The following is a 288,358-nucleotide window of genomic DNA, read 5'->3' as shown; positions in this document are numbered from 1 at the left end:
AATACTTGTCTCACAGGAAATGCTCAAAACACCGACTGTAAGAAGAGTCTCTATTCTTGTACTTAAGGCGGCTTTGTGCCTTTTGCATTTAATTCCGATGCGATTTCTGTGTTTCATAGTCAATGTGAAGGTCCAAGGAATACATTGAACTTGCAGTGGTGTATCGGAAACTAATACTGCTCTCAGAGGGAATGCTCAAAGCTCCGACTGTAAGAAGTGTCTCAATTCTTGTTCTTAAGGCGGCATTGTGCCTTTTCTATTTAATTCCGATGCGATTTCTGTGTTTCATAGTCAATGTGAAGGTCCAAGGAATACTATGAACCTGCTGTGGTGTATCGGAAACTAATACTGGTCTCACAGGGATTGCTCAAAGCACCGACTGTAGGAAGAGTATCTATTCTTGTACTTAAGGCGACATTGTGCCTTTTGTATTAAATTCCGATGAGATTTCTGTGTTTCATCGTCAATGTGAAGGTCCAAGGAATACATTGAACCTGCAGTGGTGAATCGGAAACTAATACTGGTCTCACAGGAAATGCTCAAAACACCGACTGTAAGAAGAGTCTCTATTCTTGTACTTAAGGCGGCTTTGTGCCTTTTGCATTTAATTCCGATGCGATTTCTGTGTTTCATAGTCAATGTGAAGGTCCAAGGAATACTTCGATCCTGCATAGGTGTATCGGAAACTAATACTGGTCTGACAGAGAATGCTCAAAGCACCGACTGTAAGAAGAGTATCTTTTCTTGTACTTAAGGCGGCATTGTGCCTTTTGTATTTAATTCCGATGAGAATTCTGTGTTTCATCGTCAATGTGAAGGTCCAAGGAATACATTGAACCTGCAGTGGTGTATCGGAAACTATTACTGGTCTCACAGGGAATGCTCAAAGCACCGACTGTAAGAAGAGTCTCTATTCTTGTAATTAAGGCGGCATTGTGCCTTTTCTATCTAATTCCGATGCGATTTCTGCATTTCATCGTCAATGTGAAGGTCCAAGGAATACATTTAACCTGCAGTGGTGTATCGGAAACTAATACTGGTCTCACAGGAAATGCTCAAAACACCGACTGTAAGAAGAGTCTCTATTCTTGTACTTAAGGCGGCATTGTGCCTTTTGTATTTAATTCCGATGCGATTTCTGTGTTTCATAGACAATAAGAAGGTCCAAGGAATACTTTGAACCTGCAATGGTGTATCGGAAACTAATACTGCTCTCAGAGGGAATGCTCAAAGCACCGACTGTAAGAAGTGTCTCTATTCTTGTACTTAGGGCGGCATTGTGCCTTTTGTATTTAATTCCGATGCGATTTCTGTGTTTCATAGTCAATGTGAAGGTCCAAGGAATAGTTTGAACCTGCAGTGGTGTATCGGAAACTAATACTGGTCTCACAGGGAATGCTCATGGCACCGACTGTAAGAAGAGTCTCTATACTTGTACTTAAGGCGGCATTGTGCCTTTTGTATTTAATTCCGATGCGATTTCTATGTTTCATCGTGAATGTGAACGTCCAAGGAATACATTCAACCAGCAGTGGTGTATGGGAAACTATTACTGGTCTCACAGGGAATACTCCAAGCACAGACTGTAAGACGAGTCTCTATTCTTGTAATTAAGGCGGCCTTGTGACTTTTGTATTTAAGTCCGATGCGATTTCTGTGTTTCATAGTCAATGTGAAGGTCCAAGGAATACCTTGAACCAGCAGTGGTGTATCGGAAACTAATAGTGCTCTCAGAGGGAATGCTCAAATCACCGACTGTAAGAAGTGTCTCTATTCTTGTACTTAAGGCGGCATTGTGCCTTTTGAATTTAATTCCGATGCGATTTCTGTGTTTCATCGTCAATGTGAATGTCTAAGGAATACATGGAAGCTGCGGTGGTGTATCGGAAACTAATACTGGTCTCACAGTTAAAGCTCAAAGCACCGACTGTAAGAATAGTCTCTATTCTTGTAATTAAGGCGACATTGTGCCTTTTGTATTTAATTCCGATGCGATTTCTTTGTGTCATCGTCAATTTGAAGGTCCAAGGAATACATTGAACATGCAGTGGTGTATCGGAGACTAATACTGGTCTCACAGGGAATGCTCAAACCACCGACTATGAGAAGTGTCTCTATTCTTGCACTGAAGGCGGCATTGTGCCTTTTGTATTTAATTCCGATGCGATTTCTGTGTTTCATCGTCAATGTGAAGGTCCAAGGAATACATTGAACCTGCAGTGGTGTATCGGAAACTAATACTGGTCTCACAGGGAGTGCTCAAAGCACCAACTATAAGAAGAGTCTCTATTCTTGCACTTAAGGCGGCACTGTGCCTTTTGTATTTAATTCCGATGCGATTTCTGTGTTTCATAGTCAATGTGAAGGTCCAAGGAATACATTGAACTTGCAGTGGTGTATCGGAAACTAATACTGCTCTCAGAGGGAATGCTCAAAGCTCCGACTGTAAGAAGTGTCTCAATTCTTGTTCTTAAGGCGGCATTGTGCCTTTTCTATTTAATTCCGATGCGATTTCTGTGTTTCATAGTCAATGTGAAGGTCCAAGGAATACTATGAACCTGCTGTGATGTATCGGAAACTAATACTGGTCTCACAGGGAATGCTCAAAGCACCGACTGTAAGGAGAGTCTCTATTCTTGTACTTAAGGCGGCCTTATGCCTTTTGTATTTAATTCCGATGCGATTTCTGTGTTTCATAGTCAGGGTGAAGGTCCAAGGAATATCTTGAACCTGCAGTGGTGTATCGGAAACTAATACTGCTCTCAGAGGCAATGCTCAAAGCACCGACTAAAAGAAGTGTCTCTATTCTTGTACTTAAGGCGGCATTGTGCCTTTTGTATTTAATCCCGATGCGATTTCTGTGCTTCATCGTGAATGTGAAGGTCCAAGGAATACATTGAACCTGCAGTGGTGTATCGGAAACTATTACTGGTCTCACAGGGAATGCTCAAAGCACCAAATGTAAGAAGAGTCTCTATTCTTGTAATTAAGGCGGCATTGTGCCTTTTGTATTTGGTTACGATGCGATTTCTGTGTTTCATCGTCAATGTGAAGGTCCAAGGAATACATTGAACCTGCAGTGGTGTATCGGAAACTAACACTGGACTCACAGGAAATGCTCAAAACACCGACTGTAAGAAGAGTCTCTATTCTTGTACTTAAGGCGGCTTTGTGCCTTTTGCAATTAATTCCGATGCGATTTCTGTGTTTCATAGTCAATGTGAAGGTCCAAGGAATACTTTGAACCTGCAGTGGTGTATCGGAAACTAATACTGGTCTCACAGAGATTGCTCAAAGCACCGACTGTAAGAAGAGTATCTATTCTTGTACTTAAGGCGGCATTGTGCCTCTTGTATTAAATTCCGATGAGATTTCTGTGTTTCATCGTCAATGTGAAGGTCCAAGGAATACATTGAACCTGCAGTGGTGTATCGGAAACTAATACTGGTCTCACAGGAAATGCTCAAAACACCGACTGTAAGAAGAGTCTCTATTCTTGTACTTAAGGCGGCTTTGTGCCTTTTGCATTTAATTCCGATGCGATTTCTGTGTTTCATAGTCAATGTGAAGGTCGAAGGAATACTTCGAACCTGCATAGGTGTATCGGAAACTAATACTGGTCTGACAGAGAATGCTCAAAGCACCGACTGTAAGAAGAGTATGTATTCTTGTACTTAAGGCGGCATTGTGCCTTTTGTATTTAATTTCGATGAGATTTCTGTGTTTCATAGTCAATGTGAAGGTCCAAGGAATAGTTTGAACCTCAAGTGGTGTATCGGAAACTAATACTGGTCTCACAGGGAATGCTCATGGCACCGACTGTAAGAAGAGTCTCTATACTTGTACTTAAGTCTTCCTTGTGCCTTTTGTATTTAATTCCGATGCGATTTCTGTGTTTCATAGTCAATGTGAAGGTCCAAGGAATACCTTGAACCTGCAGTGGTGTATCGGAAACTAATACTGCCCTCAGAGGCAATGCTCAAAGCACCGACTGTAAGAAGTGTCCCTCTTCTTGTACTTAAGGCGGCATTGTGCCTTTTGTATTTAATTCCGATGCGATTTCTATGTTTCATCGTGAATGTGAACGTCCAAGGAATACATTCAACCAGCAGTGGTGTATCGGAAACTATTACTGGTCTCACAGGGATTACTCCAAGCACCGACAGTAAGACGAGTCTCTATTCTTGTAATTAAAGCGACATTGTGCATTTTGTTTTTAATTCCGATGCGATTTATATGTTTCATCGTCAATGTGAAGGTCCAAGGAATACATTGAACCTGCAGTGGTGTAACGGAAACTAATACTGGTCTCACAGGAGAGGATCAAGGCACAGACTCTAAGAAGTCTCACTCTTCTTGGAATTAAGGCGGCATTGTGCCTTTTGTATTTAATTCCGATGCGATTTCTGTGTTTCATCGTCAATGTTAAGGTCCAAGGAATACATTGAACCTGCAGTGGTGTATCGGTAACTAATACTGGTCTCACAGGGAATGCTCAATGCACCGACTGTAAGAAGAGTGTCTATTCTTGTACTTAAGGCGGCATTGTGCCTTTTGTATTTAATTCCGATGCGATTTCTGTGTTTCATAGTCAATGTGAAGGTCCAAGGAATACTTTGAACCTGCAGTGGTGTATCGGAAACTAATACTAGTCTCACAGGGAATGCTCAAAGCACTGACTGTAAGAAGAGTCTCTATTCTTGTACTTAAGGCGGCCTTGTGACTTTTGTATTTAATTCCGATGCGATTTCTGTGTTTCATAGTCAATGTGAAGGTCCAAGGAATACCTTGAACCAGCAGTGGTGTATCGGAAACTAATAGTGCTCTCAGAGGGAATGCTCAAATCACCGACTGTAAGAAGTGTCTGTATTCTTGTACTTAAGGCGGCATTGTGCCTTTTGTATTTAATTCCGATGCGATATCTGTGTTTCATCGTCAATGTGAAGGTCTAAGGAATACATGGAAGCTGCGGTGGTGTATCGGAAACTAATACTGGTCTCACAGGGAAAGCTCAAAGCACCGACTGTAAGAATAGTCTCTATTCTTGTAATTAAGGCGGCATTGTGCCTTATGTATTTAATTCCGATGCGATTTCTTTGTGTCATCGTCAATTTGAAGGTCCAAGGAATACATTGAACATGCAGTGGTGTATCGGAAACTAATACTGGTCTCACAGGAAAGGATCAAAAATGGACTCTAAGAAGTCTCACTCTTCTTGCATTAAGGCGGCATTGTGTCTTTTGTATTTAATTCCGATGTAATTTCAGTATTTCATCGTCAATGTGTATGTCCAAGAAATACATTGAACCTGCAGTGGTGTATCGGAAACTAATACTGGTCTCATAGGGAATGCTCAAAGCACCGACTGTAAGAAGAGCCTCTATTCTTGTACTTAAGGCGGCATTGTGCCTTTTGTATTTAAATCCGATGCGATTTCTGTGTTTCATCGTCAATGTGAAGGTCCAAGGAATACATTGAACCTGCAGTGGTGTATCGGAAACTAATACTGGTCTCACAGGGAATGTTTAAAACACCGACTGTAAGAAGAGTCTCTATTCTTGTACTTAAGGCGGCATTGTGCCTTTTGTGTTTATTCGGATGCAATTTCTGCTTTTTATCGTCAATGTGAGGGTCCAAGGAATACATTGAACCTGCAGTGGTGTATGGGAAACTAATACTGGACTCACAGGAAAGGATCAAAGAATGGACTCTATGAAGTCTCACTCTTATTGCATTAAGGCGACATTGTGTCTTTTGTATTTAATTCCCGATGTAATTTCAGTGTTTCATCGTCATTCTGTATGTCCAAGTAATACATTGCACCTGCAGTGGTGTATCAGAAAGTAATACTGCTCTCACAGGGAATGCTCAATACACCGACTGTAAGAAGAGTCTCTATTCTTGTACTTAAGGCGGCATTGTGCCTTTTGTATTAAATTCCGATGAGATTTCTGTGTTTCATCGTCAATGTGAAGGTCCAAGGAATACATTGAACCTGCAGTGGTGTATCGGAAACTAATACTGGTCTCACAGGAAATGCTCAAAACACCGACTGTAAGAAGAGTCTCTATTTTTGTACTTAAGGCGGCTTTGTGCCTTTTGCATTTAATTCCGATGCGATTTCTGTGTTTCATAGTCAATGTGAAGGTCCAAGGAATACTTCGAACCTGCATAGGTGTATCGGAAACTAATACTGGTCTGACAGAGAATGCTCAAAGCACCGACTGTAAGAAGAGTATGTATTCTTGTACTTAAGGCGGCATTGTGCCTTTTGTATTTAATTCCGATGAGATTTCTGTGTTTCATCGTCAATGTGAAGGTCCAAGGAATACATTGAACCTGCAGTGGTGTATCGGAAACAATTACTGGTCTCACAGGGAATGCTCAAAGCACCGACTGTAAGAAGAGTCTTTATTCTTGTAATTAAGGCGGCATTGTGCCTTTTCTATTTAATTCCGATTCGATTTCTGTATTTCATCGTCAATGTGAAGGTCCAAGGAATACATTTAACCTGCAGTGGTGTATCGGAAACTAATACTGGTCTCACAGGAAATGCTCAAAACACCGACTGTAAGAAGAGTCTCTATTCTTGTACTTAAGGCGGCATTGTGCCTTTTGTATTTAATTCCGATGCGATTTCTGTGTTTCATAGACAATAAGAAGGTCCAAGGAATACTTTGAACCTGCAATGGTGTATCGGAAACTAATACTGTTCTCAGAGGGAATGCTCAAAGCACCGACTGTAAGAAGTGTCTCTATTCTTGTACTTAAGGCGGCATTGTGCCTTTTGTATTTAATTCCGATGCGATTTCTGTGTTTCATAGTCAATGTGAAGGTCCAAGGAATAGTTGAACCTCAAGTGGTGTATCGGAAACTAATACTGGTCTCACAGGAAATGCTCATGGCACCGACTGTAAGAAGAGTCTCTATACTTGTACTTAAGTCTTCCTTGTGCCTTTTGTATTTAATTCCGATGCGATTTCTGTGTTTCATAGTCAATGTGAAGGTCCAAGAAATACCTTGAACCTGCAGTGGTGTATCGGAAACTAATACTGCCCTCAGAGGCAATGCTCAAAGCACCGACTGTAAGAAGTGTCCCTCTTCTTGTACTTAAGGCGGCATTGTGCCTTTTGTATTTAATTCCGATGCGATTTCTATGTTTCATCGTGAATGTGAACGTCCAAGGAATACATTCAACCAGCAGTGGTGTATCGGAAACTATTACTGGTCTCACAGGGAATACTCCAAGCACCGACTGTAAGACGAGTCTCTATTCTTGTAATTAAAGCGACATTGTGCATTTTGTTTTTAATTCCGATGCGATTTATATGTTTCATCGTCAATGTGAAGGTCCAAGGAATACATTGAACCTGCAGTGGTGTAACGGAAACTAATACTGGTCTCACAGGAGAGGATCAAGGCACAGACTCTAAGAAGTCTCACTCTTCTTGGAATTAAGGCGGCATTGTGCCTTTTGAATTTAATTCCGATGCGATTTCTGTGTTTCATCGTCAATGTGAAGGTCCAAGGAATACATTGAACCTGCAGTGGTGTATCGGAAACTAATACTGGTCTCACAGGGAATGCTCAAAGCACCGACTGTAAGAAGAGTCTCTATTCTTGGAATTAAGGCGGCATTGTGCCTTTTGTATTTAATTCCGATGCGATTTCTGTGTTTCATCGTCAATGTTAAGGTCCAAGGAATACATTGAACCTGCAGTGGTGTATCGGTAACTAATACTGGTCTCACAGGGAATGCTCAATGCACCGACTGTAAGAAGAGTCTCTATTCTTGTACTTAAGGCAGCATTGTGCCTTTTGTATTTAATTCCGATGTGATTTCTGTGTTTCATAGTCAATGTGAAGGTCCAAGGAATACTTTGAACCTGCAGTGGTGTATCGGAAACTAATACTAGTCTCACAGGGATTGCTCAAAGCACTGACTGTAAGAAGAGTCTCTATTCTTGTACTTAAGGCGGCCTTGTGACTTTTGTATTTAATTCCGATGCGATTTCTGTGTTTCATAGTCAATGTGAAGGTCCAAGGAATACCTTGAACCAGCAGTGGTGTTTCGGAAACTAATAGTGCTCTCAGAGGGAATGCTCAAATCACCGACTGTAAGAAGTGTCTGTATTCTTGTACTTAAGGCGGCATTGTGCCTTTTGTATTTAATTCCGATGCGATATCTGTGTTTCATCGTCAATGTGAAGGTCTAAGGAATACATGGAACCTGCGGTGGTGTATCGGAAACTAATACTGGTCTCACAGGGAATGCTCAAAGCACCGACTGTAAGAATAGTCTCTATTCTTGTAATTAAGGCGGCATTGTGCCTTTTGTATTTCATTCCGATGCGATTTCTTTGTGTCAACGTCAATTTGAAGGTCCAAGGAATACATTGAACATGCAGTGGTGTATCGGAAACTAATACTGGTCTCACAGGAAAGGATCAAAGAATGGACTCTAAGAAGTCTCACTCTTCTTGCATTAAGGCGGCATTGTGTCTTTTGTATTTAATTCCGATGTAATTTCAGTATTTCATCGTCAATGTGTATGTCCAAGAAATACATTGAACCTGCAGTGGTGTATCGGAAACTATTACTGGTCTCATAGGGAATGCTCAAAGCACCGACTGTAAGAAGAGCCTCTATTCTTGTACTTAAGGCGGCATTGTGCCTTTTGTATTTAAATCCGATGCGATTTCTGTGTTTCATCGTCAATGTGAAGGTCCAAGGAATACATTGAACCTGCAGTGGTGTATCGGAAACTAATACTGGTCTCACAGGGAATGTTTAAAACACCGACTGTAAGAAGAGTCTCTATTCTTGTACTTAAGGCGGCATTGTGCCTTTTGTGTTTAATTCGGATGCAATTTCTGCTTTTTATCGTCAATGTGAGGGTCCAAGGAATACATTGAACCTGCAGTGGTGTATGGGAAACTAATACTGGACTCACAGGAAAGGATCAAAGAATGGACTCTATGAAGTCTCACTCTTCTTGCATTAAGGCGACATTGTGACTTTTGTATTTAATTCCGATGTAATTTCAGTGTTTCATCGTCATTCTGTATGTCCAAGGAATACATTGCACCTGCAGTGGTGTATCAGAAAGTAATACTGCTCTCACAGGGAATGCTCAAAGCACCGACTGTAAGAAGAGTCTCTATTCTTGTACTTAAGGCGGCATTGTGCCTTTTGTATTTAATTCCGATGCGATTTCTGTGTTTCATCGTCAATGTGAAGGTCCAAGGAATACATTGAACCTGCAGTGGTGTATCGGAAACTAATACTGGTCTCACAGGGAATTCTCAAAGCACAGACTGTAAGAAGAGTCTGTGTTCTTGTACTAAAGGCGGCATTGTGCCTCTCGTATTTAATTCCGATGCGATTTCTGTGTTTCATCGTCAATGTGAAGGTCCAAGGAATACATTGAACCTGCAGTGGTGTATCTGAAACTAATACTTCTCTCACAGGAAAGGATCACAGCACTGACTCTAAGAAGTCTCACTTTTCTTGCAATAAAGCGGCATTGTGCCTTTTGTATTTAATTCCAATGTAATTTCAGTGTTTGATCGTCAATGTGAATGTCCAAGGGATACATTGACCCCGCAGCTGTGTATCGGAGACTAATACTGCTCTCAGAGGCTATGCTCAAAGCACCGACTGAAAGAAGTGTCTCTATTCTTGTACTTAAGGCGGCATTGTGCCTTTTGTATTTAATCCCGATGCGATTTCTGTTTTCATCGTGAATTCGAAGGTCCAAGGAATACATTGAACCTGCAGTGGTGTTTCGGAAACTATTACTGGTCTCACAGAGAATGCTCAAAGCACCGACTGTAAGAAGAGTCTCTATTCTTGTAATTAAGGCGGCATTGTGCCTTTTGTATTTAGTTACGATGCGATTTCTGTGTTTCATCGTCAATGTGAAGGTCCAAGGAATACATTGAACCTGCAATGGTGTATCGGAAGCTAGTACTAGTCTCACAGGAAATGCTCAAAACATTGACTGTAAGAAGAGCCTCTATTCTTGTACTTAAGGCGGCTTTGTGCCTTCTGCATTTAATTCCGATGCGATTTCTGTATTTCATCGTCAATGTGAAGGTCCAAGGAATATATTGAACCTGCAGTGGTGTATCGGAAACTAATTCAGGTCTCACAGGAAAGGATCGAGGCACAGACTCTAAGAAGTCTCACTCTTCTAGCACTTAAGGCGGCATTGTGCCTTTTGTATTTAATTCCGATGTAATTTCAGTATTTCATCGTCAATGTGTATGTCCAAGAAATACGTTGAACCTGCAGTGCTGTATCGGAAACCAATACTGGTCTCATAGGGAATGCTCAAAGCACCGACTGTAAGAAGAGACTCTATTCTTGTACTTAAGGCGGCATTATGCCTTTTGTATTTAAATCCGATGCGATTTCTGTGTTTCATCGTCAATGTGAAGGTCCAAGGAATACATTGATCCTGCAGTAGTGTATCGGAAACTAATACTGGTCTCACAGGCAATGTTCAAAACACCGACTGCAAGAAGAGTCTCTATTCTTGTACTTAAGGCGGCATTGTGCCTTTTGTGTTTAATTCGGATGCAATTTCTGTTTTTTATCGTCAATGTGAGGGTCCAAGGAATACATTCAACCTGCAGTTGTGTATGGGAAACTAATACTGGACTCACAGGAAAGGATCACAGAATGGACTGTATGAAGTCTCACTCTTCTTGCATTATGGCGGCATTGTGTCTTTTGTATTTAATTCCGATGTAATTTCAGTGTTTCATCGTCATTGTGTATGTCCAAGGGATACATTGCACCTGCAGTGGTGTATCAGAAAGTAATACTGGTCTCACAGGGATTGCTCAAAGCACCGACTGTAAGAAGAGTCTCTATTCTTGTACTTAAGGCGGCATTGTGCCTTTTGTATTTAATTCCGATGCGATTTCTGTGTCTCATCGTCAATGTGAAGGTCCAAGGAATACATTGAACATGCAGTGGTGTATCGGAAACTAATACTGGTTTCACACGGAATGCTCAAAGCACCATCTGTAAGAAGAGTCTCTATTCTTGTACTTAAGGCGGCTTTGTGCCTTTTGCATTTAATTCCGATGCGATTTCTGTGTTTCATAGTCAATGTGAAGGTCCAAGGAATTCTTTGAACCTGCAGTGGTGTTTGGGAAAGTAATATTGGTCTCACAGGGAATGCTCAAAGCACCGACTGTAAGAAGAGTCTCTATTCTTGTACTTAAGGCGGCATTGTGCCTTTTGTATTAAATTCCGATGAGATTTCTGTGTTTCATCGTCAATGTGAAGGTCCAAGGAATACATTGAACCTGCAGTGGTGTAACGGAAACTATTACTGGTCTCACAGGGAATGCTCAAAGCACCGACTGTAAGAAGAGTCTCTATTCTTGTAATTAAGGCGTCATTGTGCCTTTTGTATTTAATTCCGATGCGATTTCTGTGTTTCATCGTCAATGTGAAGGTCCAAGGAATACATTGAACCTGCAGTGGTGTATCGGAAACTAATTCTGGTCTCACAGGAAAGGATCAAGGCACAGACTCTAAGAAGTCTCACTCTTCTAGCACTTAAAGCTTCAATGTGCCTTTTGTATTTAATTCCGATGTAATTTCAGTATTACATCGTCAGTGTGTATGTCCAAGAAATACATTGAACCTGCATTGGTGTATCGGAAACTAATACTGGTCTCATAGGGAATGCTCAAACACCGACTGTAAGAAGAGCCTCTATTCTTGTACTTAAGGCGGCATTGTGCCTTTTGTATTTAAATCCGATGCGATGTCTGTGTTTCATCGTCAATGTGAAGGTCCAATGAATACATTGAACCTGCAGTGGTGTATCGGAAACTAATACTGGTCTCACAGGGAATGTTCAAAACACCGACTGCAAGAAGATTCTCTATTCTTGTATTTAAGGCGGCATTGTGCCTTTTGTGTTTAATTCGGATGCAATTTCTGTTTTTTATCGTCAATGTGAGGGTCCAAGGAATACATTGAACCTGCAGTGGTGTATGGGAAACTAATACTGGACTCACAGGAAAGGATCAAAGAATGGACTCTATGAAGTCTCACTCTTCTTGCATTAAGGCGGCATTGTGTCTTTTGTATTTAATTCCGATGTAATTTCAGTGTTTCATCGTCATTGTGTATGTCCAAGGAATACATTGAACCTGCAGTGGTGTATCAGAAAGTAATACTGGTCACACAGGGAATGCTCAAAGCACCGACTGTAAGAAGAGTCTCTATTCTTGTACTTAAGGCGGCATTGTGCCCTTTGTATTTAATTCCGATGAGATTTCTGTGTTTCATCGTCAATGTGAAGGTCCAAGGAATACATTGAACCTGCAGTGGTGTATCGGAAACTAATACTGGTTTCACAGGGAATGCTCAAAGCACCATCTGTAAGAAGAGTCTCTATTCTTGTACTTAAGGCGGCATTGTGCCTTTTGTATTTAATTCCGATGCGATATCTGTGTTTCTTCGCAAATGTGAAGGTCCAAGGAATACATTGAACCTGCAGTGGTGTATCGGAAACTAATACTGGTCTCACAGGGAATTCTCAAAGCACAGACTGTAAGAAGAGTCTGTGTTCTTGTACTTAAGGCGGCATTGTGCCTCTCGTATTTAATTCCGATGCGATTTCTGTGTTTCATAGTCAATGTGAAGGTCCAAGGAATACATTGAACCTGCAGTGGTGTATCTGAAACTAATACTGGTCTCACATGAAAGGATCAAAGCACTGACTCTAAGAAGTCTCACTTTTCTTGCAAAAAAGCGGCATTGTGCCTTTTGTATTTAATTCCAATGTAATTTCAGTGTTTGATCATCAATGTGAATGTCCAAGGGATACATTGAACCCGCAGCTGTGTATCGGAAACTAATACTGGTCTCACAGGGAATGCTCAAAGCAACGACTGTAAGAAGAGTCTCCACTCCCTCACTTAATGCGGTTTTGTGCCTTTTGTATTTAATGCCGATGCGATTTCTGTGTTTCATCGTCAATGACAAGCTCCAAGGAATACATTGAATCTGCAGTGGTGTATCGGAAACTAATACTGGTCTCACAGGGAATGCTCCAAGCACCGTCTGTAAGAAGAGTCTCTATTCTTGTACTTAAGGCTCCATTGTGCTTTTTGTATTTAATTCCGATGCGATTTCTGTGATTCATCGTCAATGTGAAGGTCCAAGGAATACATTGAACCTGCAGTGGTGTATCAGAAACTAATACTGGTCTCACAGGAAAGGATCAAAGCACAGACTCTAAGAAGTCTCACTCTTCTTGCAATTAAGGCGGCATTGTGCCCTTTGTATTTAATACCAATGTAATTTCAGTGTTTGATCGTCAATGTGAATGTCCAAGGAATACACTGAACCTGCAGCTGTGTATCGGAAACTAATACTGGTCTCACAGGGAATGCTCATAGCACCGACTGTAAGAAGAGTCTCTACACCCTCACTTAAGGCGGTTTTGTGCCATTTGTTTTTAATTCCGATGTGATTTCTGTGTTTCATCGTCAATGTGGAGCTCCAAGGAATACATTGAATCTGCAGTGGTGTATCGGAATCTAATACTGGTCCCACAGGGAATGCTCCAAGCACCGACTGTAAGAAGAGTCTCTCTTCTTGTACTTAAGGCGCCATTGTGCCTTTTGTATTTAATTCCGATGCGATTTCTGTGATTCATCGTCAATGTGTTGGTCCAAGGAATACATTGAACGTGCAGTGGTGTATCGGAAACTAATACTGGTCTCACAGGAAAAGATCAAAGCACAGACTCTAAGAACTCTCACTCTTCTTGCAATTAAGGCGGCATTGTGCCTTTTGTATATATTTCCTATGTAATTTCAGTGTTTGATCGTCAATGAGAATGTCCAAGGAATATATTGAACGTGCAGCTGTGTATCCGAAACTAATACTGGTCTCACAGGGAAAGCTCATAGCAAAGACTGTAAGAAGAGTCTCTATTCTTATACTTAAGGCGGCATTGTGCCTTTTGTATTTAATTCCAATGCGATTTCTGTGATTCATCGTCAATGTGAAGGTCCAAGGAATACATTGAACTTGCAGTGGTGTATCGGAAACTAACACTGGTCTCACAGGGAATGCTCAAAGCACCGACTGTAAGAAGAGTCAGTATTCTTGTAATTAAGGCGGGATTGTGCGTTTGGTAATTAGTTTCGATGCAATTTCTGTGTTTCATCGTCAATGTGAAGGTCCAAGGAATACATTGAACCTGCAGTGGAGTGTCGGAAACTAATACTGGTCTCACATGAATGCTCAAAGCACCGACTGTAAGAAGAGTCTCTATTCTTGTAATTAATTCGGCATAGTGCCTTTTGTATTTAATTCCGATGCGATTTCTGTGTTTCATAGTCAATGTGAAGGTCCAAGGAATACTTTGAACCTGCAGTGGTGTATCCGACACTAATACTGGTCTCACAGGCATTGCTCAAATCACCGACTGCAAGAAGTGTCTCTATTCTTGTACTTAAGGTGGCATTGTGCCTTTAGTATTTAATTCCGATGTAATTTCAGTATTTCATCGTGAATGTGTATGTCCAAGGAATACATTGAACCTACAGTGGTGTATCGCAATCTAATACTGGTCTCACAAGGAATGCTCAAAGCACCGACTGTAAGAAGAGTCTCTATTCCTGTACTTAAGGTGGCATTGTGCCTTTTGCATTTAATTCCGATGTGATTTCTGTTGTTCATAGTCAATGTGAAGCTCCAAGTAATTCTTTGAACCTGCAGTGGTGTATCGGAATCTAATACTGGTCTCACAGGGATTGCTGAAAGCACCGACTGTAAGACGAGTGTCTTTTCTTGTACTTAAGGCGGCCTTGTGGCTCTTGTATTTAATTCCGATGCGATTTCTGTGACTCATAGTTAATGTGAAGGTCCTAGGAATACTTTGAACCTGCAGTGGTGTACGGAAACTAATACTGCTCTCAGAGGGAATGCTCAATGCACCGACTGTAAGAAGTGTCTCTATTCTTGTACTTAAGGCGGCATTGTGCCTTTTGTATTTAATTCCGATGCGATTTCTGTGTTTCATAGTCAATGTGAAAGTCCTAGGAATACTTTGAACGTGCAGTGGTGTACGGAAACTAATACTGCTGTCAGAGGGAATGCTCAATGCACCGACTGTAAGAAGTGTCTCTATTCTTGTACTTAAGGCGGCATTGTGCCTTTTGTATTTAATTCCGATGCGATTTCTGTGTTTCATAGTCAATGTGAAGGTCCAAGGAACACTTTCAACCTGCAATGGTGTATCGGACACTAATACTGGTCTCACAGGGAATGCTAAGAAGCACCGACTGTAAGAAGAGTCTCTATTCTTGTACTTAGGGCGGCATAGTGCCTTTTGTATTTAATTCCGATGCGATTTCTGTGTTTCATCGTCAATGTGAAGGTCCAAGGAATGCATTGATCCTGCAGTGGTGTATCGGAAAGTAACACTGGTCTCACAGGGAATGCACAAAGCACCGACTGTAAGATGAGTCAGTAATCTTGTAATTAGGGCGGCATTGTGCCTTTGGTATTTAGTTCCGATACGATTTCTGTGTTTCATCGTCGATGTGAATGTCCAAGGAATACATTGAACCTGCAGTGGTGTATCGAAAAATAATACTGGTCTCACAGGAAAGGATCAAGGCACAGACTCTAAGAAGTCTCACTCTTCTAGCACTTAAGGCGGCATTGTGCCCTTTGTATTTTATTCCGATGTAATTTCAGTACTGCATCGTCAATGTATATGTCCAAGGAATACATTGAACCTGCAGTGGTGTATCGGAAACTAATAATGGTCTCACAGGGAATGCTCAAAGCATCGACTTTAAGAAGAGTCTCTATTCTTGTACTTATGGCGGCAGTTTGCCTTTTGTATTTAATTCCGATGCGATTTCTGTGTTTCATCGATCATGTGAACGTCCAAGGAATACATTGAACCTGCAGTGGTGTATCGGAAACTAATACTGGTCTCACAGGAAAGGATCGAAGGATGGACTCTAAGAAGTCTCAATCTTCTTGCATTAAGGCGGCATTCAGTCTTTTGTATTTAATTCCCATGTAATTACAGTGTTTCATCGTCATTGTGTGTATCCAAGGAACACATTGAACCTGCAGTGGTGTATGGGAAACTAATACTGGTCTCACAGGGAATGCTCAAAGCACCGACTGTAAGAAGAGTCTCTATTCTTGTAGTTAAGGCGGCATTGTGCCTTATGTATTCAATACCGATGCAATTTCTGTGTTTCATCGTGAATGTAGACGTCCAAGGAATATATTGAACCTGCAGTGGTGTATAGGAAATTATTACTGGTTTCACAGGGAATGCTGAAAGCAGCAACTGTAAGAAGAGGCTCTATTCTTGTAATTAAGGCGGCATTGTGCCCTTTGTATTTAATTCCGATGCGATTTCTGTGTCTCATAGTCAATGTGAAGGTCCAAGGAAAACATTGAACCTGCAGTGGTGTATCGGAAACTAATATTGCTCTCAGAGGGAATGCTCAAAGCACCGACTGTAATAAGAGTCTCTATTCTTGTACTTAAGGCGGCATTGTGCCTCTTGTATGTAATTACGATGCGATTTCTGTGTTTCATCGTCAATGTGAAGGTCCAAGGAATGCATTGTACCTGCAGTGGTGTATCGGAAACTAATACTGGTTTCACAATGAATGCTCAAAGCACCGACAGTAAGAAGAGTCGCTATTCATGTACTTAAGGCGGCATTGTGCCGTTTGTATTTAATTCCGATGCAATTTCTGTTTTTTATCGTCAATGTGAGGGTCCATATAATACTTTGAACATGGAGTATTGTTTTGGAAACTAATACTGGACTCACAGGAAAGTATCAAAGAATGGACTCTAAGAAGTCTCACTCTTCTTGCATTAAGGCGGCATTGTGTCTTTTATATTTAATTCCGATGTAATGTCAGTGTTTCATCTCATTGTGTATGTCAAAGGAATACATTGTACCTGCAGTGGTGTATCAGAAAGTAACACTGGTCTCACAGGGAATGCTCAAAGCACCGACTGTAGGAGGAGTCTCTATTCTTGTACTTAACGCGGCCTTGTGCCTTTTGTATTTAATTCCGATGCGATTTCTGTGTCTCATAGTCAATGTGAAGGTCCAAGGAAATCCTTGAACCTGCAGTGGTGTATCGGAAACTAATACAGCTCTCAGAGGGAATGCTCAAAGCACCGACTGTAAGAAGAGTCTCTATTCTTGTACTTAAGGCGGCATTGTGCCTTTTGTATGTAATTACGATGCGATTTCTGTGTTTCATCGTCAATGTGAAGGTCCAAAGAATACATTGAACCTGCAGTGGTGTATCGGAAACTAATACTGGTCTCACAGGAAAGGATCATAGAATGGACTCCAAGAAGTCTCAATCTTCTTGCATTAAGGCGGCAATCTGCCTTTTGTATTTAATTCCCATGTAATTTCAGTGTTTCATCGTCATTGTGTATGTCCGAGTAACACATTGTACCTGCAGTGGTGTATCGGAAACTAATACTGGTCTCTCAGGAAAAGATCAAGGCACAGACTTTAGGAAGTCTCACTCTTCTATCACTTAAAGCGGCATTGTGCCTTTTGTATTTAATTCCGAAGTAATTTCAGTATTTCATCGTCAATGTGTATGTCCAAGGAATACATTGAACCTGCAGTGGTGTATCGGAAAATAATACTGGTCTCACAGGGAATGCTCAAAGCACCGACTGTAACAAGAGCCTCTATTGTTGTACTTAAGGCGGCATTGTGCCTTTTGTATTTAATTCCGATGCGATTTCTGTGTTTCATCGTCAATGTGAAGGTCCAAGGAGTACATTGGACCTCCAGTGGTGTATCGGAAACTAATACAGGTCTCACAGGGAATGCTCAAAGCACCGACTGTAAGAAGAGTCTGTATTCTTGTACTTAAGGCGGCTTAGTGCCTTTTGAGTTAAATTCCGATACGATTTCTGTCTTTCATATTCAATGTGATGGTCCAAGGAATACATTGAACGTGCAGTGGTGTATCGGAAACTAATACTGGTCTCACAGGAAAGGATCAAATCACAGACTCTAAGAGCTCTCACTCTTCTTGCAATTAAGGCGGCATTGTGCCTTTTGTATTTAATTCCTATGTCATTTCAGTGTTTGATCGTCAATGTGAATGTCCAAGGAATAAATTGAACGTGCAGCTGTGTATCGGGAACCAATACTGGTCTCACAGGGAAAGCTCATAGCACAGACTGTAAGAAGAGTATCTATTCTTGTACTTAATGCGGCATTGTGCCTTTTGTATTTAATTCCGATGCGATTTCTGTGATTCATCGTCAATGTGAAGGTCCAAGGAATACATTGAACTTGCAGTGGTGTATCGGAAACTAATACTGGTCTCACAGGGAATGCTCATAGCACCGACTGTAAGAAGAGTCTCTATTCTTGTACTGAAGGCGGCATCGTGCCTTTTGTATTTAATTCCGTTGCGATTTCTGTGATTCATCGTCAATGTGAAGCTCCAAGGAATACATTGAACTTGCAGTGGTGTACCGGAAACTAACACTGGTCTCACAGGGAATGCTCAAAGCACCGACTATAAGAAGAGTCAGGTTTCTTGTTTTAAGGCGGCATTGTGCTTTTGGTATTTAGTTCCGATGCGACGTCTGTGTTTCATCGTCTATGTGAATGTCGAAGGAATACATTCAACCTGCAGTGGTGTATCGAAAACTAATACTGGTCTCACAGGAAAGGATCAAGGCACAGACTCTAAGAAGTCTCACTCTACTAGCACTTAAGGCGGCATTGTGCAATTTGTATTTAATTCCGATGTAATTTTAGTATTGCATCGTCAATGTGTATGTCCAAGGAATACATTGAACCTGCAGTGGTGTATCGGAAACTAATAATGGTCTCTTAGGGAAAGCTCTAAGCATCGACTGTAATAAGAGTCTCTATTCGTGTACTTAAGTCGGCATTGTGCATTTTGTAATTAATTCCGATGCGATTTCTGTGTTTCATCGTCAATGTGAAGGTCCAGGGAATACATTGAACCTGCAGTGGTGTATCGGAAACTAATACTGATCTCACAGGGAATGCTCAAAACACCGACTGTAAGAAGAGTCTCTATTCTTGTACTTAATGCGGCATTGTGCCTTTTGCATTTAATTCCGATGCGATCTCTGTGTTTCATAGTCAATGTGAAGGTCCAAGGAATACTTTGAACCTGCAGTGGTGTATCGGAAACTAATACTGGTCTCACAGGGAATGCACAAAGCACCGACTGTAAGAAGAGTCAGTATTCTTGTGATTAAGGCGGCATTGTGCCTTTGGTAATTAGTTTCGATGCAATTTCTGTGTTTCATCGTCAATGTGAAGGTCCAAGGAAAACATTGAACCTGCAGTGGTGTATCGGAAACCAATACTGGTCTCACAGGAAAGGATCAAGGCACAGACTCTAAGAAGTCTCACTCTTCTAGCACTTTAGCCGGCATTGTGCCATTTTGTATTTAATTCCGATGTAATTTCAGTATTTCATCGCGAATGTGTATGTCCAAGGAATACATTGAACCTACAGTGGTGTATCGGAATCTAATACTGGTCTCACAGGGAATGCTCAAAGCACCGACTGTAAGAAGAGTCTGTATTCCTGTACTTAAGGCGGCATTGTGCCTTTTGTATTTAATTCCGATGGGATTTCTGTGTTTCATAGCCAATGTGAAGGTCCAAGTAATACATTGAACCTGCAGTGATGTATCGGAAACTAATACTGGTCTCACAGGGAATGTTCAAAACACCGACTGTAAGAAGAGTCTCTATTCTTGTACTTAAGGTGGCATTGTGCCTTTTGTATTTAATTCCGATGCGATTTCTGTGTTTCATAGTCAATGTGAAGCTCCAAGCAATTCTTTGAACCTGCAGTGGTGTATCGGAAACTAATACTGGTCTCACAGTTATTGCTGAAAGCACCGACTGTAAGACGAGTCTCTTTTCTTGTACTTAAGGCGGCCTTGTGCCTTTTGTATTTAATTCCGATGCGATTTCTGTGTCTCATAGTCAATGTGAAGGTCCTAGGAATACTTTGAACCAGCAGTGGTGTTCGGAAACTAATACTACTCTCAGAGGGTACGCTCAATGCACCGACTGTAAGAAGTGTCTCTATTCTTGTACTTAAGGCGGCATTGTGCCTTTTGTATTTAATTCCGATGCGATTTCTGTGTTTCATAGTCAATGTGAAAGTCCTAGGAATACTTTGAACCTGCAGTGGTGTATGGAAACTAATACTGCTCTCAGAGGGAATGCTTAAAGCACCGACTGTAAGAAGTGTCTCTATTGTTGTACTTAAGGCGGCATTGTGCCTTTTGTATTTAATTCCGATGCGATTTCTGTGTTTCATGGTCAATGTGAGGGTCCAAGGAATACTTTCAACCTGCAATGGTGTATCGGACACTAATACTGGTCTCACAGGGAATGCTCAAAGCACCGACAGCAAGAAGAGTCTCTATTCTTGTACTTAAGGTGGCATTGTGCCTTTAGTATTTAATTCCAATGCGATTTCTGTGTTTCATCATCAACGTGAAGGTCCAAGGAATACATTGAACCTGCAGTGGTGTATCGGAAACTAATACTGGTCTCACAGGGAATGCTCAAAGCACCGACTGTAAGAAGAGCCTCTATTCTTGTACTTAAGGCGGCATTGTGCCATTTGTATTTAATTCCGATGCGATTTCTGTGTTTCATCGTCAATGTGAAGGTCCAAGGAATATATTGAACCTGCAGTGGTGTATCGGAAACTAACACTGGTCTCACAGGGAATGCACAACTCACCGACTGTAAGACGAGTCAGTAATCTTGTAATTAAGGCGGCATTGTGCCTTTGGTATTTAGTTCTGATGAGATTTCTGTGTTTCATCGTCGATGTGAATGTCCAAGGAATACATTGAACCTGCAGTGGTGTATCGAAAAATAATACTGGTCTCACAGGAAAGGATCAAGGCACAGACTCTAGGAAGTCTCACTCTTCTATCATTTAAGGCGGCATTGTGCCCTTTGTATTTAATTCCGATGTAATTTCAGTACTGCATCGTCAATGTGTATGTCCAAGGAATACATTGAACCTGCAGTGGTGTATCGGTAACTAATAATGGTCTCACAGGGAATGCTCAAAGCATCAACTGTAAGAAGAGTCTCTATTCTTGTACTTAAGGCGGCATTTTGCCTTTTGTATTTAATTCCGGTGCGATTTCTGTGTTTCATCGTCAATGTGTAGGTGCAGGGAATACATTGAACCTGCAGTGGTGTATCGGAAACTAATACTGGTCTCACAGGGAATGCTCAAAACACCGACTGTAAGAAGAGTCTCTATTCTTGTACTTAATGCGGCTTTGTGCCTTTTGCATTTAATTCCGATGCGATTTCTGTGTTTCATCGTCAATGTGAAGGTCCAAGGAATACATTGAACCTGCAGTGGTGTATCGGAAACTAATACAGGTCTCACAGGAAAGGATTAAGGCACAGACTCTAAGAAGTCTCACTCTTCTAGCACTTAAGGCGGCATTGTGCCTTTTGTATTTATTTCCGATGTAATTTCAGTATTTCATCGTGAATGTGTATGTCCAAGGAATACATTGAACCTACAGTGGTGTATCGGAAACTAATACTGGTCTCACAGGGAATGCTCAAAGCACCGACTGTAAGAAGAGTCTCTATTCTTGTACTTAAGGCGGCATTGTGCCTTTTGTATTTATTTCTGATGCGATTTCTGTGTTTCATAGTCAATGTGAAGGTCCAAGGAATACTTTGAACCGGCAATGGTGTATCGGAAACCAATACTGCTCTCAGAGCGAATGCTCAAAGCACCGACTGTAAGAAGTGTCTCTATTCTTGTACTTAAGGCGGCATTGTGCCTTTTGTATGTAATTACGATGCGATTTCTGTGTTTCATCGTCAATGTGAAGGTCCAAGGAATGCATTCAACCTGCAGTGCTGTATCGGAAACTAATACTGGTTTCAAAATGAATGCTCAAAGCACCGACAGTAAGAAGAGTCTCTATTCATGTACTTAAGGCGGCATTGTGCCTTTTGTATTTAACTCCGATGCAATTTCTGTTTTTTATCGTCAATGTGAGGGTCCAAGGAATACTTTGAACATGCAGTGGTGTATCGGAAACTAATACTGGTCTCACAGGGAATGCTCTAAACACCGACTGTAAGAAGAGTCTCTATTCTTGTACTTAAGGCGGCATTGTGCCTTTTGCATTTAATTCCGATGCGATTTCTGTATCTCATAGTCAATGTGAAGGTCCAAGGAAAACCTTGTACCTGCAGTGGTGTATCGGAAACTAATACTGCTCTCAGAGGGAATGCTCAAAGCACCACTGTAAGAAGAGTCTCTATTCTTGTACATAAGGCGGCATTGTGCATTTTGTATGTAATTACGATGCGATTTATGTGTTTTATCGTCAATGTGAAGGTACAAGGAATACATGGAACCTGCAGTGGTTTATCGGAAACTAATACTGGTCTCACAGGGAATGCTCAAAGCACCGACTGTTAGAAGAGTCTCTGTTCTCGTAATTAAGGCGGCATTGTGCTTTTTGTATTTAATTCCGAAGCGATTTCTGTGTTTCATCGTCCATGTGAAATTCCAAGGAATACATTGAACCTGCAGTGGTGTATCGGAAACTAATACTGGTCTCACAGGAAAGGATCAAAGGATGGACTCTAAGAAGTCTCAATCTTCTTGCATTAAGGCGGCATTCTGTCTTTTGTATTTAACTGCCATGTAATTTCAGTGTTTCATCGTCATTGTGTATATCCAAAGAACACATTGAATCTGCAGTGGTGTATCGGATACTAATACTGGTCTCACAGGGAATGCTCAAAGCACCGACTGTAAGAAGAGTCTCTATTCTTGTACTTAAGGCGGCATTGTGCCTTTTGTATTTATTTCTGATGCGATTTCTGTGTTTCATAGTCAATGTGAATGTCCAAGGAATACTTTGAACCGGCAATGGTGTATCGGAAACCAATACTGCTCTCAGAGCTAATGCTCAAAGCACCGACTGTAAGAAGTGTCTCTATTCTTGTAATTAAGGCGGCATTGTGCCTTTTGTATGTAATTACGATGCGATTTCTGTGTTTCATCGTCAATGTGAAGGTCCAAGGAATGCATTCAACCAGCAGTGCTGTATCGGAAACTAATACTGGTTTCACAATGAATGCTCAAAGCACCGACAGTAAGAAGAGTCTCTATTCATGTACTTTAGGCGGCATTGTGCCTTTTGTATTTAACTCCGATGCAATTTCTGTTTTTTATCGTCAATGTGAGGGTCCAAGGAATACTTTGAACCTGCAGTGGTGTATCGGAAACTAATACTGGACTCACAGTAAAGTATCAAAGAATGGACTCTAAGAAGTCTCACTCTTCTTGCAATAAGGCGGCATTGTGTCTTTTGGATTTAATTCCGATGTAGTTTCAGTGTTTCATCGTCATTGTGTATGTCAAAGGAATACATTGAACCTGCGGTGGTGTATCAGAAAGTAACACAGGTCTCACAGGGAATGCTCAAAGCACCGACTGTAAGAAGAATCTCTATTCTTGTACTTAAGGCGGCCTTGTGCCTTTTGTATTTAATTCCGATTCGATTTCTGTGTCTCATAGTCAATGTCAAGGTCCAAGGAAAACCTTGATCCTGCAGTGGTGTATCGGAAACTAATACTGCTCTCAGAGGGAATGCTCAAAGCACCGACTGTAAGAAGAGTCTCTATTCTTGTACTCAAGGCGGCATTGTGCCTTTTGTATGTAATTACGATGCAATTTCTGTGTTTCATCGTCAATGTGAAGGTCCAAAAAATACATGGAACCTGCAGTGGTGTATCGGAAACTAATACTGGTCTCACAGGAAAGGATCATAGAATGGACTCTAAGAAGTCTCAATCTTCTTGCATTAAGGCGGCATTCTGCCTTTTGTATTTAATTCCCATGTAATTTCAGTGTTTCATCGTCATTGTCTATGTCCAAGGAACACATTGAACCTGCAGTGGTGTATCGGAAACTAATACTCGTCTCACAGGAAAGGATCAAGGCACAGACTTTAGGAAGTCTCACTCTTCTAGCACTTAAAGCGGCATTGTGCCTTTTGTATTTAATTCCGATGTAATTTCAGTATTTCATCGTCAATGTGTATGTCCAAGGAATACATTGAACCTGCAGTGGTGTATCGGAAACTAATACTGGTCTCACAGGGAATGCTCAAAGCACCGACGGTAAGAAGAGCCTCTATTGTTGTACTTAAGGCGGCATTGTGCCTTTTGTATTTAATTCCGATGCGATTTCTGTGTTTCATCGTCAATGTGAAGGTCCAAGGAATACATTGAACCTGCAGTGGTGTATCGGAAACTAATACTGGTCTCACAGGGAATGCTCTAAACACCGACTGTAAGAAGAGTCTCTATTCTTGTAATTAAGACGGCATTGTGCCCTTTGTATTTAACTCCGGTGCGATTTCTGTGTTTCATCGTCAATGTGAAAGTCCAAGGAATACATTGAAACTGCAGTGGTGTATCGGACACTAATACTGGCCTCACTGGAAATGCTCAATGCACCGACTGTAAGAAGAGTCTCTATTTTTATAATTAGGGTGGCATTGTGCCTTTTGTATTTAATTCCGATGCGATTTCTGTGTTTCATCGTCAATGTGAAGGTCCAAGGAATGCATTGAACATGCAGTGGTGTATCGGAAACTAATACTGGTTTCACAATGAATGCTCAAAGCACCGACAGTAAGAACAGTCTCTATTCTTGTACATAAGGCGGCATTGTGCCTTTTGTATTTAATTCCGATGCAATTTCTGTTTTTTATCGTCAATGTGAGGGTCCAAGGAATACTTTGAACCTGCAGTGGTGTATCGGAAACTAATACTGGACTCACAGGAAAGTATCAAAGAATGGACTCTAAGAAGTCTCACTCTTCTTGCATTAAGGCGGCATTGTGTCTTTTGTATTTAATTCCGATGTAATTTCAGTGTTTCATCGTCATTGTGTATGTCAAAGGAATACATTGAACCGGCAGTGGTGTATCAGAAAGTAATACTGGTCTCACAGGGAATGCTCAAAGCACCGACTGTAAGAAGAGTCTCTATTCTTGTACTTAAGGCGGCCTTCTGCCTTTTGTATTTAATTCCGATGCGATTTCTGTGTCTCATAGTCAATGTGAAGGTCCAAGGAAAACCTTGAACCTGCAGTGTTGTATCGGAAACTTATACTGCTCTCAGAGGGAATGCTCAAAGCACCACTGTAAGAACAGACTCTATTCTTGTACTTAAGGCGGCATTGTGCCTTTTGTATGTAATTACGATGCGATTTCTGTGTTTTATCGTCAATGTGAAAATCCAAGGAATACATGGAACCTGCAGTGGTGTATCGGAAACTAATACTGGTCTCACAGGGAATGTTCAAAGCACCGACAGTTAGAAGAGTCTCTATTCTTGCAATTAAGGCGGCATTGTGCCTTTTGTATTTAATTCCGAAGCGATTTCTGTGTTTCATCGTCCATGTGAAAGTCGAAGGAATACATTGAACCTGCAGTGGTGTATCGGAAACTAATGCTGGTCTCTCAGGAATGGATCAAAGGATGGACTCTAAGAAGTCTTAATCTTCTTGCATTAAGGCGGCATTCTGTCTTTTGTATTTAATTCCCATGTAATTTCAGTGTTTCTTCGTCATTATGTATATCCAAGGCAGACATTGAACCTGCAGTGGTGTATCGGAAACTAATACTGGTCTTACAGGGAATGCTCAAAGCACCGACTGTAAGAAGAGTCTCTATTCTTGTACTCAAGGCGGCATTGTGCCTTTTGTATTTAATTCCGATGCGATTTCTGTGTTTCATCGGCAATGTGAAGGTCCATGGAATACATTGAACCTGCAGTGGTGTATCGGAAACTAATACTGGTCTCACAGGGAATGCTCAAAGCACCGACTGTAAGAAGAGTCTCTATTCTTGTACTTAAGGCGGCATTGTGCCTTTTGTATTTATTTCTGATGCGATTTCTGTGTTTCATAGTCAATGTGAAGGTCCAAGGAATACTTTGAACCTGCAGTGGTGTATCGGAAACTAATACTGCTCTCAGAGGGAATGCTCAAAGCACCGACTGTAAGAAGTGTCTCTATTCTTGTACTTAAGGCGGCATTGTGCCTTTTATATTTAATACCGATGCAATTTCTGTGTTTCATCGTGAATGTAGACGTCCAAGGAATACATTGAACCTGCAGTGGTGTATCGGAAACTATTACTGGTTTCACAGGGAATGCTCAAAGCACCGACTGTAAGAAGAGTCTCTATTCTTGAAATTAAGGTGGCATTGTGCCTTTTGTATTTAATTACGATGCGACTTCTGTGTTTCATCGTCAATGTGAAGGTCCAAGGAATGCATTGAACCTGCAATGGTGTATCGGAAACTAATACTGGTCTCACAGGGAATGCTCAAAGCAGCGACTGTAAGAAGAGTCTCTATTCTAGTAATTAAGGTGGCATTGTGCCTTTTGTATTTAATTCGGATGCGATTTCTGTGTTTCATCGTCAATGTGAAGGTCCAAGGAATGCATTGAACCTGCAATGGTGTATCAGAAACTTATACTGCTCTCACAGGGAATGCTCGAAGCACCGACAGTTAGAAGAGTCTCTATTCTTGTAATTAAGGCGGCATTGTGCCGTTTGTATTTAATTCCGAAGCGATTTCTGTGTTTCATCGTCAATTTGAAAGTCCAAGGAATACATTGAACCTGCAGTGGTGTATCGGAAACTAATACTGGTCTCACAGGGAATGCTCAAAGCACCGACTGTAAGAAGAGCCTCTATTGTTGTACTTAAGGCGGCATTGTGCCTTTTGTATTTGATTCCGATGCGATTTCTGTGTTTCATCGTCAATGTGAAGGTCCAAGGAATACATTGAACCTGCAGTGGTGTATCGGAAACTCATACTAGTCTCACTGGGAATGCTTAAACACCGACTGTAAGAAGAGTCTCTATTCTTGTACTTAAGGCGGCATTGTGCCTTTTGCATTTAAATCCGATGCGATTTCTGTATTTCATAGTCAATGTGGAGCTCCAAGCAATACTTTGAACCTGCAGTGGTGTATCGGAAACTAATACTGGTCTCACAGGGATTGCTGAAAGCACCGACTGTAAGAAGAGTCTCTATTCTAGTACTTAAGGCGGCCTTGTGCCTTTTGTATTTAATTCCGATGCGATTTCTGTGTCTCATAGTCAATGTGAAGGTCCAAGGAAAACCTTGAACCTGCAGTGATGTATCGAAAACTAATACTGCTCTCAGAGGGAATGCTCAAAGCACCGACTGTTAGAAGAGTCTCTATTCTTGTATTTAAGGCGGCATTGTGCTTTTTGTATTTAATTCCGAAGCGATTTCTGTGTTTCATCGTCAATGTGAAAGCGTAAGGAATACATTGAACCTGCAGTGGTGTATCAGAAGCTAATACTGGTCTAACAGGAAAGGATGAAAAGATGGACTCTAAGAAGTCTCAATCTTCTTGCATTAAGGCGGCATTCTGTCTTTTGTATTTAATTCCCATGTAATTTCAGTGATTCATCGTCATTGTGTATATCCAAGGAACACATTGAACCTGCAGTGATGTATCGGAAACTAATACTGGTCTAAAAGGGAATGCTCAAAGCACCGACTGTAAGAAGAGCCTCTATTGTTGTACTTAAGGCGGCATTGTGCCTTTTGTATTTGATTCCGATGCGATTTCTGTGTTTCTTCTACAATGTGAAGGTCCATGGAATACATTGAACCTGCAGTGGTGTGTCGGAAACTAATACTGGTCTCACAGGGAATGCTCAAAGCACCGACAGTAAGAAGAGTCTCTATTCTTGTACTTAAGGCGGCATTGTGCCTTTTGTATTTATTTCTGATGCGATTTCTGTGTTTCATAGTCAGTGTGAAGTTCCAAGGAATACTTTGAACCTGCAGTGGTGTATCGGAAACTAATACTGCTCTCACAGGGAATGCTCAAAGCGCCGACTGTAAGAAGAGTCTCTATTCTTGTAATTAAGGTGGCATTGTGCCTTTTGTATTTAATTCCGATGCGATTTCTGTGTTTCATCGTCAATGTGAAGGTCCAAGGAATGCATTGAACCTGCAATGGTGTATCGGAAACTAATACTGGTCTCACAGGGAATGCTCAAAGCACCGACTGTAAGAAGAGTCTCTATTCTTGTAATTAACCTGGCATTGTGATTTTTGTATTTAATTCCGAAGCGATTTCTGTGTTTCATCGTCAATTTGAAAGTCCAAGGCATACATTGAACCTGCAGTGGTGTATCGGAAACTAATACTGGTCTCACAGGAAAGGATCAATGAATGGACTCTAAGAAGTCTCAATCTTCTTGCACTAAGGCGGCATTCTGCCTTTTGTATTTAATTCCCATGTAATTTCAGTGTTTCATCGTCATTGTGTATGTCCAAGGAACACATTGAACCTGCAGAGGTGAATCGGAAACTAAAACTGGTCTCTCAGGAAAGGATCAAGGCAAAGACTCTAAGAAGTCTCACTCTTCTTGCATTAAGGCGGCATTGTGTCTTTTGTATTTAATTCCGATGTAATTTCAGTGTTTCATCGTCATTGTGTATGTCAAAGGAATACATTGAACTTGCAGTGGTGTATCAGAAAGTAATACTGGTCTCACAGGGAATGCTCAATGCACCGACTGAAAGAAGAGTCTCTATTCTTGTACTTAAGGCGGCCTTGTGCCTATTGAATTAAATTCCGATGCGATTTCTGTGTCTCATACTCAATGAGAAGGTCCAAGGAATACTTTGAACCTGCAGTGGTGTATCGGAAACTAATACTGCTCTCAGAGGGAATGCTCAAAACACCGACTGTAAGAAGTGTCTCTATTCTTGTACTTAAGGTGGCATTGTGCCTTTTGTATTTAATACCGATGCAATTTCTGTGTTTCATCGTGAAAGTGGACGATCAAGGAATACATTGAACCTGCAGTGGTGTATCGGAAACTATTACTGGCCTCACAGGGAATGCTCAAAGCACCGACTGTAAGAAAAGGCTCTATTCTTGTAATTAAGGCGGCATTGTGCCCATTGTATTTAATTCCGATGCGATTTCTGTGTTTCATCGTCAATGTGAAAGTCCAAGGAATACATTGAACCTGCAGTGTTGTATCGGAAACTAATACTGATCTCTCAGGGAAGGATCAAGACACAGACTCTTGGAAGTCTCACTCTTCTAGCACTTAAGGCGGCATTGTGCCTTTTGTATTTAATTCCGATGTAATTTCAGTTTTTCATCGTCAATGTGAATGTCCAAGGAAATCATTGAACCTCCAGTGGTGTATCGGAAACTAATACTGGTCTCACAGGGAATGCTCAAAGCACCGACTGTAAGAAGAGTCTCTATTCTTGTACTTAAGGCGGCATTGTGCGTTTTGGATTTAATTCCTATGCCATTTCTGTGTTTCATCGTCAATGTGAAGGTCCAAGGAATACATTGAACCTGCAGTGGTGTATCGGAAACTAATACTGGTCTCACAGGAAATGCTCAAAGCACCGACTGTAAGAAGAGTCTCTATTCTTGTACTTAAGGCGGCATTGCCATTTCTGTGTTTCATCGTCAATGTGAAGGTCCAAGGAATAAACTGAACCTGCAGAGGTGTAGCGGAAACTAATACTGGTATCACATGGAAGGCTCAAAGCACCGACTGTAAGAAGAGTCTCTATTCTTGTACTTAAGGCGGCATTGTGCCTTTTGTATTTAATTCCGATGTATTTTCAGTGTTTCATCGTCAATGTGTATGTCCAAGCAATAGATTGAACCTGCAGTGGTGTATCGGATACTATTACTGGTCTCACAGGGAATGCTCAGAGCACCGACTGTAAGAAGAGTATCTACTCTTGTACTTAAGGCGGTATTGTGCCTTTTGTATTTGATTCCGATGCGATTTCTGTGTTTCATCGTCAATTTGAAGGTCCATGGAATACATTGAACCTGCAGTGGTGTATCGGAAACTAATACTGGTCTCACAGGGAATGCTCAAAGCACCGACTGTAAGAAGAGTCTCTATTCTTGCACTTAAGGCGGCATTGTGCCTTTTGTATTTAATTCCGATGCCATTTCTGTGCATCATCGTCAATGTGAAGGTCCAAGGAATACATTGAACCTGCAGTGGTGTATCAGAAACTAATACTGGTCTCACTGGGAATGCTCAAAGCACCGACTGTAAGAAGAGTCTCTATTCTTGTACTTAAGGCGGCATTGTGCCTTTTGTATTTGATTCCGATGCGATTTCTGTGTTTCATCGTCAATTTGAAGGTCCATGGAATACATTGAACCTGCAGTGGTGTATCGGAAACTAATACTGGTCTCACAGGGAATGCTCAAAGCACCGACTGTAAGAAGAGTCTCTATTCTTGTACTTAAGGCGGCATTGTGCCTTTTGTATTTAATTCCGATGCCATTTCTGTGTTTCATCGTCAATGTGAAGGTCCAAGGCATAAACTGAACCTGCAGAGGTGTAGCGGAAACTAATACTGGTCTCACAGGGAATGCTCAAAGCACCGACTGTAAGAAGAGTCTCCATTCTTGTACGTAAGGCGGCATTGTGCGTTTTGGATTTAATTCCGAAGCCATTTCTGTGTTTCAACGTCAATGTGTAGGTCCAAGGAATAACCTGAAACTGCAGAGGTGTAGTGGAAACTAATACTAGTCTCACAAGGAGTGCTCAAAGCACCGACGGTAAGAAGAGTCTCTATTCTTGTACTTAAGGCGGCATTGTGCCTTTTGTATTTAATTCCGACGTAATTTCAGTTTTTCAACGTCAATGTGAATGTCCAAGGAATTCATTGAACCTCCAGTGGTGTATCGGAAACTAATACTGGTCTCACAGGGAATGCTCAAATCACCGACTGTAAGAAGAGTCTCTATTCTTGTTCTTAAGGCGGCATTGTGCGTTTTGGATTTAATTCCGATGCCATTTCTGTGTTTCATCGTCAATGTGAAGGTCCAAGGAATACATTGAACCTGCAGTGGTGTATCGGAAACTAATACTGGTCTCACAGGAAATGCTCAAAGCACCGACTGTAAGAAGAGTCTCTATTCTTGTACTTAAGGCGGCATTGTGCCTTTTGTATTTAATTCCGATGCCATTTCTGTGTCTCATCGTCAATGTGAAAGTCCAAGGAATAAACTGAACCTGCAGAGGTGTAGCGGAAACTAATACTGGTCTCACAGGGAATGCTCAAAGCACCGACTGTAAGAAGAGTCTCTATTCTTGTACTTAAGGCGGCATTGTGCCTTTTGTATTTAATTCCGATGTAATTTCAGTGTTTCTTCGTCAATGTGTATGTCCAAGGAATAGATTGAACCTGCAGTGGTGTATCGGATACTATTACTGGTCTCACAGGGAATGCTCAAAGCACCGACAGTAAGAAGAGTATCTATTCTTGTACTTAAGGCGGTATTGTGCCTTTTGTATTTGATTCCGATGCGATTTCTGTGTTTCATCGTCAATTTGAAGGTCCGTGCCATACATTGAACCTGCAGTGGTGTATCGGAAACTAATACTGGTCTCACAGGGAATTCTCAAAACACCGACTGTAAGAAGAGTCTCTATTCTTGCACTTAAGGCGGCATTGTGCCTTTTGTGTTTAATTCCGATGCCATTTCTGTGCATCATCGTCAATGGGAAGGTAAAAGGAATACATTGAACCTGCAGTGGTGTATCGGAAACTAATACTGGTCTCACTGGGAATGCTCAAAGCACCGACTGTAAGAAGAGTCTCTATTCTTGTACTTAAGGGGGCATTGTGCCTTTTGTATTTGATTCCGATGCGATTTCTGTGCTTCATCGTCATTGTGAAGGTCCAAGGAATACATTGTACCTGCAGTGGTGTATCGGAAAATAATACTGGTCTCACAGGGAATCCTCAAATCACCGACTGTAAGTAGAGTCTGTATTCTTGTACTTAAGGCGGCATTGTGCGTTTTGGATTTAATTCCGATGCGATTTCTGTGTTTCGTCGTCAATGTGAAGGTCCAAGGAATACATTGAACCTGCAGTGGTGTATCGGAAACTAATACTGGTCTCACAGGGAATGCTCAAAGCACCGACTGTAAGAAGAGTCTCTATTCTTGTACTTAAGGTGGCGTTGTGCCTTTTGTATTTAACTCCGATGCGATTTCTGTGTATCATCGTCAATTTGAAAGTCCAAGGAATACATTGAACCTGCAGTGTCGTATCGGAAACTAATACTGGTCTCACAGGGAATGCTCAAAGCACCGACTGTAAGAAGAGTCTCTATTCTTGTACTTAAGGCGGCATTGTGCGTTTTGTATTTAATTCCGATGCGATTTCTGTGTTTCATCGTCAATGTGAAGGTCCAAGAAATACATTGAACCTGCAGTGGTGTATCGGAAACTAATACTGGTCTCACAGGGAATGCTTAAAGCACCGACGGTAACACGAGTCTTTATTCTTGTACTTAAGGCGGCATTGTTCCTTTTGTATTTAATTCCGATGTAATTTCAGTGTTTCATCGTCAATGTGTATGTCCAAGGAATAGATTGAACCTGCAGTGGTGTATCGGATACTATTACTGGTCTCACAGGGAATGCTCAAAGCACCGACTGTAAGAAGAGTCTCTATTCTTGTACTTAAGGCCGCATTGTGCCTTTTGTATTTGATTCCGATGCGATTTCTGTGTTTCATCGTCAATGTGAAGGTCCAAGGAATACATTGAACCTGCAGTGGTGTAGCGGAAACTAATACTGGTCTCACAGGGAATGCTCAAAGCACGGACTGTAAGTAGAGTCTGTACTCTTGTACTTAAGGCGGCATTGTGCGTTTTGGATTTAATTCCGATGCGATTACTGTGTTTCATCGTCAATGTGAAGGTCCAAGGAATACATTTATCCTGCAGTGGTGTATCGGAAACTAATACTGGTCTCACAAGAAATGCTCAAAACACGGACTGTAAGAAGAGTCTCTATTCTTGTACATAAGACGGCATTGTGCCTTTTGTATTTAATTCCGATGCCATTTCTGTGTTTCATCGTCAATGTGAAGGTCCAAGGAATAAACTGAACCTGCAGAGGTGTAGCGGAAACTATTACTGGTCTCACAGTGAATGCTCAAAGCACCGACTGTAAGAAGAGTCTCTATTCTTGTACTTAGGGCGGCATTGTGCGTTTTGGATTTAATTCCGATGCGATTTCTGTGTTTCGTCGTCAATGTGAAGGTCCAAGGAATACATTGAACCTGCAGTGGTGTATCGGAAACTAATACTGGTCTCACAGGGAATGCTCAAAACACCGACTGTAAGAAGAGTATCTATTCTTGTACTTATGGCGGCATTGTGCCTTTTGTATTTAGTTCCGATGCCATTTCTGTGTTTCATCGTCAATGTGAAGGTCCAAGGAATAAACTGAACCTGCAGAGGTGTAGCGGAAACTAATACTGGTATCACAGTGAATGCTCAAAGCACCGACTGTAAGAAGAGTCTCTATTCTTGTACTTAAGGCGGCATTGTGCTTTTTGTATTTAATTCCGATGCGATTTCTGTGTTTCATCGTCAATGTGAAGGTCCAAGGAATACATTGAACATGCAGTGGTGTATCGGAAACTAATACTGGTCTCACAGGGATTGCTCAAAGCACCGACTGTACGAAGAGTCTCTATTCTTGTACTTAAGGCGGCGTTGTGCCTTTTGTATTTAATTCCGATGCGATTTCTGTGTATCATCGTCAATTTCAAGGTCCAAGGAATACATTGAACCTGCAGTGTCGTATCGGAAACTAATACTGGTCTCACAGGGAATGCTCAAATCACGGACTGTTAGAAGAGTCTCTATTCTTGTACTTAAGGCGGCATTGTTCCTTTTGTATTTAATTCCGATGCGATTTCTGCGTTTCATCGTCAATGTGAAGGTCCAAGGATAACATTGAACCTGCAGAGGTTTAGCAGAAACTAATACTGGTCTCACAGGGAATGCTCAAAGCACCGACTGTAAGAAGAGTCTCTAATCTTGTACTTCAGGCGGCATTGTGCGTTTTGGTTTTAATTCCGATGCGATTTCTGTGTTTCATCGTTAATGTGAAGGTCCAAGGAATACATTGATCCTGCTGTGGTGTATCGGAAACTAATACTGTTCTCACAGGGAATGCTCAAAGCACCGACTGTAAGAAGAGTCTCTATTCTTGTACTTAAGGCGGCATTGTGCGTTTTGGATTTAATTCCGATGCCATTTCTGTGTTTCATCGTCAATGTGAAGGTCCAAGGAATACATTGAACCTGCAGTGGTGTATCGGAAACTAATACTGGTCTCACAGGAAATGCTCAAAGCACCGACTGTATGAAGAGTCTCTATTCTCGTACTTAAGGCGGCATTGTGCCTTTTGTATTTAATTCCGATGCCATTTCTGTGTTTCATCGTCAATGTGAAGGTCCAAGGAATAAACTGAACCTGCAGAGGTGTAGCGGAAACTAATACTGGTCTCACAGGGAATGCACAAAGCTCCGACTGTAAGAAGAGTCTCTATTCTTGTACTTAAGGCGGCATTGTGCCTTTTGTATTTAATTCCGATGTAATTTCCGTGTTTCATCGTCAATGTGTATGTTCAAGGAATAGATTGAACCTGCAGTGGTGTATCGGATACTATTTCTGGTCTCACAGGGAATGCTCAAAGCACCGACTGTAAGAAGAGTATCTACTCTTGTACTTAAGGCGGTATTGTGACTTTTGTATTTGATTCCGATTCGATTTCTGTGTTTCATCGTCAATTTGAAGGTCCATGGAATAAATTGAACCTGCAGTGGTGTATCGGAAACTAATACTGGTCTCACAGGGAATGCTCAAAGCACCGACTGTAAGAAGAGTCTCTATTCTTGCACTTAAGGCGGCATTGTGCCTTTTGTATTTAATTCCGATGCCATTTCTGTGCCTCATCGTCAATGTGAAGGTCCAAGGAATACATTGAACCTGCAGTGGTGTATCGGAAACTAATACTAGACTCACTGGGAATGCTCAAAGCTCCGACTGTAAGAAGAGTCTCTATTCTTGTACTTAAGGCGGCATTGTGCCTTTTGTATTTAATTCCGATGTACTTTCCGTGTTTCATCGTCAATGTGTATGTTCAAGGAATAGATTGAACCTGCAGTGGTGTATCGGATACTATTACTGGTCTCACAGGGAATGCTCAAAGCACCGACTGTAAGAAGAGTATCTACTCTTGTACTTAAGGCGGTATTGTGACTTTTGTATTTGATTCCGATTCGATTTCTGTGTTTCATCGTCAATTTGAAGGTCCATGGAATAAATTGAACCTGCAGTGGTGTATCGGAAACTAATACTGGTCTCACAGGGAATGCTCAAAGCACCGACGGTAAGACGAGTCTCTTATCTTGTACTTAAGGCGGCATTGTTCCTTTTGTATTTAATTCCGATGTAATTTCAGTGTTTCATCGTCAATGTGTATGTCCAAGGAATAGATTGAACCTGCAGTGGTGTATCGGATACTGTTACTGGTCTCACAGGGAATGCTCAAAGCACCGACTGTAAGAAGAGTCTCTATTCTTGTACTTAAGGCCGCATTGTGCCTTTTGTATTTGATTCCGATGCGATTTCTGTGTTTCATCGTCAATGTGAAGGTCCAAGGAATACATTGAACCTGCAGTGGTGTATAGGAAACTAATACTGGTCACACAGGGAATGCTCAAAGCACCGACTGTAAGTAGAGTCTGTATTCTTGTACTTAAGGCGGCATTCTGCGTTTTGGATTTAATTCCGATGCCATTTCTGTGTTTCATCGTCAATGTGTAGGTCCAAGGAATAAACTGAACCTGCAGAGGTGTAGTGGAGACTAATACTAGTCTCACAAGGAATGCTCAAAACACCGACGGTAAGAAGAGTCTCTATTCATGTACTTAAGGCGGCATTGTGCCTTTTGTATTTAATTCCGATGTAATTTCAGTTTTTCATCGTCAATGTGAATGTCCAAGGAATTCATTGAACCTCCAGTGGTGTATCGGAAACTAATACTGGTCTCACAGGGAATGCTCAAAGCACCGACTGTAAGAAGAGTCTCTATTGTTATACTTAAGGCGGCATTGTGCGTTTTGGATTTAATTCCGATGCCATTTCTGTGTTTCATCGTCAATGTGAAGGTCCAAGGAATACATTGAACCTGAAGTGGTGTATCGGAAACTAATACTGGTCTCACAGGAAATGCTCAAAGCACCGACTGTAAGAAGAGTCTCTATTCTTGTACTTAAGGCGGCATTGTGCCTTTTGTATTTAATTCCGATGCCATTTCTGTGTTTCATCGTCAATGTGAAGGTCCAAGGAATAAACTGAACCTGCAGAGGTGTATCGGAAACTAATACTGGTCTCACAGGGAATGCTCAAAGCACCGACTGTAAGAAGAGTCTCTATTCTTGTACTTAAGGCGGCATTGTGCCTTTTGTATTTAATTCCGATGTAATTTCAGTGTTTCATCGTCAATGTGTATGTCCAAGGAATAGATTGAACCTGCAGTGGTGTATCGGATACTATTACTGGTCTCACAGGGAATGCTCAAAGCACCGACTGTAAAAAGAGTATCTACTCTTGTACTTAAGGCGGCATTGCTCCTTTTGTATTTAGTTCCGATGCGATATCTGCGTTTCATCGTCAATGTGAAGGTCCAAGGATAACATTGAACCTGCAGAGGTGTAGCGGAAACTAATACTGGTCTCACAGGAAATGCTCAAAGCACCGACTGTAAGAAGAGTCTCTATTCTTGTACTTAAGGCGGCATTGTGCGTTTTGGATTTAATTCCGATGCGATTTCTGTGTTTCGTCGTCAATGTGAAGGTCCAAGGAATACATTGAACCTGCAGTGGTGTATCGGAAACTAATACTGGTCTCACAGGGAATGCTCAAAACACCGACTGTAAGAAGAGTATGTATTCTTGTACTTATGGCGGCATTGTGCCTTTTGTATTTAATTCCGATGCCATTTCTGTGTTTCATCGTCAATGTGAAGGTCCAAGGAATAAACTGAACCTGCAGAGGTGTAGCGGAAACTAATACTGGTATCACAGTGAATGCTCAAAGCACCGACTGTAAGAAGAGTCTCTATTCTTGTACTTAAGGCGACATTGTGCCTTTTGTATTTAATTCCGATGCGATTTCTGTGTTTCATCGTCAATGTGAAGGTCCAAGGAATACATTGAACCTGCAGTGGTGTATCGGAAACTAATACTGGTCTCACAGGGAATGCTCAAAGCACCGACTGTACGAAGAGTCTCTATTCTTGTACTTAAGGCGGCGTTGTTCCTTTTGTATTTAATTCCGATGCCATTTCTGTGTTTCATCGTCAATGTGAAGGTCCAAGGAATAAACTGAACCTGCAGAGGTGTAGCGGAAACTAATACTGGTATCACAGTGAATGCTCAAAGCACCGACTGTAAGAAGAGTCTCTATTCTTGTACTTAAGGCGGCATTGTGCCTTTTGTATTTAATTCCGATGCGATTTCTGTGTTTCATCGTCAATGTGAAGGTCCAAGGAATACATTGAACCTGCAGTGGTGTATCGGAAACTAATACTGGACTCACTGGGAATGCTCAAAGCACCGACTGTAAGAAGAGTCTCTATTCTTGTACTTAAGGCGGCATTGTGCCTTTTGTATTTGATTCCGATGCGATTTCTGTGTTTCATCGTCAATGTGAAGGTCCAAGGAATACATTGTACCTGCAGTGGTGTATCGGAAACTAATACTGGTCTCACAGGGAATGCTCAAAGCACCGACTGTAAGTAGAGTCTGTATTCTTGTACTTAAGGCGGCATTGTGCGTTTTGGATTTAATTCCGATGCGATTTCTGAGTTTCGTCGTCAATGTGAAGGTCCAAGGAATACATTGAACCTGCAGTGGTGTATCGGAAATTAATACTGGTCTCACAGGGAATGCTCAAAGCACCGACTGTAAGAACAGTATCTATTCTTGTACTTATGGCGGCATTGTGCCTTTTGTATTTAATTCCGATGCCATTTCTGTGTTTCATCGTCGATGTGAAGGTCCAAGGAATAAACTGAACCTGCAGAGGTGTAGCGGAAACTAATACTGGTATCACAGTGAATGCTCAAAGCACCGACGGTAAGAAGAGTCTCTATTCTTGTACTTAAGGCGGCATTGTGCGTTTTGTATTTAATTCCGATGCGATTTCTGTGTTTCATCGTCAATGTGAAGGTCCAAGAAATACATTGAACCTGCAGTGGTGTATCGGAAACTAAAACTGGTCTCACAGGGAATGCTCAAAGCACCGACGGTAAGACGAGTCTCTATTCTTGTACTTAAGGCGGCATTGTTACTTTTGTATTTAATTCCGATGTAATTTCAGTGTTTCATCGTCAATGTGTATGTCCAAGGAATAGATTGAACCTGCAGTGGTGTATCGGATACTGTTACTGGTCTCACAGGGAATGCTCAAAGCACCGACTGTAAGAAGAGTCTCTATTCTTGTACTTAAGGCCGCATTGTGCCTTTTGTATTTGATTCCGATGCGATTTCTGTGTTTCATCGTCAATGTGAAGGTCCAAGGAATACATTGAACCTGCAGTGGTGTATCGGAAACTAATACTGGTCTCACAGGGAATGCTCAAAGCACCGACTGTAAGTAGATTCTGTATTCTTGTACTTAAGGCGGCATTCTGCGTTTTGGATTTAATTCCGATGCCATTTCTGTGTTTCATCGTCAATGTGTAGGTCCAAGGAATAAACTGAACCTGCAGAGGTGTAGTGGAGACTAATACTAGTCTCACAAGGAATGCTCAAAGCACCGACGGTAAGAAGAGTCTCTATTAATGTACTTAAGGCGGCATTGTGCCTTTTGTATTTAATTCCGATGTAATTTCAGTTTTTCATCGTCAATGTGAATGTCCAAGGAATTCATTGAACCTCCAGTGGTGTATCGGAAACTAATACTGGTCTCACAGGGAATGCTCAAAGCACCGACTGTAAGAAGAGTCTCTATTGTTATACTTAAGGCGGCATTGTGCGTTTTGGATTTAATTCCGATGCCATTTCTGTGTTTCATCGTCAATGTGAAGGTCCAAGGAATACATTGAACCTGAAGTGGTGTATCGGAAACTAATACTGGTCTCACAGGAAATGCTCAAAGCACCGACTGTAAGAAGAGTCTCTATTCTTGTACTTAAGGCGGCATTGTGCCTTTTGTATTTAATTCCGATGCCATTTCTGTGTTTCATCGTCAATGTGAAGGTCCAAGGAATAAACTGAACCTGCAGAGGTGTATCGGAAACTAATACTGGTCTCACAGGGAATGCTCAAAGCACCGACTGTAAGAAGAGTCTCTATTCTTGTACTTAAGGCGGCATTGTGCCTTTTGTATTTAATTCCGATGTAATTTCAGTGTTTCATCGTCAATGTGTATGTCCAAGGAATAGATTGAACCTGCAGTGGTGTATCGGATACTATTACTGGTCTCACAGGGAATGCTCAAAGCACCGACTGTAAAAAGAGTATCTACTCTTGTACTTAAGGCGGCATTGCTCCTTTTGTATTTAGTTCCGATGCGATTTCTGCGTTTCATCGTCAATGTGAAGGTCCAAGGATAACATTGAACCTGCAGAGGTGTAGCGGAAACTAATACTGGTCTCACAGGAAATGCTCAAAGCACCGACTGTAAGAAGAGTCTCTATTCTTGTACTTAAGGCGGCATTGTGCGTTTTGGATTTAATTCCGATGCGATTTCTGTGTTTCGTCGTCAATGTGAAGGTCCAAGGAATACATTGAACCTGCAGTGGTGTATCGGAAACTAATACTGGTCTCACAGGGAATGCTCAAAACACCGACTGTAAGAAGAGTATCTATTCTTGTACTTATGGCGGCATTGTGCCTTTTGTATTTAATTCCGATGCCATTTCTGTGTTTCATCGTCAATGTGAAGGTCCAAGGAATAAACTGAACCTGCAGAGGTGTAGCGGAAACTAATACTGGTATCACAGTGAATGCTCAAAGCACCGACTGTAAGAAGAGTCTCTATTCTTGTACTTAAGGCGGCATTGTGCCTTTTGTATTTAATTCCGATGCGATTTCTGTGTTTCATCGTCAATGTGAAGGTCCAAGGATTACATTGAACCTGCAGTGGTGTATCGGAAACTAATACTAATCTCACAGGGAATGCTCAAATCACCGACTGTACGAAGAGTCTCTATTCTTGTACTTAAGGCGGCGTTGTGCCTTTTGTATTTAATTCCAATGCGATTTCTGTGTATCATCGTCAATTTCAAGGTCCAAGGAATACATTGAACCTGCAGTGTCGTATCGGAAACTAATACTGGTCTCACAGGGAATGCTCAAAGCACCGACTGTAAGAAGAGTCTCTATTCTTGTACTTAAGGCGGCATTGTGCCTTTTGTATTTAATTCTGATGCGATTTCTGCGTTTCATCGTCAATGTGAAGGTCCAAGGATAACATTGAATCTGCAGAGGTTTAGCAGAAACTAATACTGGTCTCACAGGGAATGCTCAAAGCACCGACTGTAAGAAGAGTCTCTATTCTTGTACTTAAGGCGGCATTGTGCGTTTTGGATTTAATTCCGATGCGATTTCTGTGTTTCATCGTCAATGTGAAGGTCCAAGGAATACATTGATCCTGCAGTGGTGTATCGGAAACTAATACTGTTCTCACAGGGAATGCTCAAAGCACCGACTGTAAGAAGAGTCCCTATTCTTGTACTTAAGGCGGCATTGTGCGTTTTCGATTTAATTCCGATGCCATTTCTGTGTTTCATCGTCAATGTGAAGGTCCAAGGAATACATTGAACCTGCAGTGGTGTATCGGAAACTAATACTGGTCTCACAGGAAATGCTCAAAGCACCGACTGTATGAAGAGTCTCTTTTCTTGTACTTAAGGCGGCATTGTGCCTTTTGTATTTAATTCCGATGCCATTTCTTTGTTTCATCGTCAATGTGAAGGTCCAAGGAATAAACTGAACCTGCAGAGGTGTAGCGGAACCTAATACTGGTCTCACAGGGAATGCTCAAAGCACCGATTGTAAGAAGAGTCTCTATTCTTGTACTTAAGGCGGCATTGTGCCTTTTGTATTTAATTCCGATGTAATTTCAGTGTTTCATCGTCAATGTGTATGTCCAAGGAATAGATTTAACCTGCAGTGGTGTATCGGATACTATTACAGGTCTCACAGGGAATGCTCAAAGCACCGACTGTAAGAAGAGTATCTACTCTTGTACTTAAGGCGGTATTGTGACTTTTGTATTTGATTCCGATGCGAAATCTGTGTTTCATCGTCAATTTGAAGGTCCATGGAATACATTGACCCTGCAGTGGTGTATCGGAAACTAATACTGGTCTCACAGGGAATTTCAGTTTTTCATCGTCAATGTGAATGTCCAAGGAATTCATTGAACCTCCAGTGGTGTATCGGAAACTGATACTGGTCTCACAGGGAATGCTCAAAGCACCGACTGTAAGAAGAGTCTCTATTGTTGTACTTAAGGCGGCGTTGTGCGTTTTGGATTTAATTCCGATGCCATTTCTGTGTTTCATCGTCAATGTGAAGGTCCAAGGAATACATTGAATTGAAGTGGTGTAACGGAAACTAATACCGGTCTCACAGGAAATGCTCAAAGCACCGACTGTAAGAAGAGTCTCTATTCTTGTACTTAAGGCGGCATTGTGCCTTTTGTATTTAATTCCGATGCCATTTCTGTGTTTCATCGTCAATGTGAAAGTCCAAGGAATAAACTGAACCTGCAGAGGTGTAGCGGAAACTAATACTGGTCTCACAGGGAATGCTCAAAGCACCGACTGTAAGAAGAGTCTCTATTCTTGTACTTAAGGCGGCATTGTGCCTTTTGTATTTAATTCCGATGTAATTTCAGTGTTTCATCGTCAATGTGTATATCCAAGGAATAGATTGAACCTGCAGTGGTGTATCGGATACTATTACTGGTCTCACAGGGAATGCTCAAAGCACCGACTGTAAGAAGAGTATCTACTCTTGTACTTAGGGCGGTATTGTGCCTTTTGTATTTGATTCCAATGCGATTTCTGTGTTTCATCGTCAATTTGAAGGTCCATGGAATACATTGAACCTTCAGTGGTGTATCGGAAACTAATACTGGTCTCACAGGAAATGCTCAAAGCACCGACTGTAAGAAATGTCTCTATTCTTGCACTTAAGGCGGCATTGTGCCTTTTGTATTTAATCCCGATGCCATTTCTGTGCATCATCGTCAATGTGAAGTTCCAAGGAATACATTGAACCTGCAGTGGTGTATCGGAAACTAATACTGGTCTCACAGGGAATGCTCAAAGCACCGACTGTAAGAAGAGTATCTATTCTTGTACTTATGGCGGCATTGTGCATTTTGTATTTAATTCCGATGCCATTTCTGTGGTTCATCGTCAATGTAAAGGTCCAAGGAATAAACTGAACCTGCAGAGGTGTAGCGGAAACTAATCCTGGTATCACAGTGAATGCTCAACGTACCGACTGTAAGAAGAGTCTCTATTCTTGTACTTAAGGCGGCATTGTGCCTTTTGTATTTAATTCCGATGCCATTTCTGTGTTTCATCGTCAATGTGAAGGTCCAAGGAATAAACCGAACCTGCAGAGGTGTAGCAGAAACTAATACTGGTCTCACAGGGAATGCTCAAAGCACCGACTGTAAGAAGAGTCTCTATTCTTGTACTTAAGGCGGCATTGTGCGTTTTGGATTTAATTGCGATGCCATTTCTGTGTTTCATCGTCAATGTGTAGGTCCAAGGAATAAACTGAACCTGCAGAGGTGTAGTGGAAACTAATACTAGTCTCACAAGGAATGCTCAAAGCACCGACAGTAAGAAGAGTCTCTATTCTTGTACTTAAGGCGGCATTGTGCCTTTTGTATTTAATTCCGATGTAATTTCAGTTTTTCATCGTCAATGTGAATGTCCAAGGAATTCATTGAACCTCCAGTGGTGTATCGGAAACTAATACTGGTCTCACAGGGTATGCTCAAAGCACCGACTGTAAGAAGAGTCTCTATTCTTGTTCTTAAGGCGGCATTGTGCGTTTTGGATTTAATTCCGATGCCATTTATGTGTTTCATCGTCAATGTGAAGGTCCAAGGAATACATTGAACCTGCAGTGGTGTATCGGAAATTAATACTGGTCTCACAGGAAATGCTCAAAGCACCGACTGTAAGAAGAGTCTCTATTCTTGTACTTAAGGCGGCATTGTGCCTTTTGTATTTAATTCCGATGCCATTTCTGTGTTTCATCATCAATGTGAATGTCCAAGGAATAAACTGAACCTGCTGAGGTGTAGCGGAAACTAATACTGGTCTCACAGGGAATGCTCAAAGCACCGACTGTAAGAAGAGTCTCTATTCTTGTACTTAAGGCGGCATTGTGCCTTTTGTATTTAATTCCGATGTAATTTCAGTGTTTCATCGTCAATGTGTATGTCCAAGGAATAGATTGAACCTGCAGTGGTGTATCGGATACTGTTACTGGTCTAACAGGGAATGCTCAAAGCACCGACTGTAAGAAGAGTATCTACTCTTGTACTTAAGGCGGTATTGTGATTTTGTATTTGATTCCGATGCGATTTCTGTGTTTCATCGTCAATTTGAAGGTCCATGGAATACATTGAACCTGCAGTGGTGTATCGGAAACTAATACTGGTCTCACAGGGAATGCTCAAAGTACCGACTGTAAGAAGAGTCTCTATTCTTGCACTTAAGGCGGCATTGTGCCTTTTGTATTTAATTCCGATGCCATTTCTGTGCATCATCGCCAATGTGAAGGTCCAAGGAATACATTGAACCTGCAGTGGTGTATCGGAAACTAATACTGGTCTCACAGGGAATGCTCAAAGCACCGACTGTAAGAAGAGTCTCTATTCTTGTACTTAAGGCTTCGTTGTGCCTTTTGTATTTGATTCCGATGCGATTTCTGTGTTTCATCGTCAATGTGAAGTTCCAAGGAATACATTGTACCTGCAGTGGTGTATCGGAAACTAATACTGGTCTCACAGGGAATGCTCAAATCACCGACTGTAAGTAGAGTCTGTATTCTTGTACTTAAGGCGGCATTGTGCGTTTAGGATTTAATTCCGATGCGATTTCTGTGTTTCGTCGTCAATGTGAAGGTCCAAGGAATACATTGAACCTGCAGTGGTGTATCGGAAACTAATACTGGTCTCACAGGGTAATGCTCAAAGCACCGACTGTAAGAAGAGTATCTATTCTTGTACTTATGGCGGCATTGTGCCTTTTGTATTTAATTCCGATGCCATTTCTGTGTTTCATCGTCAATGTGAAGGTCCAAGGAATAAACTGAACCTGCAGAGGTGTACCGGAAACTAATACTGGTATCACAGTGAATGCTCAAAGCACCGACTGTAAGAAGAGTCTCTATTCTTGTACTTAAGGCGGCATTGTGCCTTTTGTATTTAATTCCGATGCGATTTCTGTGTTTCATCGTCAATGTGAAGGTCCAAGGAATACATTGAACCTGCAGTGGTGCATCGGAAACTAATACTGGTCTCACAGGGAATGCTCAAAGCACCGACTGTAAGTAGAGTCTGTATTCTTGTACTTAAGGCGGCATTGTGCCTTTTGTATTTAATTCCGATGCAATTTCAGTTTTTCATCGTCAATGTGAATGTCCAAGGAATTCATTGAACCTCCAGTGGTGTATCGGAAACTAATACTGGTCTCACAGGGAATGCTCAAAGCACCGACTGTAAGAAGAGTCTCTATTGTTGTACTTAAGGCGGCATTGTGCGTTTTGGATTTAATTCCGATGCCATTTCTGTGTTTCATCGTCAATGTGAAGGTCCAAGGAATACATTGAACCTGAAGTGGTGTATCGGAAACTAATACTGGTCTCACAGGAAAAGCTCAAAGCACCGACTGTAAGAAGAGTCTCTATTCTTGTACTTAAGGCGGCATTGTGCCTTTTGTATTTAATTCCGATGCCATTTCTGTGTTTCATCGTCAATGTGAAGGTCCAAGGAATAAACTGAACCTGCAGAGGTGTAGCGGAAACTAATACTGGTCTCACAGGGAATGCTCAAAGCACCGAATGTAAGAAGAGTCTCTATTCTTGTACTTAAGGCGGCATTGTGCCTTTTGTATTTAATTCCGATGTAATTTCAGTGCTTCATCGTCAATGTGTATGTCCAAGGAATAGATTGAACCTGCAGTGGTGTATTGGATACTATTACTGGTCTCACAGGGAATGCTCAAAGCACCGACTGTAAGAAGAGTATCTACTCTTGTACTTAGGGCGGTATTGTGCCTTTTGTATTTGATTCCGATGCGATTTCTGTGTTTCATCGTCAATTTGAAGGTCCATGGAATACATTGAACATACATTGTTTCATCGTCAATGTGTAGGTCCAAGGAATAAACTGAACCTGCAGAGGTGTAGTGGAAACTAATACTAGTCTCACAAGGAATGCTCAAAGCACCGACGGTAAGAAGAGTCTCTATTCTTGTACTTAAGGCGGCATTGTGCCTTTTGTATTTAATTCCGATGTAATTTCAGTTTTTCATCGTCAATGTGAATGTCCAAGGAATTCATTGAACCTCCAGTGGTGTATCGGAAACTAATACTGGTCTCACAGGGAATGCTCAAAGCACCGACTGTAAGAAGAGTCTCTATTCTTCTCCTTAAGGCGGCATTGTGCGTTTTGGATTTAATTCCGATGCCATTTATGTGTTTCATCGTCAATGTGAAGGTCCAAGGAATACATTGAACCTGCAGTGGTGTATCGGAAACTAATACTGGTCTCACAGGAAATGCTAAAAGCACCGACTGTAAGAAGAGTCTCTATTCTTGTACTTAAGGCGGCATTGTGCCTTTTGTATTTAATTCCGATGCCATTTCTGTGTTTCATCATCAATGTGAAGGTCCAAGGAATAAACTGAACCTGCTGAGGTGTAGCGGAAACTAATACTGGTCTCACAGGGAATGCTCAAAGCACCGACTTTAAGAAGAGTCTCTATTCTTGTACTTAAGGCGGCTTTGTGCCTTTTGTATTTAATTCCGATGTAATTTCAGTGTTTCATCGTCAATGTGTATGTCCAAGGAATAGATTGATCCTGCAGTGGTGTATCGGATACTGTTACTGGTCTCACAGGGAATGCTCAAAGCACCGACTGTAAGAAGAGTATCTACTCTTGTACTTAAGGCGGTATTGTGCCTTTTGTATTTGATTCCGATGCGATTTCTGTGTTTCATCGTCAATTTGAAGGTCCATGGAATACATTGTACCTGCAGTGGTGTATCGGAAACTAATACTGGTCTCACAGGGAATGCTCAAAGCACCCACTGTAAGAAGAGCCTCTATTCTTGTACTTAAGGCGGCGTTGTGCCTTTTGTATTTAATTCCGATGCGATTTCTGTGTATCATCGTCAATTTGAAGGTCCAAGGAATACATTGAACTTGCAGTGTCGTATCGGAAACTAATACTGGCCTCACAGGGAATGCTCAAAGCACCGACTGTAAGAAGAGTCTCTATTCTTGTACTTAAGGCAGCATTGTGCATTTTGTATTTAATTCCGATGCGATTTCTGTGTATCATCGTCAATTTGATGGTCCAAGGAATACATTGAACCTGCAGTGTCGTATCGGAAACTAATACTGGTCTCACAGGGAATGCTCAAAGCACCGACTGTAAGAAGAGTCTCTATTCTTGTACTTAAGGCGGCATTGTGCGTTTTGTATTTAATTCCGATGCGATTTCTGTGTTTCATCTTCAATGTGAAGGTCCAAGAAATACATTGAACCTGCAGTGGTGTATCGGAAACTAATACTGGTCTCACAGGGAATGCTCAAAGCACCGACTGTAAGAAGAGTATCTACTCTTGTACTTAAGGCGGTATTGTGACTTTTGTATTTGATTCCGATGCGAATTCTGTGTTTCATCGTCAATTTGAAGGTCCATGGAATACATTGACCCTGCAGTGGTGTATCGGAAACTAATACTGGTCTCACAGGGAATTTCAGTTTTTCATCGTCAATGTGAATGTCCAAGGAATTCATTGAACCTCCAGTGGTGTATCGGAAACTGATACTGGTCTCACAGGGAATGCTCAAAGCACCGACTGTAAGAAGAGTCTCTATTGTTGTACTTAAGGCGGCGTTGTGCGTTTTGGATTTAATTCCGATGCCATTTCTGTGTTTCATCGTCAATGTGAAGGTCCAAGGAATACATTGAATTGAAGTGGTGTAACGGAAACTAATACTGGTCTCACAGGAAATGCTCAAAGCACCGACTGTAAGAAGAGTCTCTATTCTTGTACTTAAGGCGGCATTGTGCCTTTTGTATTTAATTCCGATGCCATTTCTGTGTTTCATCGTCAATGTGAAAGTCCAAGGAATAAACTGAACCTGCAGAGGTGTAGCGGAAACTAATACTGGTCTCACAGGGAATGCTCAAAGCACCGACTGTAAGAAGAGTCTCTATTCTTGTACTTAAGGCGGCATTGTGCCTTTTGTATTTAATTCCGATGTAATTTCAGTGTTTCATCGTCAATGTGTATATCCAAGGAATAGATTGAACCTGCAGTGGTGTATCGGATACTATTACTGGTCTCACAGGGAATGCTCAAAGCACCGACTGTAAGAAGAGTATCTACTCTTGTACTTAGGGCGGTATTGTGCCTTTTGTATTTGATTCCGATGCGATTTCTGTGTTTCATCGTCAATTTGAAGGTCCATGGAATACATTGAACCTTCAGTGGTGTATCGGAAACTAATACTGGTCTCACAGGAAATGCTCAAAGCACCGACTGTAAGAAATGTCTCTATTCTTGCACTTAAGGCGGCATTGTGCCTTTTGTATTTAATCCCGATGCCATTTCTGTGCATCATCGTCAATGTGAAGTTCCAAGGAATACATTGAACCTGCAGTGGTGTATCGGAAACTAATACTGGTCTCACAGGGAATGCTCAAAGCACCGACTGTAAGAAGAGTATCTATTCTTGTACTTATGGCGGCATTGTGCATTTTGTATTTAATTCCGATGCCATTTCTGTGGTTCATCGTCAATGTAAAGGTCCAAGGAATAAACTGAACCTGCAGAGGTGTAGCGGAAACTAATCCTGGTATCACAGTGAATGCTCAACGTACCGACTGTAAGAAGAGTCTCTATTCTTGTACTTAAGGCGGCATTGTGCCTTTTGTATTTAATTCCGATGCCATTTCTGTGTTTCATCGTCAATGTGAAGGTCCAAGGAATAAACCGAACCTGCAGAGGTGTAGCAGAAACTAATACTGGTCTCACAGGGAATGCTCAAAGCACCGACTGTAAGAAGAGTCTCTATTCTTGTACTTAAGGCGGCATTGTGCGTTTTGGATTTAATTGCGATGCCATTTCTGTGTTTCATCGTCAATGTGTAGGTCCAAGGAATAAACTGAACCTGCAGAGGTGTAGTGGAAACTAATACTAGTCTCACAAGGAATGCTCAAAGCACCGACGGTAAGAAGAGTCTCTATTCTTGTACTTAAGGCGGCATTGTGCCTTTTGTATTTAATTCCGATGTAATTTCAGTTTTTCATCGTCAATGTGAATGTCCAAGGAATTCATTGAACCTCCAGTGGTGTATCGGAAACTAATACTGGTCTCACAGGGTATGCTCAAAGCACCGACTGTAAGAAGAGTCTCTATTCTTGTTCTTAAGGCGGCATTGTGCGTTTTGGATTTAATTCCGATGCCATTTATGTGTTTCATCGTCAATGTGAAGGTCCAAGGAATACATTGAACCTGCAGTGGTGTATCGGAAATTAATACTGGTCTCACAGGAAATGCTCAAAGCACCGACTGTAAGAAGAGTCTCTATTCTTGTACTTAAGGCGGCATTGTGCCTTTTGTATTTAATTCCGATGCCATTTCTGTGTTTCATCATCAATGTGAATGTCCAAGGAATAAACTGAACCTGCTGAGGTGTAGCGGAAACTAATACTGGTCTCACAGGGAATGCTCAAAGCACCGACTGTAAGAAGAGTCTCTATTCTTGTACTTAAGGCGGCATTGTGCCTTTTGTATTTAATTCCGATGTAATTTCAGTGTTTCATCGTCAATGTGTATGTCCAAGGAATAGATTGAACCTGCAGTGGTGTATCGGATACTGTTACTGGTCTAACAGGGAATGCTCAAAGCACCGACTGTAAGAAGAGTATCTACTCTTGTACTTAAGGCGGTATTGTGATTTTGTATTTGATTCCGATGCGATTTCTGTGTTTCATCGTCAATTTGAAGGTCCATGGAATACATTGAACCTGCAGTGGTGTATCGGAAACTAATACTGGTCTCACAGGGAATGCTCAAAGTACCGACTGTAAGAAGAGTCTCTATTCTTGCACTTAAGGCGGCATTGTGCCTTTTGTATTTAATTCCGATGCCATTTCTGTGCATCATCGCCAATGTGAAGGTCCAAGGAATACATTGAACCTGCAGTGGTGTATCGGAAACTAATACTGGTCTCACAGGGAATGCTCAAAGCACCGACTGTAAGAAGAGTCTCTATTCTTGTACTTAAGGCTTCGTTGTGCCTTTTGTATTTGATTCCGATGCGATTTCTGTGTTTCATCGTCAATGTGAAGTTCCAAGGAATACATTGTACCTGCAGTGGTGTATCGGAAACTAATACTGGTCTCACAGGGAATGCTCAAATCACCGACTGTAAGTAGAGTCTGTATTCTTGTACTTAAGGCGGCATTGTGCGTTTAGGATTTAATTCCGATGCGATTTCTGTGTTTCGTCGTCAATGTGAAGGTCCAAGGAATACATTGAACCTGCAGTGGTGTATCGGAAACTAATACTGGTCTCACAGGGTAATGCTCAAAGCACCGACTGTAAGAAGAGTATCTATTCTTGTACTTATGGCGGCATTGTGCCTTTTGTATTTAATTCCGATGCCATTTCTGTGTTTCATCGTCAATGTGAAGGTCCAAGGAATAAACCGAACCTGCAGAGGTGTAGCAGAAACTAATACTGGTCTCACAGGGAATGCTCAAAGCACCGACTGTAAGAAGAGTCTCTATTCTTGTACTTAAGGCGGCATTGTGCGTTTTGGATTTAATTGCGATGCCATTTCTGTGTTTCATCGTCAATGTGTAGGTCCAAGGAATAAACTGAACCTGCAGAGGTGTAGTGGAAACTAATACTAGTCTCACAAGGAATGCTCAAAGCACCGACGGTAAGAAGAGTCTCTATTCTTGTACTTAAGGCGGCATTGTGCCTTTTGTATTTAATTCCGATGTAATTTCAGTTTTTCATCGTCAATGTGAATGTCCAAGGAATTCATTGAACCTCCAGTGGTGTATCGGAAACTAATACTGGTCTCACAGGGTATGCTCAAAGCACCGACTGTAAGAAGAGTCTCTATTCTTGTTCTTAAGGCGGCATTGTGCGTTTTGGATTTAATTCCGATGCCATTTATGTGTTTCATCGTCAATGTGAAGGTCCAAGGAATACATTGAACCTGCAGTGGTGTATCGGAAATTAATACTGGTCTCACAGGAAATGCTCAAAGCACCGACTGTAAGAAGAGTCTCTATTCTTGTACTTAAGGCGGCATTGTGCCTTTTGTATTTAATTCCGATGCCATTTCTGTGTTTCATCATCAATGTGAATGTCCAAGGAATAAACTGAACCTGCTGAGGTGTAGCGGAAACTAATACTGGTCTCACAGGGAATGCTCAAAGCACCGACTGTAAGAAGAGTCTCTATTCTTCTCCTTAAGGCGGCATTGTGCGTTTTGGATTTAATTCCGATGCCATTTATGTGTTTCATCGTCAATGTGAAGGTCCAAGGAATACATTGAACCTGCAGTGGTGTATCGGAAACTAATACTGGTCTCACAGGAAATGCTCAAAGCACCGACTGTAAGAAGAGTCTCTATTCTTGTACTTAAGGCGGCATTGTGCCTTTTGTATTTAATTCCGATGCCATTTCTGTGTTTGATCATCAATGTGAAGGTCCAAGGAATAAACTGAACCTGCTGAGGTGTAGCGGAAACTAATACTGGTCTCACAGGGAATGCTCAAAGCACCGACTTTAAGAAGAGTCTCTATTCTTGTACTTAAGGCGGCTTTGTGCCTTTTGTATTTAATTCCGATGTAATTTCAGTGTTTCATCGTCAATGTGTATGTCCAAGGAATAGATTGATCCTGCAGTGGTGTATCGGATACTGTTACTGGTCTCACAGGGAATGCTCAAAGCACCGACTGTAAGAAGAGTATCTACTCTTGTACTTAAGGCGGTATTGTGCCTTTTGTATTTGATTCCGATGCGATTTCTGTGTTTCATCGTCAATTTGAAGGTCCATGGAATACATTGTACCTGCAGTGGTGTATCGGAAACTAATACTGGTCTCACAGGGAATGCTCAAAGCACCCACTGTAAGAAGAGCCTCTATTCTTGTACTTAAGGCGGCGTTGTGCCTTTTGTATTTAATTCCGATGCGATTTCTGTGTATCATCGTCAATTTGAAGGTCCAAGGAATACATTGAACTTGCAGTGTCGTATCGGAAACTAATACTGGCCTCACAGGGAATGCTCAAAGCACCGACTGTAAGAAGAGTCTCTATTCTTGTACTTAAGGCAGCATTGTGCATTTTGTATTTAATTCCGATGCGATTTCTGTGTATCATCGTCAATTTGATGGTCCAAGGAATACATTGAACCTGCAGTGTCGTATCGGAAACTAATACTGGTCTCACAGGGAATGCTCAAAGCACCGACTGTAAGAAGAGTCTCTATTCTTGTACTTAAGGCGGCATTGTGCGTTTTGTATTTAATTCCGATGCGATTTCTGTGTTTCATCTTCAATGTGAAGGTCCAAGAAATACATTGAACCTGCAGTGGTGTATCGGAAACTAATACTGGTCTCACAGGGAATGCTCAGAGCACCGACGGTAAGACGAGTCTATATTCTTGTACTTAAGGCGGCATTGTTCCTTTTGTATTTAATTCCGAGATAATTTCAGTGTTTTATCGTTAATGTGTATGTCCAAGGAATAGATTGAACCTGCAGTGGTGTATCGGATACTATTACTGGTCTCACAGGGAATGCTCAAAGCACCGACTGTAAGAAGAGTCTCTATTCTTGTACTTAAGGCCGCATTGTGCCTTTTGTATTTGATTCCGATGCGATTTCTGTGTTTCATCGTCAATGTGAAGGTCCAAGGAATACATTGAACCTGCAGTGGTGTATCGGAAACTAATACTGGTCTCACAGGGAATTCTCAAAGCACCGACTGTAAGTAGAGTCTGTATTCTTGTACTAAAGGCGGCGTTGTGCGTTTTGGATTTAATTCCGATGCGATTTCTGTGTTTCATCGTCAATGTGAAGGTCCAAGGAATACATTGATCCTGCAGTGGTGTATCGGAAACTAATACTGGTCTCACAGGGAATGGTCAAAGCACAGACTGTAAGAAGAGTCTCTATTCTTGTACTTAAGGCGGCATTGTGCGTTTTGGATTTAATTCCGATGCGATTTCTGTGTTTCGTCGTCAATGTGAAGGTCCAAGGAATACATTGAACCTGCAGTGGTGTATCGGAAACTAATACTGGTCTCACAGGGAATGCTCAAAGCACCGACTGTAAGAAGAGTATCTATTCTTGTACTTATGGCGGCATTGTGCCTTTTGTATTTATTTCCGATGCCATTTCTGTGTTTCATCGTCAGTGTGAAGGTCCAAGGAATAAACTGAACCTGCAGAGGTGTAGCGGAAACTAATACTGGTATCACAGTGAATGCTCCAAGCACCGACTGTAAGAAGAGTCTCTATTCTTGTACTTAAGGCGGCATTGTGCCTTTTTTATTTAATTCCGATGCGATTTCTGTGTTTCATCGTCAATGTGAAGGCCTAAGGAATACATTGAAACTGCAGTGGTGTATCGGAAACTAATACTGGTCTAACAGGGAATGCTCAAAGCACCCACTGTAAGAAGAGCCTCTATTCTTGTACTTAAGGCGGCGTTGTGCCTTTTGTATTTAATTCCGATGCGATTTCTGTGTATCATCGTCAATTTGAAGGTCCAAGGAATACATTGAACTTGCAGTGTCGTATCGGAAACTAATACTGGCCTTACAGGGAATGCTCAAAGCACCGACTGTAAGAAGAGTCTCTATTCTTGTACTTAAGGCAGCATTGTGCCTTTTGTATTTAATTCCGATGCGATTTCTGCGTTTCATCGTCAATGTGAAGTTCCAAGGACAACATTGAAACTGCAGAGGTTTAGCAGAAACTAATACTGGTCTCACAGGGAATGCTCAAAGCACCGACTGTAAGAAGAGTGTCTATTCTTGTACTTAAGGAGGCATTGTTCCTTTTGTATTTAATTCCGATGTAATTTCAGTGTTTCATCGTCAATGTGTATGTCCAAGGAATAGATTGAACCTGCAGTGGTGTATCGGATACTATTACTGGTCTCACAGGGAATGCTCAAAGCACCGACTGTAAGAAGAGTCTCTATTCTTGTACTTAAGGCGGCATTGTGCATTTTGTATTTACTTCCGATGCGATTTCTGTGTATCATCGTCAATTTGAAGGTCCAAGGATTACATTGATCCTGCAGTGTCGTATCGGAAACTAATACTGGTCTCACAGGGAATGTTCAAAGCACCGACTGTAAAAAGAGTCTCTATTCTTGTACTTAAGGCGGCATTGTTACTTTTGTGTTTAGTTCCGATGCCATTTCTGTGTTTCATCGTCAATGTGAAGGTCCAAGGAATACATTGAACCTGCAGTGGTGTATCGCAAACTAATACTGGTCTCACAGGGGATGCTCAAAGCACCGACTGTAAGAAGAGTCTCTATTCTTGTACTTATGGCGGCATTGTGCCATTTGTATTTAATACCGATGCCATTTCTGTGTTTCATCGTCAATGTGAAGGTACAAGGAGTAAACTGAACCTGCAGAGGTGTAGCGGAAACTAATACTGGTCTCACAGGGAATGCTCAAAGCACCGACTGTAAGAAGAGTCTCTATTCTTGTACTTAAGGCGGCATTGTGCCTTTTGTATTTGATTCCGATGCGATTTCTGTGTATCATCGTCAATGTGAAGGTCCAAGGAAAACATTGAACCTGCAGTGGTGTATCGAAAACTAATACTGGTCTCACAGCAAAGGATCAAAACACAGACTGTAAGAAGAGTCTCTATTCTTGTACTTAAGGCGGCATTGTGCATTTTGTATTTGATTCCGATGCGATTTCTGTGTATCATCGTCAATTTGAAGGTCCAAGGAATACATTGAACCTGGAGTGGTGTATCGGAAAGTAATACTGGTATCACAGGGAATGCTCAAAGCTTCTACTGTAAGAAGAGTCTCTATTCTGAAACTTAAGGCGGCATTGTGCCTTTTGTATTTAATTCCAATGCGATTTCTGTGATTCATCGTCAAAGTGAAGGTCCAAGGAATACATTGAACCTGCAGTGGTGTATCGGAAACTAATACTGGTCTCACAGGGAATGCTCAAAGCACCGACTGTAAGAAGAGTCTCTATTCTTGTACTTAAGGCGGCATTGTGCCTTTTGTATTTAATTCCGATGCGATTTCTGCGTTTCATCTTCAATGTGAAGGTCCATGGATAACATTGAACCTGCTGAGGTTTAGCAGAAACTAATACTGATCTCACAGGGAATGTTCAAAGCACCGACTGTAAGAAGAGTGTCTATTCTTATACTTAAGGCGGCATTGTGCGTTTTGGATTTAATTCCGATGCGATTTCTGTGTTTCATCGTCAATGTTAAGGTCCAAGAAATACATTGAACCTGCAGTGGTGTATCGGAAACTAATACTGGTCTCACAGGGAATGCTCAAAGCACCGACGGTAAGACGAGTCTCTATTCTTGTACTTAAGGAGGCATTGTTCCTTTTGTATTTAATTCCGATGTAATTTCAGTGTTTCATCGTCAATGTGTATGTCCAAGGAATAGATTGAACCTGCAGTGGTGTATCGGATACTATTACTGGTCTCACAGGGAATGCTCAAAGCACCGACTGTAAGAAGAGTCTCTATTCTTGTACTTAAGGCGGCATTGTGCCTTTTGTATTTAATTCCGATGCCATTTCTGTGTTTCATCGTCAATGTGAAGGTCCAAGGAATAAACTGAATCTGCAGAGGTGTAGCGGAAACTAATACTTGTCTCACAGTGAATGCTCAAAGCACCGACTGTAAGAAGAGTCTCTATTATTGTACTTAGGGCGGCATTGTGCCTTTTGTATTTAATTCCGATGCGATTTCTGTGTATCATCGTCAATGTGAAGGTCCAAGGAATACATTGAACCTGCAGAGGTGTAGCGGAAACTAATACTGGTCTCACAGGGTATGCTCAAAGCACCGACTGTTAGAAGAGTCTCTATTCTTGTACTTAAGGCGGCATTGTGCCTTTTGTATTTGATTCCGATGCGATTTCTGTGTATCATCGTCAATTTGAAGGTCCAAGGAATAAACTGAACCTGCAGAGGTGTAGCGGAAACTAATACTGGTCTCACAGGGAATGCTCAAAGCACCGACTGTAAGCAGAGTCTCTATTCTTGTACTTAAGGCGGCATTGGGCATTTTGTATTTAATTCCGATGCCATTTCTGTGTTTCATCGTCAATGTGAAGGTACAAGGAATAAACTGAACCTGCAGAGGTGTATCGGAAACTAATACTGGTCTCACAGGGAATGCTGAAAGCACCGACTGTAAGAAGAGTCTCTATTCTTGTACTTACGGCGGCATTGTGCCTTTTGTATTTGATTCCGATACGATTTCTGTGTATCATCGTCAATGTGAAGGTCCAAGGAATACATTGAACCTGCAGTGGTGTATCGAAAACTAATACTGGTCTCACAGGAAAGGATCAAAACACAGACTGTAAGAAGAGTCTCTATTCTTGTACTTAAGGCGGCATTGTGGCTTTTGTATTTGATTCCGATGCGATTTCTGTGTATCATCGTCAATTTGAAGGTCCAAGGAATACATTGAACCTGCAGTGGCGTATCGGAAACTAATACTGGTCTCACAGGGAATGCTCAAAGCACCTACTGTAAGAAGAGTCTCTATTCTGGTACTTAAGGCGGCATTGTAAGTTTTGTATTTAATTCCGATGCGATTTCTGTGTTTCATCGTCAATGTGAAGGTCCAAGGAATACATTGAACCTGCAGTGGTGTATCGGAAACTAATACTGGTCTCCCAGGGAATGCTCAAAGCAACGACTGTAAGAAGAGTCTATATCCTTGTACTTAAGGCGGCATTGTGCCTTTTGTATTTGATTCCGATGCGATTTCTGTGTATCATCGTCAATGTGAAGGTCCAAGGAATACATTGAACCTGCAGTGGCGTATCTAAAACTTATACAAGTCGCACAGGAAAGGCTCAAAACACAGACTCTAAGAAGTCTCACTCTTCTTGCAGCTATGGCGGCATTGTGCCTTTTGTATTTAATTCCGATGTGATTTCAGTGTTTCATCGTCAATGTGTATGTCCGAGGAATACATTGAACCTGCAGTGGTGTATCAGAAACTAATACTAGTCTCACAGGCAATGCTCAGAGCACCGACTATAAGAAGAGTCTCTATTCTTGTAGTTAAGGCGGCATTGTGCCTTTTGTATTTAATTCCGATGCCATTTCTGTGTTTCATCGTCAATGTGAAGGTCCAAGGAATAAACTGGACCTGCAGAAATGTAACGGAAACTATGACTGGTCTCACAGTGAATGCTCAAAGCACCGACTGTAAGAAGAGTCTCTATTCTTGAACTTAAGGCGGCATTGTGCCTTTTGTATTTAATTCCGATGCGGTTTCTGTGTATCATCGTCAATTTGAAGGTCCAAGGGATACATTGAACCTGTAGTGGCGTATCGGAAACTAATACTGGTCTCACAGGGAATGCTCAAAGCACCGACTGTAAGAAGAATCTCTATTCTTGTACTTAAGACGGCATTGTGCCTTTTGTATTTAATTCCGATGCCATTTCTGTGTTTCATCGTCAATGTGAAAGTCCAAGGAATAAACTGAACCTGCAGAGGTGTATCTGTAACTAATACTGGTCTCACAGGGAATGCTCAATGCACCGACCGTAAGCAGAGTCTCTATTCTTGTACTTAAGGTGGCATTGTGCCTTTTGTATTTAATTCCGATGCCATTTCTGTGTTTCATCGTCAATGTAAAGGTCCAAGGAATAAACTAATCCTGCAGAGGTGTAGCGGAAACAAATACTGGTCTCACAGTTAATGCTCAAAGCACCGACTGTAACAACAGTCTCTATTCTTGTACTTAAGGCGGCATTGTGCCTTTTGTATTTAATTCCGATGCCATTTGTGTGTTTCATCGTCAATGAGAAGGTCCAAGGAATAAACTGAAACTGCAGAGGTGTAGCGGAAACTAATACTTATCTCACAGGGAATGCTCAAAGCACCGACTGTAAGAAGAGTCTCTATTCTTGTACTTAAGGCGGCATTGTGCCTTTTGTATTTAATTCCGATGCCATTTCTGTGTTACATTGTCAACCTGAAGGTCCAAGGAATAAACTGAACCTGAAGAGGTGTAGCGGAAACTAATACTGGTCTCACAGTGAATGCTCAAAGCACCGACTGTAAGCAGAGTCTCTATCCTTGTACTTAAGGCGGCATTGTGCCTTTTGTATTTTTCTTTCCGATGCCATTTCTGTGTTACATCGTCAATGTGAAGGTCCAAGGAATACATTGAACCTCCAGTGGTGTATCGGAAGCTAATACTGGTCTCACAGGGAATGCTCAAAGCACCGACTGTAAGAAGAGTCTCTATTCTTGTACTTAATGCGGCATTGTGCCTTTTGTATTTAATTCCGATGCGATTTCTGTGTTTCATCGTCAATGTGAAGATCCAAGGAATACATTGAACCTGCAGTGGTGTATCGGAAACTAATACTGGTCTCACAGGGAATGCTCAAAGCACCGACTGTAAGAAGAGTCGCTATTCTTGTACTTAAGGCGGCATTGTGCCTTTTGTATTCAATTCCGATGCGATTTCTGTGTATCATCGTCAATTTGAAGGTCCAAAGAAATACATTGAACCTGCAGTGGTGTATCGGAAGCTAATACTGGTCTCACAGGGAATGCTCAAAGCACCGACTGTAAGAAGAGTCTCTATTCTGATACTTAAGGCGGCATTGTGCCTTTTGTATTTAATTCCGATGTGATTTCTGTGTATCATCGTCAATTTGAAGGACCAAGGAATACATTGAACCTGCAGTGGTGTATCGGAAACTAATACTGGTCTCACATGGAATGCTCAAAGCACTGACTGTAAGAAGAGTCTCTATTCTTGTACTTACGGCGGCAATGTGCATTTGTATTTAATTCCGATGCGATTTCTGTGTTTCATCGTCAATGTGAAGGTCCAAGGAATACATTGAACTTGCAGTGGTGTATCAGAAACTAATACTGGTCTCACAGGGAATGCTCAATGCACAGACTGTAAGAAGAGTCTCTATTATTGTACTTAAGGCGTCATTGTGCATTTTGTATTTAATTCCGATGCGATTTCAGCGTTTCATCGTCAATGTGAAGGTCCAAGGAATACATTGAACCTGCAGAGGTGTAGCGGAAACTAATACTGGTCTCACAGGGAATGCTCAAAGCACCGACTGTAAGAAGAGTCTCTACTCTTGTACTTAAGGCGGCATTGTGCCTTTTGTATTTGATTCCGATGCGATTTCTGTGTTTCATCGTCAATGTGAAGGTCCAAGGAATACTTTGAATCTGCAGTGGTGTATTGGAAACTAATACTGGTCTCACAGGGAATGCTCAAAGCACCGACTGTAAGAAGAGTCTCTTTTCTTGTACTTAAGGCGGCATTGTGCCTTTTGTATTTAATTCCGATGTGATTTCTGTGTATCATCGTCAATTTGAAGGACCAAGGAATACATTGAACCTGCAGTGGCGTATCTAAAACTTATACAAGTCGCACAGGAAAGGCTCAAAACACAGACTCTAAGAAGTCTCACTCTTCTTGCAGCTATGGCGGCATTGTGCCTTTTGTATTTAATTCCGATGTGATTTCAGTGTTTCATCGTCAATGTGTATGTCCGAGGAATACATTGAACCTGCAGTGGTGTATCGGAAACTAATACTAGTCTCACAGGCAATGCTCAGAGCACCGACTATAAGAAGAGTCTCTATTCTTGTACTTATGGCGGCATTGTGCCTTTTGTATTTAATTCCGATGCCATTTCTGTGTTTCATCGTCAATGTGAAGGTCCAAGGAATAAACTGGACCTGTAGAAATGTAACGGAAACTATGACTGGTCTCACAGTGAATGCTCAAAGCACCGACTGTAAGAAGAGTCCCTATTCTTGAACTTAAGGCGGCATTGTGCCTTTTGTATTTAATTCCGATGCGGTTTCTGTGTATCATCGTCAATTTGAAGGTCCAAGGGATACATTGAACCTGTAGTGGCGTATCGGAAACTAATACTGGTCTCACAGGGAATGCTCAAAGCACCGACTGTAAGAAGAATCTCTATTCTTGTACTTAAGGCGGCATTGTGCCTTTTGTATTTAATTCCGATGCCATTTCTGTGTTTCATCGTCAATGTGAAAGTCCAAGGAATAAACTGAACCTGCAGAGGTGTATCTGTAACTAATACTGGTCTCACAGGGAATGCTCAATGCACCGACCGTAAGAAGAGTCTCTATTCTTGTACTTAAGGTGGCATTGTGCCTTTTGTATTTAATTCCGATGCCATTTCTGTGTTTCATCGTCAATGTAAAGGTCCAAGGAATAAACTAAACCTGCAGAGGTGTAGCGGAAACAAATACTGGTCTCACAGTTAATGCTCAAAGCACCGACTGTAACAAGAGTCTCTATTCTTGTACTTAAGGCGGCATTGTGCCTTTTGTATTTAATTCCGATGCCATTTGTGTGTTTCATCGTCAATGAGAAGGTCCAAGGAATAAACTGAAACTGCAGAGGTGTAGCGGAAACTAATACTTATCTCACAGGGAATGCTCAAAGCACCGACTGTAAGAAGAGTCTCTATACTTGTACTTAAGGCGGCATTGTGCCTTTTGTATTTAATTCCGATGCCATTTCTGTGTTACATTGTCAACCTGAAGGTCCAAGGAATAAACTGAACCTGAAGAGGTGTAGCGGAAACTAATACTGGTCTCACAGTGAATGCTCAAAGCACCGACTGTAAGCAGAGTCTCTATCCTTGTACTTAAGGCGGCATTGTGCCTTTTGTATTTTTCTTTCCGATGCCATTTCTGTGTTACATCGTCAATGTGAAGGTCCAAGGAATACATTGAACCTCCAGTGGTGTATCGGAAGCTAATACTGGTCTCACAGGGAATGCTCAAAGCACCGACTGTAAGAAGAGTCTCTATTCTTGTACTTAATGCGGCATTGTGCCTTTTGTATTTAATTCCGATGCGATTTCTGTGTTTCATCGTCAATGTGAAGATCCAAGGAATACATTGAACCTGCAGTGGTGTATCGGAAACTAATACTGGTCTCACAGGGAATGCTCAAAGCACCGACTGTAAGAAGAGTCGCTATTCTTGTACTTAAGGCGGCATTGTGCCTTTTGTATTTAATTCCGATGCGATTTCTGTGTATCATCGTCAATTTGAAGGTCCAAAGAAATACATTGAACCTGCAGTGGTGTATCGGAAGCTAATACTGGTCTCACAGGGAATGCTCAAAGCACCGACTGTAAGAAGAGTCTCTATTCTGATACTTAAGGCGGCATTGTGCCTTTTGTATTTAATTCCGATGTGATTTCTGTGTATCATCGTCAATTTGAAGGACCAAGGAATACATTGAACGTGCAGTGGCGTATCGAAAACTAATACAGGTCGCACAGGAAAGGATCAAAACACAGACTCTAAGAAGTCTCACTCTTCTTGCAGTTATGGCGGCATTGTGCCTTTTGTATTTAATTCCGATGTGATTTCAGTGATTCATCGTCAATGTGTATGTCCGTGGAATACATTGAACCTGCAGTGGTGTATCGGAAACTAATACTGGTCTCACAGGGAATGCTCAAAGCACCGACTGTAAGATGAGTCTCTATTCTTGTACTTAAGGCAGCATTGTGCCTTTTGTATTTAAATCCGATGCGATTTCTGCGTTTCATCGTCAATGTGATGGTCCAAGGATAACATTGAACCTGCAGAGGTGTAGCGGAAACTAATACTGGTCTCACAGTGAATGCTCAAAGCACCGACTGTAAGAAGAGTCTCTATTCTTGTTCTTAAGGCGGCATTGTGCCTTTTGTATTTGATTCCGATGCGATTTCTGTGTATCATCGCCAACTTGAAGGTCCAAGGAATAAACTGAACCTGCAGAGGTGTAGCGGAAACTAATACTGGTCTCACAGGGAATGCTCAAAGCACCGACTGTAAGCAGAGTCTCTATTCTTGTACTTAACGCGGCATTGGGCATTTTGTATTTAATTCCGATGCCATTTCTGTGTTTCATCGTCAATGTGAAGGTACAAGGAATAAACTGAACCTGCAGAGGTGTATCGGAAACTATTACTGGTCTCACAGGGAATGCTCAAAGCACCGACTGTAAGAAGATTCTCTATTCTTAGACTTAAGGCGGCATTGTGCCTTTTGTATTTGATTCCGATGCGATTTCTGTGTATCATCGTCAATGTGAAGGTCCAAGGAATACATTGAACCTGCAGTGGTGTATCGAAAACTAATACTGGTCTCACAGGAAAGGATCAAAACACAGACTGTAAGAAGAGTCTCTATTCTTGTACTTAAGGCGGCATTGTGCGTTTTGTATTTGATTCCGATGCGATTTCTGTGTATCATCGTCAATTTGAAGGTCCAAGGAATACATTGAACCTGCAGTGGTGTATCGGAAACTAATATTGGTCTCACAGGGAATGCTCAAAGCACCTACTGTAATTAGAGTCTCTATTCTGGTATTTAAGGCGGCATTGTGCGTTTTGTATTTAATTCCGATGCGATTTCTGTGTTTCATCGTCAATGTGAAGGTCCAAGGAATACATTGAACCTGCAGTGGTGTATCGGAAACTAATACTGGTCTCCCAGGGAATGCTCAAAGCACCGACTGTAAGAAGAGTCTCTATCCTTGTACTTAAGGCGGCATTGTGCCTTTCGTATTTGATTCCGATGCGATTTCTGTGTATCATCGTCAATGTGAAGGTCCAAGGAATACATTGAACCTGCAGTGGTGTATCGGAAACTAATACTGGTCTCACATGGAATGCTCAAAGCACCGACTGTAAGAAGAGTCCCTATTCTTGTACTTACGGCGGCATTGTGCGTTTTGTATTTAATTCCGATGCGATTTCTGTGTTTCATCGTCAATGTGAAGGTCCAAGGAATACATTGAACTTGCAGTGGTGTATCGGAAACTAATACTGGTCTCACAGGGAATGCTCAAAGCACCGACTGTAAGAAGAGTCTCTATTCTTGTACTTAAGGCGTCATTGTGCCTTATGTATTTAATTCCGATGTGATTTCTGTGTATCATCGTCAATTTGAAGGACCAAGGAATACATTGAACCTGCAGTGGCGTATCTAAAACTAATACAGGTCGCACAGGAAAGGCTCAAAACACAGACTCTAAGAAGTCTCACTCTTCTTGCAGTTATGGCGGCATTGTGCCTTTTGTATTTAATTCCGATGTGATTTCAGTGTTTCATCGTCAATGTGTATGTCCGAGGAATACATTGAACCTCCAGTGGTGTATCGGAAACTAATACTGGTCTCACAGGCAATGCTCAAAGCACCGACTATAAGAAGAGTCTCTATTCTTGTACTTAAGGCGGCATTGTGCCTTTTGTATTTAATTCCGATGCCATTTCTGTGTTTCATCGTCAATGTGAAGGTCCAAGGAGTAAACTGAACCTGCAGAAGTGTAACGGAAACTATGTCTGGTCTCACAGTGAATGCTCAAAGCACCGACTGTAAGAAGAGTCTCTATTCTTGTACTTAAGGCGGCATTGTGCCTTTTGTATTTAATTCCGATGCGATTTCTGTGTTTCATCGTCAATGTGAAGTTCCACGGAATTCATTGAACCTGCAGTGGTGTATCGGAAACTATTACTGGTCTCACAGGGAATGCTCAAAACACCGACTGTAAGAAGAGTCTCTATTCTTGTACTAAAGGCGGCATTGTGCCTTTTGTATTTAATTCCGATGCGGTTTCTGTGTATCATCGTCAATTTGAACGTCCAAGGGATACATTGAACGTGCAGTGGCGTATCGGAAATTAATACTGGTCTCACAGGGAATGCTCAAAGCACCGACTGTAAGAAGAGTCTCTATTCTTGTACTTAAGGCGGCATTGTGCCTTTTGTATTTAATTCCGATGCCATTTCTGTGTTTCATCGTCAATGTGAAAGTCCAAGGTATAAACTGAACCTGCAGAGGTGTATCTGTAACTAATACTTTTTCTCACAGGGAATGCTCAAAGCACCGACTGTAAGAAGAGTCTCTATTCATGTACTTAAGGCGGCATTGTGTCTTTTGTATTTGATTACGATGCGATTTCTGTGTTTCATCGTCAATGTAAAGGTCCAAGGAATACATCGAACCTGCAGTGGTGTATCGGAAACTAATACTGGTCTCACAGGGAATGCTCATTGCACCGACTGTAAGAAGAGTCTCTATTCTTGTACTTAAGGTGGCATTGTGCCTTTTGTATTTAATTCCGATGCCATTTCTGTGTTTCATCGTCAATGTAAAGGTCCAAGGAATATACTAAACCTGCAGAGGTGTAGCGGAAACTAATACTGGTCTCACAGTTAATGCTCAAAGCACCGACTGTAAGAAGAGTCTCTATTCTTGTACTTAAGGCCGCATTGTGCCTTTTGTATTTAATTCCGATGCCATTTCTGTGTTTCATCGTCAATGTGAAGGTCCAAGGAATAAACTGAACCTGCAGAGGTGTAGCGGAAACTAATACTTATCTCACAGGGAATGCTCAAAGCACCGACTGTAAGAAGAGTCTCTATTCTTGTACTTAAGGCGGCATTGTGCCTTTTGTATTTAATTCCGATGCCATTTCTGTGTTACATTGTCAATCTGAAGGTCCAAGGAATAAACTGAACCTGAAGAGGTGTAGCGGAAACTAATACTGGTCTCACAGGGAATGCTCAAAGCATCGACTGTAAGCAGAGTCTCTATCCTTGTACTTAAGGCGGCATTGTGCCTTTTGTATTTAATTCCGATGCCATTTCTGTGTTTCATCGTCAATGTGAAGGTCCAAGGAATACATTGAACCTGCAGCGGTGTATCGGAAGCTAATACTGGTCTCACAGGGAATGCTCAAAGCACCGACTGTAAGAAGAGTCTCTATTCTTGTACTTAATGCGGCATTGTGCCTTTTGTATTTAATTCCGATGCGATTTCTGTGTTTCATCGTCAATGTGAAGATCCAAGGAATACATTGAACCTGCTGTGGTGTATCGGAAACTAATACTGGTCTCACAGGGAATGCTCAAAGCACTGACTCTAAGAAGAGTCTCTATTCTTGTACTTAAGGCGGCATTGTGCCTTTTGTATTTACTTCCGATGCGATTTCTGTGTATCATCGTCAATTTGAAGGTCCAAAGAAATACATTGAACCTGCAGTGGTGTATCGGAAGCTAATACTGGTCTCACAGGGAATGCTCAAAGCACCGACTGTAAGAAAAGTCTCTATTCTTGTACTTCAGGCGGCATTGTGGCATTTGTATTTAATTTCGATGCCATTTCTGTGTTTCATGTTCAATTTGAAGGTCAAAGGAATACATTGAACCTGCAGTGGTGTATCGGAAATTAATACTGGTCTCACAGGGAATGCTCAAAGCACCGACTGTAAGAAGAGTCTCTATTCTTGTACTTAAGGCGGCATTGTGTCTTTTGTATTTGATTCCGATGCGATTTCTGTGTTTCATCGTCAATGTAAAGGTCCAAGGAATACATTGAACCTGCAGTGGTGTATCGGAAACTAATACTGGTCTCACAGGGAATGCTCAATGCACCGACTGTAAGAAGAGTCTCTAATCTTGTACTTAAGGCGGCATTGTGCGTTTTGTATTTAATTCCGATGCCATTTCTGTGTTTCATCGTCAATGTAAAGGTCCAAGGAATAAACAAAACATGCAGAGGTGTAGCAGAAACTAATACTGGTCTCACAGGGAATGCTCAAAGCACCGACTGTAAGAAGAGTCTCTATCCTTGTACTTAAGGCGGCATTGTGCTTTTGTATTTAATTCCGATGTAATTTCAGTGTTTCTTCGTCAATGTGAATCTCCAAGGAATTCATTGAACACCCAGTGGTGTATCGGAAACTAATACTGGTCTCACAGGGAATGCTCAAAGCACCGACGGTAAGAAGAGTCTCTATTCTTGTACTTAAGGCGGCATTGTTCCTTTTGTATTTAATTCCGATGTAATTTCAGTGTTTCATCGTCAATGTGTATGTCCAAGGAATAGATTGAACCTGCAGTGGTGTATCGGATACTATTACTGGTCTCACAGGGAATGCTCAATGCACCGACTGTAAGAAGAGTCTCTATTCTTGTACTTAAGGCGGCATTGTTCCTGTTGTATTTAATTCCGATGTAATTTCAGTGTTTCATCGTCAATGTGAATGTCCAAGGAATTCATTGAACCTCCTGTGGTGTATCGGAAATTAATACTGGTCTCACAGGGAATGCTCAAAGCACCGACTGTAAGAAGAGTCTCTATTCTTGTACTTAAGGCGGCATTGTGCCTTTTGCATTTGATTCCGATGCGACTTCTGTGTATCATCGTCAATTTGAAGGTCCAAGGAATACATTGCACCTGCAGTGGTGTATCGGAAACTAATACTGGTCTCACAGAGAATTCTTAAAGCACCGACTGTAAGTAGAGTCTCTATTCTAGTACTTAAGGCGGCATTGTGCGTTTTGTATTTAATTCCGATGCGATTTCTTTGTTTCATCGTGAATGTGAAGGTCCAAGGAATACATTGAACCTGCAGTGGTGTATCGGAAACTAATACTGGCCTCACAGGGAATGCTTAAAGCACCGACTGTAAGAAAAGTCTCTATTCTTGTACTTAAGGCGGCATTGTGCCTTTTGTATTTGATTCCGATGCGACTTCTGTGTATCATCGTCAATTTGAAGGTCCAAGGAATACATTGAACCTGCAGTGGAGTATCGGAAAATAATACTGGTCTCACAGAGAATGCTCAATGCACCGACTGTAAGAAGAGTCTCTATTCTAGTACTTAAGGCGGCATTGTGCGTTTCGTATTTAATTCCGATTCGATTCCTGTGTTTCATCGTCAATGTGAAGGTCCAAGGAATACATTGAACCAGCAGTGGTGTATCGGAAACTAATACTGGTCCCACAGGGAATGCTCAAAGCACCGACTGTAAGAAGAGTCTCTATTCTTGTACTTAAGGCGATATTGTACCTTTTGTATTTAATTCCGATGCCATATCTGTGTTTCATCGTCAATGTGAAGGTCCAAGGAATAATCAGAACCTGCAGAGGTGTAGCGGAAACTAATGCTGGTCTCACAGGGAATGCTGAAAGCACCGACTGTAAGAAGAGTCTCTATTCTTGTACTTAAGGCGGCATTGTGCCTTTTGTATTTGATTCCGATGCGATTTCTGTGTTTCATCGTCAATGTGAAGGTCCAAGGAATACATTGAACCTGCAGTGGTGTATCGAAAACTAATACTGGTCTCACAAGAAAGGATCAAATCACAGACTGTAAGAAGAGTCTCTATTCTTGTACATAAGGCGGCATTGTGCCTTTTGTATATGATTCCGATGCGATTTCTGTGTATCATCGTCAATTTGAAGGTCCAAGGAATACATTGAACCTGCAGTGGTGTATCGGAAACTAATACTGGTCTCACAGGGAATGCTCAAAGCACCGACTGTAAGAAGAGTCTCTATTCTTTTACTTAAGGCGGCATTGTGCGTTTTGTATTTAATTCCGATGCGATTTCTGTGTTTCATCGTCAATGTGAAGGTCCAAGGAATACATTGAAACTGCAGTGGTGTATCGGAAACTAATACTGGTCTCACAGGGAATGCTCAAAGCACCGACTGTAAGAAGAGTCTCTATTCTTGTACCTAAGGCGGCATTGTGCCTTTTGTATTAGATTCCGATGCGATTTCTGTGTATCATCGTCAATGTGAAGGTCCAAGGAATACATTGAACCTGCAGTGGTGTATCGGAAGCTAATACTGGTCTCACAGGGAATGCTCAAAGCACCGACTGTAAGAAGAGTCTCTATTCTTGTACTTAAGGCGGCATTTTGCGTTTTGTATTTAATTCCGATGCGATTTCTGTGTTTCATCGTCAATGTGAAGGTCCAAGGAATACATTGAACCTGCAGTGGTGTATCGGAAACTAATACTGGTCTCACAGGGAAAGCTCAAAGCACCGACTGTAAGAAGAGTCTCTATTCTTGTACATAAGGCGGCATTGTGCCTTTTGTATTTAATTCCGATATGATTTCTGCGATTCATCGTCAATGTGAAGGTCCAAGGAATACATTGAACCTGCAGAGGTGTAGCGGAAACTAATACTGGTCTCACAGGGAATGCTCAAAGCACCGACTGTAAGAAGAGTCTCTATTCTTGTACTTAAGGCGGCATTGTGCCTTTTGTATTTGAATCCGATGCGATTTCTGTGTTTCATCGTCAATGTGAAGGTCCAAGGAAAACATTGAACCTGCAGTGGTGTATCGGAAACTAATACTGGTCTCACAGGGAATGCTCAAAGCACCGACTGTAAGAAGAGTCTCTATTCTTGTACTTAAGGCTGCATTGTACCTTTTGTACTTAATTCCGATGCCATTTCTGTGTTTCATCGTCAATGTGAAGGTCCAAGGAATAAACTGAATCTGCAGAGGTGTAGGGGAAACTAATACTTAACTCACAGGGAATGCTCAAAGCGCCGACTGTAAGAAGAGTCCCTATTCTTGTACTTAAGGCGGTATTGTGCTTTTGTATTTAATTCTGATTCCATTTCTGTGTTACATCGTCAATGTGAAGGTCCAAGGAATAAACTGAACCTGCAGAGGTGTAGCGGAAACTATTACTGGTCTCACAGGGAATGCTCTAAGCACCGACTGTAAGCAGAGTCTCTATTCTTGTACTTAAGGCGGCATTGTGCCTTTTGTATTTAATTCCGATGCCATTTCTGTGTTTCATCGTCAATGTGAAGGTCCAAGGAATAAACTGAACCTGCAGAGGTGTAGCGGAAACTAATACTGGTCTCACAGGGAATGCTCAAAGCACCGACTGTAAGAAGAGTCTTTATTCTTGTACTTAAGGCGGCATTGTGCCTTTTGTATTTAATTCCGATGCGATTTCTGTGTTTCATCGTCAATGTGAAGGTCCAAGGAATACATTGAACCTGCAGTGGTGTATCGGAAACTAATACTGGTCTCACATGGAATGCTCAAAGCACCGACTGTAAGAAGAGTCTCTATTCTTGTACTTAAGGCGGCATTGTGCCTTTTGTATTTAATTCCGATGCGATTTCTGTGTATCATCGTCAATTTGAAGGTCCAAAGAAATACATTGAACCTGCAGTGGTGTATCGGAAACTAATACTGGTCTCACAGGGAATGCACAAAGCACCGACTGTAAGAAGAGTCTCTATTCTTGTACTTAAGGCGGCATTGTGCCTTTTGTATTTAATTCCGATGCCATTTCTGTGTTTCAACGTCAATGTTTAGGTCCAAGGAATAAACTGAACCTGCAGTAGTGTATCGGAAACTAATACTGGTCTCACTGGGAATGCTCACAGCACCGACCGTAAGAAGAGTCTCTACTCTTGTACTTAAGGCGGCATTGTGCCTTTTGTATTTAATTCCGATGCCATTTCTGTGTTTCATCGTCAATTTGAAGGTCCTAGGAATAAACTGAACCTGCAGATGTGTAGCCGAAACTAAAACTGGTCTCACAGGGAATGCTCAAAGAAATGACTTTAAGAAGAGTCTCTATTCTTGTACTTATGGCGGCATTGTGCCTTTTGTATTTAATTCCGATGTAATTTCAGTGTTTCTTCGTCAATGTGAATGTCCAAGGAATTCATTGAACCCCCAGTGGTGTATCGGAAACTAATAGTGATCTCACAGGGAATGCTCAAAGCACCGACGGTAAGAAGTGTCTCTATTCTTGTACTTATGCGGCATTGTTCCTTTTGTATTTAATTCCGATGCGATTTCTGTGTTTCATTGTCAATGTGAAGGTCCAAGGAATACATTGAACCTGCAGTGGTGTATCGGAAACTAATACTGGTCTCACAGGGAATGCTCAAAGCACCGACTGTAAGTAGAGTCTCTATTCTTGTACTTAAGGCGGCATTGTGCCTTTTGTATTTAATTCCGATGTAATTTCAGTGTTTCATCGTCAATGTGAATGTCCAAGGAATTCATTGAACCTCCTGTGGTGTATCGGAAACTAATACTGGTCTCACAGGGAATGCTCAAAGCACCGACGGTAAGAAGAGTCTCTATTCTTGTACTTAAGGCGGCATTGTTCCTTTTGTATTTAATTCCATTGTAATTTCAGTGTTTCATCGTCAATGTGTTTGTCCAAGGAATAGAATGAACCTGCAGTTGTGTATCGGATACTATTACTGGTCTCACAGGGAATGCTCAAAGCACCGACTGTAAGAAAAGTCTCTATTCTTGTAGTTAAGGCGGCATTGTGCATTTTGGATTTGATTCCGATGCGATTTCTGTGTTTCATCGTCAATGTGAAGGTCCAAGGAGAACATTGAACCTGCAGTGGTGTATCGGAAATTAAAATTGGTCTCACAGGGAATGCTCAAAGCACCGACTGTAAGTAGAGTCTGTATTCTTGTACGTAAGGCGGCATTGCGCGTTTTGGATTTAATTCCGATGCGATTTCTGTGTTTCATCGTCAATGTGTAGGTCCAAGAAATACATTGAACCTGCAGTGGTGTATCGGAAACTAATACTGGTCTCACAGGGATTGCTCAAAGCACCGACGGTAAGAAGAGTCTCTATTCTTGTACTTAAGGCGGCATTGTTCCTTTTGTATTTAATTCCGATGTAATTTCAGTGTTTCATCGTCAATGTGTATGTCCAAGGAATAGATTGAACCTGCAGTGGTGTATCGGATACTATTACTGGTCTCACAGGGAATGCTCAAAGCACCGACTGTAAGAAGTGTCTCTATTCTTGTACTTAAGGCGGCATTGTGGCTTTTGTATTTAATTCCGATGCCATTTCTGTGTCTCATGGTCAATTTGAAGGTCCAAGGAATACATTGAACCTGCAGTGGTGTATCGGAAACTAATACTGGTCTCACAGGGAATGCTCAAAGCACCGACTGTAAGAAGAGAATCTATTCTTGTACTGAAGGCGGAATTGTGCATTTTGTATTTAATTCCGATGCGATTTCTGTGTTCCATCGTCAATGTGAAATCCAAGGAATACAATGAACCTGCAATGATGTATCGTAAATTAATACTGGTCTCACAGGGAATGCTCGAAGCACCGACTGTAAGAAGAGTCTCTATTCTTGTACTTAAGGCGGCATTGTGCCTTTTGTATTTGATTCCGATGCGATTTCTGTGTATCATCGTCAATGTGAAGGTCCAAGGAATACATTGAACCTACAGTGGTGTATCGGAAGCTAATACTGGTCTCACAGGGATTGCTCAAAGCACCGACTGTAAGAAGAGTCTCTATTCTTGTACTTAAGGCGGCATTTTGCGTTTTGTATTTAATTCCGATCCGATTTCTGTGTTTCATCGTCAATGTGAAGGTCCAAGGAATACATTGAACCTGCAGTGCTGTATCGGAAACTAATACTGGTCTCACAGGGAATGCTCAAAGCACCGACTGTAAGAAGAGTCTCTATTCTTGTTCTTAAGGCGGCATTGTGCCTGTTGTATTTAATTCCGATGAAATTTCAGTGTTTCATCGTCAATGTGAATGTCCAAGGAATTCATCGAACCTCCTGTGGTGTATCGGAAACTAATACTGGTCTCACAGGGAATGCTCAAAGCACCGACTGTAAGAAAAGTCTCTATTCTTGTACTTAAGGCGGCATTGTGCCTTTTGTATTTGATTCCGATGTGACTTCTGTGTTTCATCGTCAATTTGAAGGTCCAAGGAATACATTGAACCTGCAGTGGTGTATCGGAAACTAATACTGGTCTCACCGGGAATGCTCAAAGCACCGACTGTAAGAAGAGTCTCTATTCTTGTACTTAAGGCGGCATTGTGCCTTTTGTATTTGATTCCGATGCGATTTCTGTGTTTCATCGTCAATGTGAAGGTCCAAGGAATAAACTGAAACTGCAGAGGTGTAGCGGAAACTAATACTGGTCTCACAGGGAATGCTCAAAGCACCGACTGTAAGAAGAGTCTCTATTTTTGTACTTAAGGCGGCATTTTGCGTTTTGTATTTAATTCCGATCCGATTTCTGTGTTTCATCGTCAATGTGAAGGTCCAAGGAATACATTGAACCTGCAGTGGTGTATCGGAAACTAATACTGGTCTCACAGGGAATGCTCAAAGCACCGACTGTAAGAAGAGTCTCTATTCTTGTTCTTAAGGCGGCATTGTGCCTGTTGTATTTAATTCCGATGTAATTTCAGTGTTTCATCGTCAATGTGAATGTCCAAGGAATTCATTGAACCTCCTGTGGTGTATCGGAAACTAATACTGGTCTCACAGGGAATGCTCAAAGCACCGACCGTAAGAAAAGCCTCTATTCTTGTACTTAAGGCGGCATGGTGCCTTTTGTATTTGATTCCGATGCGATTTCTGTGTATCATCGTCAATTTGAAGGTCCAAGGAATACATTGAACCTGCAGTGGTGTATCGGAAACTAATACTGGTCCCACAGGGAATGCTCAAAGCACCGACTGTAAGAAGAGTCTCTATTCTTTTACTTAAGGCGGCATTGTGCGTTTTGTATTTAATTCCGATGCGATTTCTGTGTTTCATCGTCAATGTGAAGGTCCAAGGAATACATTGAAACTGCAGTGGTGTATCGGAAACTAATACTGGTCTCACAGGGAATGCTCAAAGCACCGACTGTAAGAAGAGTCTCTATTCTTGTACTTAAGGCGGCATTGTGCCTTTTGTATTTGATTCCGATGTGATTTCTGTGTATCATCGTCAATGTGAAGGTCCAAGGAATACATTGAACCTGCAGTGGTGTATCGGAAGCTAATACTGGTCTCACAGGGAATGCTCAAAGCACCGACTGTAAGAAGAGTCTCTATTCTTGTACTTAAGGCGGCATTTTGTGTTTTGTATTAAATTCCGATGCGATTTCTGTGTTTCATCGCCAATGTGAAGGTCCAAGGAATACATTGAACCTGCAGTGGGGTATCGGAAACTAATACTGGTCTCACAGGGAATGCTCAAAGCACCGACTGTAAGAAGAGTCTCTATTCTTGTACTTAAGGCGGCATTGTGCCTTTTGTATTTAATTCTGATGCGATTTCTGCGATTCATCGTCAATGTGAAGGTCCAAGGAATACATTGAACCTGCAGAGGTGTAGCGGAAACTAATACTGGTCTCACAGGGAATGCTCAAAGCACCGACTGGAAGAAGAGTCTCTATTCTTGTACTTAAGGCGGCATTGTGCCTTTTGTATTTGAATCCGATGCGATTTCTGTGTTTCATCGTCAATGTGAAGGTCCAAGGAATACATTGAACCTGCAGTGGTGTATCGGAAACTAATACTGGTCTCACAGGGAATGCTCAAAGCACCGACTGTAAGAAGAGTCTCTATTCTTGTACTTAAGGCGGCATTGTGCCTTTTGTATTTAATTCCGATGCGATTTCTGTGTTTCATCGTCAATGTGAAGGTCCAAGGAATAAACTGAAACTGCAGAGGTGTAGCGGAAACTAATACTGGTCTCACAGGGAATGCTCAAAGCACCGACTGTAAGAAGAGTCTCTATTTTTGTACTTAAGGCGGCATTTTGCGTTTTGTATTTAATTCCGATCCGATTTCTGTGCTTCATCGTCAATGTGAAGGTCCAAGGAATACATTGAACCTGCAGTGGTGTATCGGAAACTAATACTGGTCTCACAGGGAATGCTCAAAGCACCGACTGTAAGAAGAGTCTCTATTCTTGTTCTTAAGGCGGCATTGTGCCTGTTGTATTTAATTCCGATGTAATTTCAGTGTTTCATCGTCAATGTGAATGTCCAAGGAATTCATTGAACCTCCTGTGGTGTATCGGAAACTAATACTGGTCTCACAGGGAATGCTCAAAGCACCGACCGTAAGAAAAGCCTCTATTCTTGTACTTAAGGCGGCATTGTGCCTTTTGTATTTGATTCCGATGCGATTTCTGTGTATCATCGTCAATTTGAAGGTCCAAGGAATACATTGAACCTGCAGTGGTGTATCGGAAACTAATACTGGTCTCACAGGGAATGCTCGAAGCACCGACTGTAAGAAGAGTCTCTATTCTTTTACTTAAGGCGGCATTGTGCGTTTTGTATTTAATTCCGATGCGATTTCTGTTTTTCATCGTCAATGTGAAGGTCCAAGGAATACATTGAAACTGCAGTGGTGTTTCGGAAACTAATACTGGTCTCAAAGGGAATGCTCAAAGCACCGACTGTAAGAAGAGTCTCTATTCTTGTACTTAAGGCGGCATTGTGCCTTTTGTATTTGATTCCGATGTGATTTCTGTGTATCATCGTCAATGTGAAGGTCCAAGGAATACATTGAACCTGCAGTGGTGTATCGGAAGCAAATACTGGTCTCACAGGGAATGCTCAAAGCACCGACTGTAAGAAGAGTCTCTATTCTTGTACTTAAGGCGGCATTTTGTGTTTTGTATTAAATTCCGATGCGATTTCTGTGTTTCATCGTCAATGTGAAGGTCCAAGGAATACATTGAACCTGCAGTGGTGTATCGGAAACTAATACTGGTCTCACAGGGAATGCTCAAAGCACCGACTGTAAGAAGAGTCTCTATTCTTGTACTTAAGGCGGCATTGTGCCTTTTGTATTTAATTCCGATGCGATTTCTGTGTATCATCGTCAATTTGAAGGTCCAAAGAAATACATTGAACCTGCAGTGGTGTATCGGAAACTAATACTGGTCTCACAGGGAATGCACAAAGCACCGACTGTAAGAAGAGTCTCTGTTCTTGTACTTAAGGCGGCATTGTGCCTTTTGTATTTAATTCCGATGCCATTTCTGTGTTTCATCGTCAATGTGAAGGTCCAAGGAATAAACTGAACCTGCAGTAGTGTATCGGCAACTAATACTGGTCTCACAGGGAATGCTCAAAGCACCGACTGTAAGAAGAGTCTCTACTCTTGTACTTAAGGTGGCATTGTGCCTTTTGTATTTAATTCCGATGCCATTTCTGTGTTTCATCGTCAATGTGAAGGTCCAAGGAATAAACTGAACCTGCAGAGGTGTAGCCGAAACTAAAACTGGTCTCACAGGGAATGCTCAAAGAACCGACTGTAAGAAGAGTCTCTATTCTTGTACTTATGGCGGCATTGTGCCTTTTGTATTTAATTCCGATGTAATTTCAGTGTTTCTTCGTCAATGTGAATGTCCAAGGAATTCATTGAACCCCCAGTGGTGTATCGGAAAATAATGGTGATCTCACAGGGAATGCTCAAAGCACCGACGGTAAGAAGTGTCTCTATTCTTGTACTTATGCGGCATTGTTCCTTTTGTATTTAATTCCGATGCGATTTCTGTGTTTCATTGTCAATGTGAAGGTCCAAGGAATACATTGAACCTGCAGTGGTGTATCGGAAACTAATACTGGTCTCACAGGGAATGCTCAAAGCACCGACTGTAATTAGAGTCTCTATTCTTGTACTTAAGGCGGCATTGTGCCTTTTGTATTTAATTCCGATGTAATTTCAGTGTTTCATCGTCAATGTGAATGTCCAAGGAATTCATTGAACCTCCTGTGGTGTATCGGAAACTAATACTGGTCTCACAGGGAATGCTCAAAGCACCGACGGTAAGAAGAGTCTCTATTCTTGTACTTAAGGCGGCATTGTTCCTTTTGTATTTAATTCCATTGTAATTTCAGTGTTTCATCGTCAATGTGTATGTCCAAGGAATAGAATGAACCTGCAGTGGTGTATCGGATACTATTACTGGTCTCACAGGGAATGCTCAAAGCACCGACTGTAAGAAAAGTCTCCATTCTTGTAGTTAAGGCGGCATTGTGCATTTTGGATTTGATTCCGATGCGATTTCTGTGTTTCATCGTCAATGTGAAGGTCAAGGAGAACATTGAACCTGCAGTGGTGTATCGGAAATTAATATTGGTCTCACAGGGAATGCTCAAAGCACCGACTGTAAGTAGAGGCTGTATTCTTGTACGTAAGGCGGCATTGCGCGTTTTGGATTTAATTCCGATGCGATTTCTGTGTTTCATCGTCAATGTGAAGGTCCAAGAAATACATTGAACCTGCAGTGGTGTATCGGAAACTAATACTGGTCTCACAGGGAATGCTCAAAGCACCGACGGTAAGAAGAGTCTCTATTCTTGTACTTAAGGCGGCATTGTTCCTTTTGTATTTCATTCCGATGTAATTTCAGTGTTTCATCGTCAATGTGTATGTCCAAGGAATAGATTGAACCTGCAGTGGTGTATCGGATACTATTACTGGTCTCACAGGGAATGCTCAAAGCACCGACTGTAAGAAGAGTCTCTATTCTTGTACTTAAGGCGGCATTGTGGCTTTTGTATTTAATTCCGATGCCATTTCTGTGTCTATTGGTCAATTTGAAGGTCCAAGGAATACATTGAACCTGCAGTGGTGTATCGGAAACTAATACTGGTCTCACAGGGAATGCTCAAAGCACCGACTGTAAGAAGAGAATCTATTCTTGTACTGAAGGCGGAATTGTGCCTTTTGTATTTAATTCCGATGCGATTTCTGTGTTCCATCGTCAATGTGAAATCCAAGGAATACAATGAACATGCAATGATGTATCGGAAATTAATACTGGTCTCACAGGGAATGCCCGAAGCATCGACTGTAAGAAGAGTCTCTATTCTTGTACTTAAGGCGGCATTGTGCCTTTTGTATTTAATTCCGATGCGATTTCTGTGTTTCATCGTCAATGTGAAGGTCCAAGGAATAAACTGAAACTGCAGAGGTGTAGCGGAAACTAATACTGGTCTCACAGGGAATGCTCAAAGCACCGACTGTAAGAAGAGTCTCTATTTTTGTACTTAAGGCGGCATTTTGCGTTTTGTATTTAATTCCGATCCGATTTCTGTGTTTCATCGTCAATGTGAAGGTCCAAGGAATACATTGAACCTGCAGTGGTGTATCGGAAACTAATACTGGTCTCACAGGGAATGCTCAAAGCACCGACTGTAAGAAGAGTCTCTATTCTTGTTCTTAAGGCGGCATTGTGCCTGTTGTATTTAATTCCGATGTAATTTCAGTGTTTCATCGTCAATGTGAATGTCCAAGGAATTCATTGAACCTCCTGTGGTGTATCGGAAACTAATACTGGTCTCACAGGGAATGCTCAAAGCACCGACTGTAAGAAAAGTCTCTATTCTTGTACTTAAGGCGGCATTGTGCCTTTTGTATTTGATTCCGATGCGACTTCTGTGTATCATCGACAATTTGAAGGTCCAAGGAATACATTGAACCTGCAGTGGTGTATCGGAAATTAATACTTGTCTCACAGAGAATGCTCAAAGCACCGACTGTAAGAAGAGTCTCTATTCTAGTACTTAAGGCGGCATTGTGCGTTTTGTATTTAATTCCGATGCGATTTCTGTGTTTCATCGTCAATGTGAAGGTCCAAGGAATACATTGAACCTGCAGTGGTGTATCGGAAACTAATACTGGTCTCACCGGGAATGCTCAAAGCACCGACTGTAAGAAGAGTCTCTATTCTTGTACTTAAGGCGGCATTGTACCTTTTGTATTTAATACCGATGCCATTTCTGTGTTTCATCGTCAATGTGAAGGTACAAGGTATAATCTGCACCTGCAGAGGTGTAGCGGAAACTAATACTGGTCTCACAGGGAATGATGAAAGCACCGACTGTAAGAAGAGTCTCTATTCTTGTACTTAAGGCGGCATTGTGCCTTTTGTATTTGATTCCGATGCGATTTCTGTGTTTCATCGTCAATGTGAAGGTCCAAGGAATACATTGAACCTGCAGTGGTGTATCGGAAACTAATACTGGTCTCACAGGGAATGCTCAAAGCACCGACTGTAAGAAGAGTCTCTATTCTTGTACTTAAGGCGGCATTGTGCCTTTTGTATTTAATTCCGATGCGATATCTGCGATTCATCGTCAATGTGAAGATCCAAGGAATACATTGAACCTGCAGAGGTGTAGCGGAAACTAATACTGGTCTCACAGGGAATGCTCAAAGCACCGACTGTAAGAAGAGTCTCTATTCTTGTACTTAAGGCGGCATTGTGCCTCTTGTATTTGATTCCGATGCAATTTCTGTGTTTCATCGTCAATGTAAAGGTCCAAGGAATAAACAAAACCTGCAGAGGTGTAGCAGAAACTAATACTGGTCTCACAGGGAATGCTCAAAGCACCGACTGTAAGAAGAGTCTCTATTCTTGTACTTAAGGCGGCATTGTGCCTTTTGTATTTAATTCCGATGTAATTTCAGTGTTTCTTCGTCAATGTGAATGTCCAAGGAATTCATTGAACTCCCAGTGGTGTATCGGAAACTAATACTGGTCTCACAGGGAATGCTCAAAGCACCGACGGTAAGAAGAGTCTCTATTCTTGTACTTAAGGCGGCATTGTTCCTTTTGTATTTAATTCCGATGTAATTTCAGTGTTTCATCGTCAATGTGTATGTCCAAGGAATAGATTGAACCTGCAGTGGTGTATCGGATACTATTACTGGTCTCACAGGGAATGCTAAAAGCACCGACTGTAAGAAGAGTCTCTATTCTTGTACTTAAGGCGGCATTGTTCCTGTTGTATTTAATTCCGATGTAATTTCAGTGTTTCATCGTGAATGTGAATGTCCAAGGAATTCATTGAACCTACTGTGGTGTATCGGAAATTAATACTGGTCTCACAGGGAATGCTCAAAGCACCGACTGTAAGAAGAGTATCTATTCTTGTACTTAAGGCTGCATTGTGCCTTTTGCATTTGATTCCGATGCGACTTCTGTGTATCATCGTCAATTTGAAGGTCCAAGGAATACATTGAACCTGCAGTGGTGTATCGGAAACTAATACTGGTCTCACAGAGAATTCTTAAAGCACCGACTGTAAGAAGAGTCTCTATTCTAGTACTTAAAGGGGCATTGTGCGTTTTGTATTTAATTCCGATGCGATTTCTGTGTTTCATCGTCAATGTGAAGGTCCAAGGAATACATTGAACCTGCAGTGGTGTATCGGAAACTAATACTGGTCTCACAGGGAATGCTCAAAGCACAGACTGTAAGAAGAGTCTCTATTCTTGTACTTAAGGCGGCATTGTGCCTTTTGTATTTGATTCCGATGCGACTTCTGTGTATCATCGTCAATTTGAAGGTCCAAGGAATACATTGAACCTGCAGTGTCGTATCGGAAAATAATACTGGTCTCACAGAGAATGCTCAATGCACCGACTGTAAGAAGAGTCTCTATTCTAGTACTTATGGCGGCATTGTGCGTTTCGTATTTAAAATCGATGCGATTTCTGTGTTTCATCGTCAATGTGAAGGTCCAAGGAATACATTGAACCAGCAGTGGTGTATCGGAAACTAATACTGGTCTCACAGGGAATGCTCAAAGCACCGAGTGTAAGAAGAGTCTCTATTCTTGTACTTAAGGCGATATTGTACCTTTTGTATTTAATTCCGATGCCATTTCTGTGTTTCATCGTCAATGTGAAGGTCCAAGGAATAATCTGAACCTGCAGATGTGTAGTGGAAACTAATACTGGTCTCACAGGGAATGCTGAAAGCACCGACTGTAAGAAAAGTCTCTATTCTTGTACTTAAGGCGGCATTGTGCCTTTTGTATTTGATTCCGATGCGATTTCTGTGTTTCATCGTCAATGTTAAGGTCCAAGGAATACATTGAACCTGCAGTGGTGTATCGAAAACTAATACTGGTCTCACAAGAAAGGATCAAATCACAGACTGTAAGAAGAGTCTCTATTCTTGTACATAAGGCGGCATTGTGCCTTTTGTATTTGATTCCGATGCGATTTCTGTGTATCATCGTCAATTTGAAGGTCCAAGGAATACATTGAACCTGCAGTGGTGTATCGGAAACTAATACTGGTCTCACAGGGAATGCTCAAAGCACCGACTGTAAGAAGAGTCTCTATTCTTGTACTTAAGGCGGCATTGTGCCTTTTGTACTTGAATCCGATGCGATTTCTGTGTTTCATCGTCAATGTGAAGGTCCAATCAATACATTGAACCTGCAGTGGTGTATCGGATACTGATACTGGTCTCACAGGGAGTGCTCAAAGCACCAACTGTAAGAAGCGTCTCTTTTCTGTACTTAAGGCGGCATTGTGCCTTTTGTATTTAATTCCGATGCGATTTCTGTGTTTCATTGTCAATGTGAAGGTCCAAGGAATACATTGAACCTGCAGTGGTGTATCGGAAACTAATACTGGTCTCACAGGGAATGCTCAAAGCACCGACTGTAAGAAGAGTCTCTATTCTTGTACTTAAGGCGGCATTGTGCGTTTTGTATTTAATTCCGATGCGATTTCTGTGTATCATCGTCAATTTGAAGGTCCAAGTAATACATTGAACCTGCAGTGGCGTATCGAAAACTAATACAGGTCGCACAGGAAAGGATCAAAACACAGACTCTAAGAAGTCTCAGTCTTCTTGCACTTACGGCGGCATTGTGCCTTTTGTATTTAATTCCGATGTGATTTCAGTGTTTCGTCGCCAATGTGTGTGTCCGAGGAATACATTGAACCTGCAGTGGTGTATCGGAAACTAATACTGGTCTCACAGGGAATGCTCAAAGCACCGACTGTAAGAAAGGTCTCTATTCTTGTACTTCAGGCGGCATTGTGGCTTTTGTATTTAATTCCGATGCCATTTCTGTGTTTCATGGTCAATTTGAAGGTCCAAGGAATACATTGAACCTGCAGTGGTGTATCGGAAACTAATGCTGGTCTCACAGGGAATGCTCAAAGCACCGACTGTAAGAAGAGTCTCTATTCTTGTACTTAAGGCGGCATTGTGTCTTTAGTATTTGATTCCGATGCGATTTCTGTGTTTCATCGTCAATGTAAAGGTCCAAGGAATACATTGAACCTGCAGTGGTGTATCGGAAACTAATACTGGTCTCACAGGGAATGCTCAATGCACCGACTGTAAGAAGAGTCTCTATTCTTGTACTTAAGGCGGCATTGTGCGTTTTGTATTTAATTCCGATGCCATTTCTGTGTTTCATCGTCAATGTAAAGGTCCAATGAATAAACAAAACCTGCAGAGGTGTAGCGGAAACTAATACTGGTCTCACTGGGAATGCTCAAAGCACAGACTGTAAGAAGAGTCTCTATTCTTGTACTTAAGGCGGCATTGTGCCTTTTGTATTTGATTCCGATGCGACTTCTGTGTATCATCGTCAATTTGAAGGTCCAAGGAATACATTGAACCTGCAGTGGTGTATCGGAAAATAATACTGGTCTCACAGAGAATGCTCAATGCACCGACTGTAAGAAGAGTCTCTATTCTAGTACTTAAGGCGGCATTGTGCGTTTCGTATTTAATTCCGATGCGATTTCTGTGTATCATCGTCAATTTGAAGGTCCAAGGAATACATTGAACCTGCAGTGGTGTATCGGAAACTAATACTGGTCTCACAGGGACTGCTCAAAGCACCGACTGTAAGAAGAGTCTCTATTCTTGTACTTAAGGCGGCATTGTGCCTTTTGTATTTAATTCCGATGCGATTTCTGCGATTCATCGTCAATGTGAAGGTCCAAGGAATACATTGAACCTGCAGAGGTGTAGCGGAAACTAATACTGGTCTCACAGGGAATGCTCAAAGCACCGACTGTAAGAAGAGTCTCTATTCTTGTACTTAAGGCGGCATTGTGCCTTTTGTACTTGAATCCGATGCGATTTCTGTGTTTCATCGTCAATGTGAAGGTCCAAGGAATACATTGAACCTGCAGTGGTGTATCGGATACTGATACTGGTCTCACAGGGAGTGCTCAAAGCACCAACTGTAAGAAGCGTCTCTTTTCTTGTACTTAAGGCGGCATTGTGCCTTTTGTATTTAATTCCGATGCGATTTCTGTGTTTCATTGTCAATGTGAAGGTCAAAGGAATACATTGAACCTGCAGTGGTGTATCGGAAACTAATACTGGTCTCACAGGGAATGCTCAAAGCACCGACTGTAAGAAGAGTCTCTATTCTTGTACTTAAGGCGGCATTGTGCCTTTTGTATTTAATTCCGATGCGATTTCTGTGTATCATCGTCAATTTGAAGGTCCAAGTAATACATTGAACCTGCAGTGGCGTATCGAAAACTAATACAGGTCGAACAGGAAAGGATCAAAACACAGACTCTAAGAAGTCTCACGCTTCTTGCACTTATGGCGGCATTGTGCCTTTTGTATTTAATTCCGATGTGATTTCAGTGTTTCATCGTCAATGTGTATGTCCGAGGAATACATTGAACCTGCAGTGGTGTAACGGAAACTAATACTGGTCTCACAGGGAATGCTCAAAGCACCGACTGTAAGAAGAGCCTCTACTCTTGTACTTAAGGCGGCATTGTGCCTTTTGTATTTAATTCCGATGTAATTTCAGTGTTTCATCGTCAATGTGAACGTCCAACGAATTCATTGAACCTAATGTGGTGTATCGGAAACTAATACTGGTCTCACAGGGAATGCTCTAAGCACCGACGGTAAGAAGAGTCTCTATTCTTGTACTTAAGGCGGCATTGTTCCTTTTGTATTTAATTCCATTGTAATTTCAGTGTTTCATCGTCAATGTGTATGTCCAAGGAATAGAATGAACCTGCAGTGGTGTATCGGATACTATTACTGGTCTCACAGGGAATGCTCAAAGCACCGACTGTACGAAAAGTCTCTATTCTTGTAGTTAAGGCGGCATTGTGCATTTTGGATTTGATTCCGATGCGATTTCTGTGTTTCATCGTCAATGTGAAGGTCCAAGGAGAACATTGAACCTGCAGTGGTGTATCGGAAATTAATATTGGTCTCACAGGGAATGCTCAAAGCACCGACTGTAAGTAGAGTCTGTATTCTTGTACGTAAGGCGGCATTGCGCGTTTTGGATTTAATTCCGATGCGATTTCCGTGTTTCATCGTCAATGTGAAGGTCCAAGAAATACATTGAACCTGCAGTGGTGTATCGGAAACTAATACTGGTCTCACAGGGAATGCTCAAAGCACCGACGGTAAGAAGAGTTTCTATTGTTGTACTTAAGGCGGCATTGTGCCTTTTGTATTTAATTCCGATGCCATTTCTGTGTCTCATGGTCAATTTGAAGGTCCAAGGAATACATTGAACCTGCAGTGGTGTATCGGAAACTAATACTGGTCTCACAGGGAATGCTCAAAGCACCGACTGTAAGAAGGGAATCTATTCTTGTACTGAAGGCGGAATTGTGCCTTTTGTATTTAATTCCGATGCGATTTCTGTGTTCCATCGTCAATGTGAAATCCAAGCAATGCAATGAACCTGCAATGATGTATCGGAAATTAATACTGGTCTCACAGGGAATGCTCGAAGCACTGACTGTAAGAAGAGTCTCTATTGTTGTACTTAAGGCGGCATTGTGCCTTTTGTATTTGATTCCGATGCGATTTCTGTGTATCATCGTCAATGTGAAGGTCCAAGGAATACATTGAACCTGCAGTGGTGTATCGGAAGCTAAAACTGGTCTCACAGGGAATGCTCAAAGCACTGACTGTAAGAAGAGTCTCTATTCTTGTACTTAAGGCGGCATTTTGCGTTTTGTATTTAATTCCGATCCGATTTCTGTGTTTCATCGTCAATGTGAAGGTACAAGGAATACATTGAACCTGCAGTGGTGTATCGGAAACTAATACTGGTCTCACAGGGAATGCTCAAAGCACCGACTGTAAGAAGAGTCTCTATTCTTGTACTTAAGGCGGCACTGTGCCTTTTGTATTTAATTCCGATGCGATTTCTGCTATACATCGTCAATGTGAAGGTCCAAGGAATACATTGAACCTGCAGAGGTGTAGCGGAAACTAATACTGGTCTCACAGGGAATGCTCAAAGCACCGACTGTAAGAAGAGTCTCTATTCTTGTACTTAAGGCGGCATTGTGCCTTTTGTATTTGATTTCGATGCGATTTCTGTGTTTCATCGTCAATGTGAAGGTCCAAGGAATACATTGAACCTGCAGTGGTGTATCGGATACTGATACTGGTCTCACAGGGAATGCTCAAAGCACCAACTGTAAGAAGAGTCTCTTTTCTTGTACTTAAGGCGGAATTGTGCCTTTTGTATTTAATTCCGATGCGATTTCTGTGTATCATCGTCAATTTGAAGGTCCAAGTAATACATTGAACCTGCAGTGGCGTATCGAAAACTAATACAGGTCGCACAGGAAAGGATCAAAACACAGACTCTAAGAAGTCTCACGCTCCTTGCACTTATGGCGGCATTGTGCTTTTTGTATTTAATTCCGATGTGATTTCAGTGTTTCATCGTCAATGTGTATGTCCGAGGAATACATTGAACCTGCAGTGGTGTAACGGAAACTAATACTGGTCTCACAGGGAATGCTCAAAGCACCGACTGTAAGAAAAGTCTCTATTCTTGTACTTCAGGCGGCATTGTGGCTTTTGTATTTAATTCCGATGCCATTTCTGTCTTTCATGGTCAATTTGAAGGTCCAAGGAATACATTGAACATGCAGTGGTGTATCGGAAACTAATACTGGTCTCACAGGGAATGCTCAACTCACCGACTGTAAGAAGAGATTCTATTCTTGTACTGAAGGCGGAATTGTGCCTTTTGTATTTAATTCCGATGTAATTTCAGTGTTTCATCGTCAATGTGAATGTCCAAAGATTCCATTGAACCTCCAGTGGTGTATCGGAGACTAATACTGGTCTCACAGCGAAAGCTCAAAGCACCGACTGTAAGAAGAGTCTCTATTCTTGTACTTAAGGCGGCATTGTTCCTGTTGTATTTAATTCCGATGTAATTTCAGTGTTTCATCGTCAATGTGAATGTCCAAGGAATTCATTGAACCTCCTGTGGTGTATCGGAAATTAATACTGGTCTCACAGGGAATGCTCAAAGCACCGACTGTAAGAAGAGTCTCTATTCTTGTACTTAAGGCGGCATTGTGCCTTTTGCATTTGATTCCGATGCGACTTCTGTGTATCATCGTCAATTTGAAGGTCCAAGGAATACATTGAACCTGCAGTGGTGTATCGGAAACTAATACTGGTCTCACAGAGAATTCTTAAAGCACCGACTATAAGAAGAGTCTCTATTCTAGTACTTAAGGCTGCATTGTGCGTTTTGTATTTGATTCCGATGCGATTTCTGTGTTTCATCGTCAATGTGAAGGTCCAAGGAATACATTGAACCTGCAGTGGTGTATCGGAAACTAATACTGGTCTCACAGGGAATGCTCAAAGCACCGACTGTAAGAAGAGTCTCTATTCTTGTACTTAAGGCGGCATTGTGCCTTTTGCATTTGATTCCGATGCGACTTCTGTGTATCATCGTCAATTTGAAGGTCCAAGGAATACATTGAACCTGCAGTGGTGTATCGGAAACTAATACTGGTCTCACAGAGAATTCTTAAAGCACCGACTGTAAGAAGAGTCTGTATTCTTGTACGTAAGGCGGCATTGCGCGTTTTGGATTTAATTCCGATGCGATTTCTGTGTTTCATCGTCAATGTGAAGGTCCAAGAAATACATTGAACCTGCAGTGGTGTATCGGAAACTAATACTGGTCTCACAGGGAATGCTCAAAGCACCGACGGTAAGAAGAGTCTCTATTGTTGTACTTAAGGCGGCATCGTGCCTTTTGTATTTAATTCCGATGCCATTTCTGTGTCTCATGGTCAATTTGAAGGTCCAAGGAATACATTGAACCTGCAGTGGTGTATCGGAAACTAATACTAGTCTCACAGGGAATGCTCAAAGCACCGACTGTGAGAAGTTAATCTATTCTTGTACTGAAGGCGGAATTGTGCCTTTTGTATTTAATTCCGATGCGATTTCTGTGTTCCAACGTCAATGTGAAATCCAAGCAATACAATGAACCTGCAATGATGTATCGGAAATTAATACTGGTCTCACAGGGAATGCTCGAAGCACTGACTGTAAGAAGAGTCTCTATTGTTGTACTTAAAGCGGAATTGTGCCTTTTGTATTTGATTCCGATGCGATTTCTGTGTATCATCGTCAATGTGAAGGTCCAAGGAATACATTGAACCTGCAGTGGTGTATCGGAAGCTAATACTGGTCTCACAGGGAATGCTCAAAGCACCGACTGTAAGAAGAGTCTCTATTCTTGTACTTAAGGCGGCATTTTGCGTTTTGTATTTAATTCCGATCCGATTTCTGTGTTTCATCGTCAATGTGAAGGTCCAAGGAATACATTGAACCATCAGTGGTGTATCGGAAACTAATACTGGTCTCACAGGGAATGCTCAAAGCACCGACTGTAAGAAGAGTCTCTATTCTTGTACTTAAGGCGGCACTGTGCCTTTTGTATTTAATTCCGATGCGATTTCTGCTATACATCGTCAATGTGAAGGTCCAAGGAATACATTGAACCTGCAGAGGTGTAGCGGAAACTAATACTGGTCTCACAGGGAATGCTCAAAGCACCGACTGTAAGAAGAGTCTCTATTCTTGTACTTAAGGCGGCATTGTGCCTTTTGTATTTGATTCCGATGCGATTTCTGTGTTTCATCGTCAATGTGAAGGTCCAAGGAATACATTGAACCTGCAGTGGTGTATCGGATACTGATACTGGTCTCACAGGGAATGCTCAAAGCACCAACTGTAAGAAGAGTCTCTTTTCTTGTACTTAAGGCGGCATTGTGCCTTTTGTATTTAATTCCGATGCGATTTCTGTGTATCATCGTCAATTTGAAGGTCCAAGTAATACATTGAACCTGCAGTGGCGTATCGAAAACTAATACAGGTCGCACAGGAAAGGATCAAAACACAGACTCTAAGAAGTCTCACGCTTCTTGCACTTATGGCGGCATTGTGCCTTTTGTATTTAATTCCGATGTGATTTCAGTGTTTCATCGACAATGTGTATGTCCGAGGAATACATTGAACCTGCAGTGGTGTAACGGAAACTAATACTGGTCTCACAGGGAATGCTCAAAGCACCGACTGTAAGAAAAGTCCCTATTCTTGTACTTCAGGCGGCATTGTGGCTTTTGTATTTAATTCCGATGCCATTTCTGTCTTTCATGGTCAATTAGAAGGTCCAAGGAATACATTGAACATGCAGTGGTGTATCGGAAACTAATACTGGTCTCACAGGGAATGCTCAACTCACCGACTGTAAGAAGAGAATCTATTCTTGTACTGAAGGCGGAATTGTGCCTTTTGTATTTATTTCCGATGTAATTTAAGTGTTTCATCGTCAATGTGAATGTCAAAAGGATTCCATTGAACCTCCAGTGGTGTATCGGAGACTAATACTGGTCTCACAGGGAAAGCTCAAAGCACCGACTGTAAGAAGAGTCTCTATTCTTGTACTTAAGGCGGCATTGTTCCTGTTGTATTTAATTCCGATGTAATTTCAGTGTTTCATCGTCAATGTGAATGTCCAAGGAATTCATTGAACCTCCTGTGGTGTATCGGAAATTAATACTGGTCTCACAGGGAATGCTCAAAGCACCGACTGTAAGAAGAGTCTCTATTCTTGTACTTAAGGCGGCATTGTGCCTTTTGCATTTGATTCCGATGCGACTTCTGTGTATCATCGTCAATTTGAAGGTCCAAGGAATACATTGAACCTGCAGTGGTGTATCGGAAACTAATACTGGTCTCACAGAGAATTCTTAAAGCACCGACTATAAGAAGAGTCTCTATTCTAGTACTTAAGGCGGCATTGTGCGTTTTGTATTTAATTCCGATGCGATTTCTGTGTTTCATCGTCAATGTGAAGGTCCAAGGAATACATTGAACCTGCAGTGGTGTATCGGAAACTAATACTGGTCTCACAGGGAATGCTCAAAGCACCGACTGTAAGAAGAGTCTCTATTCTTTTACTTAAGGCGGCATTGTGCCGTTTGTATTTGATTCCGATGCGACTTCTGTGTATCATCGTCAATTTGAAGGTCCAAGGAATACATTGAACCTGCCGTGGTGTATCGGAAAATAATACTGGTCTCACAGAGAATGCTCAATGCACCGACTGTAAGAAGAGTCTCTATTCTAGTACTTACGGCGGCATTGTGCGTTTCGTATTTAATTCCGATGCGATTTCTGTGTTTCATCGTCAATGTGAAGGTCCAAGGAATGCATTGAACCACCAGTGGTGTGTCGGAAACTAATACTGGTCCCACAGGGAATGCTCAAAGCACCGACTGTAAGAAGAGTCTCTATTCTTGTACTTAAGGCGATATTGTACCTTTTGTATTTAATTCCGATGCCATTTCTGTGTTTCATCGTCAATGTGAAGGTCCAAGGAATAATCTGAACCTGCAGAGGTGTAGCGGAAACTAATACTGGTCTCACAGGGAATGCTGAAAGCACCGACTGTAAGAAGAGTCTCTATTCTTGTACTTAAGGCGGCATTGTGCCTTTTGTATTTGATTCCGATGCGATTTCTGTGTTTCATCGTCAATGTGAAGGTCCAAGGAATACATTGAACCTGCAGTGGTGTATCGAAAACTAATACTGGTCTCACAAGAAAGGATCAAATCACAGACTGTAAGAAGAGTCTCTATTCTTGTACATAAGGCGGCATTGTGCCTTTTGTATTTGATTCCGATGCGATTTCTGTGTATCATCGTCAATTTGAAGGTCCAAGGAATACATTGAACCTGCAGTGGTGTATCGGAAACTAATACTGGTCTCACAGGGAATGCTCAAAGCACCGACTGTAAGAAGTGTCTCTATTCTTTTACTTAAGGCGGCATTGTGCGTTTTGGATTTAATTGCGATGCCATTTCTGTGTTTCATCGTCAATGTGAAGGTCCAAGGAATACATTGAAACTGCAGTGGTGTATCGGAAACTAATACTGGTTTCACAGGGAATTCTCAAAGCTCCGACTGTAAGAAGAGTGTCTATTCTTGTACTTAAGGCGGCATTGTGCCTTTTGTAATCGATTCCGATGCGATTTCTGTGTATCATCGTCAATGTGAAGTTCCAAGGAATACATTGAACCTGCAGTGGTGTATCGGAAGCTAATACTGGTCTCACAGGGAATGCTCAAAGCACCGACTGTAAGAAGAGTCTCTATTCTTGTACTTAAGGCGGCATTTTGCGTTTTGTATTTAATTCCGATGCGATTTCTGTGTTTCATCGTCAATGTGAAGGTCCAAGGAATACATTGAACCTGCAGTGGTGTATCGGAAACTAATACTGGTCTCACAGGGAATGCTCAAAGCACCGACTGTAAGAAGAGTCTCTATTCTTGTACTTAAGGCGGCATTGTGCCTTTTGTATTTAATTCCGATGCGATTTCTGCGATTCATCGTCAATGTGAAGGTCCAAGGAATACATTGAACCTGCAGAGGTGTAGCGGAAACTAATACTGGTCTCACAGGGAATGCTCAAAGCACCGACTGTAAGAAGAGTCTCTATTCTTGTACTTAAGGCGGCATTGTGCCTTTTGTATTTGAATCCGATGCGATTTCTGTGTTTCATCGTCAATGTGAAGGTCCAAGGAATACATTGAACCTGCAGTGGTGTATCGGATACTGATACTGGTCTCACAGGGAATGCTTAAAGCACCAACTGTAAGAAGCGTCTCTTTCTTGTACTTAAGGCGGCATTGTGCCTTTTGTATTAAATTCCGATGCGATTTCTGAGTATCATCGTCAATTTGAACTTCCAAGTAATACATTGAACCTGCAGTGGCGTATCGAAAACTAATACAGGTCGCACAGGAAAGGATCAAAACACAGACTCTAAGAAGTCTCAGTCTTCTTGCACTTATGGCGGCATTGTGGCTTTTGTATTTAATTCCGATGCCATTTCTGTGTTTCATGGTCAATTTGAAGGTCCAAGGAATTCATTGAACCTGCAGTGGTGTATCGGAAACTAATACTGGTCTCACAGGGAATGCTCAAAGCACCGACTGTAAGAAGAGTCTCTATTCTTGTACTTAAGGCGGCATTGTGTCTTTAGTATTTGATTCCGATGCAATTTCTGTGTTTCATCGTCAATGTAAATTTCCAAGGAATACATTGAACCTGCAGTGGTGTATCGGAAACTAATACTGGTCTCACAGGGAATGCTCAATGCACCGACTGTAAGAAGAGTCTCTATTCTTGTACTTAAGGCGGCATTGTGCGTTTTGTATTTAATTCCGATGCCATTTCTGTGTTTCATCGTCAATGTAAAGGTCCAATGAATAAACAAAACCTGCAGAGGTGTAGCGGAAAATATTACTGGTCTCACAGGGAATGCTCAAAGCACCGACTGTAAGCAGAGTCTCTATTCTTGTACTTAAGGCGGCATTGTGCCTTTTGTATTTAATTCCGATGCCATTTCTGTGTTTCATCGTCAATGTGAAGGTCCAAGGAATAAAATGAACATGCAGAGGTGTAGCGGAAACTAATACTGGTCTCACAGGGAATACTCAAAGCACCGACTGTAAGAAGAGTCTTTATTCTTGTACTTAAGGCGGCATTGTGCCTTTTGTATTTAATTCCGATGCGATTTCTGTGTTTCATCGTCAATGTGAAGGTCCAAGGAATACATTGAACCTGCAGTGGTGTATCGGAAACTAATACTGGTCTCACAGGGAATGCTCAAAGCACCGACTGTAAGAAGAGTCTCTATTCTTGTACTTAAGGCGGCATTGTGCCATTTGTATTTAATTCCGATGCGATTTCTGTGTATCATCGTCAATTTGAAGGTCCAAAGAAATACATTGAACCTGCAGTGGTGTATCGGAAACTAATACTGGTCTCACAGGGAATGCTCAAAGCACCGACTGTAAGAAGAGTCTCTATTCTTGTACTTAAGGCGGCATTGTGCCTTTTGTATTTAATTCCGATGCCATTTCTGTGTTTCGTCGTCAATGTGAAGGTCCAAGGAATAAACTGAACCTGCAGTCGTGTATCGGAAACTAATGCTGGTCTCACAGGGAATGCTCATAGCACCGACTGTAATAAGAGTCTCTACTCTTGTACTTAAGGCGGCATTGTGCCTTTTGTATTTAATTCCGATGCCATTTCTGTGTTTCATCGTCAATGTGAAGGTCCAAGGAATAAACTGAACCTGCAGAGGTGTAGCCGAAACTAAAACTGGTCTCACAGGGAATGCTCAAAGCACCGACTGTAAGAAGAGTCTCTATTCTTGTACTTAAGGCGGCATTGTTCCTTTTGTATTTAATTCCGATGCGATTGCTGTGTTTCATTGTCAATGTGAAGGTCCAAGGAATACATTGAACCTGCAGTGGTGTATCGGAAACTAATACTGGTCTCACAGGGAATGCTCAAAGCACCGACTGTAAGTAGAGTCTCTATTCTTGTACTTAAGGCGGCATTGTGCTTTTTGTATTTAATTCCGATGTAATTTCAGTGTTTCATCGTCAATGCGAATGTCCATGGAATTCATTGAACCTCCTGTGGTGTATCGGAAACTAATACTGGTCTCACAGGGAATGCTCAAAGCACCGACTGTAAGAAGAGTCTCTATTCTTGTACTTAAGGCGGCATATGACTTTTGTATTTAATTCCGATTCCATTTCTGTGTTTCATCGTGAATGTGAAGGTCCAAGGAATAAACTGAACCTGCAGTCGTGTATCGGAAACTAATACTGGTCTCACAGGGAATGCTCATAGCACCGACTGTAAGAAGAGTCTCTATTCTTGTACTTAAGGCGGCATTGTTCCTTTCGTATTTAATTCCATTGTAATTTCAGTGTTTCATCGTCAATGTGTATGTCCAAGGAATAGAATGAACCTGCAGTGGTGTATCGGATACTATTACTGGTCTCACAGGGAATGCTCAAAGCACCGACTGTAAGTAAAGTCTCTAATCTTGTAGTTAAGGCGGCATTGTGCATTTTGGATTTGATTCCGATGCGATTTCTGTGTTTCATCGTCAATGTGAAGGTCCAAGGAGAACATTGAACCTGCAGTGGTGTATCGGAAATTAATATTGGTCTCACAGGGAGTGCTCAAAGCACCGACTGTAATTAGAGTCTGTATTCTTGTACGTAAGGCGGCATTGCGCGTTTTGGATTTAATTCCGATGCGATTTCTGTGTTTCATCGTCAATGTGAAGGTCCAAGAAAAACATTGAACCTGCAGTGGTGTATCGGAAACTAATACTGGTCTCACAGGGAATGCTCAAAGCACCGACGGTAAGAAGAGTCTCTATTCTTGTACTTAAGGCGGCATTGTTCCTTTTGTATTTAATTCCGATGTAATTTCAGTGTTTCATCGTCAATGTGTATGTCCAAGGAATAGATTGAACCTGCAGTGGTGTATCGGATACTATTACTGGTCTCACAGGGAATGCTCAAAGCACCGACTGTAAGAAGAGTCTCTATTCTTGTACTTAAGGCGGCATTGTGGCTTTTGTATTTAATTCCGATGCCATTTCTGTGTCTCATGGTCAATTTGAAGGTCCAAGGAATACATTCAACCTGCAGTGGTGTATCGGAAACTAATACTGGTCTCACAGGGAATGCTCAAAGCACCGACTGTAAGAAGAGTCTCTATTCTTGTACTTAAGGCGGAATTGTGCCTTTTGTATTTAATTCCGATGCGATTTCTGTGTTCCATCGTCAATCTGAAATCCAAGGAATACAATGAACCTGCAATGATGTATCGGAAATTAATACTGGTCTCACAGGGAATGCTCGAAGCACCGACTGTAAGAAGAGTCTCTATTCTTGTACTTAAGGCGGCATTGTGCCTTTTGTATTTGATTCCGATGCGATTTCTGTCTATCATCGTCAATGTGAAGGTCCAAGGAATACATTGAACCTGCAGTGGTGTATCGGAAGCTAATGCTGGTCTCACAGGGAATGCTCAAAGTACCGACTGTAAAAAGAGTCTCTATTCTTGTACTTAAGGCAGCATTTTGCGTATTGTATTTAATTCCGATCCGATTTCTGTGTTTCATCGTCAATGTGAAGGTCCAAGGAATACATTGAACCTGCAGTGGTGTATCGGAAACTAATACTGGTCTCACAGGGAATGCTCAAAGCACCGACTGTAAGAAGAGTCTCTATTCTTGTACTTAAGGCGGCATTGTGCCTTTTGTATTTAATTCCGATGCGATTTCTGCTATTCATCGTCAATGTGAAGGTCCAAGGAATACATTGAACCTGCAGAGGTGTAGCGGAAACTAATACTGGTCTCACAGGGAATGCTCAAAGCACCGACTGTAAGAAGAGTCTCTATTCTTGTACTTAAGGCGGCATTGTGCCTTTTGTATTTGATTCCGATGCGATTTCTGTGTTTCATCGTCAATGTGAAGGTCCAAGGAATACATTGAACCTGCAGTGGTGTATCGGATACTGATACTGGTCTCACAGGGAATGCTCAAAACACCAACTGTAAGAAGAGTCTCTTTTCTTGTACTTAAGGCGGCATTGTGCCTTTTGTATTTAATTCCGATGCGATTTCTGTGTATCATCGTCAATTGGAAGGTCCAAGTAATACATTGAACCTGCAGTGGCGTATCGAAAACTAATACAGGTCGCACAGGAAAGGATCAAAGCACAGACTCTAAGAAGTCTCACGCTTCTTGCACTTATGGCGGCATTGTGCCTTTTGTATTTAATTCCGATGTGATTTCAGTGTTTCATCGTCAATGTGTATGTCCGAGGAATACATTGAACCTGCAGTGGTGTATCGGAAACTAATACTCGTCTCACAGGGAATGCTCAAAGCACCGACTGTAAGAAAAGTCTCTATTCTTGTACTTCAGGTGGCATTGTGGCTTTTGTGTTTAATTCCGATGCCATTTCTGTCTTTCATGGTCAATTTGAAGGTCCAAGGAATACATTGAACATGCAGTGGTGTATCGGAAACTAATACTGGTCTCACAGGGAATGCTCAAATCAACGACTGTAAGAAGAGAATCTATACTTGTACTGAAGGCGGAATTGTGCCTTTTGTATTTAATTCCGATGTAATTTCAGTGTTTCATCGTCAATGTGAATGTCCAAGGATTCCATTGAACCTCCAGTGGTGTATCGGAAACTAATACTGGTCTCACAGGGAAAGCTCAAAGCACCGACTGTAAGAACAGTCTGTATTCTTGTACTTAAGGCGGCATTGTGCCTTTTGTATTTAATTCCGATGCGATTTCTGTGTTTCTTTGTCAATGTGAAGGTGCAAGGAACACATTGAACCTACAGTGAAGTATCGGAAACTAATACAGGTCCCACAGGAAAGGATCAAAGCACAGACTCTTAGAAGTCTCACACTACTTGCACTTAAGGCCGCATTGTGCCTTTTGTATTTAATTCCGAGGTAATTTCAGTGTTTCATCGACAGTGTGTATGTCCAAGGAATACACTGAATCTGCAGTGGTGTATCGGAAGCTAATACTGGTCTCACAGGGAATGCTCAAAGCACCGACTTAAGAAGAGTCTCTATTCTTGTACTTAAGGCGGCATTGTGCCTTTTGTATTTAATTCCGATGCGATTTCTGTGTTCCATCGTCAATGTGAAATCCAAGGAATACAATGACCCTGCAATGATGTATCGGAAATTAATACTGGTCTCACAGGGAATGCTCGAAGCACCGACTGTAAGAAGAGTCTCTATTCTTGTACTTAAGGCGGCATTTTTCCTATTGTATTTCATTCCGATGCGATTTATGTGCTTCATCCTCAATGTGAAGGTCCAAGGAATACACTGAAATTGCAGTGGTGTATCGGAAACTAATACTGGTCTCACAGGGAATGCCAAAAGCACCGACGGTAAGAAGAGTCTCTATTCTTGTACTTAAGGCGGCATTGTTCCTTTTATATTTAATTCCATTGTAATTTCAGTGTTTCATCGTCAATGTGTATGTCCAAGGAATAGATTGAACCTGCAGTGGTGTATCGGATACTATTACTGGTCTCACAGAGAATGCTCAAAGCACCGACTGTAAGTAGAGTCTGTATTCTTGTACGTAAGGCGGCATTGCGCGATTTGGTTTTAATTCCGATGCGATTTCTGTGTTTCATCGTCAATGTGAAGGTCCAAGAAATACATTGAACCTGCAGTGGTGTATCGGAAACTAATACTGGTCTCACAGGGAATGCTCAAAGCACCGACGGTAAGAAGAGTCTCTATTCTTGTACTTAAGGCGGCATTGTTCCTTTTGTATTTAATTCCGATGTAATTTCAGTGTTTCATCGTCAATGTGTATGTCCAAGGAATAGATTGAACATGCAGTGGTGTATCGGATACTATTACTGGTCTCACAGGGAATGCTCAAAGCACCGACTGTAAGAAGAGTCTCTATTCTTGTACTTATGGCGGCATTGAGGCTTTTGTGTTTAATTCCGATGACATTTCTGTGTCTCATGGTCAATTTGAAGGTCCAAGGAATACATTGAACCTGCAGTGGTGTATCGGAAACTAATACTGGTCTCACAGGGAATGCTCAAAGCACCGACTGTAAGAAGAGAATTTTTTTCTTGTACTGAAGGCGGAATTGTGCCTTTTGTATTTAATTCCGATGTTATTTCAGTGTTTCATCGTCAATGTGAATGTCCAAGGATTCCATTGAACATCCAGTTGTGTATCGGAAACTAATACTGGTCTCACAGGGAGAGCTCAAAGCACCGACTGTAAGAACAGTCTCTATTCTTGTACTTAAGGCGGCATTGTGCCTTTTGTATTTAATTCCGATGCGATTTCTGTGTTTCTCCGTCAATGTGAAGGTGCAAGGAACACATTGAACCTACAGTGGTGTATCGGAAACTAATACAGGTCCCACAGGAAAGGATCAAAGCACAGACTCTTAGAAGTCTCACACTACTTGCACTTAAGGCGGCATTGTGCCTTTTGTATTTAATTCCGATGTAATTTCAGTGTTTCATCGTCAATGTGTATGTCCAAGGAATACATTGAACCTGCAGTGGTGTATCGGAAGCTAATACTGGTCTCACAGGGAATGCTCAAAGCACCGACTTAAGAAGAGTCTCTATTCTTTTACATAAGGCGGCATTGTGCCTTTTGTATTTGATTCCGATGCGATCTCTGTGTATCATCGTCAATGTGAAGGTCCAAGGAATACATTGAACTTGCAGTGGTGTATCGGAAGCTAATACTGGTCTCACAGGGAATGCTCAAAGCACCGACTGTAAGAAGAGTCTCTATTCTTGTACTTAAGGCGGCATTTTGGTTTTTTATTTAATTCCGATCCGATTTCTGTGTTTCATCGTCAATGTGAAGGTCCAAGGAATACATTGAACCTGCAGTGGTGTATCGGAAGCTAATACTGGTCTCACAGGGAATGCTTAAAGCACCGACTGTAAGAAGGGTCTCTATTCTTGTACTTAAGGCGGCATTGTGCCTTTTGTATTTAATTCCGATACGATTTCTGCGATTCAACGTCATTGTGAAGGTCCAAGGAATACATTGAACCTGCAGAGGTGTAGCGGAAACTAATACTGGTCTCACAGGGAATGCTCAAAGCACCGACTGTAAGAAGAGTCTCTATTCTTGTACTTAAGGCGGCATTGTGCCTTTTGTATTTAATTCCGATGCGATATCTGTGTATCATCGTCAATTTGAAGGTCCAAGTAATACATTGAACCTGCAGTGGCGTATCGAAAACTAATACAGGTCGCACAGGAAAGGATCAAAACACAGACTCTGAGAAGTCTCACGCTTCTTGCACTTATGGCGGCATTGTGCCTTTTGTATTTAATTCCGATGTGATTTCAGTGTTTCATCGTCAATGTGAAGGTCCAAGGAATACATTGTACCTGCAGTGGTGTATAGGAAACTAATACAGGTCTCACAGGCAATGCTCAAAGCACCGACTGTAAGAAGAGTCTCTATTCTTGTACTTAAGGCGGCATTGTGCATTTTGTATTTAATTCCGATGCGATTTCTGTGTTTCTTCGTCAATGTGAAGGTGCAAGGAACACATTGAATCTACAGTGGTGTATCGGAAACTAATACAGGTCCCACAGGAAAGGATCAAAGCACAGACTCTTAGAAGTCTCACACTACTTGCACTTAAGGCGGCATTGTGCCTTTTGTATTTAATTCCGATGTAATTTCAGTGTTTCATCGTCAATGTGTATGTCCAAGGAATACATTGAACCTGCAGTGGTGTATCGGAAGCTAATACTGGTCTCACAGGAGTATGCTCAAAGCACCGACTTAAGGAGAGTCTCTACTCTTGTACATAAGGCGGCATTGTGCCTTTTGTATTTAATTCCGATGCGATTTCTGTGTTCCTTCGTCAATGTGAAATCCAAGGAATACAATGAACCTGCAATGATGTATCGGAAATTAATACTGGTCTCACAGGGAATGCTCGAAGCACCGACTGTAAGAAGAGTCTCTATTCTTGTACTTAAGGCGGCATTGTGCCTTTTGTATTTGGTTCCGATGCGATTTCTGTGTATCATCGTGAATGTGAAGGTCCAAGGAATACATTGAACCTGCAGTGGTGTATCGGAAGCTAATACTGGTCTCACAGGGAATGCTCAAAGCACCGACTGAAAGAAGAGTCTCTATTCTTGTACTTAAGGCGGCATTTTGCGTTTTGTATTTAATTCCGATCCGATTTCTGTGTTTCATCGTCAATGTGAAGGTCCAAGGAATACATTGAACCTGCAGTGGTGTATCGGAAGCTAATACTGGTCTCACAGGGAATGCTCAAAGCACCGACTGTAAGAAGAGTCTCTATTCTTGTACTTAAGGCGGCATTGTGCCTTTTGTATTTAATTCCGATACGATTTCTGCGATTCATCGTCAATGTGAAGCTCCAAGGAATACATTGAACCTGCAGAGGTGTAGCGGAAACTAATACTGGTCTCACAGGGAATGCTCAAAGCACCGACTGTAAGAAGAGTCTCTATTCTTGTACTTAAGGCGGCATTGTGCCTTTTGTATTTAATTCCGATGCGATTTCTGTGTATCATCGTGAATTTGAAGGTCCAAGTAATACATTGAACCTGCAGTGGCGTATCGAAAACTAATACAGGTCGCACAGGAAAGGATCAAAGCACAGACTCTAAGAAGTCGCACGCTTCTTGCACTTATGGCGGCATTGTGCCTTTTGTATTTAATTCCGATGTTATTTCAGTGTTTCATCGTCAATGTGTATCTCCGAGGAATACATTGAACCTGCAGTGGTGTATCGGAAACTAATACTGGTCTCACAGGGAATGCTCAAAGCACCGACTGTAAGAAAAGTCTCTATTCCTGTACTTCAGGCGGCATTGTGGCTTTTGTATTTAATTCTGATGCCATTTCTGTCTTTCATGGTCAATTTGAAGGTCCAAGGAATACATTGAAGCTGCAGTGGTGTATCGGAAACTAATACTGGTCTCACAGGGAATGCTCAAATCACCGACTGTAAGACGAGAATCTATTCTTGTACTGAAGGCGGAATTGTGCCTTTTGTATTTAATTCCGATGTTATTTCAGTGTTTCATCGTCAATGTGAATGTCCAAGGATTCCATTGAACATCCAGTTGTGTATCGGAAACTAATACTGGTCTCACAGGGAGAGCTCAAAGCACCGACTGTAAGAACAGTCTCTATTCTTGTACTTAAGGCGGCATTGTGCCTTTTGTATTTAATTCCGATGCGATTTCTGTGTTTCTCCGTCAATGTGAAGGTGCAAGGAACACATTGAACCTACAGTGGTGTATCGGAAACTAATACAGGTCCCACAGGAAAGGATCAAAGCACAGACTCTTAGAAGTCTCACACTACTTGCACTTAAGGCGGCATTGTGCCTTTTGTATTTAATTCCGATGTAATTTCAGTGTTTCATCGTCAATGTGTATGTCCAAGGAATACATTGAACCTGCAGTGGTGTATCGGAAGCTAATACTGGTCTCACAGGGAATGCTCAAAGCACCGACTTAAGAAGAGTCTCTATTCTTTTACATAAGGCGGCATTGTGCCTTTTGTATTTGATTCCGATGCGATCTCTGTGTATCATCGTCAATGTGAAGGTCCAAGGAATACATTGAACCTGCAGTGGTGTATCGGAAACTAATACTGGTCTCACAGGGAATGCTCAAAGCACCGACTGTAAGAAGAGTCTCTATTCTTGTACTTAAGGCGGCATTTTGGTTTTGTATTTAATTCCGATCCGATTTCTGTGTTTCATCGTCAATGTGAAGGTCCAAGGAATACATTGAACCTGCAGTGGTGTATCGGAAGCTAATACTGGTCTCACAGGGAATGCTTAAAGCACCGACTGTAAGAAGGGTCTCTATTCTTGTACTTAAGGCGGCATTGTGCCTTTTGTATTTAATTCCGATACGATTTCTGCGATTCAACGTCATTGTGAAGGTCCAAGGAATACATTGAACCTGCAGAGGTGTAGCGGAAACTAATACTGGTCTCACAGGGAATGCTCAAAGCACCGACTGTAAGAAGAGTCTCTATTCTTGTACTTAAGGCGGCATTGTGCCTTTTGTATTTAATTCCGATGCGATATCTGTGTATCATCGTCAATTTGAAGGTCCAAGTAATACATTGAACCTGCAGTGGCGTATCGAAAACTAATACAGGTCGCACAGGAAAGGATCAAAACACAGACTCTGAGAAGTCTCACGCTTCTTGCACTTATGGCGGCATTGTGCCTTTTGTATTTAATTCCGATGTGATTTCAGTGTTTCATCGTCAATGTGAAGGTCCAAGGAATACATTGTACCTGCAGTGGTGTATAGGAAACTAATACAGGTCTCACAGGCAATGCTCAAAGCACCGACTGTAAGAAGAGTCTCTATTCTTGTACTTAAGGCGGCATTGTGCATTTTGTATTTAATTCCGATGCGATTTCTGTGTTTCTTCGTCAATGTGAAGGTGCAAGGAACACATTGAATCTACAGTGGTGTATCGGAAACTAATACAGGTCCCACAGGAAAGGATCAAAGCACAGACTCTTAGAAGTCTCACACTACTTGCACTTAAGGCGGCATTGTGCCTTTTGTATTTAATTCCGATGTAATTTCAGTGTTTCATCGTCAATGTGTATGTCCAAGGAATACATTGAACCTGCAGTGGTGTATCGGAAGCTAATACTGGTCTCACAGGAGTATGCTCAAAGCACCGACTTAAGGAGAGTCTCTACTCTTGTACATAAGGCGGCATTGTGCCTTTTGTATTTAATTCCGATGCGATTTCTGTGTTCCTTCGTCAATGTGAAATCCAAGGAATACAATGAACCTGCAATGATGTATCGGAAATTAATACTGGTCTCACAGGGAATGCTCGAAGCACCGACTGTAAGAAGAGTCTCTATTCTTGTACTTAAGGCGGCATTGTGCCTTTTGTATTTGGTTCCGATGCGATTTCTGTGTATCATCGTGAATGTGAAGGTCCAAGGAATACATTGAACCTGCAGTGGTGTATCGGAAGCTAATACTGGTCTCACAGGGAATGCTCAAAGCACCGACTGAAAGAAGAGTCTCTATTCTTGTACTTAAGGCGGCATTTTGCGTTTTGTATTTAATTCCGATCCGATTTCTGTGTTTCATCGTCAATGTGAAGGTCCAAGGAATACATTGAACCTGCAGTGGTGTATCGGAAGCTAATACTGGTCTCACAGGGAATGCTCAAAGCACCGACTGTAAGAAGAGTCTCTATTCTTGTACTTAAGGCGGCATTGTGGCTTTTGTATTTAATTCCGATACGATTTCTGCGATTCATCGTCAATGTGAAGGTCCAAGGAATACATTGAACCTGCAGAGGTGTAGCGGAAACTAATACTGGTCTCACAGGGAATGCTCAAAGCACCGACTGTAAGAAGAGTCTCTATTCTTGTACTTAAGGCGGCATTGTGCCTTTTGTATTTAATTCCGATGCGATTTCTGTGTATCATCGTGAATTTGAAGGTCCAAGTAATACATTGAACCTGCAGTGGCGTATCGAAAACTAATACAGGTCGCACAGGAAAGGATCAAAGCACAGACTCTAAGAAGTCGCACGCTTCTTGCACTTATGGCGGCATTGTGCCTTTTGTATTTAATTCCGATGTTATTTCAGTGTTTCATCGTCAATGTGTATCTCCGAGGAATACATTGAACCTGCAGTGGTGTATCGGAAACTAATACTGGTCTCACAGGGAATGCTCAAAGCACCGACTGTAAGAAAAGTCTCTATTCCTGTACTTCAGGCGGCATTGTGGCTTTTGTATTTAATTCTGATGCCATTTCTGTCTTTCATGGTCAATTTGAAGGTCCAAGGAATACATTGAAGCTGCAGTGGTGTATCGGAAACTAATACTGGTCTCACAGGGAATGCTCAAATCACCGACTGTAAGAAGAGAATCTATTCTTGTACTGAAGGCGGAATTGTGCCTTTTGTATTTAATTCCGATGTAATTTCAGTGTTTCATCGTCAATGTGAATGTCCAAGGATTCCATTGAACCTCCAGTGGTGTATCGGAAACTAATACTGGTCTCACAGGGAAAGCTCAAAGCACCGACTGTAAGAACAGTCTCTATTCTTGTACTTAAGGCGGCATTGTGCCTTTTGTATTTTATTCCGATGCGATTTCTGCATTTCATCGTCAATGTGAAGGTCCAAGGAATACATTGTACCTGCAGTGGTGTATAGGAAACTAATGCAGGTCCCACAGGCAATGCTCAAAGCACCGACTGTAAGAAGAGTCTCTATTCTTGTACTTAAGGCGGCATTGTGCCTTTTGTATTTAATTCCGATACGATTTCTGCGATTCATCGTCAATGTGAAGGTCCAAGGAATACATTGAACCTGCAGAGGTGTAGCGGAAACTAATACTGGTCTCACAGGGAATGCTCAAAGCACCGACTGTAAGAAGAGTCTCTATTCTTGTACTTGAGGCGGCATTGTGCCTTTTGTATTTAATTCCGATGCGATTTCTGTGTATCATCGTCAATTTGAAGGTCCAAGTAATACATTGAACCTGCAGTGGCGTATCGAAAACTAATACAGGTCGCACAGGAAAGGATCAAATCACAGACTCTAAGAAGTCTCACGCTTCTTGCACTTATGGCGGCATTGTTCCTTTTGTATTTAATTCCGATGTGATTTCAGTATTTCATCGTCAATGTGTCTCTCCGAGGAATACATTGAACCTGCAGTGGTGTATCGGAAACTAATACTGGTCTCACAGGGAATTCTCAAAGCACCGAGTGTAAGAAAAGTCTCTATTCTTGTACTTCAGGCGGCATTGTGGCTTTTGTATTTAATTCTGATGCCATTTCTGTCTTTCATGGTCAATTTGAAGGTCCAAGGAATACATTGAACCTGCAGTGGTGTATCGGAAACTAATACTGGTCTCACAGGGAATGCTCAAATCACCGACTGTAAGAAGAGAATCTATTCTTGTACTGAAGGCGGAATTGTGCCTTTTGTATTTAATTCCGATGCGATTTCTGTGTTCCATCGTCAATGTGAAATCCAAGGAATACAATGAACCTGCAATGATGTATCGGAAATTAATACTGGTCTCACAGGGAATGCTCGAAGCACCGACTGTAAGAAGAGTCTCTATTCTTGTACTTAAGGCGGCATTGTTCCTTTTGTATTTCATTCCGATGCGATTTATGTGCTTCATCCTCAATGTGAAGGTCCAAGGAATACACTGAAATTGCAGTGCAGTAACGGAAACTAAAACTGGTCTCACAGGGAATGCTCAAAGCACCGACTGTAAGAAGGGTCTCTATTCTTGTACTTATGGCGGCGTTGTGCCTTTTGTATTTAATTCCGATGCGATTTCTGTGTTTCATCGTCAATGCGTAGGTCCAAGGAATACACTGATCCTGCACTAACGTATTGGAAACTAATACTGGTCTCACAGGGAATGCTGAAACACCGACTGTAAGAAGAGTCCCTATATTTGTACTTAAGGCGGCATTATGGATTTTGTATTTAATTCCGATGCGATTTCTGTGTTTAATCGTCAATGTGAAGGTCCAAGGAATACATGGGACCTTCAGTGGTGTATCGGAAACTAATACTGGTCTCACAGAGAATGCTCAAAGCACCGACTGTAAGAAGAGTCTCTATTCCTGTACATAAGGCGGCATTGTGTCATTTGTATTAATTTGCGATGCGATTTTGGTGTTTCACCGTCAATGTGAAGGTCCAAGGAATACACTGAACCTGCAGTGGTGTATCGGAAACTAATACTGGTCTCACAGGGAATGCTCAAAGCACCGACTGTAAGAACAGTCTCTATTCTTGTACTTAAGTCGGCATTGTGCCTTCTGTATTTACATCCGATTTGATTTCTGTGTTGCATCGTCAATGTGTATGTCTAAGGAATACATTGTACCTGCAGTGGTGTATCGGAAACTAATTCTGGTCTCACAGGAAAGGATCAAAGCACAGACTCTAAGAAGTCTCACTCATCTTGCAGCTAATGCGGCATTGTTCCCTTTGTATTTAATTCCGATGTAATTTCAGTGTTTCATCGTCAATGAGTATGTCCAAAGTATACATTGAACCTGGAGTGGTGTATCGGAAACTAATACCGGTGTCACAGTTAATGCTCAAAGCACCGACTGTAAGAAGAGTCTCTATTCTTGTACGTAAGGCGGCATTGTGCCTTTTGTATTTAATTCCAACGCGATTTCTGTTTTTCATCGTCAATGTGTATGACCAAGCAATACATTGAACCTACAGTGGTGTATCGGAAACTAATACTGGTCACACAGGGAATGCTCAAAGCACCGACTGTAAGAAGAGTCTCTATTCTTGTAGTTATGGCGTCATTGTGCCATTTGTATTAAATTCCGATGCAATTTCTGTGTTTCATCGTCAATGTGTATGTCTAAGGAATACATTGAACCTGCAGTGGTGTATCGGAAACAAATACTGGTCTCACAGGGAATGCTCAAATCACCGACTGTAAAAAGAGTCTCTATTCTTGTACTTAAGGCTGCATTGTGCATTTTGTATTTAATTCCAATGCGATTTCAGTTTTTCATCGTCAATGTGAAGGTCCAAGGAATACATTGAACCTGCAGTGGTGTATCGGAAGCTAATACTGGTCTCACAGGGAATGCTCAAAGCTCCGACTGTAAGAAGACTATCTATTCTCGTACCTGAGGCGGCATTGTGCCATTTGTATTTAATTCCGATGCCATTTCTGTGTTTCATCGTCAATGTGAAGGTCCAAGGTATACACTATACCTGCAGTGGTGTATCGGAATCTAATACTGGTCTCGCAGGGAATGCTCAAAGCACCGACTGTAAGAAGAGTCTCCATTCTTGCACTTATGGCGGCATTGTGCCTTTTGTATTTAATTTCGATGTAATTACAGTGTTTCATCGTCAATGTGTATGTCTAAGGAATACATTGAACCTGCAGTGGTGTATCGGAAACTAATACTGGTCTCACAGGGAATGCTCAAAACACCGACTGTAAGAAGAATCTCTATTCTTGTACTTATTGCGGCATTGTGCCATTTGTATTTAGTTACGATGCGATTTTTGTGTATCTTCGTCAATGCGAATGTCCAAGGAATACGTTGGACCTGCAGTGGTGGATCGGAAACTAATACTGGTCTCACAGGAGAGGATCAAAGCACAGACTCTAAGAAGTCTCCCTCATCTTGCAGTTAAGGCGGCATTGTTCCTTTTGTATTTAATAGCGATGTAATTTCAGTGTGTCATCGTCAATGAGTATGTCCAAGGAATACATTGAACCTGCAGTGGTGTATTCTGAAACTAATACTGGTCCCAAAGGGAATGATCAAAGCACGAACTGTAAGAAGAGTCCCTTTTCTTGTACTTATTGCGGCATTGGGCTTTGTATTTAATTCCGATGTGATTTCTGTGGTTCATCGTCAATGTGTATGTCCAAGGAATACATTGAACCTGCAGTGGTGTATCGGATACTAATACTGGTCTCACAGGGAATGCTCAAACACCGACTGTAAGAAGAGTCTCTATTCTTGTACTTAAGGAGGCATTGGCTGTTTGTATTTAATTCCGATGCGATTTCTGTGTTTCTTCGTCAATGTGAAGGTGCAAGGAACACATTGAACCTGCAGTGGTGTATCGGAAACTAATACTGGTCTCACAGGAAAGGATCAAAGCACAGAGTCTAAGAAGTCTCACGCTTCTTGCACTTAAGGCGGCATTGTGCCTTTTGTATTTAATGCTGTTGTAATTTCTGTGTTTCATCGTCAATGTGTATGTCCATGGAATACATTCGACCTGCAGTGGTGTATCGGAAACTAATACTGGTCTCACAGGGAATGCTCAAAGCACCGACTGTAAGAAGAGTCTCTATTCTTGTACATAAGGCGGCATTGTGCCATTTGTATTTAATTCCGATGCGTTTTTGGTGTTTCATCGTCAATGTGAACGTCCAAGGAATACACTGAACCTGCAGTGGTGTATCGGAAACTAATACTGGTCTCACAGGGAATGCTCAAAGCACCGACTGTAAGAACAGTCTCTATTCTTGTACATAAGTCGGCATTGTGCCTTTTGTATTTAATTCCGATTTGATTTCTGTGTTGCATCGTCAATGTGTATGTCTAAGGAATACATTGAACCTGCAGTGGTGTATCGGAAACAATTTCTGGTCTCACAGGAAAGGATCAAAGCACAACCTCTAAGAAGTCTCACTCATCTTGCAGTTAATGCGGCATTGTTCCTTTTGTATTTAATTCCGATGTAATTTCAGTGTTTCATCGTCAATGAGTATGTCCAAGGAATACATTGAACCTGGAGTGGTGTATCGGAAACTAATACCGGTCTCACAGGGAATGCTCAAAGCACCGACTGTAAGAAGAGTCTCTATTCTTGTGCGTGAGGCGGCATTGTGCCTTTTGTATTTAATTCCGATGCGATTTCTGTGTTTCATCGTCAATGTGTATGTCCAAGCACTACATTGAACCTGCAGTGGTGTATCGGAAACTAATACTGGTCTCACAGGGAATGCTCAAAGCACCGACTGTAAGAAGAGTCTCTATTCTTGTAGTTATGGCGTCATTGTGCCATTTGTATTAAATTCCGATGCAATTTCTGTGTTTCATCGTCAATGTGTATCTCTAAGGAATACATTGAACCTGCAGTGGTGTATCGGAAACTAATACTGGTCTCACAGGGAATGCTCAAATCACCGACTGTAAAAAGTGTCACTATTCTTGTACTTAAGGCGGCATTGTGCCTTTTGTATTTAATTCCAATGCGATTTCAGTTTTTCATCGTCAATGTGAAGGTCCAAGGAATACATTGAACATGCAGTGGTGTATCGGAAGCTAATACTGCTCCCACAGGGAATGCTCAAAGCACCGACTGTAAGAAAAGTCTCTATTCTTGTACGTAAGGCTGCCATGTGCCTTTTGTATTTAATTCGGATGCGGTTTCTGTGTGTCGTCGTCAATGTGTATGTCCAAGCAATACATTGAACCTGCAGTGGTGTATCAGAAACTAATACTGGTCTCACAGGAAATGCTCAAAGCACCGACTGTAATAAGAGTCTCTATTCTTGTACTGAAGCGGCTTTGTGCCTTTTGTATTTAATTCCGATGCGATTTCTGTGTTTCATCGTCAATGTGAAGGTACATGGAATACATTGTACCTGCAGTGGTGTATCGGAAACTAAAACTGGTCTCACAGGGAATGCTCAAAGCACCGACTGTAAGAAGAGCCTCTATTCTTGTACGTATTGCACATTGTGCCTTTTGTATTTAGTTCCGATGCGATTTCTGTGTTTCTTCGTCAATGCGAAAGTCCAAGGAATACATTGAACCTGCAGTGGTGTATCGGAAACAAATACTGGTCTCACAGGAGACGATCAAAGCACAGACTCTAAGAAGTCTCACTCATCTTGCGGTTAATGCGGCATTGTTCCTTTTGTATTTAATAGCGATGTAATTTTAGTGTGTCATCGTCAATGAGTATGTCCAGGGAATACATTGAACCTGCAGTGGTGTATCGGAAACTAATACTGGTCCCAAAAGGAATGCTCAAGGCACCAACTGTAAGAAGAGTCTCTATTCTTGTACTTATTGCGACATTGTGCTTTTGTATTTAGTTCCGATGCGATTTCTGTGTTTCATCGTCAATGCGAAGGTCCAAGGAATGCACAGAAGCTGCAGTGGTGTATCGGAAACTAATACTGGTCTCACAAGTAAGGATCAAAGCACAGAGTCTAAGAAGTCTAACGCTTCTTGCACTTAAGGGGGCATTGTTCCTTTTGTATTAAATGCTGATGTAATTTCTGTGTTTCATCGTCAATGTGTATATCCAAGGAATACATTGGACCTGCAGTGGTGTATCGGAAACTAATACTGGTCTCACAGGGAATGCTCAAAGCACCGACTGTAAGAAGAGTCTCTATTCCTGTACATAAGGCGGCATTTCGCCATTTGTATTTAATTCCGATTCGTTTTTGGTGTTTCATCGTCAATGTGAAGGTCTAATCAATACACTGAAGCTGCAGTGGTGTATCGGAAACTAATACTGGTCTCACAGGGAATGCTCAAAGCACCGTCTGTAAGAAGAGTCTCTATTCTTGTAGTTAAGGCGTCATTGTGCATTTTAATTAAATTCCGATGCAATTTCTATGTTTCATCGTCAATGTGTATGGCTAAGGAATACATTGAACCTGCAGTGGTGTATCGGAAACTAATACTGGTCTCACAGGGAGTGCTCAAAGCATCGACTGTAAGAAGACTCTCTATTCTTGTACTTAAGGCGGCATTGTGCCATTTGTAATTAATTCCGATGCCATTTCTGTGTTTCATCGTCAATGTGACGGTCCAAGGAATACATTGTACCTGCAGTGGTGTATCGGAATCTAATACTGGTCTCGCAGGGAATCCTCAAAGCACCGACTGTAAGAAGAGTCTCCATTCTTGCACTTATGGCGGCATTGCGCCTTTTGTATTGAATTTCGATGTAATTTCAGTGTTTCATCGTCAATGTGTATGTCTAAGGAATACATTGAACCTGCAGTGGTGTATCGGAAACTAATACTGGTCTCACAGGGAATGCTCAAAGCACCGACTGTAAGAAAAGTCTCTATTCTTGTACGTAAGGCGGCATTGTGCCTTTTGTATTTAATTCGGATGCGATTTCTGTGTTTCATCGTCAATGTGTATGTCGAAGCAATACATTGAACCGGCAGTGGTGTATCGGAAACTATTACTGGTCTCACACGAAATGCTCAAATCACCGACTGTAAGAAGAGTCTCTATTCTTGTACTGAAGCGGCATAGTGCTTTTTGTATTTAATTCCGATGCCATTTCTGTGTTTCATCGTCAATGTGAAGGTACATGGAATACATTGTACCTGCAGTGGTGTATCGGAAACTAATACTGGTCTCACAGGGAATGCTCAAAGCACCGACTGTAAGAGGAGTCTCTATTCTTACAATTATGATGGCATTGTGCCTTTTGTATTTAATTCCAGTGTAATTTCAGTGTTTCTTCGTCAATGTGTATGTCTAAGGAATACATTGAACCTGCAGTGGTGTATCGGAAACTAAAACTGGTCTCACAGGGAATGCTCAAAGCACCGACTGTAAGAAGAGTCTCTATTCTTGTACTTAAGGCTGCATTGTGCCTTATGATTCAATTCCGATGCGATTTCTGTGTTTCATCGTCAATGTGTATGTCCAAGGAATACATTGAACCTGCAGTAGTGTATCGGAAACTAATACTGGTCCCAAAGGGAATGCTCAAAGCACCAACTGTAAGAAGAGTCTCTATTCTTGTACTTATTGCGGCATTGTGCTTTTGTATTTAGTTCCGATGCGATTTCTGTGTTTCATCGTCAATGCGAAGGACCAAGGAATACATTGAACCTGCAGTGGTGTATCGGAAACTAATACTGGTCTCACAGTAAAGGATCAAAGCACAGACTCTAAGAAGTCTCACTCATCTTGCAGTTAAGGCGGCATTGTTCCTTTTGTATTTATTTCCGATGTAATTTCAGTGTTCCATCGTCAATGAGGATGTCCAAGGAATACATTGAACCAGGAGTAATGTATCGGAAACTAATACTGGTCTCACAGGTAATGATCAAAGCACCGACTGTAAGAAGTGTCTCTCTTCTTGTACGTATGGCGGCATTGTGCCTTTTGTATTTAATTCCGATGTGATTTCTATGGTTCATCGTCAATGTGTATATCCAAGGAATACATTGAACCTGCAGTGGTGTATCGGAAATTAATACTGGTCTCACAGGGAATGCTCAAACACCGACTGTAAGAAGAGTCTCTATTCTTGTACTTAAGGTGGCATTGTGCCTTTTCTATTTCATTCCGATATGATTTCTGTGTTTCATCGTTAATGCGAAGGTCCAAGGAATACATTGAACCTGCAGTGGTGTATCGGAAACTAATACTGGTCTCACAGGAAAGGATGAAAGCACAGACTCTAAGAAGTCTCACTCACCTTGCAGTTATATCGGCATTGTTCCTTTTGTATTTAATTCCGATGTAATTTCAGTATTTCATCGTCAGTGAGTATGTCCATGGAATACATTGAACCTGGAGTGGTGTATCGGAAACTAATACTGGTCTCACAGGGAATGCTCAAAGCACCGACTGTAAGAAGAGACTCTATTCTTGTACGTAAGGCGGCATTGTGCCTTTTGTATTTAATTCCGATGCGATTTCTGTGTTTCATCTTTAATGTGAAGGTACAAGGAATACATTGTACTTGCAGTGGTGTATCGGAAACTAATACTGGTCTCACAGGGAATGCTCAAAGCACCGACTGTAAGAGGAGTCTCTATTCTTGCACTTATGGTGGCATTGTGCCTTTTGTATTTAATTCCAAAGTAATTTCAGTGTTTCATCGTCAATGTGTATATCTAAGGAATACATTGAACCTGCAGTGGTGTATCGGAAACTAATACTTGTCTCACAGGGAAAGCTCAAAGCACCGACTGTAAGAAGAGTCTCTATTCTTGCACTTATGGTGGCTTTGTGCCTTTTGTATTTAATTCCGATGTAATTTCAGTGTTTCATCGTCAATGTGTATGTCTAAGGAATTCATAGAACCTGCAGTGGTATATCGGAAACTAATACTGGTCTCACTTGGAATGCTCAAAGCACCGACTGTAAGAAGAGTCTCTATTCTTGTACTTATTGCGGCATTGTGCATTTTGTATTTAGTTCCGATGCGATTTCTGTGTTTCATCGTCAATGCGAAGGTCCATGGAATACATTGAAGCTGCAGTGGTGTATCGGAAACTAATACTGGTCTCACAGGAAATGCTTAAAGCACCGACTGTAAGAGGAGTCTCTATTCTTGCACTTATGGCGGCATTGTGCCATTTGCATTTAATTCCGATGTAATTTCAATGTTTCATCGCCCATATGCATGTCTATGGAATACATTGAACCTGCAGTGGTGTATCGGAAACTAATACAGGTCTCACATGGAATGCTAAAAGCACCGACTTTAAGAAAAGTCTCTATTCTTGTACTTATTGCGGCATTGTGCCTTTTGTATTTAGTTAAGATTCGATCTCTGTGTTTCATGGTCAATGCGAAGGTCCAAGAAATACATTGAACCTGCAGTGGTGTATCGGAAACTAATACTGGTCTCACAGGAAAGGATCAAAGCACCGACTGTAAGAAGAGTCTCTATTCTTGTACGTAAGGCGGCATTGTGCCTTTTGTACTTAATTTTGATGCGATTTCTGTGTTTCATCGTCATTGTGTATGTCCAAGCAATACATTGATCCTGCAGTGGTGTATCGGAAGCTAACACTGGTCTCACAGGAAATGCTCAAAGCACCGACTGTAAGAAGAGCCTCTATTCTTGTACTGAAGGCGGCATTATGCCTTTAGTATTTAATTCCGATCCGAATTCTGTGTTTCATCGTGAATGTGAAGGTCCAAGGAATACATTGAACCAGCAGTGGTGTATCGGAAACTAATACCGGGCTCAAAGGGAATGCTCAAAGCATCGACAGTAGGAAGAGTCTCAATTCTTGAACTTATTTCGGCATTGTGCCCTTTGTATTTAGTTCCCATTCGATTTCTGTGTTTCATCGTCAATGCGAAGGTCCAAGGAATACATTGAACCTGCAGTGGTGTATCGGAAACTAATACTGGTCTCACAGGGAATGCCCAAAGCACCGACTGTAAGAGGAGTCTCTATTCTTGCACTTATGGCGGCATTGTGCCAGTTGTATTTAATTCCGATGGAATTTCAGTGTTTCATCGTCAATGTGTATGTCTAAGGAATACATTGAACCTGCAGTGGTGTATCGGAAACTAATACTGGTCACACAGGGAATGCTCGAAGCACCGACTGTAAGAAGAGTCTCTATTCTTGTACTTATTGCGGCATTGTGCCTTTTGTATTTAGTTCCGATTCGATTTCTGTATTTAATCGTCAATGCGAAGGTCCAAGGAATACATTGAACCGGCAGTGGTGTATCGGAAACTATTACTGGTCTCGCGTGAAAGGATCAAAGCAAAGACCCTAGGATGTCTCACTCATCTTGCCGTTAAGGCGGCATAGTTCCTTTGTATTTAATTCCGATGTAATTTCAGTTTTTCATCGTCAATGAGTATGTCCAAGGAATACATTGAACCTGGAGTGGTGTATCGGAAACTAATACTGGTATCGAAGGGAATGCTCAAAGCACCGACTGTAAGAGGTGTCTCTATTCTTGTACTTATTGCGGCATTGTGCCTTTTGTATTTGATTCCAATGCGATTTCTGTGTTTCATCGTCAATGTGAAGGTCCAAGGAATACATTGCACCAGCAGTGGTGTATCGGAAACTAATACTGGTGTCACAGGAAAGGATCAAACCACAGACTCTAAGAAGTCTCATTCTTCTTGCACTTAAGGCGGCATTTTCCTTTTGTATTTAATACCGATGTAATTTCAGTATTTCATCGTCAATGTGTATGTCCTAGGAATACATTGAACCTGCAGTGGTGTTTCGGAAACCAATACTGGTCTCAAAGAGAATGCTCAAACACCGACAGTAAGAAGAGTCTCCATTCTTGTACTTAAGGCGGCATTGTGCCTTTTGTGTTTATTCCCATGAGATTTCTGTGTTTCTTTGTCAATGTGTATGTCCAAGGAATACATTGAACCTGCAGTGGTGTATCGGAAACCAATACTGGTCTCAAAGAGAATGCTCAAAGCACCGACTGTAAGAAGAGTCTCTATTCTTGTACTTAAGGCGGCATTGTGCATTTTGTATTTAATTCCGATGCGATTTCTGTGTTTCATCGTCAATTTGAAGGTCCAAGGAATACATTGTACCTGCAGTGGTGTATCGGAAACTAATACTGGCCTCACAGGGAATGCTCAAAGCACCGACTGTAAGAAGAGTCTCTATTAATGCACTTATGGCAGCATTGTGCCTTTTGTATTTAATTCCGATGTAATATCAGTGTTTCATCGTCAATGTGTATGTCTAAGGAATACATTGAACCTGCAGTGGTGTATCGGAACTAATACTGGTCTCACAGGAAAGGATCAAAGCACAGACTCTAAGAAGTCTCAAACATCTTGCAGTTAAGGCATCATTGTTCTTTTTGTATTTAATTCCGATGTAATTTCAGTGTTTTATCGTCAATGAGTATGTCCAAGGAATACATTGAACCTGGAGTGGTGTATCGGAAACTAATACTGGTCTCACAGGGAATGCTCAAAGCAATGACTGTAAGAAGAGTCTCTATTCTTGTACGAAAGGCGGCATTGTGCCTTTTGTATTTAATTCCGATGCCATTTCTGTGTTTCATCGTCAATGTGTATTTCCAAGGAATACATTGAACCTGCAGTGGTGTATCGGAAACTAATACTGGTCTCACAGGGAAAGCTCAAAGTACCGACTGTAAGAAGAGTCTCTATTCTTGCACTTATGGAGGCATTGTGCCTTGTGTATTTAATTCCGATGTAGTTCCAGTGTTTCATCGTCAATGTGTATGTCTAAGGAATTCATTGAACCTGCAGTGGTGTATCGGAAACTAATACTGGTCTCACAGGGAAAGCTCAAAGTTTCGACTGTAAGAAGAGTCTCTATTCTTGCACTTATGGCGGCATTGTGCCTAGTGTATTTAATTCCGATGTAGTTTCAGTGTTTCATCGTCAATGTGTATGTCTAAGGAATTCATTGTACCTGCAGTGGTGTATCGGAAACTAATACTGGTCTCACAGCGAATGCTCAAAGCACCGACTGTAAGAGGAGTCTCTATTCTTGCAATTATGGCGGCATTGTGCCATTTGTATTTAATTCCGATGTAATATCAGTGTTTCATCGTCAATGTGTATGTCTAAGGAATAAATTGAACCTACAGTGCTGTATCGGAAACTAATACTGGTCACACAGGGAATGCTCAAAGCACCGACTGTAAGATGAGTCTCTATTCTTGTACTTATTGCAGCATTGTGCCTTTTGTATTTAGTTCCGATTCGATTTCTGTGTTTCATCGTCAATGCGAAGGTCCAAGGAATACATTGATCCTGCAGTGGTGTATCGGAATCTAATACTGGTCTCACAGGAAAGGATCAAACACAGACTCTAAGGAGTCTCACTCATCTTGCCGTTAAGGCGGCATTGTTCCTTTTGTATTTAATTCCGATGTTATTTCAGTGTTTCATCGCCATTGAGTACGTCCAAGGAATACATTGAACCTGGAGTGGTGTATCGGAAACTAATACTGGTCTCACAGGGAATGCTCAAAGCACCGACTGTAAGAAGAGTCTCTATTCCTGAACGTAAGGCGGAATTGTGCCTTTTGTACTTAATTTTGATGCGATTTCGGTGTTTCATCATCAATGTGTATGTCCAAGCAATACATTGAACCTGCAGTGGTGTATCGGAAACTAATACTGGTCTCACAGGAAATGCTCAAAGCACCGACTGTAAGAAGAGTCTCTATTCTTGTACTGAAGGCGGCATTATGCCTTTAGTATTTAATTCCGATCCGAATTCTGTGTTTCATCGTGAATGTGAAGGTCCAAGGAATACATTAAACCAGCAGTGGTGTATCAGAATCTAATACTGGTCTCACAGTGAATGCTGAAAGCACCGACTATAAGAAGAGTCTCTATTCTTGTACTAAAATCGGCAATGTGCCTTTTTTATTAAATTCCGATGCAATATCTGTGTTTCATCGTCAATGTGTATGTCCAAGGAATACATTGCACCTGCAGTGGTGTATCGGAAACAATTACTGGTGTCACAGGAAAGATCAAAGCACAGACTCTAAGAAGTCTCATTGTTCTTGCACGTAAGGCGGCATTGCGCCTTTTTTATTTAATTCAGATGCGATTTCTGTGTTTCATCGTCAATGTGTAGGTCCAAGGAATACATAGACCCTGCAGTGGTGTATGGGAAACTAATACTGGTCTCACAGGGAATGCTCAAAATACCGACTGTAAGAAGACTCTCTATTCTTGTACTTAAGGCGGCATTGTGGCATTTGTATTTAATTCCGATGCCATTTCTGTGTTCCACCGTCAACGTGAAGGTCCAAGGAATACATTGTACCTGCAGTTGTGTATCGGAAACTAGTACTAATCTCGCAGGGAATGCTCAAAGCACCGACTGTAAGAAGAGTCTATGTTCTTGCACTTATGGCGGCATTGTGACTTTTGTATTTAATTCCGATGTAATTTCAGTGTTTCATTGTCAATGTGTATGTCTAAGGAATACATTGAACCTGCCGTGGTGTATCAGAAACTAATACTGGTCTTACTGGGAATGCTCAAAGCACCGACTGTAAGAAGAGTCTCTATTCTTGTATGTAAGGCGGCATTGTGCCTTTTGTATTTAATTCCGATGCGATTTCTGTGTTTCATCGTCAATGTGTTTGTCCAGGGAATACACTGAACCTGCAGTGGTGTATCTGAAACTAATACTGGTCTCACAGGGAATGCTCAAAGCACCGACTGTAAGAAGAGTCTCTATTCTTGTACTTATTGCGGCATTGTGCCTTTTGTATTTAGTTCCACTGCGATTTCTGTGTTTCTTCGTCAATTCGAAGGTCCAAGGAATACATTGAACCTGCAGTGGTGTATCGGAAACTAATACTGGTCTCAAAGGGAATGCTCAAAGCATCGACAGTAGGAAGAGTCTCAATTCTTGTACTTATTGCGGAATTGTGCCCTTTGTATTTAGTTCCCATTCGATTTCTGTGTTTCATCGCCAATTCGAAGGTCCAAGGAATACATTGAACCTGCAGTGGTGTATCGGAAACTAATACTGGTCTCACAGGGAATGCCCGAAGCACCGACTGTAAGAGGAGTCTCTATTCTTGCACTTATGGCGGCATTGTGCCATTTGTATTTAATTCCGATGTAATTTCAGTGTTTCATCGTCAATGTGTATGTCTAAGGAATACATTGAACCTGCAGTGGTGTATCGGAAACTAATACTGGTCACACAGGGAATGCTTAAAAGCACCGACTGTAAGAAGAGTCTCTATTCTTGTACTTATTGCGGCATTGTGCCTTTTTAGTTTAGTTCCGATTCGAATTCTGTATTTAATCGTCAATGCGAAGGTCCAAGGAATACATTGAACCTACAGTGGTGTATCGGAAACTAATACTGGTCTCACGTGAAAGGATCAAAGCAAAGACTCTAAGAAGTCTCACTCATCTTGCCGTTAAGGCGGCATTGTTCCTTTGTATTTAATTCCGATGTAATTTCATTTTTTCATCGTCAATGAGTATGTCCAAGGAATACATTGAACCTGGAGTGGTGTATCGGAAACTAATACTGGTATCGAAGGGAATGCTCAAAGCACCGACTGTAAGAAGAGTCTCTATTCTTGTACTTATTGCGGCATTGTGCCTTTTGTATTTGATTCCAATGCGATTTCTGTGTTTCATCGTCAATGTGAAGGTCCAAGGAATACATTGCACCAGCAGTGGTGTATCGGAAACTAATACTGGTGTCACAGGAAAGGTTCAAATCACAGACTCTAAGAAGTCCCATTCTCCTTGCACTTAAGGCGGTATTGTTCCTTTTGTATTTAATACCGATGTAATTTCAGTATTTCATCGTCAATGTGTATGTCCTAGGAATACATTGAACCAGAAGTGGTGTTTCGGAAACCAATACTGGTCTCAAAGAGAATGCTCAAAGCACCGACAGTAAGAAGAGTCACCATTCTTGTACTTAAGGCGGCATTGTGCCTTTTGTGTTTATTCCCATGAGATTTCTGTGTTTCTTTGTCAATGTGTATGTCCAAGGAATACATTGAACCTGCAGTGGTGTATCGGAAACCAATACTGGTCTCAAAGAGAATGCTCAAACACCGACTGTAAGAAGAGTCTCTATGCTTGTACTTAAGGCGGCATTGTGCATTTTGTATTTAATTCCGATGCGATTTCTGTGTTTCATCGTCAATTTGAAGGTCCAAGGAATACATTGTACCTGCAGTGGTGTATCGGAAACTAATACTGACCTCACAGGGAATGCTCAAAGCACCGACTGTAAGAAGAGTCTCTATTCATGCACTTATGGCAGCATTGTGCCTTTTGTATTTAATTCCGATGTAATATCAGTGTTTCATCGTCAATGTGTATGTCTAAGGAATACATTGAACCTGCAGTGGTGTATCGCAAACTAATACTGGTCTCACAGGGAATGCTCAAAGCACCGACTGTAAGAAGAGTCTCTATTCTTGTACTTAAGGGGGCATTGTGCTTTTTGTATTTAGTTCCGATTCGATTTCTGCGTTTCATCGTCAATGCGAAGGTCCAAGGAATACATTGAACCTGCAGTGGTGTATCGGAAACTAATACTGGTCTCACAGGAAAAAATCAAAGCAGATTCTAAGAAGTCTCACTCATCTTGCGGTTAAGGCGGCATTGTTCCTTTTGTATTTAATTCCGATGTAACGTCAGTGTTTCATCGTCAATGAGTATGTCCAAGGAATACATTGAACCTGGAGTGGTGTATCGGAAACTAATACTGGTCTCACAGGGAATGCTCAAAGCACCGACTGTAAGAAGTGTCTCAATTCTTGTACGTAAGGCGGCATTGTGCCTTTTGTATTTAATTCCGATGCGATTTCTGTGTTTCATCGTTAATGTGTATGTCCAAGCAATACATTGAACCTGCAGTGGTGTATCGGAAACTAATACTGGTCTCACAGGAAATGCTCTAGGCACCGACTGTAAGAGGAGTCTCTATTCTTGTACTGAAGGCGGCATTATGCCTTTAGTATTTAATTCCGATGCGAATTCTGTGTTTCATCGTGAATGTGAAGGTCCAAGGAATACATTGAACCTGCTGTGGTGTATCAGAAACTAATACTGGTCTCACAGTGAATGCTCAAAGCACCGACTGTAAGAAGAGTCTCTATTCTTGTACTAAAATCGGCATTGTGCCTTTCCTATTAAATTCCGATGTAATATCTGTGTTTCATCGTCAATGTGTATGTCCAAGGAATACATTGAACCTGCAGTGGTGTATCGGAAACAATTACTGGTCTCACAGGAAAGATCAAAGCACAGACTCTAAGAAGTCTCATTCTCCTTGCACTTAAGGCGGCATTGTGCCTTTTGTATTTAATTCCGATGTAATTTCAGTGTATCATCGTCAATGTGTATGTCCTAGGAATACATGGAATCTGCAGTGGTGTATCGGAAGCTAATACTGGTCTCAGAGGGAATGCTCAAAGCACCGACTGTAAGAAGAGTCTCTATTCTTGTACGTAAGGCGGCATTGTGCTTAGGTATTTAATTCCTATGCGATTTCTCTGTTTTTTGGTCAATGTGTGGGTCCAAGGAATACACTGAACCTGCAGTGGTGTATCGGAAACTAATACTGGTCCCACAGGGAATGCTCAAAGCACCGACTGTAGGAAGAGTCTCTATCCTTGTACTTAAGGCGGCATTGTGCCTTTTGCATTTAATTCCGATGCGATTTCTGTGTTTCATCGTCAATGTGAAGGTACAAGGAACACATTGTACTTGCAATGGTGGTTCGGAAACTAATACTGGTCTCACAGGGAATGCTCAAAGCACCGACTGTAAGAGGAGTATCTATTCTTGCACTTATGGTGGCATTGTGCCTTTTGTATTTAATTCCAATGTAATTTCAGTGTATCATCGTCATGCGCATGACTAAGGAATACATTGAACCTGCAGTGGTGTATCGGAAACTAATACTGGTCACACAGGGAATGCTCAAAGCACCGACTGTAAGAAGAGTCTCAATTCTTGTACTTATTGCGGCATTGTGCCTTTTGTATTTAGTTCCGATTCGATTTCTGCGTTTCATCGTCAATGCGAAGGTCCAAGGAATACATTGAACCTGCAGTGGTGTATCAGAAACTAATACTGGTCTCACAGGAAAGAATCAAAGCAGACTCTAAGAAGTCTCACTCATCTTGCCGTTAAGGCGGCATTGTTCCTTTTGTATTTAATTCCGATGTAACGTCAGTGTTTCATCGTCAATGAGTATGTCCAAGGAATACATTGAACCTGGAGTGGTGTATCGGAAACTAATACTGGTCTCACAGGGAATGCTCAAAGCACCGACTGTAAGAAGTGTCTCAATTCTTGTACGTTAGGCGGCATTGTGCCTTTTGTATTTAATTCCGATGAGATTTCTGTGTTTCATCGTTAATGTGTATGTCCAAGCAATACATTGAACCTGCAGTGGTGTATCGGAAACTAATACTGGTCTCACAGGGAATGCTCAAAGCATCGACTGTAGGAAGAGTCTCAATTCTTGTACTTAAGGCGGCATTGTGCCTTTTGTATTTAATTCCGATGCGATTTCTGTGTTTCATCGTCAATGGGAAGTTCCAAGAAATACATTGTACCTGCTGTGGTGTATCGGAAACTAATACTGGTCTCACAGGGGATGCTCAAAACACCGACTGTATGAAGGGTCTCTATTCTGGCACTTATGGCGGTATTGTGCCTTTTGTGTTTAATTCCGATGCGATTTCTGTGTTTCATCGTCAAATTGTATGTCTAAGGAATACATTGAAGCTGCAGTGGTGTATCGGAAACTAATATTGGTCTCACAGGGAATGCTCAAAGCACCGACTGTAAGAAGAGTCTCTCTTCTTGTACTTATTGCGGCATTGTGCCTTTTGTATTTAGTTCCGATTCGATTTCTGTGTTTCATCGTCAATGCGTAGGTCCAAGGAATACATTGAACCTGCAGTGGTGTATCGGAAACTAATACTGGTCTCACAGGAAAGGATCAAAGCACAGACTCTAAGAAGTCTTACTCATCTTGCCGTTAAGGCGGCATTGTTCCTTTTGTATCTAATTCCGATGTAATTTCAGTGTTTCATCGTCAATGAGTATGTCCAAGGAATACATTGAACCTGGAGTGGTGTACCGGAAACTAACACTGGTCTCACAGGGAAAGCTCAAAGCACCGACTAAAAGAAGAGTCTCTATTCTTGCACATATGGCGGCATTGTGCCTTTAGTATTTAAATCCAATGTAATTTCAGTGTTTCATCGTCAATATGTATGTCTAAGGAATTCATTGAACCTGCCGTGGTGTATCGGAAACTAATACTGGTCTCACAGGGAATGCTCAAAGCAGCGACTGTAAGGAGAGTCTCTATTCTTGTACCTAAAGCGGCATTGTGCATTTTGTATTTAGTTCCGATGCGATTTCTGTGTTTCATCGTCAATGCGAAGGTCCAAGGAATACATTGAACCTGCAGTGGTGTATCGGAAACTAATACTGGTCTCACAGGAAAGGATCAAAGGACAGACTCTAAGAAGTCTCACTCATCTTGCAGTTAAGGCGGCATTGTTCCTTTTGTATTTAATTCCGATGCAATTTCAGTGTTTCATCGTCATTGAGTGTGTCCAAGGAATACATTGAACCTGGAGTGGTGTAGCGGAAACTAATACTGGTCTCACAGGGAATGCTCAAAGCACCGACTGTAAGAAGCGTCTCTATTCTTGTACGTAAGGCGGCATTGTGCCATTTGTATTTAATTCCGATGCGATTTCTGTGTTTCATCGTCAATGTGTATGTCCAAGGAATACATTGAACCTGCAGTGGTGTATCAGAAACTAATACTGGTCTCACAGGGAATGCTCAAAGCACCGACTGTAAGAAGAGTCTCTATTCTTGTACTTAAGGCGGCATTGTGCCTTTTGTATTGAATTCCGATGCGATTTCTGTGTTTCATCGTCAATGTGAAGGTACAAGGAATACATTGTACCTGCAGTGGTGTATCGGAAACTAATACTGGTCTTACAGGGAATGCTCAAAGCACCGACTGTAAGAGGAGTCTCTATTCTTGCACTTATGGCGGCATTGTGCCATTTGTATTTAATTTCGATGTAATTTCAGTGTTTCATCGTCAATGTGTATGTCTAAGGAACACATTGAACCTGCAGTGGTGTATCGAAAACTAATACTGGTCTCACAGGGAATGCTCAATGCACTGACTGTAAGAAGAGTCTCTATTCTTGTACTTATTGCGGCATTGTGCCTTTTGTATTTAGTTCCGATTCGGTTTCTGTGTTTCATCGTCAATGCGAAGGTCCAAGAAATACATTGAACCTGCAGTGGTGTATCGGAAACTAATACTGGTCTCACAGGAAAGGATGAAAGCACAGACTCCAAGAAGTCTCACTCATCTTGCCGTTAAGGCGGCATTGTTCCTTTTGTATTTAATTCCGATGTAATTTCGGTGTTTCATCGTCAATGAGTATGTCCAAGGAATACATTGAACCTGCAGTGGTGTATCGGAAACAATTACTGGTCTCACAGGAAAGATCAAAGCACAGACTCTAAGAAGTCTAGTTCTTCTTGCACTTAAGGCGGCATTGTGCCTTTTGTATTTAATTCCGATGTAATTTCAGTGTTTAATCGTCAATGTGTATATCCTAGGAATACATGGAACCTGCATTGGTGCATCGGAAGCTAATACTGGTCTCACAGGGAATGCTCAAAGCACCGACTGTAAGAAGAGTCCCTATTCTTGTACTTAAGGTGGCATTGTGCCTTTTGTATTTAATTCCGATGCGATTTCTGTGTTTCATCGTCAATGTGAAGGTCCAAGGATTACATAGACCATGCAGGGGTGTATGGGAAACTAATACTGATCTCACAGGGGCTGCTCAAAGTACCGACTGTAAGAAGTCTCTCTATTCTTGTACGTAAGGCGGCATTCTACTTTTGTATTTAATTCCGATGAGATTTCTGTGTTTTATCGTCAATGTGTATGTCCAAGGAATTCACTGAACCTGCAGTGGTGTATCGGAAACTAATACTGGTCTCACATAGAATGCTCAAAGCACCGACTGTAAGAAGAGTCTCTATCCTTGTACTTAAGGCGGCATTGTGCCTTTTGCATTTAATTCCGATGCGATTTCTGTGTTTCATCGTCAATGTGAAGGTACAAGGAATACATTGTACCTGCAGTGGTGTATCGCAAACTAATACTGGTCTCACAGGGAATGCTCAAAGCACCGACTGTAAGAGGAGTCTCTATTCTTGCACTTATTGTGGCATTGTGCCTTTTGTATTTAATTCCAAAGTAATTTCAGTGTTTCATCGTCAATGTGTATGTCTAAGCAATACACTGAACCTGCAGTGGTGTATCGGAAACTAATACTGGTCTCACAGGGAATGCTCAAAGCACCGACTGTAAGAAGAGTCTCTATTCTTGTACTTATTGCGGCATTGTGCCTTTTGTATTTAGTTCCACTGCGATATCTGTGTTTCTTCGTCAATGCGAAGGTCCAAGGAATACATTGAACCTGCAGTGGTGTATCGGAAACTAATACTGGTCTCACAGGGAATGCTTAAAGCATCGACTATAGGAAGAGTCTCTATTCTTGTACTTAAGGCGGCATTGTGCCTTTTGTATTTAATTCCGATGCGATTTCTGTGTTTCATCGTCAATGGGAAGTTCCAAGAAATACATTGTACTTGCTGTGGTGTATCGGAAACTAATACTGGTCCCACAGGGAATGCTCAAAGCACCGACTGTAAGAAGGGTCTCTATTCTGGCACTTATGGATGTATTGTGCCTTTTATGTTTAATTCCGATGCGATTTCTGAGTTTCATCGTCAATGTGTATGTCTAAGGAATACATTGAAGCTGCAGTGGTGTATCGGAAACTAATATTGGTCTCACAGGGAATGCTCAAAGCACCGACTGTAACAAGAGTCTCTATTCTTGTACTTATTGCGGCATTGTGCCTTTTGTATTTAGTTCCGATTCGATTTCTGTGTTTCATCGTCACTGCGTAGGTCCAAGGAATACATTGAACCTGCAATGGTGTATCGGAAACTAATACTGGTCTCACGTGAAAGGATCAAAGCACAGACTCTAAGAAGTCTTACTCATCTTGCCGTTAAGGCGGCATTGTTCCTTTTGTATTTAATTCCGATGTAATTTCAGTGTTTCATCGTCAATGAGTACGTCCAAGGAATACATTGAACCTGGAGTGGTGTACCGGAAACTAACACTGGTCTCACAGGGAAAGCTCAAAGCACCGACTGAAAGAAGAGTCTCTATTCTTGCACTTATAGCGGCATTGTGCCTTTTGTATTTAATTCCGATGTAATTTCAGTGTTTCATCGTCAATAAGTATGCCTAAGGAATTCATTGAACCTGCAGTGGTGTATCGGAAACTAATACTGGTCTCACAGGGAATGCTCAAAGCACCGACTGTAAGAATAGTCTCTATTCTTGTACGTAAGGCGGCATTGTGCCGTTTGTATTTAATTCCGATGCGATTTCTGTGTTTCATCGTCAATGTGTATCTCCAAAGAATACATTGAAATTGCAGTGGTGTATCAGAAACTAATACTGGTCTCACAGGGAATGCTCAAAGCACCGACTGTGAGAAGAGTCTCTATTCTTGTACTTAAGGCGGCATTGTGCCTTTTGTATTTAATTCCGATGCGATTACTGTGTTTCATCGTCAATGTGAAGGTACAAGGAATACATTGTACCTGCAGTGGTGTATCGGAAACTAACACTGGTCTCATAGGGAATGCTCAAAGCACCGACTGTAAGAGGAGTTTCTATCCTTGCACTTATGGCGGCATTGTGCCATTTGTATTTAATTCCGATGTACTTTCAGTGTTTCATCGTCAATGTGTATGTCCAAGGAATACATTGAACCTGGAGTGGTGTATCGGAAACTAATACTGGTCTCACAGGAAAGGATCAAAGCACAGACTCTAAGAAGTCTCACACATCTTGCCGTTAAGGCGGCATTGTTCCTTTTGTATTAAATTCCGATGAAATTTCAGTGTTTCATCGTCAATGGGTATGTCCAAGGAATACATTGAACCTGGAGTGGTGTATCGGAAACTAATACTGGTCTCACAGGGAATGCTCAAGGCACCGACTGTAAGAAGAGTCTCTATTCTTGTACGTAAGGCGGCATTGTGCCTTTTGTATTTAATTCCGATGCGATTTCTGTGTTTCATTGTCAATGTGTATGTCCAAGCAATACATTGAACCTGCAGTGGTGTATCGGAAACTAGTACTGGTCTCACAGGGAATGCTCAAAGCACCGACTGTAAGAAGGGTCTCTATTCTGGCACTTATGGCGGTATTGTGCCTTTTGTGTTTAATTCTGATGCGATTTCTGTGTTTCATCGTCAATGTGTATGTCTAAGGAATACATTGAAGCTGCAGTCGTGTATCGGAAACTAATATTGGTCTCACAGGGAATGCTCAAAGCACCGACTGTAAGAAAAGTCTCTATTCTCGTACTTACTGCGGCATTGTGCCCTTTGTATTTAGCTCCGATTCGATTTCTGTGTTTCATCGTCAATGCGTAGGTCCAAGGAATACATTGAACCTGCAGTGGTGTATCGGAAACTAATACTGGTCTCACAGGAAAGGATCAAAGCACAGACTCTAAGAAGTCTTACTCATCTTGCCGTTAAGGCGGCATTGTTCAGTTTGTATTTAATTCCGATGTAATTTCAGTGTTTCATCGGCAATGAGTATGTCCAAGAAATACATTGAACCTGGAGTGGTGTACCGGAAACTAACACTGGTCTCACAGGGAAAGCTCAAAGCACCGACTGAAAGAAGAGTCTCTATTCTTGCACTTATGGCGGCATTGTGCCATTTGTATTTAATTCCGATGTAATTTCAGTGTTTCATCGTCAATATGTATGTCTAAGGAATTCATTGAATCTGCAGTGGTGTATCGGAAACTAATACTCGTCTCACAGGGAATGCTCAAAGCACCGACTGTAAGAAGAGTCTCTATTCTTGTACGTAAGGCGGCATTGTGCATTTTGTATTTAGTTCCGATGCGATTTCTGTGTTTCATCGTCAATGCGAAGGTCCAAGGAAAACATGGAACCTGCAGTGGTGTATTGGAAACTAATACTGGTCTCACAGGAAAGGATCAAAGCACAGACTCTGAGAAGTGTCACTCATCTTGCAGTTAAGGCGGCATTGTTCCTTTTGTATTTAATTCCAATGCAATTTCAGTGTTTCATCATCATTGAGTATGTCCAAGGAATACATTGAACCTGGAGTGGTGTATTGGAAACTAATACTGGTCTCACAGGGAATGCTCAAAGCACCGACTGTAAGAAGAGTCTCTATTCTTGTACGTAAGGCGGCATTGTGCCTTTTGTATTTAATTCCGATGCGATTTCTGTGTTTCATCGTCAATGTGTATCTCGAAGGAATACATTGAACCTGCAGTGGTGTATCAGAAACTAATACTGGTCTCACAGGGAATACTCAAAGCACCGACTGTAAGAAGAGTCTCTATTCTTGTACTTAAGGCGGCATTGTGCCTTTTGTATTTAATTCCGATGCTATTTATGTGTTTCATCGTCAATGTGAAGGTACAAGGAATACATTGTACCTGCAGTGGTGTATCGGAAACTAATACTGGTCTCACAGGGAATGCTCGAAGCACCGACTGTAAGAGGAGACTCTATTCTTGCACTTATGGCGGCATTGTGCCATTTGTATTTAATTCCGATGTAATTTCCTTGTTTCATCGTCAATGTGTATGTCTAAGGAATACATTGAACCTGCAGTTGTGTATCGGAAACTAATACTGGTCACACAGGGAATGCTTAAAGCACCGACTCTAAGAAGAGCCTCTATTCTTGTACTTATTGCGGCATTGTGAATTTTATATTTAGTTCCGATTCGATTTCTGTGTTTCATCGTCAATGCGAAGGTCCAAGAAATACATTGAACCTGCAGTGGTGTATCGGAAACTAATACTGGTCTCACAGGAAAGGATCAAAGCACAGACTCTAAGAAGTCTCACTCATCTAGCCGTTAAGGCGGCATTGTTCCTTTTGTATTTAATTCCAATGTAATTTCAGTGTTTCATCGTCAATGAGCATGTCCAAGGAATACATTGAACCTGGAGTGGTGTATCGGAAACTAATACTGGTCTCACAGGGAATGCTCAAAGCACCGACTGTAAGAAGAGTCTCTATTCTTGTACGTAAGGCGGCATTGCGCCTTTTGTATTTAATTCCGATGCAATTGCTGTGATTCATCGTCAATGTGTATGTCCAAGCAATACATTGGACCTGCAGTGGTGTATCGGAAACTAATACTGGTCTCACAGGAAATGCTCAAAGCACCGACTGTAAGAAGAGTCTCTATTCTTGTACTGAAGGCGGCATTATACCTTTAGTTTTTAATTCCGATGCGAAATCTGTGTTTCACCGTGAATGTGAAGGTCCAAGGAATACATTGAACCTGCAGTGGTGTATCAGAAACTAATACTGGTCTCACAGTGAATGCTCAAAGCACCGACTGTAAGAAGAGTCTCTATTATTGTACTAAAATCGGCATTGTGCCTTTTTTATTAAACTCCGATGCAATATCTGTGTTTCATCGTCAATGTGTCTGTCCATGGAATACATTGAACCTGCAGTGGTGTATCGGAAACTAATACTGGTCTCACAGGGAAAGCTCAAAGCACCGACTGTAAGAAGAGTCTCTATTCTTATACTTAAGGCGGCATTGTGCTTTTTGTATTTAATTCCAATGCGATTTCTGTGTTTCATCGTCAATGTGAAGGTCCAAGGAATACATTGCACCTGCAGTGGTGTATTGGAAACAATTACTAGTCTCACAGGAAAGATCAAAGCACAGACTCTAAGAAGTCTCATTCTTCTCGCACTTAAGGCGGCATTGTGCCTTTTGTATTTAATTCCGATGTCATTTCAGTGTGTCATCGTCAATGTGTATGTGCTAGGAATACATGGAATCTGCAGTTTTGTATCGGAAACTAATACTGGTCTCACAGGGAATGCTCAAATCACCGACTGTAAGAAGAGTCTCTATTCATGCACTTATGGCGGCATTGTGCCTTTTGTATTTAATTTCTATGTAATTTCAGTGATCCATCGTCAATGTATATGTCTAAGGAATACATTGAACCTGCAGTGGTGTATCGGAAACTAATACTGGTCTCACAGGGAATGCTCAAAGCACCGACTGTAAGAAGAGTCTCTATTCTTGTACGTAAGGCGGCATTGTGCCTTTTGTATTCAATTCCGATGCGATTTCTGTGTTTTATCGTCAATACGTATTTCCAAGGAATACATTGAACCTGCAGTGGTTTATCGGAAACTAATACTGGTCTCACAGGGAACGCTCAAAGCACCGACTGTAAGAAGAGTCTCTATTCTTGTACTTAAGGCGGCATTGTGCCTTTTGTATTTAATTCCGCTGTGACTTCTGTGTTTCATCGTCAATGTGACGGTCCAAGGAATACATTGAACCTGCAGTGGTGTACCGGATACTAATACTGGTCTCACAGAAAAGGATCAAAGCACAGACTCAAAGAAGTCTCACTTTTCTTGTACTTAAGGCGGCATTGTGCCTTTTGTATTTAATTCCGATGTAATTTCAGTGTTTCATCGTCAATGTGTAAGTCTAAGGAATACATTGAACCTGCAGTGGTGCAACGGAAACAAATACTGGTCTCACAGGGAATGCTAAAAGCACCGACAGTAAGAAGAGTCTCTATTCTTGTACTAAATTCGGCATTGTGCCTTTTTTATTAAATTCCGATGCAATATCTGTGTTTCATCGTCATTGTGTGTGTTCATGGAATACATTGAACATGGAGTGGTGTATCGGAAACTAATACTGGTCTCACAGGGAAAGCTCAAAGCACCGACTGTGAGAAGAGTCTCCATTCTTGTACTTAAGGCGCCATTGTGCCTTTTGTATTTAATTCCATTGCGATTTCTGTGTTTCATCGTCAATGTGAAGGTTCAAGGAATACATTGCACCTGCAGTGGTGTATCGGAAACAATTACTGGTCTCACAGGAAAGATCAAAGCACAGACTCTAAGAAGTCTCATTCTTCTTGCTCTTAAGGCGGCATTGTGCATTTTGCATTTAATTCCGATGTAATTTCAGTGTTTCATTGTCAATGTGTATGTGCTAGGAATACATGGATTCCGCAGTGGTGTATCGGAAACTAATACTGGTCTCACAGGGAATGCTCAAAGCACCGACTGTAAGAAGAGTCTCTATTCTTGTACGTAAGGCGGCATTGTGCCTTTTGTATTCAATTCCGATGCGATTTCTGTGTTTCATCGTCAATGCGTACGTCCAAGGAATACATTGAACCTGCAGTGGTTTATCGGAAACTAATACTGGTCTCACAGGGAATGCTCAAAGCACCGACTGTAAGAAGAGACTCTATTCTTGTACTTAAACCGGCATTGTGCCTTTTGTATTTAATTCCGATGCGATTTCTGTGTTTCATCGTCAATGTGAAGGTCCAAGGAATACATAGACCCTGCAGTGGTGTATGGGAAACTAATACTGGTCTCACAGGGAATACTCAAAGTACCGACTGTAAGAAGACTCTCTATTCTTGTACTTAAGGCGGCATTGTGCCATTTGTATTTAATTCCGATGCCAATTCTGTGTTCCATCGTCAATGTGAAGGTCCAAGTAATACATTGTACCTGCAGTTGTGTATCGGAAACTAGTACTGGTCTGGCAGGGATTGCTCAAAGCACCGACTGTAAGAAGAGTCTATGTTCGTGCACTTATGGCGGCATTGTGACTTTTGTATTTAATTCCGATGTAATTTCAGTGTTTCATTGTCAATGTGTATGTCTAAGGAATACATTGAACCTGCAGTGGTGTATCAGAAACTAATACTGGTCTCACAGGGAATGCTCGATGCACCGACTGTAAGAAGAGTCTCTATTCTTGTACGTAAGGCGGCATTGTGCCTTTTGTATTTAATTCCGATGCGATTCCTGGGTTTCATCGTCAATGTGTATGTCCAAGGAATTTACTGAAGCTGCAGTGGTGTATCGGAAACTAATACTGGTCTCACAGGGAATGCTCAAAGCACCGACTGTAAGAAGAGTATCTATTCTTGTACTTAAGGCGGCATTGTGCCTTTTGCATTTAATTCCGGTGCGATATCTGTGTTTGATCGTCAATGTGAAGGTACAAGGAATACATTGTACCTGCAGTGGTGTATCGGAAACTAATACTGGTCTCACAGGGAATGCTCAAAGCATCGACTGTAAGAGGAGTCTCTATTCTTGCACTTATGGTGGAATTGTGCCTTTTATATTTAATTCCAATGTAATTTCAGTGTTTCATCGGCAATGCGAAGGTCCAAGGAATACATTGAACCTGCTGTGGTGTATCGGAAACCAATACTGGTCTCACAGGGAATGCTCAAAGCACCGACTGTAAGAAGGGTCTCTATTATGGCACTTATGGCGGTATTGTGCCTTTTGTGTTTAATTCCGATGCGATTTCTGTGTTTCATTGTTAATGTGTATGTCCAAGGAATACATTGGACATGCAGTGGTGCATCGGAAACCAATACTGGTCTCAAAGGGAATGCTCAAAGCACCGACTGTACGAAGAGTCTCTATTCTTGTACTTAAGGAGGCATTGTGCATTTTGTATTTAATTCCGATGCGATTTCTGTGTGTCATCGTCAATTTGAAGGTCCAAGGAATACATTGTACCTGCAGTGGCGTATCGGAAACTAATACTGGCCTCACAGGGAATGCTCAAATCACCGACTGTAAGAAGAGTGTCTATTCATGCACTTATGGCGGCATTGTGCCTTTTGTATTTAATTCCGATGTAATTTCAGTGTTTCATCGTCAATGTGTATGTCTAAGGAATACACATAACCTGCAGTGGTGTATCGGAAACTAATACTGGTCTCACAGGGAATGCTCAAAGCACCGACTGTAAGAAGAGACTTTATTCTTGCACTGAAGGCGGCATTGTGCCTTTTGTATTTAATTCCGATGGGTTTCTGTGTTTCATCGTCAATGTGAAGGTCCAAGGAATACACTGAACCTGCTGTGGTGTTACGGAAACTAATACTGGTCTCACAGGGAATGCTCAAACACAGACTGCAAGAAGAGTCTCTATTCTTGTATTTAAGGCGGCATTGTGCCTTTTGTATTTCATTCCGATGCGATTTCTGTGTTTCATCGTCAATGTGTATGTCCAGGGAATACATTGAACCTGCAGTGGCGTATGGAAGCTGATACTGGTCTCACAGGAAAGGATCAAAGCACACACTCAAAGAAGTCTCACTTTTCTTGTACTTAAGGCGGCTTTGTGCGTTTTGTATTTAATTCCGATGTAATTTCAGTTTTTCATCGTCAATGTGTACGTGCAAGGAATACATTGAACCTGCAGTGGCGTATCGCAAGCTAATACTGGACTCACGGGGAATGCTCAAAGCACCGACTGTAAGAAGAGTCTCTATTCTTGTACTTATTGCGGCATTGTGCATTTTGTATTTAGTTCCGATGCGATTTCTGTGTTTCATTGTCAATGCGAAGGTCCAAGGAATACATTGAACCTGCAGTGTTGTATCGGAAACTAATACTGGTCTCACAGGAAAGTATCAAAGCACAGACTATAAGAAGTCTCACTCATCTTGCAGTTAAGGCGGCATTGTTCCTTTTGCATTTAATTCGATGTAATTTCAGTGTTTCATCGTCATTGAATATGTCCAAGGAATACATTGAACCTGGTGTGGTGTATCGGAAACTAATACTGGTCACACAGGGAATGCTCAAAGCACCGACTGTAAGAAGAGTCTCTATTCTTGTACTTAAGGCGGCATTGTGCCTTTTGTATTTAATTCCGATGCGATTTCTGTGTTTCATCGTCAATGTGAAGGTACAAGGAATACATTGAACCTGGTGTGGTGTATCGGAAACTAATACTGGTCACACAGGGAATGCTCAAAGCACCGACTGTAAGAAGAGTCTCTATTCTTGCACTTAAGGCGGCATTGTGCCTTTTGTATTTAATTCCGATGCGATTTCTGTATTTCATCGTCAATGTGAAGGTACAAGGAATACATTGTAATTGCAGTGGTGTATCGGAAACCAATACTGGTCTCACAGGGAATGCTCAAAGCACCGACTGTAAGAAGAGTGTCTATTCATGCACTTATGGCGGCATTGTGCCTTTTGTATTTAATTCCAATGTAATTTCAGTGTTTCATCGTCAATGTGTATGTTTAAGGAATACACTAAACCTGCAGTGGTGCATCGGAACTAATACTGGTCTCACAGGGAATGCTCAAAGCACCGACTGTAAGAAGAGTCTCTATTCTTGTACTTAAGGCGGCATTGTGCCTTTTGTATTTATCTCCGATGTGACTTCTGTGTTTCATCGTCAATGTGAAGGTCCAAGGAATACATTGAACCTGCAGTGGTGTACCGGAAACTAATACTGGTCTAACAGGAATGGATCAAAGCACAGACTCTAAGAAGTCTCACTCTTCTTGCACTTAAGGCGGCATTGTGCCTTTTGTATTTAATTCCGATATAATTTCGGTGTTTCGTCTTCAATGTCTATGTCGAAGGAATACATTGAACCTGCAGTGGTGTATCGGAAACTAATACTGGTCTCACAGGGAATGCTGAAAGCACCGAATGAAAGAAGAGTCTCTATTCTTGTACTTAAGGCGGCATTGTGCCTTTTGTATTTAATTCCGATGCGATATCTGTATTTCATCGTCAATGTGAAGGTCCAAGAAATATATTGAACCTGCAGTGGTTTATCGGAAACTAATACTGGTCACACAGGGAATGCTCAAATCACCGACTGTAAGATGAGTCTCTATTCTTGTACTTAATTCGGCATTGTGCCTTTTGTATTTAATTCCGATGCGATTTCTGTATTTGATAGTCAATGTGAAGGTCGAAGGAATAAATTGAACCTGCAGTGGTGAATCGAAAACTAATACTGGTCTCACAGGAAAGGATCAAAGCACAGACTCAAAGAAGTCTCACTTTTCTTGTACTTAAGGCGGCTTTGTGCCTTTGTATTTAATTCCGATGTAATTTCAGTGTTTCATCGTCAATGTGTAAGTCTAAGGAATACATTGAACCTGCAGTGGTGCAACGGAAACTAATACTGGTCACACAGGGAATGCTCAAAGCACCGACTGTAAAAAGAGTCTCTATTCTTGTATTTATTGCGGTATTGTGCCTTTTGTATTTAGTTCCGATTCGATTTCTTTGTTTCATCGTCAATGCGAAGGTCCAAGGAATACATTGAGCCTGCAGTGGTGTATCGGAAACTAATACTGGTCTCACAGGAAAGGATCAAAGCACAGACTCTAAGAAGTCTCACTCATCTTGCCGTTAAGGCGGCATTGTTCCTTTTGTATTTAATTCCGATGTAATTTCAGAGTTTCATCGTCAATGAGTATGTCCAAGCAATACATTGAACCTGGAGTGGTGTATCAGAAACTAATACTGGTCTCACAGGGAATGCTCGAAGCACCTACTGTAAGAAGAGTCTCAATTCTTGTACGTAAGGCGGCATTTCGCCTTTTGTATTTAACTCCGATGCGATTTCTGTGTTTCATCGTCAATGTGTATGTCCAAGCAATACATTGAACCTCCAGTGGTGTATCGGAAACTAATACTGGTCTCACAGGAAATGCTCAGAGCACCGACTGTAAGAAGAGTCTCTATTCTTGTACTGAAGGCGGCATTATGCCTTTAGTATTTAATTCCGATGCGAATTCTGTGTTTCATCGTGAATGTGAAGGTCCAAGGAATAGATTGAACCTGCAGTGGTGTATCAGAAACTAATACTGGTCTCACAGTGAATGCTCAAAGCACCGACTGTAAGAAGAGTCTCTATTCATGTACTAAAATCGGCATTGTGCCTTTTTTATTAAATTCCGATGCAATATCTGTGTTTCATAGTCAATGTGTATGTCCAAGGAATACATTGAACCTGCAGTGGTGTGTCGGAAACTAATACTAGTCTCACAGGGAAAGCTCAAAGCACCGACTGTAAGAAGAGTCTCTATTCTTGTACTTAAGGCGGCATTGTGCCTTTTGTATTTAATTCCAATGTGATTTCTGTGTTTCATCGTCAATGTGAAGGTCCAAGGAATACATTGCACCTGCAGTGGTGTATCGGAAACAATTACTGGTCTCACAGGAATGATCAAAGCACAGACTCTAAGAAGTCTCATTCTTCTTGCACTTAAGGCGGCATTGTGCCTTTTGTATTTAATTCCGATGTAATTTCAGTGTTTCATCGTCAATGTGTATGTCCTAGGAATACATGGAATCTGCAGTGGTGTATCGGAAGCTAATACTGGTCTCACAGGGAATGCTCAAAGCACCGACTGTAAGAAGAGTCTCTTTTCTTGTACTTAAGGCGGCATTGTGTCTTTTGTATTTAATTCCGATGCCATATCTGTGTTCCATCGTCAATGTGAAGGTCCAAGAAATACATTGTCCCTGCAGTTGTGTATCGGAAACTTGTACTGGTCTCGCAGGGAATGCTCAAATCACCGACTGTAAGAAGAGTCTATGTTCTTGCACTTATGGCGGCATTGTAACTTTTGTATTTAATTCCGATGTAATTTCAGTGTTTCATTGTCAATGTGTATGTCTAAGAAATACATTGAACCTGCAGTGGTGTATCAGAAACTAATACTGGTCTCACAGGGAATGCTCAAAGCACCGACTGTAAGAAGAGTCCCTATTCTTGTACGTAAGGCGGAATTGTGCCTTTTGTATTTAATTCCGATGCGATTTCTGTGTTTCATCGTCAATGTGTATGTCCAAGGAATACACTGAACCTGCAGTGGTGTATCGGAAACTAATACTGGTCTCACAGGGAATGCTCAAAGCACCGACTGTAAGAAGAGTCTCTATCCTTGTACTTAAGGCGGCATTGTGCCTTTTGCATTTAATTCCGATGCGATTTCTGTGTTTCATCGTCAATGTGAAGGTACAAGGAATACATTGTACCTGCAGTGGTGTATCGGAAACTAATACTGGTCTCACAGGGAATGCTCAAAGCACCGACTGTAAGAGGATACTCTATTCTTGCACTGACGGTGGCATTGTGCCTTTTGTATTTAATTCCAATGTAATTTCAGTGTTTCATCGTCAATGTGTATGTCTAAGGAATACATTGAACCTGGAGTGGTGTATCGGTAACTAATACTGGTCTCACAGGGAATGCTCAAAGCACCGACTGCAAGAAGAGTCTCTATTCTTGTACTTATTGCGGCATTGTGCGTTTTGTATTTGGTTCCGATTCGATTTCTGTGTTTCATCGTCAATGCGAAGGTCCAAGGAATACATTGAACCTGCAGTGGTGTATCGGAAACTAATACTGGTCTCACAGGATGGGATCAAATCACAGAATCTAAGAAGTCTGACTCATCTTGTAGATAAGGCGGCATTGTTACTTTTGTATTTAACTCCGATGTAATTTCAGTGTTTCATCGTCATTGAGTAGGTCCAAGGAATACATTGAACCTGGAGTGGTGTATCGGAAACTAATACTGGTCTCACAGGGAATGCTCAAAGCACCGACTGTGAGAAGAGTCTCTATTCTTGTACTTAAGGCGGCATTGTGCCTTTTGTATTTAATTCCGATGCGATTTCTGTGTTTCATCGTCAATGTGAATGTACAAGGAATACTTTGTACCTGCAGTGGTGTATCGGAAACTAATACTGGTCTCAGAGGGAATGCTCAAAGCACCGACTGTAAGAGGACTCTCTATTCTTGCACTTATGGCGGCATTGTGCCATTTGTATTTAATTCCTATGTAATTTCAGTGTTTCATCGTCAATGTGTATGTCTAAGGAATACATTGAACCTGCAGTGGTGTATCGGAAACTAATACTGATCTCACAGGGAATGCTCAAAGCACCGACTGTAAGAAGAGTCTCTATTCTTGTGCTTATTGCGGCATTGTGCATTTTATATTTAGTTCCGATGCGATTTCCGCGTTTCTTCGTCAATGCGAAGGTCCAAGGAATACATTGAACCTGCAGTGGTGTATCGGAAACTAATACTGGTCTCACAGGAAAGAATCAAAGCACAGATTCTAAAAAGTCTCACTCATCTTGCAGGTAAGGCGGCATTGTTCCTTTTGTATTTAATACCGATGTAATTTCAGTGTTTCATCGTCAATGAGTATGTCCAAGGAATACATTGAACCTGGAGTGGTGTATCGGAAACTAATACTGGTCTCACAGCGAATGCTCAAAGGACCGACTGTAAGAAGAGTCTCTATTTTTGTACGTAAGGCGGCATTGTGCCTTTTGTATTAATTCCGAGGCGATTTCTGTGTTTCATCGTCAATGCGTATGTCCAAGGAATCCATTGAACCTGCAGTGGTGTATCGGAAACTAATACTGGTCTCACAGGAATGGATCAAAGCACAGACTCTAAGAAGTCTCACTCTTCTTGCACTTAAGGCGGCATTGTGCCTTTTGTATTTAATTCCGATATAATTTCGGTGTTTCGTCTTCAATGTGTATGTCGAAGGAATACATTGAACCTGCAGTGGTGTATCGGAAACTAATACTGGTCTCACAGGGAATGCTCAAAGCACCGAATGAAAGAAGAGTCTCTATTCTTGTACTTAAGGCGGCATTGTGCCTTTTGTATTTAATTCCGATGCGATATCTGTATTTCATCGTCAATGTGAAGGTCCAAGAAATATATTGAACCTGCAGTGGTCTATCGGAAACTAATACTGGTCACACAGGGAATGCTCAAATCACCGACTGTAAGATGAGTCTCTATTCTTGTACTTAAGGCGGCACTGTGCCTTTTGTATTTAATTCCGATGCGATTTCTGTGTTTGATAGTCAATGTGAAGGTCGAAGGAATACATTGAACCTGCAGTGGTGAATCGGAAACTAATACTGGTCTCACAGGAAAGGATCAAAGCACAGACTCAAAGAAGTCTCATTTTTCTTGTACTTAAGGCGGCTTTGTGCCTTTGTATTTAATTCCGATGTAATTTCAGTGTTTCATCGTCAATGTGTAAGTCTAAGGAATACATTGAACCTGCAGTGGTGCAACGGAAACTAATACTGGTCTCACAGGGAATGCTCAAAGCACCGACTGTAAGAAGAGACTTTATTCTTGCACTGAAGGCGGCATTGTGCCTTTTGTATTTAATTCCGATGGGTTTCTGTGTTTCATCGTCAATGTGAAGGTCCAAGGAATACACTGAACCTGCTGTGGTGTTACGGAAACTAATACTGGTCTCACAGGGCATGCTCAAACACAGAGTGTAAGAAGAGTCTCTATTCTTGTATTTAAGGCGGCATTGTGCCTGTTGTATTTCATTCCGATGCGATTTCTGTGTTTCATCGTCAATGTGTATGTCCAGGGAATACATTGAACCTGCAGTGGCGTATGGAAGCTGATACTGGTCTCACAGGAAAGGATCAAAGCACAGACTCAAAGAAGTCTCACTTTTCTTGTACTTAAGGCGGCTTTGTGCGTTTTGTATTTAATTCCGATGTAATTTCAGTTTTTCATCGTCAATGTGTACGTGCAAATAATACATTGAACCTGCAGTGGTGTATCGCAAGCTAATACTGGACTCACGGGGAATGCTCAAAGCACCGACTGTAAGAAGAGTCTCTATACTTGTACTTATTGCGGCATTGTGCATTTTGTATTTAGTTCCGATGCGATTTCTGTGTTTCATCGTCAATGCGAAGATCCAAGGAATACATTGAACCTGCAGTGTTGTATCGGAAACTAATACTGGTCTCACAGGAAAGGATCAAAGCACAGACTCTAAGAAGTCTCACTCATCTTGCAGTTAAGGCGGCATTGTTCCTTTTGTATTTAATTCGATGTAATTTCAGTGTTTCATCGTCATTGAATATGTCCAAGGAATGCATTGAACCTGGTGTGGTGTATCGGAAACTAATACTGGTCACACAGGGAATGCTCAAAGCACCGACTGTAAGAAGAGTCTCTATTCTTGTACTTAAGGCGGCATTGTGCCTTTTGTATTTAATTCCGATGCGATATCTGTGTTTCATCGTCAATGTGAAGGTACAAGGAATACATTTTACCTGCAGTGGTGTATCGGAAACTAATACTGGTTTCACAGGGAATGCTCAAAGCACCTACTGTAAGAGGAGTCTCTATTCTTGCACTTATGGCGGCATTGTGCCATTTGTATTTAATTCCGATGTAATTTCAGTGTTCCATCGTCAATGTGTGTGTCTAAGGAATACATTGAACCTGCAGTGGTGTATCGGAAACTAATACTGGTCACACAGGGAATGCTCAAAGCACCGACTGTAAAAAGAGTCTCTATTCTTGTATTTATTTCGGTATTGTGCCTTTTGTATTTAGTTCCGATTCGATTTCTTTGTTTCATCGTCAATGCGAAGGTCCAAGGAATACATTGAACCTGCAGTGGTGTATCGGAAACTAATACTGGTCTCACAGGAAAGGATCAAAGCACAGACTCTAAGAAGTCTCACTCATCTTGCCGTTAAGGCGGCATTGTTCCTTTTGTATTTAATTCCGATGTAATTTCAGAGTTTAATCGTCAATGAGTATGTCCAAGCAATACATTGAACCTGGAGTGGTGTATCAGAAATTAATACTGGTCTCACAGGGAATGCTCAAAGCACCGACTCTAAGAAGAGTCTCAATTCTTGTACGTAAGGCGGCATTTCGCCTTTTGTATTTAACTCCGATGCGATTTCTGTGTTTCATAGTCAATGTGTATGTCCAAGCAATACATTGAACCTCCAGTGGTGTATCGGAAACTAATGCTGGTCTCACAGGAAATGCTCAGAGCACCGACTGTAAGAAGAGTCTCTATTCTTGTACTGAAGGCGGCATTATGCCTTTAGTATTTAATTCCGATGCGAATTTTGTGGTTCATCGTGAATGTGAAGGTCCAAAGAATAGATTGAACCTGCCGTGGTGTATCAGAAACTAATACTGGTCTCACAGTGAATGCTCAAAGAACCGACTGTAAGAAGAGTCTCTATTCTTGTACTAAAATCGGCATTGTGCTTTTTTATTAAATTCCGATGCAATATCTGTGTTTCGTCGTCAATGTGTATGTCCAAGGAATACATTGAACCTGCTGTGGTGTGTCGGAAACTAATACTAGTCTCACAGGGAAAGCTCAAAGCACCGACTGTAAGAAGAGTCTCTATTCTTGTACTTAAGGCGGCATTGTGCCTTTTGTATTTAATTCCAATGTGATTTCTGTGTTTCATCGTCAATGTGAAGGTCCAAGGAATACATTGCACGTGCAGTGGTGTATCGGAAACAATTACTGGTCTCACAGGAATGATCAAAGCACAGACTCTAAGAAGTCTCATTGTTCTTGCACTTAAGGCGGCATTGTGCCTTTTGTACTTAATTCCGATGTAATTTCAGTGTTTCATCGTCAATGTGTATATCGAAGGAATACATTGAACCAGCAGTGGTGTGTCGGAAAGTAATACTGGTCTCTCAGGGAATGCTCAAAGCACCGACTGTAAGAAGAGTCTCTGTTCTTGTACTTAAGGTGACAGTGTGCCTTTTGTATTTAATTCCGACGCGATTTCTGAGTTTCGTCGTCAATGTGAAGGTCCAAGGAATACATTGAACCTGCAGTGGTGAATCGCAATTTAATTCTGGTCTCACAGGCATTGCTCAAAACACCGACTGTAAGAAGAGTCTCTATTCTTGTAAGTAAGGCGGCATTGTGCCTTTTGTATTTAATTCCGATGCTGTTTCTGTGCTTCATCGACAATGTGAAGGTCCAAGGAATACATTGAACCTGCAGTGGTGTATCGGAAACTATTACTGGTCTCACAGGAAAGGATCAATGCACAGACTCTAAGAAGTCTCACTCTTCTTGCACTTAAGGCGGCATTGAGCCTTTTTTATTTAAATCCGATCTAATCTCAGTGTTTCATCGTCAATGTGTATGTCCAAGGAATACATTGAACCTGCAGTGGTGTATCGGAAACTAATACTGCTCTCACAGGGAGTGCTCTAAACACCAACTGTAAAAAGAGTCTCTATTCTTGTACTTATGGAGGCATTGTGCCTTTTGTATTTAATTCCGATGCGATTTCTGTGTTTCATCGTCAATGTGAAGGTCCAATTAATACATTGAACCTGCAATGGAGTATCGGAAACTAATACTGGTCTCACAGGCTCACAGGAAAGGATCAATGCACAGACTCTAAGATGTCTCACTCATCTCGCACTTAAGGCGGCATTGTGCCTTTTGTATTTAATTCCGATCTATTTTCAGTGTTTCATCGTCAATGTGTATGACCAAGGAATACATTGAACCTGCAGTGGTGTATCGGAAACTAATACTGGTCCCACAGGGAATGCTCAAAACACCGACTGTAAGAAGAGTCTCTAATCTTGTACGGAAGGCGGCATTGTGCCTTTTGTATTTAATTCCGATGCGATTTCTGTGTTTCATCGTCAATGGGTATGTCCAAGGAATACATTGAACCTGCAGTGGTGTATCGCAAACTAATACTGGTCTCACAGGGAATGCTCAAAGCACAGACTGTAAGAAGAGTCTCTATTCTTGTACGTAAGGCGGCATTCTGCCTTTTGTATTTAATTCCGACGCGATTTCTGAGTCTTCGTAAATGCGAAGGTATAAGGAATACATTGAACCTGCAGTGGTGCATCGGAAACTAATATTGGTCTCACAGGAAAGGATCAATGCACAGACTCTAAGAAGTCTCACTCTTCTTGCACTTAAGGCAGCATTGTGCCTTTTGTATTTAATTCCGATGCCATCTCTGTGTTTCATCGTCAATGTGAAGGTCCAAGGAAAACACTGAACCTGCAGTGGTGTATCGGAGACTAATATTGGTCTCACAGGAAAGGATCAAAGCACAGACTCTAAGAAGTCTCACTCTTCTTGCACTTAAGGCAGCATTGTGCCTTGTATTTAATTCCGATGCGATTTCTGTGTTTCATCGTCAATGTGAAGGTACAAGGAATACATTGAACCTGCAGTGGTGCATCGGAAAATAATACTGGTCTCTCAGGAAAGGATCAAATCACAGACTCTAAGAAGAGTCACTCTTCTTGCACTTACGGCGGCATTGTGCCTTTTGTACTTAATTCCGATGCGATTTCTATGTTTCATCGTCAACGTGAAGGTCCAAGGAATACATAGAAACTGCAGTGGTGCATCGGAAACTAATATTGGTCTCACAGGAAAGGATCAAAGCACAGACTCTAAGAAGTCTCACTCTTCTTGCACTTAAGGCAGCATTGTGCCTTTTGTATTTAATTCCGATGCGATCTCTGTGTTTCATCGTCAATGTGAAGGTCCAAGGAAAACACTGACCCTGCAGTGGTGTATCGGAGACTAATATTGGTCTCACAGGAAACGATCAAAGCACAGACTCTAAGAAGTCTCACTCTTCATGCACTTAAGGCGGCATTGTGCCTTTCGTATTTAATTCCGGTCTAATTTCAGTGTTTCATCGTCAATGTGTATGTCCAAGGAATACATTGAACCTGCAGTGGTGTATCGGAAACTAATACTGGTCTCACAGGGAATGCTCAAAACACCGACTGTAAGAAGAGTCTCTATTCTTGTACTTAAGGCTGCATTCTGCCTTTTGTATTTAATTCCGACGCGATTTCTGAGTCTTCGTAAATGCTAAGGTATAAGGAATACATTGAACCTGCAGTGGTGCATCGGAAACTAATATTGGTCTCACAGGAAAGGATCAAAGCACAGACTCTAAGAAGTCTCACTCTTCTTGCACTTAAGGCAGCATTGTGCCTTGTATTTAATTCCGATGCGATTTCGGTATTTCATCGTCAATGTGAAGGTACAAGGAATACATTGAACCTGCAGTGGTGCATCGGAAAATAATACTGGTCCCTCAGGAAAGGATCAAATCACAGACTCTAAGAAGTGTCACTCTTCTTGCACTTAAGGCGGCATTGTGCCTTTTGTACTTAATTCCGATGCGATTTCTGTGTTTCATCGTCAACGAGAAGGTCCAAGGAAGACATAGAACCTGCAGTGGTGTATCGGAAACTAATACTGGTCTCACAGGAAAGGATCAAAGCACAGACTCTAAGAAGTCTCAGTCTTCTTGCACTTAAGGCATCATTGTGCCTTTTGTATTTAATTTCGATGCGATTTCAGTGTTTCATCGTCAATGTGAAGGTCCAAGCAATACATTGAACCTGCAGTGGTGTATCGGAAGCTAATACTGGTCTCACAGGAAAGGATCAAAGCACAGACTATAAGAAGTCTTACTCTTCTTGCACTTAAGTCGACATTGAGCCTTTTGTATTTAATTCCGATGCGATTTCTGTGTTTCATCGTCAATCTGAAGGTCCAAGGAATGCATTGAACCTGCAGTGGTGTATCGCAAACTAATACTGGTCTCACAGGGAGTGCTCAAAACACCGACTGCAAGAAGAGTCTTTATTCTTGTACTTATGGTGGCATTGTGCTTATTGTATTTAATTCCGATGCGATTTCTGTGTTTCATCGTCAATGTGAAGGTCCAAAGGAATAACTTGAAATTGCAGTGGTGTATCGGAAACTAATATTGGTCTCACAGGAAAGGATCAAAGCACAGACTATAAGAAGTCTCACTCTTCTTGCACTTAAGGCGGCATTGAGCCTTTTTTATTTAATTCCGATCTAATTTCAGTGTTTCATCGTCAATGTGTATGTCGAAGGAATACATTGAACCTGCAGTGGTGTATCGCAAACTTATACTGGTCTCACAGGGAGTGTTCAAAACACCGACTGTAAGAAGAGTCTCTATTCTTGTACTTATGGAGGCAATGTGCCTTTTGTATTTAATTCTTATGCGATTTCTGTGTTTCATCGTCAATGTGAAGGTCCAAGGAATACATTGAACCAGCAGTGGTGTATCGGAAACTAATACTGGTCTCACAGGAAAGGATCAATGCACAGACTCTAAGAAGTCTCACTCTCCTTGCACTTAAGGCAGCATTGTGCCTTTTGTATTTAATTCCGATGCGATTTCTGTGTTTCATCGTCAATGTGAAGGTCCAAGGAAAACATTGAACCTGCAGTGGTGTATCGGAAACTAATACTGGTCTCAGAGGAAAGGATCAAAGCACAGACTCTAAGAAGTCTCACTCTTCTTGCACTTAAGGCGGCATTGAGCCTTTTTATTTAATTCCGATCTAACTTCAGTAATTCATCGTCAATGTGTATGTCCAAGGAATACATTGAACCTGCAGTGGTGTATCGCAAACTATTACTGGTCTCACAGGGAGTGCTCAAAACACCGACTGTAAGAAGAGTCTCTATTCCTGTACTTATGGAGGCATTGTGCCTTTTGTATATAATTCCGATGCGATATCTGTGTCTCATCATCAATGTGAAGGTCCAAGGAATACATAGAACCTGCAGTGGTGTATCGGAAACTAATACTGGTCTCACAGGAAAGGATCAATGCACATACTCTAAGAAGTCTCACTCTTCTTGCACTTATGGCGGCATTGTGCCTGTTGTATTTATCTCCGATGTGATTTGTGTGTTTCATCGTCAATTTGAAGGTCCAAGGAATACATTGAACCTGCAGTGGTGTATCGGAAACTAATACTGGTCTCACAGGAAAGGATCAAAGCACAGACTCTAAGAAGTCTCACTCTTCTTGCACTTAAGGCGGCACTGGGCCTTTTTTATTTAATTCCGATCTAATTTCGGTGTTTCATCGTCAATGTGTATGTCCAAGGAATACATTGAACCTGCAGTGGTGTATCGCAAACTAATACTGGTCTCACAGGGAGTGCTCAAAACTCCGACTGTAAGAAGAGTCTCTATTCTTGTACTTATGGAGGCATTGTGCCTTTTGTATTTAATTCCGTTGCGATTTCTGTGTTTCATCGTCAATGTGAAGGTCCAAGGAATACATTGAACCTGCAGTGGTGTATCTGAAAGTAATACTTTTCTCACAGGAAAGGATCAATGCACAGACTCTAAGAAGTCTCCCTCATCTTGCACTTAAGTCGGCATTGTGCCTTTTGTATTTAATTCCGATGCGATTTCTGTGTTTCATCGTCAATGTGAAGGTCCAAGGAATACATTGAACCTGCAGTGGTGTATCGGAAACTAATACTGGTATCACAGGAAAGGATCAATGCACAGACTCTAAGAAGTCTCACTCTTCTTGCACTTAAGGCGGCATTGATTTTTTTTTATTTAATTCCGATCTAATTTCAGTGTTTCATCGACAATGTGTATGTCCAAGGAATATATTGAACCTGCAGTGGTGCATCGCAAACTAATACTGGTCTCACAGGGAGTGCTCAAAACACCGACTGTAAGAAGAGTCTCTATTCTTGTACTTATGGGGGCATTGTGCCTTTTGTATTTAATTCCGATGCGATTTCTGTGTTTCATCGTCTATGTGAAGGTTCAAGGAATACATTGAACCTGCAGTGGTGTATCGGAAGCTAATACTGGCCTCACAGGAAAGGATCAAAGCACAGACTCTAAGAAGTCTCACTGTTCTTGCACTTAAGGCGGCATTGAGCGTTTTTTATTTAATTCCGATCTAAATTCAGTGTTTCATCGTCAATGTGTATGTCCAAGGAATACATTGAACCTGCAGAGGTGTATCACAAACTAATACTGGTCTCCAGGGAGTGCTCAAAACACCGACTGTAAGAAGAGTCTCTATTCTTGTACTTATGGAGGCATTGTGCCTTTTGTATTTAATTCCGATGCGATTTCTGTGTTTCATCGTCAATGTGAAGGTCCGAGGAATACATTGAACCTGCAGTGGTGTATCTGAAACTAATACTGGTCTCACAGGAAAGGATCAATGCACACACTCTAAGAAGTCTCACTCTTCTTGCACTTAAGTCGGCAATGTGTCTTTTGTATTTAATTCCGATGCGAATTCTGTATTTCATCGGTAATGTGAAGGTCCAAGGAATACATTGAACCTGCAGTGGTGTATCGGAAACTAATACTGGTCTCACAGGAAAGGATCATAGCACAGACTCTGAGAAGTGTCACTCTTCTTGCACTTAAGGCCCCATTGAGCTTTTTTTATTTAATTCCGATCTAATTTCAGTGTTTCATCGTCAATGTGTATGTCCAAGGAATACATTGAACCTGCAGTGGTGTATCGCAAACTAATACTGGTCTCACAGGGAATGCTCAAAACACCGACTGTAAGAAGAGTCTCTATTCTTGTACTTATGGAGGCATTGTGCCTTTTGTATTTAATTCCGATGCGATTTCTGTGTTTCATCGTCAATGTGAAGGTCCAAGGGATACATAGAACCAGCAGTGGTGTATCGGAAACTAATACTGGTCTCACAGGAAAGGATCAATGCACAGACTCGAAGAAGTCTCACTCTTCTTGCACTTAAGTCGGCATTGTGCCTTTTGTATTTAATTCCGATGCGATTTCTGTGTTTCATCGTCAATGTGAAGGTCCAAGGAATACATTGAACCTGCAGTGGTGTATCGAAAACTAATACTGGTCTCACAGGAAAGGATCAAAGCACAGACTCTAAGAAGTCTCACTCTTCTTGCACTTAAGGCGGCATTGAGCCTTTTTTATTTAATTCCGATCTAATTTCAGTGTTTCATCGTCAATGTGTATGTCCAAGGAATACATTGAACCTGCAGTGGTGCATCGCAACCTAATACTGGTCTCACAGGGAGTGCTCAAAACACCGACTGTAAGAAGAGTCTCTATTCTTGTACTTATGGGGGCATTGTGCCTTTTGTATTTAATTCCGATGCGATTTCTGTGTTTCATCGTCTATGTGAAGGTCCAAGGAATACGTAGAACCTGCAGTGGTGTATCGGAAACTAATACTGGTCTCACATGAAAGGATCAATGCACAGACTCTGAGAAGTCTCACTCTTCTTGCACTTAAGTCGGCATTGTGCCTTTTGTATTTAAATCCGATGCGATTTCTGTGTTTCATCGTCAATGTGAAGGTCCAAGGAATACATTGAACCTGCAGTGGTGTATCGGAAACAAATACTGGTCTCACAGGAAAGGATCAAAGCACAGTCTCTAAGAAGTCTCACTCTTCTTGCACATAAGGCGGCATTGAGCCTTTCTTATTTAATTCCGTTCTAATATCAGTGTTTCATCGTCAATGTGTATATCGAAGGAATACATTGAACCTGCAGTGGTGTGTCGGAAAGTAATACTGGTCTCTCAGGGAATGCTCAAAGCACCGACTGTAAGAAGAGTCTCTATTCTTGTACTTATGGAGGCATTGTGCCTTTTGTATTTAATTCCGATGCGATTTCTGTGTTTCATCGTCAATGTGAAGGTCCAAGGAACACATTGAACCTGCAGTGGTGTATCGGAAACTAATACTGGTATCACAGGGACGGATCAAAGCACAGACTCTAAGAAGTCTCACCCTTCCTGCACTTAAGGCGGCATTGTGCCTTTTGTATTTAATTCCGATGCGATCTCTGTGTTTCATCGTCAATGGGTATGTCCAAGGAATACATTGAACCTGCAGTGGTGTATCGCAAACTAATACTGGTCTCACAGGGAATGCTCAAAGCACAGACTGTAAGAAGAGTCTCTATTCTTGTACGGAAGGCGGCATTGTGCCTTTTGTATTTAATTCCGACGCGATTTCTGTGTTTCATCGTCAATGGGTATGTCCAAGGAATACATTGAACCTGCAGTGGTGTATCGCAAACTAATACTGGTCTCACAGGGAATGCTCAAAGCACAGACTGTAAGAAGAGTCTCTATTCTTGTACGTAAGGCGGCATTCTGCCTTTTGTATTTAATTCCGACGCGATTTCTGAGTCTTCGTAAATGCGAGGGTATAAGGAATACATTGAACCTGCAGTGGTGCATCGGAAACTAATATTGGTCTCACAGGAAAGGATCAATGCACAGACTCTAAGAAGTCTCACTCTTCTTGCACTTAAGGCAGCATTGTGCCTTTTGTATTTAATTCCGATGCGATCTCTGTGTTTCATCGTCAATGTGACGGTCCAAGGAAAACACTGAACCTGCAGTGGTGTATCGGAGACTAATATTGGTCTCACAGGAAAGGACCAAAGCACAGACTCTAAGAAGTCTCACTCTTCTTGCACTTAAGGCAGCATTGTGCCTTGTATTTAATTCCGATGCGATTTCTGTGTTTCATCGTCAATGTGAAGGTACAAGGAATACATTGAACCTGCAGTGGTGCATCGGAAAATAATACTGGTCTCTCGGGAAAGGTTCAAATCACAGACTCTAAGAAGAGTCACTCTTCTTGCACTTAAGGCGGCATTGTGCCTTTTGTACTTAATTCCGATGCGATTTCTGTGTTTCATCGTCAACGTGAAGGTCCAACGAATACATAAAAACTGCAGTGGTGCAACGGAAACTAATATTGGTCTCACAGGAAAGGATCAAAGCACAGACTCTAAGAAGTCTCACTCTTCTTGCACTTAAGGCAGCATTGTGCCTTTTGTATTTAATTCCGATGCGTTCTCTGTGTTTCATCGTCAATGTGAAGGTCCAAGGAAAACACTGACCCTGCAGTGGTGTATCGGAGACTAATATTGGTCTCACAGGAAACGATCAAAACACAGACTCTAAGAAGTCTCAGTCTTCTTGCACTTAAGGCATCATTGTGCCTTTTGTATTTAATTGCGATGCGTTTTCAGTGTTTCATCGTCAATGTGAAGGTCCAAGCAATACATTGAACCTGGAGTGGTGTATCGGAAACTAATACTGGTCTCACAGGAAAGGATCAAAGCACAGACTGTAAGAAGAGTCTCTATTCTTGTACGTAAGGCGGCATTCTGCCTTTTGTATTTAATTCCGACGCGATTTCTGAGTCTTCGTAAATGCGAGGGTATAAGGAATACATTGAACCTGCAGTGGTGCATCGGAAACTAATATTGGTCTCACAGGAAAGGATCAATGCACAGACTCTAAGAAGTCTCACTCTTCTTGCACTTAAGGCAGCATTGTGCCTTTTGTATTTAATTCCGATGCGATCTCTGTGTTTCATCGTCAATGTGACGGTCCAAGGAAAACACTGAACCTGCAGTGGTGTATCGGAGACTAATATTGGTCTCACAGGAAAGGACCAAAGCACAGACTCTAAGAAGTCTCACTCTTCTTGCACTTAAGGCAGCATTGTGCCTTGTATTTAATTCCGATGCGATTTCTGTGTTTCATCGTCAATGTGAAGGTACAAGGAATACATTGAACCTGCAGTGGTGCATCGGAAAATAATACTGGTCTCTCGGGAAAGGTTCAAATCACAGACTCTAAGAAGAGTCACTCTTCTTGCACTTAAGGCGGCATTGTGCCTTTTGTACTTAATTCCGATGCGATTTCTGTGTTTCATCGTCAACGTGAAGGTCCAACGAATACATAAAAACTGCAGTGGTGCAACGGAAACTAATATTGGTCTCACAGGAAAGGATCAAAGCACAGACTCTAAGAAGTCTCACTCTTCTTGCACTTAAGGCAGCATTGTGCCTTTTGTATTTAATTCCGATGCGTTCTCTGTGTTTCATCGTCAATGTGAAGGTCCAAGGAAAACACTGACCCTGCAGTGGTGTATCGGAGACTAATATTGGTCTCACAGGAAACGATCAAAACACAGACTCTAAGAAGTCTCAGTCTTCTTGCACTTAAGGCATCATTGTGCCTTTTGTATTTAATTCCGATGCGTTTTCAGTGTTTCATCGTCAATGTGAAGGTCCAAGCAATACATTGAACCTGGAGTGGTGTATCGGAAACTAATACTGGTCTCACAGGAAAGGATCAAAGCACAGACTCTAAGAAGTCTCACTCTTCTTGCACTTAAGGCGGCATTGAGCCTTTTTATTTAATTCCGATCTAACTTCAGTGTTTCATCGTCAATGTGCATGTCCAAGGAATACATTGAACCTGCAGTGGTGTATCGCAAACTATTACTGGTCTCACAGGGAGTGCTCAAAACACCGACTGTAAGAAGAGTCTCTATTCTTGTACTTATGGAGGCATTGTGCCTTTTGTATATAATTCCGATGCGATATCTGTGTTTCATCATCAATGTGAAGGTCCAAGGAATACATAGAACCTGCAGTGGTGTATCGGAAACTAATACTGGTCTCACAGGAAAGAATAAATGCACATACTCTAAGAAGTCTCACTCTTCTTGCACTTATGGCGGCATTGTGCCTGTTGTATTTATCTCCTATGTGATTTCTGTGTTTCATCGTCAATTTGAAGGTCCAAGGAATACATTGAACCTGCAGTGGTGTATCGGAAACTAATACTGGTCTCACAGGAAAGGATCAAAGCACAGACTCTAAGAAGTCTCACTCTTCTTGCACTTAAGGCGGCTTTGAGACTTTTTTATTTAAATCCGATCTAATTTCAGTGTTTTATCGTCAATGTGTATGTCCAAGGAATACATTGAACCTGCAGTGGTGTATCGGAAACAAATACTGGTCTCACAGGAAAGGATCAAAGCACAGACTCTAAGAAGTCTCACTCATCTTGCACTTAAGGCGGCATTGGGCCTTTTTTATTTAATTCCGATCTAATTTCGGTGTTTCATCGTCAATGTGTATGTCCAAGGAATACATTGAACCTGCAGTGGTGTATCGCAAACTAATACTGGTCTCACAGGGAGTGCTCAAAACTCCGACTGTAAGAAGAGTCTCTATTCTTGTACTTATGGAGGCATTGTGCCTTTTGTATTTAATTCCGATGCGATTTCTGTGTTTCATCGTCAATGTGAAGGTCCAAGGAATACATTGAACCTGCAGTGGTGTATCTGAAAGTAATACTGGTCTCACAGGAAAGGATCAATGCACAGACTCTAAGAAGTCTCCCTCTTCTTGCACTTAAGTCGGCATTGTGCCTTTTGTATTTAATTCCGATGCGATTTCTGTGTTTCATCGTCAATGTGAAGGTCCAAGGAATACATTGAACCTGCAGTGGTGTATCGGAAACTAATACTGGTATCACAGGAAAGGATCAATGCACAGACTCTAAGAAGTCTCACTCTTCTTGCACTAAGTCGGCATTGTGCCTTTTGTATTTAATTCCGATGCGATTTCTGTGTTTCATCGTCAATGTGAAGGTCCAAGGAATAATTTGAACATGCAGTGGTGTATCGGAAACTAATACTGGTCACACAGGGAGTGCTCAAAACACCGTCTGTAAGAAGGGTCTCTATTCATGTACTTATGGAGGCATTGTACCTATTGTATTTAATTCCGATGCGATTTCTGTGTATCATCGTCAATGTGAAGGTCCAAGGAATACATTGAAATTGCAGTGGTGTATCGGTAACTAATACTGGTCTCACAGGAAAGGATCAAAGCACACACTCTAAGAAGTCTCCCTCTTCTTGCACTTAAGGCGGCATTGACCCTTTTTATTTAATTCCGATCTAATTTCAGTGTTTCATCGTCAATGTGTATGTCCAAGGAATTAATTGAACCTGCAGTGGTGTATCGCAAGCTAATACTGGTCTCACAGGGAGTGCTCAAAACACCGACTGTAAGAAGAGTCTCTATTCTTGTACTTATGGATGCATTGTGCCTTTCGTATTTAATTCCGATGCGATTTCTGTGTTTCATCGTCTATGTGAAGGTCCAAGCAATACATAGAACCTGCAGTGGTGTATCGGAAACTAATACTGGTCTCACAGGAAAGGATCAATGCACAGACTCTGAGAAGTCTCACTCTTCTTGCACTTAAGTCGGCATTGTGCCTTTTGTATTTAATTCCGATGCGATTTCTGTGTTTCATCGTCCATGTGAAGGTCCAAGGAATACATTGAACCTGCAGTGGTGTATCGGAAACTAATACAGGTCTCACAGGAAAGGATCAAAGCACAGACTCTAAGAAGTCTCACTCTTCTTGCACTTAAGGCGGCATTGAGCCTTTTTTATTTAATTCCGTTCTAATTTCAATGTTTCATCGTCAATGTGTATGTCCAAGGAATACATTGAACCTGCAGTGGTGTATCGCAAGCTAATACTGGTCTCACAGGGAGTGCTCAAAACACCGACTGTAAGAAGAGTCTCTATTCTTGTACTTATGGAGGCATTGTGCCTTTTGTATTTAATTCCGTTGCGATTTCTGTGTTTCATCGTCAATGTGAAGGTCCAAGGAATACATTGAACCTGCAGTGGTGTATCGGAAACTAATACTGGTCTCACAGGAAAGGATCAATGCACAGACTCTAAGAAGTCTCACTGTTCTTGCACTTAAGTCGGCATTGTGCATTTTGTATTTAATTCCGATGGGATTTCTGTGTTTCATCGTCAATATGAAGGTCCAAGGAATAAATTGAACCTGCAGTGGTGTATCGCAAACTAATACTGGTCTCACAGGAAAGGATCAATGCACAGACTCTATGAAGTCTCACTCTTCTTGCACTTAAGTCGGCATTGTGCCTTTTGTATTTAATTCCGATGCGATTTCTGTGTTTCATCGTCAATGTGAAGGTCCAAGGAATACAATGAACCTGCAGTGGTGTATCGGAAACTAATACTGGTCTCACAGGAAAGGATCAATGCACAGACTCTGAAAAGTCTCACTCTTCTTGCACTTAAGTCGGCATTGTGCATTTTGTTTTTAATTCCGATGCGATTTCTGTGTTTCATCGTCAATGTGATGGTCCAAGGAATACATTGAACCTGCAGTGGTGTATCGGAAACTAATACTGGCCTAACAGGAAAGGATCAAAGCACAGACTCTAAGAAGTCTCACTCTTCTTGCACTTAAGGCGGCATTGAGCCTTTTTTATTTAATTCCTATCTAATTTCAGTGTTTCATCGTCAATGTGTATGTCCAAGGAATACATTGAACCTGCAGTGGTGTATCACAAACTAATACTGGTCTCCAGGGAGTGCTCAAAACACCGACTGTAAGAAGAGTCTCTATTCTTGTACTTATGGAGGCATTGTGCTTTTGTATTTAATTCCGATGCGATTTCTGTGTTTCATCGTCAATGTGAAGGTCCAAGGAATGCATTGAACCTGCAGTGGTGTATCGGAAACTAATACTGGTCTCACAGGAAAGGATCAATGCACAGACTCTAAGAAGTCTCACTCTTATTGCACTTAAGTCGGCATTGTGCATTTTGTATTTAATTCCGATGCGATTTCTGTGTTTCATCGTCAATGTGAAGGTCCAAGGAATAAATTGAACCTGCAGTGGTGTATCGCAAACTAATACTGGTCTCACTGGAAAGGATCAATGCACAGACTCTATGAAGTCTCACTCTTCTTGCACTTAAGTCGGCATTGTGCCTTTTGTATTTAATTCCGATGCGATTTCTGTGTTGCATCGTCAATGTGAAGGTCCGAGGAATACATTGAACCTGCAGTGGTGTATCGGAAACTAATACTGGTCTCACAGGAATGAATCAATGCACACACTCTAAGAAGTCTCACACTTCTTGCACTTAAGTCGGCAATGTGTCTTTTGTATTTAATTCCGATGCGAATTCTGTATTTCATCGGTAATGTGAAGATCCAAGGAATACATTGAACCTGCAGTGGTGTATCGGAAACTAATACTGGTCTCACAGGAAAGGATCAAAGCACAGACTCTAAGAAGTCTCACTCTTCTTGCACTAAGTCGGCATTGTGCCTTTTGTATTTAATTCCGATGCGATTTCTGTGTTTCATCGTCTATGTGAAGGTCCAAGGAATACATTGAACCTGCAGTGGTGTATCGGAAACTAATACTGGCCTCACAGGAAAGGATCAAAGCACAGACTCTAAGAAGTCTCACTGTTCTTGCACTTAAGGCGGCATTGAGCCTTTTTTATTTAATTCCGATCTAAATTCAGTGTTTCATCGTCAATGTGTATGTCCAAGGAATACATTGAACCTGCAGAGGTGTATCACAAACTAATACAGGTCTCCAGGGAGTGCTGAAAACACCGACTGTAAGAAGAGTCTCTATTCTTGTACTTATGGAGGCATTGTGCCTTTTGTATTTAATTCCGATGCGATTTCTGTGTTTCATCGTCAATGTGAAGGTCCGAGGAATACATTGCACCTGCAGTGGTGTATCGGAAACTAATACTGGCCTCACAGGAAAGGATCAATGCACAGACTCTAAGAAGTCTCACTCTTCTTGCCCTTAAGTCCCCAATGTGTCTTTTGTATTTAATTCCGATGCGAATTCTGTATTTCATCGGTAATGTGAAGGTCCAAGGAATACATTGAACCTGCAGTGGTGTATCGGAAACTAATACTGGTCTCACAGGAAAGGATCATAGCACAGACTCTGAGAAGACTCACTCTTCTTGCACTTAAGGCGGCATTGAGCCTTTTTTATTTAATTGCGATCTAATTTCAGTGTTTCATCGTCAATGTGTATGTCCAAGGAATACATTGAACCTGCAGTGGTGTATCGCAATCTAATACTGGTCTCACAGGGAATGCTCAAAACACCGACTGTAAGAAGAGTCTCTATTCTTGTACTTATGGAGGCATTGTGCCTTTTGTATTTAATTCCGATGCGATTTCTGTGTTTCATCGTCAATGTGAAGGTCCAAGGGATACATAGAACCAGCAGTGGTGTATCGGAAACTAATACTGGTCTCACAGGAAAGGATCAATGCACAGACTCGAAGAAGTCTCACTCTTCTTGCACTTAAGTCGGCATTGTGCCTTTTGTATTTAATTCCGATGCGATTTCTGTGTTTCATCGTCAATGTGAAGGTCCAAGGAATACATTGAACCTGCAGTGGTGTATCGAAAACTAATACTGGTCTCACAGGAAAGGATCAAAGCACAGACTCTAAGAAGTCTCACTCTTCTTGCACTTAAGGCGGCATTGAGCTTTTTTATTTAATTCCGATCTAATTTCAGTGTTTCATCGTCAATGTGTATGTCCAAGGAATACATTGAACCTGCAGTGGTGCATCGCAAACTAATACTGGTCTCACAGGGAGTGCTCAAAACACCGACTGTAAGAAGAGTCTCTATTCATGTATTTATGGAGGCATTGTACCTATTGTATTTAATTCCGATGCGATTTCTGTGTTTCATCGTCAATGTGAAGGTCCAAGGAATACATTGAAATTGCAGTGGTGTATCGGTAACTAATACTGGTCTCACAGGAAAGGATCAAAGCACACACTCTAAGAAGTCTCCCTCTTCTTGCACTTAAGGCGGCATTGACCCTTTTTATTTAATTCCGATCTAATTTCAGTGTTTCATCGTCAATGTGTATGTCCAAGGAATTAATTGAACCTGCAGTGGTGTATCGCAAGCTAATACTGGTCTCACAGGGAGTGCTCAAAACACCGACTGTAAGAAGAGTCTCTATTCTTGTACTTATGGATGCATTGTGCCTTTTGTATTTAATTCCGATGCGATTTCTGTGTTTCATCGTCTATGTGAAGGTCCAAGCAATACATAGAACCTGCAGTGGTGTATCGGAAACTAATACTGGTCTCACAGGAAAGGATCAATGCACAGACTCTGAGAAGTCTCACTCTTCTTGCACTTAAGTCGGCATTGTGCCTTTTGTATTTAATTCCGATGCGATTTCTGTGTTTCATCGTCAATGTGAAGGTCCAAGGAATACATTGAACCTGCAGTGGTGTATCGGAAACTAATACAGGTCTCACAGGAAAGGATCAAAGCACAGACTCTAAGAAGTCTCACTCTTCTTGCACTTAAGGCGGCATTGAGCCTTTTTTATTTAATTCCGTTCTAATTTCAGTGTTTCATCGTCAATGTGTATGTCCAAGGAATACATTGAACCTGCAGTGGTGTATCGCAAGCTAATACTGGTCTCACAGGGGGTGCTCAAAACACCGACTGTAAGAAGAGTCTCTATTCTTGTACTTATGGAGGCATTGTGCCTTTTGTATTTAATTCCGTTGCGATTTCTGTGTTTCATCGTCAATGTGAAGGTCCAAGGAATACATTGAACCTGCAGTGGTGTATCGGAAACTAATACTGGTCTCACAGGAAAGGATCAATGCACAGACTCTAAGAAGTCTCACTCTTCTGGCACTTAAGTCGGCATTGTGCATTTTGTATTTAATTCCGATGGGATTTCTGTGTTTCATCGTCAATGTGAAGGTCCAAGGAATAAATTGAACCTGCAGTGGTGTATCGCAAACTAATACTGGTCTCACAGGAAAGGATCAATGCACAGACCCTATGAAGTCTCACTCTTCTTGCACTTAAGTCGGCATTGTGCCTTTTGTATTTAATTCCGATGCGATTTCTGTGTTTCATCGTCAATGTGAAGGTCCAAGGAATACAATGAACCTGCAGTGGTGTATCGGAAACTAATACTGGTCTCACAGGAAAGGATCAATGCACAGACTCTAAAAAGTCTCACTCTTCTTGCACTTAAGTCGGCATTGTGCCTTTTGTTTTTAATTCCGATGCGATTTCTGTGTTTCATCGTCAATGTGAAGGTCCAAGGAATACATTGAACCTGCAGTGGTGTATCGGAAACTAATACTGGTCTCACAGGAAAGGATCAAATCACGGACTCTAAGAAGTCTCACTCTTCTTGCACTTAAGGCGGCATTGAGACTTTTTATTTAATTCCGATGTAATTTCAGTGTTTCATCGTCAATTTGTATGTCCAAGGAATACATTGGACCTGCAGTGGTGTATCGCAAACTAATACTGGTCTCACAGGGTGTGCTCAAAACACCGGTTGTAAGAAGAGACTCTATTCTTGTACTTATGGAGGCATTGTGCATTTTGTATTTAATTCCGATGCGATTTCTGTGTTTCATCGTCAATGTGAAGGTCCAAGGAATACGTTGAACCTGCAGTGGTGTATCGGAAACTAATACTGGTCTCACAGGAAAGGATCAATGCACAGACTCTGAGATGTCTCACTCTTCTTGCACTTAAGTCGGCATTGTCCCTTTTGTATTTATTTCCGATGCGATTACTGTGTTTCATCGTCAATGTGAAGCTCCGAGGAATACATTGAACCTGCAGTGGTGTATCGGAAACTAATACTGGCCTAACAGGAAAGGATCAAAGCACAGACTCTAAGAAGTCTCACTCTTCTTGCACTTAAGGCGGCATTGAGCCTTTTTTATTTAATTCCTATCTAATTTCAGTGTTTCATCGTCAATGTGTATGTCCAAGGAATACATTGAACCTGCAGTGGTGTATCACTAACTAATACTGGTCTCCAGGGAGTGCTCAAAACACCGACGATAAGAAGAGTCTCCATTCTTGTACTTATGGAGGCATTGAGCCTTTTGTATTTAATTCCGATGCGATTTCTGTGTTTCATCGTCAATGTGAAGGTCCGAGGAATACATTGAACCTGCAGTGGTGTATCGGAAACTAATACTGGTCTCACAGGAAAGGATCAATGCACACACTCTAAGAAGTCTCTCTCTTCTTGCACTTAAGTCGGCAATGTGTCTTTTGTATTTAATTCCGATGCGAATTCTGTATTTCATCGGTAATGTGAAGGTCCAAGGAATACATTGAACCTGCAGTGGTGTATCGGAAACTAATACTGGTCTCACAGGAAAGGATCATAGCACAGTCTCTAAGAAGTCTCACTCTTCTTGCACTTATGGCGGCATTGATTTTTTTTTATTTAATTCCGATCTAATATCAGTGTTTCATCGTCAATGTGTTTTTTCAAGGAATACATTGAACCTGCAGTGGTGCATCACAAACTAATACTGGTCTCACAGGGAGTGCTCAAAACACCGACTGTAAGAAGAGTCTCTATTCTTGTACTTATGGGGGCATTGTGCCTTTTGTATTTAATTCCGATGCGATTCCTGTGTTTCATCGTCTATGTGAAGGTCCAAGGAATACATTGAACCTGCAGTGGTGTATCGGAAACTAATACTGGCCTCACAGGAAAGGATCAAAGCACAGACTCTAAGAAGTCTCACTGTTCTTGCACTTAAGGCGGCATTGAGCCTTTTTTATTTAATTCCGATCTAAATTCAGTGTTTCATCGTCAATGTGTATGTCCAAGGAATACATTGAACCTGCAGAGGTGTATCACAAACTAATACTGGTCTCCAGGGAGTGCTTAAAACACCGACTGTAAGAAGAGTCTTTATTCTTGTACTTATGGAGGCATTGTGCCTTTTGTATTTAATTCCGATGCGATTTCTGTGTTTCATCGTCAATGTGAAGGTCCGAGGAATACATTGAACCTGCAGTGGTGTATCGGAAACTAATACTGGTCTCACAGGAATGGATAAATGCACACACTCTAAGAAGTCTCACTCTTCTTGCACTTAAGTCGGCAATGTGTCTTTTGTATTTAATTCCGATGCGAATTCTGTATTTCATCGGTAATGTGAAGGTCCAAGGAATACATTGAAACTGCAGTGGTGTATCGGAAACTAATACTGGTCTCACAGGAAAGGATCATAGCACAGACTCTGAGAAGACTCACTCTTCTTGCACTTAAGGCGGCATTGAGCCTTTTTCATTTAATTCCGATCTAATTTCAGTGTTTCATCGTCAATGTGTATGTCCAAGGAATACATTGAACCTGCAGTGGTGTATCGCAAACTAATACTGGTCTCACAGGGAATGCTCAAAACACCGACTGTAAGAAGAGTCTCTATTCTTGTACTTATGGAGGCATTGTGCCTTTTGTATTTAATTCCGATGCGATTTCTGTGTTTCATCGTCAATGTGAAGGTCCAAGGGATACATGGAACCAGCAGTGGTGTATCGGAAACTAATACTGGTCTCACAGGAAAGGATCAATGCACAGACTCGAAGAAGTCTCACTCTTCTCGCACTTAAGTCGGCATTGTGCCTTTTGTATTTAATTCCGATGCGATTTCTGTGTTTCATCGTCAATGTGAAGGTCCAAGGAATACATTGAACCTGCAGTGGTGTATCGAAAACTAATACTGGTCTCACAGGAAAGGATCAAAGCACAGACTCTAATAAGTCTCACTCTTCTTGCACTTAAGGCGGCATTGAGCTTTTTTATTTAATTCCGATCTAATTTCAGTGCTTCATCGTCAATGTGTATGTCCAAGGAATACATTGAACCTGCAGTGGTGCATCGCAAACTAATACTGGTCTCACAGGGAGTGCTCAAAACACCGACTGTAAGAAGGGTCTCTATTCATGTACTTATGGAGGCATTGTACCTATTGTATTTAATTCAGATGCGATTTCTGTGTTTCATCGTCAATGTGAAGGTCCAAGGAATACATTGAAATTGCAAAGGTGTATCGGTAACTAATACTGGTCTCACAGGAAAGGATCAAAGCACACACTCTAAGAAGTCTCCCTCTTCTTGCACTTAAGGCGGCATTGACCCTTTTTATTTAATTCCGATCTAATTTCAGTGTTTCATCGTCAATGTGTATGTCCAAGGAATTAATTGAACCTGCAGTGGTATATCGCAAGCTAATACTGGTCTCACAGGGAGTGCTCAAAACACCGACTGTAAGATGAGTCTCTATTCTTGTACTTATGGATGCATTGTGCCTTTTGTATTTAATTCCGATGCGATTTCTGTGTTTCATCGTCTATGTGAAGGTCCAAGCAATACATAGAACCTGCAGTGGTGTATCGGAAACTAATACTGGTCTCACAGGAAAGGATCAATGCACAGACTCTGAGAAGTCTCACTCATCTTGCACTTAAGTCGGCATTGTGCCTTTTGTATTTAATTCCGATGCGATTTCTGTATTTCATCGTCAATGTGAAGGTCCAAGGAATACATTGAACCTGCAGTGGTGTATCGGAAACTAATACAGGTCTCACAGGAAAGGATCAAAGCACAGACTCTAAGAAGTCTCACTCTTCTTGCACTTAAGGCGGCATTGAGCCTTTTTTATTTAATTCCGTTCTAATTTCAGTGTTTCATCGTCAATGTGTATGTCCAAGGAATACATTGAACCTGCAGTGGTGTATCGCAAGCTAATACTGGTCTCACAGGGAGTGCTCAAAACACCGACTGTAAGAAGAGTCTCTATTCTTGTACTTATGGAGGCATTGTGCCTTTTGTATTTAATTCCGTTGCGATTTCTGTGTTTCATCGTCAATGTGAAGGTCCAAGGAATACATTGAACCTACAGTGGTGTATCGGAAACTAATACTGGTCTCACAGGAAAGGATCAATGCACAGACTCTATGAAGTCTCACTTTTCTTGCACTTAAGTCGGCATTGTGCATTTTGTATTTAATTCCGATGGGATTTCTGTGTTTCATCGTCAATGTGAAGGTCCAAGGAATAAATTGAACCTGCAGTGGTGTATCGCAAACTAATATTGGTCTCACAGGAAAGGATCAATGCACAGACCCTATGAAGTCTCACTCTTCTTGCACTTAAGTCGGCATTGTGCCTTTTGTATTTAATTCCGATGCGATTTCTGTGTTTCATCGTCAATGTGAAGGTCCAAGGAATACAATGAACCTGCAGTGGTGTATCGGAAACTAATACTGGTCTCACAGGAAAGGATCAATGCACAGACTCTAAGAAGTCTCACTCTTCTTGCACTTAAGTCGGCATTGTGCCTTTTGTTTTTAATTCCGATGCGACTTCTGTGTTTCATCGTCAATGTGAAGGTCCAAGGAATACATTGAACCTGCAGTGGTGTATCGGAAACTAATACTGGTCTCACAGGAAAGGATCAAAGCACAGACTCTAAGAAGTCTCACTCTTCTTGCACTTAAGGCGGCATTGAGACTTTTTATTTAATTCCGATCTAATTTCAGTGTTTCATCGTCAATTTGTATGTCCAAGGAATACATTGGACTTGCAGTGGTGTATCGCAAACTAATACTGGTCTCACAGGGAGTGCTCAAAACACCGGCTGTAAGAAGAGTCTCTATTCTTGTACTTATGGAGGCATTGTGCATTTTGTATTTAATTCCGATGCGATTTCTGTGTTTCATCGTCAATGTGAAGGTCCAAGGAATACATTGAACCTGCAGTGGTGTATCGGAAACTAATACTGGTCTTACAGGAAAGGATCAATGCACAGACTCTGAGATGTCTCACTCTTCTTGCACTTAAGTCGGCATTGTCCCTTTTGTATTTATTTCCGATGCGATTACTGTGTTTCATCGTCAATGTGAAGCTCCGAGGAATACATTGAACCTGCAGTGGTGTATCGGAAACTAATACTGGCCTAACAGGAAAGGATCAAAGCACAGACCCTAAGAAGTCTCACTCTTCTTGCACTTAAGGCGGCATTGAGCCTTTTTTATTTAATTCCTATCTAATTTCAGTGTTTCATCGTCAATGTGTATGTCCAAGGAATACATTGAACCTGCAGTGGTGTATCACAAACTAATACTGGTCTCCAGGGAGTGCTCAAAACACCGACTGTAAGAAGAGTCCCTATTCTTGTACTTATGGAGGCATTGTGCCTTTTGTATTTAATTCCGATGCGATTTCTGTGTTTCATCGTCAATGTGAAGGTCCAAGGAATGCATTGAACCTGCAGTGGTGTATCGGAAACTAATACTGGTCTCACAGGAAAGGATCAATGCACAGACTCTAAGAAGTCTCACTCTTATTGCACTTAAGTCGGCATTGTGCATTTTGTATTTAATTCCGATGCGATTTCTGTGTTTCATCGTCAATGTGAAGGTCCAAGGAATAAATTGAACCTGCAGTGGTGTATCGCAAACTAATACTGGTCTCACAGGAAAGGATCAATGCACAGACTCTATGAAGTCTCACTTTTCTTGCACTTAAGTCGGCATTGTGCCTTTTGTATTTAATTCCGATGCGATTTCTGTGTTTCATCGTCAATGTGAAGGTCCGAGGAATACATTGAACCTGCAGTGGTGTATCGGAAACTAATACTGGTCTCACAAGTAAGGATCAATGCACACACTCTAAGAAGTCTCACTCTTCTTGCACTTAAGTCGGCAATGTGTCTTTTGTATTTAATTCCGATGCGAATTCTGTATTTCATCGGTAATGTGAAGGTCCAAGGAATACATTGAACCTGCAGTGGTGTATCGGAAACTAATACTGGTCTCACAGGAAAGGATCAATGCACAGACTCTGAGATGTCTCACTCTTCTTGCACTTAAGTCGGCATTGTCCCTTTTGTATTTATTTCCGATGCGATTACTGTGTTTCATCGTCAATGTGAAGCTCCGAGGAATACATTGAACCTGCAGTGGTGTATCGGAAACTAATACTGGCCTAACAGGAAAGGATCAAAGCACAGACTCTAAGAAGTCTCACTCTTCTTGCACTTAAGGCGGCATTGAGCCTTTTTTATTTAATTCCTATCTAATTTCAGTGTTTCATCGTCAATGTGTATGTCCAAGGAATACATTGAACCTGCAGTGGTGTATCACAAACTAATACTGGTCTCCAGGGAGTGCTCAAAACACCGACTGTAAGAAGAGTCCCTATTCTTGTACTTATGGAGGCATTGTGCCTTTTGTATTTAATTCCGATGCGATTTCTGTGTTTCATCGTCAATGTGAAGGTCCAAGGAATGCATTGAACCTGCAGTGGTGTATCGGAAACTAATACTGGTCTCACAGGAAAGGATCAATGCACAGACTCTAAGAAGTCTCACTCTTATTGCACTTAAGTCGGCATTGTGCATTTTGTATTTAATTCCGATGCGATTTCTGTGTTTCATCGTCAATGTGAAGGTCCAAGGAATAAATTGAACCTGCAGTGGTGTATCGCAAACTAATACTGGTCTCACAGGAAAGGATCAATGCACAGACTCTATGAAGTCTCACTTTTCTTGCACTTAAGTCGGCATTGTGCCTTTTGTATTTAATTCCGATGCGATTTCTGTGTTTCATCGTCAATGTGAAGGTCCGAGGAATACATTGAACCTGCAGTGGTGTATCGGAAACTAATACTGGTCTCACAAGAAAGGATCAATGCACACACTCTAAGAAGTCTCACTCTTCTTGCACTTAAGTCGGCAATGTGTCTTTTGTATTTAATTCCGATGCGAATTCTGTATTTCATCCGTAATGTGAAGGTCCAAGGAATACATTGAACCTGCAGTGGTGTATCGGAAACTAATACTGGTCTCACAGGAAAGGATCATAGCACAGACTCTAAGAAGTCTCACTCTTCTTGCACTTAAGGCGGCATTGATTTTTTTTTATTTAATTCCGATCTAATTTCAGTGTTTCATCGTCAATGTGTATGTCCAAGGAATACATTGAACCTGCAGTGGTGCATCACAAACTAATACTGGTCTCACAGGGAGTGCTCAAAACACCGACTGTAAGAAGAGTCTCTATTCTTGTACTTATGGGGGCATTGTGCCTTTTGTATTTAATTCCGATGCGATTTCTGTGTTTCATCGTCTATGTGAAGGTCCAAGGAATACATTGAACCTGCAGTGGTGTATCGGAAACTAATACTGGCCTCACAGGAAAGGATCAAAGCACAGACTCTAAGAAGTCTCACTGTTCTTGCACTTAAGGCGGCATTGAGCCTTTTTTATTTAATTCCGATCTAAATTCAGTGTTTCATCGTCAATGTGTATGTCCAAGGAATACATTGAACCTGCAGAAGTGTATCACAAACTAATACTGGTCTCCAGGGAGTGCTCAAAACACCGACTGTAAGAAGAGTCTCTATTCTTGTACTTATGGAGGCATTGTGCCTTTTGTATTTAATTCCGATGCGATTTCTGTGTTTCATCGTCAATGTGAAGGTCCGAGGAATACATTGAACCTGCAGTGGTGTATCGGAAACTAATACTGGTCTCACAGGAAAGGATCAATGCACACACTCTAAGAAGTCTCACTCTTCTTGCACTTAAGTCGGCAATGTGTCTTTTGTATTTAATTCCGATGCGAATTCTGTATTTCATCGGTAATGTGAAGGTCCAAGGAATACATTGAACCTGCAGTGGTGTATCGGAAACTAATACTGGTCTCACAGGAAAGGATCATAGCACAGACTCTGAGAAGACTCACTCTTCTTGCACTTAAGGCGGCATTGAGCCTTTTTTATTTAATTCCGATCTAATTTCAGTGTTTCATCGTCAATGTGTATGTCCAAGGAATACATTGAACCTGCAGTGGTGTATCGCAAACTAATACTGGTCTCACAGGGAATGCTCAAAACACCGACTGTAAGAAGAGTCTCTATTCTTGTACTTATGGAGGCATTGTGCCTTTTGTATTTAATTCCGATGCGATTTCTGTGTTTCATCGTCAATGTGAAGGTCCAAGGGATACATAGAACCAGCAGTGGTGTATCGGAAACTAATACTGGTCTCACAGGAAAGGATCAATGCACAGACTCGAAGAAGTCTCACTCTTCTTGCACTTAAGTCGGCATTGTGCCTTTTGTATTTAATTACGATGCGATTTCTGTGTTTCATCGTCAATGTGAAGGTCCAAGGAATACATTGAACCTGCAGTGGTGTATCGAAAACTAATACTGGTGTCACAGGAAAGGATCAAAGCACTGACTCTAAGAAGTATCACTCTTCTTGCACTTAAGGCGGCATTGAGCCTTTTTTATTTAATTCCGATCTAATTTCAGTGTTTCATCGTCAATGTGTATGTCCAAGGAATACATTGAACCTGCAGTGGTGCATCGCAAACTAATACTGGTCTCACAGGGAGTGCTCAAAACACCGACTGTAAGAAGAGTCTCTATTCTTGTACTTATGGGGGCATTGTGCCTTTTGTATTTAATTCCGATGCGATTTCTGTGTTTCATCGTCTATGTGAAGGTCCAAGGAATACGTAGAACCTGCAGTGGTGTATCGGAAACTAATACTGGTCTCACATGAAAGGATCAATGCACAGACTCTGAGAAGTCTCACTCTTCTTGCACTTAAGTCGGCATTGTGCCTTTTGTATTTAAATCCGATGCGATTTCTGTGTTTCATCGTCAATGTGAAGGTCCGAGGAATACATTGAACCTGCAGTGGTGTATCGGAAACAAATACTGGTCTCACAGGAAAGGATCAAAGCACAGTCTCTAAGAAGTCTCACTCTTCTTGCACTTAAGGCGGCATTGAGCCTTTCTTATTTAATTCCGTTCTAATATCAGTGTTTCATCGTCAATGTGTATATCGTAGGAATACTTTGAACCTGCAGTGGTGTATCGCAATCTAATACTGGTCTCACAGGGAGTGCTCAAAACACCGACTGTAAAAAGAGTCTCTATTCTTGTACTTATGGAGGCATTGTGCCTTTTGTATTTAATTACGATGCGATTTCTGTGTTTCATCGTCAATGTGAAGGTCCAAGGAATACATTGAACCTGCAGTGGTGTATCGGAAACTAATACTGGTCTCACAGGAAAGGATCAATGCACAGACTCTAAGAAGTCTCACTCTTCTTGCACTTAAGTCGGCATTGTGCATTTTGTTATTAATTCCGATGGGATTTCTGTGTTTCATCGTCAATGTGAAGGTCCAAGGAATACAATGAACCTGCAGTGGTGTATCGGAAACTAATACTGGTCTCACAGGCAAGGATCAATGCACAGACTCTAAGAAGTCTCACTCTTCTTGCACTTAAGTCGGCATTGTGCCTTTTGTTTTTAATTCCGATGCGATTTCTGTGTTTCATCGTCAATGTGAAGGTCCAAGGAATAAATTGAACCTGCAGTGGTGTATCGGAAACTAATACTGGCCTCACAGGAAAGGATCAAAGCACAGACTCTAAGAAGTCTCACTCTTCTTGCACTTCAGGCGGCATTGAGCCTTTTTTATTTAATTCCTATCTAATTTCAGTGTTTCATCGTCAATGTGTATGTCCAAGGAATACATTGAACCTGCAGTGGTGTATCACAAACTAATACTGGTCTCCAGGGAGTGCTCAAAACACCGACTGTAAGAAGAGTCTCTATTCTTTTACTTATGGAGGCATTGTGCCTTTTGTATTTAATTCCGATGCGATTTCTGTGTTTCATCGTCAATGTGAAGGTCCAAGGAATGCATTGAACCTGCAGAAGTGTATCGGAAACTAATACTGGTCTCACAGGAAAGGTTCAATGCACAGACTCTAAGCTCACTCTTATCGCACTTAAGTCGGCGTTGTGCATTTTGTATTTAATTCCGATGCGATTTCTGTGTTTCATCGTCAATGTGAAGGTCCAAGGAATAAATTGAACCTGCAGTGGTGTATCGCAAACTAGTACTGGTCTCACAGGAAAGGATCAATGCACGGACTCTATGAAGTCTCACTCTTCTTGCACTTAAGTCGGCATTGTGCCTTTTGTATTTAATTCCGATGCGATTTCTGTGTTTCATCGTCAATGTGAAGGTCCAAGGAATACAATGAACCTGCAGTGGTGTATCGGAAACTAATACTGGTCTCACAGGAAAAGATCAATGCACAGACCCTAAGAAGTCTCACTCTTCTTGCACTTAAGTCGGCATTGTGCCTTTTGTTTTCAATTCCGATACGATTTTTGTGCTTCATCGTCAATGTGAAGGTCCAAGGAATACATTGTACCTGCAGTGGTGTATCGAAAACGAATACTGGTCTCACAGGGAGTGCTCAAAACACCGACTGTAAGAACAGTCTCTATTCTTGTACTTATGGAGGCATTGTGCCTTTTGTATTTAATTCCGATGCGATTTCTGTGTTTCATCGTCAATGTGAAGGTCCAAGGGATACATAGAACCAGCAGTGGTGTATCGGAAACTAATACTGGTCTCACAGGAAAGGATCAATGCACAGACTCGAAGAAGTCTCACTCTTCTTGCACTTATGTCGGCATTGTGCCTTTTGTATTTAATTCCGATGCGATTTCTGTGTTTCATCGTCAATGTGAAGGTCCAAGGAATAAATTGAACCTGCAGTGGTGTATCGCAAACTAATACTGGTCTCACAGGAAAGGATCAATGCACGGACTCTATGAAGTCTCACTCTTCTTGCACTTAAGTCGGCATTGTGCCTTTTGTATTTAATTCCGAAGCGATTTCTGTGTTTCATCGTCAATGTGAAGGTCCAAGGAATACATTGAACCTGCAGTGGTGTATCGGAAACTAATACTGGTCTCACAGGAAAGGATCAAAGCACAGACTTTAAGAAGTCTCACTCTTCTTGCACTTAAGGCGGCATTGAGACTTTTTATTTAATTCCGATCTAATTTCAGTGTTTCATCGTCAATTTGTATGTCCAAGGAATACATTGGACCTGCAGTGGTGTATCGCAAACTAATACTGGTCTCACAGTTAGTGCTCAAAACACCGGCTGTAAGAAGAGTCTCTATTCTTGTACTTATGGAGGCATTGTGCATTTTGTATTTAATTCCGATGCGATTTCTGTGTTTCATCGTCAATGTGAAGGTCCAAGGAATACATTGAACCTGCAGTGGTGTATCGGAAACTAACACTGGTCTCACAGGAAAGGATCAATGCATAGACTCTGAGATGTCTCACTCTTCTTGCACTTAAGTCGGCATTGTCCCTTTTGTATTTATTTCCGATGCGATTACTGTGTTTCATCGTCAATGTGAAGCTCCGAGGAATACATTGAACCTGCAGTGGTGTATCGGAAACTAATACTGGCCTAACAGGAAAGGATCAAAGCACAGACTCTAAGAAGTCTCACTCTTCTTGCACTTAAGGCGGCATTGAGCCTTTTTTATTTAATTCCTATCTAATTTCAGTGTTTCATCGTCAATGTGTATGTCCAAGGAATACATTGAACCTGCAGTGGTGTATCACAAACTAATACTGGTCTCCAGGGAGTGCTCAAAACACCGACTGTAAGAAGAGTCCCTATTCTTGTACTTATGGAGGCATTGTGCCTTTTGTATTTAATTCCGATGCGATTTCTGTGTTTCATCGTCAATGTGAAGGTCCAAGGAATGCATTGAACCTGCAGTGGTGTATCGGAAACTAATACTGGTCTCACAGGAAAGGATCAATGCACAGACTCTAAGAAGTCTCACTCTTATTGCACTTAAGTCGGCATTGCGCATTTTGTATTTAATTCCGATGCGATTTCTGTGTTTCATCGTCAATGTGAAGGTCCAAGGAATAAATTCAACCTGCAGTGGTGTATCGCAAACTAATACTGGTCTCACAGGAAAGGATCAATGCACAGACTCTATGAAGTCTCACTCTTCTTGCACTTAAGTCGGCATTGTGCCTTTTGTATTTAATTCCGATGCGATTTCTGTGTTTCATCGTCAATGTGAAGGTCCGAGGAATACATTGAACCTGCAGTGGTGTATCGGAAACTAATACTGGTCTCACAAGAAAGGATCAATGCACACACTCTAAGAAGTCTCACTCTTCTTGCACTTAAGTCGGCAATGTGTCTTTTGTATTTAATTCCGATGCGAATTCTGTATTTCATCGGTAATGTGAAGGTCCAAGGAATACATTGAACCTGCAGAGGTGTATCGGAAACTAATACTGGTCTCACAGGAAAGGATCATAGCACAGACTCTAAGAAGTCTCACTCTTCTTGCACTTAAGGCGCCATTGATTTTTTTTTATTTAATTCCGATCTAATTTCAGTGTTTCATCGTCAATGTGTATGTCCAAGGAATACATTGAACCTGCAGTGGTGCATCACAAACTAATAATGGTCTCACAGGGAGTGCTCAAAACACCGACTGTAAGAAGAGTCTCTATTCTTGTACTTATGGGGGCATTGTGCCTTTTGTATTTAATTCCGATGCGATTTCTGTGTTTCATCGTCTATGTGAAGGTCCAAGGAATACATTGAACCTGCAGTGGTGTATCGGAAACTAATACTGGTCTCACAGGAAAGGATCATAGCACAGACTCTGAGAAGACTCACTCTTCTTGCACTTAAGGCGGCATTGAGCCTTTTTTATTAAATTCCGATCTAATTTCAGTGTTTCATCGTCAATGTGTATGTCCAAGGAATACATTGAACCTGCAGTGGTGTATCGCAAACTAATACTGGTCTCACAGGGAATGCTCAAAACACCGACTGTAAGAAGAGTCTCTATTCATGTACTTATGGAGGCATTGTGCCTTTTGTATTTAATTCCGATGCGATTTCTGTGTTTCATCGTCAATGTGAAGGTCCAAGGGATACATAGAACCAGCAGTGGTGTATCGGAAACTAATACTGGTCTCACAGGAAAGGATCAATGCACAGACTCGAAGAAGTCTCACTCTTCTTGCACTTAACTCGGCATTGTGCCTTTTGTATTTAATTCCGATGCGATTTCTGTGTTTCATCGTCAATGTGAAGGTCCAAGTAATACATTGAACCTGCAGTGGTGTATTGAAAACTAATACTGGTCTCACAGGAAAGGATCAAAGCACAGACTCTAAGAAGTATCACTCTTCTTGCACTTAAGGCGGCATTGAGCCTTTTTTATTTAATTCCGATCTAATTTCAGTGTTTCATCGTCAATGTGTGTGTCCAAGGAATACATTGAACCTGCAGTGGTGCATCGCAAACTAATACTGGTCTCACAGGGAGTGCTCAAAACACCGACTGTAAGAAGAGTCTCTATTCTTGTACTTATGGGGGCATTGTGCCTTTTGTATTTAATTCCGATGCGATTTCTGTGTTTCATCGTCTATGTGAAGGTCCAAGGAATACGTAGAACCTGCAGTGGTGTATCGGAAACTAATACTGGTCTCACATGAAAGGATCAATGCACAGACTCTGAGAAGTCTCACTCTTCTTGCACTTAAGTCGGCATTGTGCCTTTTGTATTTAAATCCGATGCGATTTCTGTGTTTCATCGTCAATGTGAAGGTCCAAGGAATACATTGAACCTGCAGTGGTGTATCGGAAACAAATACTGGTCTCACAGGAAAGGATCAAAGCACAGTCTCTAAGAAGTCTCACTCTTCTTGCACTTAAGGCGGCATTGAGCCTTTCTTATTTAATTCCGTTCTAATATCAGTGTTTCATCGTCAATGTGTATATCGAAGGAATACTTTGAACCTGCAGTGGTGTATCGCAATCTAATACTGGTCTCACAGGGAGTGCTCAAAACACCGACTGTAAGAAGAGTCTCTATTCTTGTACTTATGGAGGCATTGTGCCTTTTGTATTTAATTACGATGCGATTTCTGTGTTTCATCGTCAATGTGAAGGTCCAAGGAATACATTGAACCTGCAGTGGTGTATCGGAAACTAATACTGGTCTCACAGGAAAGGATCAATGCACAGACTCTAAGAAGTCTCACTCTTCTTGCACTTAAGTCGGCATTGTGCCTTTTGTTTTCAATTCCGATGCGATTTCTGTGTTTCATCGTCAATGTGAAGGTCCAAGGAATAAATTGAACCTGCAGTGGTGTATCGGAAACTAATACTGGTCTCACAGGAAAGGATCAAAGCACAGACTCTAAGAAGTCTCACTCTTCTTGCACTTAAGGCGGCATTGGGCCTTTCTTATTTAATTCCGTTCTAATATCAGTGTTTCATCGTCAATGTGTATATCGAAGGAATACATTGAACCTGCAGTGGTGTATCGCAATCTAATACTGGTCTCACAGGGAGTGCTCAAAACACCGACTGTGAGAAGAGTCTCTATTCTTGTACTTATGGAGGCGTTGTGCCTTTTGTATTTAATTACGATGCGATTTCTGTGTTTCATCGTCAATGTGTATGTCCAAGGAATACATTGGACCTGCAGTGGTGTATCGCAAACTAATACTGGTCTCACAGGGAGTGCTCAAAACACCGGCTGTAAGAAGAGTCTCTATTCTTGTACTTATGGGGGCATTGTGCATTTTGTATTTAATTCCGATGCGATTTCTGTGTTTCATCGTCAATGTGAAGGTCCAAGGAATACATTGAACCTGCAGTGGTGTATCGGAAACTAATACTGGCCTCACAGGAAAGGATCAAAGCACAGACTCTAAGAAGTCTCACTCTTCTTGCACTTCAGGCGGCATTGAGCCTTTTTTATTTAATTCCTATCTAATTTCAGTGTTTCATCGTCAATGTGTATGTCCAAGGAATACATTGAACCTGCAGTGGTGTATCACAAACTAATACTGGTCTCCAGGGAGTGCTCAAAACACCGACTGTAAGAAGAGTCTCTATTGTTTTACTTATGGAGGCATTGTGCCTTTTGTATTTAATTAAGATGCGATTTCTGTGTTTCATCGTCAATGTGAAGGTCCAAGGAATGCATTGAACCTGCAGAAGTGTATCGGAAACTAATACTGGTCTCACAGGAAAGGTTCAATGCACAGACTCTAAGCTCACTCTTATTGCACTTAAGTCGGCGTTGTGCATTTTGTATTTAATTCCGATGCGATTTCTGTGTTTCATCGTCAATGTGAAGGTCCAAGGAATAAATTGAACCTGCAGTGGTGTATCGCAAACTAATACTGGTCTCACAGGAAAGGATCAATGCACGGACTCTATGAAGTCTCACTCTTCTTGCACTTAAGTCGGCATTGTGCATTTGTATTTAATTCCGATGCGATTTCTGTGTTTCATCGTCAATGTGAAGGTCCAAGGAATACAATGAACCTGCAGTGGTGTATCGGAAACTAATACTGGTCTCACAGGAAAAGATCAATGCACAGACCCTAAGAAGTCTCACTCTTCTTGCACTTAAGTCGGCATTGTGCCTTTTGTTTTTAATTCCGATACGATTTCTGTGTTTCATCGTCAATCTGATGGTCCAAGGAATACATTGAACCTTCAGGGGTGTATCGGAAACTAATACTGGTCTCACAGCAAGGGATCAAAGCACAGACTCTAAGAAGTCTCACTCTTCTTGCACTTAAGGCGGCATTGAGCCTTTTTATTTAATTCCGATCTAATTTCAGTGTTTCATCGTCAATGTGAAGGTCCAAGGAATACATAGAACCTGCAGTGGTGTATCGGAAACGAATACTGGTCTCACAGGAAAGGATCAATTCACAGACTCTAAGAAGTCTCACTCTTCTTGCACTTAAGTCGGCATTGTGCCTTTTCTATTTAATTCCGATGCGATTTCTGTGCTTCATCGTCAATGTGAAGGTCCAAGGAATACATTGTACCTGCAGTGGTGTATCGAAAACGAATACTGGTCTCACAGGGAGTGCTCAAAACACCGACTGTAAGAACAGTCTCTATTCTTGTACTTATGGAGGCATTGTGCCTTTTGTATTTAATTCCGATGCGATTTCTGTGTTTCATCGTCAATGTGAAGGTCCAAGGGATACATAGAACCAGCAGTGGTGTATCGGAAACTAATACTGGTCTCACAGGAAAGGATCAATGCACAGACTCGAAGAAGTCTCACTCTTCTTGCACTTAAGTCGGCATTGTGCCTTTTGTATTTAATTCCGATGCGATTTCTGTGTTTCATCGTCAATGTGAAGGTTTAAGGAATAAATTGAACCTGCAGTGGTGTATCGCAAACTAATACTGGTCTCACAGGAAAGGATCAATGCACGGACTCTATGAAGTCTCACTCTTCTTGCACTTAAGTCGGCATTGTGCCTTTTGTATTTAATTCCGAAGCGATTTCTGTGTTTCATCGTCAATGTGAAGGTCCAAGGAATACATTGAACCTGCAGTGGTGTATCGGCAACTAATACTGGTCTTACAGGAAAGGATCAAAGCACAGACTCTAAGAAGTGTCACTCTTCTTGCACTAAAGGCTGCATTGTGCCTTTTGTATTTAATTCCGACACGATTTCTGTGTTTCATCGTCAATGTGAAGGTCCAAGGATTACATTGAACCTGCAGTGGTGTATCGGAAACTAATACTGGTCTCACAGGAAAGGATCAAAGCACAGACTATAAGAAGTCTCACTCTTCTTGCACTTATGTCGGCATTGTGCCCTTTGTATTTAATTCCGATGCGATTTCTGTGTTTCATCGTCAATGTGAAGGTCCAAGGAATACATTGAACCTGCAGTGGAGTATCGGAAATTAATATTGGTCTCACAGGAAAGGATCAACGCACAGACTCTAAGAAGTGTCACTCTTCTTTCACCTAAGGCGGCATTGTGCCTTTTGTATTTAATTCCGATGTGATTTCTGTGTTTCATCGTCAATGTGAAGGTCCAAGGAATACATTGAACCTGCAGTGGTGTATCGCAAACTAATACTGGTCTCGCAGGGAGTGCTCAAAACACCGACTGTAAGGAGAGTCTCTATTCTTGTACTTATGGAGGCATTGTGCCTTTTGTATTTAATTCCGATGCGATTTCTGTGTTTCATCGTCAATGTGAAGGTCCAAGGATTACATTGAAATTGCAGTGGTGTATCGGAAACCAATACTGGTCTCACAGGAAAGGATCAATGCACAGACTATAAGAAGTCTCACTCCTCTTGCACTTAAGGCGGCATTGAGCATTTTTATTTAATTCCGATCTAATTTCAGTGTTTCATCGTCAATGTGTATGTCCAAGGAATACATTGAACCTGCAGTGGTTTATCGCAAACTAATACTGGTCTCACAGGGAGTGCTCAAAACACCGACTGTAAGAAGAGTCTCTATTCTTGTACTTATGGAGGCATTGTGCCTTTTGTATTTAATTCCGACGCGATTTCTGTGTTTCATCGTCAATGTGAAAGTCCAAGGATTACATTGAACCTGCAGTGATGTATCGGAAAATAATACTTGTCTCACAGGAAAGGATCAAAGCATAGACTATAGGAAGTCTCACTCTACTTGCACTTAAGTCGGCATTGTGCCTTTTGCATTTAATTCCGATGCGATTTCTGTGTTGCATCGTCAATGTGTATGTCCAAGGAATACATTGAACCAGCAGTGGTGTATCGGAAACTAATACTGTTCTCACAGGAAAGGATCAATGCACCGACTATAAGAAGTCTCACTCTTCTTGCACTTAAGGCGGCATTGTGCCTGTTGTATTTATCTCCGATGTGATTTATGTGTTTCATCGTCAATGTGAAGGTCCAAGGAATACATTGAACCTGCAGTGGTGTATCGGAAACTAATACTGGTCTCACAGGAAAGGATCAATGCACAGACTCTAAGAAGTCTCACTGTTCTTGCACTTATGGCGGCATTGTGCCTGTTGTATTTATGTCCGATGTGATTTCTGTGTTTCATCGTCAATGTGAAGGTCCAAGGAATACATTGAACCTGCAGTGGTGTATCGGAAACTAATACTGGTCTCACAGGAAAGGATCAAAGCACAGACTCCAAGAAGTGTCACTCTTCTTGCACTTAAGGCTGCATTGTGCCTTTTGTATTTAATTCCGATGCGATTTCTGTTTTTCATCGTCAACGTGAAGGTCCAAGGAATACATAGAGCCTGCAGTGGTGTATCGGAAACTAATACTGGTCTCACAGGAAAGGATCAAAGCACAGACTCTAAGAAGTCTCACTCTTCTTGCATTTACGGCGGCATTGAGCCTTTTTTAATTAATTCCGATCTAATTTCAGTGTTTCATAGTCAATGTGTATGTCCAAGGAATACATTGAACCTGCATTGGTGAATCGCAAACTTTTGCTGGTCTCACAGGGAATGCTCAAAACAATATCTGTAAGAAGCGTTTCTATTCTTGTACATATGGAGGCATTGTGCCTTTTGTATTTAATTCCGACGCGATTTCTGTGTTTCATCGCCAATGTGAAGGTCCAAGGATTACATTGAACCTGCAGTGGTGTATTGGAAACTAATACTGGTCCCACAGGACAGGATCAAAGCACAGACTATAAGATATCTAACTCTTCTTGCACTTAAGTCGGCATTGAGCCTTTTGTATTTAATTCCGATGCGATTTCTGTGTTTCAACGTCAATGTGTATGTCCAAGGAATACATTGAACCAGCAGTGGTGTATCGGAAACTAATACTGGTTTCACAGGAAAGGATCAATGCACAGACTCTAAGAAGTCACACACTTCTTGCACTTAAGGCGGCATTGTACCTGTTGTGTTTATCTCCGATGTGATTTCTGTGTTTCATCGTCAATGTGAAGGTCCAAGGAATACATTGATTCTGCAGTGGAGTATTGGAAATTAATATTGGTCTCTCAGGAAAGGATCAACGCACAGACACTAAGAAGTGTCACTCTTCTTGCACCTTAGGCGGCATTGTGCCTTTTGTATTTAATTCCGATGTGATTTCTGTGTTTCATCGTCAATGTGAAGGTCCAAGGAATACATTGAACCTGCAGTAGTGTATCGGAAACTAATCCTGGTCTCACAGGAAAGGATCAAAGCACAGACTCTAAGAAGTCTCCCTCTTCTTGCACTTAACGCGGCATTGAGCCTTTTTTTATTTAATTCCGATCTAATTTCAGTGTTTCATCGTCAATGTGTATGTCCAAGGAATATATTGAACCTGCAGTGGTGTATCGCAAACTAATACTGGTCTCACAGGGAGTGCTCAAAACACCGACTGTAAGAAGAGTCTCTATTCTTGTACTTATGGAGGCATTGTGCCTTTTGTATTTAATTCCGACGCGATTTCTGTGATTCATCGTCAATGTCAATGTCCAAGGATTACATTGAAATTGCAGTGTTGTATCGGAAACTAATACTGGTCTCACAGGAAAGGATCAAAGCACAGACTATAAGAAGTCTCACTCTTCTTGCACTTAAGGCGGCATTGAGCCTTTTTTATTTAATTCCGATCTAATTTCAGTGTTCCATCGTCAATGTGTATGTCCAAGGAATACATTGAACTTGCAGTGGTGTATCGGAAACTAATACTGGTCTCACAGGAAAGGATAAAAGCACAGACTATAAGAAATCTCACTCTTCTTGCACTTAAGTTGGCATTGTGCCATTTGTATTTAATTCCGATGCGATTTCTGTGTTTTATCGTCAATCTGAAGGTCCAAGGAAAGCATTGAACTTGCAGTGGTGTGTCGGAAACTAATACTGGTCTCACACGGAATGATCAAAGCACCGACTGTAAGAAGAGTCTCTGTCCTTGCACTTAAGTCGGCATTGTGCCTTTTGTATCTAATTCCGATGCGATTTCTGTGTTTCATCGTCAATGTGAATGTCCAAGGAATGCATTGAACCTGCAGTGGAGTATCGGAAACTAATACTGGTCTCACAGGAAAGGATCAATTCACAGACTCTAAAAAGTCTCACTCTTCTTCCACTTAAGGCGGCATTGTGCAATTTTTTTTAAATTCCGATGCGATATCTGTGTTTCATCGTCAATGTGAAGGTCCAAGGAATACATTGAACCCGCAGTGGTGTATCGGAAACCATTACTGGTCTCACAATAAAGGATCAAAGCACAGACTCTAAGCAGTCTCACTCTTCTTGCACTTAAGGCGGCATTGTGCATTTTGTATTTAATTCCGATCTAATTTCAGTGTTTCATCATCAATGTGTACGTCCAAGGAATACATTGAACCTGCAGTGGTGTATCGGAAACTAATACTGGTCTCACAGGGAATGCTCAAAACACCGACTGTAAGAAGAGTCTCAACTCTTGTACTTAAGGCTGCATTGTGCCTTTTGTATTTTATTCCGACGCGATTTCTGAGTTCCATCGTCAATGGGAAGGTCCAGGGAATACATTGAACCTGCAGTGGTGTGTCGCAAACTAATACTGGTCTCACAGGGAATGCTCAAAGCACCGACTGTAAGGAGAGTCCCTGTTCTTGTACTTAAGGTGGCATTGTGCCTTTTGTATTTAATTCCGATTCGATTTCTGTGTTTCATCGTCAATATGAAGGTACAAGGAATACATTGATCCTGCAGTGGTGCATCGGAAACTAATACTGGTCTCACAGGAAAGGAACAAAGCACAGACTCTAAGATGGCTCACTCTTCTTGCACTTAAGGCGGTATTGCGCCTTTTGTATTTAATTCCGATGTAATTTCAGTGTTTCATCGTCAATGTGTATGTCCAAGAAATACATTGAAACAGCAGTGGTGTATCGGAAACTAATACTGGCCTCACAGGGATTGCTCAAAACACCGACTGTAAGAAGAGTCTCTTATCTTATACTTAAGGCAGCATTGTGATTTTTGTATTTAATTCCGATGCGATTTCTGTGTTTCATCGTCAAAGTGAAGGTCCAAGGAATACATTGAACCTGCAGTGGTGCATCAGAAACTAATACTGGTCTCACAGGAAAGGTTCAATGCACAGACTCTAAGAAGTCACTCTCTTCTTGCACGTAAGCCGGCATTGTGCCCTTTGTATTTCATTCCGATGTAATTTCAGTGTTTCATCGTCAATGTGTATGTCCAAGGAATACAATGAACCTGAAGAGGTGTATCGGAAACTAATACTGGTCTCACAGGAAAGGATTAAAGCACAGACTCTAAGAAGTCTCACTCTCCTTGCACTTAAGGCGGCATTGTGCCTTTTGTATTTAATTCCGATGTAATATCAGTGTTTCTTCGTCAATGTGTATGTCCAAGGAACACACTGAACCTGCAGTAGTGTATCGGAAACTAATACTGGTCTCACAGGGAATGCTCAAAGCACCGACATTAAGAGGAGTCTCTATTCTTGTACTTAAGGCGGCATTGTGCCTTATGTATTTAATTCCGATGCGATTTCTGTGTTACGTCGTCAATGTGTATGTCCAAGGAATACATTGAACCAGCAGTGGTGTATCGGAAACTAATAATGGTCTCACAGGGAATGCTTAAAGCACCGACTGTAAGAAGAGTCTCGATTCATGTACTTAAGGCGCCATTGTGCCTTTTGTAATTAATTCCGACGCGATTTCTGTGTTTCATCGTCAATGTGAAGGTCCAAGGAATACATTTTACCTGCAGTGGTGTATCGGAAACTAATACTGGTCTCACAGGGATTGCTCAAAACACCGACTGTAAGAAGAGTCTCTACTCTTGTACTTAAGGCGGCATTGTGCCTTTTGCATTTAATTCCGACGCGATTTCTGTGTTTCATCGTCAATGTGAAGGTCCAAGGAATACATTGAACCTGAAGTGGTGTATCGGAAACTGATACTGGTCTCACAGGAATGGATCAATGCACAGACCCTAAGAAGTCTCACTCTTCTTGCACTTAAGGCGGCGTTGTGCCTTTTGTATTTAATTCCGATGCGATTTCTGTGTTTTATCGTCAATGTGGAGGTCCAAGGTATACATTGAACCTGCAGTGGAGTATCGGAAACTAATACTGGTCTCACAGGAATGGATCAATGCACAGACTCTAAGAAGTCTCACTCTTCTTGCACTTAAGGTGGTATTGAGCCTTTTGTATTTAATTCCGATGTAATTTCAGTGTTTCATCGTCAGTGTGAGTGTAAAGGGAATACACTGAAACTGCAGTGGTGTAGCGGAAACTAAAACTGGTCTCATAGGAAAGGAGCAAAGCACCGACTGTAAGAAGAGTCTCTATTCTTGTACTTAAGGCGGCTTTGTGCCATTTGTATTTAGTTCCGTTGCGATTTCTGTGTTTCATCGTCAATGTGAAGGTCCAAGGAATACATTAGACCTGCAGTGGTGTATCGGAAACAAATACTGGTCTCACAGGAAAGGATCAAAGCACCGACAGTAAGAAGAGTCTCTATTCTTGTACTAAATGCGGCATTGTGCTTTTTCTATTTAATTCCGATGCGATTTCTGTGTTTCATCGTCAATGTGAAGGTCCAAGGAATACATTGAACCTGCAGTGGTGTATCGGAAACTAAAACTGGTCTCATTGGAAAGGATTTAATCACTGACTGCAAGAAGAGTCTCTATTCTTGTACTTAAAGCGGCATTGTTCCTTTTGTATTTAATTCCGATGCTATTTCTGTGTTTCATCGTCAATGTGAAGGTCCAAGGAATACATTGAACCTGCAGTGGTGTATCGGAAACTAATACTGGTCCCACAGGAAAAGATGAAAGCACAGACTCTAAGATGTCTCACTCTTCTTGCGGTTAAGAATGCATTGTGCCTTTTGTATTTAATTCCGATGTAATTTCAGTGTTTTCATCGCCAATGTGTATGTCCAAGGAATACATTGAACCAGCAGTGGTGTATCGGAAACTAAGACTGGTCTCACAGGGAATGCTCAAAGCGCCGACTGTAAGAAGAATCTCTATTCTTGTACTTAAGGCGGCCTTTTGCGTTTTGTATTTAGTTTCGACGCGGTTTCTGTGTTACATCGTCAATGTGAAGGTCCAAGGAATACATTGAACCTGCAGTGGTGTATCGGAAACTAATACTGGTCTCACAGGGATTGCTCAAATCACCGACTGTAAGAAGAGTCTCTATTCTTGTACTTAAGGCGGCATTGTGCCTTTTGAATTTCATTCCGACGCGATTTCTGTGTTTCATCGTCAATGTGACGGTCCAAGGAATACATTGAACCTGCAGTGGTGTAGCGGAAACTAACACTGGTCTCACAGGAATGGATCAATGCACAGACTCTAAGAAGTCTCACCCTTCTTGCACTTAAGGCGGCATTGTGCCATTCGTATTTAATTCCGATTCGATTTCCGTGTTTCATCGTCAATGTGAAGGTCCAAGGAATACATTGAACCTGCAGTCGTGTATCGGAAACTAATACTGGTCTCACAGGAAAGGATCAAAGCACAGACTCTAAGAAGTCTTACTGTTCTTGCACTTAATGCGGCATTGTGCCTTTTGTATTTAATTCCGATGCGATTTCTGTGTTTCATCGTCAATGTGTATGTCCAAGGAATACATTGAACCTGCAGTGGTGTATCGGAAACTAATGCTATACTCACAGGAAAGGATCAAAGCACAGACTCTAAGAAGTCTTACTCTTCTTGCACTTAAGGCGGCATTGTGCCTGTTGTATTTATCTCCGATGTGATTTCTGTGTTTCATCGTCAATGTGAAGGTCCAAGAAGTACATTGAACCTGCAGTGGTGTAACGGAAACTAATACTGGTCTCACAGTTAAGGATCAAAGCACAGACTCTAAGGAGTCTCACTCCTCTTGCACTTAAGGCGGCATTGTGCCTTTTGTATTTAATTCCGATGTAAATTCAGTGTTTCATCGTCAATGTGTATGTAAAAGGAATACATTGAAATTGCAGTGGTGTATCTGAAACAAATACTGGACTCACAGGAAAGGATCAAAGCACCGACTGAAAGAAGAGTCTCTATTCTTGTACTTAAGGCGGCATTGTGGCTTTTGTATTTAATTCCGATGCGATTTCTGTGTTTCATTGTTAATGTGATGTTCCAAGAAATACAATGAACCTGCAGTGGTGTATCGGAATCTAAAACTGGTCTCATAGGAAAGGATCAAAGCATCGACTGTAAGAAGAGTCTCTATTCTTGTACTTAAGGCGGCACTGTGCCATTTGTATTTAGTTCCGATGCGATTTCTGTGTTTCAACGTCAATGTGAAGGTCCAAGGAATTCATTAGACCTGCAGTGGTGTATCGGAAACAAATACTGGTCTCACAGGAAAGGATCAAAGCACAGACTGTAAGAAGAGTCTCTATTCTTGTACTTAAGGCGGCATTGTGCCTTTTCTGTATAAGTCCGATGCGATTTCTGTGTTTCATCATCAATGAGAAGGTCCAATGAATACACTGAACCTGCAGTGGTGTATCGGAAACTAAAACTGGTGTCATAGGAAAGGATCAAATCATCGACTGTAAGAAGAGTCTCTATTCTGTTAGTTAAGGCGGCATTGTGCCTTTTGTATTTAATTCCGATGCGATTTCTATGTTTCATTGTCAATGTGAATGTCCAAGGAATGCATTGAACCTGCAGTGGTGTGTGGGAAACTAATACTGGTCTCACAGGAAAGGATCAAAGCAGAGACACTAAGAAGTCTTACGCTTCTTGCACTTAAGGCATCATTGTGCCTGTTGTACTTATCTCCGATGTGATTTCTGTGTTTCATCGTCAATTTGAAGGTCCAAGGAATACATTGAACCTGCAGTGGTGTATCGGAAACTAATACTGGATTCACAGGAAAGGATCAAAGCACCGACAGTAAGAAGAGTCTCTATTCTTGTACCTAAGGCGGCAATGTGCCTTTTGTATTTAATTCCGATGCGATTTCTGTGTTTCATCGTCAATGTGAAGGTCCAAGGAATACATTGACCCTGCAGTGGTGTATCGGAAACTAATACTGGTGTCATAGGAAAGGATCAAAGCACCGACGGTAAGAAGAGTCTCTATTCTTGTACTTAAGGCGGCATTGTGCCTTTTGAATTTAATTCCGACGCGATCTGTGTTTCATCGTCAATGTGACGGTCCGAAGAATACATTGAACCTGCAGTGGTGTATCGGAAACTAAAACTGGTCTCACAGGAATGGATCAATGCACAGACTCTAAGAAGTATCACCCTTCTTGCACTTAAGGCAGCATTGTGCCTTTTGTATTTAATTCTGATGCGATTTCTGTGTTTCATCGTCAATGCGAAGGTCCAAGGAATACATTGAACCTGCAGTGGTGTATCGGAAACTAAAACTGGTCTCACAGGAATGGATTAATGCACAGACTCTATGAAGTATCACCCTTCTTGCACTTAAGGCGGCAATGTGCCTTTTGTATTTAATTCCGATGCGATTTCTGTGTTTCATCGTCAATGTGAAGGTCCAAGGAATACATTGAACCTGCGGTTGTGTATCGGAACCTAATACTGGTCTCACAGGAAAAAATCAAAACACAGACTCTAAGAAGTCTCACTCTTCCTGCACTTAAGGCGGCATTGTGAGTTTGGATTTAATTCCGATCTAATTTCAGTGCTTCATCGTCAATGTGTATGTCCAAGGAAAACATTGAACCTGCAGTGGTGTATCGGAAACTAATACTGGTCTCACAGGAAAAGATGAAAGCACAGACTCTAAGAAGTTTCACTCTTCTTGCGGTTGAAGAATGCATTGCGCCTTTTGTATTTAATTCCGATGTAATTTCAGTGTTTCATCGTCAATGTGTATGTCCAAGGAATACATTGAACCAGCAGTGGTGTATCGGAAACTAAGACTGGTCTCACAGGGAATGCTCAAAGCACCGACTGTAAGAAGAGTCTCTATTCTTGTACTTGAGGCGGACTTGTGCGTTTTTTATTTAATTCCGATGCGCTTTCTGTGTTACATCGCCAATGTGATGGTCCAAGGAATACTTTGAAACTGCAGTGTAGTATTGGAAACTAATACAGGTCTCACAGGAAAGGATGAAAGCACAGACTCTAAGAAGTATCACCCTTCTTGCACTTAAGGCGGCATTGTGCCTTTTGTATTTAATTCCGATGCGATTTCTGTGTTTCATCGTCAATGTGAAGGTCCAAGGAATACATTGAACCTGTGGTTGTGTATCGGAACCTAATACTGGTCTCACAGGAAAAAATCAAAACACAGACTCTAAGAAGTCTCACTCTTCTTGCACTTAAGGCGGCATTGTGAGTTTGGATTTAATTCCGATCTAATTTCAGTGCTTCATCGTCTATGTGTATGCCCCCCAGAAAACATTGAACCTGCAGTGGTGTATCGGAAACTAATACTGGTCTCACAGTGAATGCTCAAAACACCGACTGTAAGAATAGTCTCCATTCTTATACCTAAGGCAGCATTGTGTCTTTTGTATTTAATGCCGACGCGATTTCTTTGTTTCATCGTCAATATGAAGGTCCAAGGAATACATTGAACCTGCAGTCGTGTATCGGAAACTAATACTGGTCTCACAGGAAAGGGTCAAAGCACAGACTCAAAGAAATCTTACTGTTCTTGCACTTAATGCGGCATTGTGCCTTTTGTATTCAATTCCGAAGGTATTTTCTGTGTTCCATCGTCAATGTGAAGGTCCAAGGAATACATTGAACCTGCAGTGGTGTATCGGAAACTAATACTGGTCTCACAGGAAAGGATCAAAGCACCGACTGCAAGAAGAGTCCCTAATCTTGTAATTAAGGCTGTGGTGGTATTTAATTGCGATGGGATTTCTGTGTTTCATCGTCAATGTGTATGTTCAAGGAATACACTGAACCTGCAGTGGTGTATCGGAAACTAATACTGGTCGCACAGGAGAGGATCAAACCACAGACTCTAGAAGTCTCACACTTCTTACACTTAAGCGGCATTGTGCCTTTTGTATTTAATTCCGATGTAATTTCAGTGTTTCCTTGTCATTGCGTACGTCCAAGGAATACATTGAACCGCAGTGGTGTATCGGACACCAAAACTGGTCTCACAGGAAAGGATCAAAGCACAGACTCTAAGAAGTCTTACTCTTCTTGCACTTAAGGCGGCATTATGCCTGTTGTATTTATCTCCGATGTGATTTCTGTGTTTCGTCGTCAATGTGAAGATCCAAGGAATACATTGAACCTGCAGTGGTGTATCGGAAACTAATACTGGTCTCACAGGAAAGGATCAAAGCACAGACTCTAAGTGGTGTCACTCTTCTTGCACTTAAGGCGACATTGTGCATTTCGTATTTAATTCCGATGCGATTTCTGTTTTTCATCGTCAACGTGTATGTCCAAGGAATACATTGAACCTGCAGTGGTGTATCGGAAACTAATACTGGTCTCACAGTTAAGGATCAAAGCACAGACTCTAAGAAGTCTTACTGCTCTTGCACTTAAGGCGGCATTGTGCCTTTTGTATTTAATTCCGATGTAAATTCAGTGTTTCATCGTCATTGTGTATGTAAAAGGAATACATTGAACCTGCAGTGGTGTATCGGAAACAAATACTGGTCTCACAGGAAAGAATCAAAGCACAGACTCTAAGAAGTCTCACTCTTCTAGCACTTAAGGCAGTATTGTGCCTTTTGTGTTTCATTCCGATGTAATTTCAGTGTTTCATCGTCAATGTGTGTGTAAAAGGAATACATTGAACCTGCAGTTGTGTATTTGAAACTAAAACTGGTCTCATAGGAAAGCATCAAAGCACCGTCTGTAAGGAGAGTCTCTGTTCTTGTACTTAAGGCGGCAGTGTGCCATTTGTATTTAGTTCCAATGCGATTTCTGTGTTTCATCGTCAATGAGAAGGTCCAAGGAATTCATTAGACCTGCTGTGGTGTATCGGAAACAAATACTGGTCTCACAGGAAAGGATCAAAGCACCGACTGTAAGAGGAGTCTCTTTTCTTGTACTTTAAACGGCATTGTGCCTTTTGTATTTAATTCCGATGCCATTTCTGTGTTTCATCATCAATGTGAAGGTCCAATGAATACATTGAACATGCAGTGGTGTATCGGAAACTAATACCGGTGTCATAGGAAAGGATCAATGCACCGACTGTATGAAGAGTCTCTATTCTTTTACTTATGGGGGCATTGAGCCTTTTGTATTTAATTCCGATGCGATTTCTGTGTTTCATCCTCAATGTGAATGTCCTAGGAATACATCGAACCTGCAGTGGTGTGTCGGAAACTAATACTGGTCTCACGGTTTCACAGGAAAGGATCAAATCTGAGACACTAAAAAGTCTTACGCTTCTTGCACTTAAGGCGGCATTGTGCCTTTTGTATTAATTCCGATGAAAATTCAGTGCTTCATCGTCAATGTGTATGTAAAAGGAATACATTGAACCTGCGGTGGTGTATCGGAAACTAAACTTGGTGTCATAGGAAAGGATCAAAGAACCGACTGTAAGAAGAGTCTCTATTCTTCTACTTAAGGCGGCATTTTGCCTTTTGTGTTTAATTCCGATGCGATTTCTGTGTTTCATCGTCAATGTGAAGGTCCATGGAATACATTGAACCTGCAGTGGTGTATCGGCAACTAAAACTGGTCTCATAGGAAAATTATTAAATCACCGACTGTAAGAAGAGTCTCTATTCTTGTACTTCAAGCGGCATTGTTCCTTTTGTATTTAATTCCGATGGGATTTCTGTGTTTCATCGGCAATGTGAAGATCCAAGGAAAACATTGAACCAGCAGTGGTGTATCGGAAACTAATACTGGACTCATAGGAAAGTATCAAAGCACCGACTGTAAGAAGAGTCTCTGTCCTTGCACTTAAGTCGGCATTGTGCCTTTTGTATCTAATTCCGATGCGATTTCTGTGTTTCATCGTCAATGTGAATGTCCAAGGAATGCATTGAACCTGCAGTGGAGTATCGGAAACTAATACTGGTCTCACAGGAAAGGATCAATTCACAGACTCTAAAAAGTCTCACTCTTCTTCCACTTAAGGCGGCATTGTGCAATTTTTTTTAAATTCCGATGCGATATCTGTGTTTCATCGTCAATGTGAAAGTCCAAGGAATACATTGAACCCGCAGTGGTGTATCGGAAACCATTACTGGTCTCACAGGAAAGGATCAAAGCACAGACTCTAGGCAGTCTCACTCTTCTTGCACTTAAGGCGGCATTGTGCATTTTGTATTTAATTCCGATCTAATTTCAGTGTTTCATCATCAATGTGTATGTCCAAGGAATACATTGAACCTGCAGTGGTGTATCGGAAACTAATACTGGTCTCACAGGGAATGCTCAAAACACCGACTGTAAGAAGAGTCTCAACTCTTGTACTTAAGTCTGCATTGTGCCTTTTGTATTTTATTCCGACGCGATTTCTGAGTTCCATCGTCAATGGGAAGGTCCAGGGAATACATTGAACCTGCAGTGGTGTGTCGCAAACTAATACTGGTCTCACAGGGAATGCTCAAAGCACCGACTGTAAGGAGAGTCCCTGTTCTTGTACTTAAGGTGGCATTGTGCCTTTTGTATTTAATTCCGATTCGATTTCTGTGTTTCATCGTCAATATGAAGGTACAAGGAATACATTGATCCTGCAGTGGTGCATCGGAAACTAATACTGGTCTCACAGGAAAGGAACAAAGCACAGACTCTAAGATGGCTCACTCTTCTTGCACTTAAGGCGGTATTGCGCCTTTTGTATTTAATTCCGATGTAATTTCAGTGTTTCATCGTCAATGTGTATGTCCAAGAAATACATTGAAACAGCAGTGGTGTATCGGAAACTAATACTGGCCTCACAGGGATTGCTCAAAACACCGACTGTAAGAAGAGTCTCTTATCTTATACTTAAGGCAGCATTGTGATTTTTGTATTTAATTCCGATGCGATTTCTGTGTTTCATCGTCAAAGTGAAGGTCCAAGGAATACATTGAACCTGCAGTGGTGCATCAGAAACTAATACTGGTCTCACAGGAAAGGTTCAATGCACAGACTCTAAGAAGTCACTCTCTTCTTGCACGTAAGCCGGCATTGTGCCCTTTGTATTTCATTCCGATGTAATTTCAGTGTTTCATCGTCAATGTGTATGTCCAAGGAATACAATGAACCTGAAGAGGTGTATCGGAAACTAATACTGGTCTCACAGGAAAGGATCAAAGCACAGACTCTAAGAAGTCTCACTCTCCTTGCACTTAAGGCGGCATTGTGCCTTTTGTATTTAATTCCGATGTAATATCAGTGTTTCTTCGTCAATGTGTATGTCCAAGGAACACACTGAACCTGCAGTAGTGTATCGGAAACTAATACTGGTCTCACAGGGAATGCTCAAAGCACCGACATTAAGAGGAGTCTCTATTCTTGTACTTAAGGCGGCATTGTGCCTTATGTATTTAATTCCGATGCGATTTCTGTGTTACGTCGTCAATGTGTAGGTCCAAGAAGTGCATTGAACCTGCAGAGGTGTATCGGAAACTAATACTGGTCTCACAGGAAAAGATGAAAGCACAGACTCTAAGAAGTCTCACTCTTCTTGCGCTTAAGAATGCATTGTGCCTATTGTATTTAATTCCGATGTAATTTCAGTGATTCATCGTCAATGTGTATGTCCAAGGAATACATTGAACCAGCAGTGGTGTATCGGAAACTAATAATGGTCTCACAGGGAATGCTTAAAGCACCGACTGTAAGAAGAGTCTCGATTCATGTACTTAAGGCGCCATTGTGCCTTTTGTAATTAATTCCGACGCGATTTCTGTGTTTCATCGTCAATGTGAAGGTCCAAGGAATACATTTTACCTGCAGTGGTGTATCGGAAACTAATACTGGTCTCACAGGGATTGCTCAAAACACCGACTGTAAGAAGAGTCTCTACTCTTGTACTTAAGGCGGCATTGTGCCTTTTGCATTTAATTCCGACGCGATTTCTGTGTTTCATCGTCAATGTGAAGGTCCAAGGAATACATTGAACCTGAAGTGGTGTATCGGAAACTGATACTGGTCTCACAGGAATGGATCAATGCACAGACCCTAAGAAGTCTCACTCTTCTTGCACTTAAGGCGGCGTTGTGCCTTTTGTATTTAATTCCGATGCGATTTCTGTGTTTTATCGTCAATGTGGAGGTCCAAGGTATACATTGAACCTGCAGTGGAGTATCGGAAACTAATACTGGTCTCACAGGAATGGATCAATGCACAGACTCTAAGAAGTCTCACTCTTCTTGCACTTAAGGTGGTATTGAGCCTTTTGTATTTAATTCCGATGTAATTTCAGTGTTTCATCGTCAGTGTGAGTGTAAAGGGAATACACTGAACCTGCAGTGGTGTAGCGGAAACTAAAACTGGTCTCATAGGAAAGGAGCAAAGCACCGACTGTAAGAAGAGTCTCTATTCTTGTACTTAAGGCGGCATTGTGCCATTTGTATTTAGTTCCGTTGCGATTTCTGTGTTTCATCGTCAATGTGAAGGTCCAAGGAATACATTAGACCTGCAGTGGTGTATCGGAAACAAATACTGGTCTCACAGGAAAGGATCAAAGCACCGACAGTAAGAAGAGTCTCTATTCTTGTACTAAATGCGGCATTGTGCTTTTTCTATTTAATTCCGATGCGATTTCTGTGTTTCATCGTCAATGTGAAGGTCCAAGGAATACATTGAACCTGCAGTGGTGTATCGGAAACTAAAACTGGTCTCATTGGAAAGGATTTAATCACTGACTGCAAGAAGAGTCTCTATTCTTGTACTTAAAGCGGCATTGTTCCTTTTGTATTTAATTCCGATGCTATTTCTGTGTTTCATCGTCAATGTGAAGGTCCAAGGAATACATTGAACCTGCAGTGGTGTATCGGAAACTAATACTGGTCCCACAGGAAAAGATGAAAGCACAGACTCTAAGATGTCTCACTCTTCTTGCGGTTAAGAATGCATTGTGCCTTTTGTATTTAATTCCGATGTAATTTCAGTGTTTTCATCGCCAATGTGTATGTCCAAGGAATACATTGAACCAGCAGTGGTGTATCGGAAACTAAGACTGGTCTCACAGGGAATGCTCAAAGCACCGACTGTAAGAAGAATCTCTATTCTTGTACTTAAGGCGGCCTTTTGCGTTTTGTATTTAGTTTCGACGCGGTTTCTGTGTTACATCGTCAATGTGAAGGTCCAAGGAATACATTGAACCTGCAGTGGTGTATCGGAAACTAATACTGGTCTCACAGGGATTGCTCAAATCACCGACTGTAAGAAGAGTCTCTATTCTTGTACTTAAGGCGGCATTGTGCCTTTTGAATTTCATTCCGACGCGATTTCTGTGTTTCATCGTCAATGTGACGGTCCAAGGAATACATTGAACCTGCAGTGGTGTAGCGGAAACTAACACTGGTCTCACAGGAATGGATCAATGCACAGACTCTAAGAAGTCTCACCCTTCTTGCACTTAAGGCGGCATTGTGCCATTCGTATTTAATTCCGATTCGATTTCCGTGTTTCATCGTCAATGTGAAGGTCCAAGGAATACATTGAACCTGCAGTCGTGTATCGGAAACTAATACTGGTCTCACAGGAAAGGATCAAAGCACAGACTCTAAGAAGTCTTACTGTTCTTGCACTTAATGCGGCATTGTGCCTTTTGTATTTAATTCCGATGCGATTTCTGTGTTTAATCGTCAATGTGTATGTCCAAGGAATACATTGAACCTGCAGTGGTGTATCGGAAACTAATGCTATACTCACAGGAAAGGATCAAAGCACAGACTCTAAGAAGTCTTACTCTTCTTGCACTTAAGGCGGCATTGTGCCTGTTGTATTTATCTCCGATGTGATTTCTGTGTTTCATCGTCAATGTGAAGGTCCAAGAAGTACATTGAACCTGCAGTGGTGTAACGGAAACTAATACTGGTCTCACAGGTAAGGATCAAAGCACAGACTCTAAGGAGTCTCACTCCTCTTGCACTTAAGGCGGCATTGTGCCTTTTGTATTTAATTCCGATGTAAATTCAGTGTTTCATCGTCAATGTGTATGTAAAAGGAATACATTGAAATTGCAGTGGTGTATCTGAAACAAATACTGGACTCACAGGAAAGGATCAAAGCACCGACTGAAAGAAGAGTCTCTATTCTTGTACTTAAGGCGGCATTGTGGCTTTTGTATTTAATTCCGATGCGATTTCTGTGTTTCATTGTTAATGTGATGTTCCAAGAAATACAATGAACCTGCAGTGGTGTATCGGAATCTAAAACTGGTCTCATAGGAAAGGATCAAAGCATCGACTGTAAGAAGAGTCTCTATTCTTGTACTTAAGGCGGCACTGTGCCATTTGTATTTAGTTCCGATGCGATTTCTGTGTTTCAACGTCAATGTGAAGGTCCAAGGAATTCATTAGACCTGCAGTGGTGTATCGGAAACAAATACTGGTCTCACAGGAAAGGATCAAAGCACAGACTGTAAGAAGAGTCTCTATTCTTGTACTTAAGGCGGCATTGTGCCTTTTCTGTATAAGTCCGATGCGATTTCTGTGTTTCATCATCAATGAGAAGGTCCAATGAATACACTGAACCTGCAGTGGTGTATCGGAAACTAAAACTGGTGTCATAGGAAAGGATCAAATCATCGACTGTAAGAAGAGTCTCTATTCTGTTAGTTAAGGCGGCATTGTGCCTTTTGTATTTAAATCCGATGCGATTTCTATGTTTCATTGTCAATGTGAATGTCCAAGGAATGCATTGAACCTGCAGTGGTGTGTGGGAAACTAATACTGGTCTCACAGGAAAGGATCAAAGCAGAGACACTAAGAAGTCTTACGCTTCTTGCACTTAAGGCATCATTGTGCCTGTTGTACTTATCTCCGATGTGATTTCTGTGTTTCATCGTCAATTTGAAGGTCCAAGGAATACATTGAACCTGCAGTGGTGTATCGGAAACTAATACTGGATTCACAGGAAAGGATCAAAGCACCGACAGTAAGAAGAGTCTCTATTCTTGTACCTAAGGCGGCAATGTGCCTTTTGTATTTAATTCCGATGCGATTTCTGTGTTTCATCGTCAATGTGAAGGTCCAAGGAATACATTGACCCTGCAGTGGTGTATCGGAAACTAATACTGGTGTCATAGGAAAGGATCAAAGCACCGACGGTAAGAAGAGTCTCTATTCTTGTACTTAAGGCGGCATTGTGCCTTTTGAATTTAATTCCGACGCGATCTGTGTTTCATCGTCAATGTGACGGTCCGAAGAATACATTGAACCTGCAGTGGTGTATCGGAAACTAAAACTGGTCTCACAGGAATGGATCAATGCACAGACTCTAAGAAGTATCACCCTTCTTGCACTTAAGGCAGCATTGTGCCTTTTGTATTTAATTCTGATGCGATTTCTGTGTTTCATCGTCAATGCGAAGGTCCAAGGAATACATTGAACCTGCAGTGGTGTATCGGAAACTAAAACTGGTCTCACAGGAATGGATTAATGCACAGACTCTATGAAGTATCACCCTTCTTGCACTTAAGGCGGCAATGTGCCTTTTGTATTTAATTCCGATGCGATTTCTGTGTTTCATCGTCAATGTGAAGGTCCAAGGAATACATTGAACCTGCGGTTGTGTATCGGAACCTAATACTGGTCTCACAGGAAAAAATCAAAACACAGACTCTAAGAAGTCTCACTCTTCCTGCACTTAAGGCGGCATTGTGAGTTTGGATTTAATTCCGATCTAATTTCAGTGCTTCATCGTCAATGTGTATGTCCAAGGAAAACATTGAACCTGCAGTGGTGTATCGGAAACTAATACTGGTCTCACAGAGAATGCTCAAAACACCGACTGTAAGAATAGCTCTATTCTTATACCTAAGGCAGCATTGTGCCTTTTGTATTTAATTCCGACGCGATTTCTGTGTTTCATCGTCAATGTGAAGGTCCAAGGAATACATTGAACCTGCAGTCGTGTATCGGAAACTAATACCGGTCTCACAGGAAAGGATCAAAGCACAGACTCAAAGAAGTCTTACTGTTCTTGCACTTAATGCGGTATGTGCCTTTTGTATTTAATTCCGAAGGTATTTTCTGTGTTTCATCGTCAATGTGAAGGTCCAAGGAATACATTGAACCTGCAGTGGAGTATCGGAAACTAATACTGGTGTCATAGGAAAGGATCAAAGCACCGACTGTAAGAAGAGACTCTATTCTTTTACTTAAGGCGGGATGCGGTTTCTGTGTTTCATCGTCAATGTGAATGTCCAAGGAATACATTGAACCTGCAATCGTGTATCAGAAACTAAAACTGGTCTCATTGGAAAGGATTAAATCGCCGACTGTAAGAAGTGTCTCTTTTCTTGCACTTAAAGCGGCATTGTTCCTTTTGTATTTAATTCCGATGGGATTTCTGTCTTTCATCGTCAATGTGAAGGTCCAAGGAATACATTGAACCTGCAGTGGTGTATCGGAAACTAATACTGGTCTCACAGGAAAAGATGAAAGCACAGACTCTAAGAAGTTTCACTCTTCTTGCGGTTGAAGAATGCATTGCGCCTTTTGTATTTAATTCCGATGTAATTTCAGTGTTTCATCGTCAATGTGTATGTCCAAGGAATACATTGAACCAGCAGTGGTGTATCGGAAACTAAGACTGGTCTCACAGGGAATGCTCAAAGCACCGACTGTAAGAAGAGTCTCTATTCTTGTACTTGAGGCGGACTTGTGCGTTTTTTATTTAATTCCGATGCGCTTTCTGTGTTACATCGCCAATGTGATGGTCCAAGGAATACTTTGAAACTGCAGTGTAGTATTGGAAACTAATACAGGTCTCACAGGAAAGGATGAAAGCACAGACTCTAAGAAGTATCACCCTTCTTGCACTTAAGGCGGCATTGTGCCTTTTGTATTTAATTCCGATGCGATTTCTGTGTTTCATCGTCAATGTGAAGGTCCAAGGAATACATTGAACCTGTGGTTGTGTATCGGAACCTAATACTGGTCTCACAGGAAAAAATCAAAACACAGACTCTAAGAAGTCTCACTCTTCTTGCACTTAAGGCGGCATTGTGAGTTTGGATTTAATTCCGATCTAATTTCAGTGCTTCATCGTCAATGTGTATGCCCCCCAGAAAACATTGAACCTGCAGTGGTGTATCGGAAACTAATACTGGTCTCACAGTGAATGCTCAAAACACCGACTGTAAGAATAGTCTCTATTCTTATACCTAAGGCAGCATTGTGTCTTTTGTATTTAATGCCGACGCGATTTCTGTGTTTCATCGTCAATATGAAGGTCCAAGGAATACACTGAAGCTGCAGTCGTGTATCGGAAACTAATACTGGTCTCACAGGAAAGGGTCAAAGCACAGACTCAAAGAAATCTTACTGTTCTTGCACTTAATGCGGCATTGTGCCTTTTGTATTCAATTCCGAAGGTATTTTCTGTGTTCCATCGTCAATGTGAAGGTCCAAGGAATACATTGAACCTGCAGTGGTGTATCGGAAACTAATACTGGTCTCACAGGAAAGGATCAAAGCACCGACTGCAAGAAGAGTCCCTAATCCTGTAATTAAGGCTGTGGTGGTATTTAATTGCGATGGGATTTCTGTGTTTCATCGTCAATGTGTATGTTCAAGGAATACATTGAACCTGCAGTGGTGTATCGGAAACTAATACTGGTCGCACAGGAGAGGATCAAACCACAGACTCTAGAAGTCTCACACTTCTTACACTTAAGCGGCATTGTGCCTTTTGTATTTAATTCCGATGTAATTTCAGTGTTTCCTTGTCATTGCGTACGTCCAAGGAATACATTGAACCGCAGTGGTGTATCGGACACCAAAACTGGTCTCACAGGAAAGGATCAAAGCACAGACTCTAAGAAGTCTTACTCTTCTTGCACTTAAGGCGGCATTATGCCTGTTGTATTTATCTCCGATGTGATTTCTGTGTTTCGTCGTCAATGTGAAGATCCAAGGAATACATTGAACCTGCAGTGGTGTATCGGAAACTAATACTGGTCTCACAGGAAAGGATCAAAGCACAGACTCTAAGTGGTGTCACTCTTCTTGCACTTAAGGCGACATTGTGCATTTCGTATTTAATTCCGATGCGATTTCTGTTTTTCATCGTCAACGTGTATGTCCAAGGAATACATTGAACCTGCAGTGGTGTATCGGAAACTAATACTGGTCTCACAGTTAAGGATCAAAGCACAGACTCTAAGAAGTCTTACTGCTCTTGCACTTAAGGCGGCATTGTGCCTTTTGTATTTAATTCCGATGTAAATTCAGTGTTTCATCGTCATTGTGTATGTAAAAGGAATACATTGAACCTGCAGTGGTGTATCGGAAACAAATACTGGTCTCACAGGAAAGAATCAAAGCACAGACTCTAAGAAGTCTCACTCTTCTAGCACTTAAGGCAGTATTGTGCCTTTTGTGTTTCATTCCGATGTAATTTCAGTGTTTCATCGTCAATGTGTGTGTAAAAGGAATACATTGAACCTGCAGTTGTGTATTTGAAACTAAAACTGGTCTCATAGGAAAGCATCAAAGCACCGTCTGTAAGGAGAGTCTCTGTTCTTGTACTTAAGGCGGCAGTGTGCCATTTGTATTTAGTTCCAATGCGATTTCTGTGTTTCATCGTCAATGAGAAGGTCCAAGGAATTCATTAGACCTGCTGTGGTGTATCGGAAACAAATACTGGTCTCACAGGAAAGGATCAAAGCACCGACTGTAAGAGGAGTCTCTTTTCTTGTACTTTAGGCGGCATTGTGCCTTTTGTATTTAATTCCGATGCGATTTCTGTGTTTCATCATCAATGTGAAGGTCCAATGAATACATTGAACATGCAGTGGTGTATCGGAAACTAATACCGGTGTCATAGGAAAGGATCAATGCACCGACTGTATGAAGAGTCTCTATTCTTTTACTTATGGGGGCATTGAGCCTTTTGTATTTAATTCCGATGCGATTTCTGTGTTTCATCCTCAATGTGAATGTCCTAGGAATACATCGAACCTGCAGTGGTGTGTCGGAAACTAATACTGGTCTCACGGTCTCACAGGAAAGGATCAAATCTGAGACACTAAGAAGTCTTACGCTTCTTGCACTTAAGGCGGCATTGTGCCTTTTGTATTAATTCCGATGAAAATTCAGTGCTTCATCGTCAATGTGTATGTAAAAGGAATACATTGAACCTGCGGTGGTGTATCGGAAACTAAACTTGGTGTCATAGGAAAGGATCAAAGAACCGACTGTAAGAAGAGTCTCTATTCTTCTACTTAAGGCGGCATTTTGCCTTTTGTGTTTAATTCCGATGCGATTTCTGTGTTTCATCGTCAATGTGAATGTCCATGGAATACATTGAACCTGCAGTGGTGTATCGGCAACTAAAACTGGTCTCATAGGAAAATTATTAAATCACCGACTGTAAGAAGAGTCTCTATTCTTGTACTTCAAGCGGCATTGTTCCTTTTGTATTTAATTCCGATGGGATTTCTGTGTTTCATCGGCAATGTGAAGATCCAAGGAAAACATTGAACCAGCAGTGGTGTATCGGAAACTAATACTGGACTCATAGGAAAGTATCAAAGCACCGACTGTAAGAAGAGTCTCTATTCTTGTACTTAAAGCGGCATTGTGCCTTTTGTATTTAATTCCGATGCAATTTCTGTGTTTCATCGTCAATGTGAAGGGCCAAGGAATACATTGAACCTACAGTGGTGTATCGGAAACTAATACTGGTCTCACAGGAAAGGATCAAAGCACAGACTCTAAGAAGTCTCTCCCTTCTTGCACCTAAGCCGGCATTGTCCCGTTTGTATTTAATTCCGATGTAGTTTCAGTGTTTCATCGTCAATGTGTATGTTCGAGGAATACATTGAACCTGCAGTGGTGTATCGGAAACTAATACTGGTCACACAGGAAAGGATCAAAGCACAGACTTTAAGAAGTCTCACAGTTCTTGCACTTAAGGCGGCATTGTGCCATTTGTATTTAATTCCGATGTAATGTCAGTGTTTCATCGTCAATGTGTATGTCTAAGGAACACATTGAACCTGCAGTGGTGTATGGGAAACTAATACTGGTCTCACAGGAAAGGATCAAAGCACAGACTATAAGAAGTCTCACTCTTCTTGCACTTAAGTTGGCATCGTGCCTTGTGTATTTAATTCCGATGCGATATCTGTGTTTCATCGTCAATGTGTATGTCCAAGGAATACATTGAACCTGCAGTGGTGTATCGGAAACTAATACTGGTCTCACAGGAAAGGATCAAAGCACAGACTCTAAAAGGTGTCACTCTTCTTGCACTTAAGGCGGCATTGTGCCTTTCGTATTTAAATCCGATGCGATTTCTCTGTTTCATCGTCATCGTATATGTCCAAGGAATACATTGAACCTGCAGTGGTGTATCGGAAACTAATACTGGTCTCACAGTTCAGGATCAAAGCACTGACTCTAAGAAGTCTAACTCCTCTTGAACTTAAGGCGGCATTGTGCCTTTTGTAATTATTTCCGATGTAAATTCAGTGTTTCATCGTCAATGTGTATGTAAAAGGAATACATTGAACCTACAGTGATGTATCGGACACTAATACTGGTCTCACAGGAAAGCATCAAAGCACCGACTGAGAGAAGAGCCTCTATTCTTGTACTTAAGGCGGCATTGTGCCTTTTGTTTTTAATTCCGATGCGAATTCTGTGCTTCATCGTCTATGTGAAGGTCCAAGGAATATATTGAACCAGCAGTGGTGTATCGGAAACTAATACAGGTGTCATAGGAAAGGATCAAAGCACCGACTGTAAGAAGAGTCTCTATTCTTTTACTTAAGGCGGCATTATGCATTTTATATTTAATTCCGATGCGATATCTGTGTTTCATCGTCAATGTGTATGTCCGAGGAATACATTGAACCTGCAGTGGTGTATCGGAAACTAATACTGGTCTAACAGGAAAGGATCAAATCACAGACTCTAAGAAGTCTTACTGTTCTTGCACTTAAGACGGCATTGTGAATGTTGCATTTATCTCCGATGTGATTTCTGTGTTTCATCGTCAATGTGAAGGTCCAAGGATTACATTGAACCTGCTGTGGTGTATCGGAAACTAAAACTGGTCTCACAGGGATTGCTCAAAACACCGACTGTAAGAAGAGTCTCTAATCTTATACTTAAGGCGGCATTGTGCCTTTTGTATTTAATTCCGACGCGATTTCTGTGCTTCATCGTCAATGTGAAGGTCCAAGGAATACATTGAACCTGCAGTGATGTATCGGAAACTAATACTGGTCTCACAGGGATTGCTCAAAACACCGACTGTAAGAAGAGTCTCTATTCTTGTACTTAAGGCGGACTTGTGCCTTTTGCATTTAATTCCGACGCGATTTCTGTGTTTCATCGTCAATGTGACGGTACAAGGAATACATTGAACCTGCAGTGGTGTATCGGAAACTAATACTGGTCTCACAGGAATGGATCAATGCACAGACTCTATGAAATCTCACCCTTCTTGCACTTAAGGCGGCATTCTGCCTTTTGTATTTAATTCCGATGCGATTTTTGTGTTTCATCGTCAATGTGAAGGTCCAAGGAATACATTGGACCTGCGGTTGTGTATCGGAAACTAATACTGGTCTCACAAGAAAAAATCAAAGCACAGACTCTGAGAAGTCTCACTCTTCTTGCACTTAAGGCGGCATTGTGAGTTTTGTATTTAATTCCGATCTAATTTGAGTGTTTCATCGTCATTGTGTATGTCCAAGGAATACATTGAACCTGCAGTGGTGTATCGGAAACTAATACTGGTCTCACAGGGAATGCTCAAAGCACCGACTGTAAGAATAGTCTCTATTGTTATACCTAGGGCAGCATTGTGCCTTTTGTATTTAATTCCGACGCGATTTCTGTGTTTCATCGTCAATGTGAAGGTCCAAGGAATACATTGAACCTGCAATCGTGTATCGGAAACTAATACTGGTCTCACAGGAAAGGATCGAATCACAGACTCTAAGAAGTATTACTGTTCTTGCACTTAATGCGGCATTGTGCCTGTTGTGTTTGATTCCGATGCGATTTCTGCGTTTCATCGTCAATGTGAAGGTCCAACGAATACATTGAACCTGCAGTGGTGTATCGGAAACTAATACTGGTCTCACAGGAAAGGATCAAAGCACCGACTGTAAGAAGAGTCCCTATTCTTGTACTTAAGGCGGCATTGTGCCTTTTGTATTTAATTGCGACGGGATTTCTGTGGTTCATCGTCAATGTGTATGTTCAAGGAATACATTGAACCAGCAGTGGTGTATCGGAAACTAATACTAGTCGCACAGGAGATGATCAAACCACAGACTCTAAGGAGTCTCACTCTTCTTACACTTAAGCGGCATTTTGCCTTTTGGTATTAATTCCGATGTAATTTCAGTGTTTCCTTGTCAATGCGTATGTCCAAGGAATACATTGAACCTGCAGTGGTGTATCGGAAACTAATACTGGACTCACAGGAAAGGATCAAAGCACAGACTCTAAGAAGTCTTACTCTTCTTGCACTTAAGGCGGCATTGTGCCTGTTGTATTTATCTCCGATGTGATTTCTGTGTTTCATCGTCAATGTGAAGGTCCAAGGAATACTTTGAACCTGCAGTGGTGTATCGGAAACAAATACTGTTCTCACAGGAAAGGATCAAAGCACAGACTCTAAGAAGTGTCTCTCTTCTTGAACTTAAGGCTGCATTGTGCCTTTTGTATTTAATTCCGAGGCGATTTCAGTGTTTCCTTGTCAATGCGTATGTCAAGGGAATACATTGAACCTGCAGTGGTGTATCGGAAACTGATACTGGTCTCACAGGAAAGGATCAAAGCACCGACTGTAAGAAGAGAATCTATTCTTGTACTTAAGGCGGCATTGTGCCTTTTGAATTGAATTCCGATGCGATTTCTGTGTTTCATCATCAATGTGAAGGTTCAAGGAATACATTGAACCTGCAGTGGTGTGTCGGAAAGTAATACTGGTGTCATATTAAAGGATCAAAGCACCGACTGTAAGAAGAGGCTCTATTCCTTTACTTAAGGCGGCATTGTGCTTTTTGTATTTAATTCCGATGCGATTTCTGTGTTTCATCGTCAATGTGAATGTCCAAGGAATACATTGAACCTGCAGTGGTGGGTCGAAAACTAATACTGGTCTCGCAGGAAAGGATCAAAGCAGAGACACTAAGAAGTCTTACGCTTCTTGCACTTAAGGCATCATTGTGCCTGTTGTATTTATCTCCGATTTGATTTCTGTGTTTCATCGTCAATGTGAAGGTCCAAGGAATACACAGAACCTGCAGTGGTGTTTCGGAAACTAAAACTGGTCTCATAGGAAAGGATCAAAGCACCGACTGTAAGAAGAGTCTCTATTCTTTTACTTAAGGCGGCATTGTGCCTTTTGTATTTAATTCCGATGCGATTTCTGTGATTCATCGTCAACGTGAAGGTACAAGGAAAACATTGAACCTGCAGTGGTGTGTCGGAAACAAATACTGGTGTCATAGGAAAGGATCAAAGCACCGACTGTAAGAAGAGACTCTATTCTTGTACTTAAGGCGACATTGTGCCTTTTGTATTTAATTCCGATGCGATTTCAGTGTTTCATCGTCAATGTGAAGGTCGAGGGAATACATTGAACCTGCAGTGGTGTATCGGAAACTAATACTGGTCTCACAGGAAAGGATCAAAGCACCGACTGAATGAAGAGTCTCTATTCTTGTACTAAAGCCGGCATTGTGCCTTTTGTATTTAATTCCGATGTGATTTCTGTGTTTCATCGTCAATGTGAAGGTCCAAGGAATTCATTGAACCTGCACTGGTGTATCGGAAACTAATATTGGTCTCACAGGAAAGGATCAAAGCACAGACTCTAAGAAGTCTCACTCTTCTTGCACTTAAGGCGGTATTGTGCCTTTTGTATTTAATTCCGATGAAATTTCAGTGTTTCATCGACAATGTGTGTGTAAAAGGAATACATTGAACCTGCTGTGGTGTATCGGAAACTAAAACTGGTCTCATAGGAAAGGAGCAAAGCACCGACTGTAAGAAGAGTCTCTATTCTTGTACTTAAGGCGGCAATGTGCCATTTGTATTTAGTTCCGATGCGAATTCTGAGTTTCATCGTCAATGTGAAGGTCCAAGGAATACATTAGACCTGCAGTGGTGTATCGGAAACAAATACTGGTCTCACAGGAGAGGATCATAGCTCCGACAGTAAGAAGAGTCTCTATTCTTGTACTTAAGGCGGCATTGTGCCTTTTGTATTTAATTCCGATGCGATTTCTGTGTTTCATCGTCAATGTGAATGTCCAAGGATTACATTGAACCTGCAGTGGTGTATCGGAAAGTAATACTGGTGTCATGGGAAATGATCATAGCACCGACTGTAAGAAGAGTCTTTATTCTGTTACTTAAGGCGGCATTGTGCCTACTGTATTTAATTCCGATCCGATATCTGTGTTTCATCGTCAATGTGTATGTCCAAGGAATACATTGAACCTGCAGTGGTGTATCTGAAACTAATACTGGTCTAACCGGAAGGGATCAAATCACAGACTCTAAGAAGTCTTACTCTTCTTGCACTTAAGGCGGCATTGTGCCTGTTGCATTTATCTCCGATGTGATTTCTGTGTTTCATCGTCAATTTGAAGGTCCAAGGAATACATTGAATCTGCAGTGGTGTATCGGAAACTAATACTGGTCGCACAGGAGAGGTTCAAACCACTGACTCTAAGAAGTCTCACTCTTCTTACACTTAAGCGGCATTGTGCCTTTTGTATTTAATTCCGATGTAATTTCAGTGTTTCCTTGTCAATGCGTATGTCCAAGGAATACATTGAACCTGCAGTCGTGTATCGGAAACTAATACTGGTCTCACAGGAAAGGATCAAAGCACAGACTATAAGAAGTCTCACACTTCTTGCACTTAAGACGGCATTGTGCTTTTTGTATTTCATTCCGATGCGATTTCTGTGTTTCATCGTCAATGTGTATGTCCAAGGAATACATTGAACCTGCAGTGGTGTATCGGAAACTTATAGTGGTCTCACAGGAAAGGATCAAAGCACAGACTATAAGAAGTCTCACACTTCTTGCACTTAAGACGGCATTGTGCTTTTTGTATTTCATCCCGATGTGATTTCTGTGCTTCATCGTCAATGTGAAGGTCAAAGGAATACTTTGAACCTGCAGTGGTGTTTCGGAAACTAATACTGGTCTCACAGGAAAGGATCAGAGCACAGACTTCAAAAGGTGTCACTCTTCTTGCACTTAAGGCGGCATTGTGCCTTTCGTATTTAATTTCGATGCGATTTCTTTGTTTCATCGTCAACGTGTATGTCCAAGGAATACATTGAACCTGCAGTGCTGTATCGGAAACTACTACTGGTCTCACAGTTAAGGATCAAAGCACAGACTGTAAGAAGTCTCACTCCTCTTGCACTTAAGGCGGCATTGTGCCTTTTGTATTTAATTCCGATGTAAATTCAGTGTTTCATCGTCAATGTGTATGTAAAATTAATACATTGAACCTGCAGTGGTGTATCGGTAACTAATACTGGTCTCACAGGAAAGGATCAAATCACCGACTGAAAGAAGGGTCTCTATTCTTGTACTTAAGGCGGCATTGTGCCTTTTATATTTAAGTCCGATGCGATTTCTGTGTTTCATCGTCAATGTGAAGGTCCAAGGAATACACTGAACCTGCAGTGGTGTATCGGAAACTAATACTGGTCTCACAGGAAGGGATCAAAGCACAGACTCTAAGAGGTCTCACTCTTCTTGCACTTAAGGCGGTGTTGTGCCTGTTGTATTTAATTACGATTTAATTTCAGTGTTTCATCGTCAAAGTGTGTGTAAAAGGAATACATTGAACCTGCAGTGGTGTATCGGAAACTAAAACTGGTCTCATAGGAAAGGATCAAAGCACCGTCTGTAAGAAGAGTCTCTATTCTTGTACTTTAGGCGGCACTGTGCCATTTGTATTTAGTTCCGATGAGATTTCTATGTTTCAGCGTCAATGTGAAGGTCCAAGGAATACATTAGACCTGCAGTGGTGTATCGGAAAAAAATACTGGTTTCACAGGAAAGGATCAAAGCACCGACTGTAAGAAGAGTCTCTATTCCAGTACTTAAGGCGGCATTGTGCCTTTTGTATTTAATTCCGATGCGATTTCTGCGTTTCATCATCAATGTGAAGGTCCAAGGAATTCATTGAACCTGCAGTGGTGTGTCGGAAACTAATACTGGTGTCATAGGAAAGGATCAAAGCACCGACTGTAAGGAGAGTCTCTATTCTTATACTTAAGGCGGCATTGAGCCTTTTGTATTTAATTCCGATGCGAATTCTGTGTTTCATCGTCAATGTGAATGTCCAAGGAATGCACTGAACCTGCAGTGGTGTATCGAAAACTAATACTGGTCTCACAGGAAAGGATCAAAGCAGATACACTAAGAAGTCTTACGCTTCTTGCACTTAAGGCATCATTGTGCCTGTTGTATTTCTCTCCGATGTGATTTCCGTGTTTCATCGTCAATGTGAAGGTCCAAGGAATGCATTGAACCTGCAGTGGTGTATCGGAAACTAATACTGGTCTCACAGTTAAGGATCGAAGCACAGACCCTAAGAAGTCTCACTCTTCTTGCACTTAAGGCGGCATTGTGCCTTTTGTACTTTATTCCGATGTAAATTCAGTGTTTCATCGTCAATGTGTATGTAAAAGTAATACATTGAAACTGCGGTGGTGTATCGGAAACTAAAACTGGTCTCATAGGAAAGGATCAAAGCACCGACTGTAAGAAGAGTCTCTATTCTTTTACTTAAGGCGGCATTGTGCCTTTTGTATTTAATTTCGATGCGATTTCTGTGTTTCATCGTCAACGTGAAGGTCCAAGGAATACATTGAACCTGCAGTGGTGTGCCGGAACTAATACTGGTGTCATAGGAAAGGATCAAAGCACCGACTGTAAGAAGAGTCTCTATCCTTGTACTTAAGGCGGCATTGTGCCTTTTGTATTTAATTCCGATGCGATTTCAGTGTTTCATCGTCAATGTGAAGGTCGAAGGAATACATTGAACCTGCAGTGGTGTATCGGAAACTAATACTGGTCTCACAGGAAAGGATCAAAGCACCGACTGAAAGAAGAGTCTCTATTCTTGTACTAAAGGCGGCATTGTGCCTTTTGTATTTAATTCCGATGTGATTTCTGTGTTTCATCGTCAATGTGAAGGTCCAAGGAATACATTGAACCTGCAGTGGTGTGTCGGAAACTATTACTGGTCTCACAGGAAAGGATCAAAGCAGAGACACTAAGAAGTCTTATGCTTCTGGCACTTAAGGCATCATTTGTTGTATTTATCTCCAAAGTGATTTCTGTGTTTCATCGTCAATGTGAAGTCCAAGGAAGACATTGAACCTGCAGTGGCTTATCGGAAACTAATACTGGTCTCACGGATAAAGATCAAAGCACAGACCCTAAGAAGTCTCACTCTTCTTGCACTTAAGGCATCATTTGTTGTATTTATCTCCAATGTGATTTCTGTGTTTCATCGTCAACGTGAAGGTCCAAGGAATACATTGAACCTGCAGTGGTGTATCGGAAACTAATACTGGTCTTACAGGAAAGGATCAAAGCACCGACTGTAAGAAGAGTCTCTATTCTTGTACTAAACGCGGCACTGTGCCTTTTGTACTTAATTCCGATGCGATTTCTGTGTATCATGGTCAATGTGAAGGTCCAAGGAATACATTGAACCTGCAGTGGTGTATCGGAAACTAATACTGGTCTCACAGGAAAGGATCAAAGCACAGACTCTAAGAGGTGTCACTCTTCTTGCACTTAAGGCGGCATTGTGCCTTTCGTATTTAATTCCGATGCGATTTCTTTGTTTCATCGTCAACGTGTATGTCCACGGAATGCATTGAACCTGCAGTGCTGTATCGGAAACTAATACTGGTCTCACAGTTAAGGATCAAAGCACAGACTCTAAGAAGTCTCACTACTCTTGCACTTAAGGCGGCATTGTGCCTTTTGTATTTAATTCCGATGTAAATTCAGTGTTTCATCGTCAATGTGTATGTAAAAGGAATACATTGAACCTGCAGTGGTGTATCGGTAACTAATACTGGTCTCACAGGAAAGGATCAAATTACCGACTGAAAGAAGAGTCTCAATTCTTGTACTTAAGGCGGCATTGTGCGTTTTGTATTTAATTCCGATGCGATTTCTGTGTTTCATCGTCAATGTGAAGGTCCAAGGAATACATTGAACCTGCAGTGGTGTATCGGAAACTAATACTGGTCTCACAGGAAAGGATCAAAGCACAGACACTAAGAAGCCTCACTCTTCTTGCACTTAAGGCAGTATTGTGCCTTTTGTATTTAATTCCGATGTAATTTCAGTGTTTCATCGTCAATGTGTGTGTAAAAGGAATACATTGAACCTGCAGTGTTGTATCGGAAACTAAAACTGGTCTCATAGGAAAGGATCAAAGCACCGTCTGTAAGAAGAGTCTCTATTCTTGTACTTAAGGCTGCACTGTGCCATTTGTATTTAGTTCCGATGCGATTTCTGTGTTTCAGCTTCAATGTGAAGGTCCAAGGAATACATTAGACCTGCAGTGGTGTATCGGAAACAAATACTGGTCTCACAGGAAAGGATCAAAGCACCGACTGTAAGAAGAGTCTCTATTCTTGTACTTGAGGCGGCATTGTGCCTTTTGTATTTAATTCCGATGCGATTTCTGTGTTTCAACATCAATGTGAAGGTCAAAGGAATACATTGAACCTGCAGTGGTGTGGCGGAAAGTAATACTGGTGTCTTAGGAAAGGATCAAAGCACCGACTGTAAGAAGAGTCTCTATTCTTTTACTTAAGGCTTCATTGTGCCTTTTGTATTTAATTCCGATGTGATTTCTGTGTTTCATCGTCAATGTGAAGTTCCAAGGAATGCATTGAACCTGCAGTGGTGTATCGGAAACTAATACTGGTCTCACAGTTAAGGATCAAAGCACAGACCCTAAGAAGTCTCACTCTTCTTGCACTTAAGGCGGCATTGTGCCTTTTGTATTTAATTCCGATGTAAATTCAGTGTTTCATCGTCAATGTGTATTTAAAAGGAATACATTGAACCTGCGGTGGTGTATCGGAGACTAAAACTGCCCTCATAGGAAAGGATCAAAGCTCCGAATGTAAGAAGAGCCTCTATTCTTTTACTTAAGACGGCATTGTGCCTTTTGTATTTAATTCCGATGCGATTTCTCAGTTTCATCGTCAACGTGAAGGTCCAAGGAATACATTGAACCTGCAGTGGTGTATCGAAAACTAATACAGGTCTCACAGGAAAGGATCAAAGCACCGACTGAAAGAAGAGGCTCTATTCTTGTACTAAAGGCGGCATTGTGCCTATTGTATTTAATTCCGATGTGATTTCTGTGTTTCATTGTCAATGTGAAGGTCCCAGGAATACATTGAAGCTGCAGTGGTGTGACGGAAACTAATACTGGTCTCACAGGAAAGGATCAAAGCAGAGACACTAAGAAGTTTTACGCTTCTTGCACTTAAGGCATCATTGTGCCTGTTGTATTTATCTCCAATGTGATATCTGTGTTTCATCGTCAATGTGAAGGTCCAAGGAATACATTGAACCTGCAGTGGTGTATCGGAAACTAATACTGGTCACACAGTTAAGGATCAAAGCACAGACCCTAAGAAGTCCCGCTCTTCTTGCACTTAAGGCGGCATTGTGCCTTTTGTATTTAATTCCGATGTAAATTCAGTGTTTCATCGTCAATGTGTATGTAAAAGGAATACATTGAACCTGCGGTGGTGTATCGGAAACTAAAACTGATCTCATAGGAAAGGATCAAAGAACCGACTGTAAGAAGAGTCTCTATTCTTGTACTTAAGGCGGAATTGTGCCTTTTGTATTTAATTACGATGCGATTTCTGTGTTTCATCGTCAACGTGAAGGTCCGAGGAATACATTGAACCTGCAGTGGTGTGTCGGAAACTAATACTGGTCTCCCAGGAAAGGATCAAAGCACAGACACTAAGAAGCCTCACTCTTCTTGCACTTAAGGCGGTATTGTGCCTTTTGTATTTAATTCCGATGTAATTTCAGTGTTTCATCGTCAATGTGTGTGTAAAAGGAATACATTGAACCTGCAGTGTTGTATCGGAAACTAAAACTGGTCTCATAGGAAAGGATCAAAGCACCGTCTGTAAGAAGAGTCTCTATTCTTGTACTTAAGGCTGCACTGTGCCATTTGTATTTAGTTCCGATGCGATTTCTGTGTTTCAGCTTCAATGTGAAGGTCCAAGGAATACATTAGACCTGCAGTGGTGTATCGGAAACAAATACTGGTCTCACAGGAAAGGATCAAAGCACCGACTGTAAGAAGAGTCTCTATTCTTGTACTTAAGGCGGCATTGTGCCTTTTGTATTTAATTCCGATGCGATTTCTGTGTTTCATCATCAATGTGAAGGTCAAAGGAATACATTGAACCTGCAGTGGTGTGGCGGAAAGTAATACTGGTGTCTTAGGAAAGGATCAAAGCACCGACTGTAAGAAGAGTCTCTATTCTTTTACTTAAGGCGGCATTGTGCCTTTTGTATTTAATTCCGATGTGATTTCTGTGTTTCATCGTCAATGTGAAGGTCCAAGGAATGCATTGAACCTGCAGTGGTGTATCGGAAACTAATACTGGTCTCACAGTTAAGGATCAAAGCACAGACCCTAAGAAGTCTCACTCTTCTTGCACTTAAGGCGGCATTGTGCCTTTTGTATTTAATTCCGATGTAAATTCAGTGTTTCATCGTCAATGTGTATTTAAAAGGAATACATTGAACCTGCGGTGGTGTATCGGAGACTAAAACTGCCCTCATAGGAAAGGATCAAAGCTCCGAATGTAAGAAGAGCCTCTATTCTTTTACTTAAGACGGCATTGTGCCTTTTGTATTTAATTCCGATGCGATTTCTCAGTTTCATCGTCAACGTGAAGGTCCAAGGAATACATTGAACCTGCAGTGGTGTGTCGGAAACTAATACTGGTGTCATAGGAAAGGATCAAAGCACCGACTGTAAGAAGAGTCTCTATTCTTGTACTTAAGGCGGCATTGTGCCTTTTGTATTTAATTCCGATGCGATTTCAGTGTTTCATCGTCAATGTGAAGGTCGAAGGAATACATTGAACCTGCAGTGGTGTATCGAAAACTAATACTGGTCTCACAGGAAAGGATCAAAGCACCGACTGAAAGAAGAGTCTCTATTCTTGTACTAAAGGCGGCATTGTGCCTATTGTATTTAATTCCGATGTGATTTCTGTGTTTCATTGTCAATGTGAAGGTCCCAGGAATACATTGAACCTGCAGTGGTGTGACGGAAACTAATACTGGTCTCACAGGAAAGGATCAAAGCAGAGACACTAAGAAGTTTTACGCTTCTTGCACTTAAGGCATCATTGTGCCTGTTGTATTTATCTCCAATGTGATATCTGTGTTTCATCGTCAATGTGAAGGTCCAAGGAATACATTGAACCTGCAGTGGTGTATCGGAAACTAATACTGGTCTCACAGTTAAGGATCAAAGCACAGACCCTAAGAAGTCCCGCTCTTCTTGCACTTAAGGCGGCATTGTGCCTTTTGTATTTAATTCCGATGTAAATTCAGTGTTTCATCGTCAATGTGTATGTAAAAGGAATACATTGAACCTGCGGTGGTGTATCGGAAACTAAAACTGATCTCATAGGAAAGGATCAAAGAACCGACTGTAAGAAGAGTCTCTATTCTTGTAGTTAAGGCGGAATTGTGCCTTTTGTATTTAATTACGATGCGATTTCTGTGTTTCATCGTCAACGTGAAGGTCCGAGGAATACATTGAACCTGCAGTGGTGTGTCGGAAACTAATACTGGGGTCATAGGAAAGGATCAAAGCAGCGACTGTAAGAAGAGTATCTATTCTTGTACTTAAGGCGGCATTGTGCCTTTTGTATTTAATTCCGATGCGATATCTGTGTTTCATCGTCAATGTGAAGGTCGAAGGAATACATTGAACCTGCGGTAGTGTATCAGAAACTAATACTGGTCTCACAGGAAAGGAACAAAGCACCGACTGGAAGAAGAGTCTCTATTCTTGTACCTAAGGCGGCATTGTGCCTTTTGTATTTAATTCTGATGCGATTTCTGTGATTCATCGTCAACGTGAAGGTCCAAGGAACACATTGAACCTGCAGTGGTGTGTCGGAAACTAATACTGGTGTCATAGGAAAGGATCAAAGCACCGACTGTAAGAAGAGTCTCTATTCTTGTACTCAAGGCGGCATTGTGCCTTTTGCATTTAATTCCGATGCGATTTCTGTGTTTCATCGTCAATGTGAGGGTCCAAGGAATTCATTGTACCAGCAGTGGTGTAACGGAAACTAATACTGGTGTCACAGGAAAGGATCAAAGCACAGACCCTAAGAAGTCTCACTCTTCTTGCACTTAAGGCGGCATTGTGCCTTTTGTATTTAATTCTGATGTAATTTCAGTGTTTCATCGTCAATGTGTATGTAAAAGGAATACATTGAACCTGCAGTGGTGTATCGGAAACAAAAACTGGTCTCATAGAAAGGATCAATGCACCAAGTGTAAGAAGAGTCTCTATTCTTGTACTCAAGGCGGCATTGTGCCATTTGTATTTAATTCCGTTGCGATTTCTGTGTTTCATCGTCAATGTGAAGGTCCAAGGAATACATTGAACCTGCAGTGGTGTATCGGAAACTAATACTGGACTCACAGGAAGGGATCAAAGCACAGACTCTAAGAAGCCTCACTCTTCTTGCACTTAAGGCGGTATTGTGCCTTTTGTATTTAATTCCGATGTAATTTCAGGGTTTCATCGTCAATGTGTGTGTAAAAGGAATACATTGAACCTGCAGTGGTGTATCGGAAACTAAAACTGGTCTCATAGGAAAGGATCAAAGAACCGTCTGAAAGAAGAATCTCTGTTCTTGTACTTAAGGCGGCTCTGTGCCATTTGTATTTAGTTCCGATGCGATTTCTGTGTTTCAGCGTCAATGTGAAGGTCCAAGGAATACATTAGACCTGCAGTGGTGTATCGGAAATAAATACTGGTCTCACAGGAAAGGATCAAACCACCGACTGTAAGAAGAGTCTCTATTCTTGTACTTAAGGCGTCATTGTGCTTTTTGTATTTAATTCCGATGCGATTTCTGTGTTTCATCATCAATGTGAATGTCCAAGTAATACATTGAACCTGCAGTGGTGTGTCGGAAACTAATACTGGTGTCATAGGAAAGAATCAAAGCACCGACGGTAAGAAGAGTCTCTATTCTTTTACTTAAGGCGGCATTGTGTCTTTTGTATTTAATTCCTATGCGATTTCTTTGTATCATCGTCAATGTGAATGTCCAAGGAATACATTGAACCTGCAGTGGTGTATCGAAAACTAATACTGGTCTCACACGAAAGGATCAAAGCAGAGTCACTAAGAAGTCTTACGCTTCTTGCACTTAAGGCATCATTGTGCCTGTTGTATTTATCTCCGATGTGATTTCTGTGTTTCATCGTCAATGTGTAGGTAAAAGGAATATTTTGAACCTGCAGTGGTGTGTCGGAAACTAATACTGGTCTCACAGTTAAGGATCAAAGCACAGACCCTAAGAAGTCTCACTCTTCTTGCACTTAAGGCATCATTGTGCCTGTTGTATTTATCTCCAATGTGATTTCTGTGTTTCATCGTCAAAGTGAAGGTCCAAAGAATACATTGAACCTGCAGTGGTGTATCGGAAACTAATACTGGTCTCACAGTTAAGGATCAAAGCACAGACCCTAACAAGTCTCACTCTTCTAGCAGCTTAAGGCGGCATTGTGCCTTTGTATTTAATTCCCATGTAATTTCAGTGTTTCATCGTCAATGTGTATGTAAAAGGAATACATTGAACCTACGGTGGTGTATCGGAAACTAAAACTGGTCTCATAGGAAAGGATCAAAGAACCGACTGTAAGAAGAGTCACTACTCTTGTACTTAAGGCGGCATTGTGCCTTTTGTATTTAATTCCGATGCGATTTCTGTGTTTCATCGTCAACGTGAAGGTCCAAGGAATACATTGAACCTGCAGCGGTGTGTCGGATACTAATACTGGTGTTATAGGAAAGGATCAAAGCACCGAATGTAAGAAGAGTCTCTATTCTTGTACTTAAGGCGGCATTGTGCCTTTTGTATTTAATTCCGATGCGATTTCTGTGTTTCATCGTCCATGTGAAGGTCGAAGGAATACATTGAACCTGCAGTGGTGTAATGGAAACTAATACTGGTCTCACAGGAAAGGATCAAAGCACCGACTGGAAGAAGAGTCTCTATTCTTGTACTAAAGGCGGCATTGTGCCTTTTATATTTTATTCCGATGCGATTTCTGTGATTCATCGTCAATGTGAATGTCCAACGAATACATTGAACCTGCAGTGGTGTATCGGCAACTAAAACTGGTCTCATAGGAAAATTATTAAATCACCGACTGTAAGAAGAGTCTCTATTCTTGTACTTGAAGCGGCATTGTTCCTTTTGTATTTAATTCCGATGTAATGCCAGTGTTTCATCGTCAATGTGTATGTCTAAGGAACACATTGAACCTGCAGTGGAGTATCGGAAACTAATAGTGGTCTCACAGGAAAGGATCAAAGCACAGACTCTAAGAAGTCTCACACTTCTTGCACTTAAGGCGGCATTGTGCCTTTTGTACTTAATTCCGATGTAATGTCAGTGTTTCATCGTCATAGTGTATGTCTAAGGAACACATTGAACCTGCAGTGGTGTCTCGGAAACTAATACTGGTCTCACAGGAAAGCATCATAGCACAGACTATAAGAAGTCTCACTCTTCTTGCACTTAAGTCGGCATTGTGCCTTTTGTATTTAATTCCGATGCGATATCTGTGTTACATCGTCAATGTGTATGTCCAAGGAATACCTTGAACCTGCAGTGGTGTATCGGAAACTAATACTGGTCTAACAGGAAAGGATCAAAGCACAGACTCTAAGAAGGCTTACTCTTCTTGCACTTAAAGCGGCATTGTGCCTGTTGCATTTATCTCCGATGTGATTTCTGTGTTTCATCGTCAATGTGAAGGTCCAAAGAATACATTGAACCTGCAGTGGTGTATCGGAAACTAATACTGGTCTCACAGGAAAGGATCATAGCACAGACTCTAAGAGGTGTCACTCTTCTTGCACTTAAGGCGGCATTGTGCCTTTCGTATTTAATTCCGATGCGATTTCTTTGTTTCATCGTCAACGTGTATGTCAACGGAATGCATTGAACCTGCAGTGCTGTATCGGAAACTAATATTGGTCTCACAGTTAAGGATCAAAGCACAGACTCTAAGAAGTCTCACTACTCTTGCACTTAAGGCGGCATTGTGCCTTTTGTATTTAATTCCGATGTAAATTCAGTGTTTCATCGTCAATGTGTATGTAAAAGGAATACATTGAACCTGCAGTGGTGTATCGGTAACTAATACTGGTCTCACAGGAAAGGATCAAACCACCGACTGAAAGAAGAATCTCTATTCTTGTACTTAAGGCGGCATTGTGCCTTTTGTATTTAATTCCGATGCGATTTCTGTGTTTCATCTTCAATGTGAAGGTCCAAGGAATACATTGAACCTGCAGTGGTGTATCGGAAACTAATACTGGTCTCACAGGAAAGGATCAAAGCACAGACACTAAGAAGCCGCACTCTTCTTGCACTTAAGGCGGTATTGTGCCTTTTGTATTTAATTCCAATGTAATTTCAGTGTTTCATCATCAATGTGTGTGTAAAAGGAATGCATTGAACCTGCAGTGGTGTATCGGAAACTAAAACTGGTCTCATAGGAAAGGATCAAAGCACCGTCTGTAAGAAGAGTCTCTATTCTTGTACTGAAGGCGGCACTGTGCCATTTGTATTTAGTTCCGATGCGATTTCTGTGTTTCAGCGTCAATGTGAAGGTCCAAGGAATACATTAGACCTGCAGTGGTGTATCGGAAACAAATACTGGTCTCACAGGTAAGGATCAAAGCACCGACTGTAAGAAGAGTCTCTATTCTTGTACTTAAGGCGGCATTGTGCCTTTTGTATTTAATTCCGATGCGATATCTGTGTTTCATCATCAATGTGAAGGTCAAAGGGATACATTGAACCTGCAGTGGTGTGTCGGAAAGTAATACTGGTGTCATAGGAAAGGATCAAAGGACCGACTGTAAGAAGAGTCTCTATTCTTTTACTTAAGGCGGCATTGTGCCTTTTGTATTTAATTCCGATGCGATTTCTGTGTTTCATCGTCAATGTGAATGTCCAAGGAATACATTGAACCTGCAGTGGTGTATCGAAAAATAATACTAGCCTCACTGGAAAGGATCAAAGCAGAGACACTAAGAAGTCTAACGCTTCTTGCACTTAAGGCATCATTGTGCCTGTTGTATTTATCTCCGATGTGATTTCTGTGTTTCATCGTCAATGTGAAGGTCCAAGGAATGCATTGAACCTGCAGTGGTGTATCGGAAACTAATACTGGTCTCACAGTTAAGGATCAAAGCACAGACCCTAAGAAGTCTCACTCTTCTTGCACTTAAGGCGGCATTGTGCCTTTTGTATTTAATTCCGATGTAAATTCAGTGTTTCATCGTCAATGTGTATGTAAAAGGAATACATTGAACCTGCGGTGGTGTATCGGAATCTAAAACTGGCCTCATAGGAAAGGATCAAAGCTCCGAATGTAAGAAGAGTCTCTATTCTTTTACTTAAGACGGCATTGTGCCTTTTGTATTTAATTCCGATGCGATTTCTGTGTTTCATCGTCAATGTGAATGTCCAAGGAATACATTGAACCTGCAGTGGTGTATCGAAAAATAATACTGGCCTCACAGGAAAGGATCAAAGCAGAGACACTAAGAAGTCTAACGCTTCTTGCACTTAAGGCATCATTGTGCCTGTTGTATTTATCTCCAATGTGATTTCTGTGTTTCATCGTCAATGTGAAGGTCCAAGGAATGCATTGAACCTGCAGTGGTGTGTCGGAAACTAATACTGGTGTCATAGGAAAGGATCAAAGCACCGACTGTATGAAGAGTCTCTATTCTTGTACTTAAGGCTGCATTGTGCCTTTTGTATTTAATTCCGATGCGATTTCAGTGTTTCATCGTCAATGTGAAGCTCGAAGGAATACATTGAACCTGCAGTGGTGTATCGGAAACTAATACTGGTCTCACAGGAAAGGATCAAAGCACCGACTGAAAGAAGAGTCTCTATTCTTGTACTAAAGGCGGCATTGTGCCTTTTGTATTTAATTCCGATGTGATTTCTGTGTTTCATCGTCAATGTGAAGGTCCAAGGAATACATTGAACCTGCAGTGGTGTGTCGGAAACTAATACTGGTCTCACAGGAAAGGATCAAAGCAGAGACACTAAGAAGTCTTACGCTTCTTGCACTTAAGGCATCATTGTGCCTGTTGTATTTATCTCCAATGTGATATTTGTGTTTCATCGTCAATGTGAAGGTCCAAGGAATACATTGAACCTGCAGTGGTGTATCGGAAACTAATACTGGTCTCACAGGAAAGGATCAAAGCACCGACTGAAAGAAGAGTCTCTATTCTTGTACTAAAGGCGGCATTGTGCCTTTTGTATTTAATTCCGATGTAAATTCAGTGTTTCATCGTCAATGTGTATGTAAAAGGAGTACATTGAACCTGCGGTGGTGTATCGGAAACTAAAACTGGTCTCATTGGAAAGATCAAAGAACCGACTGTAAGAAGTGTCTCTATTCTTGTACTTAAGGCGCAATTGTGCCTTTTGTATTTAATTACGATGCGATTTCTGTGTTTCATCGTCAACGTGAAGGTCCAAGGAATACATTGAACCTGCAGTGGTGTGTCGGAAACTAATACTGGGGTCATAGGAAAGGATCAAAGCATCGACTGAAAGAAGAGTCTCTATTCTTGTCCTTAAGGCGGCATTGGGCCTTTTGTATTTAATTCCGATGCGATATCTGTGTTTCATCGTCAATGTATAGGTCGAAGGAATACATTGAACCTGCAGTGGTGTATCAGAAACTAATACTGGTCTCACAGGAAAGGATCAAAGCACCGACTGGAAGAAGAGTCTCTATTCTTGTACTTAAGGCGGCATTGTGCCTTTTGTATTTAATTCTGATGCGATTTCTGTGTTTCATCGTCAACGTGAAGGTCCAAGGAATACATTGAACCTGCAGTGGTGTGTCGGAAACTAATACTGGTCTCATAGGAAAGGATCAAAGCACCGAGTGTAAGAAGTGTCTCTATTCTTGTACTTAAGGCGGCATTGTGCCATTTGTATTTAATTCCGTTGCGATTTCTGTGTTTCATCGTCAATGTGAAGGTCCAAGGAATACTTTGAACCGCAGTGGTGTATCGGAAACTAATACTGGTCTCACAGGAAAGGATCAAAGCACAGACTCTAAGAAGTCTCACTCTTTTTGCACTTAAGGCGGCATTGTGCCTTTTGTACTTAATTCTGATGTAATTTCAGTGTTTCATCGTCAATGAGTATGTAAAAGGAATACATTGAACCTGCAGTGGTGTATCGGAAACTAAAACTGGTCTCATAGGAAAGGATCAAAGCACCGAGTGTAAGAAGAGTCTCTATTCTTGTACTTAAGGCGGCATTGTGCCATTTGTATTTATTTCCGTTGCGATTTCTGTGTATCATCGTCAATGTGAATGTCCAAGGAATACATTGAACCTGCAGTGGTGTATCGAAAACTAATACTGGTCTCACAGGAAAGGATCAAAGCAGAGACACTAAGAAGTCTTACGCTTCTTGCACTTAAGGCATCATTGTGCCTGTTGTATTTATCTCCGATGTGATTTCTGTGTTTCATCGTCAATGTGAAGGTCCAAGGAATGCATTGAACCTGCAGTGGTGTATCGGAAACTAATACAGGTCTCACAGTTAAGGATCAAAGCACAGACCCTAAGAAGTCTCACTCTTATTGCACTTAGGGCGGCATTGTGCCTTTTGTATTTAATTCCGATGTAAATTCAGTGTTTAATCGTCAATGTGCATGTAAAAGGAATACATTGAACCTGCGGTGGTGTATCGGAAACTAAAACTGGTCTCATAGGAAAGGATCAAAGCACCGACTGTAAGAAGAGTCTCTATTCTTGTACTTATGGCGGCATTGTGGCTTTTGTATTTAATTCCGATGCGATTTCAGTGTTTCATCGTCAATGTGAAGGTCGAAGGAATACATTGAACCTGCAGTGGTGTATCGGAAACTAATACTGGTCTCACAGGAAAGGATCAAAGCACTGACTGAAATAAGAGTCTCTATCCTTGTACTAAAGGCGGCATTGTGCCTTTTGTATTTAATTCCGATGTGATTTCTGTGTTTCATCGTCAATGTGAAGGTCCAAAGAATACATTGAACCTGCAGTGGTGTATCGGAAACTAATACTGGTCTCACAGTTACGGAACAAAGCACAAACCCTAAGATGTCTCACTCTTCTAGCAGCTTAATGCGGCATTGTACATTTTGTATTTAATTCCCATGTAATTTGAGTGTTTCATCGTCAATGTGTATGTAAAAGGAATACATTGAACCTGCGGTGGTGTATCGGAAACTAAAGCTGGTCTCATAGGAAAGGATCAAAGAACCGACTGTAAGAAGAGTCTCTATTCTTGTACTTAAGGCGGCATTGTGCCTTTTGTATTTAATTCCGATGCGATTTCTGTGTTTCATCGTCAACGTGAAGGTCCAAGGAATACATTGAACCTGCAGCGGTGTGTCGGATACTAATACTGGTGTTATAGGAAAGGATCAAAGCACCGACTGTAAGAAGAGTCTCTATTCTTGTACGTTTGGCGGCATTGTGCCATTTGTATTTAATTCCGATGCGATTTCTGTGTTTCATCGTCAATGTGAAGGTCGAAGGAATACATTGAACCTGCAGTGGTGTAATGGAAACTAATACTGGTCTCACAGGAAAGGATCAAAGCACCGACTGGAAGAAGAGTCTCTATTCGTGTACTAAAGGCGGCATTGTGCCTTTTATATTTTATTCCGATGCGATTTCTGTGATTCACCGTCAATGTGAAGGTCCAACGAATACATTGAACCTGCAGTGGTGTATCGGCAACTAAAACTGGTCTCATAGGAAAATTATTAAATCACCGACTGTAAGAAGAGTCTCTATTCTTGTACTTGAAGCGGCATTGTTCCTTTTGTATTTAATTCCGATGTAATGTCAGTGTTTCATCGTCAATGTGTATGTCTATGGAACACATTGAACCTGCAGTGGTGTATCGGAAACTAATACTGGTCTCACAGGAAAGGATCAAAGCACAGACTCTAAGAAGTCTCACTCTTCTTGCACTTAAGGCGGCATTGTGTCTTTTGTATTTAATTCCGATGTAATGTCAGTGTTTCATCGTCATAGTGTATGTCTAAGGAACACATTGAACCTGCAGTGGTGTATCGGAAACTAATACTGGTGTCACAGGAAAGCATCAAAGCACAGACAATAAGAAGTCTCACTCTTCTTGCACTTAAGTCGGCATTGTGCCTTTTGTATTTAATTCCGACGCGATATCTGTGTTTCATCGTCAATGTGTATGTCCAAGGAATACATTGAACCTGCAGTGGTGTATCGGAAACTAATACTGGTCTCACAGTTAAGGATCAAAGCACAGACTCTAAGAAGTCTAACTCCTCTTGCACTTAAGGCGGCATTGAGCCTGTTGTATTTATTTCCGATGTAAATTCAGTGTTTCATCGTCAATGTGTATGTAGAAGGAATACATTGAACCTGCAGTGATGTATCGGACACTAATACTGGTCTCACAGGAATGGATCAAAGCACCGACTGAGAGAAGAGTCTCTATTCTTGTACTTAAGGAGGCATTGTGCCTTTGTTTTTAATTCCGATGCGATTTCTGTGTTTCATCGTCAATGTGAAGGTGCAAGGAATATATTGAACCTGCAGTGGTGTATTGGAAACTAATACTGGCCTCACAGGAATGGATCAAAGCACAGACTCTAAGAAATCTCACTCTTCTTGCACTTAAGGCGGTATTGTGCCTTTTGTATTTAATTCCGATTTAATTTCAGTGTTTCATCGTCAATGTGTATGTAGAAGGAATACATTGAACCTGCAGTGGTGTATCGGAATCTAAAACTGGTCTCATAGGAAAGGAGCAAAGCTTCGACTGTAAGAAGAGTCTCTATTCTTGTACTTAAGGCGGCATTGTGCCATTTGTATTTAGTTCCTATGCGATTTCTGTGTTTCATCGTCAATGTGAAGGTCCAAGGAATACTTTAGACCTGCAGTGGTGTATCGCAAACAAATACTGGTCTCACAGGAATGGATCAAACCACCGACAGTAAGAAGAGTCTCTATTCTTGTACTTAAATCGGCATTGTGACTCTAAGAAATCTCACTCTTCTTGCACTTAAGGCGGTATTGTGCCTTTTGTATTTAATTCTGATGTAATTTCAGTGTTTCATCGTCAATGAGTATGTAAAAGGAATACATTGAACCTGCAGTGGTGTATCGAAAACTAAAACTGGTCTCATAGGAAAGGATCAAAGCACCGAGTGTAAGAAGAGTCTCTATTCTTGTACTTAAGGCGGCATTGTGCCATTTGTATTTAATTCCGATGCGATTTCTGTGTTTCATCGTCAATGTGAAGGTCGAAGGAATACATTGAACCTGCAGTGGTGTAATGGAAACTAATACTGGTCTCACAGGAAAGGATCAAAGCACCGACTGGAAGAAGAGTCTCTATTCTTGTACTAAAGGCGGCATTGTGCCGTTTATATTTTATTCCGATGCGATTTCTGTGATTCATCGTCAATGTGAAAGTCCAGCGAATACATTGAACCTGCAGTGGTGTATCGGCAACTAAAACTGGTCTCATAGGAAAATTATTAAATCACCGACTGTAAGAAGAGTCTCTATTCTTGTACTTGAAGCGGCATTCTTCCTTTTGTATTTAATTCCGATGTAATGTCAGTGTTTCATCGTCAATGTGTATGTCTAAGGAACACATTGAACCTGCAGTGGTGTATCGGAAACTAATACTGGTCTCACAGGAAAGGATCAAAGCACAGACTCTAAGAAGTCTCACTCTTCTTGCACTTAAGGCGGCATTGTGTCTTTTGTATTTAATTCCGATGTAATGTCAGTGTTTCATCGTCATAGTGTATGTCTAACGAACACATTGATCCTGCAGTGGTGTATCGGAAACTAATACTGGTCTCACAGGAAAGCATCAAAGCACAGACAATAAGAAGTCTCACTCTTCTTGCACTTAAGTCGGCATTGTGCCTTTTGTATTTAATTCCGATGCGATATCTGTGTTTCATCGTCAATGTGTATGTCCAAGGAATACATTGAACCTGCAGTGGTGTATCGAAAACTAATACTGGTCTAACAGGAAAGGATCAAAGCACAGACTATAAGAAGGCTTACACTTCTTGCACTTAAAGCGGCATTGTGCCTGTTGCATTTATCTCCGATGTGATTTCTGTGTCTCATCGTCAATGTGAAGGTCCAAAGAATACATTGAACCTGCAGTGGTGTATCGGAAACTAATACGGGTTCACAGTTAAGGATCAAAGCACAGACTCTAAGAAGTCTAACTCCTCTTGCACTTAAGGCGGTATTGTGCCTTTTGTATTTAATTCCGATTTAGTTTCAGTGTTTCATCGTCAATGTGTGTGTAAAAGGAATACATTGAACCTGCAGTGGTGTATCAGAATCTAAAACTGGTCTCATAGGAAAGGAGCAAAGCACCGACTGTAAGAAGAGTCTCTATTCTTGTACTTAAGGCGGCATTGTGCCATTTGTATTTAGTTCCGATGCGATTTCTGTGTTTCATCGTCAATGTGAAGGTCCAAGGAATACTTTAGACCTGCAGTGGTGTATCGGAAACAAATACTGGTCTCACAGGAATGGATCAAAGCACCGACAGTAAGAAGAGTCTCTATTCCTGTACTTAAATCGGCATTGGGCCTTTTGTATTTAATTCCGATGCGATTTCTGTGTTTCATCGTCAACGTGAAGGTCCAAGGAATACATTGAACCTGCAGTGGTGTATCGGAATCAAATACTGGTGTCATAGGAAAGGATCAAATCACCGACTGTAAGAAGAGTCTCTATTCTTTTACTTAAGGTGGCATTGTGCCTTTTGTATTTAATTTCGATGCGATATCTGTGTTTCATCGTCAATGTGTATGTCCAAGGAATACATTGAACCTGCAGTGGTGTATCGGAAATAATACTGGTCTAACATGAAAGGATCAAATCACAGACTCTAAGAAGTCTTACTCTTCTTGCACTTACGGCGGCATTGTGCCTGTTGCATTTATCTCCGATGTGATTTCTGTGTTTCATCGTCAATGTGAAGGTCCAAGGAATACATTGAACCTGCAGTGGTGTATCGGAAACTAATACTGATCTCACAGGAATGGATCAAAGGACCGACTGTAAGAAGAGTCCCTATTCTTGTACTTAAGGCGGCATTGTGCCTCTTGTATTTAATTGCGATGGGATTTCTGTGTTTTATCGTCAATGTGTATGTTCAAGGAATACATTGAACCTGCAGTGGTGTATCGGAAACTAATACTGGTCGCACATGAGAGGATCAAACCACAGACTCTAAGAAGTCTCACTCTTCTTACACTTAGGCGGCATTGTGCCTTTTGTATTTAATTCCGATGTAATTTCAGTGTTTCCTTGTCAATGCGTATGTCCAAGGAATACATTGAACCTGCAGTCGTGTATCGGAAACTAATACTGGTCTCACAGGAAAGGATCAAAGCACAGACTATAAGAAGTCTCACTCTTCTTGCACTTAAGTCGGCATTGTGCCTTTTGTATCTAATTCCGATGCGATATCTGTGTTTCATCGTCAATGTGTATGTCCGAGGAATACATTGAACCTGCAGTGGTGTATCGGAAACTAATACTGGTCTAACAGGAAAGGATCATATCACAGACTCTAAGAAGTCTTACTCTTCTTGCACTTAAGGCGGCATTGTGCCTGTTGCATTTATCTCCGATGTGATTTCTGTATTTCATTGTCAATATGAAGGTCCAAGGAATACATTGAACCTGCAGTGGTGTATCGGAAACTAATACTGGTCTCGCAGGGAATGCTCAAAAGCACCGACTGTAAGAGGAGTCTCTATTCTTATACTTATGGCGGCATTATGCCTTTTGTATTTAATTCCGACGCGATTTCTGTGTTTCATCGACAATGTGAAGGTCCAGGTAATACATTGAACCTGCAGTGGTGTATCGAAAACTAATACTGGTCTCAGAGGAAAGGATCAAAGCAGAGGCACTAAGAAGTCTTACGCTTCTAGCACTTAAGGCATCATTGTGCCTGTTGTATTTATCTCCGATGTGATTTCTGTGTTTCATCGTCAATGTGAAGGACCAAGGAATACATTAGACCTACAGTGGTGTATCGGAAACTAATACTAGTCTCACAGGAAAGGATCAAGGCACCGAGTGTAAGGTGAGTTTCAATTCTTGTACTTAAGGCGGCATTGTGCCATTTGTATTTAATTCCGTTGCGATTTCTGTGTTTCATAGTCAATGTGAAGGTCCAAGGAATACATTAGACCTACAGTGGTGTATCGGAAACTAATACTGGTCTCACAGGAAAGGATCAAAGCACCGACTGTAAGATGAGTCTCTAATCTTGTACTAAAGGCGGCATTGGGCCTTTTGTATTTAATTCCGATGCGATTTCTGTGTTTCATCGTCAATGTGAAGGTCCCAGGAATACATTGAACCTGCAGTGGTGTATCGGAAACTAATACTGGTGTCACAGGAAAGGATCAAAGCACCGGCTGTAAGAAGAGTCTCTATTCTTTTTACTTAAGGCGGCATTGTGCCTTTTGTATTTAATTCCGATGCGATTTCTGTGTTTCACCGTCAGTGTGAATGTCCAAGGAATACATTGAACCTGCAGTGGTGTATCGGCAACTAAAACTGGTCTCATGGGAAAATTATTAAATCACCGACTGTAAGAAAATTCTCTATTCTTGTACTTAAAGCGGCATTGTTCCTTTTGTATTTAATTCCGATGCGATTTCTGTGTTTCATCGTCAATGTGAAGATCCAAGGAATACATTGAACCTGCAGTGGTTGTAACGTTCCCTGGCAAACTCACATTATTATAGAACAAGAGTTTATTTGTACCATATACGCCGCACTGGGCAAGATGTATGTATCGTAATTATTGACCAAAAATATTACTGAATGTGGTGTCAAAGACATTTGTTATTCTCCTTATATTTTTAGTTGTAATATTTCTCTGTATTTAGGATAGGAATTTTTCTGTATTTATTATGTGATTGTAAAATGTGTAAGTATTTGCGATAGCATAGATATATGTTGCCAGAAGAGAATAATATCTTCAATTTGCAAAGAAATGTTAATAGTCAGCAATACTATTTAAGCACAATGCATTATGTATTCTTTGGTCTTCTCTGTTCAGAAGTCATTGCGTTAGGACACTGTGAAAGAGTTTTTTACGAATGGGTAAACTTCTTTTGTCTCTGTCTGGACTTAGCCGCCATTAGACGATGCGTTACGAATTAATGTGAGTTGTATTGTTGTTTGATCTAAATATATTAGAGTTTATCAAAAGTGTGAATTATTTATGTAAATTAGCTTGCCCACGTCATCTATAAAATTTCTGTAAGAATTTTTTCAGCATTTTTTAGCGGTGTTGCTGGGCTGTGCCGCGACCAACAATAGCAAACCCGTAAATCGGGAACAGATGCATAAAAATCAATGGTGAATTAAGAAATTGTTCTTCTTTTTCAGTGATCCTGTGGCTGATAAAATTTGAATTAATTATACGTTTGTGCATTCGTAGGCGGATAGCTAATGTTAGTTAACATCGAAATTTAAACAGTTTGGTTCTTTCAAAATATCTTAAATGTGTAATGAAGTAGGTTTGATCAGTGAGAAATGTCGGCTTGGCAATAATTAAAACATTTTCTGCTAATAGAGGTAATCTTGTGTTCTATGGCTAGTGCCGGGATAAAATTCAGTAAAAATATTTTTAAAAAAACCCACTGCATCTGGAAAGTGTATGCCAAGGCCGAATGATTTATAGGACTCAATTCTCAACCTAATATTCTTAACCAGTTCATATGAGTTCACGTAAATATTATTTTTTTCTTTAAATATACGTAATTCTTAAGAAAGTAAAAATTTTTATTGCCACACGAAAATAAGAGAGTGGTTCTACAACAAAGTTCGCACGAAAGAAAATTAACTTAAAAGCAAAAGATAAAATTTATTATTCTTCTTTAACGAAATTTCAAATCAATTCCATTCATTACGACGATTTCGTTAAATTGGCGCCCAACGTGGGGCTCGAATATGCAGTGGCCACTAAATACCCGTGAGATAACTAGGGAATTAATATAGTCGAACTTTGTTGCAGAACATTTAATAATTTTTCTATGTATTGTATGTATTGCATAATCAATATTGTGTGGTAATACCTGTGTATGATTTTTTGCATGAGAACGCTATGTACCCAGAGGCAAGCTGAAGAAGAGAGCTCAATATTTCGAAAAATTAAATACCTACCACAATATCAGGGGGCAGCTGCACCCAAGATAGTTCACCAAAAGGTAAATCTACAGTGTAGTTGTCCTGTGGGTAGTAAAGTAGCCTCACTGCAGTGTTCTCGGATCATTAGTGGTGTGCTTGTTGTTAGTACTTTGTTTTAAAATAACAGGACATTTAGGTAGTTAGTCATTGTAGTATATAGTAAGTGTGTATTAGTTAATGTCCATTTCTTGTGTGATTATGTCAGTGAAACCTGAGTGTTAGGATATTTAGTTCAGATTTTATTTCTTTTGTTTACTATGGTTAGATTGCGTAGTCAGAAAGATATCAACATGGATAATGAGCAACAGTCAGTAAGTAGTGATACCGAGTTGGAAAGTGGGACACAAAGTAATGTTAGTGACGTAGTTCAGGAAGTACTATGTGAGAATCTGGGGGCAGAAGGACAAGAAATGTTGCCACTGCCACCCAGTGATTCAGTTGATAGCGGAAATACTGTGCCATCCGCAAGCACTGGACATGGACCAGAGAGTGGTGTGATGTCAGAAGTGCAATCATTAAGAGTTATGTTCGAGCGCATGCTCAATTTCCAAGCTGAATTTGTACATATGCAAGCCGAGCGTGACCAGAGATTGGTAGCTGAATTTGCATGCAAACAAGCAGAACGCGATAAAGGACGTGATGCTAAACAAGCAGAGCGTGATAAAGAACGTGATGCTAAACAAGCAGAGCATGACCGACGCCTGCATGAGAGGGACTTGCAGTTGATGCAAACTTTAGAAGTTATGCAAAGTGAGCTTGTTAGTTTGAAACAAAAATATGAAACCATACCCAAAACAGTGCATGAATTAAGCGAAAGAGTAGACAGTATTCAAGTGGCTAACGCCAATATCGTAGAGGAAATTAGTGTCCTGACTAACAGAGTCGAGCAATTGGAAATTGACACAACTCAAGTAATTGAGGACAAAGTGATCGAACAAGTGCACAAAGTAGAAAATGAAGTCATAAAAGAAATAGATCAGAAAGTGCACGCCGCAATTGAGGCCAGAGATGTGGGCTCAAGTGTGGATGTGCAGGATCTAAAAAAGATAGTGCACAAAGACATTCCGCTGTGGCAGCGGAGTGTGGACCGTCGTCTTGCCGAAATGGAGCTTAGCTTGCGGCATGACGAGGCACAGGCATATGTCATGCCAGCCAGGTCCAACAATGATAGGCATATAAATACTGCAGTAAAAAATTGCGACTGCGATACAGAACAGGCAACCAATGTAAGCGAAACAAATAAATGTCATTCCAAAGTAATGATTGAAGAAAGCTTGATTAGGAACCGACAGTTTCAGATCTTTACAACGGAGAAGAAATCTGATCACCCTGTAGTGTTTATCAAGGGATTTAGAAACATTTTGCCTAGCGTTTGGAGTCATACCCAGAAAATACAGTTCGTTATGTCCTACATACAAGGAGATGCTGCATTATGGGCAACCGAAGCAGCTGACAGTTGTGATACATATGAGCAATTTGAAAAAGCATTCTTGGCCAAATATTGGTCAACATGCATCCAGGAGAGATTACGGAAGGAGGTATATAATCCAGAGCCGTATTCTCCACGACTAGGCAATTTGCGAAAATATTTCGAGAAGTACATTAATAAGACCCGTTACTGGGACGAACAGATTTCATCCCGGGATTTGATCAGGCTTTTGAAATCACACTTGCCGATACATGTAAAGGAAAAGCTTATACACGTGCCTGAAAATGATATGGAACATTTCTTGTCTGTTCTGGACTCAATTGACCTGATTCAGGAGGACGTTAAGGCAGCCTCTGAACAGGCTAGAAGTAACGGAAATGGTTATAGAAATGGTAGAAATAACACGCCTCCACCAAGTAATGGAAACGGCGGAGGTAATAATAGGAGACAGGAGTATGCACAAAACGGAAATAGAGGTAGAGACCGGAACGGCAATAGTCCGCCGGTGAATAATGACCGGAAAAGGAGGTTCGATGACCGGTATGAGACAGGCCCACCAAGCAATAATAGATGGAAAAATGCCAGGGGGCCGAGCAACACTAATACTTATAATGATGCAAACCGAACTTGGCCGCAGAACCAGAGGCCCAGTCCGGACCGGCAAAACAGTGATAGGTATGACAATAACCGACCGCCACCACAAAATGCGCCAATTGCGCAACCGTGGCGGCCGACGCAACACAACGTGCACATAGTGGAGGTCAGTGACACAGAGCAGCCACGCCCATCCACTAGCAATAATTCAACAAACTAGATGCAGCCGAGATACGCTCTCCATCGTCGGCTGAGGTTTGGAGTGAGAGCAGCCCGACACAGAACAAAACACCGAACAAAATCTGTATCCTTAGGTATAATGACGGGGTACAGATGGGAGATGAATTAATAACTGAACCATCCACGTGCGTAAAGGAGCACAAAGACAAAGTACAAGCGATAATAGAGATCAAAATTAACAATATTGATGTGCAAGCGGTCGTAGATACAGGTGCTACTGTCAGTGTTATGAGTATGGACTTATTCAAAGTACTGGGAAAGGAAAGGCGTATGCGGACTTTTCCCGTGAAAAATTGTAAAGTCACTGGAGCCGTAAGTGCACAGCGACAAATAATTAAACTCCTAGTGCGGGTAGAGATGTATTTAGGGGATGAAGCCATAGCGTGCTCATTCCTGGTGGTAAAGGGTTTAAAGGTAGCCTGCCTTTTTGGGGGTAGATTTTTTAAGAGAAAGGGACGCAATAATCGACCTTTCTCGGGGAAAATTAAGCTTGATGAATGCTAGTAGGAGAATAGAATTGTCCATGCTCAGATCTGAAGAGGTACCTGTACCTAATTGTAATGCTATTAACATAAAGTGTAGGAATCAGTCGATACTACATTTAGACAATCATGGTCTAGGACAGAATCTATATTATCCTGACGTACAAGGTGATCAATTAAAAGCAAATGTGGACGCACTTGTGAACAAAGTATCACAGTCCGAAAATTTAAATTCAATGCAACAACAGGATTTGCTACAGTTATTATCTAATTATGCTGACGTATTTTCAGAACGACCAGGAATTGTTAAGGGATATCAGTACAATATCGAGGTGAAGCCTCACCAAACTTACTGTCGAGCCTCATACTCCATTCCTTGGCCCAAGAAGGAAAAAGTTTTTTTTTACGAACAATTGGAGAGTTAAATAAATTGTTCAGGTTATACATTGCATATAAGCACACAAGATAAGAAAAGCAGGGTGCAACCTTACGAGGTGCGCTCAGAAAAGGAAAGAATAATATAATCGACATGTGACGAATAACCAAAAATTTAGTGTTGGGGACATGGTACTCTTACGCAATCATCCTAAGTCCTCGGCATCCTTGAAACAGAATAGCAAGTGGCAATTGGTGTACAATGGACCTTTTAGAGTAGTAAGTGTGCCACTTGAGTGTAGCTATCTCTTAGCAGATCCCCACTCAGGGAGAGTACGGGGACTGTATCCGCGTAAGGATGTAAAAGCATTCCTACAGTAAAAGACTAATAGTCCTATGTGGACACCATTCTTTTGTAAATAATGAACATTAATGATGTGTGATCTTTAGAGATAATGTACTAGTGTAGAAGTGTTTAGTTATAAGAATATGATTGACATTCTCATGTGTATGGATATTTGTGTTATGTACTCTTTTAATTTGTGGTATCTAGAACATGCTCTAAGTGTTTGCACAGATAATCTGATTAGTGCAATTATGTGTAGTGTTAAGCTGTGACAGAGTTCAATCAAAAAGAACATTTTAGTAACGATTAGTTAGTGTACTACATAATTTTCTATGTGCCCAAATTTGAAATATTTCTTGGCACAATCTTTTCTATTATGTGTATGTATGTATATAAGTGTAGTTGTCAGATTGACAGATTCGAACCCAGAATAATATCAATAATATGAGACCCTGAGAACTTTATTATCTCACCAACGTTATTAGAGAAAATAATGCACCCAGTAGTGACCCGAGGGCACCACGGGAGGCAAACTTGTTGCAAATTTATGTAATGCAAAGTTACGCACAAAGAAGCTTCAATTGAAGCATGTGCAGATTCAAACAGTAAAAAAGAGCTAGCCAGATACAGTCCAAGTCAATTTTTGCCTACAGAGACTACACTGTAGTTACGTAGGACGTTGATAGTAAAGAGTGACATGAGTTCAAAGGAGTTATTGAACAATATGCCTGAATCCGGCTGGAATGCACAAATAAAATCTACTCGAACACGAATATAGATGACTTTTGGGCAAACTAATACCAAATTTTAATATTTTGTTGCCATGTACGCAAATATCACACCTTGGTAAAGAGTTACGAATGTGCTGTTACAAAAAAAAAAAATTGCACAGCGGACATTGTAAATAAAAATAAAGGAACTTAAACAAAAGTTCAGTATTGTGCGGCAGAGACAGACAGTGACTGTTAAACCTGCAGCAATACGTCACGGAGTAGTTGAGTACAAGTAATAAAAAACTGTATCATCGCCGTGTGTGCAAGTGCACATGGAACTAGCACGACACGAACAGTGAACCGATAACGGACGGTGGATCAAGCTAGTGTCAAACTTTAACTCTTTGTGGGTCAAGGGACGCTAGGAAAGCGCATTGACTACAGAGATACATTTGGTCCAAAGGTGAAAACGTGCGTGTGACTAATGACAAGTCATGACATGGTGAAAAATATTGTATGCCCATAAAACGTGTTATCGGAAACTAATACTGGTCTCACTGGAATGGATCAAAGCACAGACTCTAAGAAGTCCCTCTCTTCTTGCACTTAAGGCGGCATTGTGCCTTTTGTATTTAATTCCGATGTAATTTCAGGGATTCATCGTCAATGTGTTTGTAAACGGAATACATTGAACCTGCAGTGGTGTATCGGAAACTAATTCTGGTCTCGAAGGACAGGATCAAACCACAGACTCTAAGAAGTCTCACTCTTCTTGCAATTAAGGTGGCATTGTGACTTTTGTATTTAATTCCGATGTAATTTCAGTGTTTCATCGTCAATGGGAATGTCCAAGGAATACATTGAACCTGCAGTGGTGTATCGGAAACTAATATTGGCCTGACAGGGAATGCTCAAAGCACCGACTATAAGAAGAGTCCCTATTCTTGTACTTAAGGCGGCATTGTGCCATCTGTATTTAATTCCGATGCGATTTCAGTGTTTCGTCGTCAATGAGTATGTCCAAGGAATAAATTGAACCAGCAGTGGTGTATCGGAAACTAATACTGGTCTCATAGGGAATGCTCAAAGCACAGACTGTAAGAAGAATCTCTATTCTTTTACTTAAGGGGGCATTGTGCCTTTTGTATATAATTCCGATGCGATTTCGGTGTTTCATCGTCAATGCGTAGGTGCAAGGAATACATTGAACCTGCAGTGGTGTATCGGAAACTAATACTGGTCTCACAGGAAAGGATCAAAGCACAGACTCTAAAAAGTCTCGCTCTGCTTGCACTTAAGGCGGCATTGTGCCTTTTGTATTTAATTCCGATGAAATTTCAGTGTTTGCTCGTCAATGTGTATGTCAATGGAATACGTTGAACCTGCAGTGGTGTATCGGAATCTAATACAGGTCACACAGGTAAAGATCAAAGCACCGACTGTAAGAAGGGTCTCTATTCTTGTACTTAAGGCGGCATTGTGCCTTTTGTATTTAAATCCGATGTAATTTCAGTGTTTCCTCGTCAATGTGTATGTCCAAGGAATACATTGAATATGCAGTGGTGTATCGGAAACTAATACTGGTCTCACACTAAAGGATCGAAGCACAGACTCTAATAAGTCTCACTCTTCTTGCACTTAAGGCGGCAATGTGCCATTTGTATTAAATTCCGATGGAATTTCAGTGTTTCATCGTCAATGTGTATGTCCAAGGATACATTGAACCTGCAGTGGTGTGTCGGAAACTAATACTGGTCTCACAGGAAAAGATCAAAGCACCGACAGTAAGAAGAGTCTCTATTCTTGTAATTAAGGCGGCGTTATGAGTTTTGTATTTAATTTCGATGCGATTTCTGTGATTCATCGTCAATGTGAAGGTGCAAGGAATACATTGAACCGGCAGTGGTGTATCGGAAACTAATACTGGTCTCACAGGGAATTCTCAAAGCACCGACTGTAAGAAGAGTCTCTATTCTTGTACTTAAGGCGGCACTGTGCCATTTGTATTTAATTCCGTTGCGATTTCTGTGTTTCATCATCAATGTGAAGGTCCAAGGAATACATTGAACCTGCAGTGGTGTATCGGAAACTAATACTGGTCTCGCAGAAAGGATTAAAGCACAGACTCAACATAGTGTCACTCTTCTTGCACTTATGGCGGCATTGTGGCTTTTGTATTTGATTCCGAAGTAATTTCAGTGTTTCATCGTCAATGTGAAGGACCAAGGAATACATTGAACCTGCAGTGGTGTATCGGAAACTAAAACTGGTCTCACAGGAAAGGATCAAAGCACAGACTCTAAGAAGTCTCACTCTTCTTGCACTTATGGCGGCATTGTGCCTTATGTATTTAATTCCGATGTAATATCAGTGTTTCTTCGTCAATGTGTATGTAAACGGAATACATTGAACCTGCAGTATTGTATCGGAAACTAATACTGGTCTCATAGGAAAGGATCAAAGCGCAGACTCCAAGAAGTCACAATCTTCTTGCATTTAAGGCGGCATATTGCCTTTTGTATTTAATTCCGATATAATTTCAGTGCTTCATCGTCAATGTGTATGTAAACGGAATACATTGAACCTGCAGTGGGTTATCGGAAACTAATAATGGTCTCATAGGGTAGGGTCAAAGCACAGACTCTAAGAAGTCTCACTCTTCCTGCACTTAAGGCGGCATTGTGACTTTTGTATTTAATTCCGATCTACTTTCAGTGTTTCATCGTCAATGTGAATGTCCAAGGATTACATTGAACCTGCAGTGGTGTATCGGAAACTAATACTGGTCTCATAGGAAAGGATCATTGCACAGACCCTAAGAAGTCTCACTCTTCTTGCACAGAGGACGGCGTTGTGCCTTTTTTATTTAGTTCCGATGTAATTTTAGTGTTTCATCGACCATGTGAATGTCCAAGGAATACATTGAACCTGCAGTGGTGTATCGGAAACTAATACTGGACTCACAGGAAAGGATGAAAGCACCGACTGTAGGAAGAGTCTCTATTCTTATAGTTAAGGCGGCACTGTGGCTTTTGTATTTTATTCCGATGCGATTTCTGTGTTTCATCATCAAAGTGAAGGTCCAAGGAATACATTGAACCTGCAGTGGTGTATCGGAAACTAAAACTGGTCTCATAGGAAAGGATCAAAGCTCAGACTCTATGAAGTCTCAATCGTCTTGCACTTAAGGCAGCATTGTGCCTTTTGTATTTAATTCCGACGTAATTTCAGTGTTTCATCGTCAATGTGTATGTAAAAGGAATACATTCAACCTGCAGTGGTGTATCGAAAAGTAATACTGGTGTCATAGGAATGGATCAAAGCACAGACTCTAAGAAGTCTTACTCTTCTTGCTCTTAACGCGGCATTTTGCCTTTGTATTTAATTCCGATGTAATTTCAGTGTTTCATCGTCAATGTGTATGTAAACGGAATACATTGAACCTGCAGTGGTGTATCGGAACCTAATACTGGTCTCATAGGAAAGCACAGACTCTATGAAGACTGACTCTCCTTGCACTTAAGGCGGCATTGTGCCTTTTGTATTTAATTCCGATGTAATTTCAGTGTTTCATCGTAATTGTGAATGTCCAAGGAATACATTGAACCAGCAGTGGTGTATCGGAAACTAATACTGGTCTCACTGGAAAGGATCAAAGCACCGACTGTAAGAAGAGTCTCTAATCTTGTACTTATGGCGGCATTGTGCCTTTTGTATATAATTCCGATGCGATTTCTGTGTTTCATCGTCAATGTGAAGGTCCAAGGAATACATTGAACGTGCAGTGGTGTATCGGAAACTAACACTGGTCTCTCAGGAAGGGATCAAACCACAGACTTTAAGAAGTCTCACTCTTCTCGCACTTAAGGCGGCATTGTGCCTTTTGTATTTAATTCCAATGTAATTTCAGTGTTTTCTCGTCAATGTGTATGTCCTAAGAATACATTGAATATGCAGTGGTGTATCGCAAACTAATACTGGTCTCACAGGAAAGGATCAAAGCACAGACTCTAAGAAGTCTCACTCTTCTTGCGCTTAAGGCGGCATTGTGCCTTTTGCATTTAATTCCGATGTAATTTCAGTGTTTCATCGTCAATGTATATGTAAACGGAATACATTGAACCTGCAGTCATGTATAGGAGACTAATACTGGTCTCAAAGGAAAGGCTCAAAGCACAGACTCTAAGAAGTCAAACTCCTCTTGCACTTAAGGCGGCATTGTGCCTTTTGTGTTTAATTGTGATGAAATTTCAGTGTTTTCTCGTCAATGTGTATGTCCATGGAATACGTTGAACCTGCAGTGGTGTATCGGAATCTAATACAGGTCACACAGGTAAAGATCAAAGCACCGACTGTAAGAAGAGTCTCTATTCTACTAATTAAGGCGGCGTTATGGCTTTTGTATTTAATTCCGATGCGATTTCGGTGTTTCATCGTCAATGTGTAGGTCCAAGGAATACATAGAACCTGCAGTGGTGTATCGGAAACTAATACTGGTCTCACAGGAAACGATCAAAGCACAGACTCTAAATAGTCTCGCTCTGCTTGCACTTAATGCGGCATTGTGCCTTTTGTATTTAATTCCGATGTAATTTCAGTGTTTCATCGTCAATGTGTATGTCCAAGGAATACATTGAACCTGCAGTGGTGTATCGGAAACTAATACTGGTCTCACAGGAAAAGATCAAAGCACAGACTGTAAGAAGGGTCTCTATTCTTGTACTTAAGGTGGCATTGTGCCTTTTGTATTTAAATCCGATGTAATTTCAGTGTTTCCTCGTCAATGTGTATGTCCAAGGAATACATTGAATATGCAGTGGTGTATCGGAAACTAATACTGGTCTCACACTAAAGGATCGAAGCACAGACTCTAATAAGTCTCACTCTTCTTGCACTTAAGGCGGCAATGTGTAATTTGTATTAAATTCAGATGGAATTTCAGTGTTTCATCGTCAATGTGTATGTCCAGGGATACATTGAACCTGCAGTGGTGTGTCGGAAACTAATACTGGTCTCACAGGAAAAGATCAAAGCACCGACTGTAAGAAGAGTCTCTATTCTTGTAATTAAGACGGCGTTATGAGTTTTGTATTTAATTTCGATGCGATTTCTGTGATTCATCGTCAATGAGAAGGTGCAAGGAATACATTGAACCGGCAGTGGTGTATCGGAAACTAATACTGGTCTCACAGGGAATGCTCAAAGCACCGACTGTAAGAAGAGTCTCTATGCTTGTACTTAAGGCGGCACTGTGCCATTTGTATTTAATTCCGATGCGATTTCTGTGTTTCATCATCAATGTGAAGGTCCAAGGAATACATTGAACCTGCAGTGGTGTATCGGAAACTAATACTGGTCTCGCAGAAAGGATTAAAGCACAGACTCAAAATAGTCTCACTCTTCTTGCACTTATGGCGGCATTGTGGCTTTTGTATTTAATTCCGAAGTAATTTCAGTGTTTCATCGTCAATGTGAAGGACCAAGGAATACACTGAACCTGCAGTGGTGTATCGGAAACTAAAACTGGTCTCACAGGAAAGGATCAAAGCACAGACTCTAAGAAGTCTCACTCTTCTTGCACTTATGGCGGCATTGCGCCTTATGTATTTAATTCCGATGTAATTTCAGTGTTTCTTCGTCAATGTGTATGTAAACGGAATACATTGAACCTGCAGTGGTGTATCGGAAACTAATACTGGTCTCACAGGAAAGGATCAAAGCACAGACTCTAAGAAGTCTCACTCTTCTTGCACTTAAGGCGGCATTGTGCCTTTTGCATTTAATTCCGATGTAATTTCAGTGTTTCATCGTCAATGTATGCGTAAACGGAATACATTGAACCTGCAGTCGTGTATCGGAAACTAATACTGGTCTCACAGGAAAAGATCAAAGCACAGACTGTAAGAAGAGTCTCTATTCTTGTATTTAAGGCGGCTTTGTGCATTTTGTTATTTCATTCCGATGCGATTTCGGTATTTCATCGTCAATGTGTAGGTCCAAGGAATACATTGAACCTGCAGTGGTGTATCGGAAACTAATACTGGTCTCACAGGAAAGGATCAAACCACAGACTCAAAATAGTCTCAATCTTCTTGCACTTAAGGCTGCATTGTGGCTTTTGTATTTAATTCCGAAGTAATTTCAGAGTTTCATCGTCAATGTGAAGGACCAAGGAATATATTGAACCTGCAGTGGTGTATCGGAAACTAAAACTGGTCTCACAGGAAAAGATCAAAGCACAGACTCTAAGAAGTCTCACTCTTCTTGCACTTAAGGCGACATTGTGCCTTTTGTATTTAATTCCGATGTAATTTCAGTGTTTCATCGTCATTGTGTATGTAAACGGAATACATTAATCCTGCAGTGGTGTATCGGAAACTAATACTGGTCTCATAGGAAAGGATCAAAGCACAGACTCTAAGAAGTCACACTCTTCTTGCATTTAAGGCGGCATAGTGCCTTTTGTATTTAATTCCGATATAATTTCAGTGTTTCATCGTCCATATGAATGTGCAAAGAATACATTGAACCTGCAGTGGTGTAATGCAAACTAATACTGGTCTCATAGGAAAGGATCAAAGCACAGACTCTAAGAACTCTCACTCTTCATGCACGTAAGGCCTCATTGTGCCTTTTGTATTTAATTCCCATGTAATTTCAGTGTTTCATCGTCAATGTCAATGTCCAAGGAATACATTGAACCTGCAGTGGTGTATCGGAAACTAATACTGGACTCACAGGACAGGATCAAAGCACCGACTGTAGGAAGAGTCTCTATTCTTATAGATAAGGCGGCATTGTGGCTTTTGTATTTAATTCCGATGCGATTTCTGTGTTTCATCGTCAATGTGAAGATCGAAGGAAAACATTGAACCTGCAGTGGTGAATCGGAAACTAAAACTGGTCTAATAGGAAAGGATCAAAGCACAGACTCTATGAAGTCTTAATCTTCTTGCACTTAAGGCAGCATTGTGCCTTTTGTATTTAATTCCGACGTAATTTCAGTGTTTCATCGTCAATGTGTATGTAAAAGGAATACATTCAACCTGCAGTGGTGTATCGAAAAGTAATACTGGTGTCATAGGAATGGATGAAAGCACAGACTCTAAGAATTCTCACTCTTCTTGCACTTAAGGCGGCATTGTGCCTTTTGTATTTAATTCCGAAGTTATATCAGTGTTTCATCGTCAATGTGAAGGTCCAAGGAATACATTGAACGTGCAGTGGTGTATCGGAAACTAATACTGGTCTCACAGGAAGGGATCAAAGCACAGACTCTATGAAGTCTTAATCTTCTTGCACTTAAGGCAGCATTGTGCCTTTTGTATTTAATTCCGATGTAATTTCAGAGTTTCATCGTCAATGTGTATGTAAACGGAATACATTGAACCTGCAGTGGTGTATCGGAACCTAATACTGGTCTCATAGGAAAGCACAGACTCTAAGAAGTCTCACTCTCCTTGCACTTAAGGCAGCATTGTGCCTTTTGTATTTAATTCCGATGTAATTTCAGTGTTTCATCGTAATTGTGAATGTCCAAGGAATACATTGACCCGGCAGTGGTGTATCGGAAACTAATACTGGTCTCATTGGAAAGGATCAAAGCACAGACACTAAGGAGTCTCACTCTTCTTGCACTTAGGCCGGCATTGTGCCTTTTGTATTTAATTCCGATGTAATTTCAGTGTTTCATCGTTAATGTGTATGTAAACGGAATACATTGAACCTGCAGTGGTGTATCGGAATCTAATACAGTTCTCACAGGAAAAGATCAAAGCACCGACTCAAAGAGAAGTCTCTATTCTTGTAATTAAGGCGGCGTTCTGCCTTTTGTATTTAATTCCGATGCCATTTCGGTGTTTCATCGTCAATGTGTAGGTCCAAGGAATACATTGAACCTGCAGTGGTGTATCGGAACTAATACTGGTCTCACAGGAAAGGATCAAAGTACAGACTCTAAAAAGTCTCGCTCTGCATGCACTTATGGCGGCATTGTGCCTTTTGTATTTAATTCCGATGTAATTTCAGTGTTTCATCGTCAGTGATTATGTCCAAGAATTACATTGAACCTGCAGTGGTGTATTGGAAACTAATACTGGTCTCACAGGAAAAGATCAAAGCACAGACTGTAAGAAGAGTCTCTATTCTTGTATTTAAGGCGGCTTTGTGCATTTTGTATTTCATTCCGATGCGATATCGGTATTTCATCGTCAATGTGTAGGTCCAAGGAATACATTGAACCTGCAGTGTTGTATCGGATACTAATACTGGTCTCACAGGAAAGGATCAAACCACAGACTCTAAGAAGTCTCACTCTTCTTGAACTTATGGCGGCATTGTGCCTTTTGTATTTAAATCCGATGTAATTTCAGTGTTTCCTCGTAAATGTGTATGTCCAAGGAATACATTGAACATGCAGTGGTGTATCGGAAACTAATACTGGTCTCACACTAAAGGATCGAAGCACAGACTCTAAGAAGTCTCACTCTTCTTGCACATAAGGCGGCAATGTGCCATTTGTATTTAATTCCGATGGAATTTCAGTGTTTCATCGTCAATGTGTATGTCCAAGGATACATTGAATCTGCAGTCGTGTGTCGGAAACTAATACTGGTCTCACAGGAAAAGATAAAAGCACCGACTGTAAGAGGAGTCTCCATTCTTGTAATTAAGGCGGCGTTATGAGTTCTGTATTTAATTTCGATGCGATATCTGTGATTCATCATCAATGTGATGGTTCACGGAATACATTGAACCTGCAGTGGTGTATCGGAAACTAATACTGGTTACACAGGGAATGCTCAAAGCACCGACTGTAAGAAGAGTCTCTATTCTTGTACTTAATTCGGCACTGTGCCATTTGTATTTAATTCCGATGCGATTTCTGTGTTTCATCATCAATGTGAAGGTCCAAGGAATTCATTGAACCTGCAGTGGTGTATCGGAAACTAATACTGGTCTCACAGGAAAGGATCAAACCACAGACTCTAAGAAGTCTCACTCTTCTTGAACTTATGGCGGCATTGTGCCTTTTGTATTTAATTCCGATGCGATTTCTGTGTTTCATCGTCAATGTGAAGGTCCAAGGAATACATTGACCGTGCAGTGGTGTATCGGAAACTAATACTGGTCTCATAGGAAAGGATCAAAGCACAGACTCTAAGAAGTCTCACTCTTCTTGCATTTAAGGCGGCATTGTGCCTTTTGTATTTAATTCCGATGTAAATTCAGTGTTTCATCGTCAATGTGTAAGTAAAAGGATTACATTGAACCTGCAGTGGTGTATCGGAAACTAATACTGGTCTCATAGGAAAGGATCAAAGCACAGACTCTAAGAAGTCTCACTCTACTTGCATTTAAGACGGTATTGTGCCTTTTGTATTTAATTCCGATGTAATTTCACTGTTTCATCGTCAATGTGTATGTAAAAGGATTTCATTGAACCTGCAGTGGTGTATCGGAAACTAATACTGGTCCCATAGGAAAGGATCAAAGCACAGACACTAAGAAATCTCACTCTTCTTGCACATATTGCGGCATTGTGCCATTTGTATTTAACTCCGATGTAATTTCAGTGTTTCATCGTCAATGAGTATGTAAACTGAATACATTGAACCCGCAGTGGGTTATCGGAAACTAATAGCGGTCTCATAGGAATGGATCAAAGCACAGACTCTAAGAAGTCTCACCCTTCTTGCACTTAATGCGGCATTGTGCCTTTTGGATTTAATTCCGATGTAATTTCAGTGTTTCATCGTCAATGTGAATGTCCAAGGAATACATTGAACCTGCAATGGTGTATAGGAAACTAATACTGGGCTCATAAGAAAGGATCAAAGCACAGATACTAAGAAGTCTCACTCTTCTTGCACTTAAGGCAGCATAGTGCCTTTTGCATTTAATTTCGATGTAATTTCAGTGTTTCATCGTCCATGTGAATGTCCATGGAATACATTGAACCTGCAGTGGTGTATCGGAAACTAATACTGGTCTCATAGGAAAGGAACAAAGCACAGACTCTAAGAAGTCTCACTCTTCTTGCACTTAAGGCAGCATAGTCCCTTTTGCATTTAATTTCGATGTAATTTCAGTGTTTCATCGTCAATGTGTATGTCCAAGGAATACATTGAACCTGCAGTGGTGTATCGGAATCTAATACAGTTCTCACAGGAAAAGATCAAAGCACCGACTCAAAGAGAAGTCTCTATTCATGTAATTAAGACGGCGTTCTGCCTTTTGTATTTAATTCCGATGCCATTTCGGTGTTTCATCGTCAATGTGTAGGTCCAAGGAATACATTGAACCTGCAGTGGTGTATCGGAACTAATACTGGTCTCACAGGAAAGGATCAAAGTACAGACTCTAAAAAGTCTCGCTCTGCATGCACTTAAGGCGGCATTGTGCCTTTTGTATTTAATTCCGATGTAATTTCAGTGTTTCATCGTCAATGTGTATGTCCAAGGATTACATTGAACCTGCAGTGGTGTATCGGAAACTAATACTGGTCTCACAGGAAAAGATCAAAGCACAGACTGTAAGAAGAGTCTCTATTCTTGTATTTAAGGCGGCTTTGTGCATTTTGTATTTCATTCCGATGCGATATCGGTATTTCATCGTCAATGTGTAGGTCCAAGGAATACAGTGTACCTGCAGTGGTGTATCGGAAACTAATACTGGCCTCACAGGAAAGGATCAAACCACAGACTCTAAGAAGTCTCACTCTTCTTGAACTTATGGCGGCATTGTGCCTTTTGTATTTAAATCCGATGTAATTTCAGTGTTTCCTCGTAAATGTGTATGTCCAAGGAATACATTGAACATGCAGTGGTGTATCGGAAACTAATACTGGTCTCACACTAAAGGATCGAAGCACAGACTCTAAGAAGTCTCACTCTTCTTGCACTTAAGGCGGCATTTTGCCTTTGTAATTAATTCCAATGTAATTTCAGTGTTTCATCGGCAATGTGTATGTAAACTAAATACATTGAACCTGCAGTGGTGTATCGGAAACTAATACTGGTCTCATAGGAAAGGATCAAAGCACAGACTCTAAGAAGTCTCTACCTTCTTGCACTTATGGCGGCATTGCGCCCTTTGTATTTATTTCCGATGTATTTTCAGTGTTTCATCGTCATGTGAATGTCCAAGGAATATATTGAACCTGCAGTGGTGTATCGGAAACTAATACTGGTCTCACAGGAAAGGATCAAAGCACCGACTGTAAGAAGAGTTTCTATTCTTGTACTCAAGGCGGCATTGTGCGTTTTGTATTTAATTCCGATGCGATTTCTGTGTTTCATCGTCAATGTGAAGGTCCAAGGAATACATTGACCGTGCAGTGGTGTATCGGAAACTAATACTGGTCTCATAGGAAAGGATCAAAGCACAGACTCTAAGAAGTCTCACTCTTCTTGCATTTAAGGCGGCATTGTGCCTTTTGTATTTAATTCCGATGTAAATTCAGTGTTTCATCGTCAATGTGTAAGTAAAAGGATTACATTGAACCTGCAGTGGTGTATCGGAAACTAATACTGGTCTCATAGGAAAGGATCAAAGCGCAGACTCTAAGAAGTCTCACTCTACTTGCATTTAAGACGGTATTGTGCCTTTTGTATTTAATTCCGATGTAATTTCACTGTTTCATCGTCAATGTGTATGTAAAAGGATTACATTGAACCTGCAGTGGTGTATCGGAAACTAATACTGGTCCCATAGGAAAGGATCAAGGCACAGACACTAGGAAATCTCACTCTTCTTGCACATATTGCGGCATTGTGCCATTTGTATTTAACTCCGATGTAATTTCAGTGTTTCATCGTCAATGAGTATGTAAACTGAATACATTGAACCCGCAGTGGGTTATCGGAAACTAATAGCGGTCTCATAGGAATGGATCAAAGCACAGACTCTAAGTAGTCTCACTCTTCTTGCACTTAAGGCGGCATTGTGCCTTTTGAATTAATTCCGATGTAATTTAAGTGTTTTATCGTCAATGTGTATGTAAAAGGAATACATCGAACCTGCAGTGGTATATCGGAAACTAATACTGGTCTCATAGGAAAGGATCAAAGCACAGACTCTAAGAAGTCTCACTCTTCTTGCACTTAAGGCAGCATAGTCCCTTTTGCATTTAATTTCGATGTAATTTCAGTGTTTCATCGTCAATGTGTATGTCCAAGGAATACATTGAACCTGCAGTGGTGTATCCGAATCTAATACAGTTCTCACAGGAAAAGATCAAAGCACCGACTCAAAGAGAAGTCTCTATTCATGTAATTAAGGCGGCGTTCTGCCTTTTGTATTTAATTCCGATGCCATTTCGGTGTTTCATCGTCAATGTGTAGGTCCAAGGAATACATTGAACCTGCAGTGGTGTATCGGAACTAATACTGGTCTCACAGGAAAGGATCAAAGTACAGACTCTAAAAAGTCTCGCTCTGCATGCACTTAAGGCGGCATTGTGCCTTTTGTATTTAATTCCGATGTAATTTCAGTGTTTCATCGTCAATGTGTATGTCCAAGGATTACATTGAACCTGCAGTGGTGTATCGGAAACTAATACTGGTCTCACAGGAAAAGATCAAAGCACAGACTGTAAGAAGAGTCTCTATTCTTGTATTTAAGGCGGCTTTGTGCATTTTGTATTTCATTCCGATGCGATATCGGTATTTCATCGTCAATGTGTAGGTCCAAGGAATACAGTGAACCTGCAGTGGTGTATCGGAAACTAATACTGGTCTCACAGTAAAGGATCGAAGCACAGACTCTAAGAAGTCTCACTCTTCTAGCACTTAAGGCGGCAATGTGCCATTTGTATTGAATTCCGATGGAATTTCAGTGTTTCATCGTCAATGTGTATGTCCAAGGATACATTGAATCTGCAGTCGTGTGTCGGAAACTAATACTGGTCTCACAGGAAAAGATAAAAGCACCGACTGTAAGAGGAGTCTCTATTCTTGTAATTAAGGCGGCGTTATGAGTTTTGTATTTAATTTCGATGCGATATCTGTGTTTCATCGTCAATGTGAAGTTTCCCGGAATACATTGAACCTGCAGTGGTGTATCGGAAACTAATACTGGTTACACAGGGTATGCTCAAAGCACCGACTGTAAGAAGAGTCTCTATTCTTGTACTTAATTCGGCACTGTTCCATTTGTATTTAATTCCGATGCGATTTCTGTGTTTCATCATCAATGTGAAGGTCCAAGGAATACATTGAACCTGCAGTGGTGTATCGGAAACTAATACTGGTCTCACAGGAAAGGATCAAACCACAGACTCTAAGAAGTCTCACTCTTCTTGAACTTATGGCGGCATTGTGCCTTTTGTATTTCAATCCGATGTAATTTCAGTGTTTCCTCGTCAATGTGTATGTCCAAGGAATACATTGAACGTGCAGTAGTGTATCGGAATCTAATACTGGTCTCACAGGAAAGGATCAAAGCACAGACTCTAAGAAGTCTCACTCTTCTTGCACTTGAGGCGGCATTTTGCCTTTGTAATTAATTCCAATGTAATTTCTGTGTTTCATCGGCAATGTGTATGTAAACTAAATACATTGAACCTGCAGTGATGTATCGGAAACTAAAACTGGTCTCATAGGAAAGGATCAAAGCACAGACTCTAAGAAGTCTCTACCTTCTTGCACTTATGGCGGCATTGCGCCCTTTGTATTTATTTCCGATGTATTTTCAGTGTTTCATCGTCAGTGTGAAGGTCCAAGGAATACATTGACCGTGCAGTGGTGTATCGGATACTAATACTGGTCTCATATGGAAAGGATCAAAGCACAGACTCTAAGAAGTCTCACTCTTCTTGCATTTAAGGCGGTATTGTGCCTTTTGTATTTAATTCCGATGTAATTTCACTGTTTCATCGTCAATGTGTATGTAAAAGGATTACATTGAACCTGCAGTGGTGTATCGGAAACTAATACTGGTCCCATAGGAAAGGATCAAAGCACAGACACTAAGAAATCTCACTCTTCTTGCACTTATTGCGGCATTGTGCCATTTGTATTTAACTCCGATGTAATTTCAGTGTTTCATCGTCAATGAGTATGTAAACTGAATACATTGAACCAGCAGTGGGTTATCGGAAACTAATAGCGGTCTCATAGGAATGGATCAAAGCACAGACTCTAAGAAGTCTCACCCTTCTTGCACTTAATGCGGCATTGTGCCTTTTGGATTTAATTCCGATGAAATTTTAGTGTTTCATCGTCAATGTGAATGTCCAAGGAATACATTGAACCTGCAATGGTGTATAGGAAACTAATACTGGGCTCATATGAAAGGATCAAAGCACAGATACTAAGAAGTCTCACTCTTCCTGCACTTAAGGCAGTATAGTGCCTTTTGCATTTAATTTCGATGTAATTTCAGTGTTTCATCGTCCATGTGAATGTCCACGGAATACATTGAACCTGCAGTGGTGTATCGGAAACTAATACTGGTCTCATAGGAAAGGATCAAAGCAGAGACTCTAAGTAGTCTCACTCTTCTTGCACTTAAGGCGGCATTGTGCCTTTTGTATTTAATTCCGATGTAATTTAAGTGTTTTATCGTCAATGTGTATGTAAAAGGAATACATCGAACCTGCAGTGGTGTATCGGAAACTAATACTGGTCTCATAGGAAAGGATCAAAGCACAGACTCTAAGAAGTCTCACTCTTCTTGCACTTAAGGCAGCATAGTGCCTTTTGCATTTAATTTCGATGTAATTTCAGTGTTTCATCGTCCATGTGAATGACCAAGGAATACATTGAACCTGCAGTGGTGTATCCGAAACTAATACTGGTCTCACGGGAAAGGATCAAAGCACCGACTGTAAGAAGAGTCTCTATTCTTATACTTAAGGTGGCATTGTGGCTCTTGTATTTAATTCCGATGCGATTTCTGTGTTTCATCGTCAATGTGAAGGTCCAAAGAATACATTGAACGTGCAGTGGTGGGTCGGAAACTAATGCTGGTCTCATAGGAAAGGATCAAAGCACAGACTCCAAGATGTCTCACTCTTCTTGCACTTAAGGCGGCATGTCGCCTTTTGTATTTATTTTTGATGTATTTTCAGTGTTTCATAGTCATGTGAATGTCCAAGGAATATATTGAACCTGCAGTGGTGTATCGGAAACTAATACTGGTCCCACAGGAATGGATCATAGCATCGACTGTAAGAAGAGTCTCTATTCTTGTACTCAAGGCGGCATTGTGCCTTTTGTATTTAATTCCGATGCGATTTCTGTGTTTCATCGTCAATGTGAAGGTCCAAGGAATACATTGACCGTGCAGTGGTGTATCGGAAACTAATACTGGTCTCATAGGAAAAGGTCAAAGCACAGACCCTAAGAAGTCTCACTCTTCTTGCATTTAAGGCGGCATTGTGCCTTTTGTATTTAATTCCGATGTAAATTCAGTGTTTCATCGTCAATGTGTATGTAAAAGGATTACATTGAACCTCCAGTGGTGTATCGGGATCTAATACTGGTCAAATAGGAAAGGATCAAAGCACAGACTCTAAGAAGTCTCACTCTTCTTGCATTTAAGGCGCTATTGTGCCTTTTGTATTTAATTCCGATGTAATTTCACTGTTTCATCGTCAATGTGTATGTAAAAGGAATACATTGAACCTGCAGTGGTGTATCGGAAACTAATACTGGTCTCATAGGAAAGGATCAAAGCACAGACACTAAGAAATCTCACTCTTCTTGCACTTATTGCGGCATTGTGCCATTTGTATTTAACTCAGATGTAATTTCAGTGTTTCATCGTCAATGAGTATGTAAACTGAATACATTGAACCTTCAGTGGGTTATCGGAAACTAATAGTGGTCTCATAGGAAAGGATCAAAGCACAGCCTCTAAGAAGTCTCACCCTTCTTGCACTTAAGGCGGCATTGTGACTTATGCATTTAATTCCGATGTAATTTCATTGTTTCATCGTCAATGTGAATGTCCAAGGAATACATTGAACCTACAATGGTGTATAGGAAACTAATACTGGGCTCATAGGAAAGGATCAAAACACAGACCCTAAGAAGTCTCACTCTTCTTGCACTTAAGGCAGCATAGTGCTTTTTGCATTTAATTTCGATGTAATTTCAGTGTTTCATCGTCCATGTGAATCTCCACGGAATACATTGAACCTGCAGTGGTGTATCGGAAACTAATACTGGTCTCATAGGAAAGGATCAGAGCACAAACTCTAAGAAGTCTCACTCTTCTTGCACTTAAGGCGGCATTGTGCCTTTTGTATTTAATTCCGATGTAATTTCAGTGTTTCATCGTCAAAGCGTATGTAAAAGGAGTACATTGAACCTGCAATGGAGTATCGGAAACTAACACTGGTCTCACAGGAAAGGATCAAAGCACAGACTCTAAGAAGTCTTACTTTTCTTGCACTTAAGGCGGCATTGTGCCTTCTGAATTTAATTCCGATGTAATTTCAGTGTTTCATCGTCAATATGAATGTCCAAGTAATACATAGAACCATCAGTGGTGTATCGGAAACGAATACTGGTCTCACAGGAAAGGATCAAACACCGATTGTAAGAAGAGTCAAATTCTTGTACTTAAGGCGGCGTTGTGCCTTCTGTATTTAATTCCGATGCGATTTCTGTGTTTCATCGTCAATGTGAAGGTCCAAGGAATACATTGAACCTGCAGAGGTGTATCGGAAACTAAGTCTGGTCTCACAGGAAAGGATCAAAGCACTGACTCTAAGAAGTCTCAATCTTCTTGCACTTAAGGCGGCATTGTGCCTTTTGTATTTAATTCCGAAGTAATATCAGTGTTTCATCGTCAATGTGAAGGTCCAAGGAATATATTGAACGTGCAGTGGTGTATCGGAAACTAATACTGGTCTCACAGGAAAGGATCAAAGCACAGACTCTGAGAAGTCTTACTCTTCTTGCACTTAAGGCGGCATTGTGCCTTTGTATTTCATTCCGACGTAATTTCAGTGTTTCATCGTCAATGTGTATGTAAACGGAATACATTGAACCTGCAGTGGTGTATCGGAAACTAATACTGGTCCCATAGGAAAGGATCAAAGCACAGACTTAAAGAAGCCTCACTCTTCTTGCATTTAAGGCGGCATTGTGTCTTTTGTATTTAATTCCGATGTAATTTCAGTGTTTCATCGTCAATGTGAATGTCCAAGGAATACATTGCACCTGCAGTGGTGTATCGGAAACTAATACTGGTCTCATAGGAAATTATCAAAGCACCGACTGTAAGAAGAGTCTCTATTCTTGTACTTAAGGCGGCATTGTGCCTTTTGTATTTAATTCCGATGCGATTTCTGTATTTCATCGTCAATGTGAAGGTCCAAGGAATACATTGACCCTGCAGTGGTGTATCGGAAACTAATACTGGTCTCATAGGAAAGGATCAAAGCACAGACTCTAAGAGGTCTCACTCTTTTTGCATTTAAGGCGGCATTGTGCCTTTGTATTTAATTCCGATGTATTTCAGTGTTTCATCGTTAATGTGTATGTAAAAGGAATACATTGAACCTGCAGTGGTGTAGTGGAAACTAATACTGGTCTCATAGGAAAGGATCAAAGCACAGACTCTAAGAAGTCTCAATCTTCTTGCACTTAAGGCGGCATTGTGCCTTTGTATTTAATTCCGATGTAGTTTCAGTGTTTCATCATCAATGTGTATGTAAAAGGAATACATTGAACCTGCAGTGGTGTATCGGAAACTAATACTGGTCTCATAGGAATGGATCAAAGCACAGACTCTAAGAAGTCTCACTCTTCTTGCACTTGAGGCGGCATTGTGCCTTTTGTATTTAATTCAGATGTAATTTCAGTGTTTCATCGTCCATGTGAATGTCCAAGGAATACATTGAACCTGTAATGGAAACTAATACTGGTCTCATAGGAAAGGATCAAAGCTCAGACTCTAAGAAGTCTCACTCTTCTTGCACTTAAGGCGGCATTGTGCCTTTTGTATTTAATTCCGATGTAATTTCAGTGTTTCATCGTCAATGAGAATGTCCAAGGAATACATTAAACCTGCAGTGGTGTATCGGAAACTAATACTTGTCTCACAGGAAAGGATCAAAGCACCGACAGTAAGAAGAGTCTCTATTCTTATACTTAAGGCGGCATTGTGGCTTTTGTTTTCAACTCCGATGCGATTTCTGTGTTTCATCGTCAATGTGAAGGTCCAAGGAATATATTGACCCTGCTGTGTTGTATAGGAATCTAATAGTGGTCTCACAGAAAGGATCAAATCGCAGACTCTAAGAAGTCTGACTCATCTTGCACTTAAGGCATCATTCTGCCCTTTGTATTTAATTCCGATGTAATTTCAGTGTTTCATCGTCAATGTAAAAGGAATACATTGAAACTGCAGTGGTGAATCGGAAACTAATACTGGTCTCATAGGAAAGGATCAAAGCACAGACTCTAAGAAGTCTCAATCTTCTTGCATTTAAGGCGGCAATGTGCATTTTGTATTTAATTCCGATGTAATTTCAGTGTTTCATCGTCAATGTGAATGTCCAAGGAATACATTGAACGAGCAGTGGTGTATCGGAAACTAATACTGGTCTCACAGGAAAGGATCAAAGCTCAGACTGTAAGAAGAGTCTCTATTCTTGTACTTAAGGCGGCATTGTGCCTTTTCTATTTAATTCCGATGTAATTTCTGTGTTTCATCGTCAATGTGTATGTAAAAGGAATACATTGAACCTGCTGTAGCGTATCGGAAAATAATACTGGTCTCATAGGAAAGGATCAAAGCACAGACTCTAAGAAGTATCACTCTTCTTGCACTTAAGGCGGCATTGTGCCTTTTGTAATTAATTCCGAAGTAATTTCAGTGTTTCATCGTCATTGGGAATGTCCAAGGAATACATTGAACGTGCAGTGGTGTATCGGAAACTAATACTGGTCTCACAGGAAAGGATCAAAACACAGAGTGAAAGAAGAGTCTCTATTCTAGTACTTAAGGCGGCATTGTGCCTTTTGTATTTTATTGCTACGCGATTTCTGTGTTTCATCGTCAATGTGAAATTCCAAGGAATACATTGACCTTGCAGTGGTGTATCGGAAACTAATACTAGTCTCATAGGAAAGGATCAAACACAGACTCTTAGAAGTCTCACTCTTCTTGCATTTAAGGCGGCATTGAGATTTTGTATTTAATTCCGATGTAATTTCAGTGTTTCATCGTCAATGTGTATGTAAGAGGAATACATTGAACCTGCAGTGGTGTATCGTAAACTAATACTGGTCTTATAGGAAAGGATCAAAGCAGAGACTCTAAGAAGTCTCACTCTTCTTGCATTTAAGGCGGAATTGTGCCTTTTGTATTTAATTCTGATGTAATTTCAGTGTTTCATCGTCAATGTGTATGTAAAAGGAATACATTGAACCTGCAGTGGTGTATCGGTAACTAATGCTGGTCTCATAGGAAAGGATCAAAGCACAGACTGTAAGAAGTCTCACTCTTCTTGCATTTAAGACGGCATTGTGCCTTTTGTATTTAATCCCGATGTAATTTCAGTGTTTCATCGTCAATGTGTATGTAAAAGGAATACATTGAACCTGCAGTGGTGTGTCGGAAACAAATACTGTTCTCATAGGAAAGGATCAAAGCACAGACTCTAAGAAGTCTCACTCTTCTTGCATTTAAGGCGGCATTGTGCCTTTTGTAATTAATTCCAATGTAATTTCAGTGTTTCATCGTCAATGTGTATGTAAAAGGAATACATTGAACCTGCAGTGGTGTTTCGGAAACTAATACTGGACTCACAGGAAAGGATCAGAGCACCGACTGTAAGAAGAGTATCTATTCTTGTACTTAAGGCGGTATTGTGCCTTTTGTATTTAAATCCGATGCGATTTCTGTGTTTCATCCTCAATGTGAAGGTCCAAGGAATACATTGATCTTGCAGTGGTGTATCGGAAACTAATACTGGACTCACAGGGAATGCTCAAAGCACCGACTGTAAGAAGAGTCTCTATTGTTGTACTTAAGGCGGCATTGTGTCTTTTGTATTTAATTCCGATGCGATTTCTGTGTTTCATCGTCAATGTGAATGTATAAGGAATACATTGAACCTGCAGTGGTGTGTCGGAAACTAATACTGGTCTCACAGGAAAGGATCAAATCACAGACTCTAAGAAGTCTCACTCTTCTTGCACGTAAGGCGGCATTGTGAATTTTGTACTTAATTCCGATGTAATTTCAGTGTTTCATCGTCAATGTGTATGTAAGAGGAATACATTGAACCTGCAGTGGTGTATCGTAAACTAATACTGGTCTTATAGGAAAGGATCAAAGCAGAGACTGTAAGAAGTCTCACTCTTCTGCATTTAAGGCGGAATTGTGCCTTTTGTATTTAATTCTGATGTAATTTCAGTGTTTCATCGTCAATGTGTATGTAAAAGGAATACATTGATTCTGCAGTGGTGTATCGGTAACTAATACTGGTCTCATAGGAAAGGATCAAAGCACAGACTGTAAGAAGTCTCACTCTTCTTGCATTTAAGGCGGCATTGTGCCTTTTGTATTTAAATCCGATGTAATTTCCGTGTTTCATCGTCAATGTGTATGTAAAAGGAATACATTGAACCTGCAGTGGTGTGTCGGAAACAAATACTGTTCTCATAGGAAAGGATCAAAGCACAGACTCTAAGAAGTCTCACTCTTCTTGCATTTAAGGCGGCATTGTGCCTTTTGTAATTAATTCCAATGTAATTTCAGTGTTTCATCGTCAATGTGTATGTAAAAGGAATACATTGAACCTGCAGTGGTGTATCGGAAACTAATACTGGACTCACAGGAAAGGATCAGAGCACCAACTGTAAGAAGTGTCTCTATTCTTGTACTTAAGGCGGCGTTGTGCCTTTTGTATTTAATCCCGATGCGTTTTCTGTGCTTCATCGTCAATGTGAAGGTCCAAGCAACACATTGAACCTGCAGTGGTGTATCGGAAACTAAAACTGGACTCACAGGATAGGATCAAAGCACAGACTCAATGAAGTCTCTATCTTCTTGCACTTAAGGCAGCATTGTGCCTTTTGTGTTTAATTCCGATGTAATTTCAGTGTTTCATCGTCAATGTGTATGTTAAAGGAATACATTGAACCTGCAGTGGTGTATCGGAACCTAATACTGGTCTCATAGGAAAGGATCAAAGCACAGACTCTACAAAGTCTCATTCTTGCACTTAAGGCGGCATTGTGCTTTTTGTGTTTAATTCCGATGTATTTTCAGTGTTTCATCGTCAATGTGTATGTAAAAGGAATACATTGAACCTGCAGTGGTGTATCGGAAACTAATACTGGACTCACAGGAAAGGATCAGAGCACCAACTGTAAGAAGTGTCTCTATTCTTGTACTTAAGGCGGCATTGTGCCTTTTGTGTTTAATTCCGATGCGATTTCTGTGTTTCATCGTCAATGTGTATGTAAAAGGAATACATTGAACCTGCTGTGGTGTATCGGAAACTAATACTGGTCTCATAGGAAAGGATCAAAGCACAGACTGTAAGAAGAGTCTCTATTCTTGTACTTAAATCGGCATTGTGCCTTTTGTATTTAATTCCGATGTAATTTCAGTGTTTAATCGTCAATGTGTAGGTAAAAGGAATACATTGAACCTGCAGCGGTGTATCGGAAATTAATACTGGTCTCATAGGAAAGGATCAAAGCACAGACTCTACGAAGTCTCACTCTTCTTGCATTTAAGGCGGCATTGTGCTTTTTGTATTTAATTCCGATGTTATTTCAGTGTTTCATCGTCAATGTGAATGTCCAAGGAATACATTGAACCTGCAGTGGAGTATCGGAAACTAACACTGGTCTCACAGGAAAGGGTCAAAGCACAGAATCTAAGAAGTCTCACTCCTCTTGTACTTAAGGCGGCATTGTGCCTTTTGTATTTAATTCCGATGAAATTTCAGTGTTTCATCGTCAATGTGAATGTCCAAAGAATACATAGAACCAGCACTGGTATATCGGTAACTAATACTGGTCTCACAGGAGAGGATCAAAGCACCGACCGTAAGAAGAGTCTCAATTCTTCTACTTAAGGCGGCGTTGTGCATTATGTATATAAATCCGATGCGATTTTTGTGTTTCGTCGTCAATGTGAATGTCCAAGGAATACATTGAACTTGCAGTGGCGTATCGGAAACTAATACTGGTCTCACAGGAAAGGATCAAAGCACCGACTGTAAGAGGAGTCTATATTCTAGTACTTAAATCGGCATTGTGCCTTTTGTATTTAATTCCGATGCGATATCTGTGTTTTGTCTTCAATGTGAAGGTCCAAGGAATACATTGAACCAGCAGTGGTGTATCGGAAAATAATACTGGTCTCACAGGAAAGGATCAAAGCACAGACTCTAAGAAGTCTCGCTCTTCATGCACTTAAGGGGGCATTGTGCCTTTTGCATTTAATTCCGATGTAATTTCAGTGTTTCATCGTCAATGTATATGCAAAAGGAATACATTGAACCTGCAGTGGTGTATCGGAAACTAATACTGATCTCATAGGAAAGAATCAAAGCACAGACTCTAAGAAATCTCACTCTTCTTGCATTTAAGGCGGCAATGTGCCTTTTGGATTTAATTCCGATGTAATTTCAGTGTTTCATCGTCAATGTGAATATCCAAGGAATACATAGAACCTGCAGTGGTGTATCGGAAACGAATACTGGTCTCACAGGAAAGGATCAAAGCACCGACTGTAAGAAGAGTCTCTATTCTTGTACTTAAGGCGGCATTGTGCCTTTTGAATTTAACTCCGACCCGATTTTTGTGTTTCGTCGATACTGTGAAGGTCCTAGGAATACATTGAACCAGCAGTGGTGTATCGGAAACGAGTACTGGTCTCACAGGAAAGGATCAAAGCACAGACTCTAAGAAGTCTCACTCTTCTTGCACTTAAGGTGGCATTGTGCCTTTTGTATTTAATTCCGATGTAATTTCAGTGTTTCATCGTCAATGAATATGTAAAAGGAATACATTGAACCTGCAGTGGTGTATCGGAAACTAATACTGATCTCATAGGAAAGAATCAAAGCACAGACTCTAAGAAGTCTCACTCATTTTGTATTTAAGGCGTCAATGTGCCTTTTGTATTTAATTCCGATGTAATTTCAGTGTTTCATCGTCAATGTGTATGTAAAAGGAATATATTAAACCTGCAGTGGTGTATCGGAAACTAATACTGGTCTCATAGGAAAGGATCAAAGCACAGACTAAAAGAAGTCTCACTCCTTTTCACTTAAGGTGGCATTGTGCATTTTGTATTTAATTCCGATGTAGTTTCATCGTTTCATCGTCAATGTGAATATCCAAGGAATACATAGATCCTGCAGTGGTGTATCGGAAACTAATACTGGTCCCATAGTAAAGGATCAAAGCACAGACTCTAAGAAGTCTCACTCCTTTTGTTCTTAAGGTGGCATTGTGCCTTTTGTATTTAATTCCGATGTAATTTCAGTGTTTCATCGTCAATGAATATGTAAAAGGAATACATTGAACCTGCAGTGGTGTATCGGATACTAATACTGATCTCATAGGAAAGAATCAAAGCACAGACTCTAAGAAGTCTCACTCATTTTGTATTTAAGGCGGCAATGTGCCTTTTGTATTTAATTCCGATGTAATTTCAGTGTTTCATCGTCAATGTGTTTGTAAAAGGAATACATTGAACCTGCAGTGATGTATCGGAAACTAATATTGGTCTCATAGGAAAGGATCAAAGCACACACTATAAGAAGTCCCACTCCTTTTGCACTTACAGTGGCATTGTGCATTTTGTATTTAATTCCGATGTAATTTCAGTGTTTCATCGTCAATGTGTATGTAAAAGGAATACATTGAACCTGCAGTGGTGTATCGGAAACTAATACTGGTCTCATAGGAAAGGATCAGAGCACAGACTATTAGAGATCTCACTCCTTTTGCACTTAAGGTGGCATTGTGCCTTTTGTATTTAATTCCGATGTAATTTCAGTGTTTCATCGTCAATGTGTATGTAAAAGGAATGCATTGAACCTGCAGTGGTGTATCGGAAACTAATACTGGTCTCACAGGAAAGGAACAAAGCACAGACTGTAAGAAGAGTCTCTACTCTTGTACTTAAGACGGCATTGTGCCGTTTGTATTTAATTCCGACGCGATTTCTTGTTTTCGTCGTTTATGTGAAGGTGCAAGGAATACATTGAACCTGCAGTGGTGTATCGGAAACGAATACTGGTCTCACAGGAAAGGATCAAAGCACAGACTTTAAGAAGTCTCACTCCTCTTGTACTTAAGGTGGCTTGTGCCTTTTGTATTTCATTCAGATGTAATATCAGTGTTTCATCGTCAATGTGTATGTAAAACGAATGCATTGAACCTGCAGTGGTGTATCGGAAACTAATACTGGTCTCATAGGAAAGGATCAAAGCATAGACTATAAGAAGTCTCACTCCTATTGCACTTAAGATGGCATTGTGCATTTTGTATTCAATTCCGATGTAATTTCAGTGTTTAATCGTCAATGGGAATATACAAGGAATACATATAAACTGCAGTGTTGTATCGAAAACTAATACTGGTCTCACAGGAACGGATCAAAGCAACGACTGTAAGAAGAGTCTCTATTCTTGTATTTAAGGCGGCATTGTGCCTTTTGTATTTAATTCCGAAGCGATTTCTGTATTTCGTAGTTAATGTGAAGGTCCAAGGCATACATTGAGCCTGCAGTGGTGTATCGGAAACGAATACTGGTCTCACAGGATAGGATCAAATCACAGACTCTAAGAAGTCTCACTCTTCTTACATTTAAGGTGGCATTGTGCCTTTTGTATTTAATTCCGATATAATTTCAGTGTTTCATCGTCAATGTGTATGTAAAAGGAATACATTGAACCTGCAGTGGTGTATCGGAAACTAATACTGGTCCCATAGGAAAGGATCAAATCACAGACTTTAAGAAGTCTCACTCTTCTTGCATTTAAGGCGGCATTGTGCCTTTTGTATTTAATTCCGATGTAATTTCAGTGTTTCATCGTCAATGTGTATGTAAAAGGAATACATTGAACCTGCAGTGGTGTATCGGAAACGAATACTGGTCTCACAGGGAAGGATCAAATCACAGACTCTAGGAAGTCTCACTCCTTTTGTACTTAAGGTGGCATTGTGCCTCTTGTATTTAATTCCGATGTAATATCAGTGTTTCATCGTCAATGTGTATGTAAAAGAAATACATTGAATCAGCAGTGTTGTATCGGAAACTAATACTGGTCTCATAGGAAAGGATCAAAGCACAGACTCTAAGAAGTCTCGCTCCTTTTGTACTTAAGGTGGCATTGTGCCTTTTGTATTTAATTCCGATGTAATATCAGTTTTTCATCGTCAATGTGTATGTAAAAGGAATACATTGAACCTGCAGTGGTGTATCGGAAACTAATACTGGTCTCATAGGAAAGGATCAAAGCACAGACTATAAGAAGTCTCAATTCCTTTTGCACTTAAGGTGGCATTGTGCATATTGTATTTACATCCGATGTAATGTCAGTGTTTCATCGCCAATGTAAATATCCAAGGAATACATAGAACCTGCAGTGGTGTATCGGAAACTAATACTGGTCTCACAGGAAAGGATCAAAGCACCGACTGTAAGAAGAGTCTCTATTCTTGTACTTAAGGCGGCATTGTGCCTTTTGTATTTAATTCCGACGCGATTTCTGTGTTTCGTCTTTAATTTGAAGGACCAAGGAATACATAGAACCTGAAGTGGTGTATCGGAAACGACTACTGGTCTCACAGGAAAGGATCAAATCACAGACTCTAAGAAGTCTCACTCTTCTTGCACTTAAGACGGCATTGTGCCTTTTGTATTTAATTCCGATGTAATTTCAGTGTTTCATCGTCAATGTGTATGTAAAAGGAATACATTGAACCTGCAGTGATGTATCGGAAACTAATACTGGTCTCATAGGAAACGATCAAAGCACAGACTTTAAGAAGTCTCACTCTTCTTGCATTTAAGGCGGCATTGTGCCCTTTGTATTTAATTCCGATGTAAGTTCAGTGTTTCATCGTCAATGTGTGTGTAAAGGGAATACATGGAACCTGCAGTGGTGTATCGGAAACTAATACTGGTCTCATATGGAAGGATCAAAATACAGACTCTAAGAAGTCTCACTCCTTATGCACTTAAAGTGGCATTGTGCCTATTGTATTCAATTCCGTTGTAATTTCAGTATTTCATCGTCAATGTGTATGTAAAAGGAATACATTGAACATGCAGTGGTCTATCGGAAACTAATACTGGTCTCACAGGGAATGCTTAAAGCACCGACTGTAAGAAGAGTCTCTATTCTTGTACTTAGCGCGGCATTGTGCCTTTTGTATTTAATTCCGACGCGATTTCTGTGTTTCATCGTTAATGTGAAGGTGCAAGGAATACATTGAACCTGCAGTGGTGTATCGGAAACTAATACTAGTCTCATAGGAAAGGATCAAAGCACCGACTGTAAGAAGAGTCTCTATTCTTGCACTTAAGGCGGCATTGTGCCTATTGTAGTTAATACCGACTCGATTTCTGTGTTTCATCGTTAATGTGTAGGTCCGAGGAATACATTGAACCTGCAGTGGTGTATCGGAAACAAATACTGGTCTCACAGGAAAGGATGAAATCACAGACTCTAAGAAGTCTCACTCTTCTTGCATTTTAGGCGGCATTGTGCCTTTTGTACTTAATTCATATGTAATTTAAGTGTTTCATCGTCAATGTGTATATAAAAGGAATACATTGAACCTGCAGTGGTGTATCGGAAACCAATACTGGTCTCATAGGAATAGATCAAAGTACAGACTCTAAGAAGTCTCACTCCTTTTGCACTTAAGGTGGCATTGTGCCTTTTGTACTTAATTCCGATGTAATTTAGGTGTTTCATCGTCAATGTGTATATAAAAGGAATACATTGAACCTGCAGTGGTGTATCGCAAACTAATTCCGGTCTCACAGGAATGGATCAAAGCACCGACTGTAAGAAGAGTCTCTATTCTTGTACTTAAGGCGGCATTGTGCCTTTTGTATTTAATTCCGACGCGATTTCTGTGTTTCATCGTTAATGTGAAGGTCCAAGGAATACATTGAACCTGCAGTGGTGTATCGGAAACTATAACTGGTCTCACAGGAAAGGATCAAAGCACAGACTCTAAGAAGTCTGACTCTTCTAGCACTTAAAGCGGCATTGTGCCTTTTGTATTTAATTCCGATGTAATTTCAGTGTTTCATCGTCAATGTGTAAATAAAAGGAATACCATGAACCAGCAGTGGTGTATCGGAAACTAATACTGGTCTCATAGGAAAGGATCAAAGCACAGACTCTAAGAAGTCTCACTCCTTTTGCACTTAAGGTGGCATTGTGCCTTTTGTATTTAATTCCGATGTAATTTCAGTGTTTCATCGTCAATGTGCATGTGAAAGGAATACACTGAACCTGCAGTGGTGTATCGGAAACTAATACTGGTCTCATAGGAAAGGATGAAAGCACATACTCTAAGAAGTGTCACTCTTCTTTCATTTAAGTCGGCATAGTGCCTTTTCTATTTAATTCCGATGTAATTTCAGCGTTTCATAGTCAATGTGAATGTCCAAGGAATACATTGAACTTGTAGTGGTGTATCGGAAACTAATACTGGTCTCACAGGAAAGGATCAAAGCACCAACTGTAAGAAGAGTCTATATTGTTGTACTTAAGGCGGCATTGTGCCTTTTGTATTTAATTCCGATGCGATTTCTGTGTTTTGTCGTCAATGTGAAGGTCCAAGGAATACATTGAACCTGCAGTGGTGTATCGGAAAATAATACTGGTCTCACAGGAAAGGATCAAAGCACAGACTCTAAGAAGTCTCACTCTTCTTGCACTTAAGGCGGCATTGTGCCTTTTGTATTTAATTCCGATGTAATTTCAGTGTTTCATCGTCAATGTGTATGTAAAAGGAATACATTGAACCTGCAGTGGTGTATCGGAAACTAATACTGGCCTCACAGGAAAGGATTAAAGCACAGTCTCTAAGAATTCTCACTCTTTTTGCACTGAAGGCGGCGTTGTGTCTTTTGTTTTTAATTCCGATGTAATTTCAGTGTTTCATCGTCAATGTGAACGTCCAAGGAATACATTGAACTTGCAGTGGTGTATCGGAAACTAATACTTGCTTCACAGGAAAGGATGAACGCACATCCTCTAAGAAGTCTCACTCTTCTTTTACTTATGGCGTCATTGTGCCTTTTGTATTTAATTCCGATGCAATTTCAGTGTTTCATCGTCAGTGTGAATGTCCAAGGAATACATTGAACCTCCAGTGATCTATTGGAAACTAATACTGGTCTCACAGGAAAGGATCAAAGCACAGACTAAGAAGTCTCACTCTTCTTGCACTTTAGGCGGCATTGTGCGTTTTGTATTTAATTCCGATGTAATTGCAGTTTTTCATCGTCAATGTGAATGTTCCAGGATACATTGAACCTGCAGTGGTGTATCAGAAACTAGTACTGGTCTCACAGGAAAGGATCAAAGCAGCGACTCTAAGAAGAGTCTATATTCTTGTACTTAAGGCGGCATTGTGCCTTTTGTATTTAATTCCGATGCGATTTCTGTGTTTCGTCTTCAATGTGAAGGTCCAAGAAATACATTGAACAGCCAGTGGTGTATCGGAAACTAATACTGGTCTTATAGGAACGAATCATAGCACAGACTCCAAGAAGTCTCACTCTTCTTGCACTTAAGGTGGCATTGTGCCTTTTGTATTTAATTCCTATGTAATTTCAGTGTATCATCGTCAATGTGTATGTAAATGGAATACATTGAACCAGCAGTGGTGTATCGAAACTAATACTGGTCTCATAGGAAAGGATCAAAGCACCGACTCTAAGAAGAGTCTATATTCTTGTACTTAAGGTGGCATTGTGTCCCTTTGTATTTAATTCCGATGCGATTTCTGTGTCTCGTCGTCAATGTGAAGATCCAAGGAATACATTGAACCTGCAGTGGTGTATCGGAAACTAATACTGGTCTCACAGGAAAGGATCAAAGCACAGACTCTAAGAAGTCTCACTCTTCTTGCATTTAAGGCGTCATTGTGCCTTTTGTATTTAATTCGGATGTAATATCTGTGTTTCATCGTCAATGTGAAGGTCCAAGGAATACATGGAAACTGCAGTGGTGTATCGAAAACTAATACTGGTCTCATAGGAAAGGATCAAAGCACAGACTCTAAGAAGTCTCACTCTTCTTGCATTTAAGGCGGCATTGTGCCATTTGCATTTAATTCCGATGTAATTTCAGTGTTTCATCGTAAATGTGAATATACAAGGAATACTATGAACCTGCAGTGCTATATCGGAAACTAATACTGGTCTCAGAGGAATGGATCAAAGCACCGACTGTAAGAAGAGTCTCTATTCTTGTTCTTAAGGCGGCATTGTGCCTTTTGTATTTAATCCCTTTGCGATTTCTGTTTTTTGTCGTCAATGTGAAGGACCAAGGAATACATTGAACCTGCAGTCGTGTATCTGAAAATAATACTGGTCTCACAGGAAAGGATTAAAGCACAGACTCTAAGAAGTCTCACTCTTCTTTCACTTAAGGCGGCATTGTTCCTCTTGTATTTAATTCCGATGTAATTTCAGTGTTTCATCGTCAATGTGTATGTAAAAGGATTACATTGAACCTGCAGTTGTGTATCGGAAACTAATACTGGTTCCATAGGAAAGAATCAAAGCACAGACTCGAAGAAGTCTCTCTCTTCATGCATTTAAGGCGGCATTGTGCCTTTTGTATTTAATTCGGATGTAATATCAGTTTTTCATCGTCAATGTGAATGTCCAAGGAATACATTGAACCTGCAGTGGTGTATCGGAAACTAATACTGGTCTCACAGGAAAGGATCAAAGCACCGACTGTGAGAAGAGTCCATATTCTTGTACTTATGGCGGCATTGGGCCTCTTGTATTTAATTCCGATGCGATTTCTGTGTTTCGCTGTCAATGTGAATGTCCAAGGAATACATTGAACCTGCAGTGGTGTATCGGAAACTAATACTGGTCTCACAGGTAAGGATCAAAGCAATGACTGTAAGAAGAGTCCATATTCTTGTACTTAAGGCGGCATTGTGCCTTTTGTATTTATTTCCGATGTGATTTCTGTGCTTCGTTGTCAATGTGAAGGTCCAAGACATACATTGAACCTGCAGTGGTGTATCGGAAACTAATACTGGTCTCATGGGAATGTATCAAAGCACAGACTCTAAGAAGTCTCACACTTCTTGCACTTGAGGCGGCATTGTGCCATTTGTATTTAATTCCGATGTAATCTTAGTGTTTGATCGTCAATGTGAATTTCTAAGGAATACATTGAACCTGCAGTGGTGTATCGGAAACTAATACTGGTCTCACAGGAAAGGATCAAAGCACAGACTCTAAGTAGTCACACTCTTCTTGCATTGAAGGCAGCATTGTGACTTTTGTGTTTAATTCGGATGTAATATCAGTTTTTCATCGTCAATGTGAATGTCCAAGGAATACATTGAACCTACAGTGGTGTATCGGAAACTAATACTCGTCTCACAGGAAAGGATCAAAGCACCGACTGTAAGTAGAGTCCATATTCTTGTACTTAAGGCGGCATTGTGCCTTTTGTATTTAATTCCGATTCGATTTCTGTGTTTCGTTATCAATGTGAATTTCCAAGAAATACATTGAACCTGCAGTGGTGTATCGGAAACTAATACTGGTCTCATAGGAAAGTATCAAAGCACAGACTCTATGAAGTCTCACTCTCCTTGCACTTAAGGCGGCATTGTTTTTTTGTATTTAATTCCGATGTAATTTTAGTGTTTGATCATCAATGTGAATTTCTAAGCAATAAATTGAACCTGTAGTGGTTTATCGGAAACTAATACTGGTCTCATAGGAAAGGATCAAAGGACCGACTGTAAGAAGTGTCTATATTCTTGTACTTAAGGTGGCATTGTGCCTTTTGTATTTAATTCCAAAGCGATTTCTGTGTTTCGTCGTCAATGTGAAGGTCCAAGGAATACATTGAAGCTGCAGTGGTGTATCGGAAACTAATACTGGTCTCATAGGAAATTATCAAATCACAGACTTTAAGAAGTCTCACTCTTCTTTCATTTAGGGCGTCATTGTGGCTTTTGTATATAATTCCGATGTAATTTCTGTATTTCATCGTCAATTTGAAAGTCCTAGGAATACATTGAACCTGCAGTGGTGTATCGGAACCTAATACTGGTCTGTCAGGAAAGGATCAAAGCACAGACTCTAAGAAGTCTCACTCTTCTTGCACTTAAGACGGCATTTTGCCTTTTGCATTTATATCCGATGTAATATCGGTGTTTCATCGTCAATGTGTATGTAAAAGGAATACATTGAACTTGCAGTGGTGTATCGGAAAATAATACTGGTCTCACAGGAAAGGATCAAAGCAGAGACTCTAAGAAGTCTCACTCTTCTTGCACTTAAGGCGGCATTGTGCCTTTTGTATTTAATTCCGATGTAATGTTAATGTTTCATCGTTAATGTGTATGCAAAAGGAATACATTGAACCTGCAGTGGTGTATTGGAAACTAATAGTGGTCTCATAGGAAAGGATCAGAACACAGACCCTAAGAAGCCTCACTCTTCTTGCACTTGAGGCGGCATTGTGCCTTTTGTATTTAATTCCGATGTAATTTCAGTGTTTCATCCCCAATGTGTATGTAAAAAGAATACATTGAACCTGTAGTGATGTATCGGAAACTAAAATTGGTCTCATAGGAAAGGATCAAAGCGCAGACTCTAAGAAGTCTTACCCTTCTTGCACTTAAGGCGGCATTGTGCCTTTTCTATGTATTTCCGATTTAATTTCAGTGTTTCATCGTCAATTTGAATGTCCAAGGAATACATTGAACCTGCAGTGGTGTATCGGAAATTAATATTGGTCTCACAGAAATGGATCAAAGCACCGACTGTAAGAGGAGTCTCTATTCTCGTACTTAAGGCGGCATTGTGCGTTTTGTATTAAATTCCGATGCGATTTCTGTGTTTCATCGTCAATGTAAAGGTCTAAGGAATACACTGAACCTGCAGTGGTGTATCGGAAACTAATACTGGTCTCACAGGAAAGGATCAATGCACAGCCTCTAAGAAGTCTCACTCTTCTTGCACTTAAGGCGGCATTGTGCCATTTGTATTTAATTCCGACGTAATTTCAGTGTTTCATCCTCAATGTGTATGTAAAAAGAATACATTGAACCTGCAGTGATGTATCGGAAACTAATATTGGTCTCATAGGAAAGGATCAAAGCGCAGACTCTAAGAAGTCTCACTCTTCTTACACTTAAGGCGGCATTGTGCCTTTTGTATGTAATTGCGATGTAATTTCAGTGTTTCATCGTCAATGTGAATGTCCAAGGTATACATTGAACCTGCAGTGGAGTATCGGAAACTAATATTGGACTCACGGAAATGGATCAAAGCACCGACTGTAAGAAGAGTCTCTATTCTCGTACTTAAGGCGGCATTGTGCCTTTTGTATTTAATTCCGATGCGATTTCTGTGTTTCATCGTCAATGTGAAGGTCCAAGGAATACATTGCACCCGCAGTGGTTTATCTGAACCTAATACTGGTCTCACAGGAAAGGATCAAAGCACAGACTCTACGAAGTCTCACTCTTCTTGCACTTAAGGCGGCATTGTGCCTTTTGTATATAATTCCGATGTAATTTCAGTGTTTCATCGTCAATGTGTATGTCTATGGAATACATTGAACCTGCAGTGGTGTATCGGAAAGTAATACTGGTCTCACAGGGAATGCTCAAAGCACCGACTGTAAGAAGAGTCCCGATTATTGTACTTAAGGCGGCATTGTGCCTTTTGTATTTAAATCCGATGCGATTTCTGTGTTTCATCGTCAATGTGAATGTCCAAGGAATACATTGACCCTGCAGTGATGTATCGGAAACTAATACTGGTCTCACTGGAGCTGCTCAAAGCACCGACTGTAAGAAGAGACTCTATTCTTTTACTTAAGGCGGCATTGCGCCATTTGTATTTAATTCCGATGCGATTTCTGTGTTTCATCGCCAATGTGAAGGTCCAAGGATTACTTTGAACCTGCAGTGGTGTATCGGAAACTAATATTGGTCTCACAGGAAAGGTCCAAAGTACAGACACTAAGAAGTCTCACTCTTCTTGCATTTATGGCGGCATTGTGCCTTATGTATTTAATTTTGATGTAATTTCAGTGTTTCATCGTCAATGTGAATGTCCAAGGAATACATTGAACCTGAAGTGGTGTATCGGAAACTAATACTGGTCTCACAGGAAAGGATCAAAGCACAGACTCTTAGCAGTCTCACTCTTCTTGCACTAAAGGCGGCATTGTGCCTTTTGTATTTAATTCCAATGCAATTTCAGTGTTTCATCGTCAATGTGAATGTTCAAGGAATACATTGAACCTGCAGTGGTGTAACGGTAACTAATACTGGTCTCACAGGAAAGGATCAAAGCTCCGACTGTAAGAAGAGTCTCTATTCTTGTACTTAAGGCGGCATTGTACATTTTGAATTTAATTCCGATGCGAATTCTGTGTTTCATCGCCAATGTGAAGGTCCAAGGATTACTTTGAACCTGCAGTGGTGTATCGGAAACTAATACTGGTCTCACAGGGAATTCTCAAAGCACCGACTGTAAGAAGAGTCTCGATTCATGTACTTAAGGCGGCATTGCGCCTTTTGTTTTTAATTCCATTGCGATTTCTGTGTTTCATCGTCCATGTGAAGTTCCAAGGAATACATTGAACCTGCAGTGGTGTATAGGAAACTAATACTTTCTCATATGAAAGGATCCAAGCACAGACTCTAAGAAGTCTCACTCTTCTTGCACTTAAGGCGGCATTGGGCCTTTTATATGTATTTCCGATGTAATTTCAGTGTTCCATTGTCAATGTGAATGTCCAAGGAATACATTGAACCTGCAGTGGTGTATCGGAAAATAATATTGGTCTCACAGAAATGGATCAAAGCACCGACTGTAAGAAGAGTGTCTATTCTCGTACTTAAGGCGGCATTGTGCCTTTTGTATTTAATTCCGATGCGATTTCTGTGTTTCATCGTCCATGTGTAAGTAAAAGGTATACATTGAACCTGCAGTGGTGTATCGGAAACTAATACTGGTCTCATAGGAAAGGATCAAATCAAAGACCCTAAGAAGTCTCACTCTTCTTGAACTTAAGGCGGCATTGTGCCTTTTGTATATAATTCCGATGTAATTTTACCGTTTCATCGTCAATGTGTAAGTAAAAGGATTACATTGAACCTGCAGAGGTGTATCGGAAACTAATACTGGTCTCATAGGAAAAGATCAAAGCACAGACTCTAAGAAGTCTCACTCGTCTTGCACTTAAGGCGCCATTGTGCGTTTTGTATTTAATTCCGATGTAATTTCAGTGTTTAATCGTCAAAGTGTATGTAAAAGGAATACATTGAACCTGCAGTGGTGTATCGGAAACTAATACTGGTCTCACAGGAAAGGATGAAAGAACCGATTGTAAGAAGAGTCCCAATTCTTGTACTTAAGGCGGCATTGTGCCATTTGTATTGAATTCCGACGTAACTTCAATGTTTCATCGTCCATGTGAAGGTCCAAGGAATACCTTGAGTCTGCAGTGGTGTATCGGAAACTAAAACTGGTCTCACAGGAAAGGATCAAAGCACATACTCTAAGAAGTCTCACTCTTCTTGCACTTAAGGCGGCATTGGGCCTTTTGTATTTAATTCCGACGTAATATCAGTGTTTCATTGTCAATGTGTATGTAAAAGGAATACACTGAACCAACAGTGGTGTATCGGAAACTAATACTGGTCTCATAGGAAAGGATCAAATCACAGACTCTTAGAAGTCTCACTCTTCTTGCACTTAAAGCGGCAATGTGCCTTTTGTTTGTAATTCCGATGTAATTTCAGTGTTTCATCGTCAATGTGAATGTCCAAGGAATACATTGATCCTGCAGTGGTGTATCGGAAACTAATACTGGTCTCACAGGAAAGGGTCAAACACAGACTCTAAGACGTCTCACACTTCTTGCACTTAAGGCTGAATTGTGCCTTTTGTATTTAATTCCGATGTGATTTCTGTGTTTCATCGTCAATGTGAAGGTCCAAGGAATACAATGAACCTGCAGTGGTGTATCGGAAACTAATACTGGTCTCACAGGAAAGGATCAAAGCACAGACTCTAAGAAGTCTCACTCTAATTGCACTTAAGGCGGCATTGTGCCTTTTGTATTTAATTCCGATGTAAATACAGTGTTTCATGGTCAATGTGTATGTAAAAGGAATACATTGAACCTGCAGTGGTGTATCGGAAACTAATACTGGTCTCATAGGAAAGGATCAAAGCACAGACTTTAGGAAGTCTCACTCTCCTTGCATTTAAGGCGGCATTGTGCCTTTTGTATTTAATTCCGACGTAATATCAGTGTTTCATCGTCAATGTGTATGTAAAAGGATTACATTGAACCTGCAGTGGTGTATCGGAAACTAACACTCGTCTCATAGGAAAGGATCAAAGCACAGACTCTAAGAAATCTCTCTCTTCTTTCACTTAAGGCGGCATTGTGCCTTTTGTATGTAATTCAGATGTAATTTCAGTGTTTCATTGTCAATGTGAATGTCCAAGGAATACATTAAACCTGCAGTCGTGTATCGGAGGCTAACACTGGTCTCATAGGAAAGGATCAAAGCAAAGACTCTAAGAAGTCTCACTCTTCTTGCACTTAAGGCTGAATTGTGCCTTTTGTATTTAATTACGATGTGATTTCTGTGTTTCATCGTCAATGTGTGTGTCCAAGGAATACATTGAACCTGCAGTGGTGTATCGGACACTAATACTGGTCTCACAGGAATAGATCAAAGCACCGACTGTAAGAAGAATCTCTATTCTTGTACTTAAGTCGGAATTGTGCCTTTTCTATTTAATTACGATGCGATATCTGTGTTTCATCGTCAATGTGAAGGTCCAAGGATTACATTGAACCTGCAGTGGTGTATCGGAAACTTATACTGGTCTCATAGGAAAGGATCAAATCAAAGACCCTAAGAAGACTCACTCTTCTTGAACTTAAGGCGGCATTGTGCCTTTTGTATTTAATTCCGATGTAATTTCAGTGTTTCATCGTCAATATGTAAGTAAAAGGATTACACTGAACCTGCAGAGGTGTATCGGAAACTAATACTGGTGTCATAGGAAATGATCAAAGCACAGACTCTAAGAAGTCTGACGCTTTTTGAACTCATGGCGGCATTGTGCATTTTGTATGTAATTCCGATGTAATTTCCGTGCTTCATCGTCAATGTGAATGTCCAAGAAATACAATGAACCTGCAGTGGTGTATCGGAAACTAATACTGGTCTCACAGGAAAGGATCAAAGCACAGACTCTAAGAAGTATCACTCTTCTTGCACTTAAGGCTGAATGGAGCCTTTTGTATTTAATTCCGATGTGATTTCTGTGTTTCATCGTCAATGTGAAAGTCCAAAGAATACATTGAACCTGCAGTGGTGTATCGAAAACTAATACTGGTCTCACAGGAAAGGATCAAAGCACAGGCTCTAAGAAGTCTCACTCTAATTGCATTTAAGGCGCCATTGTGCCTTTTGTATTTTATTCCGATGTAATTTCAGTGTTTCATCGTCAATGTGTATGTCCAAGGAATACATTGATCCTGCAGTGGTGTATCGGAAACTAATGCTGGTCTCACAGGGAATGCTCAAAGCACCGACTGTAAGAAGAGTCTCTATTCTTGTATTTAAGGCGGCATTGCGAATTTTGTATTTAATTCCGATGTAATTTCAGTATTTCATTGTCAATGTGAATGTCCAAGGAATACATTGATCCTGCAGTGGTGTATCGGAAACTTATACTGGTCTCACACTGAATGCTCAAAGCACTGACTGTAGGAAGAGTCTCTATTCTTGTGCTTAAGGCGGCATTGTGCGTTTTGTATTTAATTCCGATGCGATTTCTGTGTTTCATCGTCCATGTGTAAGTAAAAGGATTACATTGAACCTGCAGAGGTGTATCGGAAACTAATACTGGTCTCATAGGAAATGATCAAAGCACAGACTATAAGAAGTCTCACGCTTCTTGCACTTATGGCGGCATTGTGCATTTTGTAATTAATTCCAATGTAATTTCAGTGTTTCATCATAAATGTGTATGTAAAAGGAATACATTGAACCTGCAGTGGTGTATCGGTAACTAATACTGGTCTCATAGGAAAGGATCAAAGCACAGACTCTAAGAAGTCTCACTCTTCTTGCACTTAAGGCTGCATTGTGCCTTTTGTATTTAATTCCGACGTAATATCAGTGTTTCATCGCCAATCTGTATGTAAAAGGAATACATTGAACCTGCAGTGGTGTATCGGAAACTAATACTGGTCTCATAGGAAAGGATCAATGCACAGACTCTAAGAAGTCTCACTCTTCTTGCACTTATGGCGGCATTGTGCCTTTAGTATGTAATTCCGACGTAATTTCAGTGGTTCATCGTCAATGTGTATGTCCAAGGAATACATTGAACCTGCAGTGGTGTATCGGAGACTAATACAGGTCTCACAGGAATAGATCAAAGCACCGACTGTAAGAAGAGTCTCTATTCTTGTACTTAAGGCCATTTCTATTTAATTCCGATGCGATATCTGTGTATCATCGTCAGTGTGGAGGTCCGAGGAATACATCGAACCTGCAGAGGTGTATTGGAAACTAATACTGGTCTCATAGGAAAAGATCAAAGCACAGACTCTAAGAAGTCTCACTCTTCTTGCACTTAAGGCGGCATAGTGCCTTTTCATTTAATTCCAAAGTAATTTCAGTGTTTAATCGGCAATGTGTATGTAAAAGGAATACATTGAACCTGCAGTGGTGTACCGGAAACTAATACTGGTCTCATAGGAAAGGTTCAAAGCACAGACTGAAAGAAGTCTCACTCTTCTTGCATTTAAGGCGGCATTGTGCCTTTTGTATTTAATTCCGATGTAATTTCAGTATTTCATTGTCAATGTGAATGTCCAAGGAATGCATTGATCCTGCAGTGGTGTATCGGAAACTAATACTGGTCTCACAGGAAAGGATCAAAATACAGACTCTAAGAAGTCTCACTCTTCTTGCACTTAAGGCTGAATTGTGCCTTTTGTATTTAATTCCAATGTGATTTCTGTGTTTCATCATCAATGTGAAGGTCCAAGGAATACATTGAACCCGCAGGGATGAATCCGAAACTAATACTGGTCTCACAGGAAAGGATCAAAGCACAGACTCTAAGAAGTTTCACTCTAATTGCACTTAAGGCGGCATTGTGCCTTTTGTATGTAATTCCGATGTAATTCCAGTGTTTCATCGTCAATGTGAATGTCCAAGGAATACATTAAACCTGCAGTGGTGTATCGGAGGCTAATACTGGTCTCATAGGAAAGGATCAAAGCACAGACTCTAAGAAGTCAGTCGCTTCTTGCACTTAAGGCGGCATTGTGCATTTTGTATGTAATTCCGATGTAATTTCCGTGTTTCATCGTCAATGTGAATGTCCAAGGAATACATTGAACTTGCAGTGGTGTATCGGAAACTAATACTGGTCTCACAGGAAAGGATCAAAGCACAGACTCTAAGAAGTTTCACTCTAATTGCACTTAAGGCGGAATTGTGCCTTTTGTATTTAATTCCGACGTAATATCAGTGTTTCATCATCAATGTGTATGTAAAAGGAATACATTGAACCTGCACTGGAGTATCGGTAACTAATACTGGTCTCATAGGAAAGGATCGGAGCACAGACTCTAAGAAGACTCACTCTTCTTGCACTTAAGGCGGCATTGTGCCTTTTGTATTTTATTCCGATGAAATTTCAGTGTTTCATCGTCAATGTGTATGTCCAAGGAATACATTGATCCAGCAGTGGTGTATCGGAAACTAATGCTGGTCTCACAGGGAATGCTCAAAGCACCGACTGTAAGAAGAGTCTCTATTCTTGTACTTAAGGCGGCATTGTGCATTTTGTATTTAATTCCGATGCGATTTCTGTGTTTCATCGTCAATGTGAAGGTCCAAGGAATACATTGACCCTGCAGTGTTGTATTGGCAACTAATACTTGTCTCACAGGAAAGGATCAAAGCACAGACTCTAAGAAGTCTCACGCTTCTTGCACTTATGGCGGCATTGTGCATTTTGTATTTAATTCCGATGTAGTACCAGTGTTTCATCGCCAATGTGTATGTAAAAGGAATACATTGAACCTGCAGTGGTGTATCGGAAACTAATAGTGTTCTCATAGCAAAGGATCAAAGCACAGAATCTAAGAAGTCTCACTCGTCTTGCACTTAAGGTGGTATTGTGCCTTTAGTATGTAATTCCGATGTAATTTCAGTGTTTCATCGTCAATGTGTATATCCTAGGAATACATTGAACCTGCAGTGGTGTATCGGAGACTAATACTGGTCTCACAGGAATAGATCAATGCACCGACTGTAATAAGAGTGTCTATTCTTGTACTTAAGGCGGAATTGTGCCTTTTCTATTTAATTCCGATGCGATTTCTGTGTTTCATCGTCAATGTGAAGGTATAAGGAATACATTGACCCTGAAGAGGTGTATTGGCAACTCATACTTGTCTCACAGGAAAGGATCAAAGCACAGACTCTAAGAAGTCTCACGCTTCTTGCACTTATGGCGGCATTGTGCATTTTGTAATTAATTCCGATGCAATTTCAGTGTTTCATCGTCAATGTGTAAGTAAAAGGAATACATTGAACCTGCAGAGGTGTATCGAAAACTAATACTGGTCTCATAGGAAAAGATCAAAGCACAGACTCTAAGAAGTCTCACTCTAATTGCACTTAAGGCGGCATTGTGCCTTTTGTATTTAATTCCGACGTAATATCAGTGTTTCATCGTCAATGTGTATGTAAAAGGATTACATTGAACCTGCAGTGATGTATCGGAAACTGATACTGTCATAGGAAAGGATCAAAGCACAGACCCTAAGAAGTATCAATCCTCTTGCACTTAAGGCGGCATTGTGCCTTTTGTATTTTATTCCGATGTAATTTCAGTGTTTCATCGTCAATGTGTATGTCCAAGGAATACACGGAACCTGCGGTAGTGTATCGGTGACTAATACTGGTCTCACAGGAATAGATCAAAGCACCGACTGTAAGAAGAGTCTCCATTCTTGTACTTAAGGCGGAATTGTGCCTTTTCAAGTGGATTCCGATGCGATATCTGTGTATCATCGTCAGTGTGGAGGTCCAAGGAATACATCGAACCTGCAGTGGTGTATCGGAAACGAATACTGGTCTCACAGGTAATGCTCAAAGCACCGACTGTAAGAAGAGTCTCTATTCTTGTACATAAGGCGGCATTGTGCATTTTGTATTTAATTCCGATGCGATTTCTGTGTTTCATCGTCAATGTGAAGGTCCAAGGAATACATTGAACTGGCAGCGGTGTATCAGAAAATAATACTGGTCTCACAGGAAAGGATCAAAGAATCGACTGTAAGAAGAGTCTCTATTCTTGTACTTAAGGGGGCATTGTGCCTTTTGTATTTAATTCCGACGTAATTTAAATGTTTCATCGTCCATGTGAAGGTCCAAGGAATACCTTGACTCTGCAGTGGTGTATCGGAAACTAAAACTGGTCTCACAGGAAATGATCAAAGCACACACTCTAAGAAGGCTCACTCTTCTTGCACTTCAGGCGGCATTGGGCCATTTGTATTTAATTCCGACGTAATATCAGTGTTTCATTGTCAATGTGTATGTAAAAGGAATACAATGAACCAACAGTGGTGTATCGGAAACTAATACTGGTCTCACAGGAAAGGATCAGAGCACAGACTCTAAGAAGTCTCACTCTTCTTGCACTTAAGGCTGAATTGTGCCTTTTGTTTTTAATTCCAATGTGATTTCTGTGTTTCATCGTCTATGTGAAGGTCCAAGGAATACATTGAACCTGCAGGGATGAATCGGAAACTAATACTGGTCTCACAGGAAGGGATCAAAGCACAGACTCTAAGAAGTTTCACTCTAATTGCACTTAAGGCAGCATTGTGCATTTTGTATTTAATTCCGATGTAATTTCAGTGTTGCATCGTCAATGTGTATGTAAAAGGAATACATTGAACCTGCAGTGGTGTATCGGAAACTAACACTGGTCTCATAGGAAAGGATCAAAGCACAGACTCTAAGAAATCTCTCTCTTCTTTCACTTAAGGCGGCATTGTGCCTTTTGTGTGTAACTCCGATATAATTTCAGTGTTTCATCGTCAAAGTGAATGTCCAAGGAATACATTAAACCTGCAGTGGTGTATCGGAGGCTAATACTGGTCTCATAGGAAAGGATCAAAGCACAGACTCTAAGAAGTCTGACGCTTCTTGCATTTAAGGCGGTATTGTGCATTTTGGATGTAATTCCGATGTAATTTCCGTGTTTCATCGTCAATGTGAATGTCCAAGGAATACATTGAACCTGCAGTGGTGTATCGGAAACTAATACTGGTCTCACAGGAAAGGTTCAAAGCACAGACTCTAAGAAGTCTCACTCTTCTTGCACTTAAGGCTGAATTGTGCCTTTTGTATATAATTACGATGTGATTTCTGTGTTTCATCGTCAATGTGAAGGTCCAAGGAATACATTGAACCTGCAGTGGTGTATAGGAAACTAATACTGGTCTCACAGGAAAGGATCAAAGCACAGACCCTAAGAAGTCTCACTCTAATTGCACTTAAGGTTGCATTGTGCCTTTTGTATTTAATTCCGACGTAATATCAGTGTTTCATCGTCAATGTGTATGTAAATGGATTACATTGAACCTGCAGTGGTGTATCGGAAACTAATACTGGTCACATAGGAAAGGATCAAAGCACAGACTCTAAGAAGTCTCAAGCTTCTTGCACTTATGGCGGCATTGTGCATTTTGTATTTAATTCCAATGTAATTTCAGTGTTTCATTATCAATGTGTATGTAAAAGGAATACAATGAACCTGCAGTGGTGTATCGGAAACTAATACTGGTCTCATAGGAAAGGATCAAAGCACAGACTCTAAGAAGTCTCACTCTTCTTGCACTTAAGGCGGCAATGTGGATTTTGTAATTAATTCCAATGTAATTTCAGTGTTTCATCATCAATGTGTATGTAAAAGGAATACATTGAACCTGCAGTGGAGTATCGGTAACTAATACTGGTCTCATAGGAAAGGATCGAAGCACAGAATCTAAGAAGTCTCACTCTTCTTGCACTTAAGGCGGCATTGTGCCTTTTGTATATTATTCCGATGTAATTTCAGTGTTTCATCGTCAATGTGTATGTCCAAGGAATACATTGATCCTGCAGTGGTGTATCGGAAACTAATGCTGGTCTCACAGGGAATGCTCAAAGCACCGACTGTAAGAAGAGTCTCTATTCGTGTACTTAAGGCAGCATTGTGAATTTTGTTATTAATTCCGATGCGATTTCTGTGTTTCATCGTCAATGTGAAGGTCCAAGGAATACATTGACACTACAGTGGTGTATTGGCAACTAATACTTGTCTCACAGGAAAGGATCAAAGCACAGACTATAAGAAGTCTCACGCTTCTTGCACTTATGGCAGCATTGTGCATTTTGTAATTAATTCCAATGTAAGTTCAGTGTTTCATCATAAATGTGTATGTAAAAGGAATACATTGAACTTGCAGTGGTGTATCGGTAACTAATACTGGTCTCATAGGAAAGGATCAAAGCACAGACTCTAAGAAGTCTCACTCTTCTTGCACTTAAGGCTGCATTGTGCCTTTTGTATTTAATTCCGATGTAATATCAGAGTTTCATCGCCAATGTGTATGTAAAAGGAATACATTGAACCTGCAGTGGTGTATCGGAAACTAATACTGGTCTCATAGGAAAGGATCATAGCACAGACTCAAAGAAGTCTCACTCTTCTTGCACTTAAGGCGGCATTGTGCCCTTAGTATGTAATTCCGACGTAATTTCAGTGGTTCATCGTCAATGTGTATGTCCAAGGAATACATTGAACCTGCAGTGGTGAATCGGAGACTTATACTGGTCTCACAGGAATAGATCAAATCACCGACTGTAAGAAGAGGCTCTGTTCTTGTCCTTAAAGCCATTTCTATTTAATTCCGATGCGATATCTGTGTATCATCGTCAGTGTGGAGGTCCAAGGAATACATCGAACCTGCAGTGGTGTATCGGAAACGAATACTGGTCTCACAGGGAATGCTCAAAGCACCGACTGTAAGAAGAGTCTCTATTCTTGTACTTAAGGCGGCATTGTGCATTTTGTATTTAATTCCGATGCGATTTCTGTGTTTCATCGTCAATGTGAAGGTCCAAGGAATACATTGAACCTGCAGTGGTGTATCGGAAAATAATACTGGTCTCACAGGAAAGGATCAAAGCACAGACTGAAAGAAGTCTCACTCTTCTTGCATTTAAGGCGGCATTGTGCCTTTTGTATTTAATTCAGACGTAATTTCAATGTTTCATCGTCCATGTGAAGGTCCAAGGAATACCTTGACTCTGCAGTGGTGTATCGGAAACTAAAACTGGTCTCACAGGAAATGATCAAAGCACATACTCTAAGAAGTCTCACACTTCTTGCACTTAAGGCGGCATTGGCCCATTTATATTTAATTCCGACGTAATATCAGTGTTTCATTGTCAATGTGTATGTAAAAGGAATACAATGAACCAACAGTGGTGTATCGGAAACTAATACTGGTCTCATAGGAAAGGATCAAAGCACAGACACTTAGAAGTCTCACTCTTCTTGCACTTAGGGCGGCATTGTGCCTTTTGTATGTAATTCCGATGTAATTTCAGTATTTCATTGTCAATGTGAAGGTCCAAGGAATACATTGAACCTGCAGGGATTAATCGGAAACTAATACTGGTCTCACAGGAAAGGATCAAAGCACAGACTCTAAGAAGTCTCACTCTTCTTGCACTTAAGGCTGAATTGTGCCTTTTGTATTTAATTCCAATGTGATTTCTGTGTTTCATCGTCAATGTGAAGGTCCAAGGAATACATTGAACCTGCAGGGATGAATCGGAAACTAATACTGGTCTCACAGGAAAGGATCAAAGCACAGACTCTAAGAAGTTTCACTCTAATTGCACTTAAGGCGGCATGGTGCCTTTTGTATTTAATTCCGATGTAATTTCAGTGTTGCATCGTCAATGTGTATGTAAAAGGAATACATTGAACCTGCAGTGGTGCATCGGAAACTAATACTGGTCTCATAGGAAAGGATCAAAGCACAGCCTTAAGAAGACTCACTCTTCTTGCATTTAAGGCGGCATTGTGCCTTTTATATTTAATTCCGACGTAATTTCAGTGTTTCAGCGTCAATGTGTATGTAAAAGGATTACATTGAACCTGCAGTGGTGTATCGGAAACTAATACTGGTCTCATAGGAAAGGATCAAAGCACATACTCTAAGAAATCTCTCTCTTCTTTCACTTAAGGCGGCATTGTGCCTTTTGTATGTAATTCCGATGTAATTTCAGTGTTTCATCGTCAATGTGAATGTCCAAGGAATACATTAAACCTGCAGTGGTGTATCGGAGGCTAATACTGGTCTCTTAGTAAAGGATCAAAGCACAGACTGTAAGAAGTCTGACGCTTCTTGCATTAAAGCGGCATTGTGCAATTTGTATGTAATTCCGATGTAATTTCCGTGTTTCATCGTCAATGTGAATGTCCAAAGAATACATTGAACCTGCAGTGGTGTATCGGAAACTAATACTGGTCTCACAGGAAAGGATCAAAGCACAGACTTTAAGAAGTCTCACTCTTCTGGCACTTAAGGCTGAATTGTGCCTTTTGTATTTAATTCCGATGTGATTTCTGTGTTTCATCGTCAATGTGAAGGTCCAAAGAATACATTGAACCTGCAGTGGTGTATCGGAAACTAATACTGGTCTCACTGGAAAGGATCAAAGCACAGACTTTAAGAAGTCTCACTCTTCTGGCACTTAAGGCTGAATTGTGCCTTTTGTATTTAATTCCGATGTGATTTCTGTGTTTCATCGTCAATGTGAAGGTCCAAGGAATACATTGAACCTGCAGTGGTGTATCGGAAACTATCACTGGTCTCATAGGAAAGGCTCAAAGCACAGACTCTAAGAAATCTCTCTCTTCTTTCACTTAAGGCGGCATTGTGCCTTTTGTATGTAATTCCGATGTAATTTCAGTGTTTCATCGTCAATGTGAATGTCCAAGGAATACATTAAACCTGCAGTGGTGTATCGGAGGCTAATACTGGTCTCTTAGTAAAGGATCAAAGCACAGACTGTAAGAAGTCTGACGCTTCTTGCATTAAAGCGGCATTGTGCAATTTGTATGTAATTCCGATGTAATTTCCGTGTTTCATCGTCAATGTGAATGTCCAAAGAATACATTGAACCTGCAGTGGTGTATCGGAAACTAATACTGTTCTCACAGGAAAGGATCAAAGCACAGACTTTAAGAAGTCTCACTCTTCTGGCACTTAAGGCTGAATTGTGCCTTTTGTATTTAATTCCGATGTGATTTCTGTGTTTCATCGTCAATGTGAAGGTCCAAGGAATACATTGAACCTGCAGTGGTGTATCGGAAACTAATACTGGTCTTACTGGAAAGGATCAAAGCACAGACTCTAAGAAGTCTCACTCTAATTGCACTTAAGGCGGCATTGTGCCTTTTGTATTTCATTCAGACGTAATATCAGTGTTTCATCGTCAATGTGCATGTAAATGGATTACATTGAACCTGCAGTGGTGTATCGGAAACTAATACTGGTCTCATAGGAAAGGATCAAAGCACATACTCTAAGAAGTCTCACGCTTCTTGCACTTATGGTGGCATTGTGCATTTTGTAATTAATTCCAATGTAATTTCAGTGTTTCATTATCAATGTGTATGTAAAAGGAATACAATGAACCTGCAGTGGTGTACCGGAAACTAATACTGGTCTCATAGGAAAGGATCAAAGCACAGACTCTAAGAAGTCTCACTCTTCTTGTACTTAAGGCGGCATTGTGCCTTTTGTATTTTATTCCGATGTAATTTCAGTGTTTCATCGTCAATGTGTATGTCCAAGGAATACATTGATCCTGCAGTGGTGTATCGGAAACTAATGCTGGTCTCACAGGGAATGCTCAAAGCACCGACTGTAAGAAGAGTATCTATTCTTGTACTTAAGGCGGCATTGTGCATTTTGTATTTAATTCCGATGCGATTTCTGTGTTTCATCGTCAATGTGAAGGTCCAAGGAATACATTGACCCTGCAGTGTTGTATTGGCAACTAATACTTGTCTCCCAGGAAAGGATCAAAGCACAGACTCTAAGAAGTCTCTCGCTTCTTGCACTTATGGCGGCATTGTGCATTTTGTAATTAATTCCGATGTAATACCAGTGTTTCATCGCCAATGTGTATGTAAAAGGAATACATTGAACCTGCAGTGGTGTATCGGAAACTAATAGTGGTCTCATAGGAAATGATCAAAGCACAGACTCTAAGAAGTCTCACTCGTCTTGCACTTAAGGCGTCATTATACCTTTAGTATGTAATTCCGATGTAATTTCAGTGTTTCATCGTCAATGTGTATATCCAAGGAATATATTCAACCTGCAGTAGTGTATCGGAGACTAATACTGGTCTCACAGGAATAGATCAATGCACCGACTGTAAGAAGAGTGTCTATTCTTGTACTTAAGGCGGCATTGTGCATTTTGTATTTAATTCCGATGAGATTTCCGTGTTTCATCGTCGATGTGAAGGTCCAAGGAATACATTGACCCTGCAGTGGTGTATTGGCAACTAATACTTGTCTCCCAGGAAAGGATCAAAGCACAGACTCTAAGAAGTCTCACGCTTCTTGCACTTATGGCGGCATTGTGCATTTTGTAATTAATTCCGATGTAATTTCAGTGTTTCATCGTCAATGTGTATGTAAAGGGAATACATTGAACCTGCAGAGGTGTATCGGAAACTAATACTGGTCTCATAGGAAAAGATCAAAGCACAGACTCTAAGAAGTCTCACTCGTCTTGCACTTAAGGCGGCATTGTGCCTTTAGTATGTAATTCCGATGCAATTTCAGTGTTTCATCGTCAATGTGAATGTCCAAGGAATACATTAAACCTGCAGTGGTGTATCGGAGGCTAATACTGGTCTCATAGGAAATATCAAAGCACAGACTCTAAGAAGCCTGACGCTTCTTGCACTTAAGGCGGCATTGTGCATTTTGTATGTTATTCCGATGTAAATACCGTGTTTCATTGTCAATATGAATGTCCAAGGAATACATTGAACCTGCAGTGCTGTATCGGCAACTAAAACTGGTCTCACAGGAAAGGATCAAATCACTGACTCTAAGCAGTCTAACTCTTCTTGCACTTAAGGCTGAATGGAGCCTTTTGTATTTAATTCCGACGTGATTTCTGTGTTTCATCGTCAATGAGAAGGTCCAAGGAATACATTGTACCTGCAGTGGTGTATCGGAAACTAATACTGGTCTCACAGGAAAGCATCAAAGCACAGACTCTAAGAAGTCTCACTCTAATTGCACTTAAGGCGGCATTGTGCCTTTCTTATTTAATTCCGATGTAATACCAGTGTTTCATCGCCAATGTGTATGTAAAAGGAATACATTGAACCTGCAGTGGTGTATCGGAAACTAATAGTGGTCTCATAGGAAAGGATCAAAGCACAGACTCTAAGAAGTCTCACTCGTTTTGCACTTAAGGCGTCATAGTGCCTTTAGTATGTAATTCCGATGTAATTTCAGTGTTTCATCGTCAATGTGTATATCCAAGGAATACATTGAACCTGCAGTAGTGTATCGGAGACTAATACTGGTCTCACAGGAATAGATCAATGCACCGACTGTAAGAAGAGTGTCTATTCTTGTACTTCAGGCGGAATTTTGCCTTTTCTATTTAATTCCGATGCGATTTCTGTGTTTCATCGTCAATGTGAAGGTCCAAGGATTACATTGACCCTGCAGTGGTGTATTGGCAACTCATACTTGTCTCACAGGAAAGGATCAAGCACAGACTCTAAGAAGTCTCACGCTTCTTGCACTTATGGCGGCATTGTGCATTTTGTTTTTAATTCCGATGTAATACCAGTGTTTCATCGCCAATGTGTATGTAAAAGGAATCCATTGAACCTGCAGTGGTGTATCGGAAATTAATAGTGGTCTCATAGGTAACGATCAAAACACAGACTCTAAGAAGTCTCACTCGTCTTGCACTTAAGGCGGCATTGTGCCTTTAGTATGTAATTCCGATGTAATTTCAGTGTTTCATCGTCAATGTGAATGTCCAAGGAATACATTAAACCTGCAGTGGTGTATCGGAGGCTAATACTGGTCTTATAGGAAAGGATCAAAGCACAGACTCTAAGAAGCCTGACGCTTCTTGCACTTAAGGCTGCATTGTGCATTTTGTATGTTATTCCGATGTAAATTCCGTGTTTCATTGTCAATATGAATGTCCAAGGAATACATTGAACCTGCAGTGGTGTATCGGAAACTAAAAGTGGTCTCACAGCAAAGGATCAAGTCACTGACTCTAAGAAGTCTCACTCTTCTTGCACTTAAGGCTGAATGGAGCCTTTTGTATTTAATTCCGATGTGATTTCTGTGTTTCATCGTCAATGAGAAGGTCCAAGGAATACATTGAACCTGCAGTGGTGTATCGGAAACTAATACTGGTCTCACAGGAAAGCATCAAAGCACAGACTCTAAGAAGTCTCACTCTAATTGCACTTAAGGCGGCATTGTACCTTTTTTATTTAATTCCGATGTAATATCAGTGTTTCATCGCCAATGTGTATGTGAAAGGAATACATTGAACCTGCAGCGGTGTATCGGAGACTAATACTGGTCTCACAGGAATAGATCAAAGCACCGACTGTAAGAAGAGTCTCTATTCTTGTACTTAAGGCCCTTTCTATTTAATTCCGATGCGATATCTGTGTATCATCGTCAATGTGAAGGTCCAAGGAATACATTGAACCTGCAGTGGTGTATCGGAAACGAATTCTGGTCTCACAGGGAATGCTCAAAGCACCGACTGTAAGAAGAGTCTCTATTCTTGTACTTAAGGCGGCATTGTGCATTTAGTATTTAATTCCGATGCGATTTCTGTGTTTCATCGTCAATGTGAAGGTCCAAGGAATACATTGACCCAGCAGTGGTGTATTGGCAACTAATACTTGTCTCATAGGAAAGGATCAAAGCACAGACTCTAAGAAGTCTCACGCTTCTTGCACTTATGGCGGCATTGTGCATTTTGTAATTAATTCCGATGTAATTTCTGTGTTTCATCGTCAATGTGTATGTAAAGGGAATACATTGAACCTGCAGAGGTGTATCGGAAACTAATACTGGTCTCATAGGAAAAGATCAAAGCACAGACTCTAAGAACTCTCACTCTTCTTGCACTTAAGGCGGCATTGGGCCATTTGTATTTAATTCCGACGTAATATCAGTGTTTCATTGTCATTGTGTATGTAAAAGGAATACAATGAACCAACAGTGGTGTATCGGAAACTAATACTGGTCTCATAGGAAAGGATCAAAGCACAGACTCTTAGAAGTCTCACTCTTCTTGCACTTAAGGCGGCATTGTGCCTTTGGTATGTAATTCCGATGTAATTTCAGTATTTCATTGTCAATGTGAATGTCCAAGGAATACATTGATCCTGCAGTGGTGTATCGGAAACTAATACTGGTCTCACAGGAAAGGATCAAAGCACAGACTCTAAGAAGTCTCACTCTTCTTGCACTTAAGGCCGAATTGTGCCTTTTGTATTTAATTCCAATGTGATTTCTGTGTTTCATCGTCAATGTGAAGGTCCAAGGAATACATTGAACCTGCAGGGATGAATCCGAAACTAATACTGGTCTCACAGGAAAGGATCAAAGCACAGACTCTAAGAAGTTTCACTCTAATTGCACTTAAGGCGGCATTGTGCCCTTTGTATTTAATTCCGATGTAATTTCAGTGTTGCATCGTCAATGTGTATGTAAAAGGAATACATTGAACCTGCAGTGGTGTATCGGAGACTAATACTGGTCTCATAGGAAAGGATCAAAGCACAGACTTTAAGAAGTCTCACTCTTCTTGCATTGAAGGCGGCATTGAGCCTTTGATATTTAATTCCGACGTAATATCAGTGTTTCATCGTCAATGTGTATGTAAAAGGATTACATTGAACCTGCAGTGGTGTATCAGAAACTAACACTGGTCTCATAGGAAAGGATCAAAGCACAGACTCTAAGAAATCTCCCTCTTCTTTCACTTAAGGCGGCATTGTGCCTTTTGTATGTAATTCCGATGTAATTTCAGTGTTTCATCGTCAATGTGAATGTCCAAGGAATACATTAAACCTGCAGTGGTGTATCGGAGGCTAATACTGGTCTCATAGGAAAGGATCAAAGCACAGACTCTAAGAAGTCTCACTCTTCTTGCACCTAAGGCGGCATTGTGCCTTTTGTATTTTATTCCGATGTAATTTCAGTGTTTCATCGCCAATGTGTAAATCCAAGGAATACATTGATCCTGCAGTGGTGTATCGGATACTAATTCTGGTCTCACACAGAATGCTCAAAGCACCGACTGTAACAAGAGTCTCTATTCTTGTACTTAAGGCGGCATTGTGCATTTTGTATTTAATTCCGATGTGATATCTGTGTTTCATCGACAATGTGAAGGCCCAAGGAATACATTGACCCTGCAGTGTTGTATTAGCAACTAATACTTGTCTCACAGGAAAGGCTCAAAGCACAGACTCTAAGAAGTCTCACGCTTCTTGCACTTATGGCGGCATTGTGCATTTTGTATTTAATTCCGGTGTAATACCAGTGTTTCATCGCCAATGTGTATGCAAAAGGAATACATTGAACCTGCAGTGGTGTATCGGAAACTAATAGTGGTGTCATAGGAAAGGATAAAAGCACAGACTCTAAGAAGTCTCACTCGTCTTGCACTTAAGGCGGCATTGTGCCTTTAGTATGTAATTCCGATGTAATTTCAGTGTTTCATCGTCAATGTGTATATCCAAGGAATACATTGAACCTGCAGTGGTGTATCGGAGACTAATACTGGTCTCACAGGAATAGATCAAAGCACCGACTGTAAGAAGAGTCTCTATTCTTGTACTTAAGGCCATTTCTATTTAATTCCGATGCGATATCTGTGTATCATCGTCAGTGTGGAGGTCAAAGGAATACATCGATCCTGCAGTGGTGTATCGGAAACGAATACTGGTCTCACAGGGAATGCTCAAAGCACCGACTGTAAGAAGAGTCTATATTCTTGTACTTAAGGCGGCATTGTGCATTTTGTATTTAATTCCGATGCGATTTCTGTATTTCATCGTCAATGTGAAGGTCCAAGGAATATATTGACTCTGCAGTGTTGTATCGGAAACTAAAACTGGTCCCACAGGAAATGATCAAAGCACATACTCTAAGAAGCCTCACTCTTCTTGCACTTAAGGCCTCATTGGGCCATTTGTATTTAATTCCGACGTAATATCAGTGTTTCATTGTCAATGTGTATGTAAAAGGAATACAATGAACCAACAGTGTTGTATCGGAAACTAATACTGGTCTCATAGGAAAGGATCAAAGCACCGACTCTTAGAAGTCTCACTCTTCTTGCACTTAAGGCGGCATTGTGCCTTTTGTATGTAAGTCCGATGTAATTTCAGTATTTCATTGTCAATGTGAATGTCCAAGGAATACATTGATCCTGCAGTGGTGTATCGGAAACTAATACTAGTCTCTCAGGAAAGGATCAAAGCACAGACTCTAAGAAATCTCACTCTTCTTGCACTTAAGGCTGAATTGTGCCTTTTGTATTTGATTCCAATGTGATTTCTGTGTTTCATCGTCAATGTGAAGGTCCAAGGAATACATTGAACCTGCAGGGATGAATCGGAAACTAATACTGGTCTCACAGGAAAGGATCAAAGCACAGACTCTAAGAAGTTTCACTCTAATTGCACTTAAGGCGGCATTGTGCCATTTGTATTTAATTCCGATGTAATTTTAGTGTTGCATCGTCAATGTGTATGTAAAAGGAATACATTGAACCTGCAGTGATGGATCGGAAACTAATACTGGTCTCATAGGAAAGGATCAAAGCACAGACTTTAAGAAGTCTCACTCCTCTTGCATTTAAGGCGGCGTTGTGCCTTTTATATTTAATTCCGACGTAATATCAGTGTTTCATCGTCAATGTGTATGTAAAAGGATTACATTGAACCTGCAGTGGTGTATCGGAAACTAATACTGGTCTCACAGGAAAGGATCAAAGCACAGACTCTTAGAAGTCTCACTCTTCTTGCACTTAAGGCTGAATTGTGCCTTTGTATTCAATTCCGATGTGATTTCTGTGTTTCATCGTCAATGTGAAGGTCCAAGGAATACATTGAACCTGCAGTGGTGTATCGGAAACTAATACTGGTCTCACAGGAAAGGATCAAAGCACAGACTCTAAGAAGTCTCACTCTAATTGCACTTAAGGCAGCATTGTGCCTTTTGTATTCAATTCCGACGTAATATCAGTGTTTCATCGTCAATGTGTTTGTAAATGGATTACATTGGACCTGCAGTGGTGTATCGGAAACTAATACTGGTCTCATAGGAAAGGATCAAAGCACAGACTCTAAGAAGTCTCACGCTTCTTGCACTTATGGCGGCATTGTGCATTTTGTAATTAATTCCAATGTAATTTCAGTGTTTCATTATCAATGTGTATGTAAAAGGAATACAATGAACCTGCAGTGGTGTATCGGAAACTAATACTGGTCCCATAGGAAAGGATCAAAGCACAGACTCTAAGAAGTCTCACTCTTCTTGCACTTAAGGCGGCATTGTGCATTTTGTAATTAATTCCAATGTAATTTCAGTGTTTCATCATCAATGTGTATGTAAAAGTAATACATTGAACCTGCAGTGGAGTATCGGTAACTAATACTGGTCTCATAGGAAACGATCGAAGCACAGACTCTAAGAAGTCTCACTCTTCTTGCACTTAAGGCGGCATTGTGCCTTTTGTATTTTATTCCGATGTAATTTCAGTGTTTCATCGTCAATGTGTATGTCCAAGGAATACAATGATCCTGCAGTGGTGTATCGGAAACTATACTGGTCTCACAGGGAATGCTCAAAGCACCGACTGTAAGAAGAGTCTCTATTCTTGTACTTAAGGCGGCATTGTGCATTTTGTATTTAATTCCGATGCGATTTCTGTGTTTCATCGTCAATGTGAAGGTCCAAGGAATACATTGAACCTGCAGTGGTGTATCGGAAACTAATAGTGGTCTCATAGGAAAGGTTCAAAGCACAGACTCTAAGAAGTCTCACTCGTCTTGCACTTAAGGCGGCATTGTGCCTTTAGTATGTAATTCCGATGTAATTTCAGTGTTTCATCGTCAATGTAATTGTCCAAGGAATACATTAAACCTGCAGTGGTGTATCGGAGGCTAATACTGGTCTCATAGGAAAGGATCAAAGAACAGACTCTAAGAACTCTCACTCTTCTTGCACTTAAGGCGGCATTGTGCATTTTGTATGTTATTCCGATGTAATTTCCGTGTTTCATCGTCAATGTGAATGTCCAAGGAATACATTGAACCTGCAGTGGTGTATCGGAAACTAATACTGGTCTCACAGGAAAGGATCATATCACAGACTCTAAGAAGTCTCACTCTTCTTGCACTTAAGGCTGAATGGAGCCTTTTGTATTTAATTCCGATGTGATTTCTGTGTTTCATCGTCAATGAGAAGGTCCAAGGAATACATTGAACCTGCAGTGGTGTAACGGAAACTAATACTGGTCTCACAGGAAAGCATCAAAGCACAGACTCTAAGAAGTCTCACTCTTCTTGCACTTAAGGCGGCATTGTGCATTTTGTAATTAATTCCAATGTAATTTTAGTGTTTCATCATCAATGTGTATGTAAAAGTAATACATTGAACCTGCAGTGGAGTATCGGTAACTAATACTGGTCTCATAGGAAAGGATCAAAGCACAGACTCCAAGAAGTCTCACTCTTCTTGCACTTAAGGCGGCATTGTGCCTTTTGTATTTTATTCCGATGTAATTTCAGTGTTTCATCGTCAATGTGTATGTCCAAGGAATACATTGATCCTGCAGTGGTGTATCGGAAACTATACTGGTCTCACAGGGAATGCTCAAAGCACCGACTGTAAGAAGAGTCTCTATTCTTGTACTTAAGGCGGAATTGTGCATTTTGTATTTAATTCCGATGCGATTTCTGTGTTTCATTGTCAATGTGAAGGTCCAAGGAATGCATTGACCCTGCAGTGGTGTATTGGCAACTAATACTTGTCTCACAGGAAAGGATCAAAGCACAGCCTCTAAGAAGTCTCACTCTTCTTGCACTTAAGGCGGCATTGTGCCTTTTGCATTTAATTCCACTGTAAATTCAGTGTTTAATCGTCAATGTGTATGTAAAAGGAATACATTGAACCTGCAGTGGTGTATCGGAAACTAATACTGGTCTCATAGGAAAGGATCATAGCACAGACTGAAACAAGTCTCACTCTACTTGCATTTAAGGCGGCATTGTGCCTTTTGTATTTAATTCCGATGTAATTTCAGTGTTCCAACGTCAATGTGAATGTCCAAGCAATACATTGAACCTGCACGGTGTATCAGAAAACAATACTGGTTTCACAGGAAAGGATCAAAAATCGACTGTAAGAAGAGACTCTATTCTTGTACTTAAGGCGGCATTCTGCCTTTTGTACTTAATTCCGACGTAATTTCAATGTTTCATCGTCCATGTAAAGGTCCAAGGGATACCTTGACTCTGCAGTGGTGTATCGGAAACTAAAACTGGTCTCACAGGAAATGATCAAAGCACATACTCTAAGAAGTCTCACTCTTCTTGCACTTAAGGCGGCATTGGGCCATTTGTATTTAATTCCGACGCAATATCAGTGTTTCATTGTCAATGTGTATGTAAAAGGAATACAATGAACCAACAGTGGTGTATCGGAAACTAATACTGGTCTCATAATAAAGGATCAAAGCACAGACTCTTAGAAGTCTCACTCTTCTTGCACTTAAGGCGGCATTGTGCCTTTTGTATGTAATTCCGATGTAATTTCAGTATTTCATTGTCAAAGTGAATGTCCAAGGAATACATTGATCCTGCATTGGTGTATCGGAAACTAATACTAGTCTCACAGGAAAGGATCAAAGCACAGACACTAAGAAGTCTCACTCTTCTTGCACTTAAGGCTGAATTGTGCCTTTTGTATTTAATTCCAGTGTGATTTCTGTGTTTCATCGTCAATGTGAAGGTCCAAGGAATACATTGAACCTGCAGGGATGAATCGGAAACTAATACTGGTCTCACAGGTAAGGATCAAAGCACAGAATCTAAGAAGTTTCACTCTAATTGCACTTAAGGCGGCATTGTGCCTTTTGTATTTATTTCCGATGTAATTTTAGTGTTGCATCGTCAATGTGTATGTAAAAGGATTACATTGAACCTGCAGTGGTGTATCGGAAACTAACACTGGTCTCATAGGAAAAGATCAAAGCACAGACTCTAAGAAATCTCTCTCTTCTTTCACTTAAGGCGGCATTGTGCCTTTTGTATGTAATTCCGGTGTAATTTCAGTGTTTCATCGTCAATGTGAATGTCCAAGGAATACATTAAACCTGCAGTGGTGTATCGGAGGCTAATACTGGTATCATAGGAAAGGATCAAAGCACAGACTCTAAGAAGTCTGACGCTTCTTGCACTTATGGCGGCATTGTGCATTTCGTATGTAATTCCGATGTAACTTCCGTGTTTCATCGCTAATGTGAATGTCCAAGGAATACATTGAACCTGCAGTGGTTTATCGGAAACTAATACTGGTCTTACAGGAAAGGATCAAAGCACAGACTCTAAGAAGTCTCACTCTTCTTGCACTTAAGGCTGAATTGTGCCTTTTGTATTTAATTAAGATGTGATTTCTGTGTTTCATCGTCAATGTGAAGGTCCAAGGAATACATTGAACCTGCAGTGTTGTATCGGAAACTAATACTGGTCTCATAGGTAAGGATCAGAGCACAGAATCTAAGAAGTCTCACTCTAATTGCACTTAAGGCGGCATTGTGCCTTTTGTATTTAATTATGACGTAATATCAGTGTTTCATCGTCAATGTGTATGTAAATGGATTACATTAACCCTGCAGTGGTGTATCGGAAACTAATACTGGTCTCATAGGAAAGGATCAAAGCACAGACTCTAAAAAGTCTCACGCTTCTTGCACTTATGGCGGCATTGTGCATTTTGTAATTAATTCCAATGTAATTTCTGTGTTTCATCATCAGAGTGTATGTAAAAGGAATACAATGAACCTGCAGTGGTGAATCGGAAACTAATACTGGTCTCATTGGAAAGGATCAAAGCACAGACTCTAAGAAGTCTCACTCGTCTTGCACTTAAGGCGGCATTGTGCATTTTGTAATTAATTCCAATGTAATTTCAGTGTTTCATCATCAATGTGTATGTAAAAGGAATACATTGAACCTGCAGTGGAGTATCGGTAACTAATGCTGGTCTCATAGGAAAGGATCGAATCACAGACTCTAAGAAGTCTCACTCTTCTTGCACCTAAGGCGACATTGTGCCTTTAGTATGTAATTCCAATGTAATTTCAGTGTTTCATCGTCAATGTGTATATCCAAGGAATACATTGAACCTGCAGTGGTGTATCGGAGACTAATACTGGTCTCACAGGAATAGATCAATGCACCGACTGTAAGAAGAGTGTCTATTCTTGTACTTAAGGCGGAATTGTGCCTTTTCTATTTAATTCCGATGCGTTTTCTGTGTTTCAACGTCAATGTGAAGGTCCAAGGAATACATTGACCCTACAGTGGTGAATTGGCAACTCATACTTGTCTCACAGGAAAGGATCAAAGCACAGACTCTAAGAAGCCTCACGCTTCTTGCACTTATGGCGGCATTGTGCATTTTTTATATAATTCCGATGTAATACCAGTGTCTCATCGCCAATGTGTATGTAAAAGGAATACATTGAACCTGCATTGGAGTATCGGAAACTAATAGTGGTCTCATAGGAAAGGATCAAAGCACAGACACTAAGAAGTCTCACTCGTCTTGCACTTAAGGCGGCATTGTGCCTTTAGTATGTAATTCCGATGTAATTTCAGTGTTTCATCGTCAATGTGAATGTCCAAGGAATACATGAAACCTGCAGTGGTGTATCGGAGGCTAATACTGGTCTCATAGGAAAGGATCAAAGCACAGACTCTAAGAAGTCTGACGCTTCTTGCACTTAAGGCGGCATTGTGCATTTTGTATGTTATTCCGATGTAATTTCCGTGTTTCATCGTCAATGTTAATGTCCAAGGAATACATTGAACCTGCAGCGGTGTATCAGAAAATAATACTGGTCTCACAGGTAAGGATCAAAGAACCGACTGTAAGAAGAGTCTCAATTCTTGTACTTAAGGCGGCATTGTGCCTTTTGTATTTAATTCCGACGTAATTTCAATGTTTTATCGTCCATGTGAATATCCAAGGAATACCTTGAGTCTGCAGTGGTGAATCGGAAACTAAAACTGGTCTCACAGGAAAGGATCAAAGCACATACTCTAAGAAGTCTCACTCTTCTTGCACTTAAGGCGGTATTGGGCCTTTTGTATTTAATTCCGACGTAATATCAGTGTTTCAATGTCAATGTGTATGTAAAAGGAATACAATGAACCAACAGTGGTGTATCGGAAACTAATACTGGTCTCATAGGAAAGGATCAAAGCACAGACTCTTAGAAGTCTCACTCTTCTTGCACTTAAGGATGCATTGTCCTTTTGTATGTATTTCCGATGTAATTTCAGTGTTTCATCGTCAATGTGAATGTCCAAGGAATACATTGATCCTGCAGTGGTGTATCGGAAACTAATACTGGACTCACAGGAAAGGATCAAAGCACAGACTCTAAGAAGTTTCACTCTAATTGCACTTAAGGCCGCATTGTGCCTTTTGTATTTAATTCCGATTTAATTTCAGTGTTTCATCGTCAATGTGTATGTAAAAGGAATACATTGAACCTGCAGTGGTGTATCGGAAACTAATACTGGTCTCATAGGAAAGGGTCAAAGCACAGACTTTAAGAAGTCTCACGCTTCTTGCATTTAAGGCGGCATTGTGCCTTTCGTATTTAATTCCGACGTAATATCAGAGTTTCATCGTCAATGTGTAAGTAAAAGGATTACATTCAACCTGCAGTGGTGTATCGGAAACTAACACTGGTCTCATAGGAAAGGATCAAAGCACAGATTCTAAGAAATCTCTCTCTTCTTTCACTTAAGGCGGCATTGTGCCTTTTGTATGTAATTCCGATGCAATATCAGTGTTTCATCGTCAATGTGAATGTCCAAGGAATACATTAAACCTGCAGTGGTGTATCGGAGGTTAATACTGGTCTCATAGGAAAGGATCAAAGCACAGACTCTAAGAAGTATCACTGCTCTTGCACTTAAGGCGACATTGTGCCTTTTGTATTTCATTCCGATGTAATTTCAGTGTTTCATCGTCAATGTGTATGGCCAAGGAATACATTGATCCTGCAGTGGTGTATCGGAAACTAATGCTAGTCTCACAGGGAATGCTCAAAGCACCGACTGTAAGAAGAGTCTCAATTCTTGTACTTATGGCGGCATTGTGAATTTTGTAATTAATTCCAATGCGATTTCTGTGTTTCATCGTCAATGTGAAGGTCCAAGGAATGCATTGACCCTGCAGTGGTGTATTGGCAACTAATACTTGTCTCACAGGAATGGAACAAAGCACAGACTCTAAGAAGTCTCACGCTTCTTGCACTTATGACGGCATTGTGCATTTTGTAATTAATTCCAATGTAATTTCAGTGTTTCATCATCAATGTGTATGTAAAAGGAATACATTGAACCTGCAGTGGTGTATCGGTAACTAATACTGGTCTCATAGGAAAGGATCAAAGCACAGACTCTAAGAAGTCTAACCCTAATTGCACTTAAGGCGGCATTGTGCCTTTTGTATATAATTCCGATGAAATTTCAGTGTTTAATCGTCAATGTGTATGTAAAAGGAATTCATTGAACCTGCAGTGGTGTATCGGAAACTAATACTGGTCTCATAGGAAAGGTTCAAAGCACAGACTGAAAGAAGTGTCACTCTTCTTGCATTTAAGGCGGCATTGTGCCTTTTGTATTTAATTCCGATGTAATATCAGTGTTTCATCGTCAATGTGAATGTCCAAGGAATACATTGAACCTGCAGCGGTGTATCAGAAAATAATACTGGTCTGACAGGAAAGGATCAAAGAACCGACTGTAAGAAGAGTCTCTATTCTTGTACATAAGGCGGCATTGTGCCTTTTGTATTTAATTCCGACGTAATTTCAATGTTTCATCGTCCATGTGAAGGTCCAAGGAATACCTTGAGGCTGCAGTGGTGTATCGGAAACTAAAGCTGGTCTCACAGGAAAGGATCATAGCACAGACTCTAAGAAGTCTCACTCTAATTGCACTTAAGGCGGCATTGTGCCTTTTGTATTTAATTCCGATGAAATTTCAGTGTTTAATCGTCAATGTGTATGTAAAAGGAATTCATTGAACCTGCAGTGGTGTATCGGAAACTAATACTGGTCTCATAGGAAAGGTTCAAAGCACAGACTGAAAGAAGTGTCACTCTTCTTGCATTTAAGGCGGCATTGTGGCTTTTGTATTTAATTCCGATGTAATGTCAGTGTTTCATCGTGAATGTGATTGTCCAAGGAATACATTGAACCTGCAGTGGTGTACGGAAACTAATACTGGTCTCACAGGAAAGGATCAAAGCACAGAGTCTAAGAAGTCTCACTCTTCTTGCACTTAAGGTGGCATTGTGCCTTTTGTATTTAATTACGATGTAATTTCAGTGTTTCATCGTCAATGTGTAAGTCAGAGAAAAACATGGAAGCTGCAGTGGTGTATCGGATACTAATACTGGTCTCACAGGGAATTCTCAAAGCACCGACTGTAAGAAGAGTCTCCATGCTTGTACTTAAGGTGGCATTGTGCCCTTTCTATTTAATTCCGATGCAATATCTGTGTTTCATCGTCAATGTGAACGTCCAAGGAATACATTGAGCCTGCAGTGGTGTATCGGAAACTTATACTGGTCTCACAGGGAGTGTTCAAGGCTCAGACTGTAAGAAGAATCTCTATTCTTTTACTTAAGGCGGCATTGTGCGTTTTGTATTTAATTCCGATGTGATTTCTGTGTTTCATCGTCAACGTGAAGGTCCAAGGAATACTTCGAACTGGCAGTGGTGTATCGGAAACTAATACTGGTCTCACAGGGAATGCTCAAAACACCAACTGAGAGATGAGTCTCTATTCTTGTACTTATAGCGGCATTGTGCCTTTTGTATTTAATTCCGATGCGATTTCTGTGTTTCATCGTCAATGAGAAGGTCCAAGGAATACATTGAACTTACAGCGGTGTATCGCAAACTAATACTGGGCTCACAGTAAAGGATCAAAGCACAGACTCTAAGAAGTCTCAGTCTTCTTGTACTTAAGGCGGCATTGTGCCTTTTGTATTTCATTCCGCTGTAATTTCAATGTTTCATCGTCCATGTGAAGGTCGAAGGAATACATTGAACCTGTAGTGGTCTATCGGAGACTAATACTGGTCGCACAGGGAATGCTCAAAGCACCGACTGAAAGAAGAGTCTCTATTCTTGTATTTAAGGCGGAATTGTGCATTTTGAATTTAATTCCGATGTCATTTCTGTGTTTCATCGTCAATGTGAAGGTCCAAGGAATACATTGACCTGCAGTGGTGTATCGGAAACTAATACTGGTCTCATAGGAAAGGATCAAAGCACAGACTCTAAGAGGTCTCACTCTTCTTGCACTTAAGGCGGCATTGTGCCTTTTGTATGTAATTCCGATGTAATTTCAGTTTTTCATCGTCAATGTGAATGTCCAAGGAATACGTTGAACCTGCAGCGGTGTATCGGAAACTAATACTGGTCTCACAGGAATGGGTCAAAGCACCGACTGTAAGAAGAGTCTCTATTCTTGTACTTAAGGCGGCATTGTGCCTTTTGTAGTTAATTCCGATGCGATTTCTGTGTTTCATCGTCAATGTGAATGTCCCAGGAATACATTGAACGTGCAGAGGTGTATTGGAAACTAATACTGGTGTCACAGGGAATGCTCAAAGCACCGACTGTAAGAAGAGTCTCTATTCTTGTACTTAAGTCTGCATTGTGCCTTTTGTATTTAAATCCAATGTAATTTGAGTGTTTCATCGTCAATGTTTACGTCCAAGGAATACATTGAACATGCAGTGCTATATCGGAAACTAATACTGGTCTCACAGGGAATGCTCAAAGCACCGACTGTAAGAACAATCTCTATTATTGTACTTAAGGCGGCATTGTGCCTTTTGCATTTAATTCCGATGGGATTTCTGTGTTTCATCGTCAATGTGAAGGTCCAAGGAATACATTGAACCTGCAGTGGTGTATCGGAAACAAATACTGGTCTCACAGGGAATGCTCAAAGCACCGACTGTAAGAAGAATCTCGATTCTTGTACTTAAGGCGGCATTGTGCGTTTTGTATTTAATTCCGATGCGATTTCTGTGATTCATCGTCAATGTGAAGGTCCAAGGAATACTTCGAACCTGCAGTGGTGTATCGGAAACTAATACTGGTCTCACAGGGAATGCTCAAAGCACCGACTGGGAGAAGAATCTCAATTCTTGTACCTATGGCGGCATTGTGCCTTTTGTATTTCATTCCGATGCGAATTCTGTGTTACTTCGTCAATGTGAAGGTCCAAGGGATACATTGAACCTGCAGTGGTGTATCGGAAACTAACACTGGTCTCACAGGCAATGCTCAAGACACCGACTGTAAGAACAATCTCTATTCTTGTACTTAAGGCGGCATTGTGCCTTTTGTATTCAATTCCGTTGTAATATCGGTGTTGCATCGTCAATGTTTACGTCCAAGGAATACATTGAACCTGCGGTGCTGTATCGGAAACTAATACTGGTCTCACAGGGTATGCTCATAACACCGACTGTAAGAAGAGTCTCTATTCTTGTACATAAGGCGGCATTGTGCGTTTTGTATTTAATTCGAAAGCGATTTCTGTCTTTCATCGTGAATGTGATGGTCCAAGGAATACATTGTACCTGCAGTGGTGTATCGGAAACTAATACTGGTCTCACAGGGAATGCTCAAAGCTCCGACTGTAATAAGAATCTCTATTCTTGTACTTAAGCCGGCATTGTGCCTTTTGCATTTAATTCCCATGTGATTTCTGTGTTTCATCGTCAATGTGAAGATCCAAGGAATACATTGAACCAGCAGTGGTGTATCGGAAAATAATACTGGTCTCACAGGAAAGGATCAAAGCACAGACTCTAAGAAGTCTCTCTCTTCTTGCACTTAAGGCGGCATTGTGCCTTTTGTATTTAATTACGATGCAAATACAATGTTTCATAGTCAATGTGTATGTCCAAGGAATACATTGAACCTGCAGAGGTGTATCGGAAACTTATACTGGTCTCACAGGGATTGCTTAAAGCACCGACTGTAAGGAGAGTCTCTATTCTTGTACCTATGGCAGCATTGTGCCTTTTGTATTTAATTCCTATGCGATTTCTGTGTTTCATCGTCAATGTGAAGTTCCAAGGAATACATTGAACCTGCAGTGGTGTATCGGAAAATAATACTGGTCTCACAGGAAAGGATCAAAGCCCAGACTCTAAGAAGCCACATTCCTCTTGAACTTAAGGCGGCATTGTGCCTTTTGTATTTAATTCCGATGTAATTTCAGTATTTCATCGACAATGTGTATGACCAAGGAATACATTGAACCTGCAGTGGTGTATCGGAAACTAATACTGGTATCACAGGAAAGGATCAAAGCACAGACTGTAAGAAGAGTCTCTATTCTTGTACTTAAGGCGGCATTGTGCCTTTTGTATTTAATTCCGATGCAATTTCTGTGTTTCATCGTCAATGTGAAGGTCAAAGGAATACATTGAATCTGCAGTGGTGTATCGGAAACTAATTCTGGTCTCACAGGAAAGGATCAAAGCACAGACAGTAAGAAGTGTCTCTATTCTTGTACTTAAGGCTTCATTGTGCCTTTTGTATTTAATTCCGATGCGCTTTCTGTGTTTCATCGTCCATGTGAATGTCGAAGGAATACATTGAGCCTGCAGTGGTGTATCGGAAACTAATACTGGTCTCACAGGGAATGCCCAAAAGCACCGAATGTAAGAAGAGTCTCTATTCTTGTACTTTAGGCGGCATTGTGCCTTTTGTATTTAATTCCGATGCGGTTTCTGTGTTTCATCGTCAATGTGAAGGTCCAAGGAATTCATTGAACCTGCAGTGGTGTATCGGAAACTAATACTGGTCTCACAGGAAAGGATCAAAGTACAGACCCTAAGAAGTCACACTCTTCTTGCACTTAAGGCGGCATTGTGGCTCTTGTATTTAATTCCGATGTAATTTCAGTGTTTCATCGTCAATGTGTATGTCCAAGGAATACATTGAACCTGCAGTGTTGTATCGGAAACTAATACTGGTCTAACAGGGAATTCTCAAAGCAGCGGCTGTGTGAAGAGTCTAAATTCTTGTACCTAAGGCGGCATTGTGACTTTTGTATTTAATTCCGATGCGATCTCTGTGTGTCATCGTCAATGTGAAGGTCAAAGGAATTCATTGAACCGGCAGTGGTGTATCGGAATGTAATACTGGTCTCACAGGGAATGCTCAAAGCATCGACTGTAAGAAGCGTCTCTATTCTTGTACTTAAAGCGGCATTGTGCCATTTGTATTTAATTTCGATGCGATTTCTGTGTTTCATCGTCAATGTGAAGGTCCAAGGAATACATTGAACCTGCAGTGGTGTATCGGAAAATAATACTGGTCTCACAGGGAAGGATCAAAGCCCAGACTCAAAGAAGCCTCATTCCTCTTGCACTTAAGGCGGCATTGTGCCTTCTGTATTTAATTCCGATGTAATTTCAGTGTTTCATTGACAATGTGTATGTCCAAGGAATACATTGAACCTGCAGTGGTGTATCGGAAACTAATACTGGTCTCACAGGAAATGATCAAAGCACAGACTGTAAGAAGAGTCTCTATTCTTGTACTTAAGGTTGCATTGTGCCTTTTGTATTTAATTCCGATGCGATTTCTGTGTTTCATCGTCAATGTAAGGGTCGATGGAATACATTGAACCTGCAGTGGTGTATCGGAAACTAATACTGGTATCACAGGAAAGGATCAAAGCACAGAGTGTAAGAAGAGTCTCTATTCTTGTACTTATGGCGGCATTGTGCCATTTGTATTTAATTCCGATGCGATTTATGTGTTTCATCGTCAATGTGTAGGTCAAAGGAATACATTGAACCTGCAGTGGTGTATCGGAAACTAATACTGGTCTCACAGGGAATGCTCAAAGCATCGACTGTAAGAAGTGTCTCTGTTCTTGTACTTAAGGCGGCATTGTGCCACTTGTGTTTAATTCCGATGCGATTTCTGTGTTTCATCGTCAATGTGATGGTCCAAGTAATACATTGAACCTGCAGTGGTGTATCGGAAAATAATACTGGTCTCACAGGTAAGGATCAAAGCCCAGACTCTAAGAAGCCTCATTCCTCTTGCACTTAAGGCGGCATTGTGCCTTTTGTATTTAATTCTGATGTAATTTCAGTGTTTCATCGACAATGTGTATGTCCAGGGAATACATTGAACCCGCAGTGGTCTATCGGTAACCAATACTGGTCTCACAGGAAAGGATCAAAGCACAGACTGTAAGAAGAGTCTCTATTCTTGTAATTAAGGTTGCATTGTGCCTTTTGTATTTAATTCCGATGCGATTTCTGTGTTTCATCGTCAATGTGAGGGTCAATGGAATACATTGACCTGCAGTGGTGTATCGGAAACTAATACTGGTCTCACAGGAAAGGATCAAAGCACAGACTGTAAGAAGAGTCTCTATTCTTGTACTTAAGGCGGCATTGTGCCCTTTGTATTTAATTCCGTTTCGATTTCTGTGTTTCATCGTCAATGTGAAGGTCAAAGGAATACATTGAACCTGCAATGGTGTATCGGAAACTAATACTGATCTCACAGGAAAGGATCCAAATACAGACTGCAAGAAGAGTCTCTATTCTTGTACTTAAGGCTTCATTGTGTCTTTAGTATTAAATTCCGATGTGATTTCTGTGTTTCATCGTCAATGTGATTGTCGAAGGAATACATTTAACCTGCAGTGGTGTATCGGAAACTAATACTGGTCTCACAGGGGATGCTCAAAGCACCGACTGTAAGAAGAGTCTCTATTCTTGTACTTAAGGCGGCATTGTGCCTTATGTATTTAATTCCGATGCGATTTCTGTGTTTCATCGTCAATGTAAAGGTCCAAGGAATACATTGACCCTGCAGTGGTGTATCGGAAACTAATACTGGTCTCACAGGAAAGGATCAAAGCACAGACTCTAAGAAGTCTTACTGTTCTTGCACTTAAGGCGGCATTGTGGCTTTGGTATTGAATTCCGATGTAATTTCAGTGTTTCATCGTCAATGTGTATGGCCAAGGAATACATTGTACCTGCAGTGGTACATCGGAAACTAATACTGGTCTCACAGGGAATGCTCAAAGCATCGACTGTAAGAAGTGTCTCTATTCTTGTACTTAAGGCTGCATTGTTCCACTTGTATTTAATTCCGATGCGATTTCTGTGTTTCATCGTCAATGTGATGGTCCAAGTAATACATTGACCCTGCAGTGGTGTATCGGAAACTAATACTGGTCTCACAGGAAAGGATCAAAGCACAGACTCTAAGAAGTCTTACTGTTCTTGCACTTAAGGCGGCATTGTGGCTTTGGTATTGAATTCCGATGTAATTTCAGTGTTTCATCGACAATGTGTATGTCCA

The sequence above is a fragment of the Schistocerca americana genome, chromosome 6 (genome assembly GCF_021461395.2).
Source record: "Schistocerca americana isolate TAMUIC-IGC-003095 chromosome 6, iqSchAmer2.1, whole genome shotgun sequence".
Lineage (NCBI taxonomy): Eukaryota > Metazoa > Arthropoda > Insecta > Orthoptera > Acrididae > Schistocerca > Schistocerca americana.
Note: the sequence above shows the minus strand (reverse complement) of the source record.